The 288,358-nt window shown below is 46.1% G+C and overlaps 1 protein-coding gene, 2 long non-coding RNA genes and 1 other non-coding gene across 6 annotated transcripts; 1 reads left to right on the top strand and 3 right to left on the bottom strand.

The window, feature by feature from the left end:
• Positions 1–52,068: 52,068 nt before the first annotated feature.
• On the bottom strand, positions 52,069–53,690 carry LOC142764808 (uncharacterized). Of its 2 annotated transcripts, none has more exons than XR_012883898.1 (3): positions 53,561–53,690; positions 52,770–53,027; positions 52,069–52,099 (listed from the first exon to the last, which is right to left on the bottom strand). It is a non-coding gene; the product is annotated as an uncharacterized LOC142764808 (long non-coding RNA). The 2 variants fall into 2 exon arrangements; XR_012883897.1 differs by lacking the exon at positions 52,069–52,099 and adding an exon at positions 52,121–52,177.
• Positions 53,691–70,948: 17,258 nt separating this feature from the next.
• LOC142764809 (uncharacterized) lies at positions 70,949–166,018 on the bottom strand. Of its 2 annotated transcripts, XM_075865342.1 has the most exons (5): positions 165,912–166,012; positions 146,479–146,616; positions 82,533–82,571; positions 75,143–75,250; positions 70,949–71,075 (listed from the first exon to the last, which is right to left on the bottom strand). In XM_075865342.1, exons 1-4 carry the CDS (start codon positions 165,995–165,997, stop codon positions 75,205–75,207), a joined length of 309 nt encoding a protein of 102 aa, XP_075721457.1. In that variant the 5' UTR covers positions 165,998–166,012; the 3' UTR covers positions 70,949–71,075; positions 75,143–75,204. The 2 variants fall into 2 exon arrangements, 1 of the variants encoding a protein (XP_075721457.1); XR_012883899.1 differs by lacking the exons at positions 70,949–71,075; positions 75,143–75,250; positions 82,533–82,571 and adding an exon at positions 130,303–130,417 and having other exon boundaries at positions 165,912–166,018.
• LOC119168796 (U6 spliceosomal RNA) lies at positions 72,069–72,175 on the top strand. The gene has a single exon (XR_005109486.2). It is a non-coding gene; the product is annotated as a U6 spliceosomal RNA (small nuclear RNA).
• An 83,416-nt stretch (positions 166,019–249,434) lies between the features above and the next one.
• LOC142764810 (uncharacterized) lies at positions 249,435–255,536 on the bottom strand. The gene is made up of 2 exons (XR_012883900.1): positions 255,351–255,536; positions 249,435–249,683 (listed from the first exon to the last, which is right to left on the bottom strand). It is a non-coding gene; the product is annotated as an uncharacterized LOC142764810 (long non-coding RNA).
• Positions 255,537–288,358: the final 32,822 nt, after the last annotated feature.

A 288,358-nucleotide genomic window follows, 5' to 3' on the forward strand; every position in this document is an offset into this window, starting at 1 on the left:
TCGGTTATGATGCGATGTTTCGTGATTGGGGTCTGCCGAATTTTCGATGACAATGAAAAGCAATCTTCGTATTGCAGGAGCAGGGCCTTGAGCTGTTCTTGCTTATCGTTCGGAAGTCTGGGATTGACGTCGAAAGCTATGGGAGGAGCTTGGTTCCTCTGAGCAGGTTCCGCAGAATCGGCGAGGGCGAAAGCACTGGTGGCTTCGACAATTTCTTCGATGTATGCGACCGTTGTTCCTTTGTTCACATGTTTGTACTCATTTCTGAAATTCGTGAGCATAACCGTTGTTTTGCCTCCCCGCAGCTCTGCAATTCCTCTTGCGACGCAAATATTTCGGGTGACCAACAGATGCTGACTGCCTTCAACGACGCCTCCAAGTCAGGTGATTTAGGAGCGCCGACTGAAATAATGACGCTTGAGCGAGGCGGAATGGTGACTTGTTCTTCCAGCACATTCAAGGCATGGTTTCCTGACGGCGTGAGCGGGGGTAGTGCTTCTTCTGTGGATAACGTTATCGACTTTGTTTTTAGGTTGGTGACAGCACCATGGAGGCATAAGAAGTCCATGCCAAGGATGACATCTCTCGAGCAACGCTGTAGAACTACGAAGTCTGTAGGATAAATATGGCCGGTAATGGTGACTCTCGCTGTGCAGATTCCTGCAGGCGTTACTAGATGACCTCCGGCTGTGCGGATTTCAGGGCCTTTCCAAGCTGTCCTAACTTTCTTTAACTTCGCGGCGAACGACCCACTGATGACACAATAGCCGGCTCCAGTATCGACGAGAGCGGTCACACTGTGGCCGTCGATAAGAACGTCGAGGTCGCTAGTTCGCCGTCTCGCATTACAGTTAGGGCGTGGCGTCGGGTCACGGCTGCGTCGGCTTGTTCCGCTGCTTCCATGTTGCGTCGTCAGGCCACCTTCAGTAAGTGAGTTTTCGCCGTCAGGGTTTTGCCTGGTTGGCGTTGTGTTCGGAAAGCTCCGTCACGGCGTCGTCATCGTCGGAGGATTTTCGGTAGTTCGTCGCACAGCAACCGCACCTCCACCGATTGCTGCCCTTAGTTTCCCGGATACGGGCTAGGAGACCGGCCCCGCATTGGGCCAGTACTGGGAGTACTGCCGGTGGTGTGGTGACGTGCGGCGGCTGGGTGACGGTGAACGCGAAGGGCTTCGTGGTGTCCACCGAGTTCCTGTCAGGTAGTCGGCAATGTCACGTGGTCGTTCTCCTGGCTGTGGACGCAGTGCATTGACGGCGAAGCCACGCAGTCCCATCTGTCGGTACTGGCAACGGCGGTTTGTGTGTCCGGCCTCGCCGCAGTGGTAGCAGAGCGGCCGATGGTCAGGGGTGCGCCAGACGTCAGTCTTCCTCAGTGCACTGCGCTGGGCCGCTGGCGAACGGTATGACATCGAGGGGGGGGGGGGTGGCGGCGGTGGCGTCTGTCGACGAAAGTGCGATGGGGCGGCGTTTTGGCGTGGACTGGGAGGAGCGTTGTGGCGCACTGCAGTGGCGTAGCTCATAGTTTCTGGCTCGGGTAGCGTTGCGTGGGGAATTTGAAGCGATTGCCGAACTTCTTCTCGCACAATGTCGCCGACTGAACCAACTTAAGGCTGCGCCGAAGGCAACAGCTTGCGCAGCTCCTCCTGCACGATCGCTCGGATCGTTTCACGCAGGTCTCTGGAGTTACTGGCTTGAGCATGACTAAGAAATCTTAGCGCCACAGAACGGAAACAAAAGAAAGAAACGTAGACAACACGAGCGCTAACTTCAAACCAAGTTTATTAGGAAACACACATGAATATATACGAACTCAAATCACAGAAATCTCACGCCTACTTTTTTACACATATATTGTTATACAACGTCATACAAAAACAAAAAATGTAATATCAGGAAATAAACAGGTAAACGCGCATGTGTAAATGGAACCAAGAAAACTTAGAAAAAAACTTAACAGCCCCCCGAAAACCCTACAAACGAAAAATGTGACACCAACTGCGCATGCTTACCTCGGTGAAACTATGAAAACGTGCTCATTAGGAATGAAAATTCTTTATCGTGAAGGAGTACAGACGGATGACTCACGCACTTCTCGCCACGTTTTCGGATGAAGCAGGCCTCAACTAATTCTCGGGTTAACTGCTCTCTGTGACGGAATAGCACAGCTGTTTGATCGAACATTGGAGTACAGCCACACTGACGGCAATGTAATGCCAAGTGGGATGTCGGTGTGCCTTTCAAAGAGCTGTGGTGCTCGCGTAGACGGATATTGAGACACCGCCCAGATTGGCCCACGTAAACGTGTCCGCACGAAAAGGGCGTCTCGTATACCACCCCTTTTACACAAGACACGAAACGAATGCCATGTCTCATTGTGCACTTGCCTTTTTTACCACTTTTTTTATTTTCACGGTGCTGCAGTCTCGGGCAAATATCCTTCAGTTTACTTTTGGCTGAAAACACCACGTTGACGCCAAAGCGTGCCGCCACTCTCTTAAACCGGTGGGACACTCCGTGAATATAAGGGATTACCGAGAAAGGTCTGCTCCCTTTGCATCTTTCCGTCGCCGCCAGCTTACCACCTGCTCTTATGGTTTTAAGCAACCTTTCACTAACAGCGGCTATAACAGCATCAGGGTACCCTGCCTGCCGCAACTTAACTGCTTGTTCACACATGCTTTGTCGAATCAGGTGCGGGCATGACTTTGAGATGGCAGACCGGATACAGGAGCTGGCTATTCCATTCTTTACAAGTCTGGAGTGACCAGACTGGTAGTCAAGCAAGCCCTTTTGAGACCTTGGTTTATATCGCCAGCATAAACCTTCAGGGCTAAATGCTAACTGGAGGTCTAAATACTGCAATGCATCGTTCCGGGGTACCTCACATGTGAACGTCAAACCGTGCCCTTGCTCCCTGAACACCTTCATTACATCAATCATTTTTCTGATAAAAACACACCTGTCCACGAAAACCAAGTAATCATCAACATAACGAAACACTTTGATTGCCAGATCAACAAGACTACCCTGTATAGCCCTGTCCACCTTTGCCAAAAATATTGTGCTCAGAATAGGCGCGACACACGAACCGATACATACGCCAGATTTCTGAGCAAATACTTTCCCATTCCAAGTGACGAGTGTCGCTTCCAGGTAACACCTCAGTACCTCGAGGAACCCCTCAACTGACACACCTGAACGAGAGGTGAACTCAAATTCGTCCTCTTGATTCCCAATACACTCCTTTACACTCTGCAGAAGAGGGGCTTGCGGTAAGGAGTAGTAAAGATCCTCGATGTCGAGGCTAAATGCCCTTAAGCCTCCCGAGTCGTTGTTCCTAAGAAAATCTACGAGTATATCCGAACTAGCCACTTGAAAAGGGTCAGCCACAACCAGAGATTCAAGGTTCTTTTGAAGATATCGGGACACTATTTGAAGCCAAGTGTTCCTTTCAGAAACTATTGTACGGAAGGGAATGTCAGGCTTATGAGTCTTAGCGGTAAAGAAAACATCTAGAGTATCACCCATTTCTTTCTTTACCTTATTAACCAGTTTATCTAAACTTAGGCTTTTGAGCAGTTCCACTGCTTGCTTTTTTATCTTGGAAGGGTTGTGCGACACTTCGCGAAAATTCTTAGCAATAGCCACGCTTCCTTTCTCGGAAAACAAACCACGAGTCAGAACCACGAAGAACCCTTCCTTGTCGGACACTACACAAGTGAGGCCAGAGGAATGCAAGAAATCAACAACCGAAGACATGACAATATCATGCACTCGCCTTGGTCTATGCTTAAGCAGAACATCGGTGCACTCCGCCACACAAGTAGTCCTGCTGTCCTCGGGCACTCTTCGAGCCACAGACCTTGAAACCGAAACCAGCTCTGCCGGGCGAAGGGCCGGTTCCACACAAAACTTGGGACCTTTACTCAACACATCCAAGTGCTTGACTGGCACATCACATTCACTCAAGTTAAGCACCTTGGCCTCCGAAGTTGCCTTAGTTCTTGTTCTTGCAGGAAGCGTGGGTCTGACCTGGTTCCATAGCCACTCAGTAACTTGGTTGCAAAGCTTCAGCCACATATTATATTTGTAGTTCACTTGGGGCGGGCTTAAATCCTGTTGACACGTCAACCGCAAGCAATCCTTGAGGAAACGAACTTGATGCCACCATTCCGAGCACAGCAAACGGCACATCCTTCTGGAGTGTCCAGCCGACGGACGCAACACGCCAACGAGCACCTGAAGATCGGGGGGACACGTAGACGTCTTAGCATACCAAGACGCCGTCCGGGCTCGACATATATACACTGCGATCAGTGACGTGAGAAGGCTGGGATTAGAGAGCAAAACGTTAGAACAAATAACAGAGCCCTTCGTACTAGAAATAAGACTGATGAGTGCGGCGAGTTGGGCAGGTTGGTAACGATGCATGACTAAGAAATCTTAGCGCCACAGAACGGAAACAAAAGAAAGAAACGTAGACAACACGAGCGCTAACTTCAAACCAAGTTTATTAGGAAACACACATGAATATATACGAACTCAAATCACAGAAATCTCACGCCTACTTTTTTACACATATATTGTTATACAACGTCATACAAAAACAAAAAATGTAATATCAGGAAATAAACAGGTAAACGCGCATGTGTAAATGGAACCAAGAAAACTTAGAAAAAAACTTAACAGCCCCCCGAAAACCCTACAAACGAAAAATGTGACACCAACTGCGCATGCTTACCTCGGTGAAACTATGAAAACGTGCTCATTAGGAATGAAAATTCTTTATCGTGAAGGAGTACAGACGGATGACTCACGCACTTCTCGCCACGTTTTCGGATGAAGCAGGCCTCAACTAATTCTCGGGTTAACTGCTCTCTGTGACGGAATAGCACAGCTGTTTGATCGAACATTGGAGTACAGCCACACTGACGGCAATGTAATGCCAAGTGGGATGTCGGTGTGCCTTTCAAAGAGCTGTGGTGCTCGCGTAGACGGATATTGAGACACCGCCCAGATTGGCCCACGTAAACGTGTCCGCACGAAAAGGGCGTCTCGTATACCACCCCTTTTACACAAGACACGAAACGAATGCCATGTCTCATTGTGCACTTGCCTTTTTTACCACTTTTTTTATTTTCACGGTGCTGCAGTCTCGGGCAAATATCCTTCAGTTTACTTTTGGCTGAAAACACCACGTTGACGCCAAAGCGTGCCGCCACTCTCTTAAACCGGTGGGACACTCCGTGAATATAAGGGATTACCGAGAAAGGTCTGCTCCCTTTGCATCTTTCCGTCGCCGCCAGCTTACCACCTGCTCTTATGGTTTTAAGCAACCTTTCACTAACAGCGGCTATAACAGCATCAGGGTACCCTGCCTGCCGCAACTTAACTGCTTGTTCACACATGCTTTGTCGAATCAGGTGCGGGCATGACTTTGAGATGGCAGACCGGATACAGGAGCTGGCTATTCCATTCTTTACAAGTCTGGAGTGACCAGACTGGTAGTCAAGCAAGCCCTTTTGAGACCTTGGTTTATATCGCCAGCATAAACCTTCAGGGCTAAATGCTAACTGGAGGTCTAAATACTGCAATGCATCGTTCCGGGGTACCTCACATGTGAACGTCAAACCGTGCCCTTGCTCCCTGAACACCTTCATTACATCAATCATTTTTCTGATAAAAACACACCTGTCCACGAAAACCAAGTAATCATCAACATAACGAAACACTTTGATTGCCAGATCAACAAGACTACCCTGTATAGCCCTGTCCACCTTTGCCAAAAATATTGTGCTCAGAATAGGCGCGACACACGAACCGATACATACGCCAGATTTCTGAGCAAATACTTTCCCATTCCAAGTGACGAGTGTCGCTTCCAGGTAACACCTCAGTACCTCGAGGAACCCCTCAACTGACACACCTGAACGAGAGGTGAACTCAAATTCGTCCTCTTGATTCCCAATACACTCCTTTACACTCTGCAGAAGAGGGGCTTGCGGTAAGGAGTAGTAAAGATCCTCGATGTCGAGGCTAAATGCCCTTAAGCCTCCCGAGTCGTTGTTCCTAAGAAAATCTACGAGTATATCCGAACTAGCCACTTGAAAAGGGTCAGCCACAACCAGAGATTCAAGGTTCTTTTGAAGATATCGGGACACTATTTGAAGCCAAGTGTTCCTTTCAGAAACTATTGTACGGAAGGGAATGTCAGGCTTATGAGTCTTAGCGGTAAAGAAAACATCTAGAGTATCACCCATTTCTTTCTTTACCTTATTAACCAGTTTATCTAAACTTAGGCTTTTGAGCAGTTCCACTGCTTGCTTTTTTATCTTGGAAGGGTTGTGCGACACTTCGCGAAAATTCTTAGCAATAGCCACGCTTCCTTTCTCGGAAAACAAACCACGAGTCAGAACCACGAAGAACCCTTCCTTGTCGGACACTACACAAGTGAGGCCAGAGGAATGCAAGAAATCAACAACCGAAGACATGACAATATCATGCACTCGCCTTGGTCTATGCTTAAGCAGAACATCGGTGCACTCCGCCACACAAGTAGTCCTGCTGTCCTCGGGCACTCTTCGAGCCACAGACCTTGAAACCGAAACCAGCTCTGCCGGGCGAAGGGCCGGTTCCACACAAAACTTTGGCGTCAACGTGGTGTTTTCAGCCAAAAGTAAACTGAAGGATATTTGCCCGAGACTGCAGCACCGTGAAAATAAAAAAAGTGGTAAAAAAGGCAAGTGCACAATGAGACATGGCATTCGTTTCGTGTCTTGTGTAAAAGGGGTGGTATACGAGACGCCCTTTTCGTGCGGACACGTTTACGTGGGCCAATCTGGGCGGTGTCTCAATATCCGTCTACGCGAGCACCACAGCTCTTTGAAAGGCACACCGACATCCCACTTGGCATTACATTGCCGTCAGTGTGGCTGTACTCCAATGTTCGATCAAACAGCTGTGCTATTCCGTCACAGAGAGCAGTTAACCCGAGAATTAGTTGAGGCCTGCTTCATCCGAAAACGTGGCGAGAAGTGCGTGAGTCATCCGTCTGTACTCCTTCACGATAAAGAATTTTCATTCCTAATGAGCACGTTTTCATAGTTTCACCGAGGTAAGCATGCGCAGTTGGTGTCACATTTTTCGTTTGTAGGGTTTTCGGGGGGCTGTTAAGTTTTTTTCTAAGTTTTCTTGGTTCCATTTACACATGCGCGTTTACCTGTTTATTTCCTGATATTACATTTTTTGTTTTTGTATGACGTTGTATAACAATATATGTGTAAAAAAGTAGGCGTGAGATTTCTGTGATTTGAGTTCGTATATATTCATGTGTGTTTCCTAATAAACTTGGTTTGAAGTTAGCGCTCGTGTTGTCTACGTTTCTTTCTTTTGTTTCCGTTCTGTGGCGCTAAGATTTCTTAGTCATGCATCGTTACCAACCTGCCCAACTCGCCGCACTCATCAGTCTTATTTCTAGTACGAAGGGCTCTGTTATTTGTTCTAACGTTTTGCTCTCTAATCCCAGCCTTCTCACGTCACTGATCGCAGTGTATATATGTCGAGCCCGGACGGCGTCTTGGTATGCTAAGACGTCTACGTGTCCCCCCGATCTTCAGGTGCTCGTTGGCGTGTTGCGTCCATCGGCTGGACACTCCAGAAGGATGTGCCGTTTGCTGTGCTCGGAATGGTGGCATCAAGTTCGTTTCCTCAAGGATTGCTTGCGGTTGACGTGTCAACAGGATTTAAGCCCGCCCCAAGTGAACTACAAATATAATATGTGGCTGAAGCTTTGCAACCAAGTTACTGAGTGGCTATGGAACCAGGTCAGACCCACGCTTCCTGCAAGAACAAGAACTAAGGCAACTTCGGAGGCCAAGGTGCTTAACTTGAGTGAATGTGATGTGCCAGTCAAGCACTTGGATGTGTTGAGTAAAGGTCCCAAGTTTTGTGTGGAACCGGCCCTTCGCCCGGCAGAGCTGGTTTCGGTTTCAAGGTCTGTGGCTCGAAGAGTGCCCGAGGACAGCAGGACTACTTGTGTGGCGGAGTGCACCGATGTTCTGCTTAAGCATAGACCAAGGCGAGTGCATGATATTGTCATGTCTTCGGTTGTTGATTTCTTGCATTCCTCTGGCCTCACTTGTGTAGTGTCCGACAAGGAAGGGTTCTTCGTGGTTCTGACTCGTGGTTTGTTTTCCGAGAAAGGAAGCGTGGCTATTGCTAAGAATTTTCGCGAAGTGTCGCACAACCCTTCCAAGATAAAAAAGCAAGCAGTGGAACTGCTCAAAAGCCTAAGTTTAGATAAACTGGTTAATAAGGTAAAGAAAGAAATGGGTGATACTCTAGATGTTTTCTTTACCGCTAAGACTCATAAGCCTGACATTCCCTTCCGTACAATAGTTTCTGAAAGGAACACTTGGCTTCAAATAGTGTCCCGATATCTTCAAAAGAACCTTGAATCTCTGGTTGTGGCTGACCCTTTTCAAATGGCTAGTTCGGATATACTCGTAGATTTTCTTAGGAACAACGACTCGGGAGGCTTAAGGGCATTTAGCCTCGACATCGAGGATCTTTACTACTCCTTACCGCAAGCCCCTCTTCTGCAGAGTGTAAAGGAGTGTATTGGGAATCAAGAGGACGAATTTGAGTTCACCTCTCGTTCAGGTGTGTCAGTTGAGGGGTTCCTCGAGGTACTGAGGTGTTACCTGGAAGCGACACTCGTCACTTGGAATGGGAAAGTATTTGCTCAGAAATCTGGCGTATGTATCGGTTCGTGTGTCGCGCCTATTCTGAGCACAATATTTTTGGCAAAGGTGGACAGGGCTATACAGGGTAGTCTTGTTGATCTGGCAATCAAAGTGTTTCGTTATGTTGATGATTACTTGGTTTTCGTGGACAGGTGTGTTTTTATCAGAAAAATGATTGATGTAATGAAGGTGTTCAGGGAGCAAGGGCACGGTTTGACGTTCACATGTGAGGTACCCCGGAACGATGCATTGCAGTATTTAGACCTCCAGTTAGCATTTAGCCCTGAAGGTTTATGCTGGCGATATAAACCAAGGTCTCAAAAGGGCTTGCTTGACTACCAGTCTGGTCACTCCAGACTTGTAAAGAATGGAATAGCCAGCTCCTGTATCCGGTCTGCCATCTCAAAGTCATGCCCGCACCTGATTCGACAAAGCATGTGTGAACAAGCAGTTAAGTTGCGGCAGGCAGGGTACCCTGATGCTGTTATAGCCGCTGTTAGTGAAAGGTTGCTTAAAACCATAAGAGCAGGTGGTAAGCTGGCGGCGACGGAAAGATGCAAAGGGAGCAGACCTTTCTCGGTAATCCCTTATATTCACGGAGTGTCCCACCGGTTTAAGAGAGTGGCGGCACGCTTTGGCGTCAACGTGGTGTTTTCAGCCAAAAGTAAACTGAAGGATATTTGCCCGAGACTGCAGCACCGTGAAAATAAAAAAAGTGGTAAAAAAGGCAAGTGCACAATGAGACATGGCATTCGTTTCGTGTCTTGTGTAAAAGGGGTGGTATACGAGACGCCCTTTTCGTGCGGACACGTTTACGTGGGCCAATCTGGGCGGTGTCTCAATATCCGTCTACGCGAGCACCACAGCTCTTTGAAAGGCACACCGACATCCCACTTGGCATTACATTGCCGTCAGTGTGGCTGTACTCCAATGTTCGATCAAACAGCTGTGCTATTCCGTCACAGAGAGCAGTTAACCCGAGAATTAGTTGAGGCCTGCTTCATCCGAAAACGTGGCGAGAAGTGCGTGAGTCATCCGTCTGTACTCCTTCACGATAAAGAATTTTCATTCCTAATGAGCACGTTTTCATAGTTTCACCGAGGTAAGCATGCGCAGTTGGTGTCACATTTTTCGTTTGTAGGGTTTTCGGGGGGCTGTTAAGTTTTTTTCTAAGTTTTCTTGGTTCCATTTACACATGCGCGTTTACCTGTTTATTTCCTGATATTACATTTTTTGTTTTTGTATGACGTTGTATAACAATATATGTGTAAAAAAGTAGGCGTGAGATTTCTGTGATTTGAGTTCGTATATATTCATGTGTGTTTCCTAATAAACTTGGTTTGAAGTTAGCGCTCGTGTTGTCTACGTTTCTTTCTTTTGTTTCCGTTCTGTGGCGCTAAGATTTCTTAGTCATGCATCGTTACCAACCTGCCCAACTCGCCGCACTCATCTGGCTTGAGCAGCAGCGCAGTCTGCAGTCAGGTGACGATTATACTGTCTGGTGCGCATGTCCAAGGTCTTTTCGATAGTGGTCGCTTCGGCTACAAATTCTTGGACGGTTTTCAGTGGGTTTCTCATCAGTCCCGCGAAGAGCTCCTGTTTGACCCCTTGCATGAGGAAACGAACTTTTTTCTCTTCAGGCATGTGTGTGTCAGCGTGACGGAATAGTCGGGTCATTTCTTTAGTGAAAATGGCGACATTTTCATTTGGTAGCTTAAACCGGGTCTCTAATAGAGAAGGCCCTCTCTTTGCGAGCGTTGCTCGCGAACGTTTGCAGGAATGCGCCGCAGAAAACATCCCACGTTTGAAGCGTGGACTCCCGATTTTCGAGCCAGGTCCTTGCGGTGTCTTCCAAATAGAAGAACACACGACGCAGCTTTTCGTCATGGTGTAGCGGAACGTCGGGGTTGTTCAAGTTAGGCGCATCGGACGACCAGGGAGACGAATAAGTGTGGTTGAAACTCCGCGGAGGCAATCGATGAGAAGTCAACACGATGAATTCGGGGAGCACTCATTGGGGGTTTATTTAGCTAACACAACTTCAAGTTACAAAATGCACTGGGTTACAAAGACAAAACATAGAAAATGGTGGCATACCCCTCGGCCCGCATAGCTGGTCTCCGGTGGTGAGATCCGCCGTTGACCCCGACTCCGCTCCGCTCACTTTTCAAGTTCAAACATCCTCTTTTAAACCCTTGGTCGAACAAAGAGTCTTCACAAAAACCAATCACTTGTTCGGACTCGCAGCATCTCAACCAATCACAGAAACACTTTCATAAAAGGCACTACATTTGTAAAAACCTCCTTACCAAAATGAAACACGCAAAGGGAAAGGTCCTCCGCACGTGACACTCTCTCCCATACCAGGCCGTGCTGCCTCCTTCGGCCGACTACCGTCGGCGGCCGTTCCCACGCTCGGGCCCCGTAAGTTCTTTCATTAACGGTTGCTTTCTAGAAGCGTCCTTAAGAGCAATGGGTACACCATTGCTTACCAGGTGTACATGCGACAGCGAGGCGCCCCCACATCCTAACAAGAGCGCGGGGGAATATGGTCGTTTACCGGCCGCCACTATGTCTCGGTCAGGCTAAGTGGTCGCGTCCCCATGTCATTCTCAATTACACGCGTGCCTGTTAACAATGGCTTAGACTTAGATGGTGGCGCCGGACCTGCCTCTTGCTAGACGCTTTTCCTAGTAAGCTTTCCCCTTCTAATCCCGAACGGGGCGACCTTGACTGCTCGGTTTGTGAGCCGTAAAATGCAGCGTGTAGGCGCCTGTCCCAGGCTGGAAAACACGATTTATTCCACATTACATTAAAGTCGAAAGCCGAAGCTCTGTAATGGCCAGAGAAACAGACCCAAAAGTAGAAGAGTGCAAAGAAAGACTTAAAAAAGAAGGAGGAGTTGGTTTTGCACAAATTTCCTGAGAAGATACTGGAGCTGGAAACCTTGCTCTCGCGACACCTCCCTCCTACGAAAAAGAGTGCCCCACTCGTTTTATCTGCAAAACGTGACAATAAATAGACGAATTATGCAAAAAGGTTTTGCGTTCAACAAGTGTGTGACATGTTTTAAAAAAAATTACATAAAACAACAGATGAAAAACAAAACAAAATCATTGGACACAGAAATATATGGGTTCACTCATCGGTACTGCAATACAATTCAGTGTCTGTTTCGTAAGCACTGACGTTCTGTTGTGCGTTGTTATTACTTGAAAATGTCTTCCAGTCCGAGTAAAGTTCAGTGTCCGTGTCGTAGGTTTCGCACTGCTGTACTGGAACACGGGTCTGTGCCCCGCGCACACAATGTTGGAAACGGAGTTCCTGACCCACTCGCGAACCGCACTCGCGCACATCATCATTGGAGCCGCACTCGCGCACAACACTTTGATGCAATCCGTGGTCATCTCTCCTTGCACTGCACTCGCGCACAACACTTCGATGCAATCCGTGGTCATCTCTCCTGGCACTTCCCTCGCGCACATCACCACCGAGATCGCGCACCTCATGATTATCATCAGACTCATCGTCCGCGTCGTCGGCATCGGAGCCCAATCGAACGTGGCAGGGCTTTAAACGCGCCACATTCACAACGTCACGTTTTTTCCCAGTTTGGTCTACCACCTCCCAGTTGTTCTCGGCTACCTGGCGCACAAGACGGAAAGGTCCGTGATACTTGTGAAGAAGCTTTGTCGTCTTCCCTTTCACCCGGGAGGGAGTCCACAAGTACACCAAGTCGCCCTGATGATAAACAACACTTCGTGGCCTAGCATCATAGCTGCGCTTGTTCTTCTCCTGCTGGCGATTTTCCCGTTCATTTACTATTTTTCGAGCCTGCCGCAGCCTGCGGGCCACTTTCATTGCATCCAGGGTGTAGTCGAATCCACGTTGCGCGCCCGACCCTACATCCACCGGTAGTGTCGGTTCATGTCCGTGAAGAAGAAAGAAGGGAGTGAATCCAGTCGTCTCGTGGGTGGAAGAATTGTATGCAAATAGAACGTACGGTAGGAATTCATCCCAGTCGCGGTGGTGTGAGGAAACGTACATGCTGAGCATGTCAGCCAACGTGCGGTTAAAGCGCTCACACAAGCCGTTGGCCTGTGGGTGGTATGCTGTTGTGGTGGCATGCTCGCTACCCACGAGCCGGAATATTTCTTCGGTCAAGTTGGCGACAAAGTGCTGCCCACGATCGCTTATTACTTTCTCCGGGGCACCATGACGTAGGACGATTTGTTCGACGAAAGCTCTGGCTGCTTCTGCGGCTGTGGCCGCTGGACACGCGACAGCCTCGACCCATTTCGTATGGTAGTCGATAATCACGATGATGTAGCGGTTCCCTGCTTTGGATTTAGTGAAAGGCCCAATGAAGTCCATGCCCACCTGCTGCAAAGGTCGACCTGCAGGTGGGATCGGTTGGAGGAAACCGACCGGCCTCCCCGGTGGTTGCTTTCGTGTCTGGCAGTCGGGGCAGGAGAGATCGTACTTGCTTACGTACGAGAACATCTTCGGCCAGAAATATCGGCAACGAACTTTCTCTCATGTGCGCTTGACACCTAAGTGGCCTGCCGTGGTGGCGTCATGGCAGTACCTTAAAATCTCAGATCTCAAGCACTTGGGGACAACGAGCGCAGCACGATCCTCCTGAAACCCTTTCGCCCTTCGATACAGTACACCGTCGATCAACCGAAAGCTCCGTGCCGTTCTTTTAGTTTTCCTGACAACGGGCGCATCCGGGTGCTCGAGGTGCTGCATAATTTCTTTCATCCATGGGTCTGCCCTCTGCTTTTTTCCAACATCCACCTGATCCAGAACCAGCAACGGTAAGGGGTTTTCTTCGCTTACAGGCGCGGGATCATGAGGAAGGCGGGAAAGCGTGTCGGCATTTCCATTCTTGAGGCCAGGGCGGTGTCACAACGCTATGTCGAATTCCTGAAGCAACAGGGACCATCGCATAAGACGACCGTTCGGATTCCTTACTTTCATTAGCCAAGCCAGGCTGGCTTGGTCAGTCACGACCGTGAACATAGAACCAAAGACGTATGACCGAAACTGTCCGCAGGCGTACACAACGGCGAGGCATTCTTTCTCAGTGGTACTGTAGTTCATCTCAGCCTTGTTAAGGTGGCGGCAGGCATAGGCGACGACTCTCTCTTGAGTTCCAATTTTCTGTACAAGCACGGCGCCAATGCCGTAATCACAGGCATCAGTGTGCACCTCTATTGGCTTTCCCGGCTCAAACTGACGCAGAATTGGGGCGGTGATCAGCTTCTCTTTGAGGGTTTGCATGGCCACTTCGCATGCCGCATCCCAGACGAAAGGAACATCCTTTTTGGTTAAGTTGGTCAGAGGTCGAGAAATGCGAGAGAAATCTTTGATGAATCGCCGATAGTAGTTACAGATTCCGAGAAAGCTATGTACACCTTTCTTGTTTCGTGGCTTTGGGACTTTTTCGATCGCTGCTACTTTGTCTGGGTCCGGCCGGATGCTTTCACCTGTGAGAATGTGTTCAAGATATTTGATCTCCTGGCGAGCGAAGCTGCATTTCTCGGACTTCAGTCGTAAGTTTGCCACGTCCAAAGCCGAAAACACATTTTCCAAATCTTGCAAATGAGTTGCCATAGTCTTCGAGAAAATAACGATGTCGTCCAAGTAGGCCAAACAAACTCTCCAGAGAAGACCACTGAGGACTTTGTTAATCATTCTCTGGAATGTGGCAGGGGCGTTGCACAGGCCGAAAGGGACAACATTGAATTCGTACAGGCCGGGTCCACAGGCAAATGCGGTCTTTTGCTTATCTTCCTCCTTGATGCCCACTTGCCAGAAGCCTGATGTTAGATCAAGTGTGGTGAAGTATTTTGACTCCTGTAGCGCGTCGAGAATGTCATCAATTCGTGGCAGTGGGTGCACATCTTTTTTAGTGACTTCATTGACTCTGCGAAAATCGACGCAGAAACGCCAAGTCCCATTTGGCTTCTTCACGCGGACGACAGGTGATGACCAAGGACTGTGAGACTCTCTAATTATCCCATCACGCAGCATTTCTTCTACTTGTTGCTCAATCTGTTGTCTTTCAAAAGGGGAATGACGATATGGGTGCTGATGAATTGGTCGAGAATCACCTGTGTCGATCACATGTTCAGCGACATGAGTCTGCCGGATGGGGTTGTCACTGCTCGTAAATAGATGGCGGTATTTCTCAATGAGCGACAGCAGTTCATCCCGCTCAGATGGCTGTAGGTGATCCCCAGTCTCTATGTCAAACTCTTGAGGCACTTGATCGTTCTCGGGGGCCGTGATTGCCAGCTGTGCGTCATGAATAGATGAAGCCCATCCAAGCTTTGTTCCGCTGAGCAGGTTTACTGGCGACATGGTAGGATTAGCTATGCGAATGAGGCCTCTTCCATGCACGATCCTCGTTATTGTGCGTGCAACCTGAAGTCCGTTTTTGAGCGTGCTGTTCGGTTCGACGAGGTGAATTCCGTCCCTTGCGACCTTTACTTCAATAGCGACTTCTGTGCGAGGTTCAATGCGAATTTGCTCGTGGCACCGCACTGCAAGTACATCATTATGTTCGGGGGCACTTGAGTCTATACGTAGCCGGAAAATTTCACCGTTTAGTTGCAGCTCTTTGTTGGAGAAGTCCATGAGAAGCCGGGCTGCTCGACAAAAAGGAAGACCACCGAGTAGCTCGTACGGGCAATCCTTGACCACTAAAAACGTCTCGTGAACTTTGGTGGTCCCAAATTTAAGTTTTATTTCAGCTTCGCCATTGGGGGTGAGCAAGCCTCCGCCAATTCCTCGAAAGAATAAGTCTGTTCTCGATTTGAATGAAGCACATACTTTGTTAGCTAATTCTTCTGAGATGACATTTACGGCCGAGCCGGTGTCAATTACAAGTTTTGTTTCTGTACCGTTGGCTCGTGTGGGGACTGTGAGAAGCTGACCTTCCGACAATGTGCCGATGGGGCGGCCGGGCTGGCCCCCTAGGCCCGGCCGTTCTCGTTTCCCGAAGGATTAGGCTGTACATTCTGATTGCCTTGGAGCTCCGCCTGATCGTTCCTGCCATCTCGGAATCGCTGCCAGCACTGTTGTGCTATGTGACCTATGCGGCGGCAAATCTGGCATCGGGGACGCCCGTCGTTGGCACGGGAAGTTCTCCGAGGCCACGGCATTGGGGGGCAACGCACCTCGTCTTCGATGCTTTTTAGCCGGTCAGACAGCACGGCGATCGAGTCCGCAATCGCTTTTAGGTCTCTTTCGCTGTCAGCAGCCTCCCGTGGGCAACGCAATTCGGCCGCGGCGCAAGTGGCGACACACGTAGGAGGAGAGTACCCTGTCGCTGCGGCGGGTGCGAACCCTACGGGATGCGCGATGTTTTGCATCCACGACTGTAATCCGGTGGAATACTGGATGCCAATCGGTTGTGGCGCCGACGCACGGCTCATCAAAGCTGCCAGATTTATGCGTTGCAAAATTTGGAGGAATGCAGTGCAGCTCTCCGGGTTCGCGATTATCATCTTCTCCAGAATATCCGGACGTAAACCGCGTATAAGGTGCCGCAACCGATCATCTTCCGTCATAGACGGGTTCACTCTTGCACACAGCTGTACGACGTCATAGTAGTACTGCTCGGGGGTTTCGGACGGCAATTGAGTGCGGTTTTGTAGCCTCAAATAGGCGATCTCGACTGAGTGGCGACTTGTAAAGGACGTTTTTAGTAGCGTCGCCCATTCTTCCCATGTATTAGGGGCACCGGTTAGAATTTGAGTATTGTGCCACTTTTTCGCATCTCCGTCTAAGGCCAGATATAGAAATTTCACCTTCGTGGCTTGGTCCCAATTATTGAGCGATGCTACATGTTCGTAGCAAAATAGCCACTCGGAAATAGATTCCTCCGGCGCACCTCTAAAGACTGGTGGTCCGATGAATGGTTTAGCTTGGGGGGTAGACATAGCAGAGAAGAAGGTATGGGGTTCCGTCATAGTGGAGCAGTCAGAGGTAGGTTCCTTATATTTGTTGTTGACTCGGGGCATAATTTCAGAGCGGGACTATCGTTACCCAGCACCTCCACCACTTTGTAGCGGAACGTCGGGGTTGTTCAAGTTCAAGGCGTCGGGGTTGCGCCTGTCCCAGGCTGGAAAACACGATTTATTCCACATTCCATTAAAGTCGAAAGCCGAAGCTCTGTAATGGCCAGAGAAACAGACCCAAAGGTAGAAGAGTACAAAGAAAGACTTAAAAAAGAAGCAGGAGTTGGTTTTGCACAAATTTCCTGAGGAGATACTGGAGCTGGAAACCTTGCTCTCGCGACAATGGTCCCAGCGGTTGAGGGCGGCCACACGGTCGTATGTTTCTAGCCAGGACTCCGGGTCTTCGAACGATGACCCATGGAAAATTGGTGGTTCCCGGGGTTGATGCATGGCCATCGTGGGCTGGGACGCTGCGGTTGTCATTGTCGCTGCAGTCGCGGTCATGGCCTTGGTCTTCCGCGCCTTGTCTTGTAGAATCCCGTACTCCAGTGGTAGCCCTTGCTGTCGGCGGCTTGTTCGCTGCCCCTGGTTGGCGTCGGTGTCTTCTCCGCGACGTGGGCTGGGTTCACGGCTTGACTGGAGCGTCCGGTACATGAACGAAGCAGCACCTCCACCACATGTCACGGGGTCGTGACGTGGCCGAAGACAGGAGACTTCGTGTTGGGATTTAACTGTTTATTTGGGCGCGCCTGTGCCCGGTAAACGGAAAGTCCAATTACAGCAGCAGTCTCGCACAGATAGCAGTCTCGGACTGATAGCGGCGAACGGAGCGTCGGCCTTCGATCAACAACTGACAAGCGGCGAAGCGCGTTGGCATTTATACTCTTGCCGTCGAATGTTCTAGCGTTATCGCTGGCGGCGGCGTAGGTTCCAGTACAATCTGTACCGTTCGCACAGTTGGCATGATCTTATCGAAATGATCTACTACAGTCCGGAACCTTCTCGAAAACGGCAGGCGCGGTTTGCGCTGAGAATCGTGTGGTGTTTTGGGACGATAACAAAAACTTGGGAACTGGAACGTGACAATATAAATAAATAAATAAATAAATAAATAAATATATATATATATATATATATATATGTATATATATATATATATATATATATATATATATATATATATATATATATATATATATATATATATATATATATATATATATATATATATATATCAGGCTCATATGCATCGCACAGCTAACGATGGCATCCGCCGTATGAGCGCGTTGACATCTATAGTTTGGCGTCGTCAGCGTGAATGGTACAGCGAAGGACCGGGATCTCATTCAGGATTGTGCCCACGGAAAGGTTAAATGCGTATGGAGACAACAGTGCTTCTAGAGGGTTGACCCCGTCTCTGAGCGTGAGGCGTGTAGAGACGGAGCCACCGGCAAACAAGAATTCGCTGATATGGTTCACGAGGAGGACGAAGACGTACTTATAGGTTTGTTTGCCAGATCCGGTGGCTGCGAAAATACAAGTATGGACATGTGTCGCACCCAGTTCAAAGTCTTCTGGACCTGATGAATGGGGAGAACATCAGTACTGGCTTCTGACGGGGCCAAAAGGAAATTGCAATGCATTTGCACGAGCACATCTTTCATCTGAAAGTCGAGCATCGTGGCCTGCAAGAGCTTGCTTACCTCAGCGCAAGCCTGAAATCGGGCTAGGATGACTTGTACCATTAGCTTACCAAGAAAGCAGATGAGTGATATGGGCATGGGTTGAATAGTGATTTCAATCTTTTCGCCTGGTTTCGGGATGCACCAGAAACACACGTTCTGCGAGAGTGAGCCTAAGTGGGCTAGTTTGTACTTGATTAAGACGTGAATACCGCTGAACATGGGACCGTGATAGAACCACCGGCGGTTATTAGCTCAGCAGCCACGTTTCTTGTTTTCTTCTCACCCCGTGTTTAGTGCTGTTTGTTGACAATAAAGTGGCCCTTCTACGCTTTTTAGGCATGGTAAGAAAACGCTGCTGATTGGTAGCAGAGGCTCCCGAGAATATGCGAGCCAAAAGTTATAGCACATCACGCGACCTGGAACATAAATCATCAAAGCCAGCTAAAGTTGTTTTCTCTTCCCTCGACATATGACGGTGGACGCTCAAAAATCACCCTTAGATTAACCCTCTATCAGCCATTGGCTGATTTGAACATGGCGCGCTTGGTTGTTAGAGACATATCCACGATAGGTCATCACTTGTCCACTCGTGCGCGTGCGATCGCACTGAAAAAACCGCGTATTCGAAAAAAAAAGAAAAAGAATTGCAGATCCCCCCTAAAGCGGAAAGGAGTTATATGTGAAGCACGAATGAGGGAGATTGATATGGTACTTTAAATCAGCAGAACGTCACAACTTGGAGGTAAATGATGCCGTGCACAACTTTCGTGTCATGATTAATATGTTTGGATGAGCCGTTTACCTTCGTTATTAATTCACGTCAGGTGATACCAAATTTAGTATATGTGTGGCTAGCGAAATGGCCGCTAGCACGCTATGAGCGTGGCACGTCGTCATGTTCCTACATGTATGACACGCGTGTCATGATTATCATGTTTGAACCAGTCGTAAACCTTCGTCATCCATTTGTAACACGTAACATCAAGTTTGGTATATGTGGAGCTAGCGAAACGGCCGCGAGTGCAACATAAAGAGCTCGATATACTCCAACTTAACGTTGACGCGCGCGCACGCTGGGCACAAGGACGCTACAATAGCGAAACTCGAGCACTCTATAGTTTCACGCCAGGCGCGACCGGCGCGATCAGCCTCCGTCGGCGCGGCCCGACGGCAACCGGTGCGAAATGCGACGTGCTGCATTTCGCGCATATGCGTTACCCGGACAGCACTGCGTCCGCCTCTTTTCGTGAGGGAGGGACGCCGGATGCGCTGAAAAGTGCATGTGTCAAAACAACGTAGCGTGGCGTGCGCCTGCGAGTATATGGCACGACGGGCGCCTGGCGTGGAACGCCGGCGTGAAGGGACGAAATGAACGCTGGCGAACAAACGCACCATGTAACCTTGAAATGTATTGACGCCTTGACCGTGACATGTAGTCATGTTCTCACATGACACGCACCTCATGATTATTATGTTTGCACCAGTCACATACCTTCTTAATCCATTAACGTCCCGTAATACGAAGTTTGGCATATGTGAAGCTAGCGAAATGACCACGAGCGCATCATGAGTGTGGCAAGTAGTCATGTTTTTACATGACACGTATGTCATGACTATCATGTTTGGATGTATCATTTACCTATGTCCTCCGTTCGCGTCTCGTAGTACCGAATTTGGTTCATGTGAAGCTAAAGAAACGGCCGCGAGAGCATCATGAGCGTAGCAAGTAGTCATGATGTTACATGACACGCATATCATGTTTATCATGTTTGCACCAGACTCATAACTTCGTCTTTATTTCACGTCCCGTAATATGAAATTCGGTATAAGTGAAGCTAGCGAAACGGCTGCCAGGGCATCATGAGTGTGGCGTGTAGCCATGTTGTTGCATGACACGCATCTTATGATTATCATGTTTGCACCACTCACCTAACTTCGCCATTAATTCACGCCCCATAATAGCAAGTTTGGTATATGTGACGCAAGCGGGATGGCAAGCATGAGCGTGGCATGTAGCCATGTTGTTACATGACAGCATGTCATGAATTTCATGTTAGGGTCATTCACTTGTGTTCGCCATGCAATCATGTCATACCATACCAGTTTTGCAAGATTACATTTAAATGAAACCACCGCAAAAGATGCACGATCACAAAATAAAAATCATGACATTCATGAATTCGATGCCGTGATTTTCGTGTTATGACAAGTAAAATATGTCTTTCCATACAGTCAAGTTATGCCCCACCAAGTTTGGTAGCGATATCATTATCGAAACGGAGAGCTAAAGGTAGTAAGCTGCTAGATAGATAGATAGATAGATAGATAGATAGATAGATAGATAGATAGATAGATAGATAGATAGATAGATAGATAGACAGATAGATAGATAGATAGATAGATAGATAGATAGATAGATAGATAGATAGATAGATAGATAGATAGATAGATAGATAGATGCGCCTAAAGTTGCTGAAGCTCGCTAAGAAACGCTTCGCATTTAAAAAGTGCTCAAAATAACGAGGCACGCGTGGCGTTTTTCATTCGGCCCTCCCATTTCTCCCTGCTTAGCTTCCAGGGGTGCTATGCAGAATGGCCCAAGCTTCTGGGGCAGCCGAGTTCACTCTGAGCTCGTTTGTGGTAACCGTGGCATGAAGACAGTACGGAGCGCGTGATAGCAGCGTTGATAAAAATGGTTGCATGAGCGCGCATGGCGTTCGAAACGCACGAGGAACATTTGCGGTGGTTATCAAAGAAACACCTCTTGCTAGCACGTCAGCGGCGCCAATCGCTCAACATTTTAGCAATGCAGCGACGTAAGCGTGTTTGTCGTGCTGTCTTTTTGCCAACTAAACACGCGCCTCCCACAGGCGTGTTCGTGAGCGTCTCTCCTTTTTCGCTCAGGTTCTGTCGTTCCACCTGCAGCATAAAAATTTGCACTCCGAATGCAGCAAGGGTGCGCACGGAGCACTTTCGTGGTGTTCGTTTCATTTTTATCAAGTATTGCAGATAAATATAGGGACAGGTGGTCACCTGGGGCGCTTGCATCTAGCCAGCAAAGAAGCTGCGGTTGAGTAAGCCGTGAGCGCGGTGAAATTAAATGGCAAACATCGTAGCCGTGTGGTGATATCGCTTTTACTTCTGCATACATGTGTGCGTAGTCTGTGTGATAAAGCTGACACATTAACCTTGCCGCTTGACTTGTGTACTGCTCCTCGGCATGAACAGACCTGGTGGCTGTACCCAATCTTCGACATGGGCGTCTGTAAACAGAACTGATGGACGTGTGAGCTCAGATACAAACTCGTTGATTCTGAGAAGGCCCGAGTTTAACTCGAGACGGTGATGGTGCTGGTGTGACTGTCAAGCGTCTGATGCGGTGAAGAATAAGCGGCAGCTTGTTTGCATATAAAACAATTTGCTGCGCTTACACTACTTAAGCGAGGCTGAAGACATAGAAGAGTTTGTGATAACCTAGCTTCTCGCAGCTTTTTAAGTTGGTTGTCTACTCATGTGCATGGCTGGCTTCGAAGTGAAGACCACATCAGTTCTGTCTTAATTTTGATTGCACTAATTGGTTGAGGCTTTACTATCATTGTACTAAGCTGTCTTGTCATTGATACGGCTTTAATTAAAAGACAATTATATAGAGCATAATTGCTGAGGCCACGATCAGTATCAAACTAATAAACGTAACCGTAATAAGCAGAATACTAATTATCAACTTATTAGTAAGGACCAATGAACAGTTTTACTTAACGTCCAAATGATGAACGTTGCGTTAATTAGCATAGCTTAGTTAGCTCATCAACAAGCCTACTTTAGCCCACCTGGTTTTAGCTTTAGAACATTTCAATTGCATGGTCTTAAGATGTGGCTTTTCTCAGCCTTACCTCAGCCTTACCATGATTTGGCATATTTAGCTTGGTCATAGCATGTCCTTGCATAACAATTTAAGTATACCATCCAGCCAAAAAATTAACAGCATATACACGCAAGGAATGATGATGAGTGGGGCAAAGCATCGCAGGGTTTGTCGGTATAAACTGTGAATCGTCTGTCTGTCTCTCTGTCTGTCTGTCCGTCCGTCCGTCCCTCCATCTATCCATCTATCCGTTAATTCGTTTGTACGTCCGTCCCCACCTGCTAAGTGAGTCACCGAACTAGGTTGTCACGTACCACGACCTAGGAGGGACAGAACCATGGCTTTAGGAGCTTCACGCCTAATATAACATATGCTCGCGGGTGCTAGCTGGCGATGACAACAAAGACGACGCGAGGTGGCCGAGCAGCGCAAGAGAATGTACATGCTGGCCGTGATGATTAACACATAGCCTGGGGTATAGTGGTGGTTGCGATGTTGTAAGACGCTCGGCCGGTGCTGATCTCAGAGGCTACCGTATAATATTCTAAAATATGTTGGTGCAGGATTAAAATCTGCAAAAATAAATTAAACACCCTGTGCCTCTAAAGAACAAAATTTCGAAATGTTTCTGACACTTTTACCTTGTGGGTGGACTCTTGCACTCAGTGGAATGACAAACTGGAAGAAGACGCATTTGCTTTGAAAACACAGCCCAACTTAGTCGACTGTCCTTAACGCGATGACTGGTTCCATCGTAGCCGATGACACACAGCGTGCAGAGGGGTGCATTTGACTTTTTTGTACTGTTGGCTTGTTCATAAGGGGGTGTCGCCAGAGCTTAGCAAGGTACCGAGTTTTTCGAACAACTCGGGCGAAACTCAGCCGATCTTGCAAAGCGCCCCAGCGCTTTCGCCGAGACGAGAGAAGAGAGAATGCGATTGTCTGCGTGTGACAAATCCTTGTAACTCCACTCGTACTGGACGGATTCTTACAATTTTAAATGTTGAGCATTTTTCGCGAACTTCGGCGAGTTTGAGCGTATCTATCTATCTATCTATCTATCTATCTATCTATCTATCTATCTATCTATCTATCTATCTATCTATCTATCTATCTATCTATCTATCTATCTATCTATCTATCTACCTATCTATCTATCTATCTATCTATCTATCTATCTATCTATCTATCTATCTATCTATCTATCTATCTATCTATCTATCTAGCCGCCTGTGACTTTTAGCTCTCCTGGCCGTTTCGATTACGGTATCGATACCAACCTTGGTATGGCATAACATGACTGTATGAAAAACATATTTGACTGGTCAAAACATGGAAATCATGGCATCGATGTCTTGAATGTCATTATTTACATTTTAAGGTGCTGCAGATTTTTCGGTGGTTTCGTTCACATGGAATGTTGCAAAACTGGTTGGTATGACATGATTGCATGGTGAACACAAGTGACAGACCCTAACTTGAAAATCATAGCATGTGTGTCATGTAACAACATGACTACATGCCAAGCTCATGATGCGCTTGCGGGCGTTTCGTTAGCGTCACATATACTGAATTTGCTATTGCGGTATGTGAATGCACGATGAAGATTTGTGACTGGTGCAAACATGATAACCTTGAGATGCGCGTCATGTAACAACATGACTACATGCCACGCTCATGATTCGCTGGCAGCTGTTTCGCTTGATTCACTTATACCAAATTTGGTATCACGGGGCGTGAATAGATGACCAAGGTATGTGACTGGTGCAAACATGATTATAATAGGTTACGTGTCATGTGAGAACATGACTGAATGCATGCAACAGTCAAGGCGCCAAAACATTTAGACGTGACGCGGTTTGTTTTCTCCCCAGCGCTCATTTTGACGGTCACGCCGGCATTGCGACCCCAGGTGCCGGTCCTGACATTTAGATCCATCCCTTGTTTGTAAACACAGGTAGGCCGATGTTGACATTATGGATAAACTTATAGCGACGTCCGACGTAACTTCTGCCATAAGCGCTGAGGGCTGCGATGTGCGCCAACAAACAAAACTAAGTTGTAGACGCGACTCACATCCAACAACGACGCAGTTCTTCGGCATACCGTTTTTTTTTCTCGTTGCTTGAATGAGAACAGCGCATGTACCATTGAAAACCCAGCAGAAACTGCGGTAGGCAAAGCGACTTTTGCCTACCAAGACAGCGCCACCGCATTTTTGTGGCGTAAGTCCGGTGGATTTCGTCTATACGCGCAGGTGCGCGTCGCGCTGCGTCGCTTTGACGCATGCGTGTTTCAGCGCGTCCGGCGTCTCTCTGTCACAAAAAGAGGGTGACGCAGTGTTGTCTGCGAAACGCATCAGCACGAAATGCAGCATGTCGCATTTCGCACTGGTTGCCATTGGGCCGCGCCAACGGACATTGGTCGCGCTGGTCGCGCCTGGCGTCAGACCATAGAGTGCTCGCGTTTTGCTAACGTAGTGTCGCTGTGCCCAGCGTGCGCGCTCGTCAACGATACAATGGAGTATATTGGACCCTTGTTGATGTGCTCAAGGCCGTTTTGCCAGCTCCACATATACCGAATTTGGTGTTAACTGACGTCAATGGATGCCGAAAGTATATAACTGGTGCAAACATCATAATCCTGACACGCGTTCCATGTATTAACATAACAAAATACCACGCTCATAGCTTGCTCGCGGTCGTTTCGCTAGCTCCACATATACTCAATTTGGTATCACGTGACGTGGATAGATGACGAATGTAAACGACACATCCAAACAAAAAATCATGAAAGGGAAATTATGTACGGGATTATTTACATCTACCTCGTAATGTTGTGCTGATTTTAAAATGACATATAAACCTTTCTCATTCGTGATTTGCATATCATCGATTCCCACTGTACGTGGGATCTGCTAACTCTTTAGTTACTCTAAAAAGTGTTTCAGGATATCTTTAAGTTCTTGTTGAATGCAGTAAAAGTACAACAGAAAGTATCCGTCCTGTGCAGACTCTTGGCGGGAACTCCTTTTTTTATTTAAACGAGGGTGCGTACTTTTCGTTGGCGTGAAATATTGAGCAAGCTTGCAGAATCGCCTTGCGTTCGCCAGGGTTCTTGCCACCGATGGCCTCCGAAAAGTTAAAGAATACACGTTTTGTATACTAAGGAGACACATTCTTGTCGCCTGGTGAATCTCACACGCGCGAGCGGGAGCGCCCGTACCACGTAGGCAGGATAACCCATGGTGATTAAATGTAACTGACTAGATTGCAAGAGAAGGTAAACGCGTGAGGAAGAGACAGATAGTTAGGTGGGTAGATAAGATAACGTTGTTCACGATTATTTTTAGATGCGGAGCATCTAATACTCGAGGCTTGTAGTGCGGCGCCGTCCGCAAGCTTCCTCCTCCTTCTTCCACCATCTGTGCATCCCTTCCTCCTCTACACAACGCGCGCGCTTCACTCCTCCACCATCTGTGCACCCTTCCTCCTCTACACACCGCGTGCGCTTCTCCTCTTCACGAACATTCGCTAGCTGTATAATGTAGCGCGCATGCGCCGTCACGCTTCGAGAACATCGGCAGCTGCCGCGCGCGCGTGCGCCGTCGCGCTTCGAGAACATCAGCAGCTGCCGCGCGCGCATGCGCCGTTGCGCTTCTTCCCCTTCTCGAACATTCGACAGCTGACAGTGCATGCGCCGTCGCGCTGTATATATACTCAAGGTCGGTGCTCGCTCGCTCAGCTGCCACTCGTCGGTTGGTTTGTACGGCGCGTCGACGTCCAAGGTCGCGGTGAAATGAATTCCAACGAATCCACAAACACAATGATCGACGTCCCTTCGACCAGCGCCTCCCTTTCGCATACGTGTGTACGTGTTCACTCATTTAACACCACCTCCTACAACCACGTTAACCAATTTAGCCATCGACCCAAGTAAGTCGCACTTTAACACCCCGTTAACCAATTATATGCTCTGCATCCTCCTCAGTGTTCCCCCGAGGGAAGCTGCGGGCAATTTTTTTGGCAGCAGAAAGTACAGCACCATGTCGATTGTCTTCGCACCATAAGAGACGCGTATGCTCTGCAGTGGGCATAGTAACACACACACACACACACACACACACACACACACACACATATATATATATATATATATATATATATATTTATATATATATATATATATATATATATATATATATATATATATATATATATATATATATATATATGGTAAAGAAGTTTTTACCAAAGGGCTCGTTTTTTCCAGGTTTTGACACAGTGATAATGAAACTAAACAGAGAATAATGACAAGGAAAGTATGGGGGAGGTTATAAAACCGAACCGTGAGGTAAATGTGAAAAAGAAAAGAGGGGTGAAAAGATATCTTGCTGTGGGCAGGAGCCGAACATGCGACTTTGGAATACCACATTCATGCTCTACCACTGAGCTACCACGGTGGATGTCCCCCTGGTGACTTTTTCGGTTTATATGTGATTTTAAACGTGCAAGTTTTAGTCAGCGCCATCTGTAGCCATGGCGGCGAGTGTGGCGCACTCTTTTATGGACCTGTGTGGCGTCACGTAACGCGTGAACTTATTACGAGCTGGCAGCTGACCAATAGTTGCTCGTGTACAACCTAAGTCACCAAGTCTGCCACTACAAGACCCTCGTCAATGAATAACGAAAAGAAGTGTATACTTATGGGTTTGTTTTCTCCATGTTTTGGCACAAAATAATGAGATAAAACAGACAATTATGACAAGGAAAGTATAGGGGAGGTTATGAGACCGAATTGTAAGGTAAATATGAAGAAAGAAAACTGGGTGAAAAGATAACTTGCCGTGGGCAGGAACCGAACCTGCGACCTTCGAGTAATGCGTTGGATGCTCTACCACTTCGCTACCATGGCGGCTGTTCCCCAGCCACTTTATTGGGTGTATATCTGAATTTGAACACAAGAGTGTCAGTCAATCCCATCTGTAGCTATGGCAGCGGCTGTGGCACACTCTATCATAGTCTGTGTGGTGGCGTATATAATTATATATATATATATATATATATATATATATATATATATGTCTGTGTGTGTATGTTCTGAGACATGGCCTTTGTCATGGCCCGGTCTCTGACAAACAAAGGCCGTGGCATGGCTGAAACATTAGTAAAAACATTTTCCTTTTCAATAACTACTACCCTCAACTGCATTTAATATATATTGTAGCGCAAGGAAACGACACATATGGACTCGAAGCGAATGGCTGTTTGCTCTACAACAGCAGCCTCTCAATTCTTCGCTTGGTTGTGCCACCAAAACAGCGTGGTGTTAACCTCTCCCCAAAGAACGAAAAATAGAAAAAGAAGCATCGCTCGAATTTTGCGGCTGCGAAAACCAATGGAAAGTAGCCGAAAATGTTTGTGTCCATGGAGAAACACAAGGGCGAAATGAAAAATAGAAACGAGAAAGAAATGTACAATTGTCTTAAAGCAAGTTCCACATCACAAATCTTGTGAGTCAACGCGAATAGTACGGCTTCATCATGGAGACACGAACCACTTCCGAAGAGCGTGGTCTAGGAGAACGGTGGGACGTGTGTGCTGGGACCACTTTCTGATTGACTTCCCCGAGGGGACAAAGAACTCCATAGGGTCCGAAGTACCGACATTACATTTTCTCTGAGCATGCACATTGATGTATAGGAGTCCAAACCCAGACTAGGTCACTGACAGTTCGGGTGGTGTTCGTACAAAAAGGGCCTGAATTTCGTAATGGCTTGAACGAACACACTTATGCATATATATATATATATATATATATATATATATATATATATAAAATTAATATGATAATGATATGTGGGGTTTAACGTCCCAAAAACACTATATGATTATGAGAGACGCCGTAGTGGAGGGCTCCGGAAATTTAGACCACCTGGGGTTCTTTAACGTGCACCCAAATCTAAGCACACGGGCCTAGAACATTTCCGCCTCCATCGGAAATGCAGCCGCCGCAGCCGGGATTCGAACCCACGCCCTGCGGGTCAGCGGCCGAGTAATTTAGCCACTAGACCACCGCGGCGGGGCAAATATATATATATATATATATATATATATACTACGAAGAAAAACAAGGGAAGTGCGGGGAGAGAAGGAAGACGACGTTGCTTCTACTGTGATGCCGGACTCAGTGCCCATTGAAACTCCCCTTAGGTTACCTCCCCTTACGTAACAATATGGTGGAAGGTGCTGCGTAGGACGAACCTAAAGACGGGAGCTTCAATACCAGGACTTCGTCACAGCCGCCGCCTCGCTGGACTTCCACCTTCGCTGATCGTAATGGCCCAAGAGCAGTCATCCAGTGCTTCGAGGCCAACTCCGATGGGTTCAGTGCCGTACTGCAGAATGCCACGAAATTTTGGCGGGACCTCAGGAGAAGACGCTGACATGTGGCTTACGAACTACAAGCCAGTGAGCAGAAGCAATGGCTGGGACTCGTATGCAATAGCTGGAACAGCTCAATCATGTTGTATTCTCGTTGACTGACACAGCCCTCATGTGGTACGACAACCACGAGGACATGCTCACGACTTGGGAACGTTTTGTTGAAGAAGTAAAGAAGTGCTTCGGTGATTCTGACGCAAAAAAAACGCATTGAGCAGACACTGCCTAGAGGGCACAGCTTCTAAGAGAAACACGTACAACGTACATCGAAAAAAGTTTTGAAGCTGCGCAAGATCGTGAATGCAAGGCTGTTTGAAGAAGACAAGGTTGAACACTTTCTCAAGGGTGTATTCGAAGACGTGTACAATTTCTTAATTGAGAAAATCTGCTTGAACTCCATGTCTGACATGAAGACGCAGTGTTGCACCTTTGAATCCCTCAAAATGCGACAAATTTCTCCAAAATTTGGCCGCCTGTCCAACGTCCCCACTGTGGCTAGTGTTGAAACAGTGTCGCCTTATGACCTTGCTTTGACCATACGGCAGATCGTCAGAGAAGAGATTCTTCGATGTCAGCAGACCTATCATCGCCCCAGCCATTTTCAGGATGCGTACGCAAGCGAACCAGAACGTGTGCGGACTCCTGTTTCTCTTCCACCATGGCAACCATCGATAAACGCCGCAGACGCTTATGAATATTGAGGCACACGGCAGGCTGGATTCCCCCGTCATCCAACTCCCAACTACGAACGATGTTTTCACCCACCTGTTTACCCAACATCGCCTGCCTACGGTGCCCCTGAAGAGCGGCACCACTATCCCATGCCCTCCGAGAGGAGTCGTTACTCTGAGGAGCCACGTGCCCCTCGACCACTTCCGGTATGCTACAACTGTGGCGTCCCGGATCATATTGCACGTTTTTGTGACCACCGCCCATATCAGCGACAGTCTTGGCACATGTCTCACCCACCTTTTGACCATCCGCTCTCCACGTCACTGAAACCACGCGCACCTACCAGGTCACGCTACCCCTCGCCGGCCTCTGATCGAAATTTGACGCCACCACCAGCTCCAGGTGCTCCACAATCGCCGTCGCCCTGGCAACGGGCATTGTCACCGTGGCCGAAAAACTAGTCGGTGCGGCCAGTGGGGGTGAGGCCGCGAGATCACAGGCGCTATCTACAGATATACCCCCGTCAGCGTTTATGGTGAAGAACAAAGTTATGTAGTTGTCGATAGAGTGGCTACTATGGCACTCTTGTGGATACAGGTGCGATGGCCTCAGTGATGTGTGTAATGTTTGAAAACCTGCTAGGACCTAAATTGATGTTTTGCCTGAACCATTGGGTGGCATTTCGTGGTGTAAGTGGTGACGCGTTGTGTCCGGTGGGATATTGTACTGTGTACGTCTCACTGTGTGGCAAGGTATTTAGCGCAAAGTTTGCGGTTATTCCTCGGTACACACATGACGTTATCTTGGGTATCGACTTCTTCTGTGAGTATGGGGCAACTGTATTCTGCAGAAGAGGGCACCTTTCTATACACGGTACTTTCCCAATGGCGCTCTTAGAAAACTTCTGTCCACATGAATGCATCTTTTTTGTCTTCATGGACGCAATCGTTCCTGCATTCTCTGCTGCGTGTGTTCCCGTGGCATGTTCTAGTAACAACTATGGCACGTTTGACGTCACGCTCAAACCGATTTCTCGGCATGCCTGAAAAAGAACATCATCATTCCCCCTTGTATAGTGCCAAGCGTTGGTGGACGGTCAGGTGTGTGGACAATGAACATTTCTATGGAGCCTGCAGTTTTGCCAGGCGGCATGAAACCTGAAGTATTGACCCGAATCATCTGCGACGCTGGTTGCGTTTGTTGATGCTACAAGCCAAAATGAACAATTAGGCTCACAAGGTTCAGAGGATGCCCAATTGCTACAAATGGTCAGCAAGTCACTTGACCAAAGCGAACGTCATACACTGCTCGACGTTCTACCTAAGCCTAGAATGTGTTCGGTTTTTCTAAAAACAACCAAAGGCACTTAATTTCAACGTGCCGGATACGTCATCAGATCCAGACCAAGTTGGCGCATCCCATTAGGCAGAAATCTTACAGAGTGGCACCATGGGAGCGCAACATCATCGAGGAGCAAGTCCAACTAATGCTGCAAAAGGGAATAATACAGGAATCGGCCAGTCCATGGGCTGCTCCCGTCATTCTAGTGAGGAAGAAGGATGGTACGTGCAGATTTCGCGTTGACTACGGCTGACTGAATAATGTTACCAAGAAGGACGTCTGTCCACTGCCGCAGATCAATGACGCTTTAGACTGCCTGCATTCCGCGGCCTACTTTTCACCTGTTGACCTGAGGTCAGGTTACTGGCAAATTTCATTGAACGCAGCTGACAAAGAAAAGACGGAATTCGTTACTACCGACGGACTTTACGATTTCAACGTTATGCCATTCGAATTATGTAATGCTCCTGCGATATTAGAAAGATTTATGGACTCTATATTGCGTGGTTTAAAATGGCATATATGCATGTGTTACCTTGATGATATCAAAATTTTCGTACGTAAATTTGAAGTGCACAACACTCGCCTAGACCTTGTGCTCAACTTCATTGAATAAGCTGACCTTGTATTGAATTAAAAAAGTGCCACTTAGGCGAGCGACAGGCATTGGTGTTGGGGCATCTCGTCTACAAAGATGACATTAGAAGTGGCCCACAAAAAAGAAGAGCCATTTAATTGTTCGAGCGTCCTAAATCTGTGAAACAACTGCGTGGCTTCATTGGGATCTGCTCGTATTTCCGCCGGTTCGTACCCAGGTCTGCGGATGTCATTCACCCCCTGACGAGCCTTCTACGCAAGAGCAGCCCGTTTCAGTGGACCTCCGAGTGTGATGCCACTTTTTACCAGCTGAAGTGTTTGTTAACTTCGCAGCCAATACTTCGGCATTTCAATCCTTCATCGCCCACGGAAATTCACACAGACGCAAGTGGCATCGGTCTCGGCACCGCTCTCGCTCAGCGTTCTGGTAAGAAGGAACGCGTCGTGGCGTACGCAAGTCATTATTTAGGCAAGCCTGAACGCAACTACACAGTGACCGAACAGGAATGCCCAGTGGTAGTCTTTGCCGTGCAACGGTTTCGCTCATACATATAAGGTTGATCGTTCACTATCGTCACAGATCACCATTCCCTGTGTTGGCTGGGTAACCTTCGTGACCCGTTCGGTCACCTCGCAAGAATATGCAAGAATACGTCTTCGCCATTTCATACAAGACTGACCGTCTACACGCTGATGCAGATTGCCTCTCCAGGATGCCGCTACTGGTGACAGTTTGTGAAGCCGATAACTTTCACCACTTTATCGCTACTTTGTCGTCTGGCTTTCCCGATGCCGTGATTTTCGCCACTGAGCAGCGTATTGACCCAAGCTTGAAAGCTCTATTCCCTGGAGCAAGGAAGTCAATAAGTGAAGGCCGACTCTGCGTCCGAAATGCTCTTCTTTACCAGATGCACTTGTCCACGACGGGCGCCCGCTTTCTGCTGGTTGCTCCTGCGTTCCTCCAAACGTCTGTTCTGCGTCTCACTCATGATGACCCCACCTCTGGTCATCTATAAACCACACGAATACTCAGTCGCACGAAAGAGTGGTTCTATTGGTAGAAAATGAGCAAGACAATTCGAAACTACGTGACCAGATGTACGCAGTGTCAGAGCCACAAGCGGCCCACCTCGGGTCCCGTCAGTAACCTGCAACTCATAAAGCCTCCCGGATCTCCTTTTGAAAAGGTCGGCATTGATCTGATGGGACTATTTCCACACTCCTCAAAAGGTAATCAGTGGATAATTGTATGCGCCGACTGCCTGACGCGGCACTGCGAGACGGCTGCCTTATCCTCTGCCACGGCATTCTAGGTTTCGGAGTTCCTGTTGCATTCAGCCATCCTCCAACACGGGCCACCTCACGTGATAATAAGTGACCGTGGGTGACAATTTACCGGTGATATTGTGAATCATTACTTCGTTTATGTGCCTCCAAGTTATGACAGTCAACTGCGTATCATCCACAAACTAATGGCCTTAACGAGCACAAACTGAACGTTCATCAACATGTTGTCAATGTACGTCACCCCCGACCTCAAAAATCGGGATGAAGTATTACCACTCGTCACGTACGCCTTCAACACAGCGAAACACGAAAAGACAGGCTACAGCTCTTTCTATCTGCTCTACGCTCACTCACCTCGACATACGCTGAACACTATCTTCCCTTTTGTCGAATGACGATTTAACAATTGCGGAAAGTTTGTGTCGTGCGTAAGAAACACGTCGACTTGCCTGCCTGTGAACACTGACAGCGAAAGAGTCCAACACTCGCTACAACAGCCAACACTGGCATGTAACCTACGCCCCCGGTGATCTAGTGTGGGGGTGGACCCCAATACGCTGACGTGGCTTGAGCCAAAAGCTACTGGTACACTACGCCGCTCCGTTCCTGATACTCCATCGTCTCAGCAAGGTCAACTATGAAATTTCTCGTGCCACCACTAGTCGTCCATGTTTATGCAAGACAGAGGTGACGCATGTTGCTCGCCTGAAGCCGTGTACACGAAGGATACAAGAATGACTCCCTCAGAAGGCTTCGTCTGAGACAGAAGGAATAATACGAAGTGTCACTACCAGGAAAACAAGAGAAGCGCGGGGAGAGAAGAAAGACGAAGTTGCTTCTACTGTGATCACGGACTCAGTGCCCAATAAAAACCCCCTTAAGTTACCTCACTTTACGAAACAATACACACACACACACACACACACACATATATATATATATATATATATATATATATATATATATATATATATATATATATATATATATATATATATATATATATATATATATATATATATATATATATATATATATATATATATTTATTTATTTATATATATATATATGTATATATATATGAGATCTAACAGACAATGCCAAGGAATGTACAGGGGAAGTTATTAGAACCAATGGAATGTAAATAGGAAAAAAGAAAAGTGGATGAAAAAATAACCAGCCGTGGGCAGGAATCGAACCTACGACCTTCGAATGACGCGTTCGCAGGTCGTAGGTTTGATTCCTGCCTATGACTGTTTATTTTTTCAACTAGTTTTCTTTCTTATTTACATTCCATTGGTTCTAATAACTTCCCCTGTACATTCCTTGGCATTACTGTCTGTTAGATCTCATTATTATTGTGTTAAAACACGGAAAAACGAGCCCTTAGCTATACACTTCTTTCCCATATATATATATATATATATATATATATATATATATATATATATATATAAATATATATACATACATAATATATATATATAAATATATATATATAAATACATATATATATATATATATATATATATATATATATATATATATATATATATATATATATATATATATATATTGTCATGACCACATGACCAAGAAAGACGCTGGCGCTTCGGCACGCGTGTAGCTAGAGCAAAGCAGAGGAAGACGAAGGGCAGAATAAAAACTGCTGGCCCAGGATCGGGTGTTGTCTCTTGTTATCTGTCTCGCTCATCACAATGGCGCAGCCGACGATGAAGCAACCTTACGTTCCGGCTTCGTCATCTAGGACAGCCGTGATTAGCACCGCTTGAGGACGGCGTCAAGGCCTCCTCGGCAGCTGTTCACCTGCCGCCACTGCTACCACTGTTCGGGGACGGCGTCAAGGCCTCCTCGGTGGCCGCAGTACACGTTACCGGTACCATTTCACAAGGGACGCCGTCCACGCTTCCTTGGCTATGGATTCTGCCGTCAGCGCAAGCCGACAAGTGAGCCCTCTGCGGGAAGCCAATAATACGTGTGTTCGTGGTTCGTCGGCAGTGCGGGATTCTCCATCAAGGAACGCCGTTCACGCTTCTTTAGCGATGGGGTCCCACCCGCCGCTTCAGCCACCCTTCAGACCACCTGTGGACGTCGTCCAAGCCTCCCCTGTGGTTCTAGGACATGACCTGGTGTAAACCCTGCCACCGTTTCACGGCAGGGATCCACACCGGCTCCTGTCCTTTGGGAATGCCGCTCACGTTTCCCATGGCCTACATTACCGTTGCGGTACTCTTTCAACAAACGAGCCGCGACGAGACGCCGTCCAGGCTTCGCTGCTCGTCGACCACACCGGGGTGAGTGCTGCAATTGCTACTTACTCAAAGACCACGATCACTGACTCTTCGGGCTTAATGCCCGACAGAGCCCGGACCTGCGGCATACCATTGCGCTAATCCGCGTCGAGACTAACGAACTAACAGCGTTGATCGCCAAGCGTGCTCCTACAACTTTGCCAGCATTGTGTGACATTAACGAAGCGTTGAATGTAGCTGCCTCACACGACCTTGAGGCAAGCATACCGGAGCAACGCAGCCAGCTTCGGTCTTCTCTCATCGAGCTCTCACACCAGCTCAACTGCTTCACGTCGGTGATCTCTGCATTGCCACCTGGCACCTCACAATCATCAGCCGTCTGTGAACTACCGGAATTCCACGGGGTCCGGAACGACGCCAACGGTTGGGTGGCAACAGTCAACGCGATAGCAATGCGCGAGGCCTGGACAGAAAATCAGAAATGGTATGTGGCCATAGACCGTCTTCGGGAAGGTGCAGCGGCGTGGCACCGGTATGAAGGCTAAAAGCAGCAACCATGGGCGGAGTGGAGCTGCAAGCTCATAGCTGCTTTCGGTCGTAATCCTTACCACCTCTCCACCACCACCCCGTCCAACCTGGCCGGTATTGAGGAGCAAGCTCAAGAGGCTTTCCACCTCGAGGCTGCAGCTGTGCGCTGCTGCTTACCACACGAGAAGTTAGACACTTTGTCGATACGCGAAGCAAGCTCACTGCGGCCAGAGGCTTCTACCGAAGTCGGACCTCTTGAAGGGCGTTGCTCCAACGAAACAGCCGCAGAGAATCATCTAGACTGTACTGCATTGCCCTTCACCGACACAACCCCATTCGCACACCGAGCTGAAGTGAAGCAACACCTCGAAGGTTCCTCGGAGCCCTCCGGACGCGCAGCAGTAAGCTTCTCCGTTTGTCCTACGAATGACGTCAGACGCAGGTGCGACACGCCACTACTACTCTCAGTACCCGTGCCGGTACGCGATGCCATCATGTCAGTGGAAGCGGCTGATACCAGTCCTCATACAGCTCAGTTAGAGAAGCAAGCCCCAATAGCACCTTTACTGAGGCAAGTGGAGACACCAGCATCGTCTATGCTTGAACCGCCTACGGTGATGGCGCCGGTAGAGCCCAAGGTACCAAGCGCGTCTTTTGGGATACCCTTTCAACTACCCTCATCCGGAGTTCAGCGTCTGCTGCTGATTTTGCAGCCCGTCCGAAGCGTGCTGTCAGGTGAATGTTTAGCTGCTTCCCACAGAGAGTCTCTCCATGACCGAAACCGACCACAACGATGCAGCCAGTCTCGACCTCGCGATAGACTTGTGGAAGACTCTGGCGCCCAGTTTCAGTGTAGCCAAGGCTGACCTCCGATATGCAGCCAATATATCGACCGCCAGATCTACCTTTGGCAGATACCGGGACCAAATCGCGGTCGCGAGCGTTGGCCGCAACGCGGCAGCCAGTGCCGGCCGCCTGAGTCCACAGCACTTTTTCAAGGGACATCGTGGCGTGCAAAAGAGCGACCAGCTCGAGGCAGCCAGTGCCGTCCACCAGAGACGCTTTCCCCAGACCATCGCTCCGTGTTGCACTGTGGTCCGGGCTGACCCCCACGATGCAGCCAAGCCCGCCCACCAGAACTTTGCCGCCAGCTCCACGCGCGCGCAGTCATGGCCGAGTGTCATGACCAAGACAGACGCTGGTGCTTCGGCGCGTGGGTAGCTAGAGCAAAGAAGAGGAAGACGAAGGGCAGAATAAGAACAGCTGGCCCAAGATCGGGTGTTGTCTCTTGTTATCTGTCTCGCTCATCACAATATATATATATATATATATATATATATATATATATATATATATATATATATATATATATATATATTTATATATATATATATATATATAAACATTGAAGTGCTAACATAGGACCCGGAAGTAAAAGTTCAAAAAAATCAGGAAAGCTATTTCAGGAAATCAGGAAAGGAAAGCTATTTCATCACTGGCTAAACGCAGTGATATCGTGATAAAGCCAGCCGACAAAGGTGGTGCCGTTGTTATAATTAATAAAACGGATTATATAAGCGAAGCCCATAGACAGCTTAACAATCCGGTTTTTTATAAGCACCTAGAATATGATCCCACAGAAGAGTTTAAAGCAGTTGTCCAAGATACCGTCAACAATCTCGTAAAAGCTAATCAATTAGGTGACAAGGCAGTACGCTCCCTCGTCCCGCTCAGTCCCGTCCCTGGCAGGTTCTACTTGCTGCCCAAAATACATAAAGAAAACTGTTCTGGACGCCCCATTTTTTCGGGCATTGTCACTGTTACGGAGCAACTTTCCCGCTACGTTGACGTAATATTCAGTAGCCTTCCATGTAAATTCTCGTCCTATCTCAAAGACACAAATCATTTTTTGTTGAACATTGATGAACTCGTGATACCAGAGAATTCCGTGCTCGTGACATTAGATGTGATTTCACTGTATACCAATATACCCTATAGCGATGGCATCCAGGCAGCAATTCAAGCGTACGAAGAATTATCTGATGAAAAGCCCATTGGAAGTGATACATTAGCTACCTTACTGAAATTAATCATACAGCTTAATAATTTTGAATTTGATGGTTCCCACTACCTTCAAGTAAGTGGAACATCAATGGGCACTCGCATTGGACCTAATTATGCTAGCCTTTTCATGTCTGTTCTGGAAAATGATTTTATGAGAAACCGCGCGTTAAAGCCTCTTTATTATAAGCGATTTATAGATGACATTTTTTTTTATTTGGCCTCATAGTGAAAATGAACTTTTATCTTTAATAGCTGAATTCAACACTGTTCACCAATCTATTTCGTTTTCGCATGAATACTCTCGTTCTACCGTTAACTTTCTGGACGTCACAGTTTGCATCTCTGACAACAAACTAACCACTAGGCTTTACAGGAAACCTACAGACAGGACCCGTTATCTTCGCTTCAAAAGTTCACATGTTAAACATTGGAAAACCAGTATACCGTACAGTCAGGCGCTCCGCTTTAAGAGAATTTGCTCTGAGCAGTCAGACTTTTATGCAGACTGCGTAGAACTCCGCGAATCTTTGATCCAGCAGGAATACCCACCCCGCATTGTTGAGGATGCCGTCAAGAGAGCCGATGCGCTGAATCGCAAGGATTTGTTCAGCGCTAAAAAGCAACCATCCGTTCAGGCACAAAGTAATCTAGTTCTAACACACTCAGCATGGATGCCAAACGTTTCCTCAATTCTCAAAAAACAATTCAACATACTAGCGCAGAGTGCTCATCTTAAAGTAATCTTTCCATTGCCACCTCGGGTAGTCTTCAGACGGTCTCGCAATCTGCATGACATCCTAACTTCATCTAAAACAAAAGTTCCCGATAATGTTGGTTGTCGACCTTGCAGAAAACCACGATGCAAGGTTTGCGCGCATATGACGACGTCACACATTGCTAAAAGCACTGCTTCTGATTTCTTCTAAAAAATTAAAGGAAATTTTACGTGTGACACATACAATTGCATCTATTTGCTCGAATGTTCTGTCTGCAAATTACAGTACATTGGGCAAACCGAAACGCCCTTCAGATATCGCTTTAACAACCACAAACGTCATGCTGCCACCATTCCTAACCTTCCACTATCAAAACACGTGCACATTCCGGGCCACACATTTGATAGTATTACAGCTACAATCCTTCAATCGGGTTTCCGTTCCCACCACGAAAGAGAACTTCGAGAATCGTATTTAATCTATAAGTTTAAAGCCGTTCCTTGTGGTATGAATGAAAGCGCTGGCAAACTTTCATTTTTACCCATTTAGCTTCATAAACACCCTTGACTACCACCGCTATTATTGCCGCTATGCTTTCACGCAGATAGATTAGTTCCCTGTTTCAGCTTTGTTGTCGGATCATGTCAAGATGTTATACCCGCGTTTATGTTTATCGATAACTTGCTCGCAGTTGTACCTATGACGTGTATTGATGTTTGTGCCAGTGATACACACGTTATGTGGCTTCATAATTTTTACTCATTGTTAATGATTTTTTATTCGTTTCGTCTTCGCACGCTTGTAATCTCATTTTTTTTCTTGTCTTATCACGCGCACTGTATCACGCCCACGTGCTTTTAACAACCGCTTGTCAGCCATTAACAGCGCTATGATACGTTACTGGCCTTTTTATATTGCGTTACCGTCGCATGTTCACATCACTCCGACGAAAGCCGGTCCCGCGGCCGAAACGTCAGTTCTTTACAAAACAATTTTTCCTACGTGCTTGATTTTTTTGAACCATATATATATATATATATATATATATATATATATATATATATATATATATATATATATATATATATATATATATTGAGTGGAACAGTTTGCCTGCACATATTGCCACCGAGAAAGACTCGGTAAAGTTTTCAGAGCTCATGCGCACTACGGTGACTAACTAAATAATTTTTGCTTTTGTTGTTTTGTTTTCGTTTTTTAACTATTGTATAACGCCATGCAATTGCTGCCCGTATTCATGGTTTGCGCTTTGTTGCGGTTGTCAGGTTGCACTGTTTCTTGCTGTACTGCTTTTTTTCTGTTTTGTTGTTTTTTTCTTCAAACCATGTTGTATTGCCCCCCCCCCTATGTAATACCCTCTTCTAGAGGGCCTTTAGGGGTAACCTGAATAAACAAATAAATTATATATTGTAGGCATTCACTAAGCACATCTACTATCTTTACACATATTCATCATCATGAGTGGTCGTCATCTTCATCTGCTGTGGGGATTTGGCTTGCCTGAATTTTGTGCCTTGGGTGTGGTCGCTTCACCGTGTCTTCTGGGCCTAATAAAGGTTGCCTTCACCATTACATCACAAATGGTGGAGTGTGCTCTACGATCTCCCGTCCTTTACCCGCCCGATCTGCCTCTAGAGCTCCGCTCAGGTCGTCGTTTGTGCCAGGTGTCCGGTAACTTGCCTCAGGACGAGCCAACCGGCGCTTCTGCGTCTACCTCCACGGCCTCGGCTACCGCGGCCTGTCCATCGCGGATTATCACCGCGCACGAGCGTGAGCCGCCCTCGTTCGCTGGACTTCGAGGTGAAGATGTAGAGGATTGATTGGACCAGTTCTATCGACCGAGTTTCACTAACAACTGGGATGATCCTACCAAGCTTCGCCATGTTTCTTTCTATGTGACAGGCGCAGCGAAAACGTGGTTTTTCAAGCATGAAACGGACATTACGGACTGGACAAGTTTCAAGCAACAGATTCGCCAAATTTTCGGCACCCCGGTGGCTCGTTCAGCTCTCGCGAAGAAGACACTGGATGCTCGCAAGCAACAATGCGGTGAGTCTTACAGATCGTGCATAGAAGTTGTGCTTGCTCTCTGTGACCGTTTCAGCAAGTCCATGTCTGAATCAGAGAGAGTTCTTAATTTATTGAATGGGATCGGCACGGTCGCGTTCAATTCCTTAGTCATACAAAACCCGACCATAGTCGCTGACGTTGTTGCCATGTGCCAGCGCCTAGAGGAACTTGAGTCCCAACGGTTACCGCCGGACAGCGCTGAAAACACCACCACGACTGACGCCTCATTGCGTGCCATGATCCGGCTGATTATACGAGAAGAGCTGCAATCTTTCGGCCTCTCAATGACACCGAGTCCACCTCCCCCTCAAGCACTGTTTTTCGCGACGTTATCAAAGAGGAGTTGGCGTCCGTGACCGGGCCAGCGTATATAGACTCTCCAGTACCTCGACTCCAGTTGACGTACGCACAAGTCCTCACTGGCTCACCACTCGTCGTACAACTGATGCCCGCACTAGCTTCGTTAACTCCGAGTGCGCCTAGCCAGCCCTTTCACCCACCATGGCGGCCGCCTCGTCCGATCTGTTATTACTGCGCCTATTGGGGCCACATTGCACGCGTCTGTCGAAAGCGTCAGCAGCACGAGCGTCGTGAAATCGACACCTACGGATGTTATGTTGGGACAAGCTGGTACGCTTTGCAACATCGTCCTTATGATCCACCGCTACGTCGCTCACCGTGTCCAACTACGACATCTGAGCCAACCACTTCTCACCGCTCTTCTAACGCCGCTCACCCTCACCCCTCCGCCGCTCCACGTCGCCATTGCGACCTGCCTCGCAATTCACCAACCAACGCCCGGAAAACTAACCTCCGCAGCTTTTGGAGGAAAAGCTGCATAGAACGAAAAGACAGAAATTCCTCCAGCGCGTCCATATAATACGATATCTCTTTTATTAGAAAGTGTGTACGTGGACGCTTCAATAGACATTGGTGCTTGTTTGTCTGTGATTGATCGTTCCTTGTGCTCACGTCTGCGAAAAGTCACCACCCCTTATGACGAACCTACACTGCTCGCTGCTCAAGGGGACGCCATTAGACCTGCCGCTATGTGCACCGCTCGTGTTTTCATAGCTGGTCTTCTTCATTTTGTACAATTTGCTGTGCTGAGTACGTGTGCCCACCAGCTTATATTAGGCTGGGACTTTCTGTCGACGGCGAACGCTTCCATCTGCTGCCGAGAAAATGTTGTTCTTATGGTGGAAACTCACTATGCCCAGTATGCGGATGACAAGCCCGTTCGCTTGCTGCTGATGATACCGAGCTACCACCTGGTCATCAGCGAATAGTTACCATCGCTTCTAAAGTGATCGACTCTGGTGACGTGTTTGTCCAACCATCTGCACGCTGTCTGGCAAGAGATATAGCCCTTGCTTCAAGTCTAGCGTGGTTCCACAATGGTTCCGGACTTCTCTACGCTACAAACCAGACGTCTGAGAAAATTCTCATTCCTAAAGGAACCACAATGGCTTGCGTTGCTGAATCCCAACCTGTCTCTGTTTTCCTGCTCATGCCAGCGTGTTCTGACCTTCCTTCTGTTGGACGTTCATCAAGCGTTTCTGTTCTTGCTGCGACTATTAGTCCAGAAGAAACCTCTTCACAGACAGATGAGTTGCTTGCCTTGCTACAAAAGCATAGGAGATTGTTTGATGCCCATTCCTCATATCTGGGACAGACGTCCATTATTAGGCATCGTACCCAGACTGATGGCACTTCCTTCGGATGCCGTCGACCATATCGCGTCTCTTCGTCCGAGCGTGAGATCATTGAATAAAATGTAGCCGACGTGCTGCAACGGAACATTACACATCCCTCCGTGAGTCCTTGGTCATCTCCTCTTGTTTTAGTAAGGAAAAAAGATGGCTCCTTGCGATTTTGCGTGGACTACAGAGCACCTAATAAGATTACCCACAATGACCTTTACCCCATGCCGCGCATAGACGATGCTTTGGGTTCACTGTAAGGTGCCGAGTACTTCTTAAGCCTAGACCTGCGTTCAGGTTACTGGCAAATACCCATGCACGAGGATGACAAAGAAAAGACAGCGTTTTCAACACCAGATGGGCTGTACGAATTCAACGTCATGCCATTCGGCCTTTGCAATGCTCCAGCAACATTCGAGCCGATGATCGACACAGTTTTACGAGGCTTGAAATGGAAGACTTCCTTGTGCTACTTAGACGATATCGTTATTTTCTCGCCAACCTTCCCTCAGCACTTGCAACGACTGCAAGGCACGAAGTTCTTACGTGCCTTGCAAACGCACGCCTTCAGCTGAACACCAAAAAGTGCCGTTTTGCGAGCAAGACGATTGAAGTGTTAGGCCACATCGTAAGCAAGGACGGTATTCGTCTTGATCCGGACAAGATTTCCGCTGTCCAACACTTCCCGCGTCCTGAAAAAGCCAAATATTTGCGCAGTTTCCTCGGCCTTGCTTCTTAATTTCACCGATTCATTCAAGACTTCGCCTCAATAGCTTCACCATTGCACAAGTTGCTCGGATCAGGCGTCGCCTTTGTGTGGTCTCCTCAACGTGAGGCGGCGTTGGCCCAACTGAAGTGTACACTCACATCCGAACCAGTCCTTTGCAATTTCAACGAAACCGCACCTACACTCCTGCATACAGACGCTAGTGGTCGAGGCATTGGTGGACTTCTCCTACAGCGAGACAAATCTTCACGTGAGAAAGTCGTCGCATACGCGAGCCGTGCACTGACCCCTGCCGAAAATAATTATACCATCACTGAACAGGAGTGCTTAGCGGTCGTATGGTCGATACAAAAGTTTCGACCTTATCTCCACGGCCGCCACTTTACTGTGGTTATGGAGTATCGCGCCTTGTGCTGGCTCTCGACAATAAAGAACTTGTTCGGCCGCCTTGGTCGCTGGATTTTTCGCTTACAAGAATACGACTTCACGAATACATACAAGTCGGGAAACAAACACCAAGACGCCGACGCACTTTCGCGTTGCCCGCGCTCTTCGGAGCCACTTAACAAACGCGCCACTGCCACACTCGAGAATCTTTCGGCCGTCTCATCCCTACCTGTTTCGTCATTAGCTACTGTGGACCCAACTACTTCAAACGAGTGTGGTTTGTTCTTATCTCACCAACGTGCTGACCCTTACAGTCGCCGCATCATGGACCGTCTTGACGGGACTTGCCGGCCCCCTAACGCCTTTCTTCGCCGACAGCTGATGCAATTCAAGCTCAAGAACCACGTCCTGTACCGTCATATCTACCACCTTGATGGTCAACGCTGGGTGCCCGTTACCACGCTCTCTTCGGGCTGAAGTCCTCAAGACATATCACGACGACATGTCTGCTGAACACATGGGTTTCCAGAAAACGTATCACCGCACAAGATGGCACTACTACTGGCCAGGCTTGTCCACCTGTGTCGCGAAGTAAGTTGCCTCATGCGCCCTTTCTCAGCATCGCAAGCTACCTACATCAACTCGAGGTGGACAATTACAACCACTCCCGTGTCCCCTGCAACCATTCGAGGTAGTTGGCGTTTACCTGCATGGTACGCTTTCTATAACTGTCACGGGCAATCGATGGATAGTTACAGCTGTCGACCACCTGACCCGCTACGCCGAAACAGCTCCCGTGCCTTCGGCAGCAGCTTCGGAAGTGGCCGACTTCATTCTTCGAGCAATAATCCTTCGACACGGAGCTCCCCGTGTCGTCTTGAACGACCGCGGAAGTGTATTTCTTTCAGAACTCGTCGAAGAAGTGCTCAAGGCATCCGGCACTACACACAAAGCAAGCTCCAGTTACCGTCCTCAGACGAACGGCCTGACTGAGCGCTTTTATCGTAAACTGTCAGATATGATAGCGATGTATATGGAACCCGACCACAGAAACTGGGACACCATTTTGCCATTTGTCACTTTTGCGCATAATACTTCTGCACAGCGCACAACCGCTTACTCGCCGTTCTACCTCGTCCACGGTCGCTTCCCCTCTTCTTTCCTCAATGTTTCGTTCTTCTCTGCGCCTGTAAAACCATGTTCATCTTCGTGTGAAGAATACGTGTCTCGTCTACTTCATTGCCGCCAGCTGGCTAGCGTCAACACTGAAGCCGAGCAACAGGATCGCAAGCTTGAATATGATGCCTGTCATTGTGCCGTGTCCTTCAGCCCTGGCGACAAAGTCCTCCTTCTTAAACCCATTCGCACTCCCAGCCTGTGCGAGAAGTTTCAATTACGTTTTATTGGCCCCTACACTGTCTTGGAGCAAACGTCTCCTGTGAAGTATCGCGTGACACCCGTTCTTCTTCCGATGAACCACCGCTACAGGGCAGCAGAAATAGTCCACGTATCCCACATTAAGCCTTTCATAGGGCATTCCTGTTCGCTTTAAACTGCGGCCAAGAACTGCGGTCAGGATGACCGCTTTCACGTGGGGGGGGGGATGTTAGTGTAGGCATTCACTAAGCACATCTACTATCTTTACACATATTCATCATCATGAGTGGTCGTCATCTTCTTCTGCTGTGGGGATTTGGCTTGCCTGAAATCTGTGCCTTGGGTGTGGTCGCTTCACCGTTACATCACAATATATATATATATATATATATATATATATATATATATATATATATGTGTGTGTGTGTGTGTGTGTGTGTAGAAAAAGTTGGAAAAAAGTAAAAAAAAAGACGAAAGCCACATACAATTCTCGAATACTTCTCTTTTGGCAACCTGTTGATCAGAGACCACTCTTTAAAGCATATATGCACACAGGCCGCAACAACACTCGACACGTGCGACAAAAACCAGCGGAGATTGTCCATGTTATCGGTAACGGAATATTAGGTCCCGACATGCAGTCTGGAAGTAATCATGAACTCCAGTAAAGACTGGCGGGGACATTGACGGTATTATCTTGAGCAAAGTTACGTTCAATTGAATTCAATGCAGTTTATTCAACATCTGAGAGATGTTTGGTTTCATGGATCTGTTCAAGCCTTCTCAGGCTGGACCCTGTACACTAGAACGTGGCATACAGTGGCGTGGATTACAACAAAAATAAAGGTAGAACGCAACAGAAGAAAAGAAAAAAGCACAAAGGGAAAAGCAAAAAAGTGCGTATACACAATAATGAAGAAAAAAACATACATAAATATAAGTATGAGAACTTTTCTGGATTACAATTCCACATCAGAACCCCAAAAAACTTTTCTAGATTGCACTCTTCAATATTTGACATATTTATTATTGACATGTAAAAACCATTATTAATTCGCTAAATTTCAAATAAAGGTAACAAGCTTATGTAATACCTTGAACGGAAAAACAATCACAGCTGCACATATATATTTTGTTACTGATTCAGAGTCATTGAAGCTACGTCCTTTCCACTTCTGGCAAATTCATTTAGTAGTGTAGGTAATGTGTATCTGAGCACTTGCCTTTCATAAGTGGCGTGGCATTTTTGAACTTTCTATATCTCAGGATGGCGCTATGCTCTTTGTATGTGACATTACTTTATTGCGAAATTTTCTAAGTTGTGCTTTAGGCCTGCACAAACAAGACGCATACATTGACGTTTTGCCACTGCAGGAATTGCTCACGGTTGTTTATTAAAATTTCTGCATGGTTAACTGAGATTTTTTGAGCACATTTTATTGTTTGCGAAATCCATCGGTAATGCAGCTCTGGACGCTCGCAAATCACTTTGAGTTTCGGGATTATGTCAGGAGATGCTACGTTAAAATGCTTTTACAGCAATGCGCTTCAATATTTCGTTGTAGGCTGTAAATCCATGTTTTTGTGACTGTAAAATAATTCAAGGCATTTATTTCTTTTCATTTTTTTATCCAGGCCGGAAGAAGTACAATCTGCGCGTTCGGAACTCTTCCGTTCATGCGCTCCCTGGGCGACAATGCTTACAATATTTTACATTGAAAGCTAAAGGGCAACTACACCAGTTATACAAAAAGTATTGCCAGTACCTACAGCAGCGTCCACACAATAATAAATACAACTGTAGAAAAAGTACACAAGTAGCTACTGGCAGCGCAGTATAGCCTTCGAAATTAAACTGCAGTACATAAATAATAAACCACGCAAAGTATGCTAGTGCTAACGATGCAAAACACGTTTGTTGTGGTGGATCGCTTCGTGTGTCAGAGTGGGTCGGCCATGTCTTCAAGAAATGCCTGAAGTTTTTCAGTTCAGTTCTGTATCTAAATTTATTTGTTAGTTCATTACACGTACTTGACTGTGTTCTGAAAACTTATTTCCTAGTCATAAGAAAGGCGACAAAAGCATAGCACTAAAAACTGAATGACTCAGTTAGATGAAGTTGTGAACACTTTTACATATCTGGGGCTGAATTCACAAAGCTTTCTCTTTGGCTACGCATTTTCTTAGTCAAAAGTTCTCTTATCTGGAAGGATTACTATAGCGCGGGTATGAATTTAACTTATTCGGCACTTAAGAGGGCAAGGAAGACACACGATAGCTGCTGAAACGACAAGGAAAGAAAGAAGTGTGTGCCGATAATATCAAGGTAGCACGCAAAGCGTCTAGCATCGAGAGTATACGATGACAGCCAATGATTTGCTGCATCTAAGTTTCAGGTCCGCGAGCGTCTGCTACAGCGCTTACGGGATGCCGCGCACGTTGTAATAGGCGTTTTGGCGGGCTGTGCAAAGCCAAGCACTCGCCTTTCATCAACGACTGTATCTAAATACGAAATTGCTCGATGGCCTTAAGTCATCGAGCAATCCATGCACTATCTCACCAAGTACAAGTAAACAACACTCCAGGTGTACCACATAAATGAAACCACACATGAATCGATGCATGCAATGTTTGAAAATGTGCCTCGAATGTCTTCCCCTATTTAACGCGACCAGTTACCTTACATTTCATTGAGGCAGCGCTGCTACTTAACCAATTCTTTGCAATCTAGCACGGTATAATGGTGAACGTAAGGGTGTTTTGTACCTATAGTCAAAGGTAGCCTTTGTTACAATATTCTTATTACAAGACACATGAGCGACTTTGGTGCCTGCAGACGAATTGTGCGGAAATAGATAACAGCAGTAATCAAATGAAATTGTGAGCGCAATTTCGGTGGTTCCATGCACCGCAGCATTTTTATAAAGCCGGAATGCGAGAACGTGCATACGCTTACGTTTAGGTATATGTCTACGTAAAATGAGGGAGACTCGTCGGGAGGTGTCTCAGTCTAATGATTTTCACAAAACACTGTGCAAATATTTCGCCCAGCGTTGTTTGAGTGCGCAAAGCAAGGGACGTGTATACGAGTCTTGAGGTCGAGAGACGTTATCACACGTGCGAAAAGGATGAAAAGAGAGAGAGACTCTCGTTTCGGCTTCGCGAAAGCTTGAAATTGATAGATAATAAAGACAATTTTCTGGCCCAGTAGACGTCAGGGAAAGTCTCCGCAAAACAGGGTCAAATGCTCGGAGAGCATAAAAAAGAGGAGTACGCGTTATATGAGAGTGACAGCCACTCAGAAAGCGAGATGAAGTGTGACTGTCCTTAGGTGTGAGAATCAATGCTAATTAAGAGAGTTGAGTTAATGAGCCAAAACTTTCCTAAATAACAATAATGAAAGCAAACTGAGCATTCATCTAGTTAAAGTGACACTAGTGACAGTGAACTCATAATAGTTGATTAGCGTTGTCACAGGCCGATATATATTTTTATTTTCTTATCTATATTTGGAAAACTATGAGACGGTAGCGTACGTTAGAGCCGGCTATCCCAACGTCATGACAGTAATGTACAAGAATAAATAGCGCACGGTTTTACAATCACACGTGGCGGTTTCTATTTTCTAGTAACCTTGGGAAAACGCATACTAACTATTTTTTCTATTTTTGACAAAGCTTTACGGGACGCTTTTGCATTTGGCTTCATTCGAACGAATGACGATATATCAGCAATAAGGCGAACACAAGCACTGCTGCAGTGGACGAGCGGTTACAGCGCTCAACTACAATCTAGGAGGTACTTGGTTCGATTCGCAGAATCACTGAGCACTTTTTTTTTCAAGAGGTTGCCCGGCCTGACATTATGCGTGGTGGCGGGTACTAAGTTTTTGAGAAGTAGGCTTTCGCACTTGCTTCTTTCACTCCCCTTTTGACCCAAAAGCGCTGTACTGTGCCCCTTCAAAAATAAACAATTCAGGGTTCATAATTTTCTCCTCTATCCTCTCTTATCGCAAAAGTGTCCAGTGCTGAAATACCAATATCATACCTGGTATATTACTTTTCACGTGTTTGGATATTCGACCAGCAATCAGTCTTCACGGTGTTTTGAAGAAAATCTACACATGCAGTGAGCTAACTGCTTGAAGCCAAGTTGACTGCCTTTGTAGGGACACGCTTTCGTGCTAATTTGGTGGGCATCATCACATGCAGCAAGGCCAAAGAGCACGGACAGTTAGAGCTGATGCAAACAGAGTGATTAGTTTGTGTCTTCTCTCCCGCTATTTGTCATGCTGCACGCTTCAGTGTAATGTCGCTGTCAATGGTTAAAATGAACTATAGCAGTTAATCGAGTTCTGCTGAGAGGGTCCCGTATTGTCCAGAATGGAACAGAACAATGGCAATTTGATTTGTGTTATAAAGAGATACCCTGCTTTTGGCTACTAGAATAAATTTCTAAACTGAAGTTAATTTTTTATTAACAATAGTTCCAGTGCAGATGAAAGGTGCATGGACGAAAATCGTGTATTCAGCTTGAGTAGGTTTGTGACCTTAATTGTAATTGCGAACTGGTATCACTGTATGCATAAATATCGCACACATATACAACCGCGGGTGATAGCTTGCTTATTCTGATTAAAATTGAAAGGTTGAAATCGACATATTCAACCAACGCAATGTGTACGAGATATGCCATGTAGAGTAGCTATGCTCGAAACTAATCTTCGCAGGTTCGTTCCATTTTACCCAATTTCTTGCCCATGACTGTAGGCTGGTAAATGAAACTTCTTCGAAAACACACATTCTGTGTAAGGTTACATTTAGTTTTATGCAGTACAAAACAAATTGAAATGTATAATGGCTCAAAAGAGAAATAACTAGAAACAAATTCAGCCAAATCATTACCAAACTTACTCACCAATGATAAACGGATTCTCATTTAAAAGATACATACATACATATATACATACATACATACATACATACATGCATACATACATACATACATATACGCACACACACATATACATATGTACACCCATACATACATACATACACTCAGGTGTAATTATTAAAATGAATGGCTATAAAACAACAATTCCAATACACTCATTTTGAATATACTACAGAAAGTAACTTACGAGAGATATCCACCGGCACTGTTATGTCTGAACACGGTGTTTCTCGAATTATCTCGCAAAAGCTTGATGCATAGTTTTCTGCTGCTGCCCAGTGACAAGCAGTTTTTATAAAAAACACAAGAATAAAGCCCTTGGCATTGTCATGGTAAAGAAAAGGGCTGTGCATCAATATTTTGTACATGTCTGCAATATCACTCTGTTTATTTACATAGCTTGGCTCATTCACAACCCACTAACAAAGCATGTTAGGACACTTGGGCTGAAAGTTGGCTCAGCGCGAGTAAATTCTAGACAATACATGAATAATACAATTATAAGCTACTAAGCTCCTTGGTGCAAACAGTGTTTATATTGACAGCTATAGGTGCCATTTCGTTTCCCCAAAACACTTCTCAAAAGTAGAATCAACTTTATTTAGCTAAAAGTTTCTATTCTGGCGCGTCGTGGTGGCTCAACGGTGGAAGCGACTCTTTCGGCCAAGAAAACAAAGACCAATTATTTTTCCAGTTCGTGAATTCACCCCATGCTAACATTGAGGCAGCTGGTAAGAGTGCTTTTGGAGAGAGGAAACCACCACATTCCCACCAGTTGTGGCCTTGGGTAGCTACTTCACTTGGACAAAAATGATGAAAAACACTCCTCAAAAAGACTTCAAAGTTTGCACATCAACACAGTTCCCATACAGCTGTCTATTAGTCTGCTTGAAAAGCATTGAGTTTACTGGTGGGCAAAGACTGTACACTATGTGAGGTGATGCTCCAGTGCACTGCATGTATGTCTTGCTGCTGGCGTCAACTGCGATGTTGCTCAGCACATATGTGTAAAATAACAACTAATACTATGTCACTGCAAAGTAATTATGTGTCATTTGCATGAAACAGGGACCACAATAAAAAAACATAACAACATTTGCCTTCACAAAGTTCAAAAAATGTAAATAAATTTCCACAGAGTTTTCACAGTTCATCTGAGGATAGTAATATTGATTGTAAACACATTCTTACTTCCACTAACAAACTATTTTAGGATGCCAGATTCAATGTTAGAGTATACCAGCACTTTTGTAGGGCTAAACAATTGTACAGGCACCTAGAAAAACACAAGTGAATGTATGGTATAGCTACATATAAAAATAAGTACTTTTATTTCTAGTCTGAGTAGAGCTGCATAGATTATAAGTCACTTGCTTTACATTATGAACAAACCTATCCGAGCAAAGTATACATTTAAAAAGTTACACTTACACAGTAGATAAGTGGACTGTTGAAGGACGGACAGGCAGTGGGATAATACCCAAGCACTAAAATCTTCTGTTAAGATATACTAGGAGTAGTGATGATCTACTTCCTTCCAAATAAAATAATCCACATAGATTCACTTCCCATAGCTTATACACTCATGGCATCATTGGTGCTATACAAATGAGTGTACACTGAAGGATTACATCGACTAAGTACATGAATACTGCATCCATGGCTTTACTTCTTGTACTACAAAGAATGCAGACACAGTTACCATTGGCGACCATGGATGCTGTGATTTCTGGCATGTAAATGTAGAGGCACGCAGGCACTTAACACACATGTTAAAAACTTCAGCTCAAAAATATTTGCCCACTAACACTACAGCAGCCTTTAAATTAGTGTCATAGTTTGGTATCTTCCATGCAAAATTTAAATAAATTTGAATGCAAGCAAATGGACTGCTGAATAATGCACTGCTAAGAAGTTAAGCAGCAGCTGCTCCTGACATCACAATGTGCTCTTTCTGCTGTTGTAAACTTTGAGCAGGAGAACAGTCACTGGCAGTCCCTTTATACTTGTTGGTCTTCTGTGCTCTGTTCTTGATACACTGTACATGACCGTGGAGCACCAAACCCCTTGTTACGGCTGGAACTTAAAAAAATACAGATCATTGTTACAACCATGCTACGTGCAAGAGTGTATAGTTGTCAATTATGTGCTCATATTTACAGATATTGTATTTTCAGAAGCCAATGACAAGCCTCAACACACACACACACAAACAATGAAGACTGAAAATATATTTAATATGATACAAGAGCAAAACTACAATATTATAGATGAAGGCATGAAACTTCTGCCAGACATAAAAAGCCAATAAAGTTTCTTCTATTTTGACTTTACACTAGGTGCGAGAAGCAGACCACAAATAAGTTCACTAAGAAATACAAGTTAGACTGCATTACAACGCAACAGCCAATGTTCCTAACTTTAAGGCTGTCTAACATAGCCAGCTCACCATACCGCATATACGAGCAAATGGGCAGTCTAGAAGACACAAAGAACTTGTGGATTATGAGTGTGCTTGTTGCTGACATCTATTATTCTAAATGAAGAAAACCTTTCAAAAATGCACTTCATTAGGGGAAATAATCATACGCAACAAACACAACGGGCTCCTACAGGTGCCACCAACACTCACCATTATTGTTGTTTCCAGTGTCTTGCCGGATGGATATGCTGCGTCCTGCACAGAACACCAAAGCAGCGCTCCATGACTTGGATTGCATGTGTGCTAGCTGCATCGCTCTGCTGCTGAAATAGGCTAGCCACAGACAAAGAAATGAGAAGCCATGGCTTTGAAACACACTGAACGTCACCTTTAGAGATCAACAATACATACTTAGGTAAGGTACAATATGTAGAAAAATATATATCACTATGCAATCGTGGTGAACATGTTCGGCTGAAACATAAGCAACAGCACTGAGAGAGAAAAAGCTACATTAGGTAAAAGATGCAGTGACTGACCCTATGTCATCTGAAGCTTCTTCAATAGGTATTTCTCCTTACAAGTTGTGAACAGCCAGGCAATTTTCACCCACTTGCTATTTCCTTCCAGAGCACTTGATCCACAGAGGGAGTCACAAGCTCGAGAGCTCAATAAGGAATCAAAGTATTTGTGCTCGTTTCAAAGCACAAGCTTTTGAGCCTCAGATTATTGGAGTTTCATTCATAAGCTGCAGGTTTCAGCTTTCAACATTCTCAATTATCTTGCAATTTAGTTCTATAAATGTTGAATAAGAATTATGTGTAAAAATATTACAGGTATCCACTGAAAGCAACTATGCTTGGGTTTTCAATTTGTGCAAAGTAAGTGGTGTTCACGTAATCGTATCTATTAAAGAAAAACTAACCTTGCAGCCAGCCGTTAGGCAGTTTTGTGCGCTCGAAGCTCCCAAGCAGATCGCAGTCCTTCCAGATGAGGCTGCCATGCATGCTTCCACGCCCCATCCGCTGAATGATAACAGTCCCAGCAGTGACATAGGCTTGCACAGTTAGGGAGAACACGTCCTTCCTATTTTTGTACAGGTGCTCCAAGTAATGATGAAGATTGATGTGCCAGAATGTTCAACCGATGAATCACAGGACCTTAACAAACCAATCTCTGCGATCTGTGAAGAGCCAAAAACGAGATATTTAAAAACAATCATTAAAGCACTCACTTCTAATACTTATTTGAGGAAGCTATCCACTTCGTTAATGTGACCAAAATCTGCTATAATCACTTTGAAATAAACTGAAGCCTCATGTAAAATTTACGTACCGCAATATATATGTCCTACTGAAGTATAGTACTAGCACAGTGGTAATCGTCTATAGAACTAATTTTCCAAAATAACATAAATTTTTTAAGTGCAACCTGGCTTCTGAAAAATAAATTCACATTAACTTTCCAATTAACAAACGTGGTCAATCAACAGGTCCAACCTCATAATCAAACAAGAGCTCACTTGTATCAAATCACAAAAACTTTTTATGTATTTGTTCCATAATATATGTATGTATATAACAGTAGTAGTATATTTTTCATGCTTCAACTTACCATAGAGAAACATTACATCTGATGGGCTTAAAAACTTGCACACGTTATAGAACTGCGTGAATTATAGTACTGGTGAAACTTAGTTCTGCAAGATGAACTCACCGATGGCAGCATTTAGTAGCCGTCGGTGTCATGAGGAACCAAGTACGGCCAACAGGCAAAGGGCATCTGCAGACTGGAAGCTGCCAATGACAGCAATGAAGGGCTGGCCAGGCGTGCACGTCCTTTGATAAAGTGTAAGAACTGGCCATGACAGGCTGTTGTCAAGGCTCTAGTGCCGTGAAAAACGATGGCCAGACGAACTCGGAAACCTGTAGTTAGGCGATATTGGCCTACAACTTCATCCAAAGCAAGGCACCGGTGAAATCTTTGCTTTTTCTGGGGGCCGAAGGGAAGCTTGACGTTCACGGGCTCTCGCTGCCACATAGAACTCTCAAGTTGTTACCGAAGAACAGTCTAGGCGCGCTTCCAAAGTAGCACGATCCACAACAGAATGTAGCATCTCGCAGTTTTGGTTGATCACATCACAGCGCTAGTACTATGGTTATCACAAAAAGGAGAAGTGACGACTTAATAAACAAAAGCGCAAAGCTGCCCCACCACAACTTCGCCGGGCAAAACAGTTATCAACGCTGTCTTTCAATTTTCGGTCACATGAGCACAGCTTGTTCACAAGTCTTGGAACGTCAACACAGCACCACTGTTCACAACGAACATCGTTTCACTCCCGAACAGTACATTGCTCTCAAGTAAATAGAAGCGTACGGGCTAACTAGTGGCGAAGCAAGAACCGAGCGCGTAGTTCATACGTTTCCGTACGTACTTGGGGTCACTCAAGTAACGTGTCAAAACGCTGTCAATCCGAAATGTCGCACAGCACCCAACTGAGAGACTGGAAAGTCAAGCGAACGAACTGTTACCGGCACACAAACACACATTGCAGACTTCTCGAGTGCTAGTTGCCGTCAATACATCGACGCCGATACCCGCTTGATAACCACACCGATGCACAGGCTTCGCTGCGCTTCACCGTACACCATTGCACTGCCACAGCTTTCCGCACTACTCACACGCACTGAAAGAGCTGCTGTAATCACAACACATCCAGTCAAACGCTGAAGTAACTCGTGCGAGAACCATTTGCTGAAAGTCGCACCGACCGATATGCTGTTTACGACGCCATGTTGTTTTCGACAACTGCACCGCACGTAAGAGAGCTCTTAGAAAGTACTTGCACTATTTTCACGGCGTGAAAAAAATTTCTCTTATGTGCGAGGGGGGTGATATGACGAACAGGACAGGCGTGCCAGATGAAAGAAGTGTTTTGGCAACGTCACGGAGTGAGCTGATGTAGAGGGTATTGCTTCACAACCAATCACAAGCTGTGGCTGTCGGCCAAGCCGTCGTCTGCTTGCATTTGTCGTCTGCTTCGATCAGAGCATGCGGCAGGGGATTCGCCTTCGCAACGCTATTATTCTCAGGTCGAGTGGCCGCTGCGTCGCAAAAAATACATGTCAGTGGCTCGCTCTACCTTTGAATGATGTTCGTGCGCCAAGTTAAATGGCTGGTAATTGACGCAGGGATGAATTCAGCCAAGGTTTGCTCCAGAATCGTGAGGGTTTGCATATTTTCGGTGTCATACAAAGTTACTAGGGTCATTTTATTCTGATTGCTTGCCATATTATCATGGTCCATATCGGTGTCTGAACAGTGATGGTGAAGATGCATAATTTATTTGTAGTTCCATGCGTAATCACGCGCACCCCTAATAGGCTTTGGTTTACAAAGTACGCTTTCTTCCAGATCGTCCCAAAGTGTATCGACAGCTGTATTTCATAGATCGCAACCATTGGACAGTTAGAGCCAATGAAAGTACACTAGAGCACAAACTTTATGAACCACTCACTGAAAACTTCCTCTCATTTTTATTTCCAATAGCGTGCAAAGAATGTGCACCCATTAACCTCTTTGGTGGTAATTTCCACCAATGAGGCAAGGATCTCGAGTCGCACTTTTAATTGGATGAGATGGGGCGCAACACAACAACATAACAAATGAGGTTGATCCTATGTCATGTCGCGTTCGAATGCACCGGCCATTCACGTATCACATTGGTTTTCATCCAACCACAAATCTTTACATGCGTAGTTTTATGCCATTGACGCCCAATAGAATTCTTCAATTACTGCGACTTCGAACTTATTGGACGGTGGTGGTTGTCAACACCATCCACTGCGTCCAAGAGAAACAACACGCGAAGCTCAAAGCGCCGAAAGAAATAAAAACGCACCAGCAGTCATCAGGCAGCCCTTAATGGGCGTGAATTAACTCAAAACCAGCCAGGGCACCAAAGTATACCGCTGCGGCAGCAGGTTATAAGTAGCCACATTGTTCCTAAGAGTGGTCCGGACCACTCTTGGGATTTTCTCTCAGCCATGCTGTTTTTACGCACAATTTCGCTTCGTGAATCCACTTACGAGCACTTTTCAGTGACGTAAGCAAATATAGCAACTAAATCACCATCGCTGACATGTTCCCGGGCATTCACAGCGCGCTTTATTTGCAGTGGCCGATGTGACAACTATGGCCTCTTACGACGTTTTTTCGTTTCGTGAATTGACTTACGCAACAAAATTTCTCTTGCGCAAAAATGTTTTCGTAAGTGAGTTTTGTGAATCCGGGCCCTGGTTTTTTAAACAGTGCGCGAAAAGGGCGTTTGTCCTCATTTTCTTACACGACCCTGTCATAGAAGATGATAGAGCAACATCAACCTCTATAGAAAATACTACTCCCCAACTTTGCTTTCGTAGCTACCACAAGCAAAGTGAATGAATATTGGCAAGATTATCGACGTCAATATAGACTCAAGCCTTCCGGAAGGTCGTGCTCAAAAAGTTGGCATTAAAAAAGTCATTAGTGCAAGAAAAACGTGTGCCGCAATTATGATAACGATCACCGCACTTATCGCACACAGATTATTGTTGCATTCGGAATTTTATTAGGAGTGGTCCTGGGTATTTTAATAAAGGGTAACTGAGCATTGAAGAAAAACAATTTTTCGCCTGTGATTCCCGCAGCCCTCTGTCACGAGAACATCTTCATGGCAATGAATTCGCTTGCCAAAATTAGACAATCATGATGGCAACAGCAGCAAGCTACAACACAGGAGCCAGCTTGTTGTCGTACGCGGGCACTCTTCATGTCAACAAAAGAAGAGTCCAAGGAGTGACACTCTGCGCCAATATTGAATATAGTAGGGAAAGCGCTCTCGAATAACGCGGTACTTGCGCCTTCTCTGTTTTAAACTTAGGCAGACTACCCAAAGCTTGAATTATATCTAATGCGGGATGAAATTGGTTAAACCAGAACATGACATGGTAGTCTGCCATGCATTTCATGTAGAAATTGATCCGCCATTGAAGAACGTTGTTTCTCATTCAAATGCGCATAGCACCCAACAATAAAGTACATGCGTTGAACACTAGGATTTGATTTCACTTTATTCTTTCCAGTAGCGCACATCTTCAAAGGGGGGAGGGAATGCATAGGTGTAACAAGAAAGAGTGAACACAAAAATTATCAAGTTCACAAGAACTACACGTCAGGGTACAATATTACGCTGATCTAAATGAAATACACGGCAAGAATAATAAGAAATACAGGTAATAAAACGAAAATACATTTAGGAAGAGCTTCTGAATTTATAGAAAAAAATAAAGTTTACGAATGAGAACTTGCACTGTAAAGGTTGAAAGATTCTCGCCACCTTGCTGCCAAGGAAATTTTGCCAGCCGGCTGAGCTTCAAAAATAAACATTTAGCAGTACTAACAGAAATACGCAAAACCAACATGGTACAACATTTCAGGCACACGTAGCACCCCTGACCTTCACCCCACCGGGGCACACCTTTTCGTCGCGCACAGCGCTTCGTTGTCGACTTTGTGTAGGCCGCGCCACCACTGGCGCTTTTTATTTCCGTGAACGGGTCATCCGCATCACTGGCGTGCAGCGTGTGTCATGCTAGTCGTACAATGGGCGTGATTACCACAAGGTCCGAGTTTTCTTGTCGCTCTCTCCGTGGGATCTTCGTCGGATTTAGCTGGCCGCTGGCTTTGACGCCGCGGCCCTGAGTGCACTAACTCTACCTCAAATTATATAGGACAGAAAACTGTGCTAGTCCTTGTGTGAGGGTTATAAACACTACACTGATAATAAAAAAGGGTAGAATTCAGGGGAAGAAGAAAGTTTGTGAATAAAAACGATCAAAAAGAGGTTGCGCTATAGCCGAGGTTTTCACAAGTGGACTTGTACTCTCCAAGGTGGCAACTGTTCTCTTGAACTTCTACTGACGGAGGATGAAAAAAATGGTGAGTGTTCTCTCCTTTTCTTAGCGTACATGGCTTTATTGATTACAGTTCAACTATATGCATCAGAACTTTCCACGAGAAAAACATCCGCCACACAGTTAGGTTTAGAAGTCGTGCTACCACACATGACATTGAAGATTCTAGCACTACTGCACGATGCCACATATCGCGCTTCATCATTCACTGTGACACTAACGACAGTACATACAACGAAACCAATGCTGCTGAGGAGGCGCCTAAATATCTCGTAAATAATTTATGATCAATTCACCAGACGGAAATCTTAACCTTGCGATATTTTTGCCTAAGATCGCAAACAAACGCCCACCCCTTGTAACAGAATGATACCCACTGCTAGATCATAAAAGAGAATAAATAAGTGGTCATTGAGCAGGCGCGCAAGAATGTTTATGTCATCAACAGGAATTAACCAACACCCCGATACTGTTCTTGTTCAGGACGGACAACATTCTAACTTTTCAGGCACCGAACATATTCGCAGGAACATCAAAAACAGGATCAGAGAGAGAGGGTAGCCTATTAAAACGCAGAGGTATACGACTAAGCTACTGGGCTCTAGCCTGGTATAATCTGCACAGGGAAAATGACAAGAAAAAGTAGCCATGAAGGGTGATGTGCAAAAAAAAGAAGTAATGTGTATATAGAAGAACCACGTGATGAAGATTTTTCGCTAGAGTCAGGCGTATAGTCCACTGCTCAAAGTAATCTAGAGGATACCTCGTAGCAGTTCATTGCTCAGTCGCACATTGCCGACAAAATAATCGTACCACTTAGCGTTACCCCACCAATGCCAGCCAAAGCTGAAGCGAGTACTGCTTGCTGGGACACGTTTAGAGGACAGTCGCACGACAGTCATGTAAACATGTCATCCTTTCTTTTGCAGAGTTGAATAAGGTATATAAACTTTTGTGATATTCGTCAAGTCGTTATACTGTCCATTGTGTTACAGTCTGGACTTCGCTTTCATGACACTGCAGTATACAGTACATCTGTACTTCTGCGACGCAGAAAACGACTGCACTCGAGGTCCACTACAGGAGGCGTGAGCGCTGCAAATTGCTCTTATGTGTAGGATTGCATCATGTGATCACGCTTTACTCCTGCGAAGGGAGGCGGAAGGTTAAACGCATTGTTTGATTTCACCTCGTTTTGCTTTTTCAAGAGCATCGTTTTGCTCTCATTTCATGTGTCTGAACATCTGGGCACTGCACAATCTGGAAAAATGTAGTGGAAGGTTATGATGACATGGATATATACTTTAGTCCACCATGGCACAGTAGCATCCGTACGCGATGAAGCAAGGCGTGATATTTTAGTTTAACCTTCTCTGCAAGAGTGTGATGCAGCTGCTGTACTTCAAGCCAAGGTTAAAATGAACACCAACCACGAATGTTCACATAAAAGCACATCGTTTAGGCTTCCCCACGCCAGCTTTATTACCAACCAAAAGTGAATTTGAAACAATATCACTATGTATGCCTTAAAATACAGCCTAGCAAAATGCAGACACGCGTACGGCATTATTACGTTTATGAATCTGCGTCGCCATCTGAGTGATCAGATAATCAAAATAACGCTAGTTAGTGCAGTTCTTCTCTTTTTTGGTTGCCTTCTCCTCATTCGAGTTAAATTAGTGGCCAGTTGCTTCTACCTGTTTGGACAGCCTGCTCAATGAAACCTGCTTTCTTGTGTAACACATCTGCCACTTCAGTCTTTGCTGAAAGTCCTCTCGCCGAGGTATGTTCCACCATAGTCTCTGCCGCTCCCACTTGTTCCTGTCGTGTCCGTTTTAATTGTGCTCTCGCGTTATCTCAACTATATGAAGCTGTCAATGACGGTCGACTTCAGCTCACATTGTTTCTGGCCTGTAGATTATGTTTCTCTAAAGAGCCCATAGCCAGTGTCACTTGTTTGCCTCTATTTTGTTTTCAGGTAGAGTCGAAAACGTGCTGAGCTTCGAAAACTGGTTCTCCTTCTAAGAAAAGTCGCAAAGTTTTATGTGGCCTATGAAGAAAGCTGTCAATGCTAGACACTGGTATTTTTAAATATAATTAAAATTGCCGCTTATATCACGGTAAGCCGCACGTTCCAGTATGAAAATTCAACGGCGGGAAGCGATAGAGCCTGCAGTACATGGTGAATTTACACAGGCGCGATCAAGCTTGGCTCAGACCATAATATTCGGTCGTGATTGACCTCTTTGTTCAAGCTACAGAGCTGAGTGAATAATCCAAAATTTGCATTCCTATGTTACTTGAAGGCTGCAGTTACATGCAGCTCTAAGCATGCTGGGATGCTTCCCGCAAAATGGAGAATCTTTTCACGCATTGGTTCATAGGGCTATGTTTGCTAAACAGAAATATAAGTTTGCGCGTGCTTCTCATTTCAACCATGGCCTGTTTTAGGTGCTAACCTATACCTAATAAACTAAAACAATCGGACGCATTTCTTCGAGCAAAATATGTTACTTCGCCGCAAGCACGCGCCAATGCTTATTTGTTGCTTTCGATGATAAAAATCTCGAGTTTTGTCACCACTTGATGAAAGCAAGGCACCGGGTGCGTAGGAAGAGGGTTTCTTGAGCATGTACCGCAGCCCGACTATGTGGGCTGCTGCTGTAACGCGTGAGTACAAGGAAACACAGATTGTCGTCTTCTTCGTTTAACTTTTTGCAGCTTTTTTTCACAGAAAATGGGTGATTACCTTTCGCAAAAGCACTGCACTCGGCCCACGTGGCTTCTACATATGGGTGACCATAGCGCGCGACGCCGACATGAAGACATTATGAGGAACATAGGATTCTTGTTTGGAGCAGTTATTTAGCATTGCGTAAATCCGTGAAAAGCCGCAGGAGTATTTTACTGATTTTGTCAAAGTGAAATGCTAGCATTGAAGTATAATTAAAAGACACAAAAGCGGCTGTGAGCTGTGTGGGAGAGGATCTGTAGAGCAAGCCCGCCTTACACGTCACAGGGATGCCTCCGCATGGTGGCACTACAATACCTCCTGACGCCCAATATTCATGTGTTTCTCCACTTCGAAAAATGTCATAATGAACGCTATGTATGACATTCATATAATTGCAACGTATCATGTATTCTGTTTCGTTAAGTCCCACGCCTGAGCTCTAGCATGAGCGCCACTTACGTTACGGGAAGCGATAGGCCACACATGAAGCGTCAGTATTGAAGTAAGAAGTGTGCATTTTAAGGGCTGTTTTTGTAATGTGCACTATTAATGTGACTTAACTGAAAATCAGGCCGAGGAAAGCACAGCGGATGTTATTAGAAGTAAATATAGGGCAGTTGTTATTTACCATGAAATTACTTCTAAATACACCTCCTATTTTGCTTGGAATGATTGTTTGTTAGATCTAAATAATGCTATGTGCCAGTGTCGTTTACCGGCCTCGGAAGCCCATGAGGTGAACTCAAGTGCCCCACTTCTGAAAAAAATACAAAGATAATAATAAAAGGGAGCTGTACCACCTCGCAAAGCTTGACTCAAAGCTTAAAAATGCTACACCTACTGCTATTAGCCGAGTGCTTAGCATGAAACAGATTCCCACAATGCGTGAAACATCTTTTTTTCTTGCATTCTACTTATATTGTTCACACTGACAAGGTGGTAAATATCGCATAGACATTTCGCTACTGCAACCAAAAGGAGGACAAATGCTTAGCTTTTTCCTAAATATCCTGCACTGACCTGATCAGTGTAAGCAATGCGACATCTATCCCTACTACTTGTGATGTACACTACTGAATACAATTAGCAGTTAAATGACGTCTTTATATACATCACAATCATTCGCATCTTATGCACAATACTTAGAGAATGCCTGTTTGCCGGTAGTTACACTTCGTAGAGGCAATGAATACGCACGTTGGCAGATCGCGACAAGAGAATAGGCTGTCCTTCTGTTGGTCAACAAGAAAACTTTCCTCTGCGTGGTAGCGAGAACGTCAAAATATTCGGACTGTAGCCTCATCAACAAGAAAGGCTTGGCCAAATGATGACAATCGAGAGGATCCGTACAATGAATAACGCGAGAACTTCGTAATATTGGCTTCAGAGAGCGCCTGTATGTCGAGGCGATGACCCCCAGTATTTGATTCTTAGAATGAAGAAGCAAATGGTGGCTAAATTTTCGAACATAAGACAACCTGCCCAGCGCGGCATGATTGACTTGAATGTCTCCATTTTTCATAATCTTGCCAGCCCACTTAGCTTTTGTAGTGATGATGTCATAGTGCACTCCACCACAAGAAAGAAGTAATTGTGCACATAAAGGAAACTTTTAATCTTTGTAATTTTTTAGTATGAATTTGCCATTTATTTGCATTTTGTATATTTAAGCGGCTGTTTGCATTCAACACTGCAAGGTCACCTTAGATTTTTGTAGCTAATTTTGCCTAATGAATACTTGTACTACCCACCCTGTAATCACCCTATTGAGGGCTAAAAGTATTAATAAATGAATGAATAAACTCTATAATTATAAAAAGCGCTTTCTACGCATCTGCGTTTCCAACGTTCATTCTCAAATTCTTGAAGACAATGGTTAACAGCTGTGAGTAAACCAACAGAGCTGATCTCAGTAATAAATGCAAAACATTTGTTATTCTTTTACTCCAGAGTGATATGTCTCAAAGTCATAGCTGATTAGACCAAATACTGACAATCTACACATAGGCGAGTAGCAAACGCGACTTTCTATCAAGCAGGTGGTCCTTTCAGGGTGGAAGCTGCCATGTTGGCTTGCAAGTACACCCACGAGTGGTTGCTAATACAACAACTAAATGCATACGTGTTAAGATGAAAGGTAAATAGATATATCACGTATTGCAGTGGCGTAGTGCGTACGAAACAGAAGCAACGTTATTAATTTTAGGTGATTCCGTGCAGAAGAACGTTTTGCTGCGCAATCATGCGACTTCCTTACACACTGCTGCAACTATACTGTTTGGGAAGGCAATGGCCGCTTCACTTGTTCTGCGTGTTGGCAACAGAAAGGCCACTTACAATCACGTGATCAAACATGACCATGCCCATGTGCAGCTGCTAAAACTCGTCTATACTTGGCTAATACGCGAAAGGAAGAATTGAGCCGTTGTGAAAAGTGCGAAATTCCAGTTGTAGTAGACGCTCAAACGTAGATTTCAACGGTCATTGTTACTTGCACAGGTGTTCACTTTTTAACGGCTTCGCTGAGGCCCTCACATTGAAGTCAAGGGATTCCACCGATGTAAAAGGGGGTGTGAAAGGGTGCCCGAGTACGCTGTCTGGTCCTACTCTTTAAGCGAAGCCCGAATGTCTTCGAACGTCTGTCCTTTTGAGGGGCGAAGCTCCTTATAGCGGCACCCGTTCATCCCTCGTAGCCGTTGTAGTAGTGCGTAAAAAGTATGACATTTTGACCTCCAAGGTAGTGCCGGTGAGAGATTTCTTCTGTGCATTCTCGAACAATAAAATATAGTGCTATATGTACATGCCAATGGCTGCTGAGGGGAAATGAGAGACAAGAGAATTCGGCTTTTAGTTAACGCGCACGCTGCGAATATTTTATTGTTCAACGATGCACAGAAGACAAGAAAGGGTTGCAACGTTATACTCGCTGGGTGTAACCTCCTAGGTTTTAGAAAGGTTTAGCGAGCGTTGAGCCGCAGTGCCATGAATACAGTGAGCTAGTATATACCATGAACTCGAGGTGGTTAAAGGTGGAAAGTAGACACGAAGCGCAAGCCGTAAGAAAGTGTGCGTGTGCCTCCTCTTGTTCAGTCCTTTGAATGTCCGCTGGATGGCGGTGCTTCTATATGAGGAGATTATGATGAAAAGATGCGAGATCGTGGTACTTGGAGCGTTGAATAGGTGGATGAACGGACACACAGACCGATGCATAGACGGACGCACGGATGGCTGCACGCACGGATGGACGCATGGACGGACGCAGGAGCGGATGTATGGACGAAAGCAGGGACGGACGCACAGATGAACTTGCGGACACACGAACAGACGCACGCGCGGACGGGCGGATGAACACACGGGCGGCCACACAGACGCACGCATGGATGGACGGATGCAAGAACGAACGGATAGACGGATGCTTCGCCCCACTGTTTATCATTCACTCCGTAAAAATGGTGCCATTTTTTGATCAACTGATTGATTGATTGATATGTGGGTTTTGACGTTCGAAAACCACCATATGATTAGGAGAGGCTCCGGAAATTTCAACCATCTGGTCTTCTTCAACGTGCACCCTAATCTGAGCACACGGGCCTACAGCATTTTCGCCTCCATTGAAAATGTATGCGCCGCAGAAGGGATCCGACCCTACGATCTGCGGGTCGGCAGCGGAGTACCTTAGCCACTAGACTGCCGCAGAAGGCGTGATCGACTGCCAAACAGAAACCTTGATGAATTATCAAGTGAGTATTGGTTTTGAAGAAGTCAGTTTTTGTGCACGGCAACAGTGATAGTCTATTTTACTGTAGATCGTGGCTGATTATGAGTGCAAATTTTAGTTAACAAAATATAACCAAGAGTCATACGTAAATAGCAGCTGCTAGAGCTGTGTCTCCAAACACGTCCTTGAATCGAGAGGAAATTTGTCTCAGAACATCAGACAACCAGAGCCAAACCGAACTATACTTAGCCTCTCGATACTAACGTAGTGTGCCTTTTTAGAGGACCCGCATGCCTATTTGGACTGATTCGTGAAGATTTTTGTCACATCGCGGCACTTCTAAATGACCTGACAACACCTCGCTTCACGATATGTGGGCAACCTCCCATATCGAAGCATTTGAGGAACTGAAACGACGCGTTCAGCCACCACCAATTCTTCCTTATGTTGACTAAAGAAAAAACGAGACGATGGTTGCTATAGTGCAAATTAAAGTGTAGGACAAGGACACTCACGAAGACGAGCGTGTAGTTGCAACTGAGTACGTTGTGCAGAACCACGAAAATAATGGTAATAGTACCTGGTGTTTCATGTACAAAAACCATGATTTAATTATGAGACCTCGCAGGCGAGGTCTCTTGAAATGTGGACCATCTGGTATTAACTTGCACAGACATGGCACACTGCACGGGCCTCTGTTGTCTCCTGCCACAGCTGGTATCTAACCGCCGACCTTCGAAAAAGAAGATAAGAACTTTAGCTATTTATCCAGCATAGTGAACTGAACAACAACAAACAACACATAAGAGATTATGAAAAATCGAAAAGTTGAGCAAAGCAAAAAGAAACGTTCACAGAAAACGAATATAAAACCATCCACTTGGCGCGTGCTGCGATGCTCCCACGATAAATTATTTCTTTCTCAAAGACTCGGGAACAAACACGACTTCCTCACGATTGTCATGTTCGCGTGCCAACTTTTGCATTTCTCAGCATTTTTCATGAATTATTGTCCTCGTTTTTTTGCGTAAATGTTCTCGTGGTATGCATACAAACTGAGTTGAAAAATTAGAGATCGTCCCCGTGCGTCTTCTTGTAGTCCTCAATTCACACTCTAGCAGACATCATGGCATACCAACTATAGAATAAGCTGACGTCAAAGCTGGCACCCATCCAAACACGCCGAAACGTACATTCTAGCCTACGCAAACATTGGTAAAGTAGGTTAATTGCTTGTACGCAAAAAATAAATGATTGTTCTAGGCTACCTATGCTAGCCGGACGCTAGCTTCTGCAATGTCGATGCCGATCTCTCTACTACACAACACATGTGAACGCCTTGCTAGTATCCAGGCTACATAAGGGTTTTGTTCCCTACAAGAATGACAGAGCTTCAATATGCTAAGCTTACATCACGCCTTGTGTTGGTTTGCAAGCCCAGGCAACGCTTACGGCCTCCTGACACAGTGGGGTTCCTCACTCCAGAAAGCCGACGTCCACGCTGTAAAGAATACCGAGCGGAAGCACTCAGACGCCGATTTTTTCCGCTGTCCCTTCAATAATCCAGCGCTGCAATCGAGCAGAATGATGGTGCCTTTCTGAGAGCTGTAAGCACGGACGACTTCGCAGATAAGTGGATTGGTTCATTCTTAGAAAGCCTTGTGAAGGATACTGATGGCAAAAATGATGTCAACCCAATAGCATCTAGTGTAGACTGTTAACACGAACGTGTTTTAAGCCGAGGTGCCACAAAATTACATTGCCCTATTGCCGTCACAAAAATGACTGATGTAAAATTTACATTGATCAGATGAACAAAAGATAGGAAGACGAACTTTATAACCAATGGAAATAACTTGTGCCATTGGCCATTTGAGACCACTTACCATTTTTTCGTTTAACTGCTATGCTGCACAGGCATTTATTCAATGTTGGTTGTGTGCGTTTTCCTTCTGGTGCAACACAACTGATGACGGATTTCCTACAAAGGTAGTGCAGTGAATTTCTGTATAGCATGAAATGGGGCCATGAATATTGATTATACCTGTCATAAATAACATGCGTTTTGGGACATTATTCAAAAAAGTGGTGTGCCGAAAATTATCACGCCCTACCTCTTCTACGTAAAAATCGTCCTAGAGCGATCAATTATAAATTGATGAACGAGTTTTTGTTATCTAATCATTTGAATGCAGTTTTATATGCGACGAGGTGTTTCCCTCGTGGCGTGGTAAGACAGGGCCTGGCTGTAATAGAATTTTCGTCAAAAATATCTGCATTCTCCAAATAACGTTATTGAGTGTCCTGCGAACCCACCTTTTTCATTTTGCTGTGCTGTCCTCTGGCGTTTTGGGAGGGCTTGGTCGGGGCCCGGGTAACTGGCATCACTATAACGAAGGCCTCCGGGACGAGAAGTCTTTTCGCGACTTTTTTACTTGGGCAGGGGTATGTGCCACTGCATCGCAAAAAATGCGAATTGGTGGGATGGGTCTGGATCAATTCTACGCTTCGGCCATTGGCGGCTCCCTCAGGCAACAGAACCATCCAGAATTGGTGCCCCTGGTCCAAGCTGAGCAGCGCAGACTCCAACACCGCGCGGAAGATGTCTTTGTTTAAGACTGCCTCACGGCTACTGTTTAATGATGTTGAAGTGAAATATTCTTTCATCAAAAGGCAAAGAAGAGCAGTTTGTTATGTGGACAGGTGAAAAGCCTTGAAAGCCTGTCGAGACGCTTCCCTCGGTAAACACTACATGGTACCAAAATGACAATGCTCAGTGTAAAATTATCAGTGAAGAAGGAAATCAGCACGAAGGAGACAGAAAGACAAGTAACTTTAATGGAGTCCTATGTGACTAGCCTGGACGGACCCACCTGGATACTTTGCCACCACTGGCTGCTGCTACATCAGCATCGGGAGGTCATGCGTTGCGGTTTCCCGAGGTCTCTGGACGGCCGTTGACGGGATATTCATTGCGCTGCCTGTGATGGTGTCTTACCAGTACCGTTGTGTGGTGTGTGACGTGTTCCGTAACGCAAGGCACTGCAGAGCAAATGCACTATAATGCTAAATGACTCTACGTAATCTGGGCAATGTGGGTCGATATTTCGGTTATGCCGGTTTAGTAAACCTCTAGGGGGATATAACTTCATATGAAGCATCTTGAGCGTGATGGCTTGAGCCCTGCATAGATAAACATAAAATAACAACCACGCGTAACATCAAGCTACGACATGATACCACCGTCAAATGCTGTATGAAAAGACACTGCAACAGAAGCCTTTGTTATGTGATCTAATGTCTCTGGTATTGTTTGAGGGTCACATAACCTAGTAACTCTTCTTTACATGTTTTCCTAACTCAACATTCTGTTGTATGGGTAAAGACGATATGTGAATATTGCTACATTCTTTTCCTCAAGCTTTGTTATCATCCCGTTGCACTACGTTCAGCGCAAATTGCGCCTATGATGTTCGAAAAGCTTCGAGGCTGTAGTATATCGTTTTGTTAAGATTACGCCCACTTCGCGAACATTTCAGATTATTTGGGAGCCTATGTCGCCGCTAGCGATAACGCTAGAACATTCAATGACAAGTGTATAAATGCCGACGCGCTTCGACGCTTGTCAGTTCATCATCGGACGACGCTTCATTCGCCGCTATCAGCGCAAAACTTTCTGTTTATCGGGCACAGGTTCATCCAAAATAACAGTTTATTAGTTGACCCGCCTTATGATTCACTCGTCGACGTCACGACTCCGTGACATCTGGTGGAGGTGCTGCTTTCATGTACTGGACGCCTCCTTCAAGCCGTGAACCCTGCCCAAGCTGCCGAGAAGACCCGGACGCCAGCCACAAGCAGCGAGTCAGCCGTAGGTAACAAGGCCTGGCACCAGAGTACGGGCTTTTACCTGACAAGATGCCGAAAACCAAGTTTTTCCCGGCGAGCACGGTGACCATGGCGACAATGACAGCACCTGTGCCATCTGCATGGCTCCTGCTCCGGCAACTCAAGGAGCCGCCAACTTTCCGCGGTTCAGCACTCGAAGAACCGGAAAGCTAGCTTGAGAGCTTTGACTGAGTCGCCGTCTTCAACACCTAGACTGAGGGCGACAAGCTTCGGCACGTCCATTTCGCTTTAGAAGACGCTGCTCGGACCTCGTTCCACAATCATAAGGGAAACCTGACAACGTGGGACATTTTTCGAGTCAGGTTCATTGCCAGTTTTTTAAGTGCCGTCCGCAAAGAGGCGGCTAAAGCCCTCATTCAAACAGGCATGCAGCTGCTTAAGAAGAACGAGGCGTTCTTCACGGAAGAGATGACCAAACTCTTCCGTCACGCCGACCCTGAAATGCCCTTGGACAAGAAAGCCAGCCTTCTCCCTCATGCGAGGAGTTAAGCAGGAGCTTTTTGCAGGAATGATGTGGAACCCTCTGAACAGCGTTCAAGAAGTTGTTTCAGATGTGACGACTATCGAGAAGACCCTTGAAATGCGCACACGTCAATTCAGCCGACGTTCGATGCCAGTCTGTGCGGAGATCCGACCAATCTGCTCCGACAACCTATGTGAAACCATTAGACCCGTAGTGCGTGAAGAACTTCGCCGAATGTTCCCGTCGGGCTAGCCTCGAGTTTCGTCAATCGTAGACGTCATCAGAGCGGAAATTAGGCAATCGCTGGGCATACCTGAGTCAGCGCAGCGCAGCCCCAAGGCACGAGCTACGCTGCTGCTCTAACGTCCACGTTAACAGGCCGCACCGTCGCATTTTTGTCGCCATACACCGCCACCACCACCACCGACGACATACCACCCACCTGCCTCCCAGCGCTACGCACCGAGGAGGACCGACGTTTGGCGCGCTCCTTACAACCAACCAATCTGCTACCACTGCGAAGAAGCTTGCCACACATACCGACGCTGCCAGTACCACCGAATGGACCTACGCGGCTTCTCCATCAACGCACCGCCCCTGCAGCACAGCGAGTGACCAAGCGACATCGTTGACTACGTGACCACCATAGAACGGCCACCTCGACGTTCCTCCTGTTCGCCATCACCTGGACCTTACAGCCCCTATCACCGATGACATCACTACAGCAGCCCCAACAGAGGCCGTTCGGTGAGCCCATATTCGGAAAACTAAGGGCAGCCACCGATAGAGGTTTGGTTGCTGAACAATGAAGCACCGAGGACCCTTCGCCGCCGCTGGCGACCGCGACAGGACTAAAAATTAACACGCCGAAGGCCGGACAGGAACCTGAGGCAGAAATTTCCTGACCAGAAGGAGACCTGACGACGCCACGTGGAAGCAGAGGAGCAAACCAACGTAGCCGTGACCCGACGCTGCGACCAAACCGCAACGCACGACGACGAACAAGCGACCTCGACGTATAACTTGACGGCCACAACATCATCGCCCTACTCATCAGCATTCACTACATGAATACGCTGTGATTTGTTTACTGTATGACACCATAACTTTCACTGTGACTTCATATACTCCTCCTCTACAAGGCGGCGACTTCAACGTACAGATTATGGACCTTAGGACCTATATCTGTCATCGAATCTTTGTCAATTTATGTCACTCATTTATATTATATGGGGTAACGCTCGAAGAAGGTACGGTTACTCTCTCCTCTAGGCATCCATTCCCGCGGTGTTTACAGCCCCATTGCGCATACGTAGCCCCTCCCTATCTCTCACCTCGCGACGCCGGTGCAGACAGCGTTGGTTAGCCTACCGGGTAACGTATGGTGATCGGAGAGAAAAAGATCTCACAGTATACTAATATGAATTATAATTATGATGGAACAACATAACGTACGTAGAAGCACAAACTTTTCCTACAAGTCGGTGACTTCAACGTACAGATTATGGACCTTAGGACCTATATCTGTCATCGACTCTTTGTCAATTTGTCGCTCATTTATATTATATTTGGTAACGCTAGAAGAAGGTACAGTTACTCTCTCCTCTAGGCATCCATCGCCGCGGTGTTTACACCCCTATTGCGCATACGTAGGCCCTCCCTATCTCTCACCTCGCAACGCTGGTGCAGGCAGCGTTGGCTTGCCTACCGGGTAACACATGGTAATCTGAGACAAAAAAGATTTCACAGTATACTAATATGAATTATAATTATGATGGAACAACGGAAAAAACGTAGAAGCACAAACTTTTACTACAAGTCGGCGACTTTAACGTACAGAATATGGAAATTGGGACCTAGATCTGTTGTTGACTCTTTGTCGATTTATGTCACTCATTTATAATATATGGGGCAACGCTCGGAAAAGGTACGGTTACTCATCCTTAAGCTGCCAAGAGCTTCACTACTCGTGATGATTCATTTCGTAGACCTGAGTGGTTTTTATTTACAAGGAGAAGCCAAATTGTTTTGCTAGTGACCCCAAGAAGTTTGCGTGTTTTTCACTCTACCCTTATCTTCTGCTGTCCGTGCTGTTTAGGAATGGAAGTTCACAAGGAGGCATGATAGGTGTTTTGTAGTTTATTTCGTCAGAATGGTTCGTAGAGAAGAGAGAAATATCAGGAGGTCTGGTCATGTCATAGTGGAGATAAAATGTTAGAGGAAAACAATTTTTGGCAATATTGCGATGGGATACGCAAAATGCCGCTTGATTAGAGCATGCATAATGTTTTATTAATACGCTATTAACTAGTAAAATTTTATTGCGGTGTTCACGACGTTTGCTCTTTGTAAAGAATATCAAGTTTTTATGAGCTTCTGAGGAAATAGCGATTCTTGTATTCCACAAAGAAACATCACCTGAGCTGCTTGCACATACCGTTTAAGCATCTCTGAAATCAAAAATATAAATAGAATTTTCAATCTATGATTTTTATACCAGTCACGAAGATAATAAATTGTAGATATCTTCCCAAAAAGTCATTACCTGGAGATGTTTTCGCTTTTGTTAATGAGAGACAGTGTAGACCGCGACCAAGTCGTAATACTGTCACGTGGTAATGACGTTGACAAAAGCAGCAGTCGGCGTGTTGAAGATTAAACTTTATTATGTTGGGTTTCACTAATATTTCTAGGCTGTAGTTTTATCATTCCTTCAGTTTCTATTCTAGCCTGGCAGACTTATACCAAATGTTAGCCTATGACATGCTAGGCAAGTCAATTAGGCTAATGTTATTTTGTTGCATTACCTTCATATCAGTGTTTTAACAGCAAAGCTGCAGGAGCATGGCATAAAATGCTAATTGCTATGTGGAAATAACATCCCAAAACCACCATTTGATTATGAGGGAGCCCGTAGTGGAAGACTCCGGAAATATCGACCACCTGGGGTTCTTTGACGTGCACCCAAATCTGAGCACATGGGCCTAATAATGGCATAAAATATGATGATGCAGAAAGCATCATCATCAATAACGACTTGCGCTCAAAATTTCGGCAGATCCTACTTTGGCTGCCACGGCATAGCCTGCAATGACGCTCATAACGAGTGTAGATAAAGAAATAAAAATATAGAAAGAAAGCAATAGAGGCACGGACAGAAACATATCCTGAAAAAGATAAAAAAGTTTTCCGGAAAAACAATTATTCTCGAGGTGCCTGCAGCTTTGGTACTCTGATGCGCAAAAGAGCATTCAAATCACTCGACTAGTCACGAACCTCCTTTTTGAAATGATATTGCATTGAGTGCATACGCAAAAAATAACGTGCAAAGTATCATGCAGTTACAGTTTAAACGTACAAGCACTGTTCACAAAGAAGCTTGAAGGTTAACTTAAAATACTATATTTCAGGAATAGTTCTTTACACCGTGCTGCACAGTAAAAGTGGTCACTGTGAAAGTACATATACTAAATGTGGAACGATAAAGAGAAGATTAGCATGGCCCCCACGCAAGAATGACACGCAGATTGGTGAATCGACAGTCGATGTATGCTAGCGAAACATAACTTAGTCTTGTATAGCGTAGTGTATCAAGGGGATCAGAAAGGGTAGTGAGCGTGAGATGTGCGGGTGAAGAGGAAGTAAATAAGTGAAACACAGGCCAAAACATATCAGAAAAAAAGAAATAGAGAGAAAGAAATGTAGAAACAAATAGATGGAGAGAAAGAGCAGGGAAACGAAAGGAAGAGGAAGCAAGTGTCGCGTCATTTAGCGGCCAAATTGAGGAACTAACTAATCAGATAAATTACCGCGCCACCTGCCCAAGCCGTTCAACCACAGTAGCTGATCGGTGTCACCGACAGACACCGTGCGCAACTTCCACTTTGTAGAACATAGCCTGGCTGCACCTAATTCTGTCCAGAGTCATGGGGCGTTTGATGAAGGTGCCTACTCCCTTGGAGGAAGCCGTGAATCTTGAAGCGAGATGCGTCGGTCAACGGGAAGTATGAGCAGCGACGGGCCTGTGATTCAATGTACCGTGTTTTCGTGATTAAACTGGCCGCAGACTTTGTAAGGAGCTCTTGGATGCCTTTTGCATGATCCTAAAAAATAGATTTCCTGATAATGAGCGTAAACATGACAGACTTACTTAGCAATATTACCTGGCATGATTATAGTAATTAGTCCGGTCTGCAAAAACAAGGTTGCTATCAGAACTTGCTCATTCTCGCTATCAAGCCCGCCATGTAAACAACTTACGGGCGAGCCGGTTCTTACTTTCCAAGCAGATGTCAATGTAGTCTGCGCTCAAGCGGTGAATATCTTGATTTATTGCCCTGTATAAGCCGAGCTTCCAGTCTTGAAAAAAATAAACAAATTTTTATCTACGAACTTTCATTTTTTCTTACTTTTCTTGCTGCACGTATATCACTCACATTTATTTATTGTTTATAGTAACGAGTGTGTAAAAAGTACTTCTTTTTTATGCTCCAAGGAAGCTTGAAAGGTCACCCTTGTGTCTTATTACCACTTGGTTCTACGTGAAAAGAAACCGACATGTAGTGATTTGTTCAGGTATTTACTTTGAATATTCTTGGTGATCATTAAATTAAGCAAGGCGGCAACATTGCATCGTCGGGTAAAGTGTGAAAGGTCAACTAATAAACGATATATAATGCTTGGTTTATATATACGAAGACGCTGTGCTTTATTGTTTCACAGCACATCTGTTTTACACTGTTTAAAGGGGTCACGACATGGTCACCTAACAATTTGTGGTTTTCGGCAAAAAAAAGGAAAATAGAGGGTTGAATATTCTTGTGCACGTCTGAAAACTGGTCTTTGAAAGATTGTTTCAGTCCAAAGTAAGCAGCAGAAGTCTTCGGGTGTAAACGGCGCCCACCACCAATGACTGCCATTTTGCCGTGGCTTGTGTGAAGTCACAAACTGATGGGAGCAGTGCCGTCGTCTGCTACCAAACGGCAGCTTCAGCACGCGGTAAGTGTGTTGTTCACTGTGTTGCACGTGTTGCTTGCCGCGTGGTCCACGTGTAGCAAGTGTTGCGAAGTGATACCGGTACCATCACCATGTCGTCGCACCGTCACCAACTCAAGATTCGGGCAATGATTCATCGAGCAGCAGAAGTGGTGACGACGTCTCGTACGCTGCGCATTTTGATTTCGACCCCATCGCCACCAGCTAGAGTGACGAAAAAAGCGCCGAAAACGACGCGAACCCAGATGCCCACGACCTCGGTGTTGTGGCAGACGTTGCAGATGGCCTTCCACAATGGTAAGTAGCTTTATTTCAATCGTGCCAGGTTGACAAGCGAGATTAACGAATAGGAGACGCTGCATTCACGAGCACACTTTGCGCAATAGAATTCATAAAGCGTGCAGATTCTTTTTTTTTTGATAGCATACGTGCATTCACGACTTAAGCGGTGGTAATGCCGCGCGTACGGACCATTGCTTTTGCACCTTTGCTACGTGCCGCATGCGCGTAAACTTTACCTGAAGCGAACGCAATGTAATAAGTACGATGCTAGGGTTCCTTACGGTACGCATCTTGGCCGAATCCTTGCGGCAAAGGTATACCTAACTCCCCGAGAAGACGCTGGTCATCATTGTAGCTGTCTGCCGTGAAGTGCACTGAGCGCAAAAAAAAAACAGAACAGTCTGTTCTGCGCACGTGCCCCGCCGCGGTGGTCTAGTGGCTAAGGTACTCGGCTGCTGACCCGCAGGGTGCGGGTTCGAATCCCGGCTGCGGCGGCTGCATTTCCTATGGAGGCGGAAATGTTGTAGGCCCGTGTGCTCAGATTTGGGTGCACGGTAAAGAACCCCAGGTGGTCAAAATTTCTGGAGCCCTCCACTACGGCGTCTCTCATAATCATATCGTGGTTTTGGGACGTTAAACCCCACAAATCGATCAATCAATCCTGCGCACGTTTATCTCTCAAGCCTTGCGTTTGGCTGGCTCTTTAGGAAAGTTGCAGAATGAGAGAGTACTCTCCCTGCTTTTTGCGCTCTGGCACCCCACAGCGCAGCATGGGTGACGCGGTGACAGTGCTTCAACTGATGCAAGTCATTCTGTTCTTATGGCTCATTGAATATCGCTGAAGCAACTCGACTGCAAGCGCAGCTGACCATGAAACACGATCGCCCTCCGTAATGCACACCATGCAGAAGCTCTTAGAGCAATTGGTTCGTTACGTCACGACTAGCGAGCACGCTAGTGTTTCGTGACCACCAGGCCGGTTGATCGTTTATAGAAATATTTGTTAATAAACTACTGGCACGACCAAATGCGCTAAAATTTCGCCAGCCTGACAAAGACCCACACACACAACACAGTTTATGGTCGAAAATGGGTGTCATGACTCCTCTGAACACGCTTTATTTAAAGACATTGCGTTTTATTGTGCGCAGGCTCTTGTAATTGCAAGACGATTGCTTGCGTGAGGTAAAACGATCACACTCATGTTGTATGTTATGCCACACGATTATGATTGACGTACCTTGTCTAGTAGTCCGGTGAGGTCGTTGCTACAGTCGAGCCCATCCGGTGCAGCTATCATTCTCATATTTCTCGGAGGGGTGCAGCAAAACACCAAACATGCTGTTTTCTGGCGAGTAACAAGAGTGTGAGTTTGGATATCACAATGCAAAAATGAAATATAATGCATGGAAAGCCTGGGCACGAACCGCAGCACAGTCACATAAAAAACTGCAATAGCGGCTTTTCTAGAACCTGTAGTAAACTCGCTTGCTACTGCTAACACAGGTACGCTTCCAGAGCACTTTTTTCAGCATAACGAGTAACGTTTGGCAAGTTGGGAACTTCGCTCTACACGACAATTCCTGATTTTGCGGAGAGGCAAGGTACCCGCTACGCCAATTTATGACGCTATGTACAATTTGTTGGTGCGGTAGGTGATGACTATGAACATTCAGGGTTGGTCCTTTTGTAATGGGTTAAAATCATCTCACCACCCACTCGTTCCGCATACTCATGTTGTTTGACGCCTAGTTACACAATCGGCAGTGTATAACCACAGGCTATAATGTTACGCATCGACCAAGCCACATTACATCAGTTAAAGAGATTCCTTCGTGACAGGTGCATCTCCCTCCCTGCATCATTGGATGGATGGTGGCCGGGCTACACGAAGGACGCGCATGCGCGTCTGTTCTCTGCACGCCCCTAACGACCAACATCAGCGAACTTGGGATGGGTTCATGCCAGCAACGTAGTTCCCTCTGGCGAGTTGACGGTGCCGATAAAACACGCGCGTAAATAAGAACAGATGCAACACGTTTCATGCCAAGAAAAAGAAAACGCTGCAGGCAATCCAGAGTCGGGCACTTTTTGCCCAGAAGGACCACTCGCTCTTGAAGTCTACTCATCGCCATTACGTCTGACGATGACGGTGTTAAGCTCATCATTAAATACGCATATTCCTGTAGCGAACTATATTTCGAACTACAAACTTGTTTTACGGGATAATTGAATCGCAAATGGAACTTTTAAATTGATAAGAGCCAAGCACAAATTTCACTCCTGGATATCCTTGATAGTGGGCTATGTACATTAAGCCGCAATATAAATTTGAGATATTTATGGTATAGGAATACACTGGCGAAACATTGTTGGAGCAGGTCCCAGTGTAGTCATAAAATAAGCTTTTTTATTAATGGCAGCTAACGCGATTTTCGCTTTTATTGTGATAGCAGTTATATGGACACTCTCGGCTGGATTTCGCCTCCGGCGTCAATGTCATGCACCGTATATGTATAGGTATCTATATATAGGAAAATGCGAGAAAGAAAAAATCAAGAAAAAGACTCAAGCGCGCGGGATCGAACATAGGACCTCCGCGTCGAGAATGCGAGGCGTTATAACGGCAACCTATTTATATCTACTACTTACCGCTGTTGGCGGTCATCTTCGGGGGGAACTATCGTGTTTTCAGCACTATCATAAAGATGGCACTGTGAGCGCGCGGGGGCTCTCATCTCTCACGCGTACTTCTGCGCGCATCGAGAATAAGGGGATGTACGCTCAATCGCACGCCCTTATCTTGTAGTGCGAAGGTCGTACGTCTTACGTATTATGTTGTAGTTACCGGGCGCGCAAAGGTCACTGCAATCGTTGCACATCATCCGTTTGCGAAAAGGGCGCACTTTTCACACAGGGCGAAGTAACAACAGAGGCGCTTATTCGCTTTGATTTGTACTTGTTAGTACTTTTGGTGCGTAATTTGTGCGTGAAAAACGCGGGGGACGGTTCCACCTGCTTGCCATTGTGCGCGTGGCCTTCCAAATTGTTTCTATCGCGTTCATTGCTTCACCTTTGCGGCAGAATTGTGATTTTTTAGAAAAAAGAAAGACACGTTTCTGTTGATAATCGACACTGTGGCCAAGCAATCTTGTGATAGTCAGACACAGGCTTCCTTAGGCAACAAAACAAACATAACATAAAAGCATTTCATGCAAAGTACCTCGCAGACAGGGAAAAAAAGATTTGAAGCTGGATTTTTAGACAATTGAAAAGTGCAGTTTAGCCCAGCAATACAGACAAGCAGAACAACGTTTCAGATGGCAGAAATAGGCAGAAAAACGATGTTTAGGTCTCAAACGTGGTGAATTTAGGTATAATAAATTTTTCCGTTAACTTAGATAATTTGAAAGCAAAGATTTTTGAGATATATATCTACGACGAAAGAGATCTACGTCAGGAAAACAAAAAAAAGAAGATTGTTCATGACGGCACACAAGCGCAAACAATTGAACACAACGATGTAATTGTCTTTTTTTCTCGCAATGTTCGTGTCTCCTTTTCATCTGTAATATGGTGAGTAAAGTTTTTGTTGTCAAATGCACAAACCTTTGCGTCTTCTTCCCTTCACCCTGGCTGACAAGATTCTACAGCAAGCTATTTATACTTTTATGGGGCATTTTTATGGGGCTGTTGCAGTAGTCATAGCTAACATCCTCACATCTAAAAAAACGGCGTTTTCTCGAACCAATACACACACCTTATAAGACGGTGGCCATCGGCTAAATGCTTTTGTCACTAATTCAATGTGAAAAATAATCTATCTTCTAGGGAACATGGAACTACACGAGACATCAGCATGTTAGGTGCTGATAGAATCAGCACTTGTGCCGAAGAAGCGATGTTCTGTGTTCCCTGAACAAGTCGCCGAGGAACTAGTGCCTGCTGACTGCCGTGCATTGTACTTCCTAGCCAGGAATGGACATGCCATGCAGTCCAACGCCGTAAAGGGTTCGGTGAGACGACCGCACTGGTTTTCGGTCATGACATTCTCCTTGAAAAGACAGCTTTATCGGGCCTGATGGCAACCTGTCCCACTGATTAATGGGCGAGTTACTTTGAGGTAGTTGAATTTTTCATGTTCCCGGCTGTACGAGCGTTGGACCATTATCCTGTCACCTTCCCTTGTCCACGTAAGGTGAATTTGGGAACACACACGCAGTATGCACTGACTGCGTTCCAGTCAAGGATGTTCACCTGGATGGGTGTAGACGGCACCCTCAAAAGTGGTACGGGTCCTGTGATTGAAAAGTTGTATTTGTAGCCATTCCGCCATCTATGGACCTAGGGAAACGCGACTCTTCATAATCAACTCCCACGTGCTCAGACGGGAGGTGGTCGTCATGTAGGAAGAGATTGTCATGATGTACTGAAATTTTCGTAATGCAAAGAAATGCTTGCCCTGTAAACAATGTGGCTAAACTTCCTCAAGTTTACCTCCCGTCTGTTCATGCTGTCTTGGCGTCTTCCTGTTGGGTCTAGGGTGCCTACAAAGGCAAGTCACAATAGTCCGCGCACGTTGTGAACATAAAATATGGTAAAGTACGCAATGTACGGAGCACTCGCGCTACACACACAACGCTTTAGACTAACCACCTAGTATACGTAGCCACAGTATCTTGAGCCACTGCTTAGTGCCATTTGGGATATTTCCATTCCCACCATTGAACAATAAACATGCACAGAGCGCTCGTAAATTCATGATGTCCTTGTGATTGTCATGATCATCAGCCTCACTACATAGACCAGAGGGCAAAGAGATCTCCAATGTTCCGCATAACAGCACGGTCCTGTGCTTACTGCTACCACATTCTACCCGCCGACTTCCTAATTGCAGAGGCCCACCTAACTGTCTCTCTTCCCTTTGCACGTCAGCATTTTTTTGGAATTCAGTGATTTACCCACCACAATAATGATATCGTAGCCGAATTCAAGAAGCAGAAATAGATCTGGACCAGCGTCGTAGTGCATAGGCAAGGTAACTGTATAGCCATTTAGGGTCTCCTTGCTGGTAGCACTGAAAGAGACGTATCTTTTGATCTAAACTGATTTAACATCCAAGAAATGTTTAATCTGCGAGTGGCAGTAGTCATCTGACGTGCTGTCATGTGGGACACATGCGTTTCCGTAACCCAAAATAACCTTAGCTTTTGATGGGCGTTTGAAGTAAAGCATTACCCCTTAACCATGGAAAAAGTGTCAATCGGAGAATAAAAACAAGATTAACGCTTGTTTTTGCATATTATTAGTTCCGCTGAAAGGTCTGATTGCTTTGAAGTGCTTGATGGGTGCGAAGTGGTTTGCGGTGCAGCACAGGAGCAGATAGCCTGACTGCTCAGGAATCAGGAGGAAAGTGTGCATTGTAGAGATGTCCATGGGCCTCATTTCCGAGCCCGAGTCTAGTCTGGGTTTACGCAATGCAGTGCGGGCTGACTCACTCCCAACGCTATGGAGCAGCGAGTCGCACGGCCCGGCCCGACGTAGATTAACAGAAGCCAGGGCCATGTCAGGTGTGCACCGCCATTTTGTATGTTTGTTGCGGAGACAAGATAGCATTTTCCAATATTGTGGCAATTCATTCAACTTATGTAAGTGACGCATAAGCAAGTGACTTATTGGAGTCGCTATACAGAGATTAAAAATGACGTGTCAGAAAAAAAAACAGGGTGTCCTCCGGGATTCACAGAAGTTTCTAGTTATGAAGTCTGTTCCGAGTTAAGAGCTGGTATATGTCGCAATCGTTTTCTAACAACCAGTTATAATAGGCTCCATTTGTTTCCTGTAACATCACAACGTGTCCTCACACATGTCATCTCTGAGTTTTCTGGTAATTCATGGTTGGTTGAAAAATACGCACTCAGACTATATTGGTTGATGGTACTAAGAGCGAAAATATTATTTCGGGTAACTTTTGTGCACTCCACTCGTCCCAGTAGCACCACTTGACATTCTGGCTACACAGAGCTTTGGCGTATATCTCCAGCGTTTCTCTGAGTGTCTTTAGAGGCAGGTCAATACAACTCGATTGGCTCCCAGAATTCAATACGTTCTCATCCAAAATAGTGTTTCTCCTACAGAATGGCTATCTTCCAGCCAAAGGGTGTCGACTGACAACGGTAGTGCTTAATTGAAATGCGGCGTTCTTGTATGTCATCTTCTACCGCTATGAAGTTCTCTTCGCGGCTCGAACTCACAGCTAGAACAGCAAATTTTTTTCCTCAGGCATAGCGAGCTTGGGCTGTTAATATTGCTTGTTTTCCTAAAACTTTAGTACCCCAGATGCAGGACAAGAGGATGACGGGTCTTAAAGGACATCTTCAGTGTCCGCCACTACATGCATTGCTTCGTGTAGAAAAATACTCCGACACAGCATCTTTATTTTGATCTTCATACGGGCTTTGCACCCTTCTCTGACACCACAAGAAAAAAATAGTTTGCTCCCTCTTTTACAGAAAATGGCATGAACGAAAGATAAACGTTCTCTTACAGAAATAAGTAATTGCTTACTGTGCATTCATATAGAAGATTGTGAAATTTGTATTAGTATTTGGCAGCTATACGCGAACAGTTTAACGTGTGTTCACCCACGTTTGGAATATGTCGGTCTACCCGGAGCCCGTGCAGATCTATAATGCATTGTGCTGGCTGGGTGTTAAATTCTCCCTCCTAAGGGAACAGGTAAATTAGGAAGAAATAAAACCACGTGCCCATCACATTTGTTTTGCTTTTGCTCTTCACTATCTTTCCCTGACAGCTCTCCACACTTTTGCGTTGGTCAACCGCGTGCGCCATATCAGCGCGGCAGTTTATAGTAGTTGGTGTACCCTCATTCCCTGGTGGTTGTGGTTGTTTTCCAGAAGCTCTTTGAAACAGGACCAGGACAGGACAAGGTTGAGCCCCATAAATTTTCCAACGTGGATGTTGCCGTGTAAGACAAATGAGAGTTTCAAAATGATCTCAAAACCAACATTTCATGTGAAAACGTTGTATAGAAGACGCGTATTTAATTGATATTTATAGATAACTATAGGCACTTTGCCACAAAAACAAAGAAAAAATATCATTCATATGCATCCTATAAAAGCTTTTTTTTAACTTTACGTCATGTTTCGAACTGAAATTGGGCAATAGAAACGCAAAGAACAGAATAGGCATTTGCCTGAAGTTCGTTCCCTAATAATATGTTCTATGTCATGCCACTAGGGCCAGTAATCACCAAAGCGCGCCAGAACGTGGTTACGGATATGACTCTCATAATAATGAACGTGAACAATGATTACCCAGGAGGGCTCCTGACGACACTTAAATTTCGCATCCTAAAATTGTGTAAAACATACATGCATTTAGAACATCAGGGTGATAAGTTTTGTGTGTAGTGAAAATGAGCGACACATGATCGTAATAGTTGGTCGACATTTGATCAAAACGTCCTTGAATACAAGGGCTGTGAGGCATGTGCTTATAATGGCGTAGCTACCGGAGCAGCAATTTCTGTCTAGAGGTCGTGCTAACAAATTTACGCAGGTGGAGGCGATGACAGATCTATCAAAAGACCCCGAAAGAGGGCGAGTGATGCCTCAAACAGGTTATTCTTGTATTTTCGGCGAATGCCGGCTTCTACTGGATGCACTCGATGCTGCTTGCATTATTGCCTGTCTTAACGACAAAAATCAAGTTCAATTGTACTACGGTGGTGCGCAAAAGGCGATTGCACACAGAGAGGGATACAAAACACTCATTGAGACAATCTTTATAGAATGCCTGCCCCTCTCTCTCTCTCTCTCTCATATATATATATATATATATATATATATATATATATATGTGTGTGTGTGTGTGTGTGTGTGTGTGTGTGTGTGTGTGTGTGTGTGTGTGTATAAGTATGTAGTTGCGATGAAGACTCAGATGATAATTCGCACCTTATTTGGAATCTCTCTTTGTGCGTTATCGTTCTTTTGCGCCCGATCATGTTAAGATGAATTACAAACTCACCCAGCAGTCCCTGCTTCTCATTTGTTATTAGCCTTATGCGGATACATATAGCTGTTTTTTCGTCATAAAGTTATTCCACAAAAAAACACTTTCGAATAATGAGAAGTGCATCTGAATAATTTTGCGCTATGAAAAAAATATTGTAACAAAGCTTATTCTATGAAATTGTTGATTTGTAATTAGGCTCCAATATTTTGTGGAAACCATTGCTTAGACTGGTGAGCCGGGTCCATCCAACCTACGTTATACGACCGTCTGCTCACCACGAAAGTAGTGAGTAGACAGCCCATACCTCGCCATGACAAGCCGTGAGCCGCTGTGACACGTGCCGCCGCCTCTACTATGTGCAAGTGTCATGCCCAAGGGTGAATATGTAGTGCGATCCCTCATTGCCTCTGGCGACCATCACACAATATTGCACTATTGACAACAGAAACGGGTTATAATGACCACTGGACCTTAGCTCTAAGTAAATAACTATGTGTTTGCCTGTGTTTTTCTACCCCTTTCCCACGTTGTCATGAAAGCATAACGCTAAAAAACAAGCGTTGCGGCCAATAGTAGACAGCTTTACTTACTTGAGTTCCGATGTGCTCCACAGTTTCCATGCCGTCGTCCTTAAAACAAAAAGCCAAACAAAAACTTTTAAAATTCTTAACTTTAGAGACCACACGAATTTTGAAGCGATACAATTAAGACACGCATACGTATTCCACAACTCGTCAGCAGCATCACTTTGAACAAGCAATGACACAAATGTTTTGGCCCTGCGTTCTTTTTCAGTAATGTGTTGCTGGAGGCTTTTTAATAATAAGAACGCAACTACCTTGCAGCAGCACGCAACAGATAATTTATTATTGGCTCCTCATGGCCGACAAGTCTCAGTTTCGAATTGAGAGACCTAAAAAAACGACAACCCGTTGGTTGACACTACCACCAACAAGCACGCGTGCAACGCTCGACCACGTCAACGCGCAAAACTCGGACGCACTTTCGCACAGCACTCATAAAAAAGTCCATTCAAAAAAGAAATGTGAAGGTAGTGTCACCAAACAGGAAACTTTCTAAACGTGCACTGCTACGAACTGGTGAACAGTCATCGCGTAGTATTCAGTTAAAGCAAACGGGCAAAAAAAGTTCAAAATTTTTTTTAAAATGATGGCATGAAGTGTTCATAGCTTGTTTCATTGACTGTTGTATTGACAGCGGTTAACTGTGATTTTACTGGCCTGGTTGCCATAGCCGCTGCCCACTTATCTCGCTATCTGGGCAGCCATCAATGGGGACTTCTGTAGCCTTCTACGTGCTGAGCTCTTGGCGCGAAGATACCGTGGGAAACGTGTCCACGAAGCAGCCGCATTATCTCACACCAGCATTTTGTAGAGTTGCGTCAGATCGGATCCAAAAAGCAAGCTGCCAGCCTCAGTTTGTATAACATTATTGTGTTGCTATCGCAAAAACCCCTACGTTGGAACTGCAACTTTTTTTCTCCGGTATCGTGTGTACCAATGTAGACCTTTGCCAACAAGATCTTCTCGCTGAAAACAAATACACTTCTCTACTTAATTCGAACCAAAGAGCCATCGCTCCCAAGACTTCAGTGACGTACTCCCAAGGAAACAATAAAGCTTACCTTGGATCCTTCCCATCATTTAGAGAGAGATGAAACAACCAAACTCTCTGACTTAGACTAGCTAGCACTCGAGCAACCAGGAATCTATAATCCCAATTTCCAGCAAAAGAGGCACTTACTTAGCCCACAGATTCGAGAAAATTAGTGCGGCTTTCGGATACGGTGCCAAATTGTACTGAATATTTCGGCACCGTAACTTTTAGACAAAAACCTAAAGCAAATAGAATCATCAGTTTCGAACTAACAGGTCACGCAAAGCACGACGATGGGCTTAATGATTCGAAGCGCGCAGCGCTCGACTCAGATCTTGCCCCGAGTTTTTTAAAGCGAAAAGAGAAACGAAAAACCATTCAGCGTCGGCGTCGTGAGTGGTCTCCTTCAGCTGTGTTAGGAGTTGCGTCGTAAGCGCGTGCCATTGGCTGCATTGTGAGCGACGTCGTCCATCCTGTCGAGGCCAGGACACCGAGCACGCACGCATCAGTTTTCTTTCAAGCCATTCACAAGGGTTAGCCGCGGACAACTCCGGAAGAGCGCAGACAGTGTAAACGTGAGATAGCTCATATTACTTGGGCCGATGGTGCCAAGCGGGCAAAAAAAGTAGGCCCGAGAGGCGGATTGTACCGATGAGCAGGCAGTCACCGAAGCTGTGCTATATCGCGAACAGCAATGCAAGGTGGTAATGGGGACCTATTTATTAGTATATTTACAGTGAGAGGTATGCATAAGGCCTGTCTGAAGGGCCCGCCTTTCACAAACACTGGAAGGGATCCCTAGTCAGGTATCGCTGCAGCTGCCGCGGTGGCTCCGGCTCTAGCCACCAATGCCTGTTGGGCTTGGAGGTGGGAGCAGATGAGCAGGACAACTTCCAAGTCCTCTCGCGTGGTTTTGGAGTAGAATGGATAAGTAGGAGTTGAGGGTCATGCCCACACCATGTGATAGGCGCCACAAGACTCCTCCGCTCAGTGCAGGCATGCGCCCAAGAAGGCTGAATTGAAATGCTTCAGTACTACCGGGCGCAGTACAGTATTGGAGAAAAGGGGGATAATCTAGCGCTCCTCCAATCTGGTGAGGCCTTTAGAGAGGGGGGGGGGGGGGGGGTTGAGACGATGACAATAGTGCGAAAGAGAGTTGATTTCTCTAAAGGTGAGATCCGGATTGAAATCAGATTCTGGAGCTCGCTGCGGATGAGGCGATGCCCGGTGAGCAACAGGTGGTGGGTGGCATGAGTTACTTAAAGTTAACTATAGGACACTTTGGCGCTGTGATCGTTCAACGACCGTGGGAATGATGGGTAGTCACGGATTCGCCTAGTGTTCGTACTTGCGTGCGGCAAATTGCAATTGTAGCTTCGTTTATTGTTGTGCTTCGGTCTTGTTCCAAAGAAAATAACGAACCCTTTTTAACTTTGATACCCAATTTGAGATAGTAAACCGAAAAGTTTGAGGTGGTGGCGCAAATATTGAGCATTTACTAATTTTCGTTTCGCGGGAAAGCAGCTCCAAGCCAAACAAACACACATGGAGCAAGAAGTACGAAAATTAGACATATCCGTGTACTACCTATCGTTCCCATGCTAGCTGAAGCACCCTGCGTTGTAGCTCTCACAGCGCCAGAGTTCTCTTTAGTGTATATTTTGGCAACTCTATGTTGGGCGGATCCTCCATACCATGCTGCCAAGTTAACTCGTGATGTCAACAAGAGGCGTTGAACGTGTGACTGCGTAAACATGACAAGTGCAGGAGCATGTCCGCCGAGAAAAATATCTGGTTTCAGCGGGCGTTTTTCAAGCGGCACTTTGGCTTCAGCTGCCTCGTCCGGAACGGCCTTGTGATTCGAGAACAACGAGTGTTTAACGCATCACAAAACGCATTTAACCGCTCAATGCACTCCTTCCGATACACTTCTTCCTGACCGTGATCATGCGAGGTACAGTGTGCGGCATGTGCAAAGAACACTGTGTGTAAACCGAAGCCAAACCTGCTGTGTCTAACCTCATTAGGAAGCACCAACATGTAACCAATAATTGTGAAATGCTTCCGTGCCACGTCAGGTTGAACCTATGGCTAAGCACCAGGGCCAAACATTTAAGCTATCGCTGGTGAACCATTTGTACAGACTCGTTGAACTGTTATCTTTTTTCTACGCTGTGTTTGTATACATGGTTCGTCCGCCATCTGGATAGACTTCACAGCACGTCGAGTGGCGGAAACACCGTACGCGAAAGAAATTTCCGTCAAGCAGTGTGTGGTGTGGATACATGCTTTGTAGTTGTATAAGGTATGTTTCCTAATTGACAGGGTCGCCTAAATCTGTAAAAGGAAGCACAGGAATAAGTTCACTCTGTGCTGGCCCACATAGTTAAATAAAATTAAAATCAGTTGCGCACAGAAACACACCAGGAAAACGGAACAAAGCTTTAGTGATTGGGAAGAAGAGAACAGGCTGAATTTGCGTAGCAATTTGGTAGGGCACTTTCCAGACCACTTCCCAGGTTGTCGGTGTAAGATATTTTCAAAATAGCAGTCTCTTAGGAGACCCCTGATATCGAAAGATTTGTTTATAACTCTTTACTCTAATTTGTCTCTTTGGCTTCTGGTAATGCTGAAAGGAAATGGTAAATACTTTAAGGCGTGGCATAAGAAATGCTTGCATCGTTATTTCAAAACAATTTTGTGCCAGTTTGCAACGCCCGTTTGAATAACAAAAGATCATCATGCAACTGGTCGCACTTACGAGTTGGTGATACGTGTTCGTATTGTCACGGGGTCGTGACGTGGCTGAAGACAGGAAACTTTGTGTGGGAATTGAACTGTTTATTTGGGCGAACCTGTGCCCGGTAAACGGAAAGTCCGATTACAGTAGCAGTCTTGGACTGATATAAAGGGAAGTTTATTAACTTCAAGCTCAAAAAAACTCTTTACATCATTTTATACATACAGTGCTCGTTTAGACACCCCTCTTGTGCACTATGGGGCATACAAACGCCATTACATGCAACAATTTATAAATATATATATATATATATATATATATATATATATATATATATATATATATATATATATATATATATATATATGCGCGAGTTTGTGCTAAACTACGCATACATTTGTAAAAAATCCACAAATATATATTTACAATCCTATATACATATATTTACAACAAATCGTGAACGTGGGTTGGCATATTTACAATACTTCGACTGATGCTATACATACACTTGTAACACAATGTTTTGCGGAGAAGGGGTTAGTAGGGGATTATGGGGGTACGGAGTTTCGCACGTCTGACGAAAAAAAAAAACTTTGTGTGCCACCGGCGAAGGAACTGGTCCTCCCCGTCAGCTTCCAGTTGCTTGGCCAAGTACTGCACTATTTTCTGCCTGATCATGGCTAGTGCTGGGTAGGCCGCTCTCACTGGGGTGTTCTTTACCTCAGCAAGGCACCGGCGTTTCCAAATCACAAAGAGTGTGATGGCAATCACCAGCCTTGCGAAGCAGCCCCTATTCCTTTCGAGGGCCGGGGGAGGGCGGATGCTGAAGCACCTCGCAACCAGGCGCCATACCGACTTGGCCGCCCCACATTCTAACAACGCATGGGAGATCGCTTCCTCAGCGCGCCAATTAGGACACTGGCTATTCGTCTTGATGCCGAAACGGTGCAGGCGATGTCTCGTGGGCAAGACTTGCCACTCGCGCTTCCACTCGAAGTCATATACTTCGCGCGGTCGGTACTTATTGCTTTTTTGTTTGCACAGTCCTAGGCTTTTGACCTGCTCCTTGGTTTTCTGTTATCGCTTCGACGATTCGGGCGGGTGGGTTCTTGTCAATGTCGCAGTTCGTGGCTTCGTTTTCTATGATCTTTGTCGTAGTTGCCGCCATCTTGTAAAAGTGAGAGGGCGCTTGCAGATAGTGCGTGGTTTTCCAGATAGTGCGTGATGGTGCTTGTCCAGTAGTTGATTAGATTCTTCCCCACGTAACTTTCTGTGTAATAAAGCATGCGGGTAATCTTGAGGGCGAGTATCTGGCTGGTAATTTGTACGTGTGGGAGGCCGAGGCCACCTTTGTCCTCGGGTAGTTCAAGGAGGTGTCGCTTGGCTGGGGCCGGTTTCCCTTCTCATAGCGAATCGGTGATCACGGCGTTCAGTGGGCTCGCGGTTTTCCTAGGTATCACCGCTACCCCACTGGCGTAGAACGCAAACGCGCAAACAGTGGTCCTTGCTTCCAGCGCTTTTTCACGTAACGTGAGGTTTAGGAGGCGAATGCGGTCGGCTGCCTCCTTTGCCCTCTCGAGGGCTCTCTGCCGCGTGGCTGGTGCCACCCCTTCACTGGGGAAGTAGATTCCCTACTTTACCGATGGACACCACTTCGATGTTTCCTAGGGCTTCTCTGGGGAAAGTTCTAAATAGCATCGCCTTGCTCTTGTCCGCATTTATCGCCGCTCCAGATGCCTGCGTGTATCTTGTGAACGCCGCACTGAAGACTTGGAGGCTGCTTGCATCCCGAACAAGCAGGGAAATGTCGTCCGCGTATGCCAGCACTTTCACCTGCTCCTGGCCCGTCAGTGGGAAGCCCCGAATGCCTTCATGCGCAATAACGCTTGTGATCAGCGGCTCACACGACATGACAAAAAAGGTCGGGCCCAATGGGCATCTTTGCCTTATGCCTCTACTATACTTGAATGCCAGCGTCGTGACTCCGTTTATCACAATGGTGCAGGTTAGGTCCACGTACAAAGTTTTTGACAATTTTATAAAACTTGCCGGTAAGCCAAACTCCTGCATCATGTCGAAGAGGTAATGGTGTCGTACCCTGTCAAAAGCTTTAGCTTGGTCTAGGGAAATAAAAACACCATTGAAACCTCTTGTCGTCGCGTATTAGAAAGAGTCACGGATCACAGTGAGGTTCGCAAAAAGCGACCTTCCCGGAATCGCGCACGTTTGGTACGGGCTAATGATGTCCAGTAACAGGAGCTTGAGCCTGTTGTTCAGTATAGTGGCTATTAGCTTGTAATCGGTGTTCAAACGCGTGATTGGACGCCACGCCGTGGGCTCGTTTGGCTGTGCACCCTTTTTCTGTAGTAGGACAATTTTACCCACTCCGAAGGAGTCGGGTTTCTTAAAGGACCTGAATATCACATTCACCATCGCGAGCAAGGGTTCTGCGAGAACTAGGAGAAAAGTCGCATAGAAGGCAGCAGTGAGACCATCAGTGACTGGGGCAGAATTGGGGGTCATGCTTCTTATGGCTTCGTGAAGCTCTGCAAGGGAGACTTCAGCGCTAAAGGTTGCTGGCTCCTCCTCCTCCTTAATTCGCTGCGGATGTTTGCAAAGTTCTTTGACATGGTCGGGTCCCCGATTGGTGTCTATTGGTTCGGTGTCTTGGAACTGTATGCTGAAGTACTCTCTGAAGATGTTCTCAACTTTTGCTGGGTCGTCGGTTACAGAACCGTCTGAGCGCTTTGCCTCCGTAATTCGCAAACAGCCATTTCCACGTACTTCCCTCACATCAACTCCGGTCGCCGTGCCCAACAGTCCATGCTCATTTCTAGGTCGCCTCATAGCATCTCTGAGGAGTAGGTTGTATTGCTCCTCGAGCGAGGTCAGGTACTCTGTTGTACATGAGGTCAACGTGTCGGCTGCCTTGATGATCTGCATCCGGCGAAGCAGTTGTTTGATCTTATGTGTATGACGTCTTTTTCTGGCTTCGCCTTCTTTTTGTAACAGGGCCTTCCATTCTTCCTTAAGTTTATCCACAGAGGGGGGGTGTAATATATGCGGCAATTTCTACTGATGCACTGAAAGCAGCTTTCAAGTTTTCTACCCAAGTCTCATCTCTCAGCAGCTCAAAGTCTATTCTCCAGCTATTGTTATCAAAGTGCGGGCCGGGAGATCTTTTTACCATCGTGACGAGCGGGGCATGATCCGTCTTCTTTTTCAGGTTGGCCGGGAGCGCGAGTATTTCGCATCCTTCAACCAAAAGGAGGAGGAGGTCCGGAAAGTACATCCGGTCTATTCTACTTCATGTTGATCTAGAAGTACGGGTTGCTACGAAGCGGTCTTTATAGAGGTGTACCCATATGTCCGAGAGGTTTAGGTGCTGAAGGGTTTTCACCAACTCTTTTGCATTGTAGGTTGATCTTTCTTGGTTTGGCCCCCTCAAGTCCCGGTTAGAATATACCACGCAATTAAAATCACCGACCAGTACGTGGGGAATGGGCTCTAGGAGGAGTTGGTGCATCTCTTGAAAGAACTTATTCGTATCTTTTCTTGTCACGGGGGTATAGACGTTCACAATGCGTATCTTTTTGCCTTCGATGAATATGTCAATCATTATGTACCGACCATTCGCCCCGAAAATACAATGAGATTTTGATCGAAATCTGCCTTATACGAATATTACTCCGACCCCGCAGGCTCTAGTGGTCGCCAGCGAAAAAAAAAGGCGTTGGTCTGATGATTTTGGTGGAAAATAACCACATCCAGCAGCGTTCGGAAATTCACCTCTTAAATAAAGAGGAGGTTGATGTTCTGGTTCCTAGCGAAGCCTAGGTTTGCTGCTTGTTTCGCCCTATCTCTAAACTCTCGGATGTTCCACGTAGCCAATTTCAAAAAGGCCATCAAAAACCTTAAAAAGAAGAAAACAAAACGTGGGAAGTATTGAGGCTAGCAAGCAGCGTGGCCGTCATCCGCCGATTGAGCGCGATGCCAAGCGCTGGAGGGAAGTATGAAAGAAGGATCAGCGAATGCACCGAGCAAGATGGGTGACAGCCGCGTGCCGAGAGAAAGGGGCGAGGAGGGTGCTGCACCAAAAGGAGAAGGAAAGGCAAGTGGGACATAGTGCGGCCGGAGCGAAGGAGAGGAAGCGAAAAGGGCCGTGAAGCCGACAGGGCAGGCGCGCCGCTTCAGTGACGTGCGTCTCGGGGCTTTGGGGTGGTTCCCCTTTGCCTACACCGTCTTTCTCGAGCTTCTGAGCCTTCGCGTGTGGTGGAGCGTCGCTATCTCTGCTTTGGCCTGCTGGCCCGGGTCCACGCTGCCGGGCCTCCTTGCTGGCTGCCCTCTCACCCAGATTCTGCTTATCGTCATCAGGGCGTCTTCGTGAGCGCGAGCGAGCTCTCTGCTCTGGCCCAGTGGCCATCTGTCCAGTTTTGGCATCCGATTTCCGTCTTGGGCGTGCCGAATGGGAGGCGGGGGAGGAAGTCGGTGCAGCATGGTCGTATTGGCTGTCGCCGGGCAGAAAGTAATACCCTTAACTTTTTATGGGGGCGTCGTCGCCGGCTGGGTCTTGGGTGCCGGCCTCCAAGTCCAGGCTGGTCACTGAGGCCAGGACGTTGACGGGTGTGTGGGATAAAGCGAGGAGGGCCTCTCCCTGCTCGTTGAACTCGGGGTCGCTTCAGCCGCGGTCCACGAATTTCCGCAGTCATCCCGGCTGGCCGAGGATGGAGGCGGCTTAGGGGGGGATGATTGCGCCGAACCCGTCTCGATATCGCTCGATTCTGTTTCGGTCGACCTGGCGGTAGTGTCGTCAAAACTCCCGGGCCTCTCCCCCTCATTGGCGGACGGATCGCCCATGCCACTGTCTGAAGTCAGATCGGAGTCTAAGTTGCGGTCCCCGGAAGGAGATCGCCTCTCGGTTGTGCGGGATGCGGACCTGGACGTAAGGACCTGCATACGCGGCGAGTTAGTTGCTCGGGCAGAGGCGGGGCCGCTTGACTGAGAGTGCGACGAAGCGGATTCAGATAGCAAGGGAAGCCGCGGGCGGCCGAAGCGTATGAGCGCTTACGAAAGCACTCGCGTGTTCCGTGGTGACCCCCGCAACGTTTACAGTCTGCCGAGCAGCCCTCAGTATTGTGGCCGAAGGCGCCGCACCGCTTACAGTACGCCGCGGTGCACGCAGTAGCCATATGCCCGACTTCACCGCAACGCGCGCACAACCGGCGCATGCCCCTGTACTCGCACATGACTTTGTGCCCCACAATAGTGATGAAGTTGGGCACTGGGCGGAACATCTCACTTATTACCACACGTACCCTGTTTAACTTGGTCTGGCGAGTGGCTAGGGTGACGAACGAAATGCCCTTCACTTTACCAGACAGGGCTAAAGCGTTGCTAAGGGCCTCGTCTGATAGAAAAGCGGGGTAACGGTAAACGTTCACATATGTAACTGGCGGCCCGACTGCCTCTACTGGCACCCTCGCCCCGTTCACCTCAAATCCTTCCGCCACCATTAGCCTCGTCGCCTGACCAGCATTGCGGGTGCATACAGGAAATTTTGCGCCCTTTATATGTTGCAATACTAATACGCTGTCGTCACCAGCTGTCTTTTAAATTGCGTCAATGAAATCATCGACAAAGATATCGACCTCAGGCGCGGAAAACATCAAACATTTCTCCCTCTCCGGGAGTTCAAATGGCGTGGCCATTCTGGTGGGCGGACCCCGCAAGCCGCCGGTCGGGCGTGGCTCGTGGGCGACTTGTAACGTGCAGTCGAGCCACACTCTGGTAGGAAGCGGCTCAGCCGAGGCGGGGGCCGCGCAGGTCTTGGCGGTACCAAGTGGACCGCAGGGGGACTCCAGGACGGCGGGCATGAACAGGGACCTTGCACCACCTCCTCCTGACGTGGGGTAGGTGGGCTCCAGGCAGCAAGGCCCGAGACCCAGGGGCGGCGGTCGCGCGTACAAGACGCCGGTGCCACGTAGACTTCTTTTGTCGACTTGAACCCCTGGGGTCGACGTCAGCGTGATGTGACCCCGAGTCTCGCGCAGGACTCGAGAAGAGACAGCTAAATCGGCGAACGGAGCATCGGCTGCCGATCAACTACTCACAAGCAGCGAAGCGCGTCGGCATTTATACTCTTGCCGTCGAATGTTCTAGCGTTATCGCTGGCGGTGGTGTAAGCTCCAGAATAATCTGTACAGTTTGCAGAGTGGGCGTGACCTTATCGAAATGATCTACTACAGTCTGGAAGCTTCTCGAAAACTGCAGGCGCGGTTTGCGCTGAGAATTGTGTAGTGTTTTTGGACGATAACAAAACTTGGGAAATGGAACGTGGCAGTATTGTACCACTGAAGTGATGCAAGCTGAAGGATGACAAACAATCGGACTTGCTGGGTGCCAGTCAGGGTGTTGTGCGTGCTCTGAAATTGTACTCTGACGTTTATAATACTTGATTGACTTCGGCAACGTCCCGATGTGACTCCCTCTCTATGTCAAACTACGGAAATGTCGACTACACCTCGCTACACGAAAGAACACGCAACCTTTGATTGAAACTAAATTAAAATATCTTGTAGGCAACGCTCATCACTAATAATCGATGAGGAATGCCACCGCGCGCAAGACTAAAAAAACTCGAGCATCCCAAGTTTCTAACAAGCATTTTAGGAAGAGCGAGCAACAAATTGGGAAGAGAAACGATTGAGGCGCTTCTGAAAAACAAAGCTGGCGATAGCTGTCTTAGCAAAGTACCGATATCTGTTTCAGTATATGAGATGGAGTTCTAGAAAGGCCTGGGTTCACCAAGACTTCACCGACGCATAACCGTCACAAAAATGAAATCGAAATACGCATAGCCAGAAAGCAAAAACATAGGTTCATTTCGTGGGGATCAAACCCATGACTTTTCGGTCCAAGACGGAAGCTGTGCACCTGTGCGACGGCCACATGCACCACAAGATCTACAAACGCGCCTTCTACACGTAACACTGTCACCTCAATGTACTTTTGCTAAAGTGACGTAGTCCATCACCGCCGTGACATACAAGATTAGTTTTCCAACATGTATGCGTACGTTTCATTCGCCACGTTTCTAATTGAAGGGCAATTTTTGACACCTGAATGATAACGCCCTGCCTACATAGAACCCGAAGCACTGCCACAGCGAAAGCTCGAAAAGTGGCCTTTTAGAGCCTTTTATTAACACTCTTTGAGTAACTGTAAAAAGGACACTTGCTGAGTATCCAGTATGCCATGAATAATCATAATATTTGTGTAGTGCGCTGGCTGATTCGCTATCCTGCACCAATCGCCGCAGGAGCGTGGTATCCGCCACACACTTGCTAAAAATGTTGCGCAATAACTCTATGCAGTGGTTGATGATGATGAAGAATTATGCCTGAACAATGTATCCGCCACTGTTAATAGGTGAACAAGAACGAGCTTTTGTACTGGGTTAGATCATTAGACGACCCTTTCTTTACACAGTTCGCATTGTGGGACACCTGATTGTTCTTATGACGTTTGAAAGCGCTTTGTTACTCATATTAGTGCGATTCCTCTGCTAATATAAATCTGTCAAAGGCAAGTTTTGAAATGACTTTCAAGCGCCGGCGTGGCTCAATTGTAGAATACTTCCCTGGCACGCAGCGTACCCGGGTTAGAATGACAGTTTGCTCTTAGCGTTTTACTTACTGACTTTTTAAAATGCGAAGCAATTCTTAGTGAACTTTTAGCGAAAATTTTAGTGACAGTTAGGAAGCGAAAGTTCGGGAAACAAATCACGAAAATTTAGGCGGCAAATTACGAATGCAGTAATCTAAACCCACTTTTAGGGTGCGTGTGCTGAAGATTGGTAATGTAATTTTTTATAATCTTTGTTTTTTATTAGTGTTTTTCATATACACACAAATTGTATGTATTTCAATATATGGTAGTAGTACTAAGAAAGTTTTTGTATTTATCGCTGAGAAACAGCTTTGTTTGAACATTCAACAATTATTTCCTGCGCATATTGTATATATCATCGTTTTTTATAATTTGTATGTATAATCTTGAATTTTCTATGTACTGTTTTGCTGTACTTGTCCGAGGTTCCTAACGAAGAGTGGGCCTAGTCAGGAGACGCTCTCTCCTTTTGCCATCTGCGTGGGCATTTTGGTAAATAATTCTCAAATAAAATAAATAAATAAATACATAAATAAAACAGACGCTACTCTTCGTGAAACGTCAATAGTGGTTGCGAAGCTGCCTACTCGATTTTATAAATATTGCATATGTAATTCTTTAACACAGCCGTCACGTCGGTTTAACGTGAATTGTGGTTAGCTGCCATGCGCTGAAGTTTTTTTATGTAGCAGAATCCAGCGCCAGCCGCCCCGCCGCGGTGGTCTTGTGGCTAAGCCACTTGGCTGCTGACCCGCAGGGCGTGGAATTGAATCCCGGCTGCGGCAGCTGCATTTTTGAAGGAGGCCGTGTGTTAAGATTTGGGTGGACGTTAAAGAACCCCAGGTGGCCGAAATTTCTGGAGTCCTCCACTACGGCGTCTATCATAATTATATGGTGGTTTTGGGACGTTAAAACCCTCCATATCAATCAATTCAGAGCCAGAATGGTCGCGAGCATCAGCGCTTCATATCAGCTTCTGGTGTTGCTAATATGTATGTTCCAGTTGGCATCATTGCGCAAGTGCAAACAACTGGTTATATAAACATCTGCACCTCTTCAACATATGTCTGTGTGTGCACCGATTGTACATATTGCTACAGGTTGCCACAAATGAACGTTATAGGAAAGAGGACGATGTTTTGGGCGAGCTAGGGCAGACTGGGCTCAGTATTGTATGTCTGCCTGTTTACCTAAAGTAAAGGTATTTGTAGACGCCTTCTTCCAGTAACATTTTAGTGAAAAGTGCGGGTTTTTCCACAGTGAACATTCACGTTGATTCTACCAAGCGGACATTCCTTTGCTGCCTTTGCGATGCCTAGTGAAGAAGAGAAGGAGGATTCTTCAGGGAATACCCCAACCGTGCTTCGTCCAACTACGCAGCAACCAACAGCACCGAATCCAGCCGCTACTAACCACACAATCGCCCTGACCCAACTACGCGACTCAGGCCCGTTTTCGGCCAGTGACAGTACTGACGTAGAGGAATGGCTTCACGTGTATGAACGGGAGAGCGCTCTGCACAACTGGGATCCGATGCTCATGTTCGCCAATAGTATATTCTACTTTGACGACGCAGCTAAAGTTTGGTTTTCCAACCACGAGGAAGATATCAGGAGTTGGGACATCTGTAAACAGAAACTCATTGATCTCTTCGGAAAGCACATTGGGCATCGTCGTGCTGCGCAGAAAGAACTAGCGTGCCTGCTCCAGTCCTGCACCAAGTCGTACGTTACAAACATACAACAAGTGCTCGCCCTCTGCCGGAAGGTTGACGAGAAGATGCCGGAATCTGAAAAGGTCGCGCACATCCTCAAAGCAATCGCCGATGGCGCCTTCAATCTCCTCTTTTATCAAAGCTCATCTACCGTAGACGACGTTAATAAGGAATGCCGACGCTTTGAAAACGCGAATAGTAGCCGTATTACTCCCCACTTTTCGCGTCTTCCCAATACGGCTGCAACATCTACCTGTGAGGACGCCCGTTTGCCCCCAGCCCCTGCTGCTTCCGACAATATCGAGCGCATCGTGCGTTACGAAATCGAGAAAGCATTTCCCTTGTCTGATCAAGTTCGGGCCCCCGACGACTCTCACGCCACGATAACTTTGGTCAAGAGTGTCGTGCGCCAGCAACTGGCCAACGCCGGACTTCAGACGCTATGCCCCGTTAACCTACCTGACTACCGACTGCCCAGTACACCTTACATGTTCCGCGCAGCGTACAACCTCCCACGTTACCGAAACTCGGCAGAATGGCGAACTTCCGATGACAGGCCGATCTGCTTCAACTGTGGACATGTTGGCCATAGTTCACGTCATTGCCGCACTTCCTAGGATTGGCAAACATGGTCGCATTATGCCAACACCCGACGCCTACCTGCTGGTTCTCGGATGCTGATCTACGCGGAACAAGACGATGCTTAGCCGTCCAAGACCGCCCAACGGAATCGCTGCCCATCGCCCTCTGGACGCATGTCCCGCTCAACTAACCGACGTCGCTCGCCCTCACCCTCCTACCACCACTCCTCGGAAAACTGACGAGCGCAGCTCCTACAGGTGAGCCTGCTTTGATGACCCGACCCGAAATTCCTCTACACATGCTACCCAGACACAACTTGATTAAAGTAAGTGTTGCCGGTACTTTTGTGAGAGCACTAATTTAAACCAGCGCTCACGTATCAGTCGTGAACTCCAGCCTTTGTGATCGACTCAAGAAAGTGCTCACTCCTACTCCGATCTGTTGTTCGAGTAGCCAATGGTGCAACACCAGCGGTCACTGGGATGTGTGCCGCCCACGTCAATATTGCTGGACGTCATACCATTGTTCGGTTTATGTACTGGACCACTTCCCACGTGACATCATTTTGGGACTCGATTTTCTGTCGGAGATATGCGCCATAATTTACTGTTCTCCTGGTGTTGTTCAGCTCGTCCTACCACATGCCGTTGCCCTCCTAATTCTGCGCCGCCAAAGTTATGCTCCGCCGACTTTGTTCGCCTATCTTGACGAGCTGTGACGTATATTGACGTCTCTTCAGATTCACCTGTGGCTGAAGGTGATTATGTCATTTCACCTAATCCTACGGTCCTGTGTTCTCTCAATGTTGCGTTCCCCACACCATCATCACTATGAAAGACAACGTGGCATGTCTCCCTATTGTGAACTTTAGACTTTGCTCTGATGTGCTGCCACGAGAGATATTTCTTGCAGCCCTTGCCCCGGCCGGTGACTACCACATAACCGCCTTATTCGAAGGTACACCGTCATCTGCCAGTATCCAGTCGGGCTGTACACTAGACTGCATAACTAAAATGATTGCCTCTTATCTCCCGGCTGAGCATGTGTCTGCGCTTCGTGGCCTTTTTGCGTCGTATAAAGACGTTTTTGATCTCTACGACTAAACCCTAGGTCAAACGACCGGTGTAAAGCATAGGACCAATACCGGCGATGCAAATCCAGTACACCGGCGACTCTGTCGGGTTGCCTCAACCGAGCGCCACATTATCCAGCTAGAAGTCGACAAGATGCCTGCCCGAGACATAACTGAACTTTCTTCAGGTCCTTGGGGGTTCGCCCGTTCTGCTCGTGAGAAAGAAGGATAACAGCTACCACTTCTGTGTCGACTATAGAAATCTTAACAAAGTTACAAAAAAAGGTGTGTGTCCTCTGACACGCATGGATGACGCTCTTGACTGGCTTAGTGGAGCAAATTATTTCTCTTTTATCGACCTTCGTTCCGGGTACTGGCAGATATCAGTTGATGTTCTTGACCGGGAAAAGACAGCATTTATAACTCCCGACGGGGTGCCCCGCCACGGTGGTCTAGTGGCTAAGGTACTCGGCTGCTGACCCGCCGGTCGCGGGATTGAATCCCGGCTGTGGCGGCTACATTTTCGATAGAGGCGGAAATGTTGTAGGGCTGTGTACTCAGATCTGGGTGCACGTTAAAGAACCCCAGGTTGTCTAAATTTCCGGAGCCCTCCACTACGGCGTCTCTCATAATTAAATAGTGGTTTTGGGACGTTAAACCCACAAATAAAAAATAAAATATAAAAACTCCCGTAGGGCTAAATCAAATCAAAGTAAAGCCGTTCAGGTTATGCAATGCCCGGGCACATTCGAATGCTGGACGCTCTTCTTCACGGTTTCAAGTGGTCAATCTGCTTATGCTACCTTGAAGACGTCATTGTTTTTTCGCCAACTTTAGAAACTCACTTCGAGCGTCTCTAAACAATTCTTTCAGTTTTCCGAAAAGCAGGGCTCGAAATAAACTCGTAGAAATGTCACTTGGTCGCCGGCAGCTCACTGTCTTAGACACCTTGTCGATTCTTCTGGTGTTCGTCTCGATCCTGAGAAAGTCCGCGCCTTCAAAGATTTCCCTGTGCAGACATTTGCGAACGACGGTCCAAGCTTTGTGGGCCTCTGCTACTACTTTAGTGGATTGGTGCGGAATTTCGATGACGTTGCACGCCCGCTCACGGAACTACTAAAAAATGCGACTTTTGTGTGGGGACCTGAACAAGCCAGACCATTCGTTGAACTGACGACTAGACTTACGACGCCACTGATTCTCGGCCACTTTGATATATGCGCTCCAACAGAAGTGCGCACCGACGCCAGCGGCCATGGAATCGGAGCCGTTTTGGCACAATGACAGTATGGCTGAAAACGCGTTATTGCATACGCTAGCTGTCTTTTATCGCCAGCAGAGCGAAATTACTCCATCACAGAACGCGAATGCCTCGCATTCACCTCGGCAGTGGCCAAATTTCGGCCGTAGTTGTATGGACGCCCGTTCACGGTTGTCACTGATCACCACTCCTTATGCTGGTTGTCGTCCTTAAATGATCCTAGTGGACGACTCGGCCGGTGGGCTCTACGGCTACGGGAATATTCCTACATGGTTGTCTACAAATCAGGCCGCCGCCATGAGGACACTGATTGCTTGTCGCTTCATTCAGTAGACCCAGCAGACCTTTCTGAGAGCGATGAGTGTACTTGTGTTTTGGCACTTTACGCGTTCAGCAACATCGAAGATCAGCAACGCCGTGATCCTCACCTATGAGATTTAATCCTCTCGGTGGTCCCACAACTCCTCCGTCTGTCCGCATGTTCCTGCTACACGATGGCGTAATATATCGCTACAGCATGCATTCTAACGGACCTTAGCTGCTGTTGGTCATACCAGAACATATGCGTCAGACTGTCCTCACACAGTTGCATGATATTCCAACAGCTAGTCACCTGGGAGTTGCTAGAACTTAAGACCGCCTTCGACGTCGCTTCTTTTGGACCGGTATTTACCGATCCGTCTGCCGTTACGTCGCCTCATGCAAATCCTGTCAACACCACGAAAAACCAGCAACCCTTCCAGCGGCACGCCTTCAGCCTATTAAGATTCCATCCGAACCATTTTATCGGATAGATGTTGACTTACTAGGACCGTTACCATAATCAAACAGCGGAAACAAGAAGATAGCAGTCGCCACGGATTACACCACTCGTTATGCCATCACGCGGGTCCTTCCTACCAGTTGTGGGACCGACGTCACTGACTTTCTCCCACAAGACGTCATACTGCACCATGGCGCTTCTCGGCAACTGCTTACCATTATGAGTCGCTACTTTTTATCACAAGTTATTCAAGACATCTTGCGCTACAAAGCAAAAGTTCCCAACGGCGTATCTTCCTCAAACCAACGGGCTCACTGAGTTGCTGAATAGAACTATACCGGACATGCTCGCCATGCAGGTTTCTTCTGACTATGGCGACTGGGACTCTGCGTTCGCATTTGTGACATTTTCCTATAATACGTCCCGGCATGATACTGCAGGTTTCTCGCCATTTTTCCTCCTGTGCGGACGAGATTCTACGTTGCCTTTTCACACGCTCCTTCCTGCCATTAACCACACGTCAGAATATGACCACGATGTGATCTCTAGAGCTCTAGAAGCACGTGAGATTGCTCGCGTGTGTCTTAGCAGTTCGCAGAAACGATGACTGGTCTACAACGCGTGCCATCGTGATGTCCACTTCAGTCAAGGTGACACAGTCCTTCTCTGGACGCCGTTACGGCGAGTTCGCCTGTGCGAAAAGCTCACTTCACCGTACTCGGGTCTGTACCGTGGGGTGCGCCAAGTCACCGACATGACAAATGAAATGGGACATCCTAATGCCACCAGCGCGCGATCGTGTTCTGACGTTGTTCAGGTCACTGGGCTGAAGCGATATTACTCGTACCAGCCAAGCGCCGAGACGGTGCCTTCGCCGCTGCGAGTGATGCTACGGGATGCCACAAATGAACATAATAGGAAAGAGGACGATGTTTAGGACGATCTCGGGCAGACTGGGCTCCATATTGTATGCCTGCCTGTTTACCTAAAGTAAAGGTACTTTTCAGACGCCTTCTCCTCGTAACATAATATTTAGCGTCATTTCATGACGTATATCTGAATGAACAAGTTGCAACACGGTCACCTTCAGTCCTTCACTCCGCATGCCTCACATAACGTCGATTCCCACGTACGTGGAATATGTCAAATTTTTTCCCTATTTCTTGTGATATCGATTAAAGGCATTGGCGGCAGGGGCGCTGGCGGCGAACAATGGCGCTGCACGAGACCTGTGTTCTGATCTCATAAACCTTTCGCTGTGAAACGCGAGGTGGCGGCATTAGCACTGGCGTAGGCCTCACTCATTACCTTTAACCATACAAAAAAGATCTCTACGTCGCATGGCTTGCCACCACTTCTTGAACTTACGCGTGTCCCACAAATTATTGTGGTAGGCCAACAACGTAGGTGTGCCGAGCATTGCGTTTCCATCTAGTCGAGCAGTGCCGTTGAATGCTGTAGCATGCCCTAAATAGGCGAAATATTTCTTTCCCAGCTCCACCAATACTTGCGGCGCAATCTTCAGGGCTACATCTTTCTTACTCCCGCTCGTCTTATCCAATTGCCCTGAAGGTCGTACTCACTTGCCTGCTGCTTAAGCGCTAGTTCCATTTTACAATATAATCACACATTCTAACCCTGCCCCACACACTTGCCACCTGTCTCTTGGCACCTACGAAGCCCACAGCTATTGAAGGCTGCTTTATCTTGCACCCTGCAACATGTCTGACTACTGGTGAGAACGGTGGAAAACATCACGGTAAGGCGTGGCCTGCACGCCACAACCAGCCGCCCGAAGGCCGTACACATCGCTTCTTTTTCATTTTTAACCGTTTGTTTTACCTTTAGGCTTTCACATAAAGCTTCTAAACACCACTGCTTGAGCCCAAGATCGACATACATTATATGAAGACTCTCCTGGCTTCCACGCCACTTTCTCTGATTCCGTTCTCACTGTTACATACGATAGCTAACAGAAGATACTATGACCACAGGGTTTTGTTTAAGCCCCGCCGCGGTGGTCTAGTGGCTAAGGTACTCGGCTGCTGACCCGCAGGGCGCGGGTTCGAATCCCGGCTGCGGCGGCTGCATTTCCGATGGAGGCGGAAATGTTGTAGGCCCGTGTGCTCGGATTTGGGTGCACGTTAAAGAACCCCAGGTGGTCTAAATTTCCGGAGCCCTCCACTACGGCGTCTCTCATAATCATAACGTGGTTTTGGGACGTTAAACCCCACATATCAATCAATCAATCAATCAATCAAGGGTTTTGTTTAATCATTGATCATGTACGTTAGGCGCCAGAATGAATGTGTATTACTGAGTGTCATCATGAGTGCGCTCAAAGAGTGTTGAAAGAGCGCCTTACATGCTTGTTATACAGTGACAAGTCATCTTTCAGGGAGATTCAACAACTGTTATGTGCTTCTATATAACGTTGCGCAACAAGCCGCTGTCCCCACGGTTGGGTATCACCGGCTGCTTCTGCGCAGTGCTGATAGACGTAGTGGTCAAGTCGACGGTGAGGTAAGGCAACATTTATGTACAGTATAAATAGAGGCGTTACATGTTCAGCACTAGGGCTGACTGCTTAAAGAGCTTGCACTCAGGTGCGACGAAGAGCCGGCTTGCCTCGGACACTCTGACGCTCTTTACTGCTCTGACGTTATCGTCTGCTGCTTCTCGTCACACCGCTTGGTTTTTTATAGGCCCTGGCGACGCACGCGTCAGCAGCCTACAATCAGGAACCGCCACTAGATTGCACCCGTGGGCGAGTGGTATTGCCACGCGTTGCGCAAGACGTGCCGGGCCAGATGACGTTGACGGTAACATCGGGCTAGAATCCACCCGTGGGTGGAAGGAGTTTGCCACGCATTGCGCAAGGCACACCATTGATGGTGATGACGTCAGCCGAGCATGCTCACTGGTTTTGACACTGGTTGCCTTCGCAGAAGCAATGAATTTTGGTTTGAACTCCAAGCATAACAGAACCCCGCCGCCAGACGATCGCCAGAAAGACGAGCTGCTTCCACGTGGCTCGGATGTCGGCTGTGCTCGTTCACCAGGTCCCTCCAGCTTCGCCTCCATGCCAAAGGGAAGATGTGGCTTCAGGCTCAGTTCCGTGACCAGATCACAGTCTTGATGAAGGGTCCCAGCTCCACAAGCCAGTCGCCAAAACTTGTCGATGGTTGTGCAACTTGTGAAGAACGGTTCAACAACAGGCAACACACAAAACAAGCATATGCCCTGGTTAACCAACAGGACACCAGACACAACATTCTACAATATATACTTAGCTACGTGTCCACAGCATTCCGTTCCCTCTTCTTTAGGAGGTATATGTGGGACAGAAAACTGTTGAAATCAGAACACAAAATTTTACCCTTGCCACAGCGCACTGAAGTAGGATAAAACATAATGTTCGCCCCTGGAAATCACTCAGGGCGGGAGTGCTCAGCTAAGGCCACGGTGGGGAGAAAACCAAGAGCTGCTCCTACTTGCGATGTTGCACATCTGCGTAGCTACAAAACAGGAGCCCTGATTTCTCATCAATAAAGCATTCTTTTTCTTGGTTCCGAATTTTACGCTTTCCATTAGCGCTTTCATCGAGAGGGCCTCACGGTGTTCTTGAATGAACAGCTAACTCCAACTCTCAGCTGAAGGCAAGATAGTAGTGCAATTCTTGCCCAACGGCGCCACTTACTTCAGTGACGGGTGCCTCGAGTGACTCACCCTGAGAATTTCTTGTCCGAGGCTCGCTCCACTTGCCACCAAGGTCACGCATCTCAGCATTTGCAGGCGGTGTTTCATTACACTGAACGAAGTCAAGTTTTGGCAAAAACTATCGTGCTTGCCATTGTGTGAGGATTGTGTCCGCCAAGTCAAAAAAGAACAATTTACCCATCTCTCTGAGAAGCTGCTAAGAGTTATTCAATAAAAGATAAGTAAAGCAATCGGGAAGCGCGACGGACACAGCCGCTTTGGTGCAAAAATTACCGAAGAGCCTTCAATAACAACTGCAGTGATCGGTAATCAAGCCCTCTGTTCCTGATCCACGCGCATTCTCCTCTAAATTCGTATTCGTTCGGAGACACAAAGGATGGACAAAGTCCATGATTGCCAGTGAGTCGCGAAGGGCTCGACACGTTTTCTCGTATACACTAATATTCTGAAGATATTGCTGTAACAACCACATGTTATTTTGAGTCCGTCGGATTGTCGCGAAAGCAAACTTTTGTTTACAGTTTACTACGATATGCCCTTCATTTTGGCAGTTATAGCAGATTAGCGGCTTCCGTGACTAAAATGCCCATGTGGTATCAGTGTGCTGTTTAGGAACTTCACTCGATTTCTGCACTTCCGTTTGCCCTTCCCCTACAGTGACATTTTTAAGACTTGCTATTTCTGAAAAAACAGTGTGGAGTGGGTTTGCGTTCATCAGGTTTTTTTGAAAGTCCTTTTTTGTTTCACCCTTCTCAACGCGCACGGCCCTCCTATGCAACTTTTGGTGAGTATAATACTCGTCAGTTAACTCGGCTGCCCTTTTTAGCGGTTCTTTGCCAAGCTTGTCGTGCAGCCAAAGCATGATGTCACCCTAGAGGCAATGGGAGAACTGTTTCATTGCAATGCATCTTACCAGCTAGTCGCCATCGTCATAAACATCTTCGCCCTTGAGCCATTCAATAATTGACTTTAGGACGAAATGCGAAGTGAACGTCTAATTCATTGCCCCTTTTCGCATACGGGAATCTTTGCCGGGAACCCTCGGGTGAAAACTTGAAACGTCTCAAGAGAACTTACTTAACCTCGTCATAGCTCTAACAGTTCACTCGGCAAGCACGTTATTATGTCGAATAGTTCGCCGAGAAGTAGAGCTAACAGGTTCTGCGCCCTAAGAGACTACATCATCAAATTTCGCTCACAGACATGTTCGAAATTGACGAGATACTTCGCCATGTCCTCACCTACTAGTAGCGGTGCCAGTTGGTCCTGGATTCTCGGACCGCTGACCTGAACCGTCGCAGAAGCTACGCTAGGCGTCTGCGAACACTGTAGGATTGCAAATTCTTTTCTTTTCAACTCAAAGCGCTCCTGTTTTTTGGCGTCCTCACGGCGTTGTTGCCTTTCAGCGTTCTCGGAAAGTTCTCTTTTTCAGCCTCCTCGTGGCGTGCTTTGATATCCGCCCAGGCCTCATCGACTTCCTCAGCCGTTACTCTTTCCTTTTTCATGATCTCAATGATCGCTTGCTTTCGTTTCACCCAGTTTTCAGTAGGGCCAGGTTCCTTACAAATTTCGACGAGTTCTCTCACTTTAAAGTGAAGTAAATCATCACTCACCATATGCTCTTGCTGTGTACCCTTGTTTATAATCTACGTGCCGTACCCACCATGTCTACTAGTATGATGTACAAACAGTTTCAACATTATTCTGCGTTCATACCCTCCACATTATCTTTGGTTTCAAAGCGGTTCGACTTGGCTTCAAACAATGAAAAGATTTGCAATGCCTCCCACAGCCCCTCTCCAAACTACTATGACGTGTGCTAGAGAAGTCTGGTGAACTGAGGGGAAAACATCAGGCACTCACCGCATCGAGGTTGCTGATGCTGGCTGATCCTGCAGCTGCCATTCATTGTTATGACTCGCGTCGCTCTCATCACTGTTGGGATTCGCGCGTTTCTCAGCTCACAGCTGCAACTGCGTAGAGCAGATAGACAGAGTGGGCAACGCGTTCTTGAGTCAAGGCAGCATTTATGTACAGCATCATAGAGGTGGTACATTTTCCGCACTGCGGCCGACAGCTCAAAGAGATCGCACTCAGGTGTGACGATGGGCCACAATTTCTCCGTACGCTTTCTGATGCTCCGACGCTCTCGTCTCTTGTGAACTTATCGTTTGCTGCTTCTCGTCACGCCACTTGTTCTGGAATCGGACACGTGGTTGATAATGGCATCAGCCGGGTATGCTCACTGGTTCTGACGTTGGTTGCCTTTGCATAGGCAATGAAGTTCAGTAAGGACTCCCACGCATAACAATAATCAACCATGTCTTAGGCAAAGACATAGAAGTGATGCTTTTTGTTATTACTCGCTACTTCTGTGCACGCAGCTTCTTTACCTTGTCGGCGTGTGATCTTATAAGAAGACACGTACGCAAAGAATAAAGATTTCTCGGCAGTTCAACAGTGGCCGTGTTCTGGTTGCGTCTTTCGTCCCGTCTATTATCCCGGTTAACATCGCAAATATTGTTACGGGGAATAAGTCTCCACTGGTGAGCAAATTCGTACTGGCGAATATACTGGCGAGCTAATTCGTACGACGCTGCTGCAGTCCGAGCACGTTCCCGTTCAGCACTTCGTCGTCGTCATCCTCAGGCATCTACTTAGCCCGTGACATTACCCGCCGGCGGCAGAAGCACCGTCCCGGTGCGATCAATTCTCGTGGCGTGAGAAGTATGGCTTAAGCCGTGAGACGTGCACTATATCGGTGGGGACTGAAGCTGGTACTGACGTGGTATGGAGTGGAGCTATCTCATAGGTCACTGTGGTGACCTTGCGTATAACGCGGTAGGGGCCAACGTTACGGGACATAAGTGTTTCGCTCAGACCAACACGACGTGATGGTAACCACAGCAAGACGAGTGATCCCGGAGAGTACTGTACGTCGCGGTGCCGGCGATCGTAAGCACTCTTTTGGTTAAGCTGCGAGGCACATAAACGATCCCGGGCGACTTGGCGGGCGATGTCAGCTCGGGCCAGGGCATCACGAGCATAAGCAGTCGATGAGGGGGCGTCATCTATGCGCGGTAGGGGATAGACATCTTTCTTGGTAATATGGTTGAGATGGCGGTAATCAACAACGAATCTCCAGCTATTGTCCTTCTTTTTAACAAGTACAACGGGTTAGGACCAGGGACTAGATGAGGGTTCGATTATGCCCTTATCAATCATTTTATCGACTTCTCGCTGTATAATAGCACGCTCCGGGGCTGACACACGGTAGGGTCGTCGGCGAAGGGGTCGAGCATCACCGGTGTCGATGCGATGGGTTACCACAGATGTCTGGCCCAAATTACGGTCGCCGAAGTCAAAGATGTCCTGATAAGAAGCAAGCACACGGCAGAAAGCAGAGACTTGTTCAGAGGTGAGCGTGTCAGATAGCATTGGCTTGAAAAGTTTGGAACAGGAACGTGACGAGAACGACGTTGATGAAAAATCGGGTGGCGAATCGGTGGTTAGAGCCGAAACTGTGTGGTCAACCAGTGGTGTAAGATGCGCAAGTGACATGCCGCGAAGAATGATTTGCACTGAAAGGCCGAAATTGAGGACGGGAAACGAAGTTCGGTTGTCCTTAACGGTAACCACCGTGTTGGGGAGTGCAACGTTGCGTGTCATGGCGACGTCAGAAATTGGGGCAGCAACATAATCACCATCGCGTACTGCAGGATATGGCGAGAGTTGGACTTGGACTGCGGCTTGCGGCGGAAGTTTAAGGAAATCGACAGAGCGTAGACGAGGTGGGCTGGTAGAGACGGTCTCCGAAAAGGATGGTAGTTCGAGCCGAAGAAGACTTTTGGAACAGTCATTGAGCGCAGCGTGTGAAGTCAGAAAGTCGAGTCCAAGGATGAGGTCCTGAGGGCAATTTTCCAGTACAGCGAACAGAACTGAAGTTTGATGCTCAGCAATTGTTAATCGCGCAGTGCACATTCCAAGCACAGCAGGAGTACTCCCATCCGCTGTACGAACGGTAGGTGCAATTGCAGGCGTCAGAACTTTTAGGAGACGGCGGCGGAGGTCTGAGCTCATCACAGATATTTGTGCACCGGTATCAATAAGAGCAGTTATAGGTAAACCATCAACGAGAATTGTAAGGAGGTTGCACCGCTGGTCGGGAGTAATCAGAGGATTTGCAGTCCGAGTCGTGTATGCAGCGTCTCCTCCGGGGGCTGCACCGGCTAGTTTTCCGAGCGACGGTCGTAGGGAGACCGAGAACGGCGGGGTTGGGGCGAGCGTGACTGATGACGCACGGGCGATGGCGAGCGGTTGGTCCGACGTTCTGGATTATGCTCTGCACCTGTCTCAGCACGGTAGGACGGGGCATAAGGTGCACGTTCAGAGCAAGGCCACCAGTCATAGAAGCTCGGTCGAGGTGATGAGGTCCAACGACTGCGGCAATGGCGAGCGATGTGTCCTATCCGATGGCACGTGAAACATATGGGCCGATCATCATGAGTGCGCCATTCAGCTGGGTTTCGTCGTGGTGCGAACGTGAGGTTCGGAGTGGCAGCCGCAACGACTGGAGCCGAGCTGGAAGTAGCATGGGCATTTTGATGAGGTGGCAAAATGCCCATATTCGCGATCTCTTGGTGAACCACGGCCTGTATCATTGAAACAGCATCGAGGTTGTGTCCTGGCGTGCAGACGCTAGACATAGCGGGAGCCATAGCCTCGAGTTCCCGACGGACTATTCTGGTGACGTTTTCTGGCGCTGGTGGTTGGTGTAGTGTGGGCAAATCTTCGCAAGAGGACGTAGCCGCCGTGTTGGGAATGCGGTCAAATCGGTGAACTATGCGCCTACTTGTTGCCTATTCGAAGCGACGACATGCTTCGATGACCGACTCCACCGTCGAGCAGTCCTTGCACAGGAGAAAATTGAAGGCGTCATCCGCAATTCTTTTCAGGATGTGTCCGACTTTGTCCTCGTCGAGCATGTCCTTGTCGACCTTGCGGCACAAAGCCAACACGTCCTGGTTGTACGCGATGTACGGCTCTGTGGCTGTCTGGGCACGAGTCGCAAGCTCTTTCTTTGCGGCCACTTGACGTCCGATGGGTTTCCCAAATAGATAGCGCAATTTCTGCTTACAGACGTCCCAGCTAGTCAACTCTTCTTGATGTGTCTCGTACCAGAGTTTTGCCGTGCCATGCAAGTAGAAGATGATGTTCGCCAACATAAGCGTCAGACCCCAATGGTTGCTGCTGCTGACGCGCTCATATTGAACCAGCCAGTCATCGACATCTATGCCACTTGTGCCGTTGAATGGACCTGGGTCACGAGGTTGCACCACAACGATCGGCTGCGGGGCTGACGGATCTTGTTGACATTGAGTAGCCTGGTCAGTCATCGTGGTAGCTGCAATGCGCCGTCCGCTGCGAAGATCCAGCTCGTTGGGCTGTATAGCGAGTGGTACCCCGCACCTTCCACAAATGATGTTACGGGGAATAAGTATACACTGGTGAGCAAATTCGTACTGGCGAATATACTGGCAAACTAATTCGTACGACGCTGCTGCAGTCCGAGCACGTTCCCGTTCAGCACTTCGTCGTCGTCAACCTCAGGCATCTACTTAGCCCGTGACAATATACGGCCTAAATCATCAGTCAGCCACTAATGGCACTAAGTTTTGTGATTCCTTACATAGGCAGAAAAGACTGAATGATTGATTTGTGGAGTTTAACGTCTCAAAAATAGGTAGAAATGATGCTTCCGATTTCTGGTAATGAGAACTACGTCCAGAAATCTGCCCATAAAAGTTTGAATGCAAATATCATAGCCGGTTTACTGAAAATTAGAAACACGTTGCCTGCTATAAAATTGACAGGATTTTCTGCCTATATATATTGCTCCACGCGTTCCCTCTTTTCGCTCTTGTTTCATTCCATTTTCATTCACAAAGCCTGTCAGAAATGTTCAGCGCCAACTGCACCTCAATGTAGGAGAACATTTGCGATAATTGTACATCGTTTTGTGAAGATTGTGCGCAAGATACGAACGCTTAAGATTATTCTAGAGCTTGCGCCACGACCATCGATAAGACTGATATTCTAGGCCGCATGTGTACATGCCGACGCACTTCACTGCTTGTGAGTTAATTGACGGTCGACGCTTGGTTCGCTGCTATCAGTGCCAGTGTGTATCGCTGTAATTTGGCTTTTCTTTGACCGGCCAAAAGTTCGGCCCCAATAAACAGTTTTATAATGTTACGGCACCGCGAGATATAGTGGAGGTGTTTTCTGGCCCATGTACTGAACGCCCCCTTCCAGCCGTGAGGCCAGTACCATGAACGGGGCGTTGACGCCAACATCGATCAGCGATGAAGCCACAAGCAGCGCGGGCTGCATCCAGAGCACGTGGTTCTATGCGATAACACTCGCAAACCCAAGTCCACAACCACAACAGGGACAACTATGACAGCACCTGTGCCAACGCCCGCCATAGTCATAATGCAGCAGCCAAGTGAGCTACCAACTTTCCATAGATCATCAATGAAGAACCGGAGACTAACGACCAAGTGACCGCCTTGAAACAGTGGGACTCGGAAGGAATGCTGCGTAGCGTAAACTTCTACCTGGAAGACGCAGGGATGACTTCGTGCGAGAATCAGAAGTCTGCTCTTCGAACCTGGTATCTCTTCAGCGGCGAGTTCCTGGAAACGTTCACTAGTGGTGCCCACAGTGAAAGGGCCGCTGTGTTGCTGGAGACCCAACTGTTGAGACAAACGGAAATGTTACCACTTTCATAGAAGAAATGACCCGCCTGATCCATAAAGCTGACCCCACCATGACAGAGGACAAGAAGAGAAAACCGCATATGTCCCGCCAGATGACTTGTTTGAATTCAATGTCATGCCGTTTGAATTGTGCAAAGCCCCTGCGACATTTGAAAGGTTTATGGACATGGCACTGCGTGGTCTCAAATAGAAGATTTGTTTGTGTTACCTCGACAACATTGTCATTTTTGGACGCACAGTTGCTGAGCACAACCATGGACTTGACGTTGTTTTAACATGCCTCGAACAAGCTACCCTTACCTTGAACGCCAAGAAATGTGACTTTGATCAGCGAGAAGCACTAGTACTTGGTCATCTTGTAGAGAAACATGGTGTGCGCCCAGACCGCCAAACGCCTGTTGCAGTTACCTGTTTCAAACCGCAGTCACAACGCGAACTAAGGAGTTTTCTGGGTCTCTGCTCGTACTTCCGGCGATTTGTGCCAAAGTTTGCTGATAATGCCGACCCATTGACTTCACTGCTTTGCAAGGATAAGGATTTCATCTGGGCAGCGAAGTATGATGGCTTGTTTCGTGAACTTAAATTCCTTGTAATGTCTGGACCCATACTGCACCATTTCGACCAGTCTGCCACTACGGAAGTGCACACCAACGCGAGTGGCATCGGTCTCGGCGCCGTGCTCATCCAGCGCTTCGTTGGCGCTGAACATGTCATCGCCTACGCCAGTCATTCGCTGAGGAAGGCCGAGAAGAATTATGCCGTTACTGAACAAGAATGCCCCGCTGGGGTTTTTGATGTGCATCAGTTCCGCCCATATCTCTACGGGCAGCACTTCACCATTATGACAGACCACCATACACTATGTTGGTTAATTGGTCTTCGTGACCCTTCTGGTCACCTCGCGCGATGGGCGCTACATTTGCAGGAATTCGACTTTACAATATGCTACAAGAGTGGCCGCTATTTTGCAGACGCCGACTGTCTCTCGAGGCTACCTCTACCAACCACTCGCTGCGACACCAGAAATTTAGACGATTTTCTAGCCGCCATCGACAATACTGCTTTTTCTGACCTCACTACCTTCCGGGAAGAACAGCGCAACGACCGCAGCTTGGCTTATCTCTTTGACTTTGCCGCTCAACCGACAGGTAGCCAAGGCTTTATTGTCCAAGATGACTTGCTTTACATAAATATTACGCGGCTGATGGTGCCCCCCTTCTTTTAACGGTCCCCAGTAACTTGAAGGCGCACGTACTCTATGCTATGCACGACGATGCATCAGCGGGGCACCTGGGGTTCGCCAAAACGTACCACCGCCTGGTGGCTCAACTCTACTGGCCTGCCATTTGACGCAATACAGAAAAGTAAGTGGCCAGTTGTGATAAATGCCAGCAAATAAAGCGACTAAATACTACCCTGATTCGTCTCCTCCACCTCTCGGTGTCACCCTCGTCTCCTATCGAAATGCTTGGAGTGGATCTTCTCTGTCCACTTCCGCGCTCATTGAACAACAACCATTGGATTATAGTCTGCGTTGACCACATGACACGTTATGAGGAAACCAATGCACTACCAACCACCACGGCCATCGATGTATTGAGGTTCCTGCTCTCTTCTGTGATACTGCGCCATGGACCGCCTCGAATTATTCTGAGTGATTTTGGTCGACGACTTTAAGCCGATGTTGTAGAAGAACTCATGCGTTTCAGTGCTTGCCAGTTTCACCACTCAACCCCATATCCCCCGCAGACAAATGGTCTCGTCGAGCACACCAACAGAACGTTTAGCAACATGCTTTTGATGTACGTTGACTCCAGGCACAGGAACTGGGTTGACATCTTGCCTGTTATCACCTACGCTTATATCACGGCAAAGCATAAAGCCTCTGGCTACAGTCCATTTTATCCTCGTTATGGCAGGCCACCCCACCCCCTTCTCGACACCATTCTGCGTTTTCACGCGCATGAGGACTCTTCCATTGCCCAGACTCTCTGCCGCGCGCAAAAAGCACGTCGCCTAGCTCAGCTCCGTACGTTGGCATCCCAAGACCGCTCCAAGTTCACCTATGATTTACGGCACAAGAACGTGGCGTACGGAAAAAGCAGAAAAAGTATGGCTATGACGCTTTCGCAAGCGTGGTCTGTATCAGAAGTTCCTGGCTCGTTACACCGGTCCTTTTGTCATTGTGGATTGCCTAAGTAATGTGACATATTCAATCGCTCGTTTCGTATCTCGCGGCTGTCGTTCCAGGCAGACGCAGCTTGTTCACGTCACTCGCCGAAAGCGCTTTCATCCTCGTGACTGATGCTCGCCCAGGGAGCTTCGTCTGGAAAAGGGGGAGTGTAACGCTGAAGCGGCAACGTGTGAAGGGAGGAAGAAAAAAACGAAGTGGTCTGTTTGGAAGCAGCTCGGTGTCGGCGCGGCGAACTTCGCCATTCGTTCTTCAAGGGACACGCCCCATCATAACAATATATATGCACACATGGACGAAGACAACCAAGCGTATACGGTGAACACACTTGTCACCCCGAGTTAGAAAGAAAGAAGAAGATCAGGAGGATCTTTAACCAGTCGGCCGCTTTTGAGCTGCCCCTCACGACCTAATAAACAGCCTCTTTCAACCTCTACCGGTCTCTTTCAAACGTAAGAGTGATGTAGGAGCTGGTTACGCGCTTCCACTATGAAAAAATCACTGCCGCAGCTTCGACAAAGCCATTGATTTGCCAGTCTCCCACCATCTGCCGTGAGCTCCTTCGGTATACCCGAAAAAGCAAGCGTTCCCAGAACAGCACCGTCTGGTCCGCTTCCGTACTACCGAGTTCCACCGCTCTTCGGAGAAAAAGCGGGAGAAGATGTCGATGTCTGGCTAACCAAGTACGAACGCGTGAGCAAGTCCCGCGGTTGGGACGCAGCCGCTAAGCTAGCCAACGTAGTGTTTTCCCTGACCGACACTGCATTTGTATGGCACGAAAACCACGAGGACGCACTCACGACGTGGGATCTTTTTGTTCAAGAGCTCAGGGCTTGTTTCGGTGACTCGGTTGCTATAAAGAAGCGAACTGAGCAAACACTGTCTCAACGGGCACAGCTACCAGGTGAGACATGCACCACTTACATAAAAGAAGTGTTAAGGCTGTGCAAGGTGGTCTGTGCTACCATGTCGGAAGAGGACAAAGTTGGGCATCTGCTCAAAGAGATTGCTGAGGACTTGTATAATTTTCTAATTGTAAAAGAAAGCCTCAGTTCTTTGTACGACGTTATTCAGCATTGCCGAACGTTCGAAGCGCTCAAGATGCGTCGAATTGCGCCCAAGTTTGGTCGGCTGGCTAACGTTACAACTGTTGCCAGTGTGGACACGAATCCTGGCCTCGACCTTTTTTCTACCATTCAACAGATTGTTCGTGAGGAACTGTCCCACCGAGAAATGTCGTGTTCGGCTGCTGACCATCCCGAGTTGTGTCTGCCACGTGAGACTATGAATGTGCCTTCTTGGACCCCATGGCAAACGATGATGAGCGCGGCAACTGTGGAGTACAGCCCAGCCCCACAGTCAAGGATGGCAAACAGATTTCCCGCGTCGCGGTATGACCAGCGCTCTCAGCGCATGCCTCCTCGACACCCGACATCTCGTTACGACATACCCGTCCAGTAGTTACACATGAACAAATGATGACGCTCAATTCACCGACGAGCGACGGACGTTTCAACCTTGGCTGGTGTGCTATTCCTGCGGTGTTCCAGGCCACATATCGCGGTTTTTCAACCGTCGGGTGACACCTCGCTATCACAAGCCATCCCACTTTCGACGACCCTTCAAACAGCTTCACGGTGTTCGGTGGCTGGCCCACATACCATCTCATGACAACCATTGGCCCAGAAACTTTCCCAACCACTCACCAGCATGTGACAGGAGTTTCACGCCTCCACCACGACCTCGTGCTCATCGTTCTCCAAAGCCGTTGCATCGCAAAGCGCCCGCTTTATCACCGAAAAACTTGCCAGCGCTGCCGATGGAGATGAGGTCGCTGAAAATGTGCTACTGACAGAAATGCCTCCTGCGTGTATGATTAAAAACAAAGTGCATGTTTTTGTGAATTATAAGCCTGTGATGGCATTGGTGGACACAGGTGCAACAATTTCCGTGATGAGTGCTTCCTTTAGAGACTTGTTAGGGAGTAAAGATGTTTTTACCTGGGATGAAACTTCGACGTTCTGTGGAGTGAGGGGAGAGCCGTTGCGCCCTGTTGGTGTGCGTAGTGCCGAAGTATTTTGGGAGGCCTTATCATAACGACAGAGTTTGCAATTATTCCTTGGTTGACACATGACGTTGATCTCAGCATGAACTTTTAGCGAGAATCTTGTGCCACTGTAGAATGTCGCACAGGGAAAGTTTATGTGAGTGGCCAGATGCCGTCAGAGCTTCTGGAAACTACTGCAGACGACCAAACTACGCTATGTATGGTTGGCGATACATTCATACCTGCGTTGTCTACCGTACGTGTTCCTGTTGTATGTCATGGTGCGGATTCTGACAACTTCGATGCGAGCGTAGAGCCAATACTTATAGACTGCGTGAAGAAGATTGTGTTGATTCCCCATTGAGTGACGTCGATCGATGGTGGACGAACTGGCCAAGGGATTGTAAAATGTTTCAGTTTACAGCCAGTAACTCTACCCGATGGTTTGAAAGTAGCTTCATTCAGCAAAAACACGTGACCTTATCAGTGGTTGAGCTCTCAGACGTGCCGGAAGAATTTTCCGGAACTGATTCTCCCAGTTCGGACGGGGCGTTTATGGCAACGATAAATGAGTCGCTTAGCTCAAGCGCCAAACTTCAATGAATGTGCTGTCGAGGCGCATTTTGGTATTTAAATTTGCGCAGAAGAACAAAGTCATCCCTATCTCCCCGTCTCGAATGCGCCATACCATCAACACTGACACGCCAAGTCCAATTCGCCAAAAACCATATCGCAGTTCCGTGTGAAAAAGGCAAATTATGAATGATAAAGTGCAGAAAATGATGCAAAAGGGAGTGGTGCCCGAGTCAACCAGTCCATGGGCAGCATCGGTAATCCTTGTTAAGAAGAAAGATGGATCTTGAAGATTGTGCGTCAACTCTCACCGACTGAATGCCGTGACTAAAAAGGACGTATACACGTTGCCCCATATAGAGGACGCAATAGACTGCTTATATTCGGCCTAATACTTTTCCTTGGTAGACTTACGATACGGTTATTGGCAAATTCCGATGAACCCAGAGGACAAGGAAAACACTGCCTTTATAACTTATGATAGGCTCTTTGAATTCAACGTGATGCCATTTGGACTATGCAATGCTCCGGAAACGTTCTAGAGGTTTATGGACACCATTCTGCGTGGCTTGAAGTGGAACATGTGCATGTGCTACCTCAACAACGTTATCATCTTTGACCGCACGTTCAGTACACACAACTCGTGTCTGGATACCGGTGTGAACTGCATCCGAAATGCTGGCCTAGTTTTAAACTCGAAGAAATGCCACTCTAGAGATCACCAGACGCTTGTGCTCGGGCATCTCGTTGACAAGGATGGCATCCGCCCTGACCCCCAGAAGAGAGCAGCAGTTGAGGTGTTCAACGCGCCGCATTACGTCAAGAAGCTTCGTAGTTTCCTGGCGCTTTGTTCGTACTTCCCCCGCTTTCTTCTGAAGTTTTCCGACGTTACCTATTCTCTCACATGCTTTTTACGAAAGGATAATTCCTTTGAGTGGACTCCAGAGTGTGATTCTTCATTTCGTCAATTGAAGTTTCTGCTGAAGTCATGACTCATGCTTCAGCGCTTCAGTCGTTCTGCTCCGACAGAACTTCATACGAATGCTAGCGGCATAGGTATCGGAGCCGTCCTAGTACAACGTTACGGTGACTGCGAACACGTCATCGCATACGCAAGTCGCTCCATAAGCAGGCTGGAGCTAAATTGCACTGTAACTGAACAAGAATGCCTGGCAGTGATATTTGCAGTTCAGCGGTTTAGGTCTTACCTGTACGGACGCCCATTCACAGTCGTAACCGACCACCACTCATTGTGTTGACTTGTCAACCTTCGTGACCCTTGCGGCCGCCTTGGCACTTGCGGCCGCCTTGGCTGGGCACTATGGCTACAAGAATACAGTTTTACCGTCGCTTACAACAGTGGTCGTCGACATGCTGACGCGGACTGTCTTTAACGTATGTCACTTAGCACAAGGTACTGTGAATCCGATGATCTTGACCAGCTTGTAGCGTCTGGGTCGCCTATATTCCCGGACTACCCCAGTTTCAGAGTAGGACAGTGGAAGGACGCTAAAGTAGCACCACTCTTCGCCGCTGCATTCGCTTTCACTATTACACGCTGTTTCTGTATGTGAGATGGACTGTTGTTAAAAAGGAACCTCTTCAACAGTGGTGCGCGTTTCCTTCTAGTCGTCCCGGAGAGCCTGCAAACAGTTCTAATGAGTGTCATGCACGACGACCCTACATCTGGACATTTAGGTTTGGCGCGGACGATTCACCGGACTAAGGAGCGCTTTTATTTGTCTGGTATGCAGAAGTCTGTTGAGAGTTATGTGGCAAGCTTCATGCAACGCCAGCGTCACAAACGTCTATCAACTGGTCCAGCTGGTCGTCTACAGCCGATTTCAACTCCAAGCGCACCTTTCGAACAAGTGAGGATTGGCTTTCTGTGACCTTTCCAAAATCAGCTAAGGGCAACTGATGGCTAATTGTTTGCGTCGACTACCACACACTCTACTGCAGGATGGCGGCCGTGCTCTCCCCAACTGCCAGTGACATCTCGTCGTTTTTGTTACAGGACTTCATCCTCCGACACAACTACCTCGCCTGATTATCAGCGATCGTGGACGACAATTCACAGCGCATGTCGTGGAGGAGCTACTTCGTTTGTGTGAATCCCGGCTTCGTGACTCGGCACCATACCACTCCCAAACTAATGGGTTCACGGAGCGTACCAATTGCACCATTATCAACATGTTGTCTATGTATGTCTCATCCAGCCACAAGAACTCGGATGACGTACTCCCGTGAATTACGTACAAGTTTAACACCGCGAAGCATGAGATTACAGGTCAGAGCCCTTTGTTTATGCTTCATACACGTTCACCCCGGCACACAATCGACACAACCTTACTTTTCTGTGATCACGACAACGTCACTGTCACCGAGAATCTCTGCCTCGCCGAAGAGGTGCGTCGCATAGCTCGATTACACACATTGGCATTGCAAGACAAAGCGAAAGCACGCTATGACATTAACCATCGGCCAGTGACTTATCACCATGGTGATGTGGTGTGGTTGTGGACTCCGATGCGCAAGCGCGGGTTATGCGAAAAGCTTTTGGCCACTTACGATGGACGTTTTGTCATTGTCGACAGACTTACAATGACCAACTATGTAATCGCTCGTCTCACGGCGAGTGGTAGACAAGCTGCCAAAACTCCAGTGGTTCATCTTGCCCGGCTGAAACTGTACATGCCAGGACAACTCGACTGACTCGTCCAGTGGCCTTCATCTGCCTGGAGAGGAATGTTGCGCACATGGACGAAGACAACGAAGCGTATACGGGGAACGCACTTGTCGCCCCGAGTTAGAAATTAAGAAGAGCATTACGAAGATCTCGAACCAGGCGGCCGCTTCTGAGCTGCCCCTCACGGCCTAATTAACGGCTTTCATTTTGTACCGGCCTCCTCCTTGAAACGTATATATATATATATATATATATATATATATATTGAAAAAGGGTTTATTGGCGACTGTTGCGACGGTGGTCCTACGATGAAACACGATCGGACAAGAGCAACGGTCGAGCAGATGCCGGCGATGATCAGCACGAGCCGAGCGAGCGAAGCCAAGCACCCAGTACCCAAGCGGTGGCGATGTTGTTTGCCAACGATGCGTTTTCTTCTTCACAATTTGCCCCCGCCGAAAAAGAGCCAGCCTGGCGACCTAAGAGTCTGGAGGCAGAGGGCTATGATATGGCTTAAGGCGGGCGATGTGGACGATGTCACGTCCACGCCGGCGCATGTCGTCAGATGGGGAAAGTGGTTCGATGAGAAAATTCACCGGCGAGGTTTGCTCCAAAACGCGGTATGGGCCCTCGTACTTTGGAACGAGTTTTGAGGATATGCCGGGGCTTTGGTAAGGAACAGCCAGCCATACAAGTGATCCCGAGGAATAGCTGGGGCTTTGTGAAGAGTCGGCGTTGTTTTCTTTCTGGCGCTGTTGTTCTTGCGACGTAAAGGTGCGTGCGAGTTCACGGCACTCTTCCGCATTACGGGCAGCTTCGGACACAGATGGGCATTCGGATGCGTCAGGATGGTATGGAAGGAGAGTGTCGATGGTGTGGGATGGTTCGCGTCCATAAAGAAGAAAGAAAGGTGAAAATCCAGTGGTAGACTGTGCCGCGGTGTTATATGCGAACGTGATGAATGGAAGAATGCGATCCCAGTTAGTATGATCGGATGTCACATACATGGCGAGCATATCGCCAAGGGTGCGGTTAAATCTTTCCGTGAGCCCGTTAGTTTGCGGGTGGTATGCAGTGGTCTTGCGATGAACAACATGGCATTGAGAAAGCAGAGACGTGACGACTTCTGATAGGAAGGCTCGACCTCGATCGCTTAGTAGCTCTCGAGGTGCACCATGTCTTAGTATGAAGCGATGAAGGATGAAGGATGCTACGTCCCGCGCAGTGGCACTTGGAAGGGCGGCGGTCTCAGCGTAGCGTGTTAAATGGTCCACAGCGACTATGATCCACCGATTTTCATCTGATGTTGTCGGTAGAGGGCCATAGAGATCAATTCCGATCCGATCGAAAGGTTTGGCAGGGCACGGGAGCGGTTGAAGCGCACCGGACGAGTGGAAAGGCGGTGATTTGCGGCGTTGACAATCAGGGCAGCCCATAACGAATTTTCGAACGAAATTATACATTCCGCGCCAGTAGAAGCGATGGCGAATGCGTTCGTAAGTTTTGAAAACTCCGGCATGACCACATTGGGGATCGTCGTGAAAGGAGGCGCAGATTTGTGATCGCAAGCTGCGCGGGACAACCAAGAGCCACTTACGACCTTCGGGGGCGTAGTTGCGTCGGTGTAGCAGCCGATCACGAATCGCGAAATGAGCAGCTTGACGTCGGAGAGATCGTGGTACCGCAGTGGTTGACGATCCAGAGAGACAGTTAAAAAGGGAAGCGATCCACGGGTCCTTGTGTTGTTCACCGGTAAAAGAGTCGAGGTCGAGAGATGCGACGGAGTTGGTACCATTGGTTTTGCAGGCCGAGTCGGGAGGTAAAGGCGAACGCGACAGGGCGTCGGCGTCAGAATGCTTGCGTCCGCTGCGATAGATGACACGAATGTCGTACTCCTGGATTTGCAGTGCCCACCGAGCTAGGCGGCCAGAAGGATCTTTCAATGTGGCGAGCCAACAAAGTGCATGGTGGTCCGTTACCAGGTCGAATGGGCGACCGTACAAATAAGGGCGGAACTTGCGAAGCGCCCACACTAGCGCCAAGCACTCTTTTTCAGTGACGCTGTAATTGGCCTCAGCTTTAGTAAGTGTGCGACTCGCATAAGCGACGACGTATTCGGAGTAGCCCGGCTTGCGTTGGGCGAGGACGGCGCCTAGACCAACCCCACTAGTGTCTGTGTGAACTTCCGTTGCAGCTGTTGGGTCGAAATGCCGAAGAATTGGAGGAGATGTTAGCAGACTACGGAGCGTGGCAAACGCGACGTCGCAGTCAGAAGACCAGGATGAAAGGTCTGCATCACCGCGTAGGAGGTTGGTCAGTGGTGACATGATCGACGCAAAATTTCGCACGAAGCGCCGGAAGTACGAGCATAGTCCGACAAAACTGCGTAATTCTTTCAGTGTAGTAGGTTTCGGGAACTCAGCGACTGCTCGCAGTTTTGCAGGGTCGGGTCGAACACCATCCTTGGACACGATGTGCCCTAAGATGGACAGCTCTCGCGCGGCGAAGCGGCAATTTTTAAGGTTCAGTTGGAGCCCAGCGTTGGTTAAACACGTCAGCACCAGTTGGAGCCGACGCAGATGTGTAGGAAAATCGGGAGAGAAAACGACAATGTCGTCGAGGTAGCATAGACACACAGACCACTTCAGTCCACGCAGTGTGTTGTCCATGAGTCGTTCAAACGTGGCAGGAGCATTACAAAGCCCAAATGGCATTACGTTAAATTCGTACAGGCCATCTGGTGTAATGAACGCAGTTTTCTGGCGATCAGCTTCTGCCATAGGAACCTGCCAGTATCCAGATCGTAAGTCTAAGGAGGAGAAGAATTCGGCTCCTTGGAGGCTGTCAAGGGCGTCGTCGATGCGCGGTAATGGATAGACGTCTTTCCGCGTCACTTTGTTTAATCGCCGGTAGTCGACGCAAAATCGAATCGATCCATCCTTCTTTCGAACTAGAACGACAGGAGATGCCCAAGGACTGTGCGATGGTTGAATAATGCGACGGCGTAGCATCTCTTCGACCTGGTCGTTGATGACGTGACGTTCTGCTGCAGAGACACGGTACGGTCTTTGACGCAATGGCTGGTGCGAACCGGTGTCACTGTAGTGGTGCACTGCGGAAGTCCGACCCAATTGCGGCTGAGAAACGTCGAATGAATTCGCGAAGTGCTGGAGAAGATTAAGAAGCTCGGCGCGTTCATGGGCACTTAAGGTGTCGGCGATGGAACTCGAGAAGGTGTCACTCGATGAGCATTCCAGTGGGGAAAGGGCATGAAGTTCGGTCGAGGCGCTACTGCACGATTCGTCTGGCATGTTAAGGAATAAAGAGGAATCGAGGTACTCCACTCGACCGAGACATTCGCCGGCAAGTAGCGTAAGCGGTGCAGAAAGGGGGTTGTGGACGAAAATATTGCTTCGGCCCGCAGTGACGTCGAGTGTAGCGAAAGGCAAGGAAACGGCTCTGCGGCTCATGAAAATGTCGGAAGGTGTAAACATTACTGTAGCGTCGTTATGGTCATCGCAGCAAACAGGGACAACGGCAAGAGAGGCTGGCGGAATTTCAGTGTCTTCACGTACGACGAGTTGTGGAGACCGCTCAAGAGTTTCGTGCAAAGGTTCGTCATACAGGTGCGAAAATTGAACTTCAGCGCGTGCGCAGTCGATGACGGCATGATGTTGTGACAGGAAGTCCCACCCGAGGATAACGTCATGCGAGCACACCGAAAGGACGATGAACTCGACAACGTACATAGAGCCTTGGATGAAAATGCGGGCTGTACAGGTGCCGAGAGGTCTGACTGGCTGTGCGCTAGCCGTACGAAGCGATAGTCCAGAGAGCGACGTGGTCACTTTGCGTAGGGAGCGGCAGAGCTGGGCGGCTATAACAGAAACGGCAGCACCTGTGTCGATGAGGGCAAATGTAGAAACACCATCGACAGATATGGCGACGACGTTAGCAGGTGAAGTGCGAGGACTTGGGCATTTCGATGACGGCGCAGTTCTTGCCTCTGGAACTGCGGCGTTCAGTTTTCCCGGTTGGAGGAAGCGGGTCGGGGACGCATTGGGGACAGAGATCGCCTGCGAGGAGACGGCGAGCGGGAAGAGTGAGTCGGAGCTGGGCGCTGGGGTGACTGAGACCCGGGAAGATTAGTGTAGCCATACTGCGGTGAAGGATAGAGAGCAGGTAGGTGCGTGGGCGGCGGGTCATACGGTAACGGCCAAGTAGCGTTGTGTTGCGATTGGAAACGACGACGACAATATCGTGCCACGTGTCCTGGAGTACCGCAGGCGTAGCAGATTGGTCGATTGTCAGCAGTGCGCCAGGAATTGCTGACTCGCGGTGCAGCCCAAGGTGTCGAAAGAGGGGTAGAGTGGGGAGCAACTGCAGGCATGGGTGGCAAAAGCTGCTGGCGGGGTCTGCTGCGTACCACCTGGGCATAGGTAAGAGGCGCGGCCACGGGCTGCATAGCCGGCGCATGGGGAACAGTCACGGCCACAGGCTGCTGGTGGGCAGCGACGGGAACAGCCTGAGCTACCTCTTCGGCAATAACGTCGCGGAGTGGTGAGGGCAGACGAGAGGACGGCGGCTGCTGCATGAAGGGAATCAACGACAGTTGCCGAGCTACTTCTTCACGCACGAAGTCTTTAATCTCTTGCAGGGTTGGTGCGTGGTCGGGAACGGAAGTGAGACTGGAGAGCGAGTCGGCGTGTGAGGAAAATGGCCGAGTCAGGGCGCGCTGCTTGCTCAACTCGTCGAAACTTTGACACAAAGTAACAAGTTCCGCAACGGTGGCAGAATTACGGGCGAGGAGCAGCTGATATGCACCGTCATTTATCCCTTTGAGGATGTGTTGAATCTTCTCCGACTCGGGCATGGTGGTGTTCAGTCGGTTGCAAAGTCCAATGATGTCTTCAATGTAGCTTGTGAAAGATTCCGTTGGTTTTTGTGCGCGAGTCCGCAAGCGTTGTTCGGCTCTGGACTTGCGGACAGCGGGTCGGCCAAAAACGTCAGCGAACAACGTTTTGAAGATGGACCACGTCGTAATGTCGTTTTTGTGGTTGTTATACCACATTTCGGCTACGTCAGTGAGGTAAAAGATGACGTAAGTCAATTTGTCCGCGTCATCCCACTTGTTGTTTGCGCTTACCAGTTCGTAGTTAGTGAACCAGTCTTCCACGTCAGTCTCATCAGCTCCGCTAAAGACTTTGGGCTCTCGCAAACGAAGAACGCCGGGGTTGCTGGGGGATGGAGTGGAAGAGCCAGGTTGCGCGTTGTTGGTAGCCATGATGGTAGGTAGCGTTCGGTTGCGCAGCTCCAGGTTGAGGCGACGGCGAATGGCAGCACCCAGGTTCAGGCGACGGGGAATGTCAGCACCCTCCACCAATTGAAAAAGGGTTTATTGGCGACTGTTGCGACGGTGGTCCTACGATGAAACACGATCGGACAAGAGCAACGGTCGAGCAGATGCCGGCGATGATCAGCACGAGCCGAGCGAGCGAAGCCAAGCACCCAGTACCCAAGCGGTGGCGATGTTGTTTGCCAACGATGCGTTTTCTTCTTCACAATATATATATATATATATATATATATATTTTCACTTACATCCTCCGAAGAAGGCTGGTCCACCAGCCGAAACTGTTAGGATTAAATAAATATTTTATTGTTTTGTTTCCTATACTGCACTATTCTCGAAGTTTATAACTAATATATATATATATATATATAGTCCAGTAGATCCTTCGTGAGCGGTCACAACGTGGTTTATTTTATTTTTGGTTTCGGCCAGACTCTAGGCCGAAACGTCGAAATAAACCACGTTGTGACCGCTCACGGAGGATCTACTGGACTATCTGCAACGCTACGGCCACTCAAACACCATGCCTGCCTATATATATATATATATATATATATATATATATATATATATATATATATATATATTAGGAGAGAGACAGCTTCTTCGAACGCTCGCAACGTCATGCGAATTTTCATACCCACAGTATTGTTAAATTGCGTAAAAAAGGACAGTCAGTTTTAGGCAGCATGCACTAAGACAGCACATATACGTTTCTTATGTAAGATGCATGTAATATTACATGCCACGCTTTTTATGAATCACCTCACAACTTTCCGCATGAATACAATTATGTTCGTAGCAGCCTCTTCAACAGTAATTTTTTTATCATTGAATGAAATTTTAATGACTCAAAACAGCTCACAAAGTGTTCATTTTTTAAATGTAAAGCACTCCATGGGGAACCAAAAGTATTTTGAGCAGTTATATCGGCTTATTTCAGCTTCCCACTCAGCTGTAGCGCATGTGCTTTATTCGCCCCCACTGGCTGATCCCCCACTGGCAAGACTGATCAGGTTTATCGCAAACTAAAGCGGAAACCATTCTTGGCGCTGTCAGTACGGCAAAACTACAATATTTAGAAAGATTATCAAAATATGTGCTGAGAGCAGTTTCGACAGAGCAGTGGTGATGGTAATCCTGTTTGAGGAAAGAAAGAGATTTTGCCGAAGAAGCAAAAGCTTTGACCGGTTAATAAAACCTTTGTTCGTTACCATCTATTGCTACATGGGCCAGTTGCAGTAGAATAAAAACATGAACAAGTACTACTGCACAGACGAGAAAGCACCGGAAGAAACACTGTCACTGCTGAACACTGCTGAAATATTAAAAAATTATCACTACAATGTACTTTTGCCTCATAATACTTTTTTTCTCGTAAAAATATAATTGAGTGATTACAGTGGTGCAGGAAAACTGTGACCTAGTTGTTGTTTTCCCCAGCATGCAGCCGACTGTGACCACTGTCGACAGTGGGTGGATCAGCCCCCCGACTTCTCTGGGGGGGGGGGGGGGGCTTGTGCCATATACCCTTTTCCCCGGCTGATACGCCTATGGTCATGACACATCCAAAACAATTCTACAAGGGGGACATTCTTCAGCTGCCTCTGCGATGCCTATATGATACGAGAACGTCAGTTCTTCGGAGACTACAACAACCGTGCTTCGTCCAACTACACAACAACCATCAGCACCGCATCCAGCCGTTGATAACCGCACTGTCATCCTGAACCAACCGCGTGACACAGGCATCTTTTCGGGCAGTGACAGCACTGACGTGGAGGAATGGCTTCAGCTGTACGAACGAGTGGGTACTCTGTACAACTGGGATCCGACGCTCATGTTGGCCAATAATATTTTCTACCTCGATAGCACAGCTAAAGTTTGCTCATCCAACCACGAGGAAGAGATCATGAGTTGGGACATCTGCAAACAGAAACTCATCGATCTCTTCCGCAAGCTCATTAGGCGCCGTCGCGCAAAGCAAAAAGAACTAGCCTGCCGAATCCAGTCCTGCACCAAGTCATACGTTACATACATACATGTGCTCTCCCTCTGCCGGAAAGTTGACGACAAGATACCGGAATCTGAAAAGGTCAAACTCATCCTCAAAGGAATCACCAATGACGCCTTCACTATCTACGTGTTTCGAAACTCATCGACCGGTGACGAGGTTACTAATGAATGCCGTCGCTTCGAAGAAGCGAGTAGTCGTCGTATCACTCCACACTTTTCGTGTCTTTCCAACACGGCTGCAACTTCTACCTGCGAGGACACCCGTTTGCCACGAAAACCTGCTGCTTCCGACAATTTCATGTGCATCATGCGCCGCGAAATCGAGGCAGCATCTCCTTTGTCTAACCAAGCCCGGGCCCCCGACGACTCCTGCGCTACGATTTCTTTGATACAGAGTGTTGTGCACCAGGAACTGGCCAACGCTGGACTTCAGACGCAATAACCCGTTGACCGATCTGATTACCGACTACCAAGTAAACGTAATACGTCCCACGGACAACTGCCCACGTTACCGAAACTCGGCAGAATGGCGAACGTCCGATGACAGGCTGATCTGCTTCAACTGTGTACGAGTCGGCCATATTTTACGTCATTGCCCCACTTCCTAGAATTGGCAACCATGGTCGCAATATGCCAACAATATGCCCACCTGCTTGTTCTCAGATACCGGTCGACAGTGTAACACGACGACGCTTCGCCATCCAGGACCACCCAACCAAACCGCTCCCCGTCGCTATCTATACACATGTCCCGCTCAACTATCCGACGTCGCTCTCCCTCATCATCCTCCCACCAGTCTTCGGAAAACTGACGGGCGCAGCTCCTAGAGTTCAGCCTGCCTTGACATCCCGGTCCGAAATTTTTCTACACACGATACCCGGACACATCAACGTGATTAAAGTAAATGTGGATCGTACTTCTGTGGTAGCACTCATTGACACCGACGCTCACATATCAGTAATGAACTCCAGGCTTTGTGATCGACTCAAGAAATTGCTCACTCCTGCTACAATCACTGTTGTCTGAGTAGCCAATGGTGCAACGCCAGCGGTCACGGGGATGTGTTCCGCCCGCGTCACTGTTGCTGGACGTTACTGCTCTGTTTTACGTACTGGACCACTGCCCACATCACATCAGTTTGGGGCTCGATTTTCTGTCGGAGAATTTTGCCCTAATTGACTGTTCTGCTGGTGTTGTTCAGCTCCTCCTACCACACGCCATTGCCACTCCTGGTTCTGCGACACCAAAGCTATGCTTCTTCGGAGACTACAACAACCGTGCTTCGTCCAACTACACAACAACTATCAGCACCGCATCCAGCCGTTGATAACCGCACTGTCATCCTGAACCAACCGCGTGACACAGGCATCTTTTCGGGCAGTGACAGCACTGACGTGGAGGAATGGCTTCAGCTGTACGAACGAGTGGGTACTCTGTACAACTGGGATCCGACGCTCATGTTGGCCAATAATATTTTCTACCTCGATAGCACAGCTAAAGTTTGCTCATCCAACCACGAGGAAGAGATCATGAGTTGGGACATCTGCAAACAGAAACTCATCGATCTCTTCCGCAAGCTCATTAGGCGCCGTCGCGCAAAGCAAAAAGAACTAGCCTGCCGAATCCAGTCCTGCACCAAGTCATACGTTACATACATACATGTGCTCGCCCTCTGCCGGAAAGTTGACGACAAGATACCGGAATCTGAAAAGGTCAAGCTCATCCTCAAAGGAATCACCAATGACGCCTTCACTATCTACGTGTTTCGAAACTCATCGACCGGTGACGAGGTTACTAATGAATGCCGACGCTTCGAAGAAGCGAGTAGTCGTCGTATCACTCCACACTTTTTGTGTCTTTCCAACACGGCTGCAACTTCTACCTGCGAGGACACCCATTTGCCACGAAAACCTGCTGCTTCCGACAATTTCATGTGCATCATGCGCCGCGAAATCGAGGCAGCATCTCCTTTGTCTAACCAAGCCCGGGCCCCCGACGACTCCTGCGCTACGATTTCTTTGATCCAGAGTGTTGTGCACCAGGAACTGGCCAACGCTGGACTTCAGACGCAATAACCCGTTGACCGATCTGATTACCGACTACCAAGTAAACGTAATACGTCCCACGGACAACTGCCCACGTTACCGAAACTCGGCAGAATGGCGAACGTCCGATGACAGGCTGATCTGCTTCAACTGTGTACGAGTCGGCCATATTTTACGTCATTGCCCCACTTCCTAGAATTGGCAACCATGGTCGCAATATTCCAACGATATGCCCACCTGCTTGTTCTCAGATACCGATCGACAGTGTAACACGACGACGCTTCGCCATCCAGGACCACCCAACCAAACCGCTCCCCGTCGCTATCTATACGCATGTCCCGCTCAACTATCCGACGTCGCTCTCCCTCATCATCCTCCCACCAGTCCTCGGAAAACTGACGGGCGCAGCTCCTAGAGTTCAGCCTGCCTTGACATCCCGGTCCGAAATTTTTCTACACACGATACCCGGACACAACAACGTGATTAAAGTAAATGTGGATCGTACTTCTGTGGTAGCACTCATTGACACCGACGCTCACATATCAGTAATGAACTCCAGGCTTTGTGATCGACTCAAGAAATTGCTCACTCCTGCTGCAATCACTGTTGTCTGAGTAGCCAATGGTGCAACGCCAGCGGTCACGGGGATGTGTTCCGCCCGCGTCACTGTTGCTGGACGTTACTGCTCTGTTTTACGTACTGGACCACTGCCCACATCACATCAGTTTGGGGCTCGATTTTCTGTCGGAGAATTTTGCCCTAATTGACTGTTCTGCTGGTGTTGTTCAGCTCCTCCTACCACACGCCATATCCACTCCTGGTTCTGCGACACCAAAGCTATGCTCTGCCGACTTTGTTCGCCTACCTTGTCGAGCTGTGACGTATATCGACGTCTATTCTGATCCACCTGTGGCAGACAGCGATTATGTCATGTCACCTAACTCTACCGTCGTTGGTTTGCTCAATGTGGCGTTCCCCCAGGTCATCATCACGATGAAGGCCAACGTGGCTTGTCTACCTATTGTGAACTTTGAACTTTGCTCTGAAGTGCTGCCACGAGGAATATCCCTTGAAACTATCGCCCTGGCTGGCGACTACAAGATTTCCCCCTCAACAGAGGATACACCGTCATCTGCCAGTATTCAGTCGGGCAGTACGTTAGACTGCATAAGTAAAATGATTTCCTATAATATACCGGCAAACATGTGTCTGCGCTTTGTGGCCTTCTTGCGTCGTTTTAAGACGTCTTTGACCTGCATGACCGCCCCCCCCCCCCCCTATAGGTCAAACAACCGTCATGAAGCATCGGCTCAACAACCGATTATTGAAATCCAGTACACCGGCAACACCATCGGGTTTCCTCCACCGATCGCCATGTGATTCAGCAAGAAGTTGACAAGATGCTTGCCCGAGACATCATTGAACCTTCTTCAAGTCTTTGGGCTTCACCAATTGTGCTCGTCAGAAAGAAGGATAACAGCTGGCGCTTCTGTGTCGACTACAGAAATCTTAACAAAGTCACAAAAAAGACGCGTATCCTCTTTCACGGATAGATTACGCTCTTGACTGCCTTAGTGGAGCCAATTAATGTCCTTCCATCAACCTTCGTTCCAGGTACTGGCAGATATCAGTTGATGATCTGGACCGTGAAAAGACAGCACATATAACTCCTGACGGGCTATATCAGTTAAAAGCAATGCCGTTCGGGTTATGCGATCCCCCGGCTACATTTGAACGAATGATGAATGCTCTCCTTCACGGTTTTAAGTGGTCAATTTCCCTATGCTACCTTGATGACGTCAATGTGTTCTCGCCGACTTTCAAAACTCACCCCGAGCGTATCTTAACAATTCTTTCGGTTTTCCGCAAATCATGGCTCCAATTGAACTCGTCGAAATATCACTGACCACCGGAAGCTCTCTATTATAGGACATCTTGTCCATTCTTCTGGTGTTCATCCCAATCCTGAGGAAGTTTGCGCCGTCAAGAATTTCCTTGTTCTGACCTCAGCAAACGACGTTCGAAGCTTTGTGGGCCTGTGTTCTCACTTTCGTAGATTTTTGTGGAATTTCACTGACGTCACACGCCCGCTCACGGAAATACTAAAAAGAAATGTGACTTTTGCGTGGAGACCTGAACAAGCCAGCGCATTCGTTGAGGTGATGACCTTTTCTCTGTGACAATATTACCGCAATTTATTTGCCGACATAAACCATGGCTACAGCCTGTTTGGAATGCTGTTGCCGGTACCGGTGTGGCTCTGTGGTGGAATGCTCGGCTGGTACACCAAACACGCACCTTCGTATCGCATTCTGTCTTTCACGTCCTTTTTACCTTGTTAACCTTTTTTATTATTTTGCGCGATAGTGGCCCGAGACACCGGCAGCGGTGGCTGCAGACACCTGCGGCAAACGTGACCCTTGATGTGATCTGATAACTCTCGATATATTTGCACTGATTATTGAGTCATAGGAAATTAAACTATAAATAGTCCATCATCATCAACATCATCATCATTATCATCTTCATCAGCCTGACTACGTCCACTGCAGGACGAAGGCCTCTCCCATGTTCCGCCAGTTAACCTGGTCCTGTGCTTGCTGCTGCCAATTTACACCCACAAACTTCTTAATCTTATCTGCCCACCTAACCTTCTGTCTGCCCCTAAACCACTTGCCTCCTCTGGGAATACAGTTAGTTACCCTTAACGACCAGCGGTTATCCTGTCTACGCGCTACATGCCCGGCCCATGTCCATTTCTTCTTCTTGATTTCAGCTATGATATCCTTAACCCCCGTTTATTCCCTCATCCACTCTGCTCTCTTGTTGTCTCTTAAGGTTACACCTACCATTTTTCTTTCCACTGCTCGCTGCGTCGTCCTTAATTTAGGCTGAACCCTCTTTGTAAGTCTCCAGGTTTCTGATCCGTAGCTAAGTACCGGCAAGATACAGCTGTTATACACCTTCCTCTTGAGGGATAGTGGCAATCCACCTGTCATAATTTGAGAGTGCTTGCGAAATGTGCTCCACCCCATTCTTATTCTTCTGGTTACTTCAACCTCGTGGTACGGCTCCGCGGTTATTAGCTGCCCTAAGTAGACATAGTCTTTTACAACTTGAAGTTCACTATTACCTATAAATAGCTGTAACTGCTATAATACCTGAGTCAGAGAGAAGAAATTTTTCGCCTTATCCACCATTGCAATCTTGCTTTCCCCGCGGGGAGTGTGGAGAAAGCTACCTTTGAACTTGTAGTCTCTCGCGTAATAAGGAACAATTGCATAACTACTAACATCTGAAGATTTTGGAGGTGTTACGTGAGGGCATAGTATGTACTGTTTATTGCGTACGCTCATGACAAACATTGTTTATGTTAGGCATGAATAGAAAAATGTGTTTTTGTCAAATAGATCGAAGCCTTTGATAAATCGTTCATGGTTTCTAGAAAAAAATCCACGCTTCATGAAATACTGGTGTCACCCAAAAATTAACGTATGATAATTAGTGAAATCAAGATAGACGCTTACATCGCAGTTTACGGCACCAATTGCATCAGAGTAATCGGTTCGTGCTATTTTTCGAGGCATTGGAAGACTTTTTGATGTTTTACTTTTCATTTGTGGTCTTAAACAAGACAATCGCCTGAAAAAACAAAATACAGATAACTTTTGTAGCCAGACCACTGAACAAGTACGAAGAACACTGCTTCTAAATATCCTGGGCTAAAAGAACAATAAAACACTTATTTTAACTGATCTAATACACCAAGTTGTTTGTTGTATCGGCAAGAGCGACTGTAACTGAACGCATTTTGACGTGTTGTGTTTTGCTTTCTATCATGGCGAGAATCAGAAGCCATACTTGCTATGAGTAATTTTTAGACATATTTGGCAGTGGCGTTCAGTAACCTAGAACAACCCTGTATTACTAACCAAACGCAACAGTACTCAAGCCGTTGAAAAAACATAAAATAGATAAGGAATCACATATAAAAAGATGGTAATTTGATTTTAACTGTATTGTATGGATCCTCAACGGTGTGAAAGAGCGCACATACGATAACATAGGACCATAATGAGAAACAAAACATTTTTACAGTAGTTAATCGGCAAATTATGAAAACGAATGATAAAACCAGTGGAAATAAAAATACTTGGTTGATCCTTGTGTCATTGTATTTCTTGTGAGCACGAAGAGAGTGAAGAGTGTATTCACAGATGGATATGAGCTTTTGTAGTGCACTGTCACGCCACTAGGTCAAAACAACAAATTGTATTGTGACGTGAAGAACGGCGAGCCACCCGAAATCGCAACACGTTTATAAACGAAAAAGGACACAACGATAGAATATATGGAGGACGAGCGCTAATGAACAACTGTTACAGCTTGACCCTAAAAGCGCTAGGAGGCTCAAACACAAAAAAAGGTCACACTGAACCAACGCACAAGAATACACAGATTGAGCAAGAATTCACAACTGTAACAAATGTTACATTAGTAGCACACACTTTTCGCAAGCACTATAGCTAGGTCGGGTAAAGGGACCTTCATATTCTAAGTTATTTTATTGCTCAGGTATACGTCGAAAGCCCAATACGTACAAAGCGCCTGATCTTGAGTTACGCACGCATGCACCAGCGAACACTGCCTGCTAAGGAGCGCGCATACCAACGCTTGTGTCGATGACCTGAACAGCTGGCCCTCTTCATACCTCGTGCCATCTTGCCAGCGGTGAGAACATGCTAAATTGACCAATCTTGAAGTAACTCAGGGTTTTGGAGTATATAAAAATTACGCCATCTCCCGCTGAATGTGTGGATGTGAAGCAGCGGGGATATGGAGAGCAGCACCTACATAAGCTCCTCTACGTTGCCTTAAGCAGCAGCACCAATACTCGGAACTTCTAGCTGACTAACGCTGCTGGTTACCAACATTGCCAGCAACCATGACTATGGATACCACTGCTAAACAACAGGTTCATCTATGCACATGTCAGACAGATCGACTGTTATTCTATGCTAGCCCAAGCAGTCCTGCTTTGCGTCATGAAAACGTGGAACGCTGTAAGATCTACGTTCATCGGCTATGAAGTGATCGCGTCTACTGAGGACGCGTGTCGTCACCTTCGCCGCCAACTCGGGAAAGAAAGGGGTAGCATCGGAGAGCAGAAAGAAGAAGGGCGATACGCATGCGAAGACAGGTGACTAATAAACTGTTACTTAAGAAAGGAAGACGACAGCTGCGACGACAGCAGGTAGAACGGCGGCGTGTAACTTACATTAACATGGCGCGAGGTTGCGAAATCGGGAAAGAACAAAAAAACATTACAACAGGTGTGCGATACGCGAGCAGCATATATAGAGGCACATGGAATACGCTTTTGGTGGTGGTGAAAAATATTTATACATGAAATTTATTTACAGAGAGGGTGGGGAGCGGTCCTTAAGGGGCCAACCTGTACAAAAATTTGATGGGCTCCACCTTACGGTTTGCCATTAGCGTCAGCCGCGGCCCTGGCTTGCTCAACCAAGACCCTTTGGGCCGTCAGGTCAGAGCAGCCCAGTAGGGCTGCCTTGAAAATCTCGCGGGAATGAACGTGTATAGGGGTGAGGCTTGGGTTTTTTCGACATGCCCACATCGTGTAAATAATATGCGGTAGTTTTTCTTACAGTGCGCGCACTTCTCCATGAAAGCGGGGTTGAAGTGTTTTAGGATTGCCGGGTACAATACAGTTTTGGTGTAAAGGAGAAGGAGGATTCGCTCCTCCACATTAGTGAGGCCATTCAGTGTTTTAAATAGATAGGATGGCCAGATTGGTAATATTTTATATATTTTATGATCTTCTTAAAAGCGTATACTGGATTGGTTTTGAGTTTCCGACCGGTACGGGATTCAAGAAGCAGGTTTGAGAGCGCCACACGAGTGAATAGCTCCATGGCCTACAAGCACGTCGCACTGCTCTAGATACGAGTTATCTAGTTTGGCCACGTTCTGACTGCGTCTTGCAATTAGTCGTTTTCGTTTAGAGGCTACACTGTTTTCAGGCAATATAGCGCTTCCTTTTGCAGCCGATCCACCCAGCTTCTTCCGAAAATTCTTTCGCTGCGTCTTGCTCGTCGCTAAATCAGCGATGTGTGCTACAGTCGATGACAAGGAAGTGATCTACCTATTATTTACTCGAATTTCCTGCCAAGAACGTTTTATTAGGATCCTCAACATTATGTGCTGTCATGTACACAACATCTAGCGTTCGAGGAAACCTTTAAGTTTGATTTCTTCGATACGAGATGTTTCTTGTGCGTGTGACAACCTGTGCTACGATATGAGGCCCATTGAATGCGCCAGACGTGAATAAACTGCATCTACATAATTCCTGTTTAGGCGTATATTGACTAAGGCATAAACAAGCCTGACTCTATTGAGACGATTGTGACGAAGTGAACGAATGGAGCGGAAACAATCGAGAGGTTTGTAATGCGTAAGTAGGGGTGGACTGACCACTTAATTTTCAGCAGCGTCAGTGGTATTGTCGTACATACCGCTTATTTCAGGGCTACAATTGGCAGCGCTACAGCTGTCATCGGCATAATGTCCTTGTGACTTTACACTGCTGCACCTAAAAGCTGCTGAAGAAGTACTAACAGAGCGTGTTAGTTGTTTATACTTGTAAACGATGAATATCTCAGGTAAAGCAGCATCATTTATTACGACAAAACAAACAAAGTAGTACTGTAAACCCCCCCCCCCCCCCCGTATTTAAATGCAGTGTGTAGTTCCCTCTTGTAGTTTAATCCTAATTTTCAGCCCTGTCATGAGAAACCACCAGATATATTTTTGAAAAACTTGAGTTATCATTGCAGTATAGTATTACGAAATAGACATAGACTGAACATTTTTGTTTTTGTATTAAATCTACTATATTATCGAAACCTATTGTTGAAGGAAAGGTGCGAGAGCAGGCGTAGAAACAAAAAAAAACATCTTGGTTTTATTGAAAACATTGGAGCGATGTTCTTTTCGCTCGGTGGATACTCCGCTTGAAGTCAAATATGTTATAAGTTGACAAATAACTATGTTTAAGCGTGTTCAGTGAGGATGCGATGTTTTCATATTAGCTTCGTTTGTCACCATCCTCATCGCCATTGGCACACACTCATAGAGTTTGAAAATACCTTTTGTCTATAGAAGTAGAAGCTCTTATCGCGTCTACGTACCTTTGTTTATTTATTAAGTACAGCTGCTAAGATGCATTTAGTCTAATATTGCCCTTGTGCCCAAAAGAAAAAAAGTCAGCGTCATATGCACAAAGTGAAGGATTTTAGAGGATCCTTTGCTCGAAGGTACAGGAGGCGTATCTTGGTGAGACCACTTCTGTAGGAAGTTTTGTTACCGAGCCGCCACATGATGTGTACAGTGCGTCGAAGGCCATGCTGTCCGGCACGTTCCGCAGCCGGAACAGAATAGTAATAGCCACGTTGATCAACACGTTAACAACCTGCCCCTTTACACCATACTTGGCGCTGCCATGGGTCAAACGCGAACGCTCATAAAAGGCAGACGTGAAGCTATGAGGCGTTCTTCAACAGGGTTGAGATCAGGAAGGTGAAGGGGTTTGGAAGATACCGGTACCCGTGCGTAACACTAATTAAAAGAAATTGTCACGTGGTGCCGGGCCTATGAATCGACGAGAACGAAGTGGGGAAAGTTAAAAGGAGGCGAGAGCGCTGGCCATCTATTATTCTTTCACACTGCTTGTCTGTGTGTAGTTCATTATTTGCGCCTAATATGTCCAATGCTTTAAAAGTATTTTACGACCTTGCCCCATGACATTTACGACTCATTCGCTTGGTGTGGTTACCAGGGCATAAAGGTTTATCCCTCAATGAATATACAGATGCACTCGCAGTGGCCTCACATAATTTCTTTATTACCAACGCTAGCATTTGTCGCCGTGGCACGCTTTGAAAATTTTGTCCTGTCAGATAAGTTTAAAAAATCTCGCTTGGCAACATCGAGTTTTTTCTATCTTAAATACCTTTGGAATAATCAATGGTGCTCTTTTAGAACGGCGGAGATATAAATTACGAGACTAAGATGCCAAGTCCCCCGCCCCCTGAACTTTTATTTACCCAGGTCTCGTCTGGCACAGTCTCCGCAATGCGTCCACTGCAACGACAGTGAATCCCTTCACCATTTCCTCTTAACATGCAGTTTATACACAAACCAAAAGAAGAGAATGTCAGAAGAACCTTTCCGTAGGTTGGCTCTAAATTTATCCGTTCCGGTGATCCTCTCTTTTGGAGCAACTGAAAAGGGATTTAGCCACAGGAATGTTCGCGAGGCTGTATACGAATTTCTAAAGGCAACAAAACGACTAGAATAATAAGCTGAGGCATATATTCGCTTTCTTTCGAATAATATTAGCCTGTTCGTTCTTTGTATTACCTCCAGTTTATTTCTAATCTATCGTTTACCAATTGATTCTTTGTTTAAACATCGTTATCTAAATAATCCGGCTGGTAAAACAACTACACCTCACAATTGAGGCACCATCCAGTTCATGGCTGATCCCCCGTGGTGGGTTGCACCAGGACTCTGAGGAACAACCAACCAACCAACCATCGAAAACCGGCTCCTTGTGGCATGCACATGAAGGCTATCTAACGCCCTAAACGTCCTAGGGGGCGGCACGGCATATAGTGAGCATTGATGGAATGATGGCCTTAGCGGCAAGCCTGCAGATGTGTACGCTGGCGCACACACCGGCTGCTAACGCCACCAGACAAGGCAGCGGCATTAGAAGCTTTTTGACGAAGTTCCTAAAAATTGCAAGGTGACGCGACCGTGTCATATCAGGGCTTTCTCTTTTAATCATATTGTGCATGCACCTACTGAACGAATAATGACCCGAGAGAAAATAAAATAGACCTTGAGTTTGTGGTTTCAGAGTAGTGGTAACTACGATGACTCCAGCTTTGTAGGAAAGGTATTTCGAAAACCAAACGAATAGTAGCGCATTTTACATGCAGCGGTGTGTAGTATTTAGTTTTATGGCGTCATTCAAGTTGACAAAGCAATTGTTTCGGTCAACACAAAGTTATACATTTTATATAATTCTTAAAAGGTTTAAGTATAATAACTACGTTGAAGAACACAAGCGACCAGGTGCACCTGTTATTGATTGATTTGTAGGGTTTAACGTCCCAAAACCACCATATGATTATGGGAGACGCCGTAGTGGAGGGCTCCGGAAATTTCGACCACCTGGGGTTCTTTAACCAGCACCCAAATCTGAGCACACGGGCCTACAACACTTCAGCATACATCGAAAATGTAGTTGCCGTAGCTGGGATTCGATCCCACGACCTGCGGGTCAGCAGCCGAGTACCTTAGCCACTAGACCACCGCGGCGGGGGGAGCACCTGTGCCATTGCTTCACCCTCGACTAAGATAAAGCTGCAGTAAATTGGTTCCTTGGTTGGCGGTGGCACATTTTGAACCAAACTATAGGCGCATATTCTAAATTCACCACTTCTTCGGCGAGTGCTACCTGCAATGCCTAAACTGAACAAATGCATTAGCTAACAGCCTGTTTATGTTGCCATTCTTTAATATTTAAATGGGTTTCTAATGGGTTTCTAAATGGTTTTCTACATCGCCTGCTACATATCCGCTCCACGAGGGACCATCTGTCACTGGGCACGGCGGTACCGTCGACATGCGGTTCTCAAACCGCATGTCGACGGTAAAAGTCACCGACCCTGAGGACAGCGGCTCTTTGGCAGCAGCGGTGGCAGAACCGGCAGATCTACTGATTTTCGTCTGTTTGCGCAGATTTTTTTTTCGTCGACCACTGCCTTCCTGTCGGTGGCCTGTGTGGAAACCATCTCCCTGCTATCAAGTTTCATCGCATCGTGTGCCATTTTCACGCCGCGATTTCTTCGGATCAACTGATATCTCCAACTGAAGCTACCGACGATCTTACTGCTGGGGGCCACCACCATCACCGAGCTTCGCTATAAAAGTCACCGACCCTGAGGACAGCGGCTCTTTGGCAGCAGCGGTGGCAGAACCGGCAGATCTACTGATTTTCGTCTGTTTGCGCAGGTTAGTTCACGCCCGGTTTAAATTTGCTTTGTTGTTCTTAGCGAGTTTTCTGTGCTGCCGCTGCTGCCAAGTGAATTGTATTTGTTCTGTGTGCTACATTTCCTGGTACTATGTCGACACTAAATGCATGCCCTACATGTAACGATGCCATTAAATCCGATGAATTGTCGGTGGCATGTGGCGAGTGTAGCCACTGTTTTCACATTGGAACATGTGCAGGCATATCAGAAAAACAGTATAAAAAGAAGTCCGAATCGGCTAGGCAAAAGTGGGTTTGCTCTACGTGCAAAGATAGTGGAAAAAGTGTCGAGATCACTGAAGGGAGGCCGGAAGCTGAAGTTGACATCAGATCTATTCTCAGTGGCATAAGTCAGAAGTTAGACGAGTTGTTGCCGCTCAGGGAAACAGTGCCAAACATCGAGCGGTCGATACAGCTCATGTCGGACAAGTACGATGAGATGTTGACAAGGCTTGCCGCACAAGAAAAAGATACGAAAGAAATACGGAAAAGACTTGAACGCCTTGAACAGGACACCTGCGCTAGTGATGATGCTTCAAAAAAACTTGAGGCCGATTTAAATGAGCTCGAGTGGAGAAGCCGCAAGTTTAACTTGGAAATACATGGTGTAAGCGTCTCTGAAGGTGAAAATTTGCTTGCAAAGGTAAATTCTGTTGCCAGCATGATTGACGTTTGTGCACTGGACGCAGCAGACGTCGCTGCCATTCACCGCCTCCCATGCAAATTTGGCAAAACACCAGGTATAATCGTTCGGTATGTCAGACAATCTGTTAGAGACGAATGGCTGCATAACCGGTCAAAACTGAGAGAAAAGAAATCAAACCTGTTCATCCAAGAGAACTTGACCAGCCAAAGTCGGCAACTGCTTCGAGAGGCTAAGGAATGGGCGAGGGAAAATCGGTACAAATACGCCTCGCACAAGAACGGGAAAATCCTGCTGCGCAAATCTGACGGCGATTCCGTGTTAGTAGTGCGTCACAGGACCGACTTTCCCGTCTAAGCCTGCTAGTTGCTGACTGTATCTAGATTATTTCATTCCTCAAAATGGCTAGTCAAAGTCCCTTTCTTCCACACGAGCTAGACGCTTTTGTGACAAGTCATCACGCACATTCCTTGAAGTGCCTTCATCTAAACGTTCGTTCACTCTATAACAAGGAAGAAGATATAAATGACTTCATCAATGGTTTTCATTTTCTGTTTGATGCAGTAATGCTTAGTGAAACTTGGTGCAGGGATGATCGTGATTTGTTCAAATTTCCGTCTTATCAATCGTATTGTGTAAACAGAACTAATCGCCGAGGCGGTGGCGTTATGCTGTTGCTAAGAGAGCACGTAAACTGCGAGCTGCTTTCCAACTTTTGTATCTGTTGTGATGATTTTGAAATAATAACAGCTCGTGTGAATGACTGTATGTTTTCCGTTTGCTATAGACCACCAAGTGGAAATCTTCCTAGTTTCTGTTGTTTCTATGAACAGCTGTTATCATTTGTTTCAGAAACTGGCGATTATTTGGTGTCTGCTGGTGATTTTAATATCGACCTGTTGACTATTTCTGCACCACAAAAGGCCATGTTAACCATGCTGACTTCTAACGGATGCGAAAATTTAATCTATGTACCGACAAGGGTAACTACTGAAAGCGAAACACTGTTAGATTTATTTATTACTAATATCGATTCTACAAAAGCCAACAGTGGTGTAATAACGTGGGACCTTAGTGACCACCTCCCAATATTTGCTCTACTAAGAAAGCAAAATTTCACGATAAATGAAAAGCATCAGTACATTTCTTTTCAAAATATTACACAAACAGGTTTGGATAATTTTAGAGCTGAATTGCTACTTAGCGATATTCCGCAAATTCTGAAAATAGACGACGTTGACATTGCATACAGTAAACTTATTGATGAAATTTCTCGTGTGTATAAGCGTCACTTCCCACAAAAAAAGTTTAAATTGGGTAAAAAAATAAGAAAACCATGGATAACCCCTGAATTGTTACAAAAAATTAGGTGTAAAAATGCGCTTTATCTCAAGTTCATTAAAAGTAAGGAACCAAGCATATTGAAAGAATACAAGTCGCTTAGAAACAAACTAAACAAAGAACTAAGGTCACACAGGAAATGCTATTTTCAAGCTGAGTTTGATAGCTGCTCGAAAAAACCCGATATGTTATGGAAAAAGCTTAATACTGTCTTAAATCGCCGTAAATCGTCTCCACGTGTAGAAAAGCTATTTCTTGGTGGCCACGAAATATGGGGCGATGATTTGGCGAATACATTTAATGATTATTTTGTGAGCAATTCTAATTCTTGTGCATCTGCTGATATTACAAAATTTATGCCTGATAGCAATCCATCTTCCTTTTTTCTTCGCCCATTTACAGAGTCTGAAGTACTGTCAGTTTTTCTTTCGCTTAAAAATAGCTCAAGTTGTGACGTTGAGGGCATGCAGGTTCGTCCAATCAAGTATGTGCTTGATTTAATTTGTCCATATCTTACCTACATCTTTAATCTGTCTTTGGCGAGCGCTATCTTTCCCAGGAGGATGCAGATCGCAAGAGTTTCTGTGCTTTTTAAGAAAGGTGACATAAACGATATCAAAAATTATAGACCTATTTCGATATTACCAGTATTATCCAAAGGGCTGGAGAAACTTATACACGTGCAAATGTCTAATTTTTTCGATAAGCACAATCTTATATCTACAGCCCAATTTGGATTTAGAAAACACCTTTCTACTGAGTTAGCCTTGCTACAACAAAAAGAATTCATTTTAACACAATTTGAAAGCAAGAATCTTGTGCTCGGCCTTTACATTGATTTCAGTAAAGCATTTGATTGTATCCATCATTCCATACTACTTAAAAAACTTGAAACCTATGGTATTCGCGGGCACTGCTTAAACCTCGTGAAGTCGTATCTAGATCATCGCCATCAGTACGTCCAGATTGAGCATTACCGTTCAGACTTAAAACACATCAGCAGAGGCGTTCCTCAAGGTAGTATTCTCGGCCCATTTCTTTTTATAGTTTACATCAATGACCTAGTAAATATCTACAGTGATGCGAAATACGTTATGTACGCTGACGACGCTAGCCTATTTTTTTCGTCACCTGAACTTGGTAGCCTTCAGAATAACACCAACACTGCTCTAAGGGCGCTCCAAGAATGGTCAGCAGCAAACGTTTTGCAAATTAATACTAAAAAGACAAAAGCCGTGATTTTCAGACCAAAATCTAAGCAGATAACCTGCGATCACATCACCCTTCTTTACACAAATGAAGCAATAGAAATAGTGAGTAGTGTGAAAATACTGGGAGTTACCTTCACACAAAATATGCTTTGGGATTTACACATCGAATCAGTTTTAGGCAAGCTATCTCGTGTGGTTGGTATGATGGAGCGTCACAGATTGATATTACCTTTTAAAATAAAGCTTCTTGTTTACAATGCGCTCTTTTTTTCTTCCTTGTATTATTGTTTTTTGGTATGAGGTACGACGACATATACAAATCTTGAAAGACTTCATGTACTGCAGAAAAAATTTCTACGGGCGCTTTTCAATGTACCCTACAATTCCCATACTTCAGATTTATTCTTGAAGGGAAATGTCATCCGCGTGTTTACCCTATACAATTACAAGTTAAGTATAGCGTTCAAACGAGAGATAAAAGAAAACCTAAAGTTTTTCCACGAGTTATCTCATCTTGCCAAAAACACCCATTCATACGGCACTCGTTACATAGAACAGTGGAAGGTGGTCACTGCGCGGACAAGCTATTCTATGCAGAAGCTATCATACACGCTGCCAACCCTTTTAAATTCATTTCATAAATTACACATTGAATTGAAAATAACTTCTGCACGAACACTGCGCGAGCATTTCATCAATTCATGCTAACATAGTAAATAGTGTAAAATATTGCTTTTCTTCATTCTTCCTTACTGATGTGTTTTTTTAGACATATCTGTATTCCGAATATGTGTTTCTTATGATTTTTTTTTCTTTCTCTTTATGTGAATGTTTGCCATCGCTGCCTGCACTGTAGGGGTGGCTGCGGGCCTCTGTCAAGTTGCTTGTGCCTTCAAGCAACTTTTACCCGCAGTCTCCTCCATCGCTGATGGAAATAAAAATTATTATAATTATTATAAACTGTCCCTTCGCCCACATTTCGGAGCTGAGGAAGCGGTTTGGAAAATGCCTCCACTCAAGTGACTGTTTCTTATTTGTATTGCTGTGCCCATGGAAGTGTAGTGCTGTGTATGAATTGTGCATGATATCTCTTAGGAAGCTATTGCTGATGGGTGAAGATATTGAAAGCAACCCCGGTCCTGATCTGAAGAAAATCTTCAGACAACTTACCAAAATGGCTTCGGACATTAAAGATATCAAAAAAGCGTCTAGCAGATAAAGATCGCGAGTTTGATGTCTTTACGAAACTTGAAGCTAATGTTCTTGCATGCCATGAACAAATGAATGGCATGAATAATGTAATTAAAAACCTCGAAGCGAGAATAGATGACCTAGAAAGCCTCAGCAGATGAAACCTAATAGTAATGGTATACTAGAAGCGGAAGATGAAACTAGCGAAGCGCTTGCAGAGGTCGTAAGCGCGGCAATATTCACAAAAACCCTTCATCTCGAACCTGTGGCCATCGAGCGCATACATCGCTTAGAAAGAAGAGGACCAAACAAGACGACGCCAGTCATACTTAAATACTTGACGAAAGAAGTAAAACTGCCATACTCAAAAACGGCTTCAAGCTGGAAAATACGGAATATACGATGAGAGAATACTTCTCACGAAAACTTAGAGAAACCCGCAGGAAACTCTAAGGCAGTGCTAAGCAAAACCGTGAAAAGAAAGACAAGGTGTCTTTAGTGTACAACAAGCTGTTCATTAATACCCATGTTTACATCTGAGATGACGAAAAGAATGGCAAAGTTGAAACAAGAAAGCATAAAAAAATTGCTCAAAAAAGGACGAAGGCGTAGAAGAAAGAAAAAAAGGATGCGTACCGTCCAGGATTTCAGCAAAACCAGCACAAGTAAAATTAACTCTGCTACACATAACTGCTCGAAGTATCCTGAATAAGGTACAGCCATTTGAAAACTTATTCGTGAACCAGATATAGTAGCAATGACTGAAACATGGCTATCCCCGCCCGTCTCGAGTGATGAAATAACTCCACCAAATTATGTACTCGTTCGAAAAGACAGGCAATCACGTGGTTGAGGCTTAGCCTTAGCTATAAAGAAATCAATCCCACTGGTCATTCTGCCAGAGGCAACTGATGCCGAGGCCGTTTTTGTTAAGAATAATACAAATGGCGCAAGTGTGGTCATAAGCGGTATCTAACGAAGTCCCGCATGTGGCCATAAATGCATTATTGCGATGCAAAAGTGTTTGCAGCATCATGCTCGAAACTGCCGCGTCATTCTCATGGGTTACTTTAACCTTCCTGAATTTAATTTATCTACCATGCAGTACACATCAAAGGCTTCAGAAACCCTTCTCGACATGATCTTAAACTTCAGCCTTTGCCAAATCGTGGAAAGCCCCACAAGGGAGCAAAGCGAGTGTAAGAGTATACTTGACCTAATTTTACTAAGCAGTAATTTTCTCTTAGAACAGGTGAAGGTCGAGGTAATAAAAAGAATGTCCGGCCATAATATTCTGCTGTGTATTTTACCTCTAGGTTATAAAATATCAGTGCAAACTGCTGCCAAAACCACAATCAGTTTTGCCAAAGCTGACGACAACCACATACAAACCTATCTAGCTAATGAATACCAAGAGTTTTTGGCACGGGCCTCACATAATTTCATTGATGTAAATAGTGTCTGGTTGCGCTTTAAAGACGTAGTGTCCAACTGTGTAACAAATTTTATTCTCGTCAAACTGAAAAAGGACGTTGAAAAATAACCCGTGGATTTCCCGTGAAGTAATACACGCAAAACGCCAATTCAAAAGATTGCGGAAAGTTAACAAGGCTGCCGGAAATGACTTAGTTAGCACCGCAAGACTGGCGCTTGCCGCAAAAAACGTTTACACAAAACTCCAAGGAAGCCAAACAACACTATTACAATACAGTGCTCCCTGGCTTTCTCAAAAGTAATCCCCAAAGATTTTGCAACCACTTTCGCCGAAAGAACACGCTCACCACTAAACTATCGTCGCTTGAAAAATTTGATAAAGCCAACTGATATAACCTGTTCTTTCATTCAGTTTTTACAAGAGATAATGGCGTCATGCTGGAATCGGTTCCACACGCGGTGTCTGTGATGGAGCCTCTCGTTATCACAGATACTGGTGTTCTGAATCTTCTGCTTGCTCCAGATAGTAAAAAACCTGTGGTCTGGATAATATACCTAACCAATTTCTGAAAAGGTACGCAGAATGGTAAAGCAGATATCTGGGCCGCATCTTCCGTAAATCACTTTCAACATCAAGACTACCAGGAGATCGGAAAATAGCTAAATTATTCTAATATACATATTGGGAGATAAATTCATTGAATTCAATTTCAAAGCAATATCCGTAACGAGCATGGTATGCAAACTACTCGAGCACGTAGCCTTAAAACATTTAACACTTTTTTTTGGAAACGAGGGCATCCAGTCCCCCAACCAGCAAGGATATTTCAGGGGTTTATCAACCACGACGCAGCTGACTGAGATCATACACGATCATGCGCTAGGTATTGACAATCACAGCCAGAAGGACATAATCTTACTTGACTTTTCAAAAGCGTTTGATTGCGTTTGTCCCACAAAGCTAATCGCTAAACTACAAAACAATATCGGGGACGGAGAGATTGTTGCTTGGGTGCGTGAGTTTTTGTCAAACAGGTCTCAGTTTGTTGTTGTCGAAAACATTGCATCAAATATTGTACCGGTTACGTCAGGAGTGCCCCATGGTTCCGTGCTCAGGCCCATGTTAATTCTCGTGTATATCAATGAGATATCTACTAATATACACAGCAAAATAAAGTTATTCGAGGACGACTGTATCATTTATAGAGAAATTAGAAATGACCAAGATCACTATTTGCTCAAAAATCACTCTCTGCTATTTACGAATGGTGTTCAAACTGGCAGATGACAATCAATGTAAAAAATCAGCTTGCATGACGATAACAAGGAAGAGAGAGCTATCAAACTGTTGCTACACTATAAATGGCGCTGCTCTCAGCATGGTACACAAACAAAATTACCTAGGCTTAATAATTACGTTCCACTGAAGGTGGGACAATCACATTAGACACATTACTTCATCAGCCATGCAAAAATGATTTTTTCTTCGCAGATCACTTCGAATGGCAACATTGCCAACAAAGCTCCTAGCCTACAAACATTCTTCAGGCCTATCCTCGAATACGGAAGTACAGTGTGCTTTCCTCACACCCACACAACCATGAAGAAAATTGAAGCAGTGCAGAGGAAAGCCATAAGATTCATTCACAAAAAATATAAACGTGAACACTCGCCCACTAGTCTGCTAACACTTTCTGAACTTCCTACGCTATAAGTACGAGCGAAACAGGCACGTCTGGAATTTATTTACCACCTCCTGCACACTTATTTTAAAATATACATTTCAAATTACGAGTCTCAATAACAAACACGAGCCACAAAACACAAACATACACACACATTAGTATAATACAAATGGAACACGGATATGTTTAAATATTCTTTTTTACGAGTTGCTATTCGCGAATGGAACATGTTGGCCCCTCACATCACCAACACTGAGTCACTGTCTCAGTTTGAATAAGAAATTGAAAACATTTCTTAGCTTCTTTAAACACCCATTGACAATGGTAATGAAACCAGTATGTACTACTTGTATGTTATGTAAACAGTCATGTAAGCAGCCTTATTGTTAAACTTCCCGCGTTTTTATGCACTTGTATTTTGTTTATTATGTTGTGTAAATATTGCTAATGTACAAAGTGCCAGATTGATGTTGCTTTTGTGTTCTGTATTACAGTTTTTTTACTATGATAAGGAATCATAGCTTCTGTACAGAGTGCCCACCTGCTACGGTGTCACAAAACGAGTGCTCAAAAAAGAGCGCGCCGTGAAATTCTCGTGACGAAGCGCCGAGAGGTCAACGATAAAAAAAGAAAACAAGCATCCAAAGACTCCCCGGGCGCGCGTCCCTCTCTTTTCGGAAGCGTAGGTTCGCCGACGAACCTCCTCGCATCGGCAACCGAGCAAGCCCTAGAAAGTTCTCGATGAAAAGGGGCGTGGTGATGCAGGGTTGCGTTATCTTTCGCGGACGGCCGTCGTACCGTCTTGCCCTTTTTCCCAGCCTTCGCTGCGCATCGCGCCGACGAAATGATGAGAATTTTCTGGAATCTCGCGCGGAAGGTATTTAACCGAGCAGCAGAGATGGGAGATCAGGAGAAGAAGGAAGTTAGCGCCAGTGTGCGTGGGGTTATTCCGCTGCGTCTGTCGGTGAAGGTTTTGTCGTCTGTGACAAAGCAGGAGAAGAAGAAAGTATGCGCCAGGGTGCGTAGGGTGTTCCGCCTTGTGGGCGAAGCCTTTTGTCTTCCGTGACAAAGGAGCCGAAGAAGAGGATTTCCACCTGAGGGGTGAAGACTCGAGCTACAGGCAAGAGTGTGTGTCCACCGCTATCGAGCGAAGACGCGTGGCAACAGCTGCGTGTGTGAAGCCGACGTGTTTCCGGCGAAGAAGTTGGCAGCCTGGAGAGCAGTCAATTGAAGACGCGAGGTTTTCTGGAAGAGAAACTTCGGGGGCAGCTGAACGACAACAACGCTGGACTTTGAGTGAGTTATTCTCGGAAGAGTATCATCCAGACTTTTGTTCCAAGAACTTTGGACTGAATAAGTTTCCTAACTCTTTAGTCTTTAAGTATCTTGGTTGTTCAATGCATGCGACTGCACTGTAGTGCGTATTGTTGTCTGTGTCCGTTGTTTCGAGTGTGGCTGATTGTACTGTGTAGTACATTGTTTGATTGGTGACATATTGTATTCAACTATTGTCGAGTATGCATACTTGTGTATCGTTTGATCTGCCATAACTGAGAATATAATTTTGTTTTGTTTCTCAACTCTCGGCTCTGACTTGTTCTTTCGGCCACAGCCGGCGTCCGCTGGCGCGCCAAATAGGACCACTTCTAAATTGTCCATGCTTTCGTGGTGCGGTTCAAGGGGCCGATTCTTCGGCCCTTGGAATTAGCCCGGCGATCGCCTCCCTAATTAACGGGACCTGTGACATATGGTCTCAGTAGAGACTGGCAGTATTGCAAAAAATTGAATAAATAATACCCGACAAGCACGTTTATATGAGAATCACGAAAATGCTTCTGCGAAAATAATTTTTTACTTTTCACTTTTTTGCTTAGACATTGATACGTTCATGAAGAGTAATGCTATTCGCACCTCAGCTTACCTTAACCATACATACCTCAGCCTAGAATGACGTCGCTTTGATCGCACCAGCGTATGTAGGAACAGTACAAGTATGCTATAGTTCGGGTTGCGACACCTCGCATAATAGCTGCGTGTCAGGAATTCGAGTGCCAAGGTCATGGCGTACTGACCTGAGAACTGGTGTTATTTGAGCTCTCGTACAATATGAGTAAGAAAAGGGAATATTCAGCTTTCCACTTCCCATGAGAAATCTACCGGAGTTGAGGCATTTCCGAGCGTAACCTTCACCATCAGCGTCCACGCCAAATCTATAAAGGAAAGCACGTATAGACATTCAGGTGCCCAGGCGAACTGCAAAACAGTATAAGAGCACATACCTTCACCAGCGCCATATTGTATAAATTCAAGGGCTTACAAGTTTATGCGTCCAAGTCTCACAATTCAATGTGAAGCTAGAAATATTGACCGTTCACATATACCAGAGTGCTGCAGTTCGAGCATATTTAGGCTTTTTGTCCACCGTGCTTACTTATTTGGCCATGACGCTGGAAACTCACTCGCCATGATGGTCTGGTGCCTATGATGCGGGACTGCTGACCGGCAACTTATGGAATGGAGTCTTGGCTATGGCAAGCCGCACCTCCATTCAGCAGAAAAGCTGGAGACCTTTGTACTTTGATTTACGTGCGCAGAAAAGAACACGCGACAGTCACAGTCAACCACTACGGCGTCCGCAATAATCATATCGTGGTTTGGAGTTTTACGTGCGTTACAGAGATGTCATCGCATGGTGTTCTTGCAAATGAATTCTTGCAAATGAATGTTCGCATCATTGGTACGGCTCCGTGCAGACTAGAGAATTGTGATATCCATTTTATATAATTTCTGCAGCATCGAGTTATTCAGTGATTGATCGAGTAACTGTTCCAAATATGTTGAATGAAATTCTGGTTTACTCAGGGATCGTGTGCCGCAACTTCATTGTGAGCTTATCTAATGACTGTTAGCTACTCTATAACATAGTCGCGTTTATCAGCATAACTTGATCAAGGCCGGAATATCTGAAGGGATACTCCATTGTACTTTTTAATAGAATGCGTAATGTCTCGAAACTTCAGAGTATTGTGTTAAATGGCGGAAATGCCCGAGCAGTGTGTACTGTGGCGAAATGAGCATGTCAGCTTTAAATGACGAAACCTGGTCTGATGACCTCTGGACGAACACCCAAATCAAGGATTGTGTTTGGCTTGCTGTTGTATTTATTAACAATAGAAAGCTTGAGTTACAGGCTTACGTGCCATGTTCGATTGTTTGCCAGAAAGAAAAGTGGTGGATTGAAAATGAAGCTTTATGCATAAAAAATACGATGGCATACATGTACGATTGTCACTGTGCAGCTTTCAAACTCCTGCCAATTAGGTTGAAGACATGGCTAGGTGTCTAACTTCGCACTTTGAAGTTGAGTAGGTCCTTCAAATCTATGCAGGAGACACAGTTGCCATTATTTGTTTTGAAACAGGTTTGCTACAGCAGCACACCTTAACGCTTTTTTCAGCCATTCGCGCACCAATGGTAGTATTACAGTAAGTGAAAGTCAATTTCGCAAAATACCTGGTATATTTGAAGGGAAACTATGCTGGTACCTTCAAAGCAGTGCAGAATTGACTGTGAACTTATGGGCTATGGTATTCGCAACTCAAATGAACATGAGATTGCGCTGCGGCATTGCAGCATGGCGGATTCACGGAGGTCACCACGTCCGCTGTCGCTAATACAAATATTGAATCTTCTGCAGTGTGATTGCAGTTTGCACTGTTTTTTAAAAGCGGGGTGGGTTGTTGACGCGGAGCATTTTATTTTAGTCGGCACCACTGGTCTCGCGAGCGCGAGCACTGTTCTTGAAATGGTTGCCTTGTGTGTGTATGCACATGCGCACCACGTCTCTGCGAAATTTCTTTACCTACTTAAGGTGCCACAGCGACATGTAGTCACTGGATACAATGGTCATTTGTGCGTTCTAGTTAACAAGTTAACACTCATGCCTTACCTGGAAAGAATAACTGTGCTTGACGGTTCGTTTATTCTTCACGGGCGGCTCCATCCTAGCGTGCTCCTACCTTATACGACTGGTGCTCGGACTGTTTGGACCTCAGTACGCAGCTTCTCTATATTGCCGCTAGGTGCCGCATGAATTGCAGGAGCCGCGAATATTTTTATTTAACCTCTGAAAAATCATTTCCCAAAGAATACTTTAGACGCCCAGGTAAGGCAACCGTTTAATGTTCCGGACGACAGCAAGACAATCGCCACTGGTTTCAGCAGAAAACAGCACGAGACTCCACCACAACAAGTGTCTTCATAGTGTCTAGGGCAGTGCCCGTATTTTTCATTACAATGACTTCTTGGTCCAAAAGGAACCAATCATCTTGGTGATATATGGCGCAGGTAGGACTGGCGGGTCGTAGTGAAGTTTCAAATGGTTGACGTGCACAGTTTCGTGCCTGCGGCGCCGTTCATTTGTAGGTGGCTGAATAGCCTCAACATTTTATTTGACTGGTGATGTCTGGCGCAGGACCCGGTACGGACCGTAATATTTGGATATGAACTTTGAGGAAAGACTGGGGGCAGACGATGACATGCGGAGTCAGGTGATTCTTCAGGCGCGTATGACAAAAGAGATGAGCGTCGGTCATGGGAGTGCTTCTGGCGAGCCTGGTCGTGCCTGGTGGGCGAACGTGCGAGCTGCCCACATTCTTCGACATAAATGGCGGCTTCGGCCAAAGTCGTCAATTCTGAATGGTCTGGGTGGTATAGAAGGATAGCGTCTAAGAACGCGGTAAGTTCCAGACCACGTAGAAGAAAAACGTGGAATTAGAGTTGTAGACTGAATGGCGCTGTTGTAAACGTAAGTAACGTATTGTAGTACGCGGTCCCAGTTCATGTGGTCGTCGGAAACATACATGGAGAGCATGTCGACCAGCGTGAGAATAAATCACTCAGTCATCCCGTTGGCTTGGGGGCGATATGCGGTGGTTTTTCGATGCACGATGTTGCATTTGCTCAGGAGAGTTTCTACAGTTTGCTACAAGAAGGAACGCCGACGGTCACTGAGAAGCTTGCAGGGTGACCCATGCCAAAGGACGAGGTTGCGCTGCATGAACGAGCCGACTTTATGCACAGTGACTTCGGGAAGCGCCGAAGATTCAGCATAGCGCTAAATGGGGTCCACGGCTACGATGACCCAGTGGTTTCTATTTGGTGTGTATTGTAGGGGACCGCACAAGTCAATTCTGATGCGGTCGAAAGGCCGAGAAGGACAAGGCAGTGGCTGGAGTGGCCCTATAGTTGTGCGAGGAGAGTTCTTCCGGCGTTGGCGCAAAGAACATGGGTGGACCTGCTGCCGAACAAAGTGGTATATTTGACGCCAGTAGTATCAAACAAGTAGGTGAGCATACGCTTTAACTACACCTGCATGGTCACATTGCGGATCCACGTGAAAGGAGGCACAAACTTCAGAAAGTAGGTGGCGAGGGATAAACAGCAACCATTTGCGGTCATCAGATAAGTAGTTTCGCCGGTGCAGAAGGCCATAACGGATAATAAAATGGTGGGCAGTTTGTCGAAGAAAACGGTTGGCGGTATTTGGAGATGTTTGAGACAGGTACTCTAGGAGAGACGCTATTCATGGATCCTGGCGTTGCTCAGAATTTATTTCGGCATGTTCAAGTGAAAAATATTCGCAGCTAGAAAGAGACACTGTAACATAATTGTGGAAAAGTGGCGAGCGAGAAAGAGCGTCGACGTCCGAATGCTTGGGGCCTGACCGATAGACTAGAAGAATGTCGTTCGTAACCTTGAAGACGGAGCGCCCATCGAGCTAGGCGACTAGATGGGTCCTGTAATGACGGCAAGCAAAACAATGCCTGGTGATTAGTCACAACATTGAATGGGTGGCCATATACGTAAAGTCGGTATTTTGTGATTTCCCAAACGATGGGAAGACCTTCTTTTTCCGTGACTGAGTGGTTCTTTCGCGCTTTTGAGGGTGCGAGTAACGTAAGGAACAATATGCTTATGAATACCAAATTTACGGCTGGCAAGAATAGCGCTGAGGTCTACTTCACTAGCGTCCGTATTGTGTTCGGTTGGAGCGTCTGCATCAGAGCGGTGTAAAGGATAGGTGATTATGTCAGAAGATGGCGTAAAGAGACGAATGCTTCATCGCATGCGGGGGCCACGCCGAAATGTCTTGGTTATCAGCATGTAGCTGCGTGAGGGGTGCGAATATGTTGGCGAAATTGCGCGAAAAACCCCGAAAATATGAACTGAGGCCTATAAAGCTGCAGATATTTTTTAGTGCAGCCGGCCTTGAAAAGTCGGTGACAGCGCGAAGCTTGGCTGGATCAGGACGGACATTATGCTTGCTAACAACATGCTCTAAGATAGTAAGCAGGCAGGGGGCGAAGTGGCATTTCTTCAGATTCAGCTGCAGTCCAGCGTTCATATGGCAAGTTAGGACGCTTGTGAGGCGGCTGAGGCGAAAGTTGAAGTCCTTCGAGGAAACGACATCATTCGAATCTCACAGACATCTGCTCCATATAAAGCTTCTGAGGATGTTGACCATGAAATGTTGGAGGGTGGCAGACGCCTTAAAGAGGCCAAAAGACATCACGTTGAATTCGTACAATCCTTCAGGCGTTACAAACGCAATCGTGGAGCGGTCAGCTTCATTCATAGGGACCTTCCAGTAGTTGAATCGAAGGCCTAAAAAAAGTACTCCGCTTCTTACAGACGATCGAGGGCGTCATTGATTCTGGGCTGCGGATAAACATCCTTTCTCGTGATCTTATAAAGACGGCTATAATCATTGCAGAATGCGACGCTGCCATTTCTTTTTTTTCACCAGTACAACCGGAGACGCCCAAAGGATGTTTGAAGGTTGTATTACGCCACGTTGAAGCATATCGTTCACCTGATCATGAAGGACACGGCGTTCAGCGTGAGAAAGTCGATGTGGGCCCTGGCACAAAGGTGCATGGCTACCGGTGTCGATTTCGTGAACGACGGCCGACGTGCAACCCACAGAATGTTGACTATGGTTAGATGGCATCCTGAAGCGATCGAGTAGAGCCATAAGTTGGGTACCCTGAGCAGCGGTAAGTTCAGGGTAAAACAATGTGAAAAAATGGCAGCATATTCACGGAGTAAATGATGGATAGTGGGGCGAAACATCCGCCCGTCCATTCGCTCTTGCTTCCGTCCATCCATGCATGCGTCTGTGTGGCCGCCCTTGCGTCCTTCCGCACATCCGTACGTGCGTCTGTTCGTGCGTCCCCACGTTCATCTGTGTGTTCGTCCCTGCTTTCGTCCATGCATCTGCTCCTGCGTTCGTCCATGCGTCCATTCGTCTGTGCAGCCATCCGTGCGTCCGTCCATGCATCTGTCTGTGTGTCCGTTCGTCCACCTATTCAACGCTCCAAGTACCACCATCTCGCATCTTTTCCTGATATATTCTTCATATAGAAGCACCGCCATTCAGCGGGCATTCCAAACACTGAACGAGAGGAGGCACACGCACTCTTTCTTACGGCTTGCGCTTCGTGTCTACTTCCCACATTTAACCACCTCGAGTTGATGGTATATACTAGTTCACTGTATTCATGGCACTGCGGCCCAACGCTGGCTAAACCTTTCTAAAACCTAAGAGGTTACGCCCAGCGAGTATAACGTAGCAACCATTTCTTGCCTTCTGTGCGTTGTTGAACAATAAAAATTCGCAGCGTGCGCGTTAACTTAAAGCCGAATTCTCCTGTCTCTCATTCCCCATCAGCAGCCATTAGCATGTACATTGAGCACTATCTTTTATTGTTCAAACAACGCACAGAAGCGAATCTCTCACCGGCACCACCTTGGAGGTCAAAATGTAATACTTGTTACACACTACTACTACGGCCACGAGGGAGAAACGGGTGCCGCTATAAGGAGCTTCGCTCCTAGAAATCTTCGGCAGATGAAGTGGAGTGTGATCAGGAGCAATGGCGTTTACGTGACAAGATGGCAAGACATCAGGTAAGTGACTGGGTGAACAGAATCAATTTCCTCAAGGTGACCGATGACTTAACCACGGGATAAGATGGCAAAGCGAGGAAGCGAGTTCGTTATGTAAATGGAGCCACGTGAGTGGAGTCGCGTGAAGGAAGCTTTTGCGGAAGCGGAAGCTGTTGGAGGAGTTAAAGAGGGCGGTGACAAAGGGAGCGTCGTCACAGACGAGTGGCACAAGACCACAGGATAGAATGGGGATGTGAGTGTCCACGGTCACGATGACTCGAGAAGATAACGGCTCGACAGAGGGCATGTAAGACGTCGGTGCTTCACACAGGGGTGGTTCACACATCGTCGACAACTCTAGTTCGGCACGCGCACGGTCAACGACGGCATGACAAACGTAGAGGAAGTGTCAGCCTATGATGATGTCGTGCGAACATGGGAAAACACAATGAATTTGACTACAAAAAACATACTGGATGACCAGTGGAGCTTTGCACGTCACAGCAGATTGAATGTGATGCGCAGTTGCTCTGCGGTGAGATACGTCGAAAAACGGCAGCGTAAGCTTCTTCAACTTGCGGCACCGCTCACCACTTATCAAAGACACGGCAGCACCAGTCAACGAGTGGTTGCGCAAGTACACCTTCACTATGCACGGTTACTTCATTGGGAGGTAGAAATGAAGGTCTTGAAGTTTTTGATATGTGTTCAGCTCTTGCCTCCGGAACTGTGATGGCCAGTTTTCCGCTTGGGCGGGTGTGATCAAGGAAGCATCGGAGAAATGAAACGGCACCGTGGTGAGGGCAACCGATTCCTGTTGAAGCCTCGGTGACGTGGTGGCGACTGATCCGACGTGGGTGGGCATTAAGACGACTGTGGTGGCTCTGGACAATAGGAACCGTATCTTACCTCAGCATTACATGGGTTGTAATCCCAACGATCGTAGTAGCGTGCTAAATGACTGGCGAATTGTCAACTGTAGCGAATTGGCCTTTTGTCTGGAGTTCACCAAGGGTTAGTGGACGGCGGTGCGAAGTGGCGAACAGGAGGGGGGTGGGGATGGATAGGTGGACTCGCTGCGTAGAGGGGATGGACCTGTTGAGCAGGATCCGTGACGGGTGGTAGTGACGGCGACGATCATCTTGCGGTCTCAGCGTAAGTCAGAGGTGCAGAGATACGCGAGGGATGCTATGTGGGAGGCAGGGCGTCAGAAACGTGCTCTTCTATTGCCGTGCGAAGCATTGAGGTCAGCATGTGCGCACTGGCCGGAAAGTAGTGCTCAAGTCACAATCCGCACGCCAAGTCTGCTCGGACGAACTGCTGAATTTGCTGCATTAGAGGAGTTTCATCGAAAGAAACAGCGTCAATGGTCGACGCAGATGCGGTGGTCGCGTCGAGGTTTGGAAGTCACGTAGAAATGCGCTTTCTCCGCAGCTTGTTCTTACACTGACAGTGCTGAATAGGCTGGGTGACTATTTGGATTTTATTTTGCAACAAGCATGTGAAAGTGTTTTATTTGGTCACTGTTGGGCATGTCAGGATTGATACGACGGAAGAGGTTCAGAACATATTCAATGTACGATGTAAAGGTATCGCCAGAGCGCTGTGCGCGGCCGCGCAAGCGCTGTTCGGCGCGGAGCTTGTGAACAACGGGTGCCCGAATACTTCCGCAAAGCGCGTCTGAAAGGTTGATCAAGAGGGAATTTCAGCTTTATGGTAGTTAAACCAAAGCCTCGCCACACGTGCGAGCGAAATGAAGGTATCCGAGCTTGTCTGTGTCATCTCACTTAATGTGACCGCTCACCACTTCATGCTGGGACAGCCAGTTTTCGGTGTCTTGGTCGTCAGTCACGTTTAAAATCACCGGATCTCACTGTCGTGGCGTTCCGGAGCATGTGACAGATGGGATCATAACTGCAGGTGGCGGAATGATGTCATCCGGCATTGGCGAGGCGGGGGGTTGAGGTGGAGTCCGGGGACAGAGTTCATGGTGGAGGAAACGTGCACCTTCCACCAAGTGTGCCAGTACTTTTAGACGCCTGGGTAAGGCAACCGTTTATTGTTCCGAACAACAACGAGACAGCTGACAGCGGTTTCAACCGAAAACAGCACGAGTCTCCGCCACAATAAACGTCTACTTTGGCGCTCCTATAGCAGTACACGTCTTTGTCACTACACTTGGAAAACTAGAAAGTGCTGCTGTTCAATCGTTTGGTGTCACTGAACCTCATTAGCGCCCGGACAAAATGTTCATAATCCAGCGATGGACACTGATGCCTCTCCCGCAATGCAAATCCGCAACTATGGCAACTTTGCGTCAGGTCATAGTGTCTTGATTAGAGAAGCAGTGTTCTCATACTGTTGTCATGTTTAGTTGTCACGTTTAGCGAAGCAGTGTTCTCATACTGAGTACAATCAATTTGGAATTATCTTTTGAAGTTTGACAACATCTGTAACTATCTTCTTTGAGTGTAATTTGGAGCCCGCACGCTGGTCGACATGCAGCAAATTCCCCTGTTGGTAATACAGGTTCCTGCCGCTCTTCGAGTAGTGCTGGAATTCGACACCATCGACAAAGGGGTGGTCATCCCTTCGTTTCCAATGGCATATGCACAGACGCCATCATGTCACTTGGCTGCAAGGGACCGCCTTGAAGATGCGCCAAGCATCTCCAGCGGCAAGAACGCCAGTGATAGCAACAGTCTCAAAACAGATATGACAAAGACTTTCGAGCGCCAACGACAATGTGACCATGTGCATCCCTACTTAAGCGCACGTCTACATGCCTTTGTGGGATTTGGAGCTGGCATGCTGGCCGACATGCAGCTAATTCCTCTGTTCACATGTCAGTGAACACCACTCTTTTTATGTATGTCGCAAACTTTATGCATTGCTGGCTCTTTCCACGACAAAATGGTCTGGTTGTTGTTATAGCAAACGCGTAAAAGAACAAGCTGGCCATAAGAAGCTTCGTTTATTTCGCTTACTTCGCTTACTCTATTTGATCCTACTATTGCTCTTTTCCTGTGATGTGGAAATGAATATTTATTGACCCGCGCAATAAAAGTGAACTAGAATTACTCAAGAGTTTGCAAGCTGGTCACAATAGCATGATGAAGAAGCTTCATGCTATCGAGGAAAAACTATCAAAACATAAATCAAAGCTGTTTAAAAAAACGACAAATTCGACAAAGCTGGTAGTCAGATTGAAATTCTTAGCGAGGCAGAGAAACCACAAGGAACCGTGGTCAAACAGCTCAAAAAATAGGTTCAGGAATCGCGAATGAAAAATACCAACCTGTAAAATAGAAGTCGAAGGGCCAACCCGGTCTTTTACGGTGTTAACAAATACGATGAGGTGGAAATGTGGGCTCAGTCTGAAGAACTGATTAGGAATATCTGCCGAATTAGTCTTAAAATCCAGCTGATGTCAGTGCAAAGAGCATACCGCATTAGTCAATTTCACAAAAGAAAACAACAAGCCAATTATTCCTAGTTTTGCCTCCGACAAAAAAAAACAATGGATGTTTTTAAAACCGATAAAAAATTGAAAGGGTTTCATTACAGTGTAGATCAGGACTATACACCAGAAAACTAAGATATTTTAAATTGCTTGTGGAACTACGCTAAGACAGAATTAGCCGACTACAGCGGTAGTAAGGTTAAGCAAAGTTTTGACAAGATTATTGAGAGTTGTAAGGTCTTTATGTGGGCGAAAATCAAAGAAAACGTAGTTCCTGCTAAAAAAAGTGACACCTTACTTGCAAAACTGTCTCATCTTTGCGCAACCTAACAGCTGTTGTTGTAAATTGTGGAAGTCTTGTGAATAAAATGTATGAATTCGCTGGCTTAATTGGATTGACGAAGGCGGATGTAGTGTTTGGGACAGAATCATGGCTGATGCCATCAATCAGAGATCGTGAGGTGTTTCCTGGCCAGTTTAACGTTTACCGAAATGATAGGGCAAGAACAAGTGGAGGGGCGTTTCTGTTGATTCAGTCTCCTTTACGTTCATCTGAACTTCATATCGGGCATGATTACGTAGAATCTGTCTGGCGCGCGGTGACCATTATCGACAATACGAGATTTATTGCCAAAAATATTTATCAACCGCCGAATTCTGACTCAGCCGTCTTTGAGCATTTGTACGACATATTTTCAATGACATCGAATCAGCTTATTTTTGCCAGTGATTTTATTCTACCCAATTTGACATGATCTTATGATTGATTGATTGATTGATTGATTGATTTGCGGGGTTTAACATCCCAAAACCACCATATGATTATGAGAGACGCCGTAGTGGAGGGCTCCGGAAATTTCGACCACCTGGGGTTCTTTAACGTGCACCCAAATCTGAGCACACGGGCCTACAACATTTCCGCCTCCATCGGAATTGCAGTCGCCGCAGCCAGGATTTGAACCCGCGACCTGCGGGTCAGCAGCCGAGTACCTTAGCCACTAGACCACCGCGGCGGGGAATTTGACATGATCTAATGGAACGTGTATCACCTAGACTGGTTGTCGCGAAAACAAGAACATGGTAAACATCGTTGACACATTCTGTATTACTCAATATGTTAGTGTGGCCACAAGAAACAACAACACTTTCTACTTGCTTTTTTTGCAATTTGCCAACAGTGGTAGAGCATGTTACATGCATTCCTGGTATTAGCGATCATATCGCTTTTGTAGCAATAATGAAGCATGAGATAAAAAAACCAAAGCCTCGCCAATTATGAAAGGTTTGTCTGTTTTTTTTGCAAGGGTGATAACTCTGCTATTTCACAGGAGTTTGCTGATTTGTGTGGTTTTGGTTGTCATTGTGAGAACCTCGATGTTTTTGAGATTTGGTCTCTATTTAGGGCAAAAATTACGGAACTAACGGAGAAGTATGTACCACATAATAGTGCGGCTAAGTTAGAGAGAGAGAGAGAGAGAATAAAATGAGGGAAAGGCAGGGAGGTTAACCAGAAAATGGAGCATCCGGTTTGCTACCCTGCACTAGGGGAACGGGGAATAGGGAAGAAAGATTGGAAAGAAAGCGAAGAGGGAAATAGACGCGCGCGAAAAAAAGGGGAGGGGGAGCTGGGGTGCTACAGTCTATACAATAGGCCGCTGCCACGCAAAACGTTCAGTAAGGCCTGCACTGATTTTCTGTGAGCACACAAATCATGTCGTCTTTCCAGCACTGATTGTTCAGTCAAAGGTCTATCGTCAAGGCGAGCTAACGCAGCAGCTAGTTGCCGTGTTTGCACGCTGTAACGAGGGCAGTGACAGAGAACGTGCTCTATAGTTTCATCGCTGCCGCAATGACCGCAAGCAGCACTGTCTTCCATGCCGATTCGGAAGGCGAAAGCTTTGGTGAAGGTGACACCAAGCCATAGTCGGCAAAGCACTGTTGTCTCGAGTCGAGAGAGTCCAGACGGAGGCCGGAGTTGACGAGACGTGTCCAGTCTACGCAGTCGCGTGTGCCATAAGAACTCGGTGTTCCACAGGGATTTTAATTCTGCATTAGCGATTTTTCGGATGGTCATTGCAGCATCAGTCCTTGAAAATGGTATAGATTTTTCTTCACCATCTTCGTGTTCTGATCGGGCAGGTGCATCAGCATGTTCGTTGCCCAATATGCCGCAGTGACTTGGAAGTCACTGAAACGTGATTCTGTGCCCTTCGTCGAAGAGGTGGTGTAGCAGCTCTCTAATTTCCACCACTAGTTGTTCATGAGGTCCCCGGCGTAAGGCGAATATCAAACACTGTAGTGCTGCCTTAGAGTCCGTGAACACGCTCCATTTTTTGGCTTCTTGGTGTTTAATGACTTGAATCGCGCTACGTAGAGCAGCAAGTTCCGCAGCTGTCGATGATGTCTGGTGGGATAAACGAAACTTCACCATTGTCGCTGTTGCAGGAAAGATCACCGACCCTGCAGACCCATCCACTTTAGTTGAAACGTCAGTATATAGATGAGTAGGCTCACTGTATTTCTCATATAACAAGAGAAGAGAAAGCTGCTTTAGCGCTGGAGACGAGAGCTGGGCTTTTGACCCTATGCCTCGAATCGTGAGTTCAACATGTGCATAGGTCATACTCCATGGGGGAGTTGAAATCCTCGATGGAGTTGTATATCCCGTAGGAATGCGTGTGCGATATGACAAGACTGTCTGGCAAAATGAAGCACGAGGTCGCGCTTCTGGCAGTGAAGCGAGATGATGGGCAGGGGCACGAGTAATATGCCTCACGTGTGCTCTGATCACTTCCATCATGATATGCGTCTTTAGCGGGTAGTCATTAGCGATCTCGATTGTCTCAGCTGTTGATGAACATCGCGGTAGTCCCAGACAAACTCGCAGAGCCATAGCCTGGATGCTTTCGAGAGTCCGAATGTTGGTTCTACAGGTGTTGGTCAACACAGGCAAACTGTATCGCAAATAGCCAAGAAAAAGCGTCTTGTACAATTGCATCATTGCATGTACTGAAGTCCCCCAGGTTTTTCCTCCGAGATACTTGAATAAGTTAGCAATTTCTGTCAGCCTCTTCTTCAAGTGGGCCACATGTGGGCCCCAGCAGAGGTCTCTATCAATGAATACGCCTAGAAATCTGTGCGTCCTTACATATGGTATGACTTGGCCATCGATTGATGTAGTGTATGGTCTGATTGGCTTTCGACTAAAAGCAATCAATGCGCATTTCGCTGGCGAGATTTTCAGACCCTGGTCCTTGAGGTACACTGATACCAACGTCACAGCTTTCTGAAGTCTTGCGCGTACCTGAGGTCTTGTCACGCCAGATTTCCAGACGCAAATGTCGTCAGCGTACATGGATAACTTGACCACACTTGGTAGTCGTTCTACAAGACCAATGAAAACGAGGTTGAAGAGGGTTGGACTCAAAACGCCACCTTGCGGGACTCCACGATGCGTTGGGTGTTGGGAGGTTCGACCATCTGCAGTGTTCACAAATAAGGTCTGCCCTTGTAAATAACTGCGTGTCCAACAATACAGTTGGCCGCCTAGGCCCACTGACTCAATGGCTTCGAGGATGGCGTCATGTAGAACGTTGTCGTGTGCTCCTTTTACGTCAAGTAACATGGCTGCAGATAGTCGTTTACCTGCCTTTTGTTGCTAGACATATGTGACGAGATCTATAACATTGTCGATCGAACATCGGTGATGGCGAAAACCAGCCATGGCGTTCGGATATATCTCTTAGTATTCCAGGTACCATTCAAGCCTGGTCAAGATCATTCTCTCCATTACCTTTCCTACGCAACTTGAGAGCGCGATCGGTCGGTAAGAGGCAATGTCCAGGAGAGATTCGCCAGGCTTAAGAATCGGTACCAAGCGGCTAATTTTCCAATCTTGTGGAACGACGCCAGCTTGCCAGGAATCGTTGAAGATGTTAAGGAGTGCTTCTCGTACCCGTTTACCAAGGTTGCACAGCATCCTGTATGAGATGTCATCTGGGCCAGTTGACGACGACTTATTACATAAGACGAGCGCTGCATCGAGCTCCTGTGATGTAAACGGTAGATCCATGCGTGGGTCCCGTGAGTGAGGGATATGATTCACGGTATGTAGTCTTGTGTACGCTGTCTGGCCCACGGTCATAGCGCAGAAATCTTCTGCTACCTCAATTTCATGCAGGCAGTGAAAAAGTGCAAGGGCTTTGAAGGGAAAACGCTGCTCTGGAACAGAACGTAGGCCTCGCACAATTCTCCATATCTGAGACAGTGGTTTAAGAGGATCTAGCGACGCACAAAATTTCCTCCATCGTTGGGTGTCTAATTTGTCAAGGCGCCGTTGTATCTTCTTTTGGATGTGCCGGGCTGTCTGTAGATCATCTGTGGAAATGGTGCGTCGGTATCGTTTTTCGGCACGACGGCGGATCGCACGAAGTCGCTCCAGCTCGAGGTCACATTCAGAGTACTTCGAAGAGCATAATATTGTGCGCATAGCCACATGTGCAGTTTCCTTAATAGCTTGCTGAAGACCATTGGACAGGCCTTCTTCACAAGCATCCTCAAGTTGAGTTTTGAACACACTCCAATCTATTCTTTGTGTTGTGGTAGAGGAGTACGTGTTCGAAATACCTTTAATCTTCAGGTAAGTGGGGATGTGGTCGCTTCCGTGTGTTTCAATGTCCAAAAACCACTTTACCCGTGTAGCAAATCGGCGTGAAACAAAGGACAAATCAAGGCAGCTGCTATATGTAGTGCCTCGTAAAAACGTAGGACTGGCGTCATTCAAGAGGACGAAACCATGACTGGAAACAAATGATGCTAGACGTCGTCCCGTTGGGTTGATGGGTTGATGCACATTGAAATCGCCGGGGATAACCCATGGACCCGGATGTGCCCTTGATATGCCGTCTAGTATGTTGCCGTCGAAATGACTTGATGGGGATATATACACGCCTAGAATTGCGAATGTCACCTTTCCTTTTTTAACAGACAAGCACACATACTGATTGCCCTCGTGAGGTTGCACTGGCTGGACGACGTAAGTAAGCTCCCGGTGAATAAATACAACAACCTTGCTACTTTCGATGTCATTTGAAGAGAAAAATGACTCGTAGCCGGATAATCTGATTGGGTGCGATAATTTCGGTTCACATATAATCATGACGGGAAATCGGTACAGATGAACAAACTGGCGAAAATCAGACATGCGAGATCTTAGACCTCTTGCGTTCCACTGAAAAATCGACGCTTCTCTGACCTCCTGACGGAACGACTTGTGATTGTCGGCCATGGCTTTACTGGAAACTTGCAAGGACCGGACTCAACGTGTCCAGCACCTGTAGGCCGCTCCTAGCAGTTGGCGTATCGATGCTTGTCAGAAGACTTCTGATGACACTCACAATGGATCGCAGCATAGGAATAATTTACGATCTGCTGTTGGAGCCTCGTCATCAGCAGCATTGGCTTTCACTGGGAGCAGAGAGCGGGAAGGCTGCTCGGAAGGCCGTGAGTTCGCAAGCACCGGCCAGTCTTCAGGGGAGAGAGGCTTCGCCGGTGGAGGTATTCTTGTACTCTCTGGCTTTCTACTGGATGTTGATGGTGGTGTAGACCGAAGTGGTGCATGAATATCACCATGACTGGAGCGCTTCCGTCGGTGGCGACGTCGACGCCGGATTTTCTGTGAAGCTTCTCTATGGTGGAGTTATCCCTGACCATTTCTTTCAGGATACCCATTTCTTTCTTGAGTCTTGGGCATTCCTTAGACGTGGCTTCATGCGTACCTTGACAATTGCCGCACCTATAAGTTGTTGCATAACAGGTGTCTACCATGTGCGCCTCCGCGCACCGGGGGCATACGGTAGAGTTCCCACAGACGCCCTTGACATGGCCGATTTTGAAACACTTGTGGCGCTAAAGCGGCTTTGGGACAAAATGCCGTACCACATGTCGGAAATGTCCTACCTTTACGTGCGTAGGGATTGAATCGCCCTTAAAGACTATCTTAACGCAGCGGCTGTTCCCGAGGCGGCTTATATGCTTAATGACCACTCCTTCGTACGCCGGTTTTATCAGAATGGGTAGATCCGTGTTTGGGATTGCCAAGTCAATGTCGTAAATGACACCTGCAGTGCAGGTCCCAGTCATCGGTACGACCGCTCGTACTTTGACATCTCTAAACTCTGTCATCATTCGAAGCTTCTCCAGCGTGTCTGCATGTGTTGTGTCAACAGCTGAAACGTTCTTACGTGTGTTTAGCCGGACCTCTTTGATTTCATTTTGTGCTATTCCCTCAAGAACATTGGAAATGGCTTGCCTGTTCAATTTTCGAAGGCTGGCGGAAGGATCCACGGGCATGAAGAGAATGGTATGCGGCCAGCGTTCACTCCTTGCCTTCACGGTTGACGTGCTTGCTGGTGATGACGTCTTGATGAGCCTCCTTTTGGCCTTGCGGCTCATCACAGACACGAAGCTGCCATCAGATGAGTCGTCGCCGTCGACTGAGTATTTGTCCGTGTCTTCACTGGAGCTGTACGAAGAGCCTCGTTTCCTTGCGGAGCTTACAAATGTTGAGCTGTAGTCAGACGGGCCAGCAGTTCGTTCTTCGTCCATGGGCACGAGAGCAGGAGCATCTCTTGAGCCGTTGCTGGTGATGGACCATGAGCCTTGAGCCACAGAAGAGCTTGAGGGCGCTGACATTTGACCACGTGGGCCTGTAGAAGTCGCCGCTGCCATCGCCACAAGGCGGGACGCAGAGAGCGTCCCAGGCATTGTGGAAAGTATAACGAAAAACAGTTAGTAGTGACAGGCGCGTTCTATCACTAAGTAACTTCATCGTCGTCCCGGCTAAGTTAGAAATGTGCAAGAAGCCAAGTGAGTCACCACTGATATTTTAAAATAACAAGGATAAGACAAGTATACAAGGCATTTAAAGGGGCCGTGAAACGGTCACTGTGCAACGGCAATGCGGCACCATTGGCAGCCACACGCCATAACTGTATCAGCCCGAGTGGACCGGTATAGATGCTTCGCCTATCGAGATTGATTGATCGATTGATTGATTGAATGATTGATTGATATGGGGAGTTTAACGTACCAAAATCACCATAGTATTATGAGAGACGCCGTAGAGGAGAACTCCGGAAATTTCGACCACCTGGTGTTTTATAACGTGCACCTAAATCTTTACCGTGCACCCAGATCTGAGCACAAATCTGACGTCATTCATATGCAACCCACGTATAAGTACCTGGGTGTAACCTAAACGAGCGACTGTTCTTGGAATGCGCATGTGCATGCTGTGGTTGCGAAAGTCACCAAAGCACTAAATTTCATTCAGTGTAACTTGAGATCCTCCCTTGCTGCTTTAAAGAATACTGCTTATATTTCATTTGTCCACCTGATTTTAGAATATGCGTGTTGTGTGTGTAATCCACAACAAAAGTCTTTGGTTGATCTCATTGAGAGAATACAGAATCAAGCGGCAAGTTTTGTTCTAAGGCGGTGTAAACGGAACGACAGCTGTACTAAAATGAAAGGCCTGCTGGGATGGGAAGCGCTGTCTTCTCGCAGGAGAAAATTGAGCTTGAAAATTTATTGGGGATGTACTGCGAAAACACTGGCATTTGCGAAGACAAGTACCTCAAGCCACAGCATCATCTGTACAAAAGCTGTTATCATCCCTTTAAAATTCAAGAATACCGGACTAGAACGAGCCTATAAGATATTCTTTTTTGTTCACATTGTATTAGAGTGGGATCATTTTGTCTTGTGATCAAGTGTGCTGTAATAACGAAGATTTGTTTTTTTTCAAAGCTGTAACCCCCCTGTTTACACGCCTTTTCGGTACACCAGGGTATTTCTGAATAAACAAATAAGCATTCACTGTTGACAACCATGTAGTCATATCGACGTTTTCATGTTAGCGGTAGCCGTATTCGGTTGATCAGAAGAAGCCATCTGCGGTTATATTTCAGTTTGTTTCAATGCAATGATCAGTGCTATATTTTGATTAGGGCTGGTTACCAGGAATTGGTACTTCGATAGTGGAAGACCTAATGGTACCTGGCAGAATCCCGGGTTCTGGCATCATGAACATAAGAAAACTATCAGCGACCGCGAGAAACAAATCACAGAACAGTTTGATAGCCTAGTTCTATTCTATTCCTCACTGACTAAGGCTGTGCACATTTATTCGTGTGTCTCCATCAATACGCTAAGTACATTGGGCTGCAGCATTAGGAGAATATCTGTTCAATGGTACAGTATTTAGGTTATTTAGATTTATTGGTATAGTAAGTGCAAGTACGTATGCTATTCCCCTCATTACAATAGAAGGAAGCAAAAGAAGAGAACAGAAATTCAGGGATGTTCATTGGCTTAAAAGAACTTGTATGGCTCACTATACTGGCATCTGCTAGTGTAAAACCCAAGCCAACAAACTCAAAAAATTTCACTGAAGTCCTAAAGCTGTGCGTATGATCAGCTGGATAATTGACAGAAACTTAATAAATAAACATCAAATGGTATACTTAACTGCATTGCAAGCGCTGATCAGTGCATTTTACTCTAAAGTGAACAAAGATACGTGGTAAGCGTGCTCACATAAAAGTAACCCGATATAGTGGGGATTTATTGCTTTGTAGGTGGTACGCGAGGTTCGTGCCACCATTGAAGTTTCACGCGGAAAGTGGTCAGGCGTGGTGTGAAACACCGGGGCTGACAAGATTCACTGTCTTTAGACAAGTGAACCTTGTGTCCAAAACACAAAAGGAATGCTAGACAACCTCTCATGTCTATACTAAATCTTGAAAGAGAGGTGCATATGCAAAGAACCACCACACAATTTTGACATAGGTGGCCACAAGTCAATAGCTGGCAATATGCTACTGCATGTCATGTGTCTGTACAATCTAAAAAGTTGACCTCAAGCCACCAGGCTCTTGTATGAATTTCCGCATTTCCCAGATAAACTGATTCTAACTTACCTCATGGCTCAGCAGTACTATTTACATATTATGGGTGTACATGTATATATATTTGACATTGTTAGTGATGTTGAGCGCCTCCAGCACTTGAAAAGGCAAACTTAGTATTCTCGCCAATAAAAAAGGAGTTTGAAGCTCCTCTCCTTATTCATTTCAATAGAACTCGGCATTCTTTATTTTTTCGCCGGCTGCAGCAAGCCGTGAAATTTGAAAAATGCAGAGATTACTTTGACTTCAGCACCTTAGATTCTCCTACTGTAGCGTAGTTTCGTACGAGTGGTTATTACAAAGCTCCGCAGCTTAATTTTATTATTATCCGCAGCTTGATTCTATTTTCTTTACCTCTATGGACACCCAGATTATTAAGAAAGCTTTTTTCGCGGCTTTGAATCTCTTGTGCTTTGTCGTTTCATTCGGTTTCCTTGTTTTCGAGTCACGCACTTTCCAAACACGTGCTTTACTTCTAAATGAAGGCTACGTAAAACATGCATAAGAACTGCTATAGGAAGCTATAAATCATGCTTGGGAAGCGTAGTTCAGTGACTGATCCATTAATGGCAGCAAACAGGGTGTGGCGTGAGATGCCAGCAGGCGGACGAGCTTACGCTTTGCTGCTTTTCTCAAAGAAAATAGCCTTTTGGGCCAACCCTGAAGTGTCAATGGTTTTTATAGGGAAGTGAAGTGAAGCAATATGTTTTATCATTTCACCTCTGATCGTACTTTATATGGTGGTTTTGTGATGTTAAACCCCACATATCAATAATTCAATTGATCCTGCTTCGTTACTTCCTGTAGCTTCTTGATCTCTTCTGTTAAACTGAACTTTTCCCTCCACCTGACGCGGTCAGCGTATCTAATACTCCAAGTGACCATATATACCTTTGAGATAGGCGCATTTGAAACAAAGACTTACACATATAGAGCAAATAGTGTGCCCCCCGTTTCTCCTATGAACCAGGTCATATGCTTGCTTCTGCTTTGTTACTTCCTCCAGCTTCTTAATCTCATCTGTGAAACTAACCCAATGGCTCCCTTTGGCGCAGTCATCGTATATACTTTTTCAAGTGATCATATATGCCTCTGAGAAAGGTGCACTTGAAGAAAGACTTACGCATATAACATCACTTTCAGAAGGGGGTTCACCATGTCGAACGCGCCGTCATCCTTCACAACTGCTATGTTCTGTGCTGTGCACATGCTTCCACGCAAAGCGAAACCTGTAGCATAAGAATTTAGGAGAAAATAATCTGTAATAATTTACAAATACTCGCCCAGGTAAGGCTATTTATCACCTGCCGGCTCCAGCAAATTTCTTAGAACATACACATTTCTTTAACAACATAGGGCATTGCAATCTTTAAAAAAGTGCTAGATAAGGCCGAACACATCACCCAGTTTTGTTCACCTTCAATGCCTGTGTTTTCGACAAATGAAGTTCTCCACTCTGGCGCCTTTCCGTAACACGAACTGTTTTACGTTTGGGAGCCTATAGTATAGGGTTCAATAAGGCGAGATGTTTATAGGCACCACTTGTCCAAATCTATCTCAGGAAACACCCTCACGTCAATATTAGTTATAGGAATCACGTCAATATGAGTAATAAAAAGTTATAGGACAACAAATGAACCACCATGTGTCACATAATGCTAACTGTGCAGCGAGTGTGTCATCTAATGCTCCTAACGTTTACAAAAGCTTGATTTTGTTCACCTTTTAAACGTGGGGCATACACACTGTCAAAGATTGTGTGGATTACAAAAGCTTCTGATATAATTCTGCATCATGGTCAATTATACAAAAAATTTTAACTAAGTTCCTTGCAAATGTGCAGCGAATACGAATAAAGAAGGATGGCATAGTGAATGCCTGCCTACTACACAATGATTACTGGCGAAGTGGTTACGCTGCAAGTGTGCTTGCTGCAGCTAACCAAAGAGTGTTCAAACAAGGTTCTGAAAGGCCGCTTTTCAAGCTTTCCCTGTGACAGTGCTGCGTGTTCCGTCTAGGCCTGGCAATTTTTCTTCATACATTTATTGTTCATCGGCTGTACGTGCGGGTCGAAGCGGTCGTAAGTGACGCCGCAACAGACAACAGCTACGCGAACAGTAGATGACGCGACTATCGCCACTGACACACAATGTAGTTTTACCTTCAACGTAAGGTTCCAAAAGTCCTGATGGCAAACCACTCACAAATACTCACCCTGTGCTGCAGTCAGCAGTGGCACCACACCCCCACCAGAAGTTCGTGCTCAAAATAACGTCCTGGTCGGCCGCGGAATATTTGCGAATTCTGTGGTAATAACATGGCCTACCAGAAAACACGTCAGCAACGCATACACCGAGAGGACTCTATGAATTGTCACTCACTATACAGAATTTCCGAGTTTCGTCCCAGTTAAAAACAACTTTGCATCTTAACAGGTCTTGAAAAAAACACCCAATACCGAAGTTGTCACCTCTGTGTCGACCAGGGTCATCGCAGACACATCCTCAACAAGAAAACGCACCTCGTTTATAAGCAATGACACCGGAGGTATTTCCGGTCGTAGTATATTTCTGGTGATGTCACCTCCACCGGTTGCCCTGGCTAGTTTTCCCGTGGGGAAGGGGATGTGGTGCGTTGCAGCGAGTAGCGAGAACAAGGAGCACGCGGTCGCGATGGAGGCATCAAAATCCTGTCAGATGCTAGCGAGTGATGCCAGAAGGTGCTGGGCCAATAGCATTGACCAGATGGTGCTGGCTGCGGTAGACCATGATGCCTTTTAGAGGTTCGTGAAAATTCTGATGGTAGGCTATAACGTGCAACAGCACAATGGTTGCAAAACCGTGATATATGACACGCGAAACTGCAGGAATAACACACCGGCCGAGGTGGATACGTTGGTTGCTCTTAAAAAAAGGATTGTCATCGTTCGCTCTTACGTCTTACGTAGCGAGTAAATTCGTGTCTGGAGTCGGCGTGCGCTGAGCGCTTTGTTCGATCATAGCACTAAGCTGGAAACCGCGTGGTAACTACTCTATACATCTCTCTCATCCCGTTCGTTCCCCTCTCTCTCTCTTCTCACACACGCACACTCATATATATATATATAAATAACAAAGTGGCTGGGGGAGAGCTGTCGTGGTAGCTCAAGTGGTAGAGCATCGAAGGCGTTATTCGAAGGTCGCAGGTTCGGATCCTGCCCAGGGCAAGTTATCTTTTCACCCACTTTTCTTTCTTCTCATTTACATTACAATTGGCCTAATAACTTCTCTATACCTTCCTTGGCATTATTGTCTGTTAATCTCATTATATTGTGTACAAACACAAAAAACAAGCCCTTAAGTATAAACTTGTTTTCTTTATTCATTAACGAGGGTCTCGTACTGGCAGACGTGGTGCCGTTAGGTTGTATACGAGGAACTATTGGTCAGCTGCCAGTTAGTAATAGCTTCACGTGCTACGTGACGTCCAACAGGCTCATAAAGAGTGTTCCTAGACTCGCCGCCATGACTACTAGTGGCGCTGAATGACACTCCCACGTTTAAAACAATTGACATAGATACCAAATAAAGTGGCTGGGGGGATAGCTGTCGTGGTAGCTCAAGTGGTAGAGCATCGAACGCGTTATTCAAAGGTCGCAGGTTCGGATCCTGCCCACAGCAAGTTATCTTTTCACCCACTTCTCTTTCTTCTCTTTTACACTCCAATCGGCCTAATAACTTCCCCTATAACTTCCTTGGCATTATTGTCTGTTAGATCTTATTTGTGTTGGGTAAAAACACGAAAAACGACCCCTTCAGTATACACTTGTTTCCGTTACATATATATATATATATATATATATATATATATATATATATATATATATATCCTTTATCTCCTTTATAATATATATATATATATATATATATATATATATATATATATGAGTGAAGAAAACGACAACGACGGAAGTGTGGGGCAAGGCGCAAGTAATGTGCGCGTGAGGTCAGCCAATCAGCTGATGACCTGTGGTGGCCCATAGAGGTGGCGTGCCACGATTGGGCCACGGGTGACCATTACGTGGCGGTAGGCTTTGTGGCTGGGGACGAGCCGAAGCAGCGGCAGACGGGAGACAGCGGGCCGAAGCGTCGGACGCAGGTGATTCAGGTTCCGGCCAGGGAACGCGGCTGTCCACGCTACTGCCGTCCAACTACCAGCTGGAGTGACGTTGCCGGCACGAGTACTGCATCTCGGGGCGCAGCCTGGCCTGCTGTTCTCTTCCTTGCCGAGGGCATCGCGGATCTCGGCGAGGCGTCTCCGTGGTCAGACGTTCGGCACAGCGACGTACGTGGCCTGGCTAATGGTCACGGTTGCGCCGAGCATCACGTCTCGACGCAAGCTGTTCGCTGAACGGGCTGGCCATTTACACGCATGGAGCATCGAGTCTCCGATGCGGGTTGACTGCTCCGTAGCCGCACCCACGCCCCCACTCCGCCAAGCGTCATAGTCACCATAGCGTCACACATCGAGACGCACCCCGCTTCCGATCGCCTGTCGCCTCCTCCTGCCCTGCACCTCGGCGTTTGTCGGAGCCCGCATCTCATTGTGAGGTTTTGGAACTCTGTGCCTCGAACTCGCGTTCATTTCTTTTATCATTCGATCAGACAGTTTTGTTAATTATTCGGCTTCACGGTTTTTCTGGTTTTGTGTTCCATGTTTTTCTTTCGCGTTCTGTCATAAACGTCGCGTGTGTTGTTACCGCCGTCGTCTCAAAGTCCATTTCTCCTCGCACGACAAGCAAAACAAGCGTGACGAATCCCGGCCCCGATAAAGAATAATATTTTCATTACAATATATATTGCCACCACCAATACAGCATGGCAGAGAGAGCGGAGCAGGCACTTTCTTCGCGATTTCAAATGCCGAACAAGAGCGTCGCCATGTTTGTCGAAGAGGTGTCTCGAACGCTTCGACAGGCTGACCCCCACATGCCAGAAGGCAAGAAGGGGCGCTTGTTATTGCGATGCGTAAAGGAGGAACTTTTTGGGGGCCTTGTGCGCAACTCTCCTACGACAGTGCGGACTTCATACGTGAGGCCCCAAATACGAAGCGCATGCTTCGGCAGCGGTTGTCGCATTATGATCGCCAGACGGCCATATCCGCTGCGTGCTCGCCTGTACGAGGAAGTGATAACAGGAAGTTCCTCAAAGAAATATACGGCAAGTTGTACGCAAAGAACTTCGGAAATTTCATGCAGCGTCCCCTCCCTGTAGCGCTGCTCTTACGGACGTCGTTCGTAACGAAACCAGGCAGTTCGTTCACTCCTCATCACCATCGAGAGGCGAACCTCCCACGCTTTACTGCGCGGATGCCCTACGCATCTCTACGCCGTCGACGGCACATTTTGCTCATCCACCTACTGGGACCCCCAGACGCTTTCCAAGTCCAGCCCATCGCCTGCCTTCTCAGACCGATTCTCGTCCTTGCACGCGAAAGTCCACCATCTGGCGTGCACCCGACAATCGTCCTTTGTGCTACCATTGTGGCGAAGTTGGACACCTGTACCGCGACTGTTACTACCGACGAATAGGCCAACGCGGATTTCACCCAGATGCCCCTTGTCCACGCTATGGTGAGTGCCCGCAAGAAATGGCGGATTACTTGGAAGGTAGTCATCACGCTCCTGTGCCGCCATGACGAGAGTCAGGGTAACCATCACCCCGTCCGCCCACATCAACGCACCGCGCCCGACCCGCCTTTGGGTTCCCTTGCGTCAGTGGCGCAAGCGCACGCCTGGGAAACTAGAAACGGCAGCCTCTGGAGGTGAGACCGCTGCCACGGGAACCGAAAAATACTCTCCGCTGCTGCCTTACGACGTACCGTTAAAGCCTGTTTCTGAAACTGCCAACAGAACATCCGCTGCCATCACCGTTTCCGTCGACTGTTATCCGGTGACTGCACTTGTCGACACGGGAGCTGATTACTCGAAAATGAGTGCTTCATTGGCCACCCGTCTACACAAGGTGCTGACCACGTGGGGCGGTCCTCAACTAATCACCGCTGGAGGACACTTCGTATCCCCTATAGGAAGGTGCAACGCCAGGCTTGAAATTTGTGCGTCGGCTTTTGTAGCTTCATTCCTTGTACTGCCCAATAATTCTCGGCCAATCATTTTGGGCATGAATTTTCTGCAAGAGTATCGAGTGATAAATATTCTAAGTTATTTGTTCGTCAGTTTTGCTAACTGCGTTTCTCCAGATTCCGGCATCGTGGCGAACATCGTGGCGAATACTTCACTGGCGAATACAGGCATTTTGTGAAACGCACAACCATAGCTTGCTTTGAGGCATTGGATGATTTGGATGCCTTCCCTTTGATTACGACGATCTCGGCTGTGAACAGCTGCGATACTGACGTGACTCGTCGCCTCAACGTCAATCGCTAGTTAGAAGAACCTAAGAGGGCAAGGCTCCCCAGTCTCCTCTCATTCTTTAGTGACTGTTTTGCCACTACTTCGAAAGTCCGGCAGACCCCTCTAATGAAGCACAACATTATCACTGAGCCCAACGTCCAACCCGCACGCCAGCATGCTTGCCGCGTGTCGCAGAAAGAGCAGGATGCTATCCTTATATCCATCAAGTTAAACAAATGCTCGACGATGACGTAATTCAACCATCGACTAGTCCTTGGGCGTCACCAGTAATTCTGGTTAAAAAGAAAGTATGTTTATTACAATTCTGTGTCGACTACCGCAAACTGAACAAGATAACGAAAAAAGACGTATATCCTCCTCCTCGTTTTGATGACTCCTTCGATCGCCTGCGACATGCCCATTACTTCTCTTTCATGGATCTCCGTAGCGGATATTTGCTGATTAAAGTAGATGAATGGGACTGAAAAAAAAAACAGATTTTGTTACACCTGATGGTCTCTATGAATTTATAGTTCTCCCTTTTGGCCTGTGCTCCGCTCCAGCCATTCCAACGAATGATTGACACAGTTTTATGTGACCGGAAGTGGCACTCTTGTTTAGTGTATTTAGACGACGAAGTCGTTTTTTTCTACAACTTTTGAATAGCACATTCAGCGGCTTGAGGTGGTTCTTCTGGCTATTTGCACTGCCGGTCTTTCTCTGAAACAGGAAAAGTGTTATTTAGGATATGAGGAACTCATATTTCTTGGCCACATTGTTAGCAGCAGTGGTGTTCACCTCGATCCTGAGAAGGCTATGGCTGTTGCTTTGTTCCCGATACCGAGCCCCGCCGGGGTGGTCTAGTGGCTAAGGTACTCGGCTGCTGACCCGCAGGTCGCGGGATCGAATCCCGGCTGTGGCGGCTGCATTTCTGATAGAGGCGGAAATGTTGTAGGCCCACGTGCTCAGATTTGGGTGCACGTTAAAGAACCCCAGGTGGTCGAAATTTCCGGACCCTCCACTACGGCATCTCTCATAATATCATGGTGGTTATGGCACGTTAAACCCCACAAATCAAATCAACTATTGTTCCCGATGCCGAGAACAAAGCATGATGTACGCCGATTTCTGGGTTTTTGTGCCTTTTACCACCACTTCGTGCCGATATTTTTGAAAATCGCCGACCCTCTACAACAACTCGTCAAAGACGAAGTCGCCTTCGTCGGGGGCCCCAAACAATCCGACGCTTTCCGCGACCTTTAGCAGTGCCTACAAACGCCACCGATCCTTGGTAACTTCGACAGTGAAGCAGACAAAGAAGTCCGCACTGACGCGAATATCCTTGGCCTCGGAACTATTCTCGTGCAATATGAAGATTGCGTGGAACGCGTAATCGCCTACGCTAGCCGCACATTGTCATCTGCGGAGAAGAACTACTCGACGACTGAAAAATATTGTGTGGCGGTTGTAGGGGCCATAACGAAATTCAGGCCCTACTTGTACCGACGCCCGTTCCAAATCGTTAGTAACCACCACTCTCTCTGCTGGCTAGAGATTCTAAAAGATCTTTCGGGCAGTCTCGCAAGATGGAGCCTTTAGTTACAGGAATTCGATATAACGATGGTTTACAAGTCTGGCCAGAAACAAACCGAAGCTGTCTTTCCCACGCATTCGTCGAGGTCACTTCAGAAGACAAGGATAAAGACTTTGGCTGTCTAGCTATTCTCGCATCATTAAACGTGGCTGAGACGCAACACGAAGACTCAGAATTACAACCACTGATCGAATACCTTCAGGGACGTCACCCACAACCTCCATGTCAGTTTGCGCGTGATTTGTCATCTTTCTGTCTACGCCAAAACATCCTCTACAAGCGCAACTTTTATCCAACGAAAACTGTTTACCTCCTCGTCGTTCCTGCTGCTCTCCATGATGATATTTCGCGTGCTTGTCAGGACGAGCCATCAGCAAAGCTCGTCGTGACAAGCACGCAAACCACCAGCTTTGCTCCATTTCGTATAATTTACGGCCGCGATGTCACCACAATGCTTGACATCATGCTGCAAGCAACCCTGCCGGACATGATTACCCCGGACGCAGATGCATTTGTTCAGCGTGCCGAAGACGCCCTGCAGCTGACGCACTTTCGCATTTTATTACGCCAAAATCAAGATGCTCGCCGGTACAGCACCCACCACAAAGCAGTAATATACGAACCCGGTCACCTAGTCTAGGTTTGTACTCCTATACGGCAACGTGGACGCTCAGAAAAATTGTTATGTCGGTACTTCGGACCCTACCAAGTCCTTCATCGCCTCGGGGAAGTGAAGGACGAAGTTCTCCCAGCAGACACATCACACCGTTCTCGTATGCCACACTCCTCGGATGTGGTTCACGTCTCCAGGATGAAGCCATCCTATTCACATTGACTGCAAATCAAGAACTTTGTGATGCTGCACTTGCCTTCAAGACAATTGTACATTTCTTTCTCGCTTTTTTTACCTTGTCCTTTTTCTTTTCAGTGGACACAGACATTTTTTGCTACCTTTTCTTGTTTTTCGGAGCCGGGGCATTCATTCGATGCTTCTTCTTCTTTTTTCTTTGGGGAGAGGGTAATGCCATGCTGTGTTTGTGGAAGAATAGGAGAGCAAAGAAGTTAATGGCTGCTGTTGCTGAGTAAACAGTCGTCCATTTCGAGTTCCTGTCTATCGTTTCCTCTCGCGAAAATTTATATATATATATATATATATATATATATATATATATATATATATATATATATATATATATATATATATATATATATATATATATATATATATATATATATATATATATATATATATATATGGCTGTCATCATTGAAAAATCTCTCAGGCTGTCTCGCCCGTTGGGCTCTTCGCTTACAAGACTACGCTATCCGCATGTTGTCCCGCTACGGCCGCCAGCCTGCTGACGCCGACGCCTTCTCGCGCTTACCTCTGCCTGAAGACGACGTGCCCTGCTCAGTATCCTCGGTTGCTGTTTCTGCCATCGATGCTGAAATCATTCCTACCGAGCAGCGAAAGAATAATTGGATCGCCCCGCTGATCGACTTGCTTTCTGATCCGTCAGCAACGCCATCCACACGTGCCTCGCGTCGTCGAGCTCACCATTTGGCCATTTGTGACGGCCTCCTACACCGACGCAATTACGACGCCGATGGCCGGCAGTGGTTACTCGTGATACACCGCAGTCTTCGGTCAGAGATATAGGAATTCTTTCGATCTGATCTGCAATGCGCGCACTCTGGGTTATCCAAAACTACCCTCGCATTTGACAACGCTACTTCTGGTGCGGGATGTACCGCTACGTGCACCAGTTCATTCGCTCCTGCCTCAGCGCACGTGTCGCACGCGTGTCAGCACAACCGTCAGCACACGTGTCGCCAGCTGGTCTTCAATCGTTACCTTGCCATGACCGTCCGTTTGGGCGCATAGGTATCGATTTATATGGACCACTTCCTCTGACGTCGGCTTGCAACCGCTGGGCCATCGTCGACGTAGATCATTTAACGCGATACGCCGAAACCACCGCTCTCCATGCGTCTACTGCGCGTGATGTTGCGTCCTTCCAACATAGATTGCATAGGTTCATACAGCGCCACGGTCCACCCAAGAGCTCCTCAGTGATCGAGGCCGTGTCTTCATGTCAAAAGTCGTCGAAGCCATTCTCACGGAGTGCCATTCTGTCCACCGCAAAACTGTGCTTACCACCCACAAATGGCCTCACCGAACGCTTTAACCTCACCCTCGGCGACATGCTTTCGATGTACGTCGCCACCAATCACGCGAATTGGGATACTATACTGCCCTTCGTCACCTACGCCTACAACACCACCCCTCAGAGCAAGAATGGTTTTTCACCCTTCTTCTTGCTATACGGAAGGCAACCGTCACACACCATCGACACTGTACTCCCGTACACGCTGGATCCATCTGAGTGTGCACCTATTTCTGAGACAGCCAGGCTTGCTGAAGAGTGTCGCGAGCTTGCCAAGACTTTTATGACGCATGATCAAGATTATCAGGAGAGTATTCGTCATGGCTCCTCCTTCTGAGCCCACGTTCCTTCCTGATTCACTCGTGTGGCTCTCAATCCCGACCTCTGTGGCTGGCGTTTCTTTTAAACTACTCCCGAAATATGAAGGCCCCTACCGTGCCATCAAGCGCACATCTCCGGTCAACTATCTGATCGAACCAATTGAACAGTATTTGGACATGTGCCGTCACGGATGCGACCTAGTCAACGTGTAGCGCCTGAAGGATGACTATGACCCGCTCATAGTGACAAACTGTTAGGTCGCCAGGCGGCTCCCTCTTCAACCCCGGGGTAATTGTAGAGAAGCCTCCGAACACTGAAAGGGGTCGAACTCTCAAGTGCTTTCTCGTAGGTAAACCCAAAAAGGACGCCGCTCGCGTAGGGAGTCCGTGCTTGGCCGTGACTGCCGCCATTGTGTATGCTCCGTGTGTGCCGGCTAATAAACAACCTAACAATATATATATATATATATATATATATATATATATATATATATATATATATATATATATATATATATATATATATAAGGCATTTACTACGGTACATTCAGCGCGTGGTCGTTGTTACATGCTGCCGAAGATCCATAAGGAGGGAAACTCTGGCAGACCCCTTATATCAGGCACGGGAACGTTAACAGAACCCATTTTCATTTATATTGAATTTTTATTCTAACACATACTTCCCACACATGAGTCCATTTTGCGTGACACAAACAATTTCCTTCGGGAAATATAGGACGTGAAAATTCTAGAAGGTGCATTCCTCGTAACATTGGATGTTAATTCATTCTACACAAATATCCCACATGATGATGGCGTAAGGGCACTTGTTGAATCGTATGGCACCCACAACGATATATATATATATTTATGTGTGTGTGTGTGTGTGTGTGTGTGTGTGTGACGCTATGATGTATTGGTGACGTGGCCTGGCTCATACCCCATGTTTATTCTACTCTCACTTCTTCCTCATCTACTTCTATCTTCTAACCATCGCAAAACAACAAAAACGGGTGTTAAAGCGAGAAAAAAATGCCATAATGCACCATAGTTTTATTTTAGAAGGGAGTTCCTTAACTCGCACGAAACTACAGCAAAGGGAAGCAGCCCGGCCATCCATAAGAGAACTCGGGTGGACGAGGCTGGCTGTTGCGTCCTGGATGGCATAAACATGCAGTCGACGTGGAAAATAAAGATGACACAGCCTGGATAGTAGCGAAAAACGAACAATGTTCTGAGTCCTTGCATCGTTGGAAGGTTGGATGTATCATGCGTCGGATTTCGAGTCGTGGCTGCGACAGACGCATTGTATCTAGAATGCGTGCTTCTTAAGAGATAATGACGGCATGATGCCTGTGTGCTGGCGCCGTGCAAGAAGTGCTTCCGCGTCTTTCTGGGCGTTTTCTGTGGTGTTGTCGTCTGCGTAACCGCAGGCGCAGAGAGCGTCTGTGGCAATGTTCCTTCATCCGGAAACGTCCTACTTCTTGAAAGGGCCCTTGTATCAAAGTCCTTAATTTTTTAACTTGTTCAAGTTGTGAGTGTGGTTCCGTTGAATTTTTCAATCGTCGTCGTATTTTCTTGGTTTGGTAATGGCTCGGAGAAAATTGCGGGTGGTCATCGTCGTTGAATTCTAGTATTCTCCCTTTTGTAACATACGCGCATAATACTGCTGTCCAGACAACCACTGGTTTCTCTCCATACTTCCTTCTTTATGGTCGTGAGCCCTCTTGCACGCTAGAAACTATCCTTCCTTACAGCCCGGATGTTTCTGAGTCGACGACGATGTCACAAGCTGCTAAATACGCGGAAGAGTGTCGTCCGCTTCCCCGCTCCCTAACAAGTGCTGAACAGCAACGCCAAAAACACCACCGCGATAGCCTGACGCCTCCGGCTTCTTATGCATCGGATGACCTTGTCTGGCTTGGCATTCTTTACACCAGCCGAGGTCTCTCAACGAAACTTGTGTTGAGCGGGCAGCTGATTATATGTCCCTCTTATAAAAAGAAACGTGGATGAGTTCTTCTTATTTACATTCCATTGGTTCTAATAACTTCCCGTGTACATTCCTTGGCATTACTGTCTGTTAGATCTCAATATTATTGTGTTAAAACACGAAAAAGCGAGTCCTTAGGTATACACTTCTTTCCCTCATTTCATTGAAGGAGGGTTTCGTACTGGCAGACTTGGTGTGTTTACGTTGTATAAGAGGGACAATTATTCAGCTGCCCGCTCATAATAAGTTCACGTGCACCGTGACGCCAAACATGCGCATAAGAGTGTTTTCACACTCGTCGTTTGGCTTATAGATGGCGCTGACTGTCACTACTATTTCTAAATTCACATATAGACCCAAAAAAGTGGATGGAGGGAAGGCCGCTGTGGTAGTTTAGTGGTTAGAGCATCGAACGCGTTATTCGAAGGTCGTAGGTTTGATTCCTGCTCACGACTGGTTGTTTTTTCATCCACTTTTCTTTCTTTTTATTTACATTCCATTGGTTCTGATAACTTCCCGTGTACATTTCTTGGCATTACTGTCTGTTATATCTCATTAATATTGTGTTAAAACACAAAAAAACGAGCCCTTAGGTATATACTTCTTTTCTTTATATATATATATATATATATATATATATATATATATAGAGAGAGAGAGAGAGAGAGGTATGTGATATGGCACAACGGGAGCATTGTCAGCAAGGATAAATATATTTTTTTACCAATAGTTTCAGGAGGGGTCCTCCCATCGTCGGTGGCTGAGTTATACTAACTTAGACGTTCACACTTCGTTGCTGCCGTGTCCCTCTCGCCTTGAAAGGTGTTTGTGAGAATGAGAGAGAAATAAAAAAACATTGTGAGCGCTGAGCACGAAAGCAGCCTGTGCATTACATTAGAGTGTGGCAGCTTGGGCTAGTTGGTATGGCATGACGATAGTTATAGAGCGTGAACAAAACAGTGACACAGAGACAAGAAGGACACGAGGGACACAAGTGCTAACTTCCAACTGAGTTTATTGCGCAGAGCGCGCAAATATATAGAAGAGACAGCAACCATGTAACAAAAGCATATGGCACAAAGAGCAAAACATGAGTAAGGAGAAAAAACAAAACGACAAAAAACACAAGCACAAAAAAGGCAAAGAAAAGTCTATAAGGAAACGAAACAAAAAAGTAAAGGTAATATAACTAGTTGCGCTCACCGAAACCTTCGAGGAACCTTAGTTCTTATTCGGACAGAGACACGGAGGGCTTGCTAAATAAAAAACAAATAAGAAAAATAAAAGCACAAAAGAGGCAAGTAAAAGTCTAGGGAAACGAAATAGAAATTTAAAGGTACTATAACTACTTGCGCGCACCAAGACATTCGAGGAACTTTAGTTCCTTCTCGGACAGAGACACAGAGGGCTTGCTAATGCAAGACACCTGTTCATGTGCCATCTACGCGGCCTCGACAATGACTTGCCTGCACTCATCTTTGCGCTTGTACAGCGTCACTGTGTCCTTGAAAAGGGCCACATGGTTGTACTCAGTGCAGTGTTGAGCAAACAAACCATCTTTCCTGTTTATAACAATGTTAGCGTGTTCTCTCAGTCGATCGTTCAGACACCTTCCGGTTGTTCCGACATAACCATGAAAGGGTGGTCCTATAGACAACTTCCCGGGAGCATGCGCATACCTTTTTCTGTGCTGAACTCTGCATTTCGTTGATCACTGCGTTTTCAGGGGGTTCGTCAATTTGGTGAGGCTCAATAATTTGAACGGTGCAGTCAACAGCACACCAACTTGTTTTCCTATTTTCTTGAGCCTGTGTGATATCTGGTGTTTGTATGGAATCATGGCTATCCTTTCACGCTCTGTATCCGTGTTGCTCGGATTCTGTCGCTGCCTCTGCTCTTCCTCATTAGTCCGCAGTATAGTCTCAGCAACAGAAGCAATAAACGCCTCAGGGCAACCTGAAGCCTTAAGCCGGGAAACTTGAGCTTTGAAGCTCGGAGAGAAGTTGTGGACGCACAACCTATTTAAGGCATTCTCAAGACAGGCTCGTGCTATTCCTCGCCAAAGTAATTTTCTGTGAGCGGAAGAAAAAGGAAGTAAAGGTTTTTGCGCCCATGGTTCATAACATCAACAGATATGCTGTGATATAAAAACCAGTCTTAAATTCAAAAAGCGTACTTTGTCATTCTCGGGCATTTCATGTGTCAACACAAGAGGCTTTGAACAATCTTCAAACACACCAATCGTTTGAGCCACAATTGAGTGGAACATAGAAGGGTTACAATTTAGAAGAACCAAGAAATCATCCACGTATCTGAATACCTTCACGACATGCGAGCCTTCTAACTTTTTTTGCAGTTTGTTGCCCATTTTTGCCACTAGAAGATCACTGAGTAGAGGTGCTATGCATGAGCTGATCGAAACACCTTTTTTCTGCAGATAAATGTAATCATTCCATTGAACGAAAGTAGAGGTAAGGTACAGCAAAGCCAGGTAAAGAAAATCTCGCACACTGATGCCAGGTTTTAATTAGAAGTTCAATTCCCCGAAGACTTCTATGTTATCCCTTATACATTCAAATACCTCATCGTGAGGCATGGAGTAGTATAGTTCATTTTGTCAATTGAAAAACCGAAAACATTTGATTGATTTGACTGTTTGAAATATTCTATCAGTGCCTGCGAGTTTTCGATCAGAAACGGGTCATCAATATTGTGACGGGGCGAGGTCTTGGCTTACAGGACAGCGTCCACCGAGAATCGGCAGCCGAAAAAGATGTCTGAGTTGTCTCTCGCGCAAGCGCCTAACGCACAGGCATCTTCTTCATCTTCGCTAAGTGCCACGCTTGCTCCTGTCGATGATGCACCGTAACATCACTCCCCTGCGGCGGAAGCGCCGTCACGGCGCTTAGTACGGCGGCGATGAACGAGGAGGGTGATACGGTTTCAGTCTTGAAACGTGTACAACGTCTGTCTGGAGTGAGGTGGTCTAAAAGGCATACTTTAGGGGTGCGATCTCGTAGCTCACGTCACTAAGTTATTGTAACACTTTGTAGGGGCCATGGTAGTGTGATAGTAGCTTCTCTGATAAGCCGACTTGGCGGTTTGGTGTCCAGAGAAGTACCAGAGACCCCGGCGAGAAGTGCACGCTTTGGTGGCGACTGTCATAGCGATCTTTTTGCTGCACTTGCGACAGGTGCAGCCGATCAGGGGCAAGCTGACGGGCTGCATGGGCTCGAGAAACGACATCGCTGGCGTACTCAGTAGACAAGGGGGCAGCCGAAGGAAGGAGCGTGTCAAATGGTAATGCTGGATGTCGGCCAAATAGCAAATAAAGCGGCGAATAACTTGCTGTGTCGTGCCGCGAAGAATTGTACGCGAACGTGACAACGGGGAGTGCTTTGTCCCAGTCACGGTGATCTGGCGAAACGTACATTGGCAGCATCTGCGTCAGCGGTCGGTTCAGACGCTCGGTCAATCCATTTGTCTGTGGATGATAAGCGGCGGTAAGCTTGTGCTCAGTGGAGCAGGCGCGGAGAATGTCATCCACAACACGTGAAAGAAAGTACCTTCCTCGATCAGTAAGCAGCTGCCGCGGAGCGCCGTGATGAAGAATGACTGCATACAAGAGAAAATCAGCGCCGTCAGTGGAACAGCTTGTCGGCAGTGCTTTAGTGATGGCAAAGCGTGTGGTGTAGTCTGTGGCGACTGCAACCCATTTATTTCCGGAGGTGGACGTAGGAAACGGGCCCCACAGGTCAAGGCCAACACGGAAGAATGGTTCCGTCGGTATGTCAATGGGCTGTAGGAGGCCAGACGGTAGCACAGATGGGTGCTTGCGGCGTTGGCAGCGGCCGCAATCAGTGACGTAGCGAACGACAGAACGATACAGTCCGGGCCAGAAAAAGCAACGTCGCACACGATCGTAGGTCCGAGAGACGCCTAGGTGACCGGCTATAGGTACGTGATGTAGTTGTTCGAGTACGCTGGTACGCAGGTGATGGGGAAGCACGAGTAGTAATTTCGGGTCATCAGCGTTGAAGCTGCGACGACAAGAATGTTGTCGTGCAGTTCGAACAGGCGAACGGAAGGGTCTGTTGGAGCAGAGCTCAATGATGGATAGTAACGACGGGTCACGTCGTTGTTCGGTGGAGATATCACCCAAAGCGTAGATGGAGAGAACGCAGGGGTCTGAATCAAGTCTGTCAAGTCGGGCGTTTCAACCAGATAACGTGACAAACAGTTTGCGTCTGTGTGCAGGCGTCCCGACTTGTAGTGGACCACGAACGAGTATTCTTGCAGACGGAGCGCCCAGCGACCGAAACGTCTAGATGGGTCCTTTAGCGATTACAGCCAGCAAAGAGCGTTATAGTCCGTAACAACGAAAAAGCTCCGCCATACAGGTAAGGCCTGAATTTAGCCACGGCCCACACTAAAGCTAGACATTCACGCTCAGTGATGGAGAACTTCCGTTCGGCAGATGAAAGAACACGACTGGCGTAAGCAATCACGCGGTCCTTCCCGTGCTGTCGTTGGCCAAGGACCGCTCCAATTCCATGGCCACTGGCATTGGTCCGAAGCTCTGTAGGTGATGCAGGGTCGAAATGGGCCAGTATTGGTGGCGTAGTCAGCAAATGGACAAGAGCCGAAAAGGCGTCCACTTGCTGTATGTCCCATGCGAAGGGAACGTCCTTCTTTAAGAGATCAGTAAGCGGTCGAGCGATGTCGGCGAAGTTGCGGACCAATCGACGAAAATAGGAACATAGCCCTACAAAACTTCAGACGTTCTTGGTTGAGCGTGGATCAGTAAATTGTTGTACTTCTCACACCTTTTCGGGATCTGGTTGAACACCATCGGCACTTACAAGGAGACCGAGTATGGTGATTTGGCGACGTCCGAAATGGCATTTTGCAGAATTGAGCTGGAGAGCAGCTCTTCAAAAAACATCCAGAATGGCTGACAGACGTGTCATATGGCTGTCAAAGGTAGGTGAAAAGACGATGACATCGTCCAAGTAACATAAGCAGATGAACCACATATATCGTCAGAGAAGGGAGCCCATCATGCGCTCGAAAGTTGCCGGCGCATTACACAGTCCAAACGGCATGAATTTCAACTGGTAGAGGCCGTCGGGCGTAACGAAAGCGGTTTTTTCACGATCCATGGGGTCGACGGAAATTTGCCAATAGCCAGACCGAAGGTCGATAGACGAAGAGTATTGGACACCACGGAGGCAATCAAGGGCGTCATCAATCCGAGGCAAAGGGTAGACATCTTTGTGGGTCACTTTGTTTAAATGGCAATAGTCCACGCAAAAGCGCCAGCTGCCATCCTTTTTCTCAACGAGCACGACTGGGAAGACCCAGGGGCTGGATGATGGTTCTATTACGTCTTTAGTAATCATTTTGTCCACTTCATTTTGAATTACTTGGCGTTCCTTATGAGATACGCAATATGGACGCCGCCGTGTAGGACTGGCATCACCAGTGTTTATCCGGTGAGTCACTGAAGTTGTTTGGCTGAGAGGGTGGTGGTCAAAGTCGAAAACGTCTCTATATGATGTTAGCAGAATACGGAGGCTGGTAGCTTGCGCTGCAGTGAGGTCGGGAGCAATCATCTTGTTAATGTCATCTGCAGGCAGAGTAATTGCGGCCAAGACAGGGGGATGTAGTATCGGTGTACAAACCAGTAACGTTGAAGCTGTCAAGTGGAGATAGGGTGGCAAAATACATGTCTTGCGGAATAACTTGAGTCAAGGGACTCACGTTGAGTAGTGGTATAACCACTGTATTATTAGCGACGGCGACAACAGTGTGAGCAAGGACGACGTCTCGGGCCATCAGTACGTCAACTATAGGACTGACGAGGTAGTCACCATCGGGCACATGACGTGAGCACGACTAAGTGACATATGTAGCAGCTTGCGGAGGCAAGCGAACGTGGTGACGAGAGCATAAATGGTGTGAATAGTCAGCTGGAAAATCGGCAAACTGCGCCAGTTCAAGCTGAAGAGCACCAGTGGCACAATCAATGAGCGCAGAATGACGTGACAGGAAGTGCAAACCAAGTATAAGGTCATGAGGACCCATTTCAATGACGGCAAACTGAACTAATGTAGGATGACCGGCAATGAACACACGGGCCGCGCACATCCCTTGAACGTCAGGGGTCCTCCCATCAGTGACACGAAGTGTGCGGGAAGAGGCAGACGTGAGCGCTTTATGTAGGCGTCGGCGAAGGTTCGCGCTCATTACAGAAATGTGCGCTCCAGTATCTATAAAGGCAGAAATAGCCACACCGTCAACGTCAACGTCTAACAAACTTTGTCTCGTCGGAAGCGTCAAGAGAGGATTTGTGGAGGGAGTCGAAAATGCAGCGTCACCTCCGGGTGCTGCACCGTTCAGTTTTCCGGGTAGGCAGGAGCGGGGTTGAATGGGGACGACGGCCTGCGAGTCTGCGGTGAGCGAGACGACTGGCGACGTCCTGGAGGCGAACGCGACTGACGACCATGTGGTGATGGAGATCAGCTGTTGAACCTTCTGTAGTTGTTTGCCGGAGAAGGCTGCACGGCAGATGCGAAGCGGGTGCTGTCCTGCCGGTAGTGAGGTTGAGATGAAGTCCGAGATGGCGAGGACCAGCGGTAATTGAAGTAACGGACGACATGACCGATACGGTGGCAATGAAAACAAGTTGGTCGATTGTCGATGGTTCTCCACGCAGGAGGGTCGCGAGATCAGGCCGTAAACTGCTGCTCGTGATAGGACGAGGGTGGACGCCATGTAGCTTGCTGCGGGCTGGGCAAAGCGCACCCCGAGGGAATACCTATGCTGGCGAGTTCTTGGCCGAAGATGGCTTGAACCATGTTAGCAGTGAGTGGGGTCGTGTCACTTGCAGCGGTGTGAGCCGGAGCAGAGGCAATGGCTTCAAGTTCGCGCCGTACAATTCGGGTCACCTGATCAGATGAATCTAGAGGTGGCGGCTGTGTTCTTGCACGGTCTTCGCAAGACGACGTTGCAGCCATATTCGGAAGGCGGGTACACTCGCAGTTAATCCGCCGGCTCTTCGCTTGCTCAAAGCGTCGACATTCTTTTTTAATGGCGTCCACTGTAGAAAAATTTTTGCAGATGAGGAGGTTGAATGCGTCATCCGCAATCCCCTTAAGAATATGTCCGACCTTGTCAGACTCCGGCATCTCGGCGTTGGCTTTGCGACGCAACGATAACACCATCTTTTATATAGGAGACGTTAGACTCGGTCAAGGTCTGCGCCCGAGACGCAACCATTTTGTTCGCGGCCATTTTTCTTCCAATTGGCTTTCCGAACAGGTCCAACATTTTCTCCCTGCACACTGCCCAACTCCCAAGTTCTGTTTCATAGTTCCCATACAACGATTTGGCGGTTCCCTTAAGATAGAATAACACGTTCGCCAGCATAATAGTCGGGCCCCATCGGTATCGAGTACTCACACGTTCGTTCTCTGCCAGCCAATCTTCAACGTCAACTTCATCTGGGTCGCCGGAACCGCTGAACGTGCCAGGATCCCGCGGGGGTTCAAGCACAAAGGTTGTGGTCGCAGAAGGACATGCAGTCACCGGATCATCTCCGGCCGCGGGAACACCAAGAGCAGATGCAGACGCCGTACTTTCCGTCAACGTTGTGGAATGACCCTTCAAACGACGGCCACTGCGAAGTTCCGTTGCGAGGCGGTTACCCAGCACGTCCACCGAATGTGACGGGGCGAGGTCTAGGCTTATAGGCTAGCATCCACCGAGAATCGGCAGCCGAACAAGATGTCTGAGTTGCCTCTTGCGCAAGCGCCTAACACACAGGCGTCTTCTTCATCTTCGCAAAGTGCCACGCTTGCTCCTGTCGATGATGCACCGTAACAATACAGTTCACGAGTGAAGTTTGCTCTACAACGTGGTATGGCCCGATGTATTTGGGAAGAAGTTTTGCGGAGCAGCCAGCTGCGGCAGCAGGTGCCCGAAGCCATACCAGTAAACCAGGTGGAAAGTTTGGAGCCAAACGGTTCCCGGTCTGGCGGTATTACTGCTGCCACTGGCCCTCGGTAAACAAGAGCGGGCAAGCTGGCGGCATTCTTCAGCATATCGGGCAGCTTCGGACAGAGTTGTACTTTCGAACTCATAAGATTTATATTGAAGAATAGTGTCTACTGTATTTGAAGGTTCTCGTCCATACAGAAGAAAGTATGGCGAAAACCCAGTGGTAGCTTGTACGGCAGTACTATACGCGTAGGTGACGAATGGGAGAACTTGGTCCCAATTTTGAATGATTAGAGGCGACGTACATCGACAGCATATTGCCAAGAGTACGGTTGAAGCGCTCTGTCATGCCATTCGTTTGAGGGTGGTACGCTGTACTTGTGTGGTGCACGATTTGGCATTCGTTGAGTAATGCCTTCAAGGCGTCAGAAAGAAAGGCACAGCCCCTATCACTTAAGAGCTCACGAGGGGCAACATGATGCAGAATGAAACGTTGCAACAGAAACGTTCCAACGTCACGGGCTGTGGCAGTCGGCAGCGCGGCTGTTTCGGCACAGCGTGTCAGATGGTCTATCGCAACAATAATCCAGTGATTACCAGCTAGAGTTGATAGTAATGGTCCTTAAATGTCAATGCCGACGTGATCAAGAGGTTGATTAGGACAAGGAAGAGGTTGTGACGGGTTGACATTCCCGGGAGGTAACTTTTGTCGTTGGCACTGAGCACACGCGCGAATGAATTTCAGCTCGTAGTTATACATGCCACGATAATAAAATCTGAGTCGAAGCCTAGCGTATGTCTTGAACAGGCCTGCGTGGGCGCACTGTGGGTCTGCGTTAAAAACTTCGCAGATGACAGCTCGAAGATGGCGGGGTATCGCAAGGAGACACTTGCGGCCGTTAGAAAGGTAGTTGCGTCAATAAATATGATCATCCCTTAGGCAAAAGTTGCAAGCCTGGCGACGGAGAGCGCGAGACGGCGAAGGAGTGAGAGGATCAGAAAGAATGCTTATGAGACCTCTGATCCAGGGATCCTTTCGTTGTTCCACCGTCATGTTGCGCAAGGCGGATGACGCAAGCGCAGGCTCGAGGGAAGAGAGGCAAACACCTTCATCCAATATGGGTGAGGGAGAAAGGGCGTCGGCGTCTGTATGCTTACGACCGGATCTGTAAATAACGCGGATGTCGTATTCCTGAAGTTTGAGTGCTCAGCGAGCAAGTCATCCGGAAGGGTCTTTAAGTGTGTGCAGCCAACAAAGGGCGTGGTGGTCAGTGATGACGTCAAATGCGTGACCATACAGGTAGGGGCGAAATTTTCCAAGGGCCCAAATAATAGCTAAACACTCTTTCTCGGTCACGGAGTAGTTAGCCTCGGCTTTTGTCAAAGTTCGGCTTGCGTAGGCGACGACATATTCATCACTCTGCCCTCCGCTGCGTGAGCACAGCGCCAAGTCCAATACCGCTGGCATCAGTATGAACCTCCGTGGGAGCGGCAGGATCGTAGTGGCGGAAGATGGGTGGTAAAGTTAGTAGGCGGTGTAATTTGGTGAACGCATCGTCGCACGCTGGTGACCAGGTGGAAAGTTCCTTGTCGCCGCTAAGAAGGTCCGTAAGGGGCGCACATACGGAAGCGAAATTTCGAATAAAGCGTCGGTAGTATAACGACAAGCCAACAAAACTTCTAAGATCCTTCAAATTCTTTCACTTCGGAAAATCGGCGACTGCTCGAAGCTTGGCGGGGTCGGGAAGTATGCCGTCCCGCGATACGACGTGTCCAAGAATGGTGAGCTGCCGGGCACAAAAACGACACTTCTTGAGGTTGAGTTGAAGGCCGGCGTTGGCGAGGCGTGTGAGGACGTGCTCGAGACGATTTAAAAGGGGTGTCGAAATTGGCGGAAAAGACAACTACGTCATCGAAGTAGCATAAAGTAGAACACACTTCGAACACTGCTCGAAGTGTGTTCTACTTGACGCCTCGTAAAATAGTGTCCATCATTCTTTCAAAAGTGGCTGGAGCGTTACAAAGGCCGAAAGGCATAACGGTCAACTCGTATAATCCATCAGGTGTGACAAATGCTGTTTTCGGTCGGTCGGATGCTTCCATAGGAACTTGCCAGTATCCAGACCGTAAATCCAGCATTCAGAAGTATTCTGCACCCTGCAAACAGTCAAGGGCGTCGTCTATTCGCGGTAACGGGTAAACGTCCTTACGGGTGATCTTGTTTAAACGTCGACAGTCCACACAGAACCGAATGGAGCCGTCCGTCTTCTTAACAAAAACGACCGGTGACGCCCAGAGACTGTTAGAAGGCTGTACAATACCCCGCTAGAGCATGTCCGCAACTTGGTTGCCAATAACACGGTGCTCCGACGCTGAGACTCGGTAGGGGCGCTGCCGTAGAGGCGTGTGGCTTCCTGTGTCAATCTTGTGAGATTTGTTTGATGTGGGACTTAGGCCAGAAGCGTGGCTGTCAAAAGAAGTACGAAACTTTTGCAGCAGATTCACCAACTGGCTTCGTTCGTTCTGAAGAAGACATTGCGACATAGATGTAGCGGTGGAAAGCGTTAAGGAGTGACTGGTCAACAACAGAGTCAGAAATGAGTGCGCTGAGGTCCGTAGTAAGTAAACTAGATGGAGTGTCTAAATGTGACGGGCGTCGATTGGATACACGTGACCGAGACATTCACAATAGAATAAAGGTAAACGCCCTTCTACCGTATGGTACACGAGCGTCTTCGTAACGCCATGGTGGAGAGTAAGGAGAGCAACGGGCAGTGGAGAACATTTTCGCTGAATGAGCAGGGCAGAGGGCGTAAATAGAACATCACTGTCGGAAATAGCGTCACACGACACAGTTACAAGCCGAGAAGAGCGCGGTGGTACGGTGATGTCGTCGGCAACACACAGTTTATATTACGGCAGGAAGGCTTCGACAGTGTCAACATCAAAAAGTGCAGATAGCTCAAGTTCCGCGTAACAGCAGTCAATGACGGCATTATTATTCTCAAGGAAGTCCCAGCCGAATATCATGTCATGGGAACGCGAGGGCAACACTACGAATTCGACAATATTGCCACCATTGATGAACGAGCCACTGTGGCTCATACGCGTTTTTGGGCGTGAAGAAGAAGAGAACATCTTCGTTGCTCTGGTTCAAGTGAACTCCTGGCTGCAGGTCTTGTTTTCTTCGTGACATCACTGGTGGAGACGCTGGGTACATGTACTTCGGCTGTGTCGGCCATCGTGGAGACAGCTACATCTCCCAGAGCAAGAATCAGCCGCCGCCTGCGTGGGTTACCCCCTGAATTTGGTCCCTTGGCATCGACACCCAGAAAGATGGCAACTGCGATGACAAGCCAGGCGGTCCAAACCAGCGATGGCCATGATTCGCTTCTCGCCCATGTTTTTCACGTGCCACAGACACCAAAGCCGTTCCATGGAGACATCTTCGAGGATGTTGATGACTGGCTAGACCACTTTGAACGGGTTGCCAGTATCAACGAATGGGACGATGTTCGCAAGCTGCGCCGAGTTTATTTCTACTTGGAGGATTCTGCGAAGACGTGGCACGAGAACCACGAGGGCTCCTTTGCAACATGGCAATAGTTTAGCCGACAGCTCCGTGACGCCTATCGCAACACCGAAAGGAAAGAGAGGGCCGAACAAGCCATATCCAGCAGAAACCAACGGCCGAACGAACGTGTATCCATGTTTGTCGAGGACATGCTTCGACTCTTCAAGCGCGCGGACCCTGCCATGCCTGAGGAAAAGAAGGTGCGCCATTTGATGCGCGGAGTAAAAGAACAGCTTTTCGCTGGACTCGTGCGCAATCCACCGACGACAGTCGCCCAGTTCATCAGTGAGGCAGCTACGATGGAACGTACGCTGCAGCAGCGGTCGTCACAATACGAACGCCAGATCCCGGCCTCCACATGCTCTATCGGCTCTGACAGCGAGAGACAGACCCTCGCAGACTTCATTCGAAGTATCGTTCGGGACGAATTGCGACAGCTGCAGGAAGTGGGATCCCATCCACCTGTGTCAGCCCTCGCGGATGTAATCAGACAAGAAGTCCGGCAGGCCGTCACACCCCTATCCCCAATCGCACCGCCGATTCCCGAGGCCCCAGTCCTGACATACGCAGCGGCATTGCGATCCCCTGCGCCACCGGCTACAGATACTGCTATGCGGCCAAAGTACCAGGCTATGAAGCCATTTCACGACACTGCTTCCAGCCCATCTCTCGGCTCAAGGTTTTCGAGCCCACCCACCTATCCGCCGTCCATCTCAAGACCAAGTGGTAGCAAGGCAAGCACGTGGCGCACCTCGGATAACCGTCCGCTCTGCTATCACTGTGGCGAAGCGGGTCACGTATACCGGAACTGTCAATACCGGCAACTAGGTCTCCGCGGCTTCCACCCTGAGGCTCGATGTCCGCGCTACGGTGAGCGCCCCCGCGAAATTGAAGCCTATCTCACGGGCCAATGTACTCCTTCGACTATTCGGCACCACCAGTCGAGATCACCATCGCCTCGCCGGTCTACGTCACCCAGTTTGCCATCATCGTCTTCCGCTGCTTTCAGGAGCCGGTCACCAAGTCCCCGCAGGGGAAACTAGGAACGGCGACTTCTGGGGGTGAAGTCGCGGTCCGGCGAACTGTAAAAGACCCTCCTTCGACGCAACGACCAGACGAGGGCGATTCCGGTTTTGCAGTGTTCTCTGACAGCAAAAAGATTGTTTCTGCAGAAATCGCCGTCCTCGTCGACAATCATGCTGTTAACGCCCTCGTCGACACCGGTGCCGACTATTCCGTAATGAGCGCAACACTGGCATCTGAACTGAGGAAGGTTACGACGCTTTGGCAAGGACCTCAGTTTCGCACGGCAGGTGGCCATCTGGTAACGCCTACTGGTATGTGCACGGCACGCATTCGAATACGTACGTCAACATTTGCGGGCTTTTTCCTCGTATTGCGCGTGTGCTCTCGGCCAGTCATTCTAGGAATGGACTTCCATCGTTAATACGGCGCCGTCATCGACCTCCGTGAATTACTTGTGTCGTTCGAGGATCCTTTTTGCGCTGCAACTGACAGTATGCAATTCCGGAAAAGAGCGCTCCGTGTTACCGACGATTCTCTGACTCTCCCACCTCGAAGCAGCCTCTTTGTCAAAGTAGAATTGCGACAGGGCTTGTCTGACGCGGTAATTGCAGAGGCCAATTTGTCTCTCCTTATTTCACAACAAATCTGTGTTGCCCGAGGAATCATTCAGCCTAGCAATAGGCATGCTCACCTGCTGGTCACGAACTTCAGCGACGAATATCGCCACCTAACGAGACACACTGCCATTGCATATTGTGAAGAACTTGCCGATGCCGATGGTCCATCTACGTTAGCTTCATTTTCATCGAATGGCCACCCTGACGGGGCCTTCGTGAGCACTCTCGACGTAAACGAGAGACTACCTTCGGCTCAACGAGAAAGCCTTTTGCGTATACTCGGCTCATTTCAAGACTGCTTTGCCACTACGTCAAAGGTTAAACAGACACCACTTGCTCAACATCGTATCATCACGGAACCTACTGAGAGACCCATCCGACAACATGCCTATAGGGTGTCGCAAAAAGAGCAAGATGCTATACGTGACCAAGTCCAGCAGATGCTTCAGGACGACGTCATTCAGCCATCGACCAGTCCCTGGGCTTCGCCAGTTGTGCTAGTAAAGAAGAAGGATGGTACGTTGCGTTTTTGCGTTGATTACCGTAAACTGAACAAGGTCGCCAAAAAGGACGTTTATCCTCTACCCCGGATAGATGACTCGTTGGACCGTATACGCAACGCTAATTATTTTTTCTCCATGGATTTGCGTAGCGGATACTGGCAAATCGCAGTGGAAGAGCGCGACCGCGAAAAGACGGCGTTTATTACTCCCGACGGTCTGTACGAGTTTAAAGTGCTGCCTTTCGGTCTATGCTCAGCGCCAGCTACTTTTCAAAGAATGATGGATACGATTCTCACAGGGCTCAGATGGCAATCATGCCTTGTTTACCTTGATGACGTCGTGGTCTTTGCAGACACGTTTGAACAACACGTCCAACGCCTTTATGCAGTTCTTCAGGCAATTAGAACAGCGGAGTTGTCTCTCAAACCCGACAAATGTCGCTTTGGATATGAAGAACTGAAGTTCCTTGGTCACGTTGTGAGCCATGCTGGCATCCGCCCAGATCCCGAGAAAACCCGCGCCGTTGCCACCTTTCCCGTGCCCACAAATAAGCGCGACCTACGCCGATTTTTGGGGCTCTGTGCGTATTACAGGCGCTTCGTCAAAAACTTCTCGAAGATTGCTGAACCCCTCCACAAGCTTACAAAAGACGGTGTCTCGTTTGTTTGGGGACCCGATCAGTGCCATGCGTTCGACACCCTCCGAAACCTCCTCCAGGCTCCGCCTGTACTAGGTCATTTTGACGAAAGCGCTGACACGGAATTACACACTGACGCCAGCAACGTTGGACTAGGAGCGGTATTAGTTCAGTGGCAAAATGGCGTAGCGCGCGTGATCGCTTATGCGAGAAGAACGTTATCCCCAGCGGAGAAAAGCTATTCTGCAACCGAAAAGGAATGCCTCGCTGTTGTCTGGGCCATAACAAAGTTCCGCCCATACTTGTATGGCCGTCCATTCAGGGTAGTTAGCGACCACCATTCCCTTTGTTGGCTCGCGAATCTCAAAGATCCCTCAGGTCGTCTAGCACGACGGAGCCTTCGTCTACAAGATTTCGATGTCACCATCGTCCACAAATCTGGGCGGAAACACACCGACGCCGACTGTCTCTCACGTGCACCGGTCGAAAATGCCAACACTGACCTTGAAGACGACGACACTTTTCTTTCTGCCGTATCAGCGACCAGCTTAGCGGAGCAACAGCGTCACGACTCGGAGCTCATCCCGCTCATTGATTACCTGGAAGGACGCGATTCCCGCCCTCCTCGAAGCTTTGCGCGCTCGCTATCCTCCTTTTGTTTCCGCGATGGAGTGCTTTATAAAAAGAACTTTAATCCTACACAAGCTATGTATCTGCTTGTTGTGCCAACTAGGCTTCGTGGTGACATTTTACGTGCGTGTCACGATGAGCCATCATCCGGACACCTCGGCTATACGCGCACGCTGCAACGGATTCAACGCTCCTACTACTGGCCACGTCTCGCGAAGACTGTAAAGCACTACGTTCGCACATGTCGCGACTGTCAGCGACGTAAGATTCCACCTTTACGACCAGCGGGACTACTGCACCCAGTTGGCCCACCAAAGGCGCCCTTTCATCAGATTGGCATGGACTTGCTGGGGTCATTCCCCAGTTTTCGTCTGGAAACCGGTGGATTGTCGTCGCTACAGACTACTTAACACGCTAATGTGAAACCAAGGCACTTCCAAAAGCCACCGAAGCAGATGTCACCCAATTTTTTGTTAACAGCATCCTCTTACGTCACGGTTCTCCAGCTGTCGTCATAACTGATCGTGGGACAGCTTTCACCGCAGAGATGCTGCAGGAAGTCTTGCGATTAAGTGGCACGGAACATCGTAAAACAACGGCTTACCACCCGCAAACAAATGGGCTGACTGAACGACTCAATAAGACAATTGCAGACATGCTGTCAATGTATGTGGACATCGATCACAAGAACTGGGACACCATACTTCCATACGTAACTTTTGCGTATAACACTGCTGTTCAAGAAAGTACCGGTTTCACGCCTTTTCGCTTAGTCCACGGTCGTGACGTCACGACGATGCTCGACGCCATGCTCCTGCCCGACAACTTAGGAATATACCACACGGATGCCACCAAATTCGCGCAGTACGCAGAAGAGGCCCGTCAACTTGCTCGTCACCGCATTCAACGTCAGCAAACCGCAGACGCGCGCCGCTACAATCTTCGCCACCGTGAAGTTATTTTTAAGCCAGGTGATGAAGTCTGGGTGTGGACCCCTTTCCGAAAGCGTGCACGTTCCGAAAAGCTTCTTCGTCGCTACTTCTGCCCTTACAAGGTTGTGCGACGTCTCAGCGACGTCACTTACGAGGTTCTCTCACAAGGCAATTCGAGACGTTCCCGTTTCACCCCGCAAACTGAAGTCATTCACGTTTCACGTCTCAAACCATACTTTTCGCGTTGTGAATTGCCAGGGAGTGACTGACTTTATTAGTAACTTCACGTCTTTCTTTTTGTTTCGTCTTTTCCTTACATTTTTTCTATTTTTCTTATTTCTCTAACTTTTGTCCCCACAACCAACTACGTTATTCCGCCTTACGCCATTCATTTTTGCTCGCATGCTAATATTCTTCTAATTTTCTTTTCTTTTTTTTGCCTTCATGTACAGCATCGAGACGATGGTTCTTGGGAGAGGGGGTAATGCCACCATTGATGAACGAGCCACTGTGGCCCATACGCGTTTTTGGGCGCGAAGAAGAAGAGAACATCTTCGTTGCTCTGGTTCAAGTGAACTCCTGGCTGCAGGTCTCGTTTTGTTCGTGACAATATACACAATCTCTTCGATGACGACTCGTGTGCTACAGGCTGCGAGAGGCGTTACACTTTGTGCGTTAGCCGTTGTAAGAGAGGGGTCGGATAATGGCGTCAGAAATTTGCGAAGTTTGCGGCACAGGTTGATGGAAAAGACGGATAGAGCGGCTCCGGGGTCGACAAGCGCCACCACGACAATACCATCTACTGACACTTGAGTGATGTTAGTTGGACAGGAGCGAGGACTTGTGCATGGCGACAGGGACGCAGTTCGTGCCTCGGGAACTGCGGCCGTTAGTTTCCCTGGTCGGTTGGTCCAGAACGGCGACGCATAGGGAAAGGCGAACGTCAACGTGGAGATAGGGAGCGGCGGGTGGGGCCGCGTGGACTATCAGAAGGAAATGAAGAGAAAGGAGGGCTTGAAGGCATAGAAGAAAACTGAGGGTCGAAAGAGGGCATTCGCCGAATATTCTGAGCAGCGTGGTGACGACGACAATAACGTGGCACGTGGTCAACAATGCCACAAGCAAAACATTTCGGACGGTTGTCGTAGGTCGGCCATTGGTCAGAGTAGACTCCGACTTGCGGCTGGGCGGCAGAAAACTGCGGCCGAGGTGGCATCGGCATAGGCGGCGGTGAATAGGTCGGCGGCGGAAAGGGTGGCGGCGAATACATAGGCGCTGGCTGGAACGCAGGCTGTCGAGGTCGAGCAACGGCCTCGGCATACGTGAAAGGTGCGGCGTCTGGCGGCGGTTCACGGGCGGAAGGAAGAACTTGTGCGACTTGGTCTTGAATGAAGTCGCGGAGTGTAGACGTCAATCTGCGTGGTTGATCAGGTACGCAGGACATCAAAGAGATCTCACGAGCGACCTCAGCGCGGATGAAGTCTTGGATTATCGAGAGAAGAGTGGCATGGTCTTCTCCTATGTCAAGGGTGGACAGGCTGGACAAACAGTCGTCGAGCACCGAGGGACGTCGGGTGGAAAGCCGTTGCCTGCACAACTCGTTAAAACTCTGGCATAACTCGGTCAGTTCTAGGATAGTGAGAGGACTCTTAGAAAGCAACATTTGAAAAGCGTCATCCTGAATGCCCTTCATGATGTGCTTGATCTTCAGCTTTTCGGACATCGACTCGTTGACTCACTTCTAAAGGTCCAGAACGTCGTTATTATAGCTTGTTAAATTCTCACCAAGCTGCTGGGACCGAATATGCAAGCGTTGTTCGGCATGGCGTTTGCGTACCTCAGGCCGTCCGAAAACTTGTGTGAGGCTCGTTTTGAAGACAGAGCATGTAGGGAGTTCCGCTTCGTGGTTTTTAAACCACAGCTTGGCCACATCCGACAGGTAGAAAAAGACGTAGGACAACGTGGCGGCGTCATCCCAGTTGTTGTGAGTACTCACTCGCTCGTACATTGAAATCCAGTCGTCCACGTCCTTGTCATCTGTGCCTGAGAAAACAGGAAGATCTCGTAGACGCAGAGAACTGGCGCTGAGAGCAGTAGGCGGTGCCAGTGGAGGAGTTGGAGCGGCACTTGCGTCGGTAGGCATAATGGATCGTAAAATGCGATCCGAAGCTTCAGGGTCATGGAAACCCAGCGGGCTCCACCACTTGTAACGGGGTTTATCTGCAGAGCAGAACGCAGAAGGTGAAGCAGTCAGCAACATCCGGCCAAGCGCAGCAAGCACGAGCTTATGCTGATGGCGATATATATATTGTAAGATGGCGTCCAGTACCCTCAATACTCTTCTTTATTGTCTCGAGTATGTGCCCCACAACCTAAACTGGAGTGGTGATGATGAGTATGTACAGATGAAAAGGTGGAACGAGTAATGATGCTCACACTTATTTCCCTGCGCACTTGATTGGCCGACCCGGCCGAGATTTAGACGGGAAAGGTACGGCGAACAAAAGGTTTAAGGCATGAAACGTGAACTACCTCGGATGCACAGTAACGACGGTCCGAGGAACCCTCGACGGGAGTGACAAGGCAATGGACAGGAGATGTTCGTCCACTAACAACGTAAGGTCCGAGAAAGCGTGACTGAAACTTTTCACACAATCCGGGTGTACGAACAGGCGTCCAAATAGTACTTCATCTCCAGGACGGAAGGTGACATCTCGACGAAAGCTGTCATATCGTTGCTTGCGGTCTAGTTTACTGGCCTCCGTGTTGAGTTGAGCACGTTGCCGTGCGCCAGCGAGCCTGGATACGAAGTTTTCTGGCGTAGTCTTGGACGTTTTTGTCGTTACATTGAAGAAAAAGGCGTCAATAGTGAATGTCGGCGCACGACCATAGACGAGGAAGAAAGGTGAATAGTCGGTGGTTCGTTGAACAGCGGTGTTGTGTGCAAACGTTACAAACGGAAAGATTTTGTCCCAGTTATTGTGGTTTGGTCCGATGTACATGGATATCATGTCGATTAGAGTCCGGTGGAATCGCTCTGTCAGGCCATTTGTCTGCGTGTCATAAGCGGATGTGGTCTTATGAACTGTGCCACAAGTTTTTAGAATTTCGTCAAGAATTGTCGACATGAAGGCCTTGCCCCTGTCACTCAACAACGTGCGAGGTGCACCATAACGCAACACAATGGCTTCTAAAAAGAAGGCGGCAACGTCTGAGGCGGAGCTAGTGCGTAGAGGAGCGGTCTCCGCGTATCGCGTGAGGTGATCGACGGCTGTGACGATCCAGCAGTGGCCCGCTGGCGTTACGTGAAGTGGTCTGACGAGGTCTATTCCGACAACGACAAAAGGTGTATCGGGACATAAAATGGGTTGTAATAATCCAGCAGGAGCAGAAGTTGGTCATTTCCGGCGTTGACACAGTGAACAAGAAGCGACATAATTAGCCACAAAGGTAGAAAGACCAGGCCAGAATAAACGGCTCCTAACGCGGTTGTAGGTCTTCTGAAATCCCAAGTGTCCAGCTGATGGATCGACGTGGAGTACTTCGATAACTTGTTTTCGCAGTGAACGGGGAAGTACTGGCACCCACCGATGCCCATCCGCATTTTAAGTATAGCGCTGCAGGACATCGTTGTCTAGCTTGAGCTGCCGTAGCTGACGACGTAGTCTGGCATTAGGTGGAGAAGGCGAGTCATTCAAGTACCCGATGATGCGGTTACAATAGGGGTCGTCACGTTGGCACGCGGCAAACTGAGCGCTGCTGTTTGAAGATAGTGGCCCAGAAACTGCCAGGGGTGATAACGTGAGTGCAGAGGAAGCTGCTTGATCACCTGAGGGGCATCGAGGATGCGTGGTTGGAGATGAAAGTGGCAAAGGGCAGCGAGAGAGAGCGTCGGCATCCTGATGTTGATTGCCAGACCTGTACACAACGTCAAAAGTGTACTCTTGCAAACGGAGTATCCAGCGAGCGAGTCGCCCAGACAAATTCTTCAGCGAGGACAACCAGCATAGGGCATGGTGGTCGGTAATGACAGTGAAGTGGCGTCCATACAGATAAGGTCGAAACTTCTGAATGGCCCAAACGACAGCAAGACATTCCTGCTCTGTTATCGAGTAGTTCTGCTCTGCAGGTGTTAGTGCGCGGCTGACATACGCAACTACTTGCTCACGTAAATTGTCGTCGCGCTGGAGAAGGACGACACCGATTCCGTGGCCGCTGGCATCTGTGTGAAGGAAAGTGTGTGCGCTCTCATCGAAGTGACGGAGGATGGGGTCTGATGTCAAAGCACGTTTAAGGGCTCGGAAAGCACACTCGCACTCGTCAGTCCAAGTGAAGGCCGTTCCTGACGTCAGAAGCTTGTGTAACGGCCCCAAAATGGCAGCAAAGTGACTGATAAAGCCGCGGAAGTAAGACACCAGGCCCACGAAACTTCGCAATTGTTTTTTATTGCCCGGACGTGAAAAATTAATTACGGCAGCAGCCTTGTCGGGGTCGGGTCGAACGCCATATTTGCTGACAAGGTGACCCAATACTTAGATGCTCCTGCTGGCGAAGTGGCCATTCTTTGTATAGAGCTGAAGCCCAGCGTTCGAAATGCACGTAAGAACTTCGTCCAAACGCCTAAGGTGTTGAGGAAAAGTAGAGGAATAAATTACGATGTCGTCAAAACAGCATAAGCAGGTTTTCCACTTTAAACCACGTAAGACAGCATCTATCATGCGCTCGAATGTTGCTGGAGCGTTGCGTAAGCCAAAATGCATGACGTTGAACTCGTAAAGACCATCTGGCGTGTGGCAGCTTGGGCTAGTTGGTATGGGATGATGATAGTTATAGCGCGAGAACAAAATGCCGACACAGAGACACGGACTTTCGTGTCCTTCTTGTCTCTGTGTCGGCGTTTTGTTCTCGCGCTATAACTACCATCAGGCGTTGCAAACGCTGTTTTCTTCTTGTCTTCTTCGCGCATAGGTATGTGCCAATACCCGGATTGAAGGTCAAGGCTGTAGAAATATTCTGCGCCTTGTAAGAAGTCCAGGGCATCATCTATGCGTGGCAACGAATATACATCTGTTTTCGTTATCTTATTTAGCGCTCTGTAATCAACACAAAAGCGGACAGAGTCATCCTTTTTCCGGACCAACACCACAGGAGACGACCAAGAGCTGGATGATGGTCGAATAATATCCCGTTTGCGCATGTCGGCGACGTTTTCCTCAATCATTTGACGTTCCGCCGAAGACAGACGGTGTGGGCGGCAGTGCACTATGGAGCTGCCTTCGGTTTCGATGCTGTGCTCTGCAACAGATGTGCAGTCCAAAACTTTGGAATGTACGTCGAACGAAAAGCTGCGCTTTTGGAGAAGGTCTAAGAGGTCTTTTGCTCAGCAGTGAGGTGAGGACTTATGGTAGCATTTAAAGCAGCAGTGGTTGCCTTGGTATCGGTTGTAGCAGACGAAGGCGGTGATTCTGCGTGAAGAGGAACCAGCGAAAAAGGCTCGCTGTAAGCGAAGCAGCTCAGAGCAGTGCCCTGGGGCAGCATCACTGGCGATGAAGTTGGGTTCAAGGCGGTGACAAAGGCCTTATCATCGTTAAACCGCACAAGGCCGGGTGTAATGGTAAGCCCCGCAGGTTTGGAGGGAACTGATGGAGCAATGAACACGTCACCGTTAACAATAGTATCCGAAGTGATCGTGAGAATTCGTTCATCTCCTGGCGAAATGAAACAATCCGCGGCAGCAACGAAACGGAAGCTGTATGGATCGACATCAGATTAACTCTCAGTAGCTGATGTATGAATTACTCGCTGACGACACGATATGAAAGCTGATGCCGAAGAAAGGAAGTCCCATCCTAAAATGACTGTTTGAGTGCAAAAAAGAAGTACAAGAAACTGAATGTGGTGAAGGATGCCGTCCATGATAACGCGGACTGTACAAAGACTTGAAGGCTGAGTAGGGACTCCATCTGCGCAACGAAGGGGAGGGCCATCATAGGGCGTCCTAACGTTTTTCAAGTGGGCACAAAAGTCTGCACGAATTACGGAAAGTGATGCGCCTGTGTCTACTAGTGCCTCTGTCTGTATACCTTCAACATACACCGATAAAACGTTTGATGGGCCGTCTGGAGGAGTTTGACGCAGTTCGAAAGATGCAGCTTTCCCTCCCGAAGCTGCACTGTTTAGTTTTCCAGTTGGTGGTCAGGAATCGAAGTAGAAGGTCGAAGGGGAGAGGAGAAACGCCGCATCGGTGAAGGTAAGCGACGACGTGAGAAACGGGAACTGCCAATGGAGGCAAAGTTCTGCGGAGACGGCGACCGGCGTGTGCTGTTCTGATACTGTCGGCGATATGGTGGTCCAGTTGGGTAGAAGTCGTCCCGTTCATAGTCACCGTAGCTTCGTCTTTCGTCTTGTTGACGACGTCGGCAGAACCTTGAAATATGGCCACGGATGCCGCAATAAAAGCAAGTCGGTCGTGTAGGGCGCCAGGTGTTAGGCTGGGAAGATGGTCGCGGTGCGAGCGAGTTGAGCGAACCATGCACATCGGGCGCTGGTAGCTGCATTGGGCTGTGCTGGGGTGCAGGTGTCCTAGCAGCAACCTGAGCATAAGTTGGCATGGCCACAGGATAAGAACTCGGAACTGGTGTGACAGTCATCGAGGCCAGGCTTTAGTGGGGCGCAGGCGTCGTTGCAGCAACGTGAGCATAACTTGGCATGGGCACGGGATCTGCGCTCGGAACTGGTGTGCCTGTGATCAAGGCCAGTTCTTCCCTCACGACTTCGCGTAAACTAGAAGCAGGTGGCATCGTTCGAATATCAAGGTGGCGAGGTGAAGCCTGTGCATGAAGTTCCTCGCGGATGATAGAGCGGATCAATGAACGCAGCTCTGCTGTATCATGACTCGAGCTGAGATCAGGCATATCAGGTTGTACCCGAGTGGTTTGAAGCTCCTCGAGGCGCTGACAGGTAGCTACAACATCGGCGAGGTTGTGGGGATTCTGCACTACAAGCGCATTAAAAGCGATTGTCGCAATGCCTTTCCGCAGGTGGCGCACGCTGTCGTTTTCCGCCATAAGGTTGTCGATGCGGCGGCAAAGGGCGAGGACATCTTCAATGTAAGGCATGTAAGACTCGCCGGGGCGTTGAAAATGTGCACCAAGCCTTTTTTGGCAATATACGAGCGCACTGACGGGTTGGCGAAAACCTGGCGGAGCTGGCGCATAAAGGCGGGCCATGTCGAAGAATTGATAGCGTGGTTTGCGACGCCGCTCAAGTAGAAAGCAACGTGGGTGAATTTCGCAGGCTCATCCCTGTTGTTGATGGCACTCACGTGGTCATACTCCTCGAGCAAGTTTTCCACGTCCTCACCCGGAAGTCCTGCGAACAGCGGAGGATCCTTTTGAGGGCTGGTGACCAGGTGAGAAGGGTTTCTTGGCAGTGGGAGCAGTGGCGCAGCTGTTGCGCTGGGCTGGTTGGCTTGCGACATTAGCGAACCCAGGTCGTTTAAGCGGCGGCCTTAACGGAGCTCCAGGGCTGTGTTCTAGAAGACGCAGGGGTTGTCCAAGAGCGCGAGAGGACGCGGGAATCGGGCAGCACTCTCCACCACTTGTAAGATGGCGTCCAGTACCCTCAAGACTCTTCTTTATTGTCTCGAGTTTGTACCCCACAACCTAACTGGAGTGGTGATGATGAGTATGTACAGATGAAAAGATGGATCGAGTAATGATGCTCACAATATATATATATATATATATATATATATATATATATATATATATATATATATATATATATATATGTGTGTGTGTGTGTATTTGCGTGGTGAGTGTAAGTGTGTTTCGAAGCTTGTTGGTTCTTCTCGTTCTTCTCTAAAAGAAGGATCAATAGCGCAATATAGGTGTTTGTTAGTCGATATGCGGGCACAAAAATTGATAACCCGGCGTAATATTCACACTATCAGTTGAAAAAGAATGAGGAGAAAGACCATGTTCACAATAAATTTTGGCTAAAAAATTATGCTTTGTCGAACTACACAAGCTTGAAAATTCATTCACTTTAGTTTGTTCCTCATAGCGGGCTTCTTATCGCGCTACTTTTCATTCTGATTACTCCGTAAATACGGAGACGAGTGGATGTGTTCGCTGTTGGCATTGTTTTTATGATATTGGCTTTTTGAAATTGGCTCTCAGCTTAGCGAATGAGTACGAAGATGAACCAGCACATTTCAGCAGCTCCCGTTAGCTTCCAGGCGACACCAAGTCAAAAGTCCGCGAAGAACTTAAAGTGCGATTCGCAGTGTAGAACTTGGTTGCAGCTTCGATGCCAGCTAGAATGAAACAGCCAAATTATCAACCTCTGTCACCAGGGATGCCGCGTATTCCATGTCAAACTATTCATTAGGTAGAATTGAACTATTCAATATATTTTCAACAGAAAATATCCCTCCCGACTGTTCTTAGCAGATGAAGGGAAGGGTTTCTCGATTGTTCTCGGAAGCGGATACTATGTGTGCTGGAGCTTCTTCGCGTTGTTTATATAACTATTCTGCTCACTACTTATTGTTCTCGTTCGTACGGTCTTTTTCAATTGATGGCTGATCCCACATGGTTTGTTGCGCCATGTAACGATGGTACAGCCAATATAAAACCATCCTAATCGAAAAACACAACAAATTATGAAAGCAGAAAATCATGTGTCATATTCACTCGCAGGTGGAGACATCGGAACGTACAGTGACTAGCAACTCACTTTTCGCAAGGTCAGGGACCATTGAGATCCCTCTGCGCGTTTTCCACTTCCTCAACTTATACATACTCGACCGCACTCAGCGCGTTTCAGGATGCTTCAAACGGCGTCACTTCCTATGCACGGGGCACGTTTGGTCACTTCTGAATTATAACTTCAAACCGCAATGTGTGGTTGTGGAGGGCATTGCTCATTACCTAATTTGTAATAGCAATGCCCCGCTTTATGTGACGCAGAGATTAACACACAAGACTAGAAGAACCTCCTAAACAGCGGTGACCTCACGATTTAACTTCGGCCTGTCGAAAGGGCGTGTGAGATGGAGGGGGCCACAGTCTTTTGATCCCTACGTGGTAGGAGCCCACGTCTGGAACAATTTTTTCCCAAAAGGGGGCGTCACATTTCAGATCCTCGGGACCTCAATAAAGTTCTCTGTTGGTCTGTATGGTGCCGAATTTTGGTGTATGGCGTGCTTTGTTGCCTTGTCCATCGCGAGACTGTGTTGGGTTTGTATTGTGCAGAAGTGACATTGTAGTGCTACTGCGATGTATTCTCAGTATCAACGTGGTAACATTAAAAAGCTGTTTTTGAAAAATTCTGGCATCAGTGCCGCTACCCATGGTTGTGAGCGAAAATTCGAGACAGATACAAAGGAAGTAATTGCAAAAAACTTCTCCCGGCTTGCAATAAACCTGCAGAATCGCTACACCGAAAGACGGAAGACCGGCTGGTATAGTCTTTTTCAAACAAACTTGAAGCAACTACAAGAGCACACGCAGGGGAAGCATGGCAACCACAGCGCTCTCCTAACGTAATATGGGCACTTTATTCATGCTGAGGCTGAGTACAGTGAAGAATCATGCCTAAGGCTTTTGTAATCGGTTGGACCATTGAACAACTCACTCATTACGCAATTCGCACTGTGTGACACCTGGTTAATAGTTCACTATTCTAAACCACTTTATTCCACATGTTAACGCCATTTTATATGCGAAGCATTTCTTAGCAAACTTCAGCAACTGCAGCGTGTCTATCTATCTATCTATCTATCTATCTATCTATCTATCTATCTATCTATCTATCTATCTATCTATCTACCTATCGTCTATCTATCTATCTATCTATCTATTTATCTGTTTGTCTGTCTGTCTGTCTGTCTGTCTATCTATCTATCTATCTATCTATCTATCTATCTTACTATCTATCTATCTATCTATCTATCTATCTATCTATCCGCTTACGTTTGGGTGCCCTCGTAGTCACTCCCTTGACTTGGCGTCAACCAAAATTAGCGTGGGACGGTAAGATGGCTTGTCGAATATGACGCGCTGGTCAAGACATGAATAATGTCACGACCCCGTCACGTACGTCGTAAAACACTTCTCTTCAGACAGTGGCCCATACTCACGGGCGAGTATGTGACGCTGGTAACCGGGTACATGCCACAGATGATTGACACTGGGCTGCTTCGCAGAGGACCCGTGTTAAGTTCTCACTCTGTTCTCAATGTTTTGTATTTAATTAGTTTTTTCTTTATTTTTGGGATAGTGGTTATGAACAGTGGTGGTGGCGGACAACTGCGGTGCCAGAATTGACTGTTGCTCTCATCTCATAACAACTTTCGCTGTTGAAAACGTTCGTTTCAACATGAATGAAACTCAAGCCCTCGGTGAAGCCAGCAGGTGTTCTCCTACAAAGCGACGCGCATCGTTTGAAGCAGCGTAAAAGAAAATGCCCTTTAGTAAAGTGGGGCAACACGAGGAATCTTCTTACGCACATAATGTTAAGGGACAGAATTCTTTTCAATCGCTTGTAATATGCTGAAAGAGGTCCTACCAACACGATGTAGCGATATACTTTAATCATGTTCTAACGTTTGGTAAAAGGCTCTAGGGGTGCTGTAGGTTCGCGTAAAAAGGTCGTTGTAATACTTTCCATTGGTTGGAACTCCCCACTTGGTCACCAGCTGTCTCCTGGAACGCACAGAAACCGTGCTTTATAAAAAAAGGTATAATTTAGCGAGCCGCCAGTCAAAATAGCAGGACGATGCAGTTTTGCTTGACTTGCCCAGTAACGACGACGGCGGAGTCCTTGTGGTGCACATGCGTTTCAGAGTTTCGTTTTAGGAGTGACTCTATGTTTCTATAAGCTTCCTCAATAGACGCAAGTCTTCCTTTCTTGAAAAAAAAACTGCGTTGCTTTGAGCTGTCGTTAGCTGGAATAGAAAAGTTTGCCCTTAGAACTGTACAAGCATTTCTTGAGTGTGGCGTATTTTGCATGTGTTTGCAGTAACAGAAATTTTCAACATTTCTACGAAAAACCACCAGGCCTACTCGGAACGCGCCGCACAGTCACAGTGAAACCTAGCACAGCGAACAGTGGCATTGCTTGAGCCTTTTTTAACAATAATTGGGTACCTACTACAAAAACACTTTCCGGGAACCCACTACGTTATAAATATGATAACTTTCTGCAATAGGGCAGCATTCCCCAATCCCTTTTTTGTCATTTTTGGGGGAAGCTTGGTGCACGCTACACAATAGGATTATATTTATGCAATGTTTTGATGCTGCTGCTGAGGAATTTGAAGAGTTATGGCTCAAGTTTTTGTAATGTGTCGAGCATTCGCTGACCCAGTGGGTACCCAATTCACATTGTATGACGCCTGGTTCTTTCTTTGCTGTTTAGAAATGTTTTATTAGCCAGATCAATGCGATTGCTTTCTGGAAAAGAAGCCTGCCTTCGGTCAGCGCACAACATGGTTTCAAGCACCAGCGTGGATCTTGAAGATTTTGCTTGAGCATCTTTTGTTCTAATTTTCTGTAAAATTCCTAGCCTATATAAATTTAAGCGTGATGATCCTGGACGTTATACGGATTAAATTGCCAATGCCCAAAATGCACTCCAGAGGTATGAAGGTTTACGTTACAGAGGTGACCATGTCTGATCTCACAAAACTGTTATTTTACATTCTGAGGGGACCAAACGTCAAGCCTTACTTGAATAATATCGCACTGCTAAAATCCAATTTTTACCAAATCTTTATTCGGGAGAACGATGGTGAATATTTCCAGTAAAATTATGTCAGGATTCGAAACGTATTACAATTAGTTATTCAGCGCCTCTTCTGAGAACCAAAATTAAGATCTGGTGACGCAGTTATTGTCATTTGTGACTCCTCTAACTGATGGCGAATGTGGGTCTAATCGCTATACAAGAAATATAAATCCCTATATAAAAAATAGAACTTTCCATTGAGCAGTTAGCATTGTGGAAAACCTCAAGACTTGATGGAATATCCGGCGAGTTTTACAAAACATAGAAATCAATACTTTGCCCTGTACTGCTCAATATTTTCAAGCTGAAACTCAGTCTGAAGACGTTTCTTCAATGTTTCGCTAAAAGCCTTAATGTTTATATCTCAAAATACTCAGATAGAAAAAAAATTCATCATGTTGATGGCTACAGACCAATTATATTGTTCAACGTTGACTACAAAATTTTTGCAAAGGTACTAAATAGACTTCAATTTGCAATGTCAAATTTTTTGATGCCCATCAGACCTGTGGTCTAAAACATCGCTCAATACAGACCAACATACATATTGCTCACACAGTATTGGAACATTGTTCACTCTCATAAGAACAACTGGCGATACTACAAGTAGACGCAGTGAAAGCCTTTGATCGGGTTCACTGTTATTTTCTGTTTTCTGTTTAAGAGTATGCTCACTTTGCCTACACTATATTTAAAAGTGTGATACTGTGTTACACTAAATGTTCAACGTGTTTAATTGTTAATGGCTACCTTTGAAAGCCCATGTTCCTTAACTGGTCGGTGAAAGAAGGCTGTCTGTTAACGTGAATTCTTTTCGCTCTTTACTTGAAGCCACTGTGCTCAAGTGTAATTAAATCTAGTAACATCTGTGGATTCAGCTCTATGGGGATAAGGCAAAGGTATTGGCGTTTGCGGATAACCTAGCATTCTTTGGAACAGGTCTTTCTATTATAAAAGTTATGGTGTCAACAATTGGAAAATTCGAAAAAATTTCGAAGGCGCGAAATATCTTTTCTAAAAACTACGGATTGTGGTTTGGCCCATGAACTTGTTAACCAACCCATACAGTTAGGACATTGAATGGTCTAGAGTTCACCCTAAACATAGCTAGGCATTCCATAAGATGCTTCTCGATCAAGTGCACATTATTGGAAAGAACGTGTATTCCTCCACCCAAAATAGCTATGCCCAGACGTTTATTTCTCATGTTCTCTCATATGTGGGGCTTAATGCCCCAAAACCACCGTTAGATTATGAGTGACGCAAACCTCATAACCTCTCTATGTTTTCTATCTTTGCCAGAGCTAATTCAGGCAAAGTCTTTCTAGCAACAAAAATATTCCGTGTACTGCAAATGATTTGTCGTATGAGAGTTCATATACAGAAATTTCACCGTATCTTGACTAAGTTTATTTGGTGATTAACTTTTGAACCAATGAGGTGAGCCATGTTTTCATACCTGTTTGTGCAGGTGGTATTGGGTTTGTACACGCCTTTATTCCTTCTTACTTTCTTCCTCCTCCTTTTTATTAAACAGGTGGTGTGGCGTTTTTACTATCTTCGTGAATTGGCTCATCCACTGCTTTGAACATTCTTGCAAGTGAATTTCGTATATCTTCTTGCAAATTTAGTTGTATCTATACATTTTTCATCGCCTCCCTATCCCCAAGGGTTCATGCGAGAAGTATACCAACTAGTACATTTTCTCACAGCCAGACTCTCCAATAAGTATTTGTTCTCTAGCTCAAGAACAGATCTATATTGTGCTGTGTTGTAACTGGTATTTCCGACCCCCCTTTACCGCTCACTATATGTAGGATTGTCTGGTCATGACATGATTCTAAGTGTAACGAAAATTCCTATTTCATCATTAACCAAGAATTTTTTTCACAAAGCGCACACGAAAACAATTCGAATAAAAGCCTGCTTAAACCCCGATGGCATCTTTGTATCATCAATTACTAACCGCCTCTGTGATGTTCAAGAAACAATTGAACATAGATGTGTGCGTGTATGCATTTTATCCACTATTTCTCGTTTGAATAATGTGTATTTTTATAATTATAGCTGTGTGAATGACCCCAATACTAGCTTTCAGCTAAGGGTTCGCAAACACTGTTTGCAAACAAATTGTACTTATTTTATGTGATTAATACTTCAAAGCCTAATTAACGTTGATTTAATAGTTGTAAAAACGCCATCCTCTTATGGGATATTATATTATTCGTTATTGTGTACCACCCAAATGCTTTTATATTCCAGTTTACATGCTGTTATTAATGGGCATGCATTGTTTATGGAAAGTTCGCATGTTCTACAGGCATGTGGTACCAATGGTGTCTTCGCGATGCCACTTTGTATGAATGACTGCTCAGATAAGAGACTTTTCTGACCAACTGCAGTTTCAGCCGGGCGGGTATACAATGTCCATGAGGTGTGCGCCTCAACTGACCCTTTAGACGTTGTGTTGCATGGAATTGGCTTTTTAATGCCCATTGTAAATTTGTCAAAGCGGCCTTATGTATGGTGTACGCTATGTATATACGTAAACTGCATGGGTAATAAACGTCATGTATGAGAAACGAAGCACCACCCTATCGGAAAAATTGACATGGTGGATACTAGAAAATGTTTTGGGTGTAGTGGAAAAAATAGTGGGCATGGTGGAAATTATGATGGATGTGTTGGGAGGTAGTGGAAATTATGGTGGATATGCCGGGACATACTGGGTGGTATGGTGTACAGAAGATGGGTAAAGTGGAAATGATAGTGGAAAGCAGAGGCTAGATAGTGGGCAGTCATGGGACACTCTGCCCACCATTCCGATAATGCTGGGAAGCCCTAAGCATATGGTGAGTGGTGCTTATTATGGTGGGCCACATGGTGTACCAAGCTGAGAAACTCTTCCCACCATTGCGATAATGCTGGGAAACAGTAAGCAGACGATGGGTGGGCTCATAACGGCGGGCAATTTATATAGCGTACGAAGCTGGGATCTGTACACTACATGTTTTACCACCATGATTTCCACCAAAGGTTAGGCCTATCGAACGAGCCCGTACAATTGTGTTATCCGTGCTTCTGGGTTTCTGAATACACAATTTCGACGATAAAAAATGAAAATACAGCGCAGTCATGGCATCAATTACCCTAAATGAAGCATTTTTCATTGTGTATGGTGTCCGCGCAAGAAGCAAGAAACATCGATGCGACGCAATTCAAGCACTCCCAGAGAACGTACGTCTCCCCTCGCCGACAGCCGCCGGTCGCAATCGCCGACACTTCTCCAACTTTTATGCGAGAACTCAGACTTCGCAATTCGTATGCTCGGGGAACCAACATGATAGCGTAATGTTTCCGGCACACTGCATTTGTTTTGGCCAAGCCGTTATGTAGCTGTTGCTATAGTGAAAGAGCTACAGCATTGAGCTGGAACGACCACCCTCTACGTCGCGCGAAAAGCATCCCAATACTCAATCAAATAAATTAGGTTGGCGTATCTATGGAATGAGCCTAGAAGCGTCATAAAGTGTGAGCAGATGTCGCCCTTTGGAACGAGCGCAAAACGGATATTAAACTTGGCAGACACCGCCGGTAAACTGCAGGTCCTCCCCAGTACACTTTGTGTTTTTTTCTTGCAGCTGTGAATTGTAAAAAAAAAATAGCACTGGCGCCATTAACACAGTGGCAATCGTTACAGGCAGCAGTTGCTTGTGTTTAATAAATGTGCAAATTTTCGTAGCAGGTGCAGATGTCGTCTATGTCGAATACACGACAAACATCTGTTGAACTGTAAGTTTGTATGTCAACTAACTATTTAACGCACAACGCACAACCAACCTCATGTTGGTATGGTGCAGTGGTTAGTGTCTCCAAATGAGAATCCGCAGGTTGCACGTTCAACCCTCCGTGGCACCTTTTCTTTACGGGACGGGTGTTTTTTATATCGTTTCTTATACAATTCTTTTTTATTTTTGTGGCAGCTCGTCACGGTGATTTTGACGCCATTTCGCGCTCAAGCGTTGCCGGCACTGCAGCACCCACCATATCCCACCATGAGCCATGGTGGACGTTTCCCACCATTCACCCACTACATTGATCCACTATAATGGTGGGTGATGATTTACACCATGCCCACCATTCGTTTTTTTTCTGTTAGGGCAGTGAGGATCTGTGGAAGAACACTGGAGTGGCGCGCAAGAAACCCGGGTTCAAATCGCAATAGGTCCTCGATGGTCTTGTTCAATTAAAATTTTTATTACAATGCCATTGAAAAAACTTCCACCATAAAAATTGGGGATTCCACCATCCACCATGGTGGTGGATTTTGGTGGTGGAAGTGTTGGTGGCACATGGTGTTTGGTGGCGTATGGTAAAGCAGGTGGTGCATGGCACGCTCCAGCCGCCAATGCTGGAGCGCGAAGCAGCGTCAGAACCACCGTGACGAGCTGCCACTAAAGAAATAATAAAAATAATTGTATAAAAACATTGCAGAAAGCACCCGCAAAAGAAAAAGGTGCAACAGCGGGGAATCGAACCTGCCACCTACGAATCTCTAACTGAGCACACTATCCACTGCGCCACGTCACCTTTTTTTTTCTTTATTGCCTGTCTTCGGCTCACGTAAACAATACACATATTAACAGATAACTACACAACACAATCCAAAACATTGTAAAAACCTTGGCTCAAATGATGTGGCCACGCATCTGTTAAAATGTTTTTATCGTCGATAGTAATTCGACGCGCGGCAACCATTCTGGGGTGAATTCCTGCAACTTTTGTTCATCCACAAAATTTCTTATATATTCTTTGAAGTACTGGGTGGGCGCTCGTGCATCTACATCAAAGTGCATGGCTGCCATCCTGAATTTCCAAATGCTATGAAGAGCCATAAGCATTATCATATCATATGGGGTACCATCGTCACTTTGTATTTGCAAGTAGCGGATGCCATATGCATCAATGGGGAAGTCTTTTTTGATCGTGCGCTGGAGCACGTCCCAAAAAAAGATAGCATCCCAGCAGTCAGTGAATACATGCTCAATTGTCTCCTCCTTTCTGCATATTATGCAATGCGTGCCCCAAGGAACGTAAAACCCCTTTGCAGCCATCCAGGTTTTGACGGTCAGCGTACCGGTATGTAATTTAAAAAAGAAATTCTTAGCACCTGGCGATATTTTCATCGCCTTGACGCGCTTTAGTACAGTGTGGCCATGGCATACATTGTAAAGGGACCGATACAAAGGCACTGGTAAAAACACATCACATAGGTCCTTGTACAACTTTCTACGTCGGACTTGACCCAAGTATTCAAGTGAAAACCGCACTGACAGAAACCTACAAGAAAGTACAACTTCGCGGAGAAAGCCATAAACACCACCAGGTACGCTGCAGGTTGATACAACCATGTTAGCATTCCTTCGCACTGTCAACTTCGCCTGGGGCAACACTTGACTGCGCCACGTCACCGGATGGCAACGTGGGTGTAAAAAAAGTAGCCAACTGACAAAGTCACTGTATAACTTCAGTTCTGTTTGTCGCTTAGTCGGGAGGGACGGGATCTGCACCTGCTACTAAAATTTTCACATTTGATAAACACGAACAACTGCTGCCTGTGATGATTGCCACTGGAATAATGGCAACATAGCTATGTTTTAGTTACAATTTACAACCACAAAGAAGAAAAACAACTTAGTGGACTGAGGAGCAGGTGGAGTATATCGGTGGTTACTGCCAAGATTAATATCCGTTTTTCGCTCCTTCTAAAGGACAATATCAGTTCAGGCTTTATGACGCTTCTATGCTCATTCGATAGATATGCCCACACAATTGATTTTGATGTTTTTTGTGCAACGCACACCGCAGTCGTGCCAGCACACAGCTGTTGCTCTGTCGCTAGGAACAACTACATAACGGCTTGTCCAAAACGAATGCAATGCGCCAGAAACATTACGCTATCATGTTGGTTCAGTAAGCACACAAATTGACGTGTCTATTTTCTCGCATAAGTGCCAGTGAAGTGCCGCTGAGTTCGACCGGCGGCTGTCGGTGAGGGGAGGCGTACATTTGGTGGAAGTGCTGCAAGCGCGTTGCATCGATGTTTGTCGCTTCTTGCGCGGACACCGTACGCAATAAAAAAGGCTTTATTTAGGCAACATGATGCCACAGCTGTGATGTATTGTCGTTTTTACTCGTCTAAATTGTGTCTTTAAAAACCTAGAAGCGCCAATAACACTTGTACGGGCTTGGTCGGTATGACTAACCTTTGGTGGAAATTATGGTTGTAGAAAAGCAAGGTGAAAGTCAAATTCGGTAGGGCTCATCTCGAAGCGCGTCGAAAGTGAAAGTTTATGCATATTCGCACGCACTTTGTAAACCTAAAGGTACGGCTTAAACAATAAATTGTGCAAGAATTACCAGAGTTGCGTTTTTAGCGTGGCGACATCAAGTGACCGCTGTGTTCAGCTCTAACATTGAAAGGGACAATCGCAAACTGGGGCCCAATTATTTGTCGACAACTGTGCGCCGATGTAAAACATTTATTGTCATGTTCACAGTGACACCTCTAGTCTTCTAAACATTTCAACAAAGAAACACATTGCGGATGTCAAACTGATTTAGGTAGGTGCGCGAAGTGTGAACATATTCTCGGCCGCATATTCTACGCTCCACAAAAACAAGAGCGTTGTTGACACCACAGGAATAAAAATCAAACGTGCTAGAAGGCATAATGAGCAGCGTTGGTTTCTTTTGACAGTAAACATATATCACGCCCCGGCATGGTGGTCTAGTGGCTAAGGTACTCGGCTGCTGACCCGCAGGTCGCGGGATCAAATCCCGGCTGTGGCGGCTGCATTTCCGATGGAGGCGGAAATGTTGTAGGCCCGTGTACTCAGATTTGGGTGCACGTTAAAGAACCCCAGGTGGTCAAAATTTCCGGAGCCCTCCACTACGGCGTCTCTCATAATCAAATAGTGGTTTTAGGAAGTTAAACCCCACAAATCAATCATCAATCAGTAAACATATATCTCTGCGCATACAAAACTGAAACACCACATATAAGTGATTTCACATACTGTTTTCTCATCATGCTACCATCATCCACCAACCTTTCATTATGCCACTGTCATCCACCTTGCTCACCAAGCCTTCCACCAAACACGCTTTGCCTCGCCACCATGAGCCGGCATTTTCCACCTTCACTACCATTGGCTCGCCATCACCACCATCATCTGCCACCATTTTTTTCACTCTAGCCGTCATCAGCCGGCATTTTCCACCATCACCGCCATTGGGTCGCCACCACCACCCCCACCTGCCATCAGTTTTTCCACTGTCGCCACCATCAGTCATTATGCCCACTACAGTTTCCACGAAATCTACAAATATTTCCACCATATCCACTATTCTTTCTACCATATCCACCAACAATTCCAGCATCCATCAGCCCAGAATTTTCAATAGGGAAGCTATATTAGTTATGGACACTGGCACCGACGGAAAACTGCGACGCACGCGACCGTTGTTATGATCTCATAAAAGATTTTGTTGTACAACTTCTAACAGCCACTATTCATTCTTGGCTCCAGATATCGCCCTTTCGTAAAATGGACAACTTTGACCAGGGGAGTCCTTTTAACGTCACCAAAGTTCGACTATGACTACGGGCCAAGACACTTAAAACATTAGAAAATAAGCTTCGGATGCAGCGGGCATCCCGAAAACAGTTGTTCTACAAATATTTTGGCAATGGTAGTGCAAAATTCACCTATTATTGGAACAATGCTGGTATGTTCCGTAGAATATTTCAGATTTGCTGTCAACGTGACCTGCAATGAAAGACTGATATCAACATTTCGATGCAGTAGTCTTCTCAGCGACGGCAAAGCATTGTTTTCGATAGACGCAGCTTTACTTCACGCACCAGTTTGCTAACGACGTTTCTTTTTTTGTTGTTGAAGAACTGTCCCAGTGGTTCAGTGGATAACAATGCTTGTGCAATATTTGTGTGCACGGGTTCAAGTAGTCCAAAAGCCTGAGCCCGGCCAGGCCAGAGGGCTGAGTTCCGGTAAGCCTAGGTCTTTTTCACTCTGGCCCGGACCAGGATTAGGCCTATATATTTAGCTGACGGACCGGGCCAGCTGAAAACCCAGTATGAAGCCCAGGATAAGACGCTGTTCCAGTATCACTGTGCAGCACATAGTGATGAGCCCGCAATCGGAGCATTGCGATTACCTATCCATGGAAGCATCCCTTCGCCCAGCCTTTGAGATGCTACACTTCTGGATGGACAAGCAGTTCAAGTATACCCAGCTCGATATGCCTGAGAAAGACATATGGCTTTTCCAACTTCCGAGCACCAGAATATGAGAAGCAAGAACGCCGCATTCCACTGAATACTGAGCCACCAGACAACTAGTAATTTTGTCAAGACGTCATGTGATCTGTGTATACAGGGTGTCCCACATAACTTGAGCGAAGAAGTTGAAAGTGAAAGGCTCTTAAGAGGCGAATTGTGCCAAATGCATACTACTCGTACTAGCCTGTAGGTATAATCAGGCGCAATCGTGGTGATTTTAACGACATGCTCTGAGTTTGCCCCTCATTGAAGAAAAAAATGAAGAATTTTCCAAAAATTTTTTTCATTCAATGCTCACAAGTCCGGTCCTCATACACCAACTCAAGGCTATCCACAAGCCCCACTATGCGGCTGTGAGGCTAGGCCTCTTCGTATCTACGTGGAAGCGGCCTGCGATCCTAACCCTATAAAACAGGGATGGAATACTTCAGGACCCCAATAAAGTTCTTCATCTATCCATCCAATCCCATAATAATTAATTATTAATTCCTAATTATCTGTCTTGTTAATTCTGGGCTGAAACCCAAAATATGAACACTGTGATGTAGAGTACATTAACAAACCACCGAATAAATTGTTTCCTGTACGGTACATCTCGCGCGGTTATTTTTCCCACGTTGTAAAAAAAGCCCAAAAAACGTGAAAAGAACCCGTGTGACGGACCACGAGCGCACTTCTATAGTGCTCCTATAGGCTTTTTTTACAACGCGGAAAAAATTGCCGCGCTAGACGAATCGTACAGGAAACAATTTAGTCGGTGTTTTTTCAGTGTTGATATTGTGGGTGGCCAGCCCATAACTTAACAAATAGGTATATGAAAATGAATCAATTTGCATGTGGAGAAATAAAGATTGCCTGAGTACCTACAGGCTAGTGCGAGTAGTACGCGTTTGGGTCATTTCGTCACTGAGGTGGCTTTCCTTTTCAAATTCTTGGCTTGAGTTATGAAAGACAACAATATAGTGACTGCCACATGTTTTCTGCTTTTGTTTCATTTTGCTACACTATAAAATATGCCGCAATAATTTATAGCAATATGTTGTCTCCCCATGAAACCTATGAAACCTACAGAATGTCGCGCTGCATCTGGCCGGGCCCGGGCTTTTCTTTCTGTACGTGGACTCGGGTCCGTCGGCCTTGAATGATGTTGGCCTCAGGTTTCAGCTCTACTCTGCAATGCACTAGCATAAGCATTACAGTGTTATTTGAGAGATACATTTAAAAAACAGCAGTGCACGTAAAGTACCACACTGATACTGCTAATACCTTCTACCGCAATACTAAGCTGTAGTACTGAAGTAAGGCACTTACCGTGTAAATGCCCTTAATGATGACCTTAAATTGTCCTATTCTCAAGAGTTCCAGACGTCTTGTTACCTATAGGTGAAAGCTGGACTAAGTTATGACCATTGAATCACGCGACAATAACGCAGTAGCGCTATAATCACCCTATTTATACACCACCAAACAACCATCACATCAAGGTGCTGGTTTGTAAGCAATGTTGGTTTGACAGCATATCGCTTGGAGAACAATCTCTGTGAATACAAAATTTAGGTGGCGCAATGGTGCATATGATCTTCATGCCAATGGGAGTAAAAAGAAACACAAACACACAAACACAAAGACCACAATGCACACACACCCACTTAAACGCTTGCACTCGTGCACGCGAGTACAATTACACGGAAGCAGAAAACTCCATTAGTTGTCATCTACACAATCCTTGGCTTCTTTGCTCTTCACTTCGTTATCTTATGTCGAAAAAGAAATGGCTGCTACTTTCGAATCCTTCTTTCATAATCAACAGCGTCCTGTCCACAAATTGTGTATTTATTTTACTGGTGAGCGCGCGGGCGTATGACAGATGAAAAAAAAAAACAACCTCTGCGCTGTACGGTGGGCGGGTGTGATTATATAACCCCGAATGACAGGCCTACTGTCGATTGCTATTTAAATAGAGAGAAACATGACATGGATATAGCTGTGTCAATTGTACTTATCTTTGTGGAGCGGCCGTATTATTTACACCAGTTCTTTTAGCGTTAACTGTGGACTGAATTCGTATTCGCAACTTTCACGTCCTATTGGTGGCGCGACTAAACATCTAACATGGCTGTCGTCCCGAAAGAGACGATAGTGGAAAGTACAGTTCCCGCGAAGACAGCAATTTTTCACACTTCGGTGGCCTTTGGACTTAATTTTGAAAAACGAGGGGAGCGCGAACATACTCTATTAAATAAATAAATGCACTGTAGCATGTATAGAAGATAAATATGCGCAAAATTGTAAATAAGGCCCACACGTACGCTCTTCACTTTACTGGCTGTACGCAATCGCACGCAACGCTGCACAAATTGTTGCAGGTGTGAAGGTCTTCGAAGCCCTTCGCAGAGGCCTCAGATGTGTAATGATGCGATGAAAATTTTCAAGATGGACCATTCATTTTTTTCTAGAAGAAGAACGCATCGATCAGACCAACTAAGTGCAAGAACTGGAAACCTGGAAGTTGCTGTATTCGTGCAGAAAAAGGGCGCTGCATAGATTCACTGGTGTTGATTATATGCCTGATAAATGGAACCCTCTTGACCCTTGATAACTTTTTGGGGTGCTAGTTTAAATGGGACGCTTAATTTCCTCCCGGCGTACATAGGCTGTGAGCATCGAGGCTTGCAGTGAAATCAGTCGGCTTTTTCTTTTGGGGGCGAAGCTCTCTAAGCCATGGGTCATGCGTACGCAATAAATGTAATTGGCGTATAGTGGTAGTAGGTAGTCACCTCCTCGGCCGGACTAGAGGAGCGGCACGCGCACACCCTTTTCAATTGAGGAGGAAACCAGCGCAATTTAATCATAAATAGAAAGATAGTTGTTTCTGTTAAAATACCTTACAAAGACGAGTATTAAGAACTTCATCTCCAATAAAATTAGCCTTGAATTTGATGCTTACTAAAAAAAAACTAGTATCAGAAAGACGCACTTTGAGCACTATTTGAGCAGAAAGGGTTGCCAGGTTAAAATTCCTTGGCCTAACCTCTGTGTATTTAGCAAGGTTTAGCGAGGGTTGGGCCGCAGTGCCATGAATATAGGGAACTAGTATATATCCGTGAACTAGAGGCGGTGAAATGTGGGAAGTAGACACGAAGCGCAGACTTTAAGAAGGTGCGCGAGTGCCACCCCTCGTTTAGTCCTTGGAATGTTCGCTGGATAGCGGTATTTGTATATGCCTAATATATGATGAAAACACGCGAGATGGCGGTATTTGGAGTGTCCACTTCATGGACGGATGGATGGATGAACGGACAGGTACACAGAAGAACGGATGAACGCGCGGATGAATAGATGGCCAGACGTACGGACGCATGAAAGGACAGATGCAGGGACGGATGCATGGTAGCTTAATAAACGCAGAGACGGACGGATGCACGGACGAATTCACGCACGGAGAGACTGACGGACGCACAGACAGATGGACGCATGAACGGATGCACAGATGGGAAGATGGACACATGGACGGTTGCACAGACAGACGTACGGATAGACGGAAGCAAGAACAAACGCACAGACGGACACTTCGCCCCGCACATTATCATGCACTACGTGGATATGCTGTGATTTTTTTCTTTCTACTTTCCCCGCAACTTGAGAAACTCAAAGGGTGACAGTGTTACCAAGACCATTCCCAAAGTTGAAAAACAACCACTAACACGTGAAAACAAGCCGCCACGTCTGCTGTTTGAAGTTGGTCAAAACTTCAGCAATCTAAGCAGAGCTTCCGGCAGCTACCGCTCAGTGGCGGCATGATACCTGGAACTTGCGAATACTATACTCGGCGACAAATTTCTCTGGCAACGCCGCCAGAGCTATGTTAGTGTAGCTTATGCATAGAAATGCTCAAAATTAGCTAGAGGGCACTCTGGCGCTGCGATCGTTCAATGACCATGGGAATGATAGGTAGTACACAAATTTGCCTAGTCTTCGTACTTGCGGGCAGCAAATCGTACTTGCGGCTTCGTTTATTACTGGTTACGGTTTTGTTTTGAAAGAAAGAATGAACCCTTTTGAACTTAAAGACTTGATTCGAAATAGTAAGCTTAAAAGAATAAGGTTGTGAAGCGCAAACGTTGAACATTAGCTAATTTGTGTTTTCGTGAAAAAACAGCTCCAAGCCACACGAACACACACGGAGCCAAAAGCAGGCCAGAAGTACGAAAATTAGACGAATGTGTGTACTACCCATCATTCCTATGCTAGCTGAAACGCGTTGTGTTGCAAATCCCGTAGACACTAGCGCCAGCGTTCCCCCTAGTAAGTATTGTGGAAAACTCTATGGAGCTTATGCTCAAGTGGTACTACACCAAGTAGTCCGTTTTCGTGCAACTTGGGGTTTCGTTCCACAAGCGCATCCAACGCGTACTTTTGCACGACCATAAAAGAATGAATCTTTCATTTATTTCGAAGGAAGTAAATAAATTTTCGTTTTTTAAAGGAAAGAACATGAAACCTATTTGAAGCGTTGAGCTTTATTTAAGAAAGAAAAGAAAGGTAGGCCGAGGATGTACTGGACGATTGAAACAACGCAAAGCCAAGAAGCTATTTCCTAAATTTCAGTGCGTACTTTGTCGGCATCATTGTTTTCCTTCATTTAGAGATGCAAGAGCCTTCTGCAGACGCTCACATTACTTTTTTTAGGGGACGCGAAGGCAACCTCGAGAAGCAGAACTCAACGCACCAATAGGTTATAAGCGGGCGTCGGACATTCGTAAATTTAAGTGGGTGAAACGCAATCTTTACTCGGCCAAGAACACTGTTTTAGGGGCGAAGCTCCTTAAAGCGGCACCCGTTCATCCCTCGTCGTAGTGCGTAACTAGTTTTGCGTTTTGACCTGCAAAGTGGTGCCGGTGGGAGATTTCTCTTGTGCCTTGTTGAACAATAAAAAATTCGCAGCGTGCGCGTTAACTAAAAGCCGAATTCTCCTGTCTCTCATTCCCCCTTAGCAGCCATTGGCATGTACATTGAGCACTGTCTGACAAGAATGGGCTGCTACGTTATACTCGCTGGTTGTAGCTTCCTTGGTTTTAGAAAGGCTTAGGGAGCGTTGGGCCGCAGTGCCATGAATACAGTGAACTAATATATGCCATGAACTCGAGGTGGTTAAAGGGGGGAAGGAGACACGAGGCGCAAACCGTAAGAAAGTGTGCCTGTGCCACCGCTCATTTAGTCCTTGGAATGTCCGCTGGATGGCCGAGCTTCTATATGTGGAATGTAAAATGAAAAGATGCGAGATGGTGGTACTTGGAGTGTTGACTAGATGAACGAACGGACACACAGACAGATGCGTGGACGGATGCACAGAAGGCTGCACGGATGGACGTACGCATGAACAAACGCAGGGGCAGATGCATGGAAGAACGCAGAGACAGATGTATGGATGGACGTGCGGATGCATGAACAGACGCGCGCACGGCTAGGCGTATGGACGCACGGACGGCCACACAGATGGACGCGCGGACGAACGGAAGTAAGAACAAAAGGACGGACGGATGCTTCATCCCACTCTCCATCATTCACCCAGAGGATGTGCTGCCATTTTTGCACAGTCAACAGGGTAATTATTATGCATGAATGCATCTGCTACCCAGGCAAAGCGCAAGAAGCGGCTCCCTCCGTAGACGCCGATTGGAGCGGTGGTACGGTACGCTATCTTCATTGTTGTCTTATCAACAATATTAGGACGCCAAAACACCGACCACGTATGCAACGCAAGTTAGGAAAAAGATAATTGAGTTTACGTACAGTTTCCAATCACACTTTTTCACCCAAGCAGCTGGTGTTGCTGAAGACTGATAGGTCGCCGGTATTACTTCCAATTAGTCCCACTTTAACTGATGACATAACAACGCACACTAATTCTTGATCATTGCGTTCGCAGGAAAGAAAGCAATATACCACGCACCACTGTCTTCGCTTCTCCCCGCTCGATGAATACAGATTACCTAATGAACATGCACTTATGCTCGCTCACTAGCTCCGATGTGAACTTGGTGCAACCGAGTGACGCAATCGATGTTTACCGGGGCAAAGAAAAGGGGAAATGGCTTTAGAAAACCATAAACTGGAAACAAAAAAGAACAAAAACATGTACGGTTGGTGCTTTCTAATAACATCGCAAACAGTTTTGAACATATGTGATACATCTTTTCTTCTTATATTTTCCATCAAGCTACGCAGTATACAAAAATTAGCGTTCGTGGACTACATGCAGAAGCGTTGTGAAAAATGGCGTGCGTGGGCTTCGTAGCATTCGCTGTGCTGCCAAATAAAGCTGTCACCGAATATTGTTTCTATTGCATTCATTGTTTTAACCTTGCAGTAAAACTGTTGTTTCCACAAAAGTGTTTTTGCGGAGGTGATTTTCACGTCATTGCCGTCAGAGAAATGACGACAAAAAGAGCACCCGATCAGATGGCAAACTAAAAATTCTGCGAAGTGGAGTCGACCACATGACTTCTAATGGCGCTACTACATATGACGGGCATGCGACCAACTGCACCATGATCAGACGCTCTTGAGGCGTTACAAACGCACCTTCGCAGCTTTCACCGCCTAGAGGGGGTGCTAGTGCAAGCCCATCATCACTGTCGTTTGGGGGATCTTGAGGTCAGCACGCCAGCAGCCGCCGCTGGTGTGCCCGTCACTTTGAACTGCATAGTATTTTCGGCTACAGCCACCGTGCTGTCAAGGCATTGCTGAGGAGGTCATTGACCCTAGCATGTATTATGTCTCACACTACGTGTTGAGGAAGGCTTGTGCAGCGTATGTTGAAGAAAAAGAAGTTTTGAACGCCAGGAGCAACGTCTGCTGGGGTGTGAAGGAATGCACGTAGAGCTCTGTGAACGCTGCTCGTGCCACGGCCAGGGAAGATAGAGCGGCTATGCTCGTGCAAAAAGCAGGAAACCTCGCCTTTGACTGCACGTCGTCTGCACAGCGGCATCCAACATATTTCGTAGTTCTTCTTGCTCAGCAAGCAAACAATAAATAATAACTCAATGCTACTACGACTCACAGACCTGTCTGACTTCAGAATAACCACAGTAGAAGTTGCCAGCGTCAAATATAAAGCACCAGTGAACAGACAAAGTGAGGCCGACTGAACGATGGCAAGGGCTGGCTGCGAGGGCATCCCCAAAATGACAGTCACGACAGATGCCGCATGGCGACGCCACCATCTGTAAAAGTTGTGAATATCTCCCACTTTCCTCACAGAGTTCACTTTGAATGAATAGATAGATGCATGCCAATATGCCGCTTTATAAAGAGGCAGTGACATGTGTGCCACCAAGCTCGAAAAAAAGAGAGAGAGATTTTTTATGTGTACCTAACGCTTTATCTACCTAAAAAAACAATGGTAATATAACAAACAAAATCCTAAATTCACGGTTCATCTCTGCCTATTCAGGTAGAATTGCCTCACTTCCCCCATTATTTCTGTACCTTATCTGTACTATTCTGTCACGAATACTGTGACCGTCGCTTGCTTGCTTCTATCGTGGATGCGTTCAGCTTTCCATGGTTGTCCCCAAAACCCAATGCCTCACGCAGGCTCATACCAACACGTATACCTGCATGGACATCGCACATTCATTCCAAAACGTTTTATCATTTCCTTAGCTCCCCAAGCATTTACATTACTCATTGTTCGTAATTGAATATAGCTTTATGACTGCCCAATCTAAGGTAAACATACCTCGCTTCGAACAGTAAAGCGCTTCCCCTTGAATTATCATAAAACCTCTCCCGTTCTTTTGTTCTTGCCCTTTCGGTAGTTACTGAAAGCCGGCTTCTTTTTCATCGTTGTCATCCAATAAATCGTCTCCGCCTCTCCGACTTTTCACTCAATGATTTTTTCAAACCGTATATTTACTGGTGAGCCTCCTAGTTCATTGTCTCCACTTTGTGTCCATGCTCTTTCTATACAAATACCTGAACACTTTCCCTGCCCACGTAGTCTCGTTCTTTTTCCTAAGCCTTTCTTCAAATCTCATTTTGCTCTGTCCGTCCCATATCCCCCTTTATAGCTTCAATCGTCGTCTTCCCGTGAGAGCCCAACGTGAGACGTTGCAGAGTCCTTTGATTTACATTCATTTCTGATTGCACCTCTGACTTCATGCACACCACTGAGTTCCCAAATATGAGCACTTGAAGCATTATGCCTTTCCACAGGCCTCCAAGCAATTCGTACGTATTGTACTCTAAAACGCTCTGTGCTTCATTATTGCAGAATTCCTCTTTCCCTTTGCTGCCACTGTTTTTTTCTGTACCTCCTTACATACTTTGAGGTATTTGCACTCACTTACCGTCGGTATTTCTTGGCCCTGTATTGAGACTACCAGCTCTTTGTAATCATTGAATGCCATCATTTCACAATGTGTTGTACTAAATCCTACGCGTAGAGCCTTGCCTTCGCTTGTGTATATATCTGCCAGTCACTGTATATCGTCTTTGCTGTCCGCAAATGGGACAATATCATGGGCATAAAATTGACATGGAAGCTTCTGCTCAACCGTCACACCGGCCTGTTTGTGTGACAGACTAAACCCAATGCTGCAAGCTTGCAGCGCTTTTTTCTATCTTCACCATGTACAGCATGATCAACAGCGGGGACAAACGACATCCCTGTCTCAGCCCTCTGGAAGAGGTAAGGTGAAGCTACGAATACTAACCGAGGGCACCATGACTAGCTCCTGCAACGCGTCGTTGCTACGCGTCCGACCCATTTGGTGGGATTGAAATTAGAGAAGTGCAAATTAGTGAACACCTTAACACACCGCGAAGTGACGACAACTGCAAAAGTGATCGTCCAGCTCATGGAATCTCTCAGTACCGATAAATAGTCCGGTGACGCGCGCCAATTAAGTTAATTCACTCCCTGTGACAGGTGCCCACCTTGCATGGCTCTAACATCGGGTTTCCAGCTTACGATTGTGCCGAAAAAATTGTAATAGCACATTGGAGAAACACGACACGCATTGGGTTTTTTAGGCGCGAAGCTTCTTATAGCGGCACCTGTTCATCCCTCGTTGCCGTTGTAGTGTGTAACAAGTATAAAATTTTGACATCCAAGGTAGTGCCGGTGAGAGATTTCTTCTGTGCGTTGTTGAACAATAAAAGGTAGTGCTCAATGTACATGCCAATGGCTTCTAAAGGGGAATGAGAGGCAGGAACAGTCGGCTTTTAGTTAACGCGTACGCTGCGATCCCCCTTAGCAGCCATTGGCATGTACATTGAGCAGCCATTGGCATGTACATCTGACAAGAAAGGGTTGCTACGGTACACTCGCTGGGTGTATCCTCCTTAGTTTTAGAAAGGTTTAGCGAGGGTTGGGCCACAGTGCCATGAATACAGTGAACTAGTATATACCGTGAACTTAAGGTGGTTAAAGGTGGGAAGTAGATCCGAAGCACAAGCCGTAAGAAAGTGTGCGTGGGCAACCTCTTGTTTAGTCCTTCGAATGTCCGCTGGATAGCGGGGCTTCTATATGAGGAATATATGATGAAAAGATGCGAGATGGTGGTACTTGGAGTGTTGAATAGATGGACGAAAGGACACACAGACAGATGCATGGATGGACGCATGAATGGACGCAGGGGCGGATGCATGGACGAACGCAGGGACGGACGCACAAAGAGACGCACGCATGGATGGGCGGGTGAACGCATGGACGCTCACACAGACGGACGCATGGAAGGACGGAAGCAAGAACGAATGGACGCTTCGAATGCCTCGCCCCACTCTCCATCATTCACTCCGTGGATATGCTGCCCTTTTTTTAGTTCGGCCTTAGTGTGCAATATCACTTCAGCATGACACGGGATTGGTACTTTAGCACAGTTCTGCTCTTGCTTTCACATTACTTGCTCTAATAAAGCTCTCACCGTTAACTATAACAGTTGCCGCAAAAGTATGTTTTATAATGCATCATGGATGTTCTTTGTTTTCATGAAGGTGTGACACCCAGCCTCAAGGTGGGTGCATTCATTCTAAGTGGTGGTATACACTTAGTTTGGAACCTATAAGGGACGCCTTGAACGGCGCGTGTAGCGCCACTTGTGGTGTGGCGAACACGAATCGTTGAGAGTTGTAGCAGGCAGCAGCGCCTAATTGCTTCGTTAGCTATAGTGGCACGAACGTTAGCGTGTGCTTCCACCAGGATTCAGAGATAACACAGGGGGACAATTTGTCACGATGCCACCTAGAATAAATGGAAAAAGCTGCACTAAAGCGGCCACGTTTTCTATTGTATTCAGTGCCTTGCTGCCCGTCGTCGGTAATGACGGCGAAATGCATGTTTCAGGTGTGCGCAATGCAGGTGGCTTATTCCATAACAGTCATGGTAAGCTGTCCTTCTTTTGAACTTATATTATCGCTGCATGCTCACTACCCGCGTAGTTGCAAAATACTCAGAGCATTCAGAAATGCCGATGTTTCCGTGGCCTCTCGCAGTGAAAATCATGGTGAGTGGCTGGGCGGCGTGCTCGTTTGTTGCGGCTTCGTACCACGGTGATTTTCAGCCACTGGGTCTGACGAAGTACTTTTTTTGAAATTGTCACGGCATCGTCATTGCCCATTATGATCATAGCCTTTACCTCACCACTTGCGCAGCTCACGCTAAGAGCATGAGGTGGGGACGATCGAGAAAGAGAACGCGCTACGATTTCGACCAGAAAGGATGCACCGCAATACTACCTCTTTCACTTCACCGTGTAAAGTGGCGGCGATGACTACATGGTCCCTTCCGCCACCATCACGTCTGTCTCATTCACGGCATCCTCTTGCGTTGTTTATGTTGCCGATGCCTACCGACCACTCACCATTCGCAAAGCTTCGTTTCATACCATGTAGTTCTGCTATACTCTATGCCGTGCACATTTTTTTTCAAATATGCAGATTGTTTACCAATCAAAGAAAAAGGCTTTTGGATGAACCACTCAGAAGGATGATAATAAATTTATCACTTCCTGTAGTTCTTTACTTTGGAGCTACAACACTTCATTTTAGCCACAGATAAGTTGCGATGCCGTATGCAATTTACTAAGCGAGAGGTAATGATTGGAATTGTAAGGTTATCTAAACGAAACTTATTAGGCGCCCTGAAACGGTTTTTTGAGTAACCATGAAATTAAATCACTGAAAGAGCTTATTGCCTCACGAATTCAACGCCGCAAACATTTTAAGAATCGGTTCAGTACGAGCGGAGTTCAGTACGCCGCAATCGCATTATTTCTCTCGCCCCGACGAAAGCGCTGCACGCTAAGCAGGGAGGGACAGGAGGGGCAAATAAAACACGTGATAGTGCTAGTAACTGCGCAGATTTTGCGTTTTAACGAGCCCATTTGCCGAGACGCGGTCTGCTTGGCTCAAAATAACGACGAAGTGTCGTAGACCCAGCATCACGGCTGAACTAGCCGCGTTTTAGGCTGCGCTGCTCGCACCGCAAACACATAAAAAGGAAGCAATAATTGCCGCATGGCATGTAGTCTCTGAGCAGGCGTTATTACTTCAGGGTCGGCATACATTTCGTTATTTGCGCATAGCTAATCGTGCTTATTGTGATACCTGCTATCTCTTTCTTTAGATGAGTGAAGGAGGGCTTGTGCGTGGTGTCGTGTATCTGTTATGTATATTACGTAGTATTTCTTACTGCTGCTCCGGTCATTTATGCACGATACTATAATAATGGACCGATGTCTTTAGTACCTTTACCGGACTTATTTTACATGGAAATATGTGCTGCTGCTCTTCAACTGAGTTTAGATGCCTGTGAACACCTCAATGATTTTCCTGTTTTGTAGCTTCTCAATACGGCACATGTGAAGCAGAAAGCCTATGATAAATCGCACTGTTAAATGTTTTAACCCGACAGCATTAAAGAGCTCGTGTCGTAGAAAACCCGCCACTGGCGTCGGCCCTGTTGGCTGTAAGCGAGAAATCGTCTGTGCGTCGGTGACTGAAAAATCAAGTTACCGAGATAGCCGCGCGAGGCCGCTACTTGTCCACTCATGCGCGCGCGATCACGTTGAAAACCGCGCATTTGAAGAAAAAAGAAGTGCTCAAGGTAACGAGGCACGCTAGTTTCTTTGCCCAGCCACCCCTCCCTGCTTAGCTTCTAGCACTTTCGTTGGGACGAGAGAAGAGATAGTGCAATTACAGAATGCGACAAACCTTTGTAACTTAACCCGCACTGGAAAAGATTCTTAAAATTTTTGCGGCGTTGAATTCGTGCAGCAATAATCTCTTTAAGTGAATTCATTCCATGGTTACTTCAAAAAGTGTTTCAGGGCCCCCTTAACGCATATTGTTTGACAGGTGTCACGACTAAAATGAGCCTATCCGGCGATAATAGCACGCGCTGGTCCAATATTACTGTGTGCGTGTTTATGTGCGTCTGGGTGTATGTCAAAAAACATATGAATAAGTATGCATTTAGCGGTTGAAGGGCGCACTAGGAGCCAGATTTCGCTATCACGTTCAACTCCTAAAGGCGAAATTTAAGGGTACCCATTTTTTTTATGTGTGCGAGCTTCGTTTCAAGCTCAAATACTTGGGAAAGTTGACGATGTACAATGATCTACGAACTTGCACAGCGGAACAAACGCACTCGCTCAGCAGAAAAAAGAACTGCAGAAGCTTAGTAATGAGAGGAACACTTTGTGTGCATCTTCTGGACTCTGTGCGTGTCCGAATCAAAATAATTACATTCACCCTTCTTCTTATGTCTCTGTTGGGCCACCAAACTTTGCTCTTATAAATATAATAAATTTTACGTCCAGATAAATTACAAATAAATCTTTAAAGAACTTAAAGTGCAATACAATCGTTAAGCTCCAGACATCCAGACACAAAAGATGGAATGAAGCTGTTGTATACATGTAAAACTCGCCGTGAACGTTTTTTTTTTCACGGAATACGATAGTGGCAGTGAATTCACAGCCTCCAGTGCATGTGATGTCACGTCACGCGCATTCAGTCAATGCGCATGACGTCACCACTAATGATCCTATCAACTCAGGAAAGCAGTAATTGACCTCATATTGTATTCCCAAAAACTTCGAGGGTTCACGGTAAATTATTAATTATTAAGCTTAATAAAACCTTCCATCAGCCTTACTGTGACCTAAAATGTCTTGCATAATTTTCTTTCTCACCAGCTATATGGCAGCAGGAACATCATCCAAGATCATTGCTCCAGCAGAGGTGGTGTCTAAGACCAAATCAAACGTGCAGTGGCTGAATGCGATATGGAAGCGGGGAATGAACTAGACCCTTATTAAGTCTCACAGCCATGATCCACCTGATTCGCTGCCCAATAAAGCAGGTGAAAGTCGAGAAACTCTAAAACGCTGGTCCCGCAGCACACGACATGCACGAGTTGGTACAATCGACTGCCCATGATTCAGATAAACTACGTGCTTGGGGCTGCTCGTGCTCTCAGCGCTGTCTGCTCTGAGAGCCGCGCAGCAGCGCGCCAGTCTCAGTGCATAGAGTGTATAACTGTAAAACACAAATATAAGGAGTGGAAAGTTGGCCTAGATGGCAGTCATACTGGCAAGTGTTTTCATCACGCGAACGTATCAAAAAAGGACAGAGTAAACAGAAAGAGCACTGTCTTCATGACTTTATACTGTGTGATTTTTTCCTATGATCTTGTGCTAAAACAACTTGCCAGTACAACAACAGACATTCTTCAACCTCTCTTATGTCACTGTATAGTGAACATTCAACTACTTCTCAATGACTCGTTTCACTTTCGTGTTATACGGGATTTTATGACGAAAAGATGGACCATTTTTCCCGAACTAGTTGCAGATTGTTTGCAGAAATAGGTTTGGACTCACTAGATTGCTGACTGATCAACATTTGGGAAGAATATCGCCGAGACATTACAGGTTCAACTACATTGCAGCAGCAGGAAACTGGCGTTCCGAAAAGTGTGTGTTCTGAAAGGCTGCGCTTTACCGCGATGAAAATGCCAACGTAGGCATACTTCTTTTCTCAGTGGCCTAACCACCTTATAAGAAGTATTTGGACAGCAGTTTTGCTCACATATAGAGCACCTAACTATATTATATGTCAGTATGCAGGTGTACTAAAATGATAGTTTGTTAGTATTGAATCAAAGTATGCAGACATGATGCGAATGGACCAAAAAATTGAGCGTTGACCACAGTAAAAATATATTTTTAAAAAGTCGTTTATAACTTTTTACTTTCGTTGGCATCATGCTTTCTTTGTCCGTGCCATTCTGCGGCTAGTTGGGTTCATGCTAAACTGTCTAATTCATATGATGCGAATCTTGACACTTTTCCGCAAGTTGGTTCGTCTGCATACAGGCGATGTAGCTTCTTCAAGATTATAAGAGCTGGTTGAATGAGGTCTCAATGCATCATCTTGTGCCGATGTTGACATGTGTTTTCATCGAGGCTCTTCAGCCGCGCCGCGCTTGGGGCCAAGTGACTTGAAAAAAAAAAGTCTTTTGGGCTCTTCACACATGTGACCAGCTTGAACGAAGCTCCACGAAGTACATGTTTGGAGAAGGGGAGATCATTTTCTTGCTTTTCGCTACCTCGTAAATAAAAAACGCTGCTTTGCGAGAGGATCTTCCTGGGTCGACCACATGAAGAGACGTTCCCTCATGTCGCCTGTGGTTGAATGCGCTTTGGCATACGTACGATGAACGCTGCAGCAATGTTTCTGCTAGTCGTCTGCAAACTACCACGACTCCCTTGTACTGCGGCCTTTTTTATTTGATATCACGATCGCAGACAACTTGCAAAAGTGACGATAAAAGAAATATCGTCAAGGGAACGCGTGAAACCATGCAGTTTCGAAGCAAAAAAATCTTTGCTCGCTCTTTTTTTTTCTCTAAATTTCTAGCCTAGGTTGCTAACATTTTGGAACAACTCACTGTCGAATTCCCAGCTTCTGTCAACGTATGACGTATGTCTGTGGTACCTTACTTGATCCTCGCGGTAGTCCATCATGCTTGGGCAGCGTGGGCGTTGTGGGGTGAGACCACATTCAATGTAGGGTATGCAATAACGTTTTTGATCTCTCGCCCATCGTCCCACTGGACTATGATATCATTGCCTCGCCTTAGGGTGGGCCGGTCTTACGTTGTACTGGTGCCCCGAAAATAATTCCGAGTACCGCAGATGTAGCTGATGGTCGGCTGAGCACGCCAGATACAGAAGAGTACCACGGCTTAGAGCATGCGCGCTATTTCCAGAAAGCTCGCCTCGCTCCTCACTACATATTCATAGTGATTTACTGCAAACGAACAGGTGGGCGGTGCGAATATTGTCTCTAAAACGTTCTATGCGGGAGGTGGAGGATACGTGTGCGTGCGTGCTGGAAGGTCAGCTTTGCTCGTTTTGAAAACAAAATAATTGCTTTTTAATGAGTAGCGGATTGTGGCCACCCGGTTGTCCATCACCGACAACACTTGTGACGAAAATGAGAAAGACGCAAGTTGCACCTCTACAATGCCCTAAACAGTAACTAAGCAGGTTAAGCGAGTTAACTAAGCACCCCTAAGAGCAATTATTGAGCCAGAAGGCTACAATAAATAAGAGCATTGAACTCGACTATAATCCGGACATTAAATACACCTTCAACAAACCATGCTAAAGTGCAATAATAATTATAATAATACAATTACCAGTAACAAAAGTACCTGTGAGCGTTGCAAAGAATATTAAAAACTACGCAACATCAATGATATATGAGAAGTCTAGTTACCGGTTACTAGGGATATTAGACAATTGTTCTAAATTCGTTAATCAAAATTTTGCAATGGAGGGTCTATTCAGGGGACGCCGCAAGGACAGCCGACTCCGCTGCACAGAGAAGTGAGCACGCCGTATCCTTCACGATCCGACCCCCCTCCCTTCATCCCGGTTGTCTTGTCTTAGCGCTGAAAAGAACATACAACATACTTTTTAATGCAAGGCAATGCTTATTTAGATGCACTTGGGGGTGAGGCTCGCTTGCAAGGTATGCTGTGCTCATGCAGATGATCGCTGTATACTTCGCTGGGCTTACCTCGCGGACGAGCGGCTACCAGTCCGGGGAACGAAATTTCATTTGGGCGCACCTGAACGTAAAAGCCACACTCGCGTTTAAAGTTTTATTCCTTTACTCTAGCGTCGTAAGCTTCTGATATTGGAATGTATGGTATGGTAGCCTGCGCTTAGTTTGATGAATATCACACGTGCTAGGGTTCATGACTATCAGATGTACTACATTAAGAAACTGCTTCTTACCGCCGTCGCCACTTCTGTGTAGTACACATCTTTTCTTTGCAATTCTGGTAACGGGTGCCGCTGCGCTCCATCTTCATAAAACATGAGTTCTACATAGTATTTCATGTATCCGCCTGAGAGGGATCCTAGGAGGGATAATATGAAAACGTGTAAACGACATAGGTTAGCTAGCCCACAGTTTAAGTAGGGTGGTCATTTGGGCTAATTGGTGCCGATCGCTCAAAGTCGGCTGCATATCCAGGCAAATATGTGCAAAGAGTGTCTGAAAGGGTTATGAAGACAATAAGTAGGCGGAATCAGAAAAACTATTCAGCAAAGAAAGGCACAGAATGCGAACGCTTTGCTGTTTTACGATACATCAGTTGTTCATCACATTAGATTGAACATGGTGCCATGCGATTTGGTGTCAATGTTGCTTGAGTGAAACGAACAAGATTTAATGAATCTGCTGTACTTACAGTGAAATTGACAAGAAAGAGGAAAAAATGTGTACGTGTTTTTCTATATAAAGTGGAAAACTTGGTAGGAGCAAAAGAGGAATGGTTTATTTATGAGCCTCAACCTGCGGCCTTGTTTACATTGGTCAGACTGGCCAATGCGTAAACACTCGTCTTATAGAACATCAGATGTCAGAAAAAAAAGTAAAAAAAGTGACCACTCCCACCTAACTGATAATCGCACGAATAGAGATTGTCACCCTGAAAGGCGTAACAATAAAATCTTGTTAAATCACACAATCGTATGCGGCAAATAGCCTAAGCGTTTATCATCAATGTTTGGGCAGAAAGATGCGTAATCAGCCATTAGTTGTGCTGGTCTGTTGCTTTCTTGTGCATGTTGCAAATATTGCACCTACAAAATGACTATCATCATGGGTAAACGAATTTTCGTTATGCTTGTACACGCGCTTTTGAAATGGCTTGTATTAATAAACACGTATGTTGTGAGGGTTTTTTTTATTTCATAAATTGAGTTAAGTATTGGCACCCATTTGTCTGTTTTCCTTTATTCCTTGTTTATTTTTGTGCGTTTCCCACAATATATGCTTACCAACTCACACAAATCTCTGTACTTTTACACCCTACAACTACATTGAAGACTTTCCCACTACCAAGACCACCGAGCTACGTGGAGGCTACCTACAGACACAAAATAAAACCTAAGAAGCACCGGCACATAACAAGGGTCAGTCATCTCGCCGACGCTGGTAAAACTGGTAATAATCGGATTGGCCTAGAAGGTCACGTATATTGAACACCTCAGCTGCTTGATTGGACGATCTCACGCTGTGCTTCACCGGCAGCAGTGACACCCACATCGAGTACGTGGGGGAAGCCGCCCCCGGCTCGATAGAAAATGAGCCGGCAGGCATCGTATTGAGGTGTCACCCAGCTAATCTATACTTCGAATACCTCCACATAAAAACAGCAGCAGAGACAAGACCAGAAAAAGCAAACACGACTGGTCCCGAACCGCAACCAAGTAGAGCGAATTGATTGCCAAATCCAATAAAATAAATGTTGCAGGCATGGTCAGCGAAAAGCCCAAAGACACGACGAATACACCATGCGTTTCACGACAAAAGCGGCTAATGCGACATGACTCTTCATACGAGTCTCATATCGAACTGCACGCATAAGAGACAAAAGCCGAAGAGTGCCCACCCAGTACTTTATAACAACCACGTCACGTACTTTGTAGCTTAGTACTGGTGGCTGCGACATGGTGTCAGCCAAACCAGTCATAATCGATAAAACCTGCAGACGGCGCTGTAAGACGGCACCCACGGCTGGAGTTGCAGATGATTCTGGCGTAGAAGAGGTCTTCAGAACGTTGATATGGTGCTCGAACAATGCCAGCGTGCTGTGCGCGGCGTCATCGTATTGCATAACTACCTAATAGACGTCTGCCGCCAGGTCGTTGGTCATCAGAAGTAGAAGCCGTGAAGAAGTAGAAGTTGAGAAAGCTCGAACTTATTCAAGTAGAGCACCTAATTGACACCGTTGATGATATTCGTATTCATCGTTCGCTGTGAGGCCCGTTCTTCGTCCGCTCCATGACAGTATAAATCGCGGTGCAGCTCACCGCACCAGGAATGAAAGGCTCGGGTCATTGATGGGTTGATTCCCGGTTCGTCGACATCAAAATCGATGTAGGAAAATCACGCTTTGGCGTCAAAAAGCACCCTATGAAAAAGACGCAAAGCCGAGGATCCATGTCAACCAGAGTGTTCTATTTCACTCAACGTTCTTTGCTTAATCGTTGTTCTCGAAGTCTGTCGATGCGCTTGCCATTACCGGTGGGCGTTCAAACACTTTACAACAGAGTCTACCACTGGGCTGACAAAACCTCAAGCGTGCTGGTGAGCCGACTCATTGCCGGAGTGACGCGAATGAGCAGGTACCGAGAACAGTTCAATGTAGCATGGTTCGCCCTGCAGCAAGACCGGGAGAAGGAGCCTCAGTGTCGTAGGCCAAACAAGGCCTCAGACAAAATTCAAGATAGCGTGCTTAGACTCACTAAGTACTACACGGGCTTCGGTGGAGATGGCAGCCTAGGCAATGGCCGCCTCCTCCATTTAGACGGCGTATGTTGTGCGCACTGTGACGGCTAACACTGTCGTCTTCCCATACGGCAACGAGGCGGGCGAGGTGGAGACGACGGCAAAGGTGCTGGCCGGTGAGGTGTAACAAGCCGCGTCCACTCCAACGACGGCTGGGAGGTTGACGTATTCGTTGCAAAGAATGACAACGTGGCCTTGGCGACGGGGATAATGGCGGCCTGCGAGCATGTTCATCGGGCAAGGCTTTCGAAAGTGCGTGCGCTTGAGAGACCAGGTCTGGTGGATGAGAATAGATGTCGTGGCCGATGAAACAGAGGATCCAACGACTAGTCGGCGAACGACGAAATTGTCACGCTTAAGCAGTACGGTGGGCTACAAGCAACTTGTAGATGGCGTTTTGTACCACAAGGTGAAATTTTTAAAGGCGACAGTCTTTCTTGGGGACCTTCGACGCCAAAATTTTAGTCTGTCTGTCTGTCTGTCTGTCTGTCTGTCTGTCTGTCTGTCTGTCTGTCTGTCGATGGAATTGTTTGTTGTCCACCAAAACGATACCCGAAACGGTTAAAATCCAAGCCCATCCGCAGACCCACCGATATTGCTCAAGTTTTATGGATTCATACTTGTGTGATTGTCAAATAAAAAGCTAATCTTGCGCATATCTGAGGCAACATTAGCAACATGTGAATATTCTGTATGTGTGTCTTTATAATAGAAAAGGCATATATGAGTAATTCGAAGGACGGTAGCATATATGTGTTACCAACGCTTTGCTAAGACGACACGGTGCGGCACCTGTCCGTCGACTTGCGTTCTACACCTTATCGCCTTTGAGACGGGTGTGCAAGCCGCCCGCTTCGTTTTCAAAGATAACTGCCAGATAGAGCTGATGTCTTACGTATAACGTAGAGTAACTGTATATTTTCACCCATATACAGTCACTCTAGTATGACGTGTCTCGATGCGCTCGTACACGTCTGCTGCACGCATCGAGGCACTTTATACCGCAGCACCTCCAAACATCATTCACTGATATTCTTGCGCAGAACATCAAATAAACGTTTTGTTCACTCCCATTCAGACGCAAGGCTATCGTCTTTAGACGACATTTGCAGTGAGATATGCAGATAAGGCGCCTATTTGCGGTTTCCTGATTTCGCGCAGTAGCGGTAACGCATACCGGCTCCGGCAGCGTACAACTACGGCGCACGCGACACTTGTAATCTCATAACAGCTTCCGCTTTAGAAAAAAAATGAAGCAGTTCTTATTTTACTTTACTTACCGATTTGAGCAGTCCATATAGAAAAAATTAGTAATGCAGATAGAGAATATAAGTTAGACTTCAAGGGTGCCATTGAAGTTCACGAGTATAAGTTGTGGAGAAATTAACAACTGTTAACAGTGGCACACTTTGCAGTCATTGCTCAAATATCAGCTTTCTTTTCTTACATTTATGTGCAGCCAGCCTCTTATTGCTACATGTCAGTCGTGCTACCACGCAGCGAATTTCAGAAATACTGAACTAGCTGTCGTTCAGACAGATGCGAAATGGGAAAATAATATCAGTAAACTAGAAATGTCGAAGATGCGCTTTCCAAGCCATCGCAGCTAGTATTTGAGCGTGCAAAAATACTGAGAAAGAACAATTGTTCTATGTGCATTGTGGACGAAACCTCTCTAGGCAAAATTGTGCATTGTTATTTTCAGAGACGGCGAAGGTTTGCCATTATTTCTTAGGAAACCTCCGTGTCGCAAGCAATGGCAGGTGACAGGGGCAAAACGTTTTTGTGTCGTCGTTTGTATTCAACATGACCTCGTCACCAATCTTTTTAATGTATTCGGCTCAACGTGAAATACCACGGAACAGATCCCCACAGACTTTGTCACATATATGGTTTCTTCTATGGGCAATCATTTTCCCCTTAACTGAGAAACCTTGTTGTAAGGGCTGAAAAACACTTCAATCACAAAAAAAGTTGACATGTCTGCTCAAGGAACAAAGAAACATTTAACCGAGAAGCGACCATGAGTAATATAAATTATACTCTTGATTTAAGTAAATATCAGTGTGTTAGCTTTAATATACTACTTGCTCAAGCGCTACAACTATAACTAAAATTTCTAGCCACAGCTTGGTTGCCGCTGTTGGCTACGTTGCACGACGTTCACTGTTTTTAACCTGAGCTGGCGACAAAAATATAAAGTTTTGGCGAATTAAGCAGTTATTTATTGTAGTATGCAGGATTACAACAGCTGGCGGCCAGCTAAGTTGATGTGCGGACGTCCTACCCAGCAGAAGGGAGCTGCGTGCTGGGGAACTCCAACACGATGCGCGGGGCACCTGCAAGTACGAAATGGCGAAGTTCAGTTCATGTTCGCCAACATGTAACTAGCACACTGCTCGTGCAGCGCAATATCCAGAGTGGTGCAACATACCAGTGCCTCTGAATGCAATGTCTGGACATGTGAAGGTGACAAAAACAGAAATTTGCGACAACGCCAAGCCGAAGTGTCCACCTTAACCAGATAAGACAGGTAGATGAAGCTGACGGCAGAGCTGACCATTTGGAGCTGGACCAGTATGGTGTAAGCACCAGCAATCAAATTGAATTTGCTGCTGCAAGGCAAAGCTGCTTCAAGTTTTAATGTTCTCTCCGACTGGTTTGCTAGATTATATTCGAAATTTTTCTAGGTTGGAGAACTCTATTCTGCACAAACTATACGTCTGGCGAACGGAATAAGTAGAATTTATTTTTTTATATGAATCTCATTTGCGGCTTGAAAACCGAGCAAGAGCGATAAATTGTGTTCTTAAATCTATGCACTGCATTATTCACGCTAGAGTTGTTTATTGCTAAATAATAAGAATTTAATTTATATTATCACAGAGTCGTGACCTCAATGAAAAGAGCAGACTGAAGGTCGAACATGAAACTGTTTATTGGGCTGAATATGTCACCGGTGAATGGGAGGTCAGATTACAGCGATACACATTGCCACTGGTAGCGGTGAACAGAGTGTTTGCCGCCAATTAATTGACAAACGGTGAGGTGGATTGGCATTTATACAGATGCCGTCAAATATTTCAGCGTTATCGTTAGCGGCAACGTAAGAATCTGTAATGTTCGCGTTGTGCGCATAATCTGGACAGAACAGTCTACTACAATAGTAAAGCTTCCAGAATACTGAGTCGTGGTTCGCGCTGACAGTGGCTGACAGTTTTTGTGCGCGTAAATCGAATACAGCAAAAACAAAAATAATGAACGCTCTGGGCGATATCACTACTACTGTTCCACTTGGATACAAATTTGTCGATTAAGCTACATAACATATCTACTCTGGCTACATGGCAAAACTACCCTACGGAAACGCTGGCTCATACACTCTAGGGCAATGTTAACACATAGACGAGTAACAGAGCACATTATTTAGGCGTTTATGATGAACTGATATACGTCGAAAGAGCAACCACAGAGGCACGGATACCTCGTGCAAACCACTTAAACTGCAAAAGGTGCAATCACGTGGGAGATGCAGGCTATATGTGCTGATATACATTTTGTGTGATAGCAATCACTGTCAAGAAAACTGACACTCCTCCTCGATGTTGGGTCAGTCAGTATTCTAAATCGCGTTCGTGCTGCCATGTTGACGGTTGTGTCGTGTTTGATTAATTCAATTTTGCGTGAACTATGCATCGGCCTTTTAGATATACACGTATGAATGCGTGTGGTGCTGCTTTTAAAAGCGATCGACGCCAAGGCTTCGACGAAAAAATTTCGGTCTGTCTGTCTGTCTGTCTGTCTGTCTGTCTGTCTGTCTGTAAATTTGTCTTTTTGTCCATTCTTAACGGTACCAGATACAGTAAACTTCAGCAGACGATACCCCAAACAGCCGACCCCATCCACAGCACCCACAATGTTTCTCGAAATTCAGCGTTCATACTTGTGTGATTGTCAATTAAATAGCAATTATTGCGCATATCTAAGGCACCATAACAACACGTGTATATTTTGCATGTGCATCTTTTACCAGAAAAAGCATACGTAGGAAATTTTAAGGACCGTAGCGTTTATCACGCTGCGCTGACAATGAAATGCTTGCACAGAACTGGCAGTGTTTCCAACGCTTTGCTAAGACGACACGTTGGTGGCACCCTACCCGTCGCCTTGCGTTTTACACTTTATCACCTCTGAGACAGGCGCGCACGCCCGTCTCAGAGCTGAACGCTTTGTTTTTTAAGAAAACTGCCAGATGGCGCTCATGTCTCACGTGCAACATGACATGATGCGCTCGTTCACCTCCGCCGCACACTCGAGGCACTCTAACACAGCGCCTCCAAACTACCATTAACCGATTTTCTTGCACAGAACATCAAATATATGTTTTGTTCACTCTGTACACGCACAAAACTGTCGTCTTTTGACGACATTTGCAGAATAACATGCAGATACGTGGCCACTTTTTATGTTTCGCCACACCCATGCAGTGTACAGATTGTCGCGACAAGTCACTCTGCGTTTCTCGGGTGCATTCACCGCGCTGCGTCACCACCAGCTCGGAGTAGAGCGAGAAAGAAATTGATAAATGGAGAAGACTGGCTGGTTAACAACGTAGAAGAACCCGTTTAGCAGCATGTACAGGGGCGTATGGTCGGACAGATGAACGGATGGTCGGGCAGACAGAGTATGGTCTAGTTTAAACCATATGCGTACTATCAAAGTTACATAAAACGTATATGTAACACATGCATTTCAGTCCGACTGGGACATAACAGCGACAACGAAAATCGCGCAAAACTAAGGAGCTTTGCTTCTAAAAAGCATCTTGGTTGTGTGTTAGAATAGTCTGCTGCCAGGCAGAGGGTCCGGGTTCAACTATCATCTGAATGTCACTATTGTTTCCTCAACTTACTTTTTCTCGTTGTGAGTGAGAGTGGTTATTGACACCGGCGGTGCCAACGGGAGACGCAGCGGCCGACAAATATGCCATTGTTGTGGTGGTCTCATAAGCACTATTGTTTTTAAACTTTGCTCTGGCTACTTGCCAAAACTTTTCAACGGAAATGCTGACTAATACACTATACGTCTTACCTTTTTCAGTAGACGCAATACTATTGTTATCTGACCATGTTCCCCTTGTCTTCTAAATCGGCAGTTCCGTTTCACTTTTTGGTGGACAGCCTAATCGTGCCACACTGAAATGAGTGTCTGAGCGCCTGTGTTTGGGCTCTTTTAAACTATGCTAGAATGCCTACTGCAAGTCGAGCTGGACAGCGCCCACCCCGGCATAACTCTTTTTGGCGAGCTCGCACGATACCCGCCACGGGCCTGGGAGAGAACAAGCGCACCTTGCACAGATGCACACTTCTGTTTCTCTCGTTGACAACGAAAATTCTAATTATGTTTGCGGTCCTTTATTGTTGATGGTGCTTGAGGCCAACATCTCATCGCAAATTCACATTGTTTAACGCCTGCTGTGATCGTACGCTGTTTCGGTTTTCGACGCTTTATTATATGAGTTAACTGTACTCCTCGCAGCATATAACTTTATAGTAGTGTATTGTTGCTATAACAAGTAAATTTAAATATGTGGATATTCTCAGAGGAACTTTGAGTTGATGTTGCAGCCATGGCCCGTACACACACACATACACACATTATATATAAATATATATATATATATATATATATATATGTATATATATATATAAAGACGCGAATAAAAAAATCAGAACCAATAACTATGGACCATCTCTCCCGAAGGGAACCCTGATTGGGACGCCAAGCAACAGCTGCGCGCACGTCATTGACCCGGCGGAAACGGGCGTCGACGTGGGTGCTAGAAGAACAGTTTGAAGCGAAACTGAGTGTGGCGTTTACCTCAGTAAATTGTTGTTTGAAACAAGAAAACGGGAGGTGGGACGCGTTGAAGACACTTGCGCTCGACTTCCTTGCTTCGCGTATCGTCGGCGTTACCCACGTGCCGTCTGTATTCCCAAGCACAATAGGAGTTCTTGATTCGCACCTCGTCGGTGTCGCTGGTCTTTCACTGCCGACGATTCCGTTCGCCTTCCCTGGCTCGCGCCTCGTCGGTGTTGACGTCGCCTTTTGCGAACACAATCGGCTTCGTTAACCCTCGAAACGCCGGCAATAGCCGTGAAAGGTACGAGCACACTAGCGGGAAGCATGCTGTGACTTCAGCGCCCAGAATAGGCACTATATCACGTCGGCATCTCGCTAGTCGGCGTGATCACGCGGCAAGTAGCGGCGCGCTGTCCACGAAGTCAGCGCTGCACGCACACCCGCCAGGCCCCGGAAACTCATAAGTTCCCGCAATTGCCGTAGAGGGCGAAAAAGTCGAAATCGGCGAGTTTTGTCAATAGTGCCTATAGTGGAACTACTAGCTCCTCTTTCAGCGGTCGGATAAGCTAGTGTGCGTTTTTCCTGTTAGGGGCGCTACACGGCAGAAATTTTTATTTCAGGATGTATAAAAAAAACCGCTAAAAGAGTGGTTACTTTGCCGTTTTTCATTAACAATGGAATAAAATATTTTTGTTTTACATTTACTAATAAAGCAAAAGCGGTGATTGTTTTAGTTCAAGTACAGAGGTTATCTTGACGCTCGAAAAGCAGCAGCATATTGGCATCGATTACGGTTCTGTCGGTTAATTTGTTCAAATTGTCCGTGGTTAGCCACGGTACTTTTTGTCGATCGGCATTGCGATGCTCCGTTTTAATTCACCTTTGATATATATATGCGAGCTGGTGTGTCACACTTTACAGGTCGCAACGGTGAAGCGAATGTGTCTAAAGGCTGTGTGTGAACTATATCAGCTGCTGCACTTCCCCTACGTCCAGCAGCCTCCAGCGTGAAAATTCAATGCCGGCAAATCGCTCGGAGACTGCCTACGAAGACGGAAAAATCTTGCACAATTTGGGCGTGTTCACTGTTGAGTGAAAATGTCCTGCTTTGCATTTGATCATGGCCCTTTTCTTTTGCATGAACTACAGTTTTTGTCATTTATTAAGGCTTTTCTACTTGCACAGCTAATGAGATGCACACCTTGTGAATGTTTGAGATTGTTTACTTTGTTGTCAGATTCGCTGAAGATATTTTTGCTGCTAAAATTTGTAGCACGGATCACAGCATAAGGTTTGCCTGGTTCTGCTCAAAATGAGTCTGCTGCAATGTATGCTCTTAAATTCAATACATAGTAGAGCCAAGTGAACCTTTGGTACATATACGCATTTGTGCATTTTTCGTAACTTTGCAGTGAAGCATATTACATTTGCATGAAGCATATAGTCCACCAGTTGGGGAATAACCTAGATTTGTCCTCTGAGGAACGTCACTAAAACAAATTCATATAATGCCATCCACAAAACAAATTCACAAAAATAGCAATGTTATGTCCACACTACTTTTCTTATATGCAGTGTTCTCATATACATTCTTCTTAGTTATGCATCACTAATCCGTTCACGCTTCTACCGCAGTAGCCAGGACTGTTTTATACAACCCAACCACAGCCTCCAAGGAACTGCTCATATCAGTGTACACTTTGATGCGCTATAGCTCTGAACCTACTTCAAATCAGTGGAGAATGTGTCAACACTGAAAGCAAGCTCATAGGCCAAAATATGGCAAAGTATGGTTGAGGACACTCTATTTATTGAACATATTTGTTCAACCATTGCTGTTTTACCCTGCTCATAAGTCTGTTTTTTTCTTCTTCTCAGAAACTGGACTAAAGAGAGACATTGATTTCCAAGCTACCCACATCTAGTCGTAAGAAGCTCTACAGTTGCCATAGTGGCAACCCCATGCGCTACCAATATGCCAGGCGGACAAATGGGAGCCTTATACCAAAAAGCAGTGATAACTTATGATATGTTCAAGCTGTACGCAATTGCGTGCACCGTTTGTTATTTCTTGCTTTATGAGTTTCTCAGTTTAGAGGAAATGTGCAGGCTTCAAAATTTTGGGACAGTGCATGTCATGGGGTGCACATACTGTTCTTCACTCTATACGTCAGATTTTGCGTAGAGTATCACATATAATTAGGTAACAAATAGTCTTGTAGTTGTGCATATTAAGCAGCACTTCTTTTTCTCTTTTTGTTGAGATTGCTGTGAATGAAAAAAACTGTTGCAAGGCAGTCGTAGGAGCAGCTATAGTAGTGTTGAAACAGTTACTGATACCACGTGCATGTTGGGAGTCACACTACCAATGAATTAAAAGAACTGTGCAAGAAGTCATGCCTTCATTAAACAAGACATGACCTGCAGAGGTATCAATCGCAGAGCCGAATCACGACAGCATGTTGGGAGTGATACTACCAAAGTTCCAAGAAAAACTGTGCGGGAACTCAGGCCTTCATTAAGCAAGACATGTCTTGCAGAGGTAGAAATCGTGGAGCCAAACCTTGAGAGTAAAATACCTAGATGAATAGGGAAGAGTAATAATGGGTCGATCACATTTGGCAAGCATTCTTAAACCATGAGTGATAATTTGTCACTAACCTACAAGAGGATCGTTTAAAACACAAGCGTCTTGCCTTTACTTACCTATGGAGCAGAAACCTCGAGGCCTACAAAGAGGGTTCAGCTTAAATTGAGGACGACGCAGGGAGTGATGAAAAGGAAAATGATAGGTGTAACCTTAATACACAAGAAGAGAGCAGAGTGGGTCAGGGAACAAATCGGTGTTAAAAATATCGTCGTTGAAATCAAGACGAAGAAATTGGACATGGGCTGGGCACGTAGTGCGCAGGCAGAATAACCGCTGGTCATTAAGGGTAACTGACTGGAATTCACAGAAAAGGAAAACGCATAGAGTGAAGACCGAAGTTTAGGTGGGCTTATGATAATAAAAAGTTTGTACGTATAACGTGGCAGCAGAAAGCACTGAGCCAAGTTGGTTGGCCGATCATGGGAGAGGCCTTTGTCCTGCAGTGGGTGCAATCAGGCTTATGATACCCAAAAACAAGCACCAACATGCACGCAAGCAGTGAGCTTAAGTGTTGAAATGTATGTCAATATTTATGCTTCGGTACATGTTTGTTCACATGCAGAGCTAACGCAATCAAAATGAGAAGTAATCGGTAATTTGCATTCGCTTGCATTTATGCCCAGTTCACTTCATGACCATCATTCCTAGCTTGTACAAGGGCTCCAGTTCAGCATACGAAATCTCATCTGCTGAGAAATGCTGTTGTTCAGTTATTTTCTTCCTCTAGTTTGATTCGTTTTTGCAAAATGTTGTGATCACTCTCGACAGACTTGTGCGAGCAGCAAAACAAGAGGCTCCCAGTTTGAATTAGCTGTTGTGAATACCAATGTGTTCAAATTGTCAAAATTTCTCCCAATAGAAATACACAGGGCTGTTCGTTTTAAATTAACTGAGTTCAAACAACGACCTTTTACTGTAAAAATATTTGTTCTATGTAAAATACCTGATGCGTGACAGGGCATTTTGAAATGTATGTTATTTTTTGAAAAGAATAATGAGTGCGCTCAGTAGGTATAATCAAAGTTGACCAGTGTTTGTACATGTTGATAATTGTAATGTGTACTAACAGCTATTTCCTTGATACTGCTGTGAAATATGTAGCCAAACGGAATAGTTTTGTATAATACCCGTGTTAAGAGTGAGGCAGACAGTAACAAAGTAGTGAAGAATAAAAATGTGAATTCAGCGTCTACTGTTGTCCATCTTTTGAGCAGTGTCTTTGATGACTATGCACCGTTGACACACAAAAAAAATCATTTATTCATCAGTAAATGCAAAGCATAAAAACTTTGAAGGTAATTCAAAAGTAAGGACCATTCAGTTCCAAGCAAGTAAATAGTCATTAGCAAAAGTTTTCATTAGTGGGTTTAGTTAAGCGGAAACCGACTCCAATTTTCTACAGAATCGCTGCTTACTTCTTAGTGCTTCTCGCACTGTCGCAGTAGTTTCTTTAGTCAATCTGAATAAAATATCGTGGCTTGGTAATTGAACCTGTTGTGAACGGTGAGCTTGAATTTCTCACTGTCTTCAAATCGTACCCTGAGCCACAGCTGCGAGTGAGAGAAGAGGAAATAATCACACGGTTCTGGCACATGGCAGTAGGGCGAGCAATTAGTGTTCTTTACCAAAATATTTGATATTCCTATTGGTACTCATTGTGGCGCAAGGATGCATGTTGTAATGTAGGAGGCCCATACCGGATGAAAATTTTTTTATTTCTTTTTATTCAACGTGATGGGCTGCTTGCCAATGCGTTGTCAAATATGTGGCTCAGGCTAATTGTACTGACACTGCACTGATTGTGGTGGTGTAGCTGTCCGCCACCGCAAATATTTCTAAAAATTAGGTATGATAATTTTCAATGCAATTGCCAGAAATGAAGTAGAATTGACATGAACAAAAATACGCTGGACAGACAGCAATTTAAACCAGGTATTTGTGCAAAAATCAACTTTGCTATCACCGAGCAACGGCACTGTTTGAAATTCTTTGGCAAAAGCACCCTATAAAGGCATCATACCAGTTTCGCAGATATAACACAAGAGAGTGACAACGATGTCTGACGGAGGCAGCTTTCGAGAGACCACTGTAAACTATCGTGGGGCAAGTATAGTACCTATAATGGTAATGTAAGGTTTTAACTACGCTATAATTCATGAACACTTTTGTGCAGTATAAAAGCCCCCACTATGCCATTATTTGTTATCCTGCGGAAAAGCAAGGTAACGGCTGCATGTCTGTAAGACATTATCTGCACTTTGTCCATGCTGTGGCTGCCGCCGGTGAAATAAAATGCTTGAGCACTTTGTCATATGTAGAAAGGTTTAAGCCACACATACTCGTTGCGCACTAGGCGTTTTGTTACGCTTGGTTGTTATTTTACTCTTCTCGCGCTGCTCCACTATCCACTTGGCGCATAATCCAAAGTAGGACTGCTGTCTGTGACGTGCCTTTGAGCGTGTGTTGCAGCACACTCACCATTTACTGCGCCTTTAAAAGCAGTCGCAATCTGACCCTGCAATAATCTTCACAAGTCAAAAGGGTCTGTCTCAATGATATTTTCTTTTGCATTGTTTTTAACCTGAAAGTGTTTTATGCTGAGATCCACCATGTCTTCGCTGACGTATTTCGTCACGGATATGACGGTGCTAAATAAATCACAATACATTGAGAAAAAAAAAGATCTGCTGTTGCAGGTGTCGAACTAGTCACCTTTTCATCCGGCGGAGCATGCGGCGCTAACTAAGCGACAGAACAAATGTAGTCACAAATGATAGCGGGAAGCCACTTATGTACACAATGCACCGTTGGTGTATATCGTAGTTCAGCTATTTCAGCACTTAAGCGTCATCAGTAGTCAGACGACGTGAGAAGAACGCGTGGGGCGCGCTCCCTCAAAAGGTCGTCGCCACGCGCTTTGGTACGCGCGCGTGCTTCCACCTGGCGTCTAGCATGGTCGCTCACTAGCGCGTGCACTCATTTCGGGATTCGGACGCTCCGTACTCTTTTCCTTCCACCGAAGTTTACTTTGAAGGTACAGGGCTTAAATAAATCACGAAGGTCACTTCGTTAACAGCTTCGACCACATTTACAAAAGGAGCACGCTTGCAAAGGTAATTTATAAGTCACTTGCAAATGGGGTAGCACCTATGTGCGGAAGCCCCATCTTTGTTGCTCTCACTCGACTTCTAAGATAAGTTTGCGCGAAGAAAATAACTGTTATCCGTTGCCGATAACAAAGATGCCAATAACAAAATTGTTATGTACAATAACATACCGGGTGCATAACAGCTGTGTTCTGACCTTGTCATTCAGTGTAGAATGAATAATATAGCTATAAAAACTGTACTTGCTGACTATATTAACATACGCATGCGCATAGTGGGTAGGGGGGGGGGGGGGCATGGAGGGCTGCCTTCCTGTCCCTATCACCAAAGAGGGGGAGACGTATAGCCAGCCCCATACACTAACATAAAAGGGAGGCCAGCGCTGCGAATCAGGGGTGGGGGGGGGGGCGCTAAATACGCCACTAACATTACATGGGTGGGCGGTTGGAATGCTGCAACAAAACATATGCCCCCCCCCCCCCTTAGCACAGAATTTTAATAATAAAGCAGCGATACCTAATTTCAACTCACACATACATGTAATTTCAAGTTACACATACTTGTTACACAAACATTTTCGCCAACTCGTAGCGTCTACAAATTGGACGCAGTACTTGAAAGAGATGGATCCAAATGCTCTGTATGATAAGTTTATTAACATAATGATTGAGTTATACAATGTCGCCTTTCCAGAAGTTGTCTTGCGAAGGTGCAAAAATATCAGATAACCATGGATCACCTGAGAGCTACTACACAAAGTAAAAACCAGAAATATATTATTTAACAAGTTCATAACTTCTCGTGAATTATGACTACTAGAAGAATACAAATTACTCCGGAACAAACGTTCTAGTGAAGTAAAACAATCTCGTATTCGATAATACTCGACCAAATTCTCCGACATCTTTTATGATACGAGTAAAACTTGACGCACCGTAATGGATTCATTACACAAAACATCACTACCTTGCCAATGGTAATAAATATTGCGGATTACACGTTCGAAGGTAAAGATCTTGCAAATGAATTTAATCGTCATTTCTTAGCCTCCGGGGCCTACAACGAAAATGCCAACAACGAAGTTGAAAGGTACATGCCTCCGAGTCTGCAGCAATGTTTCTTTGCCCTACAACTCCTATAGAAATTAGCGATTTGATACATGAACTTAGAAAAAATTGTGCTTGTGGTATGGATGGTATCAAAGCGGCACCTATTAAGGCAGTCTGTGATCTAATTTGTTATGTGCCCTCTTATTTATGTAACTTAATCTTGAAAACTGGTAGGTTTCCGGACAAAATGAAAATAGCCAAAGTTGGTGTCTTATATAAGGGAAGCGCAGAAACCCAGATATATTTTTATCATTATACACTAATGCTGATCCGCATTATAGTCTGAGACACACTGCATTAAAAAAAATCAGACTAGGACAGGATACGGCATACAACTGCTCCAATGGCAGATACCAACTCTTTTAAATATGTACCCTTTGTACTTGATGTCATGCACAGCTGCTCTTCTTTGCTAGCCTTCCGGAAAAAAGTTAAACAGCTCCTACTCGAGCAATAATGTCATGTTCTTCTGTCTCCTTTGTGTAGCTCTCTTATTGTGTGCGAGTGTGTTTTTGTGTTTTTTGTAAAAATGATTTTGTGCCGAATCTCTGCGAAAAAACTATTTTTGGTGTGTAACAAGAGTTAATTTAATATACATGTTTATGCTTACAAAATTTGACTACAGGTTCCATAAATGAATACAAACTGTGTATGGTTTGCCTGATATTGTTGTATAGTTGAACATAGAATTGTATAGGGTTTTGAATTACAGTTTCTAAGCTACTTACGTTTTGTATTAAACTGCTGCTTCTGCGATCATGCTGCCTGAGGCTAGGGGCTTAGTAAGGCGACTTTAAATATTGCCTTTTGCCATAGTTCCAGGGCAACCTCTTTTGTTGCCGAAAAAATCAACAATTCAATTCAGTGTAGCGATCTAATGCAATAGGAAGACTACAAAAGTGTGGCTACTCTGAATCTTCAGAGTACATTTGTAGTCATTGTCAGTACTTGCACGGTACATTTAGTTATGAAGGTAGTGCGCTTCCTATTGCAATGCTTGCATAGTTGTTGTGCCTACCGTACATGTCGCAAAACTATGCAAAAGAAAGAAAAAAAAACAAGTTAGCCGAATTCTCGAGAAAACATACTGGTCTATCTGCTTGTTTATATGTACTTTCACCTAGAAATTGTGCAATTGTTTTGTAAAAAACGCCGAAAAAGTAATGACAATGGTGTGTATGACAATGTGAACGAGAAAAAACGTGTACAACATACAAAATACACTGAAAAAGATGACCTAGAAAGCTTGACGTCCCAAAAAGGTTAAGTTTACAATGTTCAATTGTTAGCAAAATATTTCTTCCTATTGTTATTCTTAAACCTATTCTTAAAGACGTGTTAGACTACAACAAAGTGTGCGCAGTAGGAAGAGTGTTAAATGGCCGCGATTTCACGTCTCGCCAATTCTAGTTGTGTTAAATTTACTGGAGACTCTCAACGTGCGTATATGCGATATCATCACAATTATTCGTGATAATTTGCACCCTGCGGAAGTCCAATTCGATGTTTTTCCTAATAACGCAAAATTACTACCCCATTGTTTTTAGATGATTTATTACAAGACCACCTGCACAGCATCACAACAAATGTTATTATTGGTACAGATGCATCACTGTGTGTTCAAAAATCAGGTGTTGGTATATTTAGCCCAATATTGAAATGCTATAATTCCTTCGTCTACACAATAACATGCCTTTCTTGTAGCTGAATTTCTGGTAGTAGTTCTCGCCTTACGACAACTGGACACGGCAATTACATCAGCTGGTATCTCTCGTACAAGTTCTCCATCTCTGTTTGATTCATGCACTTTCTGTCGGTACTGAATCCAACGTAAAAATGACTTTTCGTGCAATAATATTGGCGCATTTCAGAAAAGTAGAATTATTTGGGCGCGCCGACATGAAGGGTAGTTTTTCAATATAATGAATGAGTCTTCAGCCCAATTTTCTATAGGTAGACCAATTCTCCCGTAGGTTCCGTCACCCGCTTTTGTGACTGCTGCTCAATTTCGCAGACGTTCGATGATAGAACTCTTGGCCGACGCAGGAGTGACAAATTCCACCGAATATCGGCATTCATTATATTTCTGGCGGAAAGCTTTTGATCAACTGGTAAACTAAAAGTGCATATCACGAGGCTGCGCTGTCGCGTGCCAAGTCTAAAATTCTACAAACACAGGTCTTCCCAAGCACCATCGCCACTGTGTGACCCTGTGGTGAAGCGGAAACAATAGATCCTTTTTTATTGACCGGCAGGTGGTTTACTGCAGTACGAAAAACCCTTCTAAAGTAACTTTACCTTGTATTGGAATGGATTTATCTGTGCCTGTAATATTGTCTTTTGGTGCCTCTATTTCTGGGTTCTCCACTGCGAAAGTATGCTTGGCGGCTAGGCACTATATCAATGAAACTAATTGTTTGACTAACAAATGAGGTTTATTACCCTTACGTGTCTCCTACATTATATACGTACAAAAGTAAGGATATTGCTTTAACTTATTTGCACACAGTAAACAAAATATTTATTCCTTTCATGGATATAAACAAATCACCAAGTACCAGAATTTCTACATCATTGTACAACTTCATACTACTTTATCAAACGACTTAATTCTTTGAAAGTACCCCACAGTTGGTATGCGCCACAGCGAACAGGTGAATAAGAACATAAATGGAAAAAAAAAACATTATGAATTGCTTCAGAAAAACGGCTATTGCAAGAAATGAGTCCGCAATATAAAACGAGGGATATCGAACTTACATGGTGCCGCAGTCCATCTGCGTGATTATGGCAATAAAGTGCATTTCAACGCGAACCACCCCTCTCTCTTAGTGACTGTAGCTGCAGGATAACTCGTCAATAACTGTAAATAGCAATAGCAAGTTCTTTTCGGATTCCGCTAAAGTTTTGCTTTGAAGTCTTCTTCGTTTTCCTCTAAGTCTTGGACATTCGCCGATTACCAAGATACACCAAGGAACGTAACACAACTTTCTACTGATAGATGTTTTGTGCTGTTCAACTATATATAGAGCTCAAGGCACGCGTCAGAGTGATCAAAACACAGCACTCTCGCCTACACAACATTCACCACTTGCGTTTTGAGCATGAGATTCACTTCTGCAGAAGGTGAGTGTGCGGATGGGATGCTGACAAAATTTTTGTCACCCAGAGAAGCCATGATGACTCCTTCGCAAACTAATATGCCATTTTCGTCTTTAACGTATTGTACACGTTTTTTTTTTGCAAATACAGGCGTGCACCAGCATCGATCCTAATGCTCAGCTAGATTACCTGGATGGGTGCTTTGTTTACAGTTGCACCGACGCTGTCTGAATCTTCTATTGATGCATCTCAAAGTTTCTCTGAAGGATTGCTATCAGCCTTTCGGCTTCGACATTCACTATTCTTCCTGGTATATTCTGTTGCATTTGTGTTTACAACAAATGCTATTAAAGAGTCCAAAAAGCGCTACTTCGCAACTTCTGTTTCAATGACACGGGATCTTAATATATTTTAGCAGTAAGTCAGCTCTAGTCCTGTCACTTCTATGTCTGCAACATGCTGTTCACGTAGCCATGGAATGCAAAATAGGAAGGTCACACACCTTGCTTCAATTTAGAGGAAATTGCGAGAACAGAAAGTGCGAAGGCAGAAAAGTTAAAGTTACATAATATCAAAACTAGGGCGAAGAGAGCGTGTCACCTCAAAATTATGATGGCTTTTGTTTCGGGCATTGTAATTAGGGCCAGGTTCTATAGATCCGCTGTTACAGAACTTGCAGGCTAGACATACTTTAAATAAATATTATTCAGTTCACTCATGAGGGACATCACATACTGAACATTAATTAGGCGATTTACTTCAAATTACAAGAACCTGAAATATTTTTTTACTATTCCACAAATTATAACTATGGAACAAATTGGACCATGAAAGCTGTACGTCGTATATGATTTAGAAGCACTGCCGCAAAAGAAAATTCTTGAAATACTACAAATACTACAGCGATTCCATTTATGTTGCGAGTGCTCTTGGGTAAACGCTTGTCTACGATGCAATGACGCCGTCAGGCGTTAATAGTTGTGTCATCTTTTTTTATATGCAATGTTAATGCACCTAATGAAAAGTGAAGTTCGATTGTTTTAATTGTTTATATTGTCACAGGTAAAAAAATCTAAAGCATTTCAGGATTTAAAACTGCAGGGTTTAGTATAAAGCGTCTGGGCTTCGCGATTTCACTGCCTTTATAGCCCCCATAGCTTCAGCACTGAGCGTGTGGTGCTCGACACGAGTTCTGGCTCTACGCGTGAGTTCGGCATGGAAGTAGGGCAGTTTCCCACGCATTCAATATGTCGGGGACAGGTAATTTACTATTGCAGTAATAGCAATTTACTTACTGCCTGATTTCACCTCTTAGATGTTCATGTGTATTGCAAACAAAACTACACAGATACGTTGCAAATCGATTGCATATACTTGTACCAACGTCGTGTGGTGCAAAAACACGTAGCTTTATTAGCGTCACTGAAGCCTTTGAATCTTTACTGCGTTATTACTAACGCAGTGTTGAGTAATTATCAGACTAAAATACTTCAGCACCGTCTGCACCAAGATCATATCAGTTCTTTAGCTGTGTTTCCGATAGGCACAACTATAAAAGTTTTTTTTTGCTGCAGAACATACACAGAGCATACTTTTCAACTGATTATTTTGAGCTCTTGCATCTTCCTAGTAGGCACCTCTGAAAGCACAAAAAACACAAAAATTGATATAGAGAATTATATCTATCTATCTATCTATCTATCTATCTATCTATCTATCTATCTATCTATCTATCTATCTATCTATCTATCTATCTATCTATCTATCTATCTATCTATCTATCTATCTATCTATCTATCTATCTATCTAGTCGCTTACGACTTTTTAGTTCTTTTGGCCGTTTTGGTTATGGTAAGAAAATTTAGTACGGAATGGAATCGAATGAAAAAAAAAAACTTTCTTACAGTACTCCAGGAGGCGCTTAGCGCGTAACGGGCGTCTATGAAAAAAAAAAAAACTTTCTTTCAGTCCTCCAGGAGGCGCTTAGCGCAGAGCGGGCGTCTCCCACGAAGGGACCAACAGGGAGTACCTGGTGGCCGCTTCGTGAGCCTGCTGGACGGGTCAATGCTGGTCGGCCATAAGTGAGCCTCTTAGGGACCTCTCCCACTTGTTTGAGGTAGAGTCGGGAGGAGTGTTTCTACGCGCTCACAGGATGAGTGCAGGTGTCGCCGTTTGTCCACACGAGGGGCATGTGTCGCTGGTGTACGTTTGTCTGTAATAGGCGTAGGGTTAACGCCTGTGGTCTGTTAAGTTTCGGATGTGGGGGTGGGAAAATGCAACGTTCAAGGTAAAAGTGCTTTGTTATGTTTTTAATTACCGAGCACATGACAGTATTACGAGCATAGGTGGCTAGTCATACGTAAAAATTATGACTTGTATGTCATGTATGTCATGATTTACATTACATTAATATGCTGCTCTTAGTAGTTTTGTTCACATTATCTATAGCGAAACTGCTATAGTACAACATGACCGCATGGCGAACATAATTCACAGACCCTAATGTAGAAATCATGACATGCATGTCATGTATGTCATGACTACATGCCACGCTCATGGTGCTCTCACGGTTGATTCACTAGCATCATCTATACCAAATTTGGTACGACCGTACGTGAATACATTACAAAGTATATGACTGGTGCAAACTTCATAGTTATGAGATACGTGTCATATAATTGATTTATATGTGGGTTTTGACGTTCAAAAACCACCATATAATTATGCGAGACGCCGCAGTGTAGGGCTCCAAGAATTTTGAATACCTGGAGTTCTTCAACGTGCACCCAAATCTGAGCACACAAGACTCAAGCATTTTCGCCTTCATTGAAAATGCAGCCGCCACCACCGGGATTTGATCGCGTGACCTGAGTGCGAGTCAGCAGCCAAGTGCCTTAGCCCCTAGAACAACGCGGTGGGGCGATACGTGTCATGCAATAACATGACTACTTGTAACACTCATGATGCGCTCGTGGCTATTTCGTTAGGTTCGCATATACAAAATTTGGTATTACATGATATCAATTGACGGCGAAGGTGACTGACACGTCCAAACATGATATTCATGGCTTGCGCGCCATGTAAAACATTAGTGAATGATATACTCATAGCGTGATCGCGGCCGTTTCGCTAGCTCCACATATACCAAATTTGATAATACACTACGTGAATGGACAATGAAGATGAATGACACGTCCAAACATAATAATAATGCAGATGTGATGTAAAACATGAATACATGCCAGGTTCATAGCGTGATTGCGCCCGTTTTACTATAGCTCTACAGAAGCCAAATTTGGTATCACGTGGCATGAACAGACGACGAAGGTGATATACACGTCCAAACAAATCATAACGTGGAAGTCATCTACAGCATAATTTACGTCCGCCTCATAACGTTGTGCTAATTTTAAGTGACATATGAACCTTCCTCATTGGTGCTTTGTATATAATCGATTCCCACTTTGCGAGGTATCTGCAATTTTTTTCTTATTCAGCGCAATAGTGGTTACGGACGCCGGAGACGGCTTACAACTACGGTGCCGCATGTGAACAACGCTGTAATGTCATAACAGCTTCCGCTGTAGAGAATGACCTCACTTGTTTGCCAACTTTCATTACTCGTATTTGAAAATTAGCTCGAGTAATGGGGATAGTCTGTCTTCTCAATTACATAGTCTCCCATTACTTAAAATCATACTTTAAAATTCTTTTTTTTCTATTCACATCTTGACCATTGCCAACTTATCTGGGGCACGAATTGATTTTATAATCTACGAAACGTGCAGAAACGATATCTTCGAAGTGTTTTAGTGCTGGGTAAAATGCAATGAACATAGGCTACTTTCATAAAGCTAATATTATAACAGCTCACAAATCGTACTATATTCAAGAGCGTTTTATATATAAATGTGAAGTAAAACCTAACATACCTAATTTAGACACCCAAGCACATATGAAAGCAAACGACCGCTACTATGAAATGAGACATAGAGAGCATTTGAAAGTTGTTACACCCCATTTGGATACTGGGTATGTAGCGTTTATGTTATTCTTAGCACCAGTGTTAAACCATCATCAGTGATCAATTTTCATTGGTTTCGCTTTTCCTCAGCAGCACATGAATTTATGTTTGTATAATAAAACTAATATTATTGATTTTGACATTTTATTCTCACACGCTGTTTTGCAGGCTAGTGTATTTTGCTTTTATTCTACACTAATCGTATGTTTCCATGTGTTCGTTCATGAACTGTTTTTCTTTGCTGTTGCTCACATGCCATAAATTACTATGGGCTGTGGACTAGTGAAGCGGCATCTCGGCAGCTTTTTTTCCATTGTCGTCCTTATGTACGATTGTATACAGTGAAAATACATTTTAATCGGATTTGATTTAAAAGTCCGCTACCAAACAGCATCAAGAAGAACAGGACCTACGTCTTGTATTGGTAATGAAAAGCATTGACACCAGGTTTGAAAAAGGTAATTGAAAGCTAACGAACTGATAGACGCTCAGATCAACCCGTGAGCCAGAGTTTTAGTTCGAAGGAGTAATGTTTTGGTGGGTCGGAGTACAAGTGAGTCCTGTTTAAAAGAAAGATCGCGAGTGTGAGTTCGAGTAAGTTTGGCCAAAGAATATTTTGGTGAGTCGATGCTCGAGTGAACCCACAGCATAATATAAGTTTTATAAGTGAGTTTGAGTGAACTCCGCGTGTTTTGCTGACCTATGAGCCCAACTACTTCATTTACACAGGCACGTCCATTCACCTCATAATGTTAGACTGAAAGGATAGGTGGGGAAAATTCCTTATGAGTCGACTCATTTGGACTCACTCAGACTCATATTGAGCTTTTTTTGGCGACCTATGATTGGAAGTAAAAAAGAAATCCAGCATAGACAACTGCTTGCCGACTGCTTCACCTGAAACCAATTTTATCAAGCCCTACAATCTGCCGAGATTTTCATAAAGTATACGCTCAGGGCCAGTTTTCAACACCAAAAGGTACTGTGAACTACGAGTAAAAAACTAAAAGTGTGAAACATGGGACTTTAGCTGCTGCAGGCCTATGGCACGAAGGCATTGAAATTTCGCAATATGATGAGTCACAATATATCTCTCGTGGTGCTATTTCGTGCAGCAGATGGTTACCGTTTGTCATAAGCGAAATGTTTTACAGCCTGGTGGAAACCGTTGGGAAGATCAAGACGGCTTACGGAGATGACGCTATGAGCAACACATAGGTTAAGGAGTGATACAACTGGTTGGCCGCACATCGGTAGAGAGTGGGCCACGCTCAGGTGAGCCATCAATGTGCCGAAATGACCAGAGCATTGCTGAAGTGAATGCTACGGTGATGCGGGACCGTCGTGTGACTACCCGGAAAATATAGGAAGAGGTGGGCATCAGCACTTTCAGTGCACACTATGACCGAAGATATGCCCATGAAGAGAGTTGCGGCGAATTTCGTGCCGAAAATAATCACGATGGATCAAGAGCAACCTCGTGTTGAAGTCCCACTGGACATGCTGAATATCCCAAGAAGTGACCCTAACTTCATGAGCACCATTATCACTGTTAACGGGTTTCGAGTGCAACACCAAAGAATGCCCGCTATGTGGGCAGCAGTGTCAAAGTGATGCTGAGTGCCTTCGTTGACTCCCGCGGTGTGGTACTCCACAAAGACGCACCACAGGGTCGAGAAACCACCAAAGAATACTACAGGGGTGTCCTCCGTTGCCTTTGTAAAGCTGTGTGGCGCAAGAGACCTCAGTTGTGGTCAACGGAAACCTGGCACGTTCATCGCGACAATAATCCTGCACGTTCATCACACTTGGTTCAGAATTTTTTTGGTGAAAAGTCGGCCTCTTGTAGTTCAACAGCCACCTGGCTCTCCCTATATGGCCCCTTGCGACTTGTGGCTGTTTCCCTAACTCAAGAGGACGTTGAAAAAAAGTGATTTTGGACAAAAGAGGATAATATGGCTACAACAATACCTGAGCTGTCGAAGGAGGCCTTCTCACAATGCTTCCAACAATGGCAGCACCACTGGGAGAAAATGTGGAGTACCAAGGCGACAGCATTGAGGGGGATTACGTTGCCAACGCTCCAATTATGCCCGTCTTTTTTTCTTCCACCAAAGGTTGTATACTTTTCTAACTGAGCTTATTTTGCGGTGCTAACGTCTAGAACCCGGTTTGAAATCCCGCCCAATGTGCATGCATGCATGTTGGGGGCCTAATCGATAATCACCGGTGTTATATTTCATTGGAAGCTGAATAACCGCACATATTCAATATTACTTTGTAATCCGCCGCGTTCTTGTGAGCCATTATTTGATCGCAGTTCGGGCTTACAGTTTAAAGAAACGTATTAAATTTTATTTATATCTATTCATTAGCACATACTACACCCCATTAGGCTATCGCAGGAGTGGGGCGTTTCAACATGGGAAAACAAACAGCAAGGTGATGCAATACTGGAATAGAAAAAAAAACTAAAGCAGAGAAAAAACAGTAATAGCACTCTTAAAAGCGGGATTGCACAAATTCATTCAAGAAATAATCTAAAGGCAATGATCTGGTTGACCCAGTCAAACTGTTGCATTATTTTATAGTGTGCCGAAAGAAGCTGAATTTAAATAAGTTACTACGTCGACGCAATGTGGTCAAATTGAGTGTAGCTATTTCTCGTAGACTTCAGTTTATCGGCAGGCAAATATTCGTTAGTTAATTTGTAGCGTGACGTATTTACCAGAGTATATAGCAACTTTAGGCTTTCGAGATCACGTCGCTCTGACATAGTTTGTAGATATAACGTAGCAAGCTGAGTGGAGATTGAGAAGTTCCAGTCGGAACGTCAGAAAATAAAACGAATGGCCTTCTTTTGAACCTATTTTAGAGCGTAGATGTTGGATGCTTTATGAGGGTTTCATACAGGGCTGGCATTATCAAGAATGGGATGGATGACTGCTATATATGTGGGCAGTTTTGTTTTGTGTGGGGCATCTCTAATGTGCGATTTAGATAGCCCAGTTCCTTTAAAGCTTTATTGCAAGTGTATTCGATATGTTCAGACCAAGAGATGTTAGCTGGGAAGATGAGGCCTAGGTAATTATAGTCGGACACACGTTTCAGAGAGGAGCCATTGAAAGAGTAATCGAACAGAAAAACAGAAATCGTTGGAAAAATGTAGCATGTCAGTGGTGTCCTCACAACTCGACACCTGCCCTAATAAAGAAGCATATCTGCACAGATCAAATAACTAGACTGATACTCGCATTGTCTGTCTTCTACAGTGCAGCTTACCTTGCCTTTGGAGTAAAACAGATCCTCGCCGCATTTAAGCCTATCAGGCCCAGCCAATTCAAGGATTTTTTAGAAAACCTTGCAGCAGAAGGCATAGCAATCATATCTCTATAGAAACAAAGTAAAAAGATAGTGAAATTGTACGCGAAGGAAGGGATCTGCACGAGCGAGAATTCTTGCATGTGAGACGTGCGTGCGTGTGGCATTGAGTGCAAGTTATGTGCACCTTGAAAATTGGTTTGCGCTTTGTCTCCCAATATTTATGAGCGCTACAATCTACATTACTTATAAAATGTGATTGTATATCTGACAATAATGTAGTTGCAATATTTTGTGGCTTGCCTGTTTTTAACTATTTAACCGTTAAACACGGCAGATCACTTTCACAACAAGTCGCAGTTACTTGAAAAAATGTACGACAAAAATCGTAAAGGCGTCAGGTTACTGCATTACACACTCAGTCTACAAAAAACCCGTTTCACTAAGCTCTCTATCCAACGAAACATTTTTTCATTTTCTGATAGGTACCCTTACGACGGCACGTTTTCACGAAACTCAATTATTTAACAACTGTGACCAACAGGAATAGTGATTAGCCCTTGCATATGTATTATTCCACGTCGTGATGTCTGCTCAGCGCCTCTCTGGCATGTGCTGGCCCGCGTAGGGCGAGTATAGTAAACAGATGAAAAAGAAAAATCAAGAAGAACAATATATTTTCAATAAAGGTATTCACAAAATTATTTATGCGAGAAAGTTGGGATTCGTAGCCGATATGACTAGTTGAGGATCCGTTAGAGACAAGGCAGCTTTGTGTTTCAATTAGCGAGTAGAATCTTTAGCTTACAAATACAACACAAATGACACAATCAAGCATGGTCATGTATAAAAAACAACAACACAAATTATGTCACATGCGCATACATTTCAAAAATATTATTATAGCATCTGGTAACTCTCTGATAGAAAGAGTGTCTTGGGTGACTGCATCATGTTCGGTCGACATTTCATTAGGGTAGGGCTACCGTTGTAAGTTTTAGGAGCAACGAAGCGTATTTTCAGATGGTCTTAGACAGTGCATTCTCTCGGCAGATAAGTATATTGTTGTTCTGCCTGCTGAGTATGACTTCTGGCTGGTAATGGAATCGATGCTTGAAAGAGTACTATAGTATTCAATATATTGTGTACTAATATTGCGCTTTTGAATAGCCAAACCCTATAAAAAGGCAATATGTAGTGGTTTCAGAAAAATTCAGCCGATGGTGCATTTTTTGATAATGATGCCGTGGTTCTTGCAGCTTTTTTTGGCAAAGTAATAACGACCGAGCAATAGTGGCTTATGTGTGGCCTCATGATACCATGCAGTAAGTTAGGTGGGAATAGTAAACGTAAAGTGAAATATAGGGAGTGTGGGAGCGCTAAAAGAGTTTCGCATCTGAAATAACGTCAAGCGTCCTAAACTTATTTTTCTGCACTAATTGTCTATGCATGACATCTAGTAAAATCACTGGTCTAAAGTCACACCAGGGTTTGTTTGCGCAGTTACTTTATCAATAAAAGTTGTCCCGATAGAGAGGCTACGTGTTTCAGGTATCACTTTTCGGTTAGACGCGAAAACAACGTACTGGCTTTTTTTCGTAGTTATAAATAAGTTGTTTTGTTTACACCACTGACAAGTCATTCACAGCTATTCATTGGTTAGTAATTGGTTAGTAAGGTCTGAGTAAAGCAGTGTAATGTGCATACACTGCTGCTTGCATAACAATTAAGGACAGAGGATATTCATTAATGAGGAGGAGTGAGAACAAAATCAGTCCAAGTACTGAACCTTGCGGCACACCAGTTTTAATGAGTTTTCTGTATGATTTGTTACCAAGTATTTGTACATAATGAGTCCGTTCGGACAAATAACTACGAAATAACTGAAGATATTCCTCTATAAGCATAGCTTTAGAGTTATTAAGCAAGATATTGTGGTCCACTGAATGAAAAGATTTTTTTATGTCAAGGAAGATGTTGAAGACGAATCGCATATCGTTTAATGCACGGTTTACTGCTTCAGCCACAAAGCTTTCACAAGTAGCCGTACTGTGTTCTTTTGTAGAGCCATGTTGATTAAGAGTTGGGATACTATATTTTGCAATAAAGTCCTTCGTTCTTTTGGCGACAAGCTTCTCAAAAATAGTGTTGACAAATTATATAATTTTTACGGGGCGGTAATTTGCTATGTTGTCGGAGGATACACTTTTGTGGATTGGTGTCACCCTCACTCTATTAAGCTGCTCAGCGTACACGCCTCCTGTGAAGGACTACTTGAAGTTAAAAGCTAGAGGCTTGCTTTTAGGTTTCGACATTGTTCGTCAATATTTTAACTAGCACTGCATTATGTACCATGCCCTCAAGACAAGGGCCATGATAAAATCCGAACACGGCATCTAGTCAAGGTGGCATTGCTGAGAAAAAAAATGTCGGAACGTGCTGTTGCTGCTGCCATCCGCCTCCAATTTACCAAGCCGTCATGGTATACACTGTATGGCATGTAAATAGTTCGTATCTATTTATACTAATGTGCCGACGCTTCGACAGCCCTGAAAATGTCACTATATTGCGCTAAATCCACGAATCATTAGCAAATTTTCGGTGCGTTAGGCTTGGCAGGTGGGAGTAAACGAACTGTTTATATCGCAAAAGCAAAAAAAAAACAATTACGTTATTCCTTGTCGTAAATGCCTGATGGCGCAAAGCGATGGCACATTGTACCGTTTGTTTGTTGCTGTCGGTGCATTTGGCGAATAGCAGGTGCAAATTTAGATCGAAACAGGCGGTCACGTCTGCATGTGTGCTGACATGTTGATTTGTAACCATATACAGGGGGTTATCATGAGCTGTAATTCGTTCTCTGAGTTACTCACCGAAACAATGTCATCAGCGAATCGCAGGTTACTAAGATATTATCCAATACCTCTTATACTTAACTCTTCTCAATCTGGGTACCTGATAACCTCCTGTAAACATGCGGTGAATAGCATAGAAGAGATCATGTCTCCTTGCTTTACACCCTTCTTCATTAGGATTCTGTCGCTTTATTTATGGAGAACTGTGATGGCTGTGAATCTACTGTAGATTTATTCAAGTATGTTTATTCAAAAGTCTACGAAGCCCTGATTCTGTAGGGCCTGCATTACTGCTGATGTCTCAACTGAGTCAAACGCCGTGTCATAATCTTTGAAGGCTATGTACAGGGATTGGTTGTACGCCGCGCATTTTTTATTTTCCTGATTGATAGTATGAATATGGTCTATTGTGGAGAAGTGGTATGAAATCCGGCTTGGTCTTTTGGTTAATTGAACTTTAACGTAACTTCAATTTTATTAGGTATCATTGTGTAAGCAATTTGTAGAGACCGGTCAGAAAGCTGATCGGCCTGTAATTTTTCGAGTCATTGACGTCTTCTTTCTTATACATGAGGATGATGTTGGCATTCTTCCAAGATTCTGGTACCCTTCCCGTCAAGAGACACATCGTATATATGGTGGCCAATTTTTCGAACGCAATTTATCAACCATCTTTCATGAGGTGCGTTTTTCCCTTATCCTCGACAGTCTCCTTGCTTCTATTCATTTGTTCTAGGGCTTTCCTTACTTCCCCTGTCGTTACTACTAGGATGTCGAATTCCTCTGGAATATATTGTTTCTTATGATATCACCCTGGTTGTTTTGTCTTCAGTACAGCGCTCTGTTGAGCTCCTTCACCACATCGACTATCCAATCCATATTTGTTATGGCATTGCCTTTCTTGATCCTCAACGCATACATTCGCTTTAGCCTTTGTACAAGTCTATCTTCATAGTTTTCAACTTTTTGCTGCTCAGTACAGCTTGCTCAAATAATTCAATGCTGATTGATTGATATGTGAGGTTTAACGTCCCAAAACCACCATATGATTATGAGAGACGCCGTAGTGGGGGGCTCCGGAAATTTCGACCACCTGGGGTTCTTTAACGTGCACCCAAATCTGAGCACACGGGCCTACAACATTTCCGCCTCCATCGGAAATGCAGCCGCTGCAGCCGGGATTCAAACCCGCGTCCTGCGGGTCAGCAGCTGAGTACCTTAGCCACTAGACCACCGCGACGGGGCAATTCAATGTTGTACTTTCTGATCTTGGCTACCTAATTTTTGCCTATTTATTAACTTCGAAAGCTGCGCCACTACTATATTTTTTATTGCATTTGAGACTTTCATAGCTGGTCTTCTTTTAATAAGACTTTTCGTTTCCTGAGATAGAATGCCAGTGTTTTGTCAAGTGACACTACCTCCAGCTTTCTTTGCGCACTATTTATTGATGCCAGCGAGATTCGCTCATAATTACTGAACTGAACACGGAAAACAGAAAAGTAAGTCCAGAAATTGAAATGGACACAACTAAAGTGATACGCAACAGTCCCAGCCGAAAACAACACATTGCGATAAGGGGGAGAGACACTGAAAGTTGTGAAAGAATATGTTTACTTAGGACAGGTAGTAACCGCGGAGCCTAGCTCTCAGAGTAAAATAACTAAAACAATAAGGATGGCATGGATAACAGCCAACAAGAAGTCTCAAATATTGAATGGCAATATGCCACTAACTCTCAAGAGGAAGGTACGTAACAGCTACTTCCTGGTAGCATTTACCTAGAGAGCAGAAACATGAAGGCTTACAAAGAGCCTCAAGGTTTCCGGAGTTTTACAAAGAGCGTTCAGCTTAAATTGAGGATGACGCAGTGGGAGATGGAAAGTAAAATGATAGATGTAACCTTAAAAGAAAAGAAGAGAGCAGAGTGGATTAGGCAACAATCTGGGGTTAAAAATATTGCCGTGAACCATGCATTGGGTTTGTTTATTTGTGTTTTGTTTTTTCGGCCTGGCTGCGCCGGCCTGTGCTATCACTGTTTTCGCACCGTTTCGAACAAACGCTATCGACCAGAAGATCCTCCATCACGGTTTCAAGGTGACGATGCTAAGTTTACAGAGGATGAGCGCAGCACTGCGAAGATTATTTCAGATTCGCAGTTTAAAATAGACGGATACGAGCTGAATGCTTTAGTTGACACTGGCGCTGATTATTCGGTAATGAGTCACAAATTGGCAAAGAAACTGAAAAAGCTTGTGACGAAATGGAGTGGGGCACAGATACGCACGGCAGGTGGCTGCTCCATTACGCGGCTTGGCAGGTGCACCTTAAGGCTCGAAATAAGAGGCTTTACTTAAGTTGCTGACTTCATCGTACTGCCGGACTGTTCAAGGGAGCTTGTACAAGGAATGGATTTTCTGCAAGCCAGTGGAGCCACAATTATTCTGCGCAGATCCAGTGTACCAGTTTCGACCGAAAAAGCTATGTCGGTGGATGAATCGGAAAAGCGCCGTCTTACTGCTCTGCGCGTTGTTGATGATGACGTGGCGTTGTCACCACGCTGTAGTGTAATGGGAAGACGGTAAGTTGCGATAGTTAATTAGGATCCATCATGAACTTATCTACAGCACAAGACCAGGAGAAAACACAGGACAGGGAAGGAGCAAAGAGAAAGAAATGACGGCGCTGACTGATGTAGGTTGCCAGTACCCAAATATATATATATATATATATATATATATATATATATATATATATATATATATATATATATATATATATATATATATACATTTCACCTCGTTTTTTCCAGTAAACAACAGTTGTGAGTCAGCGGCGCCGTCTTTTCTTTCTCTTTCCCTCCTTCCCTTTCCTGTGTTTTTTCTGGTGTTGCGCTGTAAATAATTTCACGATGGGTAGTGTATTGGTGCTTGCAGAAAATAAGGCATTTTGTAACCACGAAAGAGAAGCGGGTGGAAATGTGAGGCTTTTTTAAAACAAAGAATATTGCGTAGCGAGGGGTGTTGTTCACTCAAGGAATGGCCGCTCAGTGTTCCTCCTTTCGAATTTCGGGAATGAATGTCAGCACATCACGCAAGGTATGGCTATCACCTATTTCCACGAGTTCTGCGTGGTGGCTGAACTATGCAGTTTAGCGACAACGCCAACCACTCCACAAAAAACCTGCAACGTTGTAGCATCAGTTAACGTGAACCATAGGCTCCCCGAATATCAAAAGAAACGATTGTTCAGCCTTATAAAAGAATTTTTGGACTGATTTTTAGCGTCCTCTGAGGTGCGACGCACGGCTAATGCAGAACATAGGATTTATTATTTTTTATTTATTTACTTGCAGAACACTGCGGTCAAAAGACCAAGCAGGAGGGCATAATAAAAAGTGATTCACAATATAACCTAAATAAAAAGAAAGTTCAAGCAATAAAAACATGTTAAGGCAGTAGAACACAGGATAACTTTTCAACAAAGTTAAATGGCAGCAAGAAATTGCAAATTGCAACCGCAGAGTGCAAATCAGATACAACGCGAAACAGTCTGAGATCTCGAGTTGTACGGTTAAAAACGGAAATATACATAGTTATCGAAGTCATGATTTTCATTATTGCGCGTTCCAATCTTTGATCGTTCGAGGAAAGAACGAGTTCATGAAAAGATTAGTACGTGCGAAGTAAGGTTCAAGAGTGTAACTGTGAGTATGTCGACTTTGTCTTGACATTCGATTTCTTATACATGTTTCTGCACAAATGTTAAATTTACAGAAATAAAGTGAGTGTGGAAATTTCAGCCGGGCAACAGCTCTTCGGTATTGTAAAGTAGATATATCATTATTGACCATGATCGTTGTTGGCGAGTCATTTCTGTGGTAGGCATTAAAGATAAAGCGAACCAACTTTCGCTGCACCATCTCAAGCTTCTTAACATCTTTTTTTATATGTGGGTCACAAAAGACACTAGCATTATCTAACTTTTGTGTTATAAAAGCATTGTAGGCCAACATTCTGATTTATGAGGGCGCGGTTTTTTATTTGTCTCTGAAAAAACCGAGCTTTCTAGAAGCAGATGAGCATATTTCAATAACGTGGCTGGACCATGTTAGGTGGCTTGTAATTATGACGTCCAAATATTTATATTCGTTAACCTCAGTCAATGGACAGTTGTTGAGAAATTGCGTATAGCTAAAACGTTGTTTCTTATTTGTTATATGCATGACAACTGATTTATCACTATTTAATTTCATTGACCAATCTTCACACTACTTAGAAATGGCATAAAGGTTGGATTGCAGGCATTTCTGGTCATTCAGAGCATTAATCGTTTTAAAAAGTGTGCAGTATCTGCAAAAGGCTTTCTGTGGACTTGTGATGTGTCTATTGACTTGGCAATGCCATTTATATACACTAGAAAAAAATATGTCCCAAAACACTACCTTGAGGAACTCCGCATGATACTGGTAGAATACCAGACATGCAGTCATTTACTTTAACATACTGCTTGCGATTGCGAAGGTAAGAACGAATCCAGTAAATGAGGTTAACAGGTGGACCTAGAATATATAACTTAGAAATGAGTTTGCTATGCGTGACAACATCGAAGGCTTTACTAAAATCTGATAAAGATAGCATCAATTTGACTCCCCGTATCAAGCGACGACGTAAACTCATGAATTGTTGCCACTAGCTGCATTGTTTTTGATAATTTTTTCCTAAATCCGTGCTGTAATGGCGACAGCAGGCGTTTTTCTTTAGGAAATGTTGAGATGTAATGTGCAACTATGTGTTCTAATAGCTTACATGACGTAAAGGTTAACGAAATAGGCCTGTAGTTTGCAATGTTTAAAGGATCCTCTTCCTGAAACAACGGTACTGCACGTGCCATGCGCCAGTCATCAGGAATGAAAGAAGTTTCGAAGGAGAGGCGAAAAACGTTTGTTAAAATGTGCGCAACGGGTTCGGCATATTTATGCAAGAATGTGTTAGAGATAATATCTGGACCAGCTGAAGATTTATTTTTCAGGTTAAGCTGCAAAGGAAATATACCCTCATAAGTTATGAACTCGGAAGACATTACTGGAAGAAGGTTGTCATGCGGTGATTCATGTTGGGGAGCAGAAAGTACGGAGCAGAAGTATCTGTTAAACTGATCAGCGACAACCGACGCATCATTTACAATGAAACCATTAACAGTTGTTTGACTGGGCGTAGCATCCGTTTGTTCTAAATATCGCCAGAATTTTTCAGGGCTTTTTGTCAAAAATTCAGGTAATGAATGAGTGAAATACCTAAGTTTTACGTCGTAGACTTTGGAAACAAGGCTGACTTTTAGTTTAGATATCTGACTAACTGGTTTTTTATGTTTTTTGGCTTGCTTTAGCCTACGGTGTAAATGAATGATTTCTCTTGTCATCCACGGGTTATTTTCGTTAGTGCGAAGATATTTGGAGGGGACAAATTTTTGAATGCAATAATGAATAGTTTCATTAGGAGCAGCCCAGAGAGTTTGACGCAGCCCGGCATGTTATCTCGAAATTCCCACAAACAGTCAAGTATTGCATGGTTATTCGGCTTTAGCGAATTGTTTTATTAGCTGTTTTCCTTGTTTTTTGTGCAACTTCGCATCACCAAGTGGAAAGGAAAGGTACACCGCCTAGTGGTTCGACACACCATCAACCACATCCACAGAGTATGTAGAGATATCATTACTAATAAAAATTAGGTCTATTACCAAACGGGCAGTTCCCGCTTCTCTGATGTACTCGGTAAAAGTTTGTTTTAGATCACAGATAATCATAATATCCACAAGAGGGTTTATGTCCACATCGAAAAAGAAAACGGGGTCACGCCAATCAATCCACAGAATAATAAAATCCCCGGCGAGTATCACCCTGTTATTCGAAAACTCAGCCATATGCTCGCACAGTTTGGAAATGTATTCAGGGGAAGCCGATGGAGGCCTATACACAGCACACAAGATAAAGATGTGGTCCCAGCAGTTTACTCTGAAGAACAAACTTTCATGACGATCGGTTTGGCCAGGAGATAAAAAACGGCCAGGAGAGATAAAAGTCTTAGGCGGCTAGATAGATAGATAGATAGATAGATAGATAGATAGATAGATAGATAGATAGATAGATAGATAGATAGATAGATAGATAGGCACAAAGTCACCGAAGTTCGCTAAGAATTGCTTCGCATATAATCCAAGGCATCCGTCGTGTTACACTGGCTGAGGATTTCGGCTGGTGAACTGACTCGAGTGAGTATACTGGTACAGGCGAAAAGCTACAAACATGGGCATTTGGTATTGGCTAAATTCTAAAAGCCAAGGCGTTTTGCTACAGGTGAATTTCTATAAGTCTGGGCATTTTGGTAGTGACAAAATTCTATAGGCCTGGGCATTCATGTATCTATCTATCTATCTATCTATCTATCTATCTATCTATCTATCTATCTATCTATCTATCTATCTATCTATCTATCTATCTATCTATCTATCTATCTATCTATCTATCTATCTATCTATCTATCTATCTATCTATCTATCTATCTATCTAGCCGCTCATCTATCTATCTATCTATCTATCTATCTATCTATCTACGACTTGTATCTCTCCTGGCCGTTTAGATAATTGTATCGATACCAAACTTAGTATAGCATTACATGACTATATGGAGAACATATTTCACTAGCCTTAACATGAACCTCACGATATGGATGTCATGAATGTCATGATTTACATTTCATAGTCCTGCAGCTCTTGCGGTGGTTTCGTTCACACGACGTGTTGCAAACTGGTATGGTATGACATGATTGCATGGAGAACACAAGCGACAGACCCCAACATGAAAATCATGACATGCGTGACATGTAACAACATGCCTACATACCAAGCTTATGATACGCTCGCGGGCGTTTCGCTAGCGTCACATATACCAAATTTGGTGTTATGGTACGTGAATGAATGAGGAAAGTGTGTGACAGGTGTAAACAGAATAATCATAAGATGCGTGTCATGTAACATGACTACATGCCACGCTCGTGATGCGCTGGCGACCGTTTCACTAGCTTCACTTATACCGAATTTGGTATTACGGGACGTGAATGGATGATGAAGGTATGATACTGGTGCAAACATGATAAACATGAGATGCGTGTCATGTAACAACTTGAATACAAGCTAAGCTCATGATGCGCTCGCAGCCGTTTCGATAGTTTTACATGTACCAAACTCGCTATTACGTGACGCGAATGGACGACATAGTTAAATGGCACATACAGATTTGATAATAACGACATGCGAGTCATGTAACAACATGAATACATGCCACTCTCATGATGTGCTCGTGACCGTTTTCCTAGCTTTACATATGCCAAATTTGGTATTACGTGACGTCAATGGATGACGAAGGTATGCCACTGGTGCAAACATGATAAGGTCGAGATGGGTGTTATGTGAGAACATGAATACATGCCACAGTCAAGGTGCCAATACATTTCGACATGACGTGGTACGCGTGCTCACCGGCGTTCATTTTGTCGGCTCACGCCAGCGTTGCCACGCCAAGCACCGGTCCTGCCTGGCGCAGGTGCATGCCGCGTTGCGTTGCTTTGACGCATGCACGTTTCACCACGTCCTGCATCCCTTCATCACGAAAAGAGGGAGACACATTGTTGCGTGAATAACGCGTAGGCGCTAAATGCAGCATGTATCATTTCACGCTGATTGCTGTCGGGCCACGCGATGGGCGCTGGTCTCGCCGGTAGCGCCTGGCGTCAGACTATAGAGTGCTCGCGTTTTGCTAACATAGCGTCACTGTGCCCAGAGTGCGTGCGCGTGAAGGCTATATTGGTGTATATTGGGCTCTTCATGATGCGCTCACGGCCAATTTGCTAGCTCTACATATACCAAATTTGGTGTTACGTGGCGTCAAAAAATGACGAAATATGTCACTGGTGCAAACATGATTTATTTTATTTATTATACCCTCAAGGCCATGGGCATTGAAGAAGGGAGTGAGAGTAACAAGATGTACAAAACATAGAAAAAAACAGAGCATGTGTTTAAATTGAAAAAAAACAAAGATTATCCTGATTATACAATATTTGCTAATGTTTGATAAAACAGGTGATTAACGCGTAACAAACAACATCAGCGGGAAGGTGGTTCAACTCTCGGGATGTTTTTGTAATGAAAGACTCAGCAAAATATTTAGTGTTAGATGAAACAACTCCAACTTTATGATTATGGTCAATTCGACATGATATGTACTGAGGTTGTGAAAGCAGTTCAGCATGGAGAGAAGCATGGTAATAAACCTTGTGAAATAAAGTTAGGCGAAAAATGCGACGTCGTGATGCTAAAGATGGGAGGTCAATACTATTTTTCATTGCCGTTACACTTGCTGTTCTATTGTAATTTGATAGAATGAAACGGGCTGAATTATTCTGAACAAGTTCAAGTGCGGTGAGTAAGTTGTCGTGGCAAGGATCCCATACTGGTGTTGCGTACTCTAGTTTTGATCTGATTAGTGTTTTGTATAGAAGTTTTAAAGAAGACGGGGCTGAAAAAAAGTTTCGACGTAAATAACATAGCATGCGGTTTGCCTTGTTAATAATGTAATCGATGTGTTTCGTCCAAGTTAAATTGTTGGTAATATGAACATCTAAGTACTTGTAAGAGGAAACGATTTCAAGTGGTGTATTGTTCAGGTAATATATGGGCATACAACTAGTAGTTCTCAATACATGCATTACTTTACATTTAGTGACATTAAGTTCTATTACCATTTTTTGCACCAGTTGCTTACACTAGTTAGATCTGACTGGAGAGAGTAGGAGTCGTTGTCAGCAGTTATTTCCCGAAAAATTACGCAGTCGTCGGCAAACAAATGAACATTAGAGGATATAAGAGAAGGCAGATCGTTAATGTAAATAAGAAACAAAAGAGGTCAAAGAACAGATCTCTGGGGGACACCAGAGGAAACCTGGCTGAGTGAAGAGTTATGATTATTAGCTGAAACAAATTGCGAGCGATTTTTAAGGAAACATACAATCCACTTCATTATGAAGTCATCAAGTTGGAGTTTGCTTAGTTTGTGTAGTAGCAGCTTGTGGCATACCTTGTCAAAGGCCTTGGAAAAGTCTAAATAAATACAGTCAGCTTTTGATGATTGGTCTAAAATGCGATGTAGCTTGTGAGTAAAAGATATTAACTGTGTTTTTTTCGCATGAGAGCGATTTGCGAAAGCCGTGCTGTGCAGATGTAAAAAACGAATTTGATTCAAGGAAATCGACTAGATGTGATCGACTAGATGTGAAAGCGACTAGATGTGAAAATGACTAGATGAGACTAGTGCGACATTGGTTGGTGTTCAAGAATCAACGAGGGATGACAACGGAATGCTTTTGGACTGAATGCTTCTAATGTTCGTGTACAAAAAACGAACACCACCAGAACATCTTTGGTGCGATGATAAGGAATGGTTAATTGTTGAACGGGGGGTAGGGTTGGGCTGCAGTCATACCGTAGCGGAAGAGGATTGAGATAGCGCAGCGTGATTAGTGATGGGTGCGGCTTGATTGGTATTGGGGTCCCATACATAAACGACATTATTGATGTGAAGCCTGTCAAAAACAAGCCTCACACGGTCACTTTCCTTTTTTATTGTTTTCGAGAACTGCAGTAAGTTACGCCGCTTTTCCCGAACTGGTTTAGAAAAGTCACGTGACAGGCCGAACAATGTATTTTTCATTCATGAAGGCTTCATTCATGACATTCATTCAGCTCTCGACGGTGAATCCCAGGTTGATGCTATTTTTCTCGACTTTTCTAAAGCTTTTGACCGTGTCCCTCATCACCGGCTTCTAACCAAACTGTCTAGGCTTAACATTCACCCTAACATTTTGGCATGGGTAAAAGATTTCCTTTCTTCTAGAACACAGTTCACGTCCGCTAACAATTGTAACTCTTCCTTCAGACCAGTAACTTCTGGAGTCCCACAGGGTAGCGTACTTGGTCCACTACTGTTTCTAATCTACATTAATGACTTGCCATCCTGTGTCTCATCCCGAATTAGAATTTTTGCTGACGACTGTGTGGTTTACCGAATAATTTCCTCTGACAATGACCGGAAGGCTTTGCAAACTGATCTAAATGCTATTAATGCATGGTGCTCATCTTGGCTAATGACCCTAAACTGCTCTAAAACGAAGTTTATGTCTTTCAGTAAACACGTAACCCGGATTCCTACCTCCTACATGTTGAATAATACTACTGTTGACCTCGTCTCCACTTATAAATATCTTGGAATTCATTTGCAACCTGATTTGACATGGCACTACCATATAAAACTCACCCTGGCGGCTGCTAACCGGTCTTTCGGATTTCTCAAGCGTAACCTTAAACAGGCTCCTCCTAACATACGCAAACTTGCATTTACTACACTAATACGTCCAAAATTAGAATATGCATCAGCCATTTGGGATCCCGAACATGCTTACATCATAACCGACATTGAATCACTGCAAAATCGTGCCGCTCGCTTCATATTTTCAGATTATTCACGTCATTCCAGCGTCACAGCACTAAAACGCCGAGCAGAGCTACCCGAACTATTCCATCGTCGCAAACTTGCACGCCTATCACTTTTCCATAAACTTTATCACCACGTGTCACTTCACAGCGATTTCTTCGAGCCACCTGCCGTTATTTTTCCTCGCCGCGATCACCCCTACAAAGTTAAACGCTTAAACTGTAAGTCATCTGCTTTTTCCAAGTCATTCATTCCGCGTACCATAATCGATTGGAATAAACTACCATCACACATTTCCTTAGAAAAAAACGCCACTAAATTTCAAGAACTAATTCAAAATACTGATATCATCTAACTTTTGCTTTTTTACTTGTTTTTCCCTCTTTTCTATAACGTGCAGAGCACACGTGTAGTATTCTTACCTTGTTTCAGCTTATTTGAGGTGTGATGAGTGAGTGTATATTTTTTATTCGTTTTTGAGTGTACGTTTTTTTTTCTTTTTTTTCTTTTTCTTTTTTTCAAGTGTATTGATTATTTTTTCTTGCATTTTCATAGGTTGTTCACTAGGTACTCATCTGTATTCTAATGATTTGTTGCCTATTCTTTTCTCTATTTTTTGCTGTCTTTACCAATTACTAGTTATAACATATATCTCAACCTTAGTCTGTATTTAATTTGATTTTTTTTTTTACTTTTTTCTCGTTTTTGACTTTTGTTGTTTATTTTGCTCATGTAACCCCCCTATGTAATACCCTCTCACGAGGGCCTTTAGGGGTATTATGAATAAATAAAAAAATAAATAAATGTGAGAATATGATATGTTCCAGTAATTTACAGCAGGTACTAGTTAAAGATATAGAGTGGTAATTTGCGGGAAATGTTTTTTGGCCAGATTTGAAGAGTGGAACAACCTTACCTATTTTCCATTGTATGGGTAGCGTAGATGTGTCAAGTGATTGCTGGAATATTTTTGTTAAAATAATAGAACTAAATGAACTTGTATTCTTCAAAAACTTCGAGCCTATTACATCGTAACCTGGAGAAGAATGGTATTTAAGTCCAGCAATCAACCTAGCCACACCTGGCGCTTCGATGCAGATGGAGGACATTACAGAAAAATTATATGTCTGCACGCTAGGAGCAATAATTGTGCAATAAGGAACAGAAAAGTTTTTCCTGAATGTATCATTGAGCACAGCCGCACAATCACTTAAGGAAATGGAATTGCCCGATGCGTCTTCTAAAAAAATACTGTTATCATGTGGTGAATTTATGACTTTCCAAAACTTTCTAACGTTATTATTAAGCATGGATGGCAAGGTTTGGGATAAAAATGAAGATTTAGCAGATTTTAGTGCAGATATGTAAGCGCTCGATGCTAATCTGTAAGCTTCCCTTCGGGAATCAGTTGGCGATTTCCTGGCAGAACGATAAAGGCGCTTTTTACAGTTAGACAGCCTTTTCAAGTGGGCGTTGTGCCACGGGGCGCGATGATTACACTTGATAGTGCGTTTCGGTATGAATTTTTCTGTTAGATCGTAAACTTTACACGCAAATATGTCCCAGTTAATTTGAACAGAATGATCATCGAAGTTTGCGAAAGAAGTATCAAGAAACATGGATAAATCGTAATTAATAGCCTGAAAGTTCGCCTTTTTGTAGTCACGAATTACTTTTTTGTTGTTTGAAAATTTTGGGAATGATGCATTAAGAGAAAAACTGCGAAGAGAATGATCGCCGATTCCGGGCAAGTACGTTATGTCGGAAGTAAAATCGGGCCACGTAGTTAGGATTAAGTCAAGAGTGTTAGCTGCGTGAGATGATATTCTAGTTGAATGATCTACTAATTGCGTTAAAGAAAAGATAGACCAAAAGTTGAAAAACTCAGAAGCTTGTGTCAAAAAAGGAGAAATGGAAGCTGGTTGTGTAGTCCAATTTATGTTCGGAAAGTTAAAGTCGCCGAGTAAAAATAAGGGATAACTGGGGAAACGTGTTACGATGTGGTTCATAACGTCGTGGAGTTCGTTAACAAATGTTGAGGATGACGAAGGGGAACGATAGCATGCGCCTAGGACGATTTTTTGATGGCCAATAGTGAACAAAGCCCAGGTAGTTTCAAGAGTGGTGGTAATGTGTATGCAAGAAGAAGATATGTTTTTGGATATCGCTAACAGAACACCGCCACCCCGATGCGCAGTTCGATCACAACGATAAATTGCAAAATGACTCACTTGATTAAAAATTTCTGAGTCCTGCACATGCGCACGGAGCCACGTTTCGGTTAGCACAATTATTTGTGCATCGCAGGTATCTATTGCGGAAGATAAAGAATCATATTTGTTAAGAAGGCTTCTTATGTTCGTGAACAGAACAGAGATCCTTGGGTTAGATTTAGGGCCACTACCCCTCGCGCGTTCCTAGGAAGGGACACGTGCCTGGATGTTACTTTCGAAACCTCGACCAGGCCGTTCTACTTCAATAACCTGTCCAGCGTTAGTATCAAACATGTAGCATTTTTTGTTAACATATAGCTTGTTGTAACGTAAGTTGAATTGGGGGGATTCTGGCAGATTTTTTGCGAAATCAGTGAGCTTTTTTCGGATGATGCGCGTACCGGCGAGAAGTCTTCGCTAATGCCTATGTCTTTTATTTTAAATTGGGAGCGTGCAGACAATATTTTATCTTTAGTTTAGATGTCGCTAAACATTACAATGACGGGATGGCTTCGGTTTTGCGAAAATGAGCCTAGTCGGTGTGCGCGATGAAACGAGTTTGGCGAAAATGACCCTATGACGGACGTAATTTCAGTGACCACCTTTGCTTCAGGTTCTTCCCAAGATTCTTTGACATCTGGAAACCCATGAAAAATTATATTGTCACGTCGAGACCTATCTTCAAGCTCGTCCAGGCGAGCCTGTAACATGCTGTTTTGAGCAGTAGTTTCCGATACCTTACTACGCATGCTCGATAGCTCACTTTTGAAGTTATCGACAATCTTGGATTTGTTTTCTAGTTCATCTAGTCTTTTTAGTATTCCGGTTACTTTTGTCTCGACGTCCTTTTGACCGTTTTTTATGGTTTTTACGTCAGCAGCTAGATCAGCGTGATTCTTCGAACTTTGAACAGAACGCGCATGAACGTCTTTAAGGAGCTGAAATAGCACACTCAGCGGCGTTCTCGGGTAGCGTTTCAAGTTGCAATGGCGCTTCAGAACGCGTTGTTGGCCCAGGATTAGCTTCAATATCTCCGCAACACAATAATAGGAAGGCAGTGGAAAAGCAGTCACAAATGGTATCAAACAAAACCCGTGGGCACGAGAACAGCGAAAGGCAGGTATTATTTGATTTTTCAGCATAAATAGAATATTTTCTACACACCTGCATGGAAAAAACACGCAGATCAGGCATCATGCTTGATGCGCTGTTCCCGTGCCCACTGAGGAACAGGTTGGCCCGCAAGCTGCTTTTGTGGTGTCCGGGGAGTGATGTTATTGTCGATGCTGTTGGTAGATGATGGTCGAGTTTCGCCGATGAGGTTGCATTGAAGAATATGCCACTGCTTGTGGTTTTGACGCCAGAAGAATGCACCTACCAGAGCAGATGCGAACACGCCGAGTCAGAAGAGAAAGCCGGTAGCCAGACCACCAACAGCGCAAGCGCAGCCTGCATTGGAAAAACACGCAGATCAGGCATCATGCTTGATGCGCTGCTCCCGTGCCCACTGATGAACAGGTTGGTCCGCAAGCTGCTTTTGTGGTTTTCGGGGAGTGATGTCATTGTCGATGCTGTTGGTAGATGATGGTCGAGCTTCGCCGATGAGGTTGCATTGAAGAATATGCCACTGCTTGTGGTTTTGACGCCAGAAGAATGCACCAGCCAGAGCAGATGCGAACACGCCGAGTCAGAAGAGACAGCCGGTAGCCAGACCACCAACAGCGCAAGCGCAGCCTGCATTGGAAAAACACGCAGATCAGGCATCATGCTTGATGCGCTGCTCCCGTGCCCACTGAGGAACAGGTTGGTCCGCAAGCTGCTTTTGTGGTTTCCGGGGAGTGATGTCATTGTCGATGCTGTTGGTAGATGATGGTCGAGTTTCGCCGATGAGGTTGCATTGAAGAATATGCCACTGCTTGTGGTTTTGACGCCAGAAGAATGCACCTACCAGAGCAGATGCGAACACGCCGAGTCAGAAGAGAAAGCCGGTAGCCAGACCACCAACAGCGCAAGCGCAGCCTGCATTGGAAAAACACGCAGATCAGGCATCATGCTTGATGCGCTGCTCCCGTGCCCACTGATGAACAGGTTGGTCCGCAAGCTGCTTTTGTGGTTTTCGGGGAGTGATGTCATTGTCGATGCTGTTGGTAGATGATGGTCGAGCTTCGCCGATGAGGTTGCATTGAAGAATATGCCACTGCTTGTGGTTTTGACGCCAGAAGAATGCACCTGCCAGAGCAGATGTGAACACGCCCAGTCAGAAGAGACAGCCGGTAGCCAGACCACCAACAGCGCAAGCGCAGCCTGCATTGGAAAAACACGCAGATCAGGCATCATGCTTGATGCGCTGCTCCCGTGCCCACTCTGCATTGGAAAAACACGCAGATCAGGCATCATGCTTGATTCGCTGCTCCCGATAATCCTGGCAGGCGTGTCATGTAAGAACATCACAACATACCACACTAATAGCGTGCTCACGGCCGATTCGCTAGCTCCACATATACTAAATTTCGTATCACATGGCGTGAACAGATGACGAAAATAAACGACACATCCAAATATGATAATCATGATACAGAAGTCATGTACGGCATCATTTATTTCCACCTTGTAACATTGTCCTGATTTTAATGTGACATATCAACCTTTCTTATTCGTGTTTCAAACATCGTCGATTCCCCCTGTACGTGTGATCTGTCAATTTTTTTTTCTTTTCCTTTTGACGTTTAAGTGCAAGAGCATGCCTGTTCAGACCAAATAAAAAGATTGGTTTCTTTGTAACGGGGGGCCTCCGTCGTAGGTTTCCTTGCAAAGAAAGTGAGCGTCTTATCGACTGGGCTACACAAGTGGTATCAGTGAATATTTGAGTCATAATAATGCGTTGTATTGACGATTTCCGCATTGAACACACAAATAGGCTGAAATTAGCAAAAAACTGCAAAGAATTGCATCAGCATACGCCGTCTTGAAGTAGCTCGAATTCGCTGCTTCGATTGATGAGAACACACATGACACTCGGCCATTAAGTGAACGTGCGCTGGAACTAAAACTCGTTGCATTTGTGATGAATTTTTCTTACTTTATTTGTACTGTTGAGAAAAGGACGAGCCACCGTACTAATGGTGAAACCCACTCATCCACCTCTTCTTTATTCCGAATGCCCGTCTAATCCCGTAAAGATGAGCGTGACTATCTTCGTCGTTCACACAACATTTAACATCCTCCGCGCCCCCATAATGACGCATGACGACGAAGAACGCTAAACAGACACCCAGGTTCTTAGTACACAATGCTAGTCAGTAGTTAATTCAGTTCCAAGTCAGTCCATTTGGGACAATCTAAGTTTTCTTCTGTGTTTCTGGTGCTTGTTCCGATGCTAGTTTCCGATGCTTGTTTCCGAGCGGTGTTTCTGATGCTTGTTTCAAATGCGTACTTTTGAACGCGTTCCCCAAGGTGGGCTTTTGATGAACGCTTTAGGTTCACATGAACAACGACGATGCAGTCTCTTCCACGATGTTTTACTGTAACTTACTTTGGAGAGTTTTCCTGATTTTCTCGTCTTGCCTTTCGTTACATCAGAAGCACCAGCCGCCTCCTTCTGTTTTGGTATGCTCTATTTTATACGTGGCTATGGTGCTATTTCGGCATTCTTTGCTGAAATAAGACGGGTCCTCCGTATTACCTTCAACCTTGACGTTTGTAGCTACCTAAAAGAGGAAAACCCAAATACAGTACAAGGCACTTGCATCTGTGTCCTTGCGGTAATCTTTCTGTTTCCACTCGCCTTGAAAAGTGGTCTTGTCTTGCTTCCGCCAGGTGCTTCTAAGCATATTGCTGGTGACAATATTTGGTCTGGAGTTGCCGTCTTCGGCGTGCATTCACCTTTAAGACCTGGTGATTTACCCTTGTGATATTCAAGGGCTCCGCAGTTTATTATCAAAGAAATGTCTTCAACTATGATCAGCTGAGTTGTTGTAGATATTCTGTCATCACCTTTGTGGGTACAGTACGTTGGCGTGAATTCTAAAGTCGTGGAAGGTGTCTTCAGACTTGGAGGTTGTTTTCCGGTATTGGGTTTTTTGGTTTGCCTTTTCTGTAGTAGGAACCCTGGTTTGTATGCTGCTGTTATATTCCTCCGTTTGTCCTGAGGTCACCTCATCTAGCTTCTGTGCGACAAGATTGCTATTCGGCACGTAATGGCTAGATGGTGGTGATGGAGACGCAGAGAGTATTTTCCTTTCTGCTTCTGCTCTCATCCGTCGTTTTATCGCTTCCACATGACTTTGCTGAACTTTGCGCATCTTCAATCTTATACGCCGCTCTCACCCTCGCTAGAATAATCTGGCGTTCATAAACTTCGGCTTCTTCTATTTCCAATTCCAAATTATCGATATCAACTGTGTTTGCAATCTCCTCATCAATTCTGCTGAGAAGCTCCTACTGTTCGGTCAGAATTCAGTGAAACTTTTTCATTTCTGGGTGGTTCATATGCCAAAGGTGTCCGGTATTTGCGATCAGCTGCGTGACCGCCTTGCGTTTTTGATTCTGCCTTTCGTAGAGGGCCTCCATGATCCGGTGCAGTGTCGGAAACGTGAGATGTCACTGGCCGGCCGTATCACGAGGCGAAGTCGGAGTCAACATGTCATCCATCGCAGACGGTTTGCACAACGAATATCCGTATGTTGTCGGGCTGTCATCCTTCGTGATCTTGCGAATATCGAGCCGTCGTCGTGAAGGGCGAATCAGGACGGAGCCGAAGTAGACATGAGGACTCCCGTCTCGCGAGCCTCCAAACGATGCCTGCCCTCACGTCGATGCACATTCAAGATGTACGTAGTCGACCTCCATGGACTTTCTTGTCTTGCGATTATCGGGCCATCGTCGTGAAGGGCGAGTCAGGACGGAGCCGACGTAAACGTGAGGGCTCCCGTCTCGCGAACCTCCTGACGATGCCTGCACTGACGTCAGTCCATCTGTTCTCCTAGTAGTCTTAGTGGCAACCGGAGTCGGGCTCCCCGGTCTCAGCGGTGGTTAGGCCTCACACATCAGCTTTTCCCACGGCGGCTTCATGAAAGTCCTCGAGGCTACGACGGCGGTCGAAATTCGTGAAGGCCGCTCCGTCTCACCTCCAAAAGTCCTTCCTCCTGGGCTTCGGCTCCAAATATTTAGAAAAGGACGAGCCGCCATGTCCAATGCGAAGCCCACCCATCCACCTCTTCTTTATTCGGCATGCCCCTCTCATCCCCTAATGATGATAGTGACTATCTTCGTCGTTCATCCAATATTTGACGTGCACTTCAATGTAATTGCACACCGCATGGTATACTTTCCTATAACACGTCTGAAGTACAAATTAGAAATTTCGCTGAAAAGGCTCTATACGAAAGTTTTAATTTTTTATTCTAATCAACTTTCCGTGGTCGTTTTCTCAAACGTTCCTATATGAGCCCTTTCTGTGGCTACATCAGCCCACATTCAATGTGGCATCCATTATGGAAAACCTTCCACTGCATTGCAAAGCGAGCATCCAAGTGCTACAACCACCATGGCTTGAACTAAACCTACTCCGTAAAGTGTGGCGTCCTGCAGTCTGCGAACTGGGCCTGGTCGATTGCGGGTATTCGACGCCAAAGGGTGTCTGAAATAAAGCCTTTTACTATAAATCAGATACAGCTGCCTTAATACTACCTATGACTTAAATACGGAGACCACATTATCTGAGTACATAGCCGTCTCCAAAAGGTGTGTCTGTTTGTTTCGGAACAAATGTCAGACTTTTTATTCGTTTTTATGATCGCTAGTTATTCTAAAAAGCATTAGAAACAGAGAGCTCACAGATAGTGGTAAAAGCGTCGCATACAATTGTAATTCATCATAATCATCACCACCATCATCATCATATTCATCATCATCAGGCTATTCTCTATACGCGAATGACCTCCAAACCAGCTCCTTTTTCAGGAGCGCATTTATTTACGCCTGGAAATTTAATTCGCCGCTACGCCTAATTGTTTTTCTCCGCCGCAGATCTCTAATCTCTCAATGCATTCGGAAGCTCTAATTGCAGTTTATCTGTTTTCACGGCCTTAATCACCGAGCTCCCACAATTTTTTTTCTTGACATCTGCTAAGACGTCAGCTATCGATACCTATTTTCTCGTCCACACAGCTCTTTTGCTATTTCTTAGAGTTATGTACATTCTATGTCCTTGCACTGCATATTGTGCCGCTCTAAACTTCTCAAGTTTTTTGTTCGTTCTCAGGTCTCTGTCCCCCATATGCCGTAACTGCAGAAGTGCAATGGTGGCGTGCCTCCCATTTTAGTGGCAGTTGTAAAGTGTGAGCCATTAGGTAAGAATTTTAGCCGTACACACGTCCTGTCACCTGTATCAATGTTGCTTACATGAGTGGGGCGCCCTGTAGCGAATTTCGAAAAATTCGTTAGTTGTCCTTTCAAACTGTGTCCACGCTGCACAACGCCAGACATAGAGGTTCACTTGCGGCTATTTGTACAGTTACGAGACTGGCCTTTCTTGTCATAAATAAAGTATATGCTGTAAAGTCGATGACTGACCACGACGAGTATAATGTTGCTACGTAGATGTGCTTCTCAACAGCTCCACTATATTACCGCAGGGTGCCACAACGTGGGGCGAAGCTTCAGGTCTCCGTTGCAATTTCAATAGATAAAGGCAGCAAGCTTACCCAAGGATGTGCTTCAACGTTAGGCATCACCACTTTGCCCGAGATCTCTGCTTTAAGCAGTGAGTCTTCCTTGTGGTCGAGGTTCCAATTTTTTAGATCTATAACAATGAAGTTATCACTTCATTTCTGTGCCGCATTCGCTTCTCGTTTTGGGCTGTACATGACGAACTACATTCATGTGTACAAACTAAATAAGCTTTTTTTGCCAGAAACTTCACGCACATGAAACCAACTCTATTGGGTACAAACGTGCTGTTTTATGTTTTTGCGTTGAGGTAATGCGTGCAACCACGCTACATGACGGATACTTTCCTTGCTCGGAATATTCGTCCAGTTTTGAGGAGCTTGAGATTATTTCCCTTAGATATGTTTTCGGGCAGTTTGACGTGGTTTGTACTGAAGACAACCTAGACGTTGGCCAACGAAATCGGTTAAAAGCTCAAAGTTACCCCCGTACACTTGTTTTTTGAGGATGCATTCAAAACACTCAAAAGGATCGCCTTCTGCCTGCTTTGCCACCCGGAACAGGTGTCTGCTGCTCTTGTTATTATTCAGTACACTTGGACACAACAATCACCTAATCTTGCTCGCTTTTGCGCTCGGAAACAATATATTGTAACAGCGAGCTGTGCTAAGATGGTTTTATTTACAGGAGGTGAACGATGGTCGTTTGTGGCAGCACACTGCGGTCGTGCCAAGACTGTTCGTCTTCCTCTGCTTCTCTTCTCTACCCTTTTCTAGTATGTTACATTCCCCCGCAAGCAGACGAAGCCCGTAGGGCGAGTTATAATGCACAAGGAGGGTAGAAAGGTTTCAGGCGAGCAACGTGAGTGAGCTGCGTTCTTCTCGATCGTCGACCATTAATCAAAAGACGAGCTATTACGTAAGTGAGCTGGCTTAGACGCTCCAAAACTACAAATGGGCCTGAATATTGTGACAGAAGCTTTTGACACAGTCCACGCTTGAGTTGCGGTGTCCAAAGTATCACCAAGTCACCTTTTTCGAATAAAACCGGTTCGTGACGGTCGTCATATCGTTCCTTCGAACGACGTTGAGAGGCCAGAGTACGAAGACGAGCGATTCGACGGGCTTCTTCCGCGAGACACAGGGTGTTTGATACAGAGTCGTCATTGTGTAGAATGAAGAGTAAGAAAGTGTCTAGAGCGCTTATTGGCAACCTGGCGTACAACAGATAAAATGGGCTGAAGTTCGTTGTTTCATGTTTTGCCGTGTTGTACGCGTACGTGATAAAAGACAGCACTTCATCTCAGTTCTTGTGATTGGAAGAAACGTACATGGCAAGCATGTTGATCAGCGTTCTGTTTGTCCGTTCAACGAGGCCATTCGTCTGCGGGTGATACGGTGTGGATTGACGGAACTGCGTTGTGCACACGCGTAGTAATTCTTCAATGGCATCGGCAGTGAACTGGCGGCCACGGTTGCTGATAATAACACGCGATGGGGCATGGCGAAGGACCACGGAGTGAAGCAAGAAGTCCGCCACGGATGCAGCGGTAGAAGAGGGAATAGCTCCGGTTTCGGCATACCGCGTAAGATGATCTACGCAGACGATTATCCAACGCTTCTTATTGTTAGATAACGGAAATGAACCCATAATGTCAATTCCTACTTGTTAAAAGGTGTGCTGGGTGGTGTTAACGGCTGAAGGGGACCTAGTGTAGCGGTGGCCGGGCGCTTGTGACGTTGGCACGTCTCGCAGCTAGCGACATAACGCTTCGTCGTTTCGTACATCTTGGGCCAGTAAAAGCGTTCCTGCGTGTGGTTTAGCGTTCGTATGAAGCCGAAATGAACGGACGTCGCATCGTCATGCATGGCACGTAGAACACCGGAGCCAAGGCTCTCGGGGACAACTAGAAGAAAACGTGCTCCAGGTCTGGAGTAGTTAGTTTTATAGAGCAACTTGTTTCGGATAGTAAAGCGACCGCTGTGTTGGGAGGCACGTGCGGCGGCAAAAAGAGGATCCAAGTTGAGATCGCTGCGTTGTTCTCTCTGGAAATCAGCCGCGTTGGGGAACGTGCTTGTACCAGCAGCAAGGCAGTCGTCAAAATTCTCAGCATCGCAGTCGGTAGTCGCAAGAGGAATCCGAGAGAGGCAGTCTGCGTCAGCGTGACGACGGCCACTCTTGTACGACACCGTAAAGTCGTATTCCTGAAGTCGCAGCGCCCAACGTGCGAGGCGGCCAGAGGGGTCACGCAAACCGACCAGCCAGCATAACGAATGGTGATCGGTAATTATCTTAAATGGCCTCCCGTAAAGATAACAACGAAACTTCTGTACGGCGAAAACAGCTGCCAGACATTCCTGTTCCGTAACTGTGTAATTGCGGTCTGATTTGCTCAGGCAACAGCTGGCATATGCCACGACATGCTCTGCGCCAATGTGACGTTGTACAAGCACCGCACCTACACCGATACCACTAGCGTCCGTGTGGCCCTCAGTCGGGCAAGATGGATCGAAGTGACGCAACAGTGGTGCTGATGTTAGTGCAAACTTAAGTTGTGAGAATGCGGCGTCACACTCTGGTGTCCAGTTGAAGGTTGCATCCTGTCGCAAGACCTTCGTCAGCGGATACATGATCTCCGCAAATCGTGGAACAAAACGACGAAAATATGAGCATACGCCGACAAATGAGCGAAGTTCTCGTGCGGACTGCGGTGATTTAAAAGAGCTCACTGCTTCTGTCTTGCGAGGATCGGGTCTGACGCCATCCTTGTCGACCAAGTGCCCCAGCATGAGAGTTTGACGTTCGCCAAAGGGACATTTTTAAGAATTCAGAACCAGCCCAGCTTTTTCAATGCAGTCGAGAGCAAGACTGAGACGGTTGTTATGTTCCTCAAACGTACGACCAAAGATCACAACATCGTCAAGGTAGCACATGCATATCTCCCATTTTAGACCACGTAATACTGTGTTCATAAACCTTTCTAAGGTGGCTGGAGCATTACAAAGGCCAAAAGGCATGACATTAAATTCAAATAAGCCGTCCGGAGTTACGAAAGCAGTCTTTTCTTTGTCGCCAGGTTCCATAGGTATTTGCCAATAACTTGAGCGCAAATCAAGCGTTGAAAAATAGGAAGCGGCATGCAAGCAATCTATGACGTCATCAATCCGCGGTAAGGGATATACGTCTTTCTTCGTCACAGTGTTTAGATGCCTGTAATCTACGCAGAATCTCCAGAAACCATCCTTTTTTTCTGAGAAGAATTACCGGGGCTGCCCACGGGCTGGACGACTCTTGCACGACCCCTTTGTTCAGCATGTCCTTTACTTGTTCGGCGATAACTTTGCGCTCAGAGGATGACACTCGGTAGGGCTTTTGGCGGATGGGGTGTGCAGAGCCAGACTCAATTCTGTGACAAGCGCGGGACGAGGGTAACTGAAGGGGTGCATCTCTATGTTTAAAGTCGAAAGCAGCAACATGCCGGGAAAGGACCTGCACCAGCGCTTGCCGTTCCGTTGTACTGAGAACCTTGCTGATCATAGCGAGCATTAGATCTTCATTATGGCGAATATCACAAGCAGAGGAAGAGGTGGGAAGGTCCGTAGCTATTGCTGCTATCGAGTTGCATGAGGCTTCATCAAAGAGAGCTATCTTCATTCCGCGAGGAAGCACAACCGGCGTGGCAGAACAGTTCAGCGCCCACAATATCATCCGGTGTTCCTCAAGGTAGTGTTTTGGAACATAATTTTTTCTAGTGTATATAAATAGCATTGTTAAGTCAATAGACGCATCACAAGTCCGCATAAAGCTTTTTGCAGATACTGCATACTTTTTAAAACTATTAATGCTCCGAATGACCAGAAATGCCTGTAATCCAACCTTTGTGCCATTTCTAAGTAGTGTGAAGATTGGTCAATGAGTATAAATAGTGATAAATCAGTTTTCATGCATATAACAAATAAGAAACAACGTTTTAACTATACGCATTTTCTCAACAACTGTCCTTTGACTGAGGTTAACGAATATAAATATTTGGACGTCACAATTACGAGCCACCTAACATAGTCCAGCAACATTAATGAAGTATGCTCATCTGCTTCTAGAAAGCTCGGTTTTTTGAGACACAAATTAAAGACAGCGCCCTCAGAAATCAGAATGTTGGCCTACAATGCTTTTATAAGACCAAACTTAGATAATGCTAGTGTCTTTGGGACTCACATATAATGAAAGATGTTAAGAAGCTTGAGATGGTGCAGCGAAAGTCGGTTCGCTTTATCTTCAATGCCTTCCACAGAAATGACTCGCCAACAACGATCATGGTTAATAATGATACATCTACTTTACAATACCGAAGAGCTGTTGCCCGGCTGAAATTTCTACATTCACTTTATTTCCGTAAATTTAACATTTGTCCAGAAACTTATATAAGAAATCGAATCTCAAGACAAACTCGTAATACTCACAGTTACACTCTTGAACCTTTTTTTGCACGTAGTAATCTTTTCATGAACTCGTTCATTCCTCGGACGATCAAAGATTGGAACGCGTGATAATGAAAATCCTGACTTCGATAACTATGTATCTTTACGTTCTTAACCCTACAACTCAAGATCTCAGACTGCTTTGCGTTGTATCTGATTTGCATTCTGCGGTTGCCATTTTAATTTCTTGCTGCCATTTAACTTTGTTCAAATGTTATCCTGTGTTCTATTGCCTTAACATGTTTTTATTGCTTGAACTTTTTTTTATTTAGGTTACATTGTGAATCACTTTTTATCATGCCCACCTGCTTGGTCTTTCGACTGCAGTGTTCTGTAAATAAATAAATAAAAAATGAATAAATCCTGTGTTCTGCAATAGCTGTGCGTCGCACCTCAGAGGACATTAAAGAGCAGTCCAAAAATTCTTTTATTAGGCCGAACAATCGTTTCTTTTGACAATCTAGGAGCCTATGGTTCACGTTAACTGATGCGTTGACGTTGCAGGTATTTTGTGGAGTGGTTTGCGTTGTAACTAAACTGCATAGTTCAGTCGCCATGCAGAACTCGTGGAAATAGGCGATAGCCATACCTTGCGCGATGTGCTGACATTCATTCCCAATATTCGTAAGGAGGAACACTGAGCGGCCATTCCTTAAGTGAACAACACCCCTCGCTACGCACATTCCTTTGTTTAAAAAAGCCTTACATTTCTACGCGCTTCTCCTTCGTGGTTTTAAAATGCCTTATTTTCTACAAGCACGAATACACTACCCATCGTGAACTTATTTACAGCGCAACACCAGAAAAAACACAGGACAGGGAAGGAGGGAAAGAGAAAGAAAAGACGGCGCTGACTCACAACTGTTGTTTGCTGGAAAAAACGGGGTGAAATGTGTATATATTGCTGCGACAGGTTCGCCACATTCAAGTAGCCCGCCACGATCATCGTGGCACCAGCACCAGCAAGACCCGGCTCGGCTGGCATGCGCCACGCGTTCGCACGTTCAACAACGAGGAAGAGGAAGATAGTCGGATCTGTGCCACTCGGCTACTCGAACTTGACGACCATAGTTTTTAGAATCGTGGGCACAAGTTCGCCCTAATAAAGACGCTTGTTTTCTTAACCTGTCGGCGTCAGCATCGCTACATTTCTGGTGGAAGTGCTGGGTTATGAATCGAAGCCCCACGAGCTCAAGACAGCGTAGCCCCGACGACCAGCGTATCAACCCCGTGGACGTGACTCCTGTACACCAGAGGGCAAGTCGCCGTCTTCGAGGTGACTCACCTGAGTTCGGTCCTCTTCACTTCACACCAAGGTGAATTCAAACGAAGGATGCCACCACTATGACTAGCCAGGTAACACCGGCACAAGTGTTCATTAGCCAACCGCACCAGCCGCCAGTTTTCCACGGTGACTCGTACGAGGATGTTGAAGATTGGTTGGACCTGTTCGAGAGAGTAGCGAGCTTGAATGGATGGGACCAAAGAGAGAAGCTCCGTCGCGTATACTTTGTCCTGGAAGACTTCGCGAAGACATGGTTTGAGAACCATGAAACCTCGTTGTCTGCCTGGGAGGTATTTCGACGACAAGCGGTGGCTACGTTCACGAACATAGACGGCAGCTCTTCAATCGAGGAACCAGCTAACGAACGAGAGTGCTGCTATGTACATTGAGGACATGGTCCGCCTGTTCAAGCGTGCGGATTACAACATGGCTGAGGATAAGAAGGTGCGCCATCTAATGCGCGGAGTGAAGCAAGAGCTGTTCGCCGTTCTCGTCCGCAACCCTCCGAGCATGGTTGCTGAGTTTTACTCGGAAGCGACGGCCATCGAAAAAACACTGGAACAGCGGGCTCGGCAGTACAACCGGAATCTTAACTGCGCATCTGCACAGGTATTCCCCGGAGGCGTGCGAAACGACGTTGAAGCCCTGCGAGAGCTAATTAGATCAGTTATCAGAGAAGAACTGAGCCGACTGCATATGCCCCAGACTTCAACTGCACTATCTGTTACGGACGTTGTTCGTGACGAACTGAGGCAGGTGATACGAGAACCAGAGCGTGAGCTGCAGCCGGTTCGACCTATCCGTACATACTTTGAGGTTGTCAGACAACCCACGGTACACAGCAATGCAGCAGTTGCGATGGCAACGACTCCTCTCCCAACTGCGGCACGCAGCGCACCTCGTCCAAGGGAACCGACAGCTACCTATCTGCCCCCAGGAGCACGTAGCACACATCACTATGTGGAGCGTAGGCCCAGGAAAAGTGACGTCTGGCGTGATCACGAGCGCAGGCCTCTGTGTTTTTATTGTGGGGAAGCGGGTCATCTGTACAGATTCTGTCCTTACCGACAGGCTGGATTAAGAGGCTTCCCGTCATATGCACCGTGCCCCCGAAATGGCGAACGACCAGCGGAGATTGAGGAGTACTTGTCGACGTGCCAGAACTCGCCAACTCTACGCCAACACCGGTCACGGTCACCATCGCCTACGCGCTACCGGTCATCCAGCCCACGTACACCTTCAAGGCAGCCTGGTCATCGCTCTCCAAGTCCACACCCGGAAAACTGAAGCAAGCGACCTGTGGAGGTGAGGCCGCTGATAACGTCAGTTACGAAGATCCTCCAATTTGGTTTGAGGGTGATGACGGTGTATTTCCGGTAGATGGGTGCAGCAACGAAAACGTTACTTCAGATTTGCGGTTGAGAATGGAAGGATGGGAGCTGAATGCCTTAGTCGACACCGGTGCTGATTATTCAGTGATAAGTCACAAGATGGTGAAAAAGCTAAACAAAGTTGTGACACAGTGGAGTGGATCGCAGATACGCACGGCAGGTGGTCACATTATTACGCCCCTTGGCAGATGCACTGCAAGACTTGAAATACGGGGCTTTATTTACGCGGCCGATTTCATTGTGCTGCTAGAATGTTCAAGAGAACTCATTATAGGAATGGATTTTTTGCGAGCTAATGGCGCCGTAATTAACCTGCGTAGGTCCAGCGTGTCGTTTTCGACTGAACGAGCTATACCTGTGGAAAAATCTGAGAAACGACGCCTAACTGCTCTACGCGTTGTTCACGATGACGTAACTGTGCCGCCACGCTGCAGTATAATGGTGCTCGTAGAAAATGATGCATTGTACAACCGCGAAGGCATAGCGGATGCAAATGTAGGACTGTTTTTGAACAAAGGTGTCTGCGTAGCCAGGGGTCTTGTTCACTTGACGAATGGCCGTGCAGATGTCCTACTCACAAATTTCTCCAATGAGCTTCAACACATCGCTCAAGGCACGGCTATCGCCTATTTACACGACTTCTGTATGGCGACCGAACTATGCAGCTTAACGACATCAACCACTCGACCAGTGGCCTGCAACATCGACACATCCGTTACCGTCAATCAGAGCCTTCCGGACAGTCAGAAGAAACAGATTTACGCCTTGGTAAAAGAATTCTCTCATTGCTTTTCAAGTACCTCGAAGGTCCAGCGCACGTCAATCACGAAACACAGAATTATAACGCAAGACGACACGAGGCCTATATGCCAGCATCCATATCGGGTGTCACAGAAAGAACGGGAAATTATCAAGAAGCAAGCGGAGGAGATGCTTTCTGATGATGTCATCCAGCCTTCGAATAGTCCATGGGCGTCTCCCGTAGTGCTCGTTAAGAAGAAAGACAACACACTTAGATTCTGCGTCGACTACAGAAAACTGAACAGTGTAACTAAACGAGATGTCTACCCCTTGCCACGTATCGACGATACACTAGATCGGTTGCGATCCGCAAAGTTTTTCTCCTCCTTAGATCTGAAAAGCGGATATTGGCAAATAGAGGTCGACGAGCGGGACCGTGAAAAAACGGCATTCGTAACACCAGATGGCCGCTACGAATTCAAAGCGCTTCCATTCGGCCTCTGTTCCGCACCAGCGACGTTCCAGCGAATGATGGACACTGTCCTCGCCGGATTGAAATGGCAGTCATGCCTAGTGTATTTGGATGACGTGGTGGTATTCTCTGCAACGTTCGACAAACATCTAGAGCGACTACGCACAGTATTGGAAGCCATCCGGTCAGCGAAATTGACAATCAAACCCGAAAAATGCCACTTCGGCTTCGAAGAGCTGCGATTCCTTGGACATGTCATTAGTTCCGAGGGTGTTCGTCCCGATCCCGAAAAGACAGCTGCTGTTCAGAGGTTCCCTACACCCAGAGACAAAAAGTCAGTGCGTCGATTTTTGGGTTTATGTGCCTATTATAGACGATTTGTGGAAAACTTCACAAAGATTGCGGAACCTCTCACAAAACTGACAAAAGACGACGTGTCCTTCACGTGGGAAAGCGAACAACAGAAAGCTTTTGACGAATTAAGGAAACGACTACAGGGTTCACCAATACTTGCCCATTTTGATGAGACAGCCGACACAGAAGTCCATACCGATGCCAGCAATGTCGGCCTCGGCGCCATCCTTGTCCAGTGGCAAAATGGTCAAGAGAAAGTGTTAGCCTATGCCAGCCGCAAACTATCAAAAGCTGAGGCAAACTACTCTGCAACTGAAAAAGAGTGCCTCGCAGTCATCTGGGCCATAAACAAGTTTCGACCCTACCTTTATGGTAGACCGTTCAGAGCTGTCAGTGACCACCATGCTCTATGCTGGCTGGCAAATCTCAAGGACCCGTCAGGTCGACTAGCAAGATGGAGCCTTAGGCTGCAGGAGTATGATATTATGGTCGTGTACAAATCGGGAAGGAAACACAGCGATGCCGACTGCCTGTCACGCTCTCCCGTCGATCCAAGTGTACCTGAAGAGTAAGACTTCCCGTTTCTAGGCGTTGTCGACACATCCAAAATCGCTCAACTACAACGAGATGACCCGGATTTGCTGGCACTTATACAACACCTGCAGGGTCTCGACGTTCAAGTCCCTCGCATATTCTCCAGAGGGCTCTCCGCGTTCTGCCTTCGAGGAAGTGTCCTTTACAGGAGGAACTTCGAACCTAATGGTGAAACGTTTTTATTAGTCGTGCCCACAGCCATGCGAGAGGAAATTCTGCACGCATGCCACGACGAACCAACATCTGGACACATGGGTGCGAGCCGAACATTCGCCAGGATTTGCCTGAAATACTGTTGGCCTAAGTTGCTCGCATCAGTGCAGCACTACGTGAAAACTTGTCGTCAATGTCAACGGCGCAAAACTCCACCCGTAAAACCAGCCGGCCTTCTCCAGCCAATAGACCCTCCAGATGCCCCATTCCAACAAGTCGGCATGGACTTCCTAGGACCTTTGCCGACATCGCGTGCAGGCAAGAAATGGACAGTCGTAGCCACAGACTATCTCACCCGTTATGCTGAGACTGACTCTCTATACAGTGCGACAGCTGCCGAAGTCGCCAAGTTCTTTGTGAACAACATAGTGCTCAGACATGGTGCGCCCATCGTCGTTATTACGGATCGGGGCACAGCATTTACTGCAGACCTTATGCAATGTCTGATGCGCATGACAAATACCGATCACAGAAGAACAACGGCGTATCACCCTGAGTCAAATGGCTTAACCGAACGCCTCAACAGAACTTTGACCGACATGCTATCAATGTATGTTGATGTTGAACATAAACAGTGGGACGAAATATTACCCTACGTAACATTCGCATATAATACAGCCGTTCAAGAAACAACCCGCGTTGCCCCTTTCGAACTAGTATTCGGCCGAAGAGTGACCACCCCGCTGGATGCCATGTTACCGCTACAGGACGAAAGCAGCTATCCACCTGACTTAGATGACTTCTTGCAAAGAGCCGAAGAAGCACGGCAAATGGCAAGATACCGAATACGCCACCAACAGCACGTCGATTCTAGTCGCTACAACAAGCGACGCAGTGACACACTTTATCATCCCGGTGACAAAGTGTGGATATGGATACCAGTGCGCCGCCGCGGACTCTCTGAAAAGCTTCTTTGCCTATACTTCGGCCCTTATGAAGTACTCAACCGTATCAGCAACGTCACTTATGAAGTTAGATCCGCTGGACACGTGAGTTCAAGACGCCGCGATCTCACGGAAGTGGTCCACGTAGTCCGCATGAAGCCCTATCATGACAGATCGTCCAAAAACGAGTGAGAGTGCGCGTGTATCTTTTCACTGTCTTAAGCATCGGGACGATGCGTCTGAGGAGGGGGGCAATGCTGCGACAGGTTCGCC

This window comes from Rhipicephalus microplus, chromosome 6 (genome assembly GCF_043290135.1).
Source record: "Rhipicephalus microplus isolate Deutch F79 chromosome 6, USDA_Rmic, whole genome shotgun sequence".
Lineage (NCBI taxonomy): Eukaryota > Metazoa > Arthropoda > Arachnida > Ixodida > Ixodidae > Rhipicephalus > Rhipicephalus microplus.

Bases quoted from the DNA above. Each gene is read 5' to 3' on its own strand.
- LOC142764809 (XM_075865342.1), bottom strand. From the start codon at position 165,997: ATGTGCACAGCACAGAACATAGCAGTTGTGAAGGATGACGGCGCGTTC. The intron at 82,572-146,478 runs GTCAGTACGCCA...TTTTGTTTTAAG, and splicing joins CAAATAACACCAGTTCTCAG to GACGACGGCATGGAAACTGT. The intron at 75,251-82,532 runs GTAAGTAAAGCT...GTTACTCGCCAG, and splicing joins TGGAGCACATCGGAACTCAA to AAAACAGCATGTTTGGTGTT.